Genomic DNA, 269,098 nt, shown 5'->3' with positions numbered 1-269,098 from the left:
TTCAATGTTTCCATGAAAACATTCTCTCCCTCTACTGGTGGTAGTATATGTATGAAAATATACATCCTTTAAAAAAAAAAAAGACAGCAAGAATAAAACTATCCATAATGATGAGTATTTTTAATGATTAAAACTTTACAAATTTCTTCTAGAAGTTACCAGACATGTCTTCTAAGCAAGTCACACAGGCTAATGATAAAACACAGGATGATACAGTTGCAAAGACAAAAATAATTTTAAAAATACAATGTGGTAAACTGGCCTTGAATGTGGTAGAAAGAGATGGGAGGAGAAGGGGGCCTGGGGGGGAAATGGGTAAACTGAATCTTTAAATAAAGCATAGCATAATACCTTAATAAGAGGAAGAAATAATTACTTTAAGGGAAAAATTTCCTTGGTCTTTTTTTTTTTTTTTTTTAAAGGGCCACATATGTAGCACACAGAAGTTCCCAGGCCAGGGATCAAATTGGAGCTGCAGCTGCCTGCCTACACCACAGCTCACAGCATTGCTGGATCCTTAACCCACTGAGCAAAGCCAGGTTTTGAACCTGAATTCTCACAGATACTAGTCAGGTTCTTTACTGCTGAGCCACAATGGGAACCCCTCCATGGTCTCTAATTAAAAAACAAACAAATGAACAAAACAAAACAGACCCATGATATATTAAAGATCTTGTGTAAATGCCAAATTACTTATGAAATTTACTGGTGATAATTAATCGTAATTATTAGTAATAAAATTATTATTTATTAAAAATGTCCTGGTGCCTCCAAGGCACTGCATAAGTTTCTATAATAAAGGCCAAATAAATATCAGTTTTCGTTCCTCATTAACTCTTTAAATTTTTTATAAAAGCACATTAAACCTAATGACAAAATTTAAGTTACTAAAGAAAATCCTTATGGAAAATCTATACAACATTCTGATATTATAGAATTAGTAATTTGAAGAACTTAGCAAAATAATTTTACCTTAAAATTTCTTTAAATGTTTTTTTTCCAGGAGTTCCCGTCGTGGCGCAGTGGTTAACAAATCCGACTAGGAACCATGAGGTTGAGGGTTCGGTCCCTGCCCTTGCTCAGTGGGTTAACGATCCGGCGTTGACGTGAGCTGTGGTGTAGGTTGCAGACGCGGCTCGGATCCCGAGTTGCTGTGGCTCTGGCGTAGGCCGGTGGCTACAGCTCCGATTCGACCCCTAGCCTGGGAACCTCCATATGCCGCAGGAGCGGCCCAAGAAATAGCAACAACAACAACAACAAAAAAGACAAAAAAAAAATGTTTTTTTCCAGTAGTCTGTAATCAATGACTCTTTGGTCAGTAGTCAATTCAATTCAGTTCACTCATTCAGTGAACAAATATTTGTAAACAAATTATATGTCATACTCTACTCCATCACCATTTTATATTCTGTGTTATTGATTTCTGTTAGTACATTCCTTAATCTTCTTCTCTCTTTTTTTTGGCTGCCCTGTGGCATATGGAGTTCCCCAGCTGGGAATCAGATCCAAGCCATAGTTGTGACCAAAATCATAGCTGCGGCAACGTGGATTCTTCACTCACTGTGCTGAGCCAGGGATTGAACCTGCGCCCCAGTGCTCCCAAGACGCTGCAAATCCCATTGTACCAGAGCAGAACTCCTATATTCCTTAATCTTAAGGCAGATTTGGAATGACTGTGTATTAAGACCCTCTTTGTATTCAGTCAGGTTCTATTTGGTCCATGCAAAACCCTTGTGTATCCCCTGAGTGGATAGAGGAGAGTAGAGGCAGCCCAAGTAACTTTAGGAGAAGGAACACTCGACAAGGGCTGGCTGACATTTACAATCCATCCCTTCTGTGTACTCAACTATTGTTTTATTTCCACCAACAGATTTTTTAAGTACTGTGGCTGAACCAATAATGAAGAAGAACTTTATGCTTCATATTTTGAAATTTATTTTGACTGTTCACTATTATTTTATTCCTATTTCTTACTTTGAAAATATACAAATGTTTATAGTTTGTTAGGCTATTACATGAAATTTTATTAGTTCGGATGCAAAATTCGTTTCTTGTACTTTTAGAAATTTGAGTATACCTGCAGTTTCCTTTGCCATTCTTTCTAATAAATAGCAGAATTATAACGAAATAATTTAAAAATAACTTTTAAAGCTGTTCAAAGTCATTCTGATAAACATGTTCAAAATTAAAGAAAGGTTGTTTATCTGTAATTTCTAAAAAATCATTTCACTAATAAAGCCATAGGAAATGGTTACTCTTTTCCAAACAGCCTTTGAAGTTCTAGGTGGTTCCCTCAGCAGAAGAACAGAACAATGCAGGGTCCTATGCTAAAACCACTTACCAACTATTCAGGAATATTTAACACATGAAAATAGTTGTCCTCCTCATTTCCATTCTTCTGCTGTAATCAATTATCCACACTGCAGCCAGTGGGGTTTCTTTAACATGCAAATCAGTTTAATAAGCAGTTCATGGTGACTTGTAAAAATGTAAAATTTCGAGTGAAAGCTGTGGTCTGTAGTGAAATAGTTATAGGTGTTTCAAACATGCACATCAGATGATGTCCCTTAGAATAAAAACCAAAACCTGTATCTGGGCCTCAAGACAATCAAATCTGGGCACAAACTGGTCACTTGTCTGCCAACACTTTTTCTGCGTTGCCTCAGCTACAACTATTCTTGGTTCCTGCCTACCATTGATCACTCTGCATTTCCTAATCCCTCTGCCTGGAATATTTGTCCACCACATATGCCATGGACTTATTCCCTCATTTCTTTTAGGGTTCCACTTCCTTATATAGGCTATCCCTGATTTTCCTAGATGAAATTGTACCACCTGTCACATTCTACCCATTTAGATAGTATTGTTTTTCCCTTTTTAGTCCTTGGGAAACTGTTTGCCAATTATTCCCACTTACTGATTGCAGACTTCTGAGAATATGGACTAGAAGCCACGCACATACCCTGAATTTGTATGAATTAGAAAAGGGCACTCCTGCCTCAAAATGTTAGAATACTGATGGTTGGTTACCATAGTGTTCATTGTAAAACTACAAGCTAATTGTGAAGTAAATGACACCCCTCTGGCAGTATGCAATGATTTGCACAATTATAAACAGACTCTGAGCTTGAAATGTTGTGTTAATGAACCAGGTTCCTTTTCCCTATGTGCAAGTCAAATGCTGAGAAGCCATAGTTTGCAACCAAGTTTATTCACAAAGCCAAGCAAAGAAACAAAGAACACGTTTTAGATCTGCCTCCTTGAAGGTAAGGGCACTGGGACATTGAAGGGATGAGCAGAGTAGCCTTAGGCGTGGGGAAAGGTGATGGGAGGCAGAAAGAGGTGAGGCAATCTGTGCAGGTCTACCTGTGTCATATGCTTCTGCATATTCAAAATGGAGGTTCCTCGAAGGATCTGAGGGGGGAGTTTTCCAGCCCTCAGACATCAAAAGACCTTTCCTCAGACACCTGTGCAGACCTAATTTTAGGTTTGGCGGCCCCAACCAGCCCCAGCTGGTTTTCAGTGGACAAGATCTGACTCTAAGTTCCTGTTAAGCAACTGGACTACCTGAAGCTGAGAAGGTATGTAATTAAAAAGAGGAAAAGAGGAAGTTCCCTCGTGGTTCAGTGGTAAGGAATCCAACTAGTATCCATGAGGATGTGGGTTCAATCCCTGGCTACGCTCAATGGGTAAGGATCCGGCATTGCTGTGGCTATGGTGCAGGCCGGCAGCTGCTGCTCCAATTTGACCGCTAGCCTGGAAACTTCCATATGCCGAGGGTGTGGCCCTAAAAAAAAAATTGACAAAAAAAAAAAAGAGAAAAAGGAAAAATAACAAAAGCCAGCTCAATCAGTGAAGGATCTTTAGAAGCAGAGGGTTTTTGACAAGCTGCTATTACTGTTGTTCTCCAAGAAAATCTCAAAAATTCCTGTTAGCCATCAGCTTCTGTTAAGTCCATGGGGGCACAGTTTCAGTTGTAGCAAGTAATAAATATTTGTTGAATTAATTCATGAGTGAAATGACATAGATCCATTCAAAGATATACCTGTAAATCTAAGTTTGTTGTAATAGGTAGCACTGGAACATTTTATTAATAGGTAGCACAAGCCACAACAAAAGTTTGGTTATAGTCTTTGAAATGGTATTAATGTATACCAAGCTGGATGAGAATAAATTAGAAGGAAAGTTTAGGAGAATAGGTTTTAACAGATGTTCATTTATGGTTGGAGAGAAAGGAAAAATTTTCCTTCTGCTCAGATGCCTGTCCTAAAATTCTCACAATTTTTTTTGCAGACATTTTGGCTGGTTTCCAAACATACATCATTGCTTGTCTGGTATGAGGAATGCCATCTGTGCAGTATGGAAATCCTTTTTCAAAAACGGATTGCTAATTATACTCTGAGCAGGTGCTGTTTAAGTGAAATCAGGTGTCAAGCTTACAATTGTCTAAAATGACTATGCTATGTTGAAAAAGAAAGGTATACCATACTGTAAAATGGAATTTGAGCATGGCATGTAAGCATTCCATTTTGGGGGTGTTGCAAAGGTCAGACTACATAACAGAGCTGTAAAACTTTCAAACTACTTCCACCATCAACAAAGGAATCAAGCTTTACTTTAAATCAAGGATATAGGCTACACCAAAGTTATTATTTCCTCACTAAAATATCTTTCCAATTATATTTTTTTTCCTGAAAAGTACAAAAAGGAACAACAGTGAGTTGAAAAGTATGACTACCAATTCTAAAATACATAATTTAATTTGTCAAAATTAGTTTTCCATGGTTATCAAATGGAACCTATTTTATTATCAGAATAAATAGACTCAGTGGAGTATTTTTAGTCCCCCGAAGGGCAAAATGACCAAGTTACTTTCCTTAAATATACTAATTAAAGTGAATTATTATAGGCTTTCACAGTTATTCTACAGATTCATGACACATTTATTTGATAAGTCCTAATTTATATAAAGCAAGGTAGAAAAACCTCTCAAATTTTGACAGATGAGTATAGTTGTATCTACTGCAAAAAGTCATCATCATTATAAGAATCTAAATTTATTATTGCTTATTGTGTGTGACCTATTTCCCATTTGTAATATGGTTAATGCATTATATAATTTAATCCTTACAGCAGGGTCCAATATTGTCCTAGGCTACAGATGAGATAATTTAAGCTTAGTAAATTAAAGCATCTTGTCTAAACTCACACACCAGTAAATGGAGCTTATAGACAAATCTTTTTAACCCCAAACCCTGTGTTTTCACCACTCCAAAAATAGCCGCTTCATAAAATAAATATAACAGGTAGAAGGATTTCTCTTATTAGCCTATCTAATTGCAAAGGGAATGTCATTAGCATAGCAAAATATTGTAATTTACACACCACATGACCTCAGCTAAAATTTAAACCACTGTGGCCAAGGCAAACAGAGCCACGAACAAGAAGTTTAAACTTAGTGGGTCTATTAAAGCCAAGACATTTGAATCTGGGAGCTTATTTTTATATTCAGTTCCAGTTAGCTCAGTCATCTTGTTTTGTTACCTAGTCTAAACTCATACTGTTTCACCATACCACAATAAGCTGTTGGGGCAAGGAATAGAAACTTTATTCAGAAAGTCAGCAGACCAAGACAATAGTGAAATAATGTCCCAAAGAACCATCTTAACCAAGTTAGAATGCAGACTTTTTAAATAAAAGCAGGGAGGCTGTGGCTGGTTGTTGGAAACTTCTTGGTGCAGGAATCCTTTGTTCTGCAGCTGTTGGAATAGGTCTGGTCTCAATGTTCCCATAAACCTCCAGCAAGACAATTGTTAATTTCTATTCTGCAACTTTTTATAAAGGTCAGAGCCTTGAGCATGGGCTATCTTATGTATTCCAGGCTATAGACAACACTCTTTAATAAAGGTGCAGAGCCAGCATGACTAAGCCCAGGCAAGAGAACAAGGGTCAGAGCTAAAGGAATAGATCTAACATGGAGTCAGATTTGTTTTTAACAGGTGTCATCCTACAGTGGTTTAGAATTTTCAGGTAAGACTTGCAAACCTGTCATTTCCAGACACTGGGCTTTGAACAGAACTGGAAGCTTAAATATCAAAGGAGACTCTAGGAAAAAAAAAGATAAAAAGTAATTAGGACCTGAGGTATATTAAAAATTTTAAGAGTTCTTTTGAGAAGTGATTCAAATTGGAAAACACCGAACCAGAAGTGGTTAGGAGAATTCCAATGACAGGAGTTTGGGGAGGGACTTAGAGAAAGTTGGGAAGCAAAGCAAGAGAATTATTGATTAACTGGCTATGGCTGAAAGCCTAGTTGGCTGTTTATGATTGACTGTCCTTAGCATTTTGATGTCATAACCTTGAGGCATTTATAGGCTTAGATTTTGGTTTGCTTACCTCAGCTGCCATGTCTTTAGAGCTACCTCCATCTAATTAATGGAGCTAATTACCTTTACATGATAAATCTCTGTGTTTCAGTGGGATTTAGTTCATTAAGTTATGTTAACAACAGGACAACATGCTCAAAATTGTGTTACTTGCCATGCAAAATTTTGCATGCAAAATTGAGTTGCATGCCATCAAAACAAAATTTGACTTAGTTATAGTTTGGGCTCTCCTGGAAATGGAACCCTTAGTCAGTCAGTCAGGAATCACCTGATCAACACTAGTTAGGGAATCTGTTAATTAGGTAAGAGATCTTTGCCATCCCCTAAAGCAAAGTAACTTTACAATAACCGACTTGCTCCTTTGTCATTATAACTTTTTCGTTCCTGCTCTGCCTATAAAAGTCTTTCATTTCATATAGATCCTCATGGCTCAGATTGGAATTAATTTTTGCTCAAATAAATACTTGAATTTTTTTCATATGCCTCAGCTTATCTTTTAACAGTCCTGGCATCAGATGTAGGAACTGAAGGCGACCCCCAACGGCCCCAGGAGCAATGAGCCAGCAGGTGAAAGTACCTGTAGAGCCCTTGAGTTCTCTGCTTTCCTGCTGCCTCCCAGAGTGATGGGTAAGTTCATCCCTGATCCTGGTACTGCTGCTTTTGCATTGTGAGCTTTCAGACTTTATTTGAGCATTTCTTTTCCCGAACTGGGTCTGGGGTAGAACTGGATCTGACTAAAGCTGGACAGGGTCCATTGTGAGGTATAAGGTAAGTATAAGTTTGCTTTAAAACTGAATGAATAGGTTAACTTTACAAAAAAAATACTGAGTTACAGTGGCCCCAGCAGAGAGCTTTTAACCAAGATAAGCTTATTCATTTATGAGGTACTCTAGAGAAAAAGGAAGTCTCAGCCCTTCACCATAAAGGATAGAGCAAAATTATTTTTCCTCCTCTACAGGTTCTGGTGGCCAGGAAAAGACTGGCTGGGACATCCCACTTGCTCCAGAGCCTGTATACAGGATACTGGGAAAACAGACAGAAGCTACCAAAAGATAAAAATTCTTATCAAAGCTCTCCCAGATCTTTACCTGTGTTGCTTGGTTAAGGTAAAGTTTCACATTGTTCCTTCCTTTCACGTTGTCAGGGAAAAACATTGGTCAGAATTAGATCTCTGAATTGTGACTTTCAGGTAGTCATTGGTTATTGATCTTTCCTTTCCATGGACAGCTATTGCCTTCTTGTTTGTCTTTTGGTTTTGTGTCCTAAGAACTTGGTTTGCTGCCTGACTGGGGCACTTGGGCTGCCTGAACACACAAGAACCTAACCATCAGGTTGGGGGCCCCCAAAATATGGCTGAATAAAAATGTGGATTTTACTCCATTTGTGGCGAGGCATCTTCGAATTGTTGCCAGCTCCAGGGAAATTGTCTTTTTCTTCCGGTTTTCTTTGGTAGTGTCTCTGGATCTTAGGAGGGTAGTATCTTCTGCAGTTTCTTTGGGGACACCTCTTAGATCCATGGGATTGTTTGGTACTGCCAGGAATATTTACTCTTTGTCCCAGTTGAAACCTGATAAGATTTTCTATTTTTTATTTTTTTAAATAGCTCTGTGGTCACAAATTGGCCAATTGAAAGCTAATATTCAGAACCTGATAGAAACTTTTTAAAGGCCATCTTCCCTAAGCTAAGATTCTGAGGCCTTTGTAGAAGGATTTACTAAAACGTTCCAAAGACGCATAGTTCTAAATCTAGAACATTGGAATTTTTTCATTTCCATCTTAGTTGATATGAAGAAAATTGAGGATATTGTAGTTGGATGGGTGGGTCAGCCTCTTGATATCATTCAGGTTGCAACCCAATTATTTGAGTAATGAAAAACAGCTGTACTTGTTTTACAACTCCAGTCTTTACAAGACAGAAATACAGCTCTAAAAATAATTCGAAGCCCACCTATCCTTTTTGCCAGTCCTCAAATCTCCCCTATTCATTTTAAAAGACTTGCAGATAGTGTAAAAGATCTGGACTCCTTCCTGGAGAAACTGACATCTTCTTCCTGTGCTTTTGGTATATAAATGTTCTACCCGGTCTTCTCCATGAACCCAGAGCCTTAACATCTCTGCTTCTCTCTATATGTTTATGTGTGTGTATGTATGTATGCTATATAGATTTTGTGTGTGATTTTTCTTTCCACCTCCAAATTGTATTGCCAAAAAAATTTTTTTGTCAAGATCTCAATTTAATTGGCTTAAAGAAAATTAAACACTTATATAGATTAAAATCAAGTATGCTCTCAGAAATATAGAAACTAGCCCAAATATTTTTCAGGCACAAGTGATCTAGGATAATCTTCAGTAAATAAAAGCTGTTTTACATTTGCTGGTTTAATTAAAGCAGGCATGTATTTAGAGCTATTAACATTAAGTATGATATGGCATATAACTTTTGTTCTAAATTTCAAAGAAGCTCCTGTTATCACTGTTATAGAATTTGTCAGGAAGATAAGAAGATGATTAGCTTTATTAGATGATTAATATCTCATAAAATTTTCACAAGTAATCAAAACATGTTGTTAAGACAAATAAGTTAAATAGATTCAAGTAAAAGATAGTAAATAAGCTTTTCAACAGTAATTATGCTTTATCATATGACTACTTAAAAATAGTTTTCAAAATCTTTTTGGTAGCTTGAACCCTTATACTGAAGTAATTAAATGATGAATATTCATTAATATATAGATTATTTCCAAATAAGATAAAATACTGAAACATTAAATAAAGAACACAGGTTTATCCACTTTTGGCTTTCTTTTACTGAAAAGTTAGCGATATTTAGATCTATTAGAAAACATGTTTGTGTTATATTGAACAAAATTTACTATGAAGAAGAATATACATCTAGAAACTCAGTACTGTATTTATAAATTTGCCAGCTCACAGAATGCTAGTGTAACACTCAGTCCACACTGGGAGTTAAGGATTCTGAGAGTTAAGAATTCTAATAAATATATGTAATTAAAACTACTTAGACATAATAGGGGTGAAAAGAGACAATTGTGTATAAAAAGTAGGTAAGGAAAGTAAAATGGTTGTTCCATAATGAGTAAAAGGGAAAAAAAAACGGACGAAAACTAAATGGATGTAAAAGGATGTAGAAATTTTGTGGAACAGGAATCTTGGGAAAGAAATTTTGTATGTGCTCGAGCTAAGATTGGAACAGATTTATTTAATTTTTTTAATACTGGTTTTAATATTAAAAGTATGCTGGTGCAGAATTAGAATTTGGCTTTCTTTCTGTTGATAGGACAAAGTCTTGTTAGATTGTTGGTTTGCTCTTATAAGAAATTGTAAAGAAAGATTTTTCTTGACATTAAAGTAATCTGCCTGGAAAGCAAAGATTTTGAGTTTTAACAAAATAATTTACTGTGCTTCATGATGTCTTTATCAGGTTTTTGATTACTTAAGAAAACCTGGTCTTTTCAATATTAGCAGAGCTGAGTTTCCTTCACAACTATACAACCTTCTGTTTTTGCCTTTAATATCTTTGATTTTAGCTTTGGTTAAATAGGAAATTAAGTGTTACTTCATAATGATTCTGAATTCTTTTCATGTGATCTACGTTTTAATTAAAAAGTTAATCTATATATTTACAGTGAGTAACTTCCTAGCTAAAACCCATAATATGTTTTTAGCTGCATGTTAGATTGTATACAACATTGATTAATGAATGATTACTTTTATGGTGGCATAGGACTATTCTCTTAATTGGATCTTATTAGGAGATTATCTGCCTAAAGAGTTCAGTAGCTTGTTATGTGTGTTGCTTGACTTATAATTGACTTTTGTTGCTAATTTACATTCTCTGTCTTGTCTCAGTGATAAATAAAAGTTAAAAAAAAATTTTTTTTGGAGGTTTAGGTTAGATACTACTCTAGGATCTTGCTTTAGGTCCAGTCCTTTCTAAGTGCCAGTGAATGTATCCAGGCTTCTATCTGAGTGTATGATTCAGGAGCAACCCTGCCTGTGACAGTGCAGTAAGTTTTGCAGTGAACACTCCTAGTAATCAAGGACTTTCAATGCCTGGGATTAACCTTAAATGAGCTCTGCAAAAGGAAGCTCTCTGAGAGGAGGACCCAACATGAGTATGAGCTGAAATCTAAGTAGCTGAACTGAGATTCTATCAGTTTTATTGATTGACTTTAAGCTTATTTCACCACTTTCTGAAAATGGACATAGTTCAATTTTTTAAAATTGCCCAAATCAAACATTTGGCTTTCCTAGCAAAATGAATGTGTAAACTTTTCCTCTCCTAAAATCCTTTGTAACCCCGTACTTCTTACTCATTCTTCAGGTGTATTCAATAGACACATTCTTTCAGGATCTCTACCCCTCTTTTTTTACTATAACATAGAAAATAATATATTTGCAAGGTATACATTTATATTAAATATAGTAAGTGAATATTTTACTTGATATAATCTCTTTCTAAATGGATTTATCAGTTTTCAGTTTTCATCAATTGTTTTTTTCCTCATAAGGCCCTGAACTGGTTTACAAACTACTTTTCTCAGTGGTAAGAAGTAAAATTCCTTGGAAAGGGGTTTTTATGTAAATTTGCTAAGAGATTAAAAAGGAAAAAATATAGAATTTAGCACATTTAAATAATAAATATAAAGTCAAGGCTAGATAAAATTGAAAATCTAAATTATCTTTTAGTTATACACAATTTTAAAATATATTTTTCAAATATTATTAAAACTTTGTATGTAACCTGGGATTGAGAGAGGAATGTTTTCTGTAAAGTTGCAAATAGAAAAGTATATTTCCAAGAGATAGATATATATATATTTCAGTCAGATTCTCAGTTGAATGGAAAAACTACACTAAGTTAAAATATTTTAAAAGTTAACTATGAGTTTATGAATTTTACATCAGATATACAAAGAAATACTTTCACTTCACATTTATAAATTTGATTTTCTTCTATGTACTTGAGTTCACTACAAGCATGACAATCTGTACTTTTCAGACTTTGACCACATAGCTATTTTAGATGAAGTTTAACAGGTGGCATTCACATCATGTATATTCATACTGCCAGTGATGGCACATATAAAGAGTCAGGCCTAGACGTATAAAAATAATTGTTTTCCTAGACACTTTTCCTGTAACAGGACACATCTCTACCTGGAACAAATCCACAGATACTTCAAAGTGTAATAAATTCCCATCAAACTTATTAGCTCTTTCATTTCCTAAACCTATTCCCCCTGCATTATGTCCTACTCAATTTATACCATTACTATCCTCCTAGATGCTCAAATTTTAATTCTGAGTCAAAATTGCCTCTTCCTTCTGACTCCTTTCCTGCCCTGAAACTCAAATTGGTGATATAGTTCAGTGAACTTCATTAAGTCCATCTCTTTCACTCCATCTTTGCTGTATTTACCTTGACCAAGACACCCATTATTACCAGGGATCCGGATTATTTCACCTTTCTCCAGAAAGGATTCAAGTTTGCTTTTAGCATCCTTTTGAATAGGAGCACATAACTTAATTCAGCTAGGAATGTAGTATTCTTTCAGCTGAGTTTGTCTATTTGAAACTGGTCTATTTCTAATTCATACTTAGTTTAGGTTGTTTGAGCCTCTCTTCATTACTGGAATCAGAACTCTTAATTTTTGTCCCAAACCCTATACCCACTCTTTAGCCCCATCAAATAATTGAAAGTTTTGCTGAGCTTTTGATCTTGTCAGTAAATTCTTTCTACTCAGTCATTTAGCCTCTGAACTATGCTTAGAATCAGCAAGTGGATTAAAGTATAAAAAGAACTAAATATCAGAATCACTAAAATTCTTTTCCTTTCTCTTCAAGTCCTACCTGGATTACTCTCTAATGCCGTCATACAGAGATGCTGTAAAATAAATTTTATTTTGAGGTGAAGTTTGTGAAACATAAAATTAGCCCTTTCAAAGGTGATGAATGCTGTGGCATTTAGTATATTCACAATGTTCTGCAATCACTACTTCTATCTAGTTCCAAAACATTTTATCACCCTAAAAGAAAACCCTATAACCTTTAAGCAATAACTTACCATTACCCCTTCACCCTCCATCATTTTTCTGCCTCTAAGGATTTGTTTATTTTAGATATTTAATATGAATAGAATCACTCAATATATGCCCTTTTTGTGTCTGGCCTCTTTCATTTAATATAATATTTTTAAGAATCAATTACATATTAGCACACTATTCTTTTTAACGGCTGAATCACATTCCATTGTCTGCTTAGATCAGTTTTTATTTATCTATTCACTTATTGATGGACACTTGAACTGTTCCCACTTTTTGGATATTTCAAACAGTGCTGCTATAACTATATACATCCAAGTATTTAAATACCTGTTTTTTATTCTTTGATGTTTATACCTAGAACTGGAGTTGTTGGGTCATATGGTAATTCTTTGTTTAATTAGACCTATTACCAAACTGATTTCCACAGTATGTTGGGTCATGTGGTAGTTCTTTGTTTAATTAGAAAAATCACCAAACTGTTTTCCACAGTAGCTGAACAATTTTACATCTTTATCAAAGATGCATGGGAGATCTAATTTTTCTACATCTTTGTCAACAACAAAAAATTGGTTTTTTTGTGTATATTACTTTATTGTCAGTGTAACCAAAGGGTATTTTATTGTTTTATGGTTTTATTTAGAGTCTTTGCCCTATGCTTCTTTGTTTGTTTTTTAATACTTGACATCATATTCGCTATGCAATTTTGTCTTTTTTTCTTTTCAGTTACTGTTATGTTACAATTATGTTTCCATGTTGTTACTCATTTTGTGTTGTTTTGTTTTTTTATTTCCACAATACATTATTTTTTTTTCTACTTTATAGCATGGTAACCAAGTTACACATACACGTCTACATTCTTTTTTCTCACATTATCATGCTCCATCGTAAGTGACTAGACATATTTCCCGTGCTACACAGCAGGATCTCATTGCTAATCCATTCCAAAGGCAATAGTCTACATCTATTAACCCCAAGCTTATAATCCATCGCATTCCCTCCCCCTCTCCTTGGCAACCACAAATCTATTCTCCAAGTCAATGACTTTCTTTTCTGTGGAATATATTAGATTCCAGATAGAAGTGATAGCATATGGTATTTGTCTTTCTCTTTCTGACTTATTTCACTCAGGATGAGAGTCTCTAGTTCCATCCATATCACTGAAAATCGCATTATTTTGTTGTTTTTTTATGGCTGAGTAGTATTCTATCATGTATATTTATCACATCTTCCTAATCCAGTTGTCTGTCAATGGACATTTGGGTTATTTCCATGTCTTGGCTATTGTGAATAGTGCTGCAATGAACATGCAGGTACATGTGTCTTTTTTAAGGAGAATTTTGTCTGGATATATGCCCAAGAGTGGGATTGCTGGGTTATATGGTAGTTCTATGTATAGTTTTCTAAGGTACCTCCATACTGATCTCCATAGTGGTTGGATAAGCTTACATTCCCACCAACAGTGCAGGAGGATTCCCTTTTCTCCACACCCCCTTTAGCACTTGTTATTTGTGGACTTATGAATGATGGCCATTCTGACTGGTGTGAGGTGGTATCTCATGGTAGTTTTGATTTGCATTTCTCTAATAATCAGGGATGTGGAGCATTTTTTCATGTCCTTGTTGGCCATCTGTACATCTTCCTTGGAGAAATGTCTCTTCACGTCTTTAGCCCATTTTTCCATTGGGTCGTTGGGCTTTTTTGCTGTTGAGTTGTATAATACTAGAGATTAAGCCCTTGACAGTTGCATCATTTGACACTATTTCCTCACATTCTGTAAATTGTCTTTTTGTTTTCTTTGCTGTGCAAAAGCCTGTCAGTTTGATTAGGTCCCATTGGTTTATTTTTGCTTCTATTTCTGTTGCTTTGGCGGACTAACCTGAGAAAACATTTATAAGGTTGATATCAGAGAATATTTTGCTCTGTTCTCTTCCAGGAGTTTGATGGTGTCTTGTCTTATATTTAAGTCTTTAAGCCATTTGGAGTTTATTTTCATGCGTGGTGGGTGGTTGTCTTCTAATTTCCTTGATTTGCATGCAGCTGTCCAGATTTCTCTGCAATACTTCCTGAAAAGATTGTCTTTTTGCCATTTTATGTTCTTCCTTTGTCAAAGATTAATTGACCATAGGTGTCTGGATTTATTCCTGGATTCTCTATTCTGTTCCATTGGTCTGTATCAATACAGACAGGCCCCCCTGTCTTGATTACTGTGGCTTTGTAATATTGCCTGAAGTCTGGGAGAGTTAGGCCTCCTGCTTGGTTTTTGTTCCTCAGAATTGCTTTGGCAATTCTGGTTTTTTTGTGGTTCCATATAAATTTTTGGATTGTTTGCTCTAGTTCTGTGAAAAATGTCATGGGTAATTTGATAGGGATTGCATTGAATCTGTAGATTGCTTTGGGTAGGATGGCCATTTTTACAATATTAATTTTTCCAACCCAGGAGCAATGACTATCCTTCCATTTCTTTACATCTTCTTTAATTTCCTTGATGAATGTTTTATAGTTCTCAGCATGTAAGTCTTTCACCTCCTTGGTCAGGTGTATTCCCAGGTATTTGATTTTTTGGGGTGCAATTTTAATAGATATTGTATTTCTGTATTCCTTTTCTTATATTGCCTTGTTATTATACAGAAATGTGACTGATTTCTGCATGTTAATCTTATATCCTGCTACTTTGCTGAATTTGTTGATCAGTTCAAGTAGTTTTTGGATTGAGTCCTTAGGGTATATATAGTATCATGTTATCTGCATACAGTGACAATTTTATCTCTTCTTTTCTTATTTGGATGCCTTTTATTTCTTTTGTTTGTCTGATTGCTGTGGCTAGGACTTTCAGTATTATGTTGAATAACACTGGTGAGAGTGGGCATCCTTGTCTTGTTCCATATTTTAGTGGGAAGGCTTTCAGCTTTTCTCCATTGTGTATTATTTGCTGTGGGTTTGTCATAAATGGCTTTGATTAAGTTAAGGAATGTTCCCTCTATACCCACTTTGGGAAGAGTTTTGATCATGAAGGGATGTTGGACTTTGTCAAATGCTTTTTCTGCATCTATTGAGATGATCATGTGGTTTTTGACTTTTCTTTTGTTAATGTGGTGTATGATGTTGATTGATTTGCATACATTGAGCTATCCTTGTGAACCTGGGATGAATCACACCTGGTCGTGATGTATGATCTTTCTGATATGTTGTTGGATTCGCTTGGCTAAAATTATGTTGAGAATTTTTGTGTCATATTCATCAAAGTTATTGGCCTATATACTTTTTTGGTGGTACCTTTGTCTGGTTTTGGAATTTTTTTCTGTTTAAATAGCTGTTCTAATTGGTATGAAGTATTCTTCCTGTGATTTTAATATGCATTTCTGTAATAACTAAGGTTGAGCATTTTTCTTTTTCTTTTTTCTTTTTTTTTTTTTGCCTTTTTGTCTTTTTAGGGCCACACCCACGGCATATGGAGTTTCCCAGCCTAGGAGTCGAATTAGAGCCGTAACCGCCAGTCTACACCACAGCCACAGCAACGTGGGATCCAAGCCGCCTCTGTGACCTACACCACAGCTCACAGTAATGCCGGATCTTTAGCCCACTGAGTGAGGCCAGGGATCAAACCCGCGTCCTCATAGATGCTAGTCGGGTTCGTTAACCGCTGAGCCACGACGGGAACTCCAGGTTGAGCATTTTTCAGTGTGCTTGTTGGACATGTGTATGTCATGTTTAGAATAATGGCTATTCAATTATGTGAAGATGTCAGTTCTTGCATATGCAATCTATTTAACACAATCTCAATCAAAATCCCAGCAAGTTTTATTGATTCTAAAGTTTAAATGAAAAGTTAAAAGGTCTGGAATTACCAACGTGGTAAGGAGAAGAAAAACAAAGTAAGAGAACTGACACTACCCAAATTCAAGATTCAATGTAAAGCTACCACAATCAAGATAGTGTGGTACCGGCAAAAGAATTGAAAAGTAGGTCATTGGATCACAGCGAACAAGTCAGAAATAGACTCACACAAATATAGTCAATTGATCTTGAACATAGGATGAAGGCAGTTCAATAAAGAAAGTGTAGTCTTTTCAACAAATGGTGCTAGAACAATATGACATCCATATAACATTTTTAAAAAATGAATCTAGTTATAAACCTATACTTTTCACAAAGATTAACTCTCAATAAACAATAGGCCAAAATGTAAAATGCAAAATTATAAAATTTACAGAAGACAAGAAGGAAGAATATCTGTTTGATGTTGGATTTGGCAATGGTTTCTTAAATGGAACACCAAAAATGTACTTCATGAGTGAAAAAGGTAATAAGTTTGTCTTTTTAAGATTAAAAACTTTTGCTCTCTGAAAGACACTGTTGAGACAAAGAAAATACAAGTTAAAGCTTGGGAGAAAATATTTATAAAACACTTATAAAGATGTTTATCCAAAATTTACAAAGAAAACACAAAATTTTACCAGTAAGAAAGAAAACAACTGAACTAAAAAATGGATAAAACATCTGAAAAAAATCCTTAACAAACTAGATACACAAATGATAAATATATGAAAAGTTATTAAACACCATAAATCATTAGAAAATTCAAAATGAAAACAATGAAATACTACTACACACTTGGAATGACTAAGGAAAAAAAATGACAATACCAAATGCTGCAAGAATGCAAAGCCACCAGAAATGTCATTTACTGTTGGTGAGAATGTGTAAGTGGTGTATCCCCTTTAAAAGACTGGCAATTTCTTAGAAATCTAAACATAGTGTTACCATGTAATCTAAACAATCACACTCCTTAGTATTTATTCAACTGGGTTGAAAATTTTAAGTCTATTTAAAAGCCTTCACATAAATGTTTATACCAGCTTTACTCATTTTGTTGCCACAACTCAGAGGTGAATAAGGCGTACTTCAATAGGGGAATGGAAAAACCAGCTATGGTATAGTCCATAAAATGAAATATTATTCATTGATAAGAATAAATGTGCTATTGAAAAGTTGATGTCATGGCACAGCAGACACAAATCCAACTAGGAACCATGAGGTTAAGGGTTCGGTCCCTAGCCTCACTCCGTGGGTTAAGGATCCTGTGTTGCCATGTAGTTCACAGACGTGGATCGGATCCTGCGTTGCTCTGGCTATGTATAGGCCAGCAGCTATAGCTCCAATTGAACCCCTACCCTGGAAATCTCCATATGCTGCCAGTGTGGCCCTAAAAATGCAAATAAATAAATAAATAAATAAGCAAGCTATCAAGCCACAATAGATATGAAGATAACTTAGATTTAAATGGGCACATTAAGGGTGTTGATCTAAAAGGCTACATACTGTATGATTCCAACTATATGACATTCTGAAAAAAGCAAAACAATAGAGACAGTAAAACAAAACAATAGAGACAGTGGTTGTCAGAAGGAGAGGAAAGGGGGAGAGGTGACTATGTGGAAAACAAGAATGGATTTTTAGTTATACAAATCACAGTTATTTTGTATGATGCTGTAATAGACTTATGACACTATACATTTTTTAAAAACTCAGAACTGTGTAACACAAGTAAATTCAATATAAACTATGTATATCAATGAATTAAAATAATAAAATTGTCAGATGCAAAATTTGCATTTGCAATCATCCTTCTTCAAAACGTATTTTCAACTGTTTTGAATTGTTTTGTGCATTTAATTAGGCCCTAGTTTGTAAGCCAACATTTTGCATCTTTCTCCTGTATTTATTTATTAATGACCTACTAATTGCTAATCTAATGGCTTACTTCATGTTTGATTTTCCTTTGGCATTCTGTAACTGTAAATGAAATGGAACAATTTCGGAACATTATTTGCTTTATATTGAAGTGTCCTAATTTTTCAGTCATTTCACTGACCTGTTATTCATGATCTCTACTTTGTCCTAACCTACTTAAATGGGATCCTGCATTTATTGCACCTTTCTTTTTCCTCTTTATCTAGCCTAATTTTGTGAATTTATTTGCCAGCTATATATATTTGAATGTTGATCATTGTCAGATTTAAATTTCTAACTTGGATATTCAAAAATTGCTGTAAATTCCTTCTAATTTGACATTTTACCTCCATACTCAGTATGCTAAAATTGAGTTATTATCATTTTCCAAATACGCTATCTTCTCATTCCCATAAAATGTGCCCTCCTTCTTTTGAGAACTCAGCCTTGAATAGTTGGAATAACTATTTCAAATCCTCTTTCCCCATATCCAGTCTTCCATTTTTAAAGGCCCTTTTGTCCATTCCTTTTATCTAATTCCTATCATCACTATGAGGTTCTGATCACTTCATATCTCAGGCCATTGCTAAAGCCTGTAAGTTGTCATTCTGTTTCTACCTTCTGTTCCTTCCAATCCTTTATATCAATTTCTGCTGTTTTGATATTCTGTCAATACAATTTTCACAAACCAACTCTGCTTCAAAAATGCAGGGTTCAGGAGTTCCTGTTATGGTGCAGCAGAAACGAATCCAGCTATTATCTATGATTCCTGGCTTTGCTCAGCAGATTAAGGAACTGGCCTTGCTGTGAGCTGTGGTGTAGGTTGCAGATGTGGCTTGGATCTTGCATTTCTATGGCTATGGTTTAGGCTGGTAGCTGCAGCTCCAGTTCGACGCCTAGCCTGGGAAGTTCCATATGCTGCAGATGTGGCCCTTAAAAAGCAAAAAAAGCCAAAAAAAAAAACTCCAAAAAACCCCAAAACAGGGTACAGTTGTCATAGATTGGTATTCACAATCTTCTGTAATTTGACTCTTGGATATGTCTTCAGATTTTGCTCTCACTGTAGAGTGAGAGTACTAGCCCTAGCAAAACAAAACTATTGTTTTTTTTTTTTTTTTTCCCCAGAGCTTGCCTCCAGGCACACTATTCCCAATTAAGAAATATTCCCTTCTCACTCCCATCCCCAAATGTCCACATCCTACTCATCTCCAGTCTTCTCTCTGCTCACTCTTCTCAATTTGTTTATCTTATTGACTTTATTATTGCATTTTATTCTCACTCATCTTTTTATGTCATATATCCATAGTACCATTGTGAGTTCTTGTTGGAGTAATGGGAGTCTTCCATTCCCAGCCCAGATAATAGCAATAATTTATATATGGAGGTTCAATGTTTCCTACATTGAATAGTGACCTTGCAGAAAGAAAAATGTCTGTAAGAGAAAATACTACACAAAAGCTTTTCTCTCCTAAAGAAAAGCTGACATGTTTTGACATTTATTTATTGAAACCGCTTACTGAGATCTCACTTTTTGTTAAGAAACTAGATCAGGTTGGGATACAAGCAATGAGAAAACACTTCAGAATTTTTGTTAATTATTTTTCTAGGCATACCGCATTTTGCCTTCGTAGGTTTCTAGGGCTTATGCCTTTCTTAAAAATCAGGCATATGCTGTATAAATATTTGCAAAGTTAGGGAGAAAGATTCTAGTACTCAAAGGAGCAAGAGCACGCTTTGAGGGAAAAAAAACAATTTAAACTAGAGCCATATGCATCCTTTTTTATGTGGCCATTTTATGCCAAGGAGACAGGCCCTTAACTCTGCTTTATACATTAATGCAGCGGAGTTTTTCCAGGCAAGCCAGGGCCTATGCCAAATTTGCCTCAGTGAAATCTACAGAACAGGCCTTCCTATTTTAAGAACTCATAAGCCAGGGAGACAGAAGTCATGCAAGTATCTTCATTTTCTTAGTTAATAATGTCAGTATTTCTTCAATTTCCTCTACCTTGCTTTGGAGTAAGTTTGTACTTTGTGGTGATTCTTAAAAATTAGTTCTCTAAAAGTCATACTCTATTGTCTCTCAGTACATCCAAAGTTTCTTGGGATATTTATTTTTTATATCAATAAGAAATCTGTTATGAAAACTTACTTGTAGCAGGAGTTAATAGAAGAATGCCATGTGTGTGTGTGTCTATATATATATATATATATATATATATATATATATATATTTGGAAATTAGAAATGAGTTCATTTCAAATTTTTCATTTCAAAATCTGCATGCTGGTAATTTAATAGGATTGTGAATATTTAGAATGAATTAACTGGCACCCTTAATAATTATATGGGGTGATTAAATGTCTTCACAAAGATAGTAATATCAAACTCTGCTCATATCACTAGAACCATAATTATGTCAAAAATATTTATTTCTTTTTGAGGATGTGTTTATGGTAAGAAATCTCCAACAATACACAATTAGCGAGAAAAAGAAGAAAAGTAACTCAAAGATTAGATAGAACATAAAGAAACATATGACAAAACGAGACTTAACTACATTGATAATTTTATTAAATGTAAATTTTATATGTACCATGATTATCAGAAAACATTTGTCAGATTGAATATGAGAGCAAGACTAAACTATACAATGTCTACATAAAACATACTTTAAATATAAATCACAAATAGATTAAAAGTGAAAAAATAGATACATCCAATGATAGCACTAATCAAAAGAAAGCTGAAATGGCTATATTATTATCAGACAAAACAGATTTTGGAGCAAACATATAACCACTGCTAATAAATTGTATTTAATAATGATAAAGAGCCTATACATTAAGATGGTATAGCAATCCTAAATATTTATCACCTAATAACAGAGCTCCAAAGTACACAAAGAAAAAACTTGTAAAACCAGAAGGAAAATATAGAAATCCAGATTATAGTCAGAGATTTTAATACCACCTGCTCAAACATAAATTTAAGTAGAAATCAGTAAGGATATAAAAACCTGAACACTTACAACTTGCTTTATTTGATAATTACGTACAACAGCAAATACACAAATGTGAAATATTTCATGTCTTAAAAATTACATCCTTTAAATACAAAATAGAACTGAATTAGAAGTCAATAGCTGAAAGATCTCTAGAAAACACTAAAATATTTGAAAACTAAATAACATAGCAAAAACTATGTTTCAAAGAGTAAATAATAAAAGGAGTAAGAGAATATTTAAAACTAAATAAAAAATAACATATCAAAACTTGTCTTTATTCTCAGATGACATTTTAATATGTATATTGAATATCTGTATTTATAAAATACCTAATAGAACTAATCAATGATTGTAGCAAGTTTGTGGTGTGCAAAATAAAATTAATTGTATTTTAAAAAAACTTATACATCCTTAAAAATTAATTGTATTTCTATATATGAGCAAGGAACAACTATAAATTGAAAGTAAGAAATGAGTATCATTTATCGTAGCATCAAAGTTTGTGACATAGGGATAAACCTGACAAAATTTAGTCAACAACAATACACAGAAGGCTATAATAGAGCAAGACTAACAGTGAAAGAAAAAATATCCTGAATAAGTAGAAAGATGTATCAAATTCATTGATCAGAAGATGTAAGATTGTTAAGACATTAATCCTATCCAAGATGTTCTACAGAGTCCATAATGCAGGTTAGAATCCTACCAGATTTTTTTTTCAGAAACTGGCATACAAATTCTAAAATTCATATTGAAATTCAAATGAACTTAAATATTCAAAATAGGTTTGAACAAGAAGAATACAGTTTGAGAACTAATACTTCATGATTTCAATACTTACTGTAAAGCTACAATAATCAAGAAAATGTATTGATGTAAAGATAGAAAAGTACATCAATGGAACAGAATACGGGACCCAAAAGTAAGTCTGTATGTATATGGACAACTGGTTGTCAACAAAGAAGTAAAACAGTTTTGTACAGAAAACGTAGTCTTTTCAATGTGTGTTGCTGGGACAATTGGCTATCCAAATGCAAAAAAAAAAGAATTTTGGTCCATGCCTTGCTCCATATACAAAAAGTAACTGAAAATATTTAATATACCTAATTTAAAATTTAAAACTATAAAACTTGTAGAATATTGGAGAAAACATTTGTTTTTATGGGTTAGACAAAGATTTTTTAGGTGTAACAGCAAAGTACAATACATAAAATAAAAATTTAAGTTGGACTTCATCAAAATAAAAAACTTCAAAAGTGCCTCAAAAGACACTGCTAAGAGAATGTAAAGAAGAGCCAAATATTGGTAGAAAATAAATTCAAACCATAACTAATAAAGGACTCATATCAAAATATATAAAGAATACTGAAAACTCAAAAAAAAAAAAAAAAAACCCAAACAAATGCAACAACTGAAAACACAGTTCAGTGAAAAGATGGACAAAAGATTTGGATAGTTCACTAAAGAAGATATATGTTGGCAGATAAGCACATGAAACAATACTCAGGATTGAAATTCACCACCTATTTGAAAAGCTACACTTAAAAAGACTGATTGTTCCGAGTATTGCAAAGGATATGAACTGGAACTGTAATACCCTCACCGTTAGTAGAATTGTAAAATTGTATAACTGCTTTGGACAGCAGTCTGGCAGTTCTTAAAAAGTAAAACATACACTTACCCTATGATCCAGCCATTTCACTTTCAGGTATTTTCCCACGAGAAATTAAAGCATTCCATCATATAAAGATGTGTATGTGAATGATTATTAGCAGCTTTATTAGTTATAATAAAATACTAGAAACAACTCTGTGTTTGTCAACAGATGCGTGAATAAACAATTACGGTAAGCCCATGTAATGGACACCATTCAACAATAAAAATGAATAAACTATTGATATATACAAGTTGGATGCCTCACAAATGCTGAGTGAAGGAAACCAGAAGAAAATAAATGTTATTTTATTTAAGGAATATTTTAAACATGTGAACTAATTTGTTGACAAAGTATATTTGTGATTGTCTGGGGCTGGAACTGGAATTAGGGGCTGATTTATGGGGGCAGACGTAGAATATATACATATCTTTATTTATGATGGAGTTAATCCTGATAAACTCATCATAATTTGAAAATATCATAAGTTGAAAATGAATTTAATACATATAGTTTATCTAAAATCATAGCCTAGCCTAGCCTGCCTTTAACATGCAAGAAAACTTACATTATCTTACAGTTGGGAAAAATGACTTAACCCAAAACCTCTTTTGTAATAAAGTGTTGATTATCTCATGTAATTTATTGAATACTACACTGAAAAAAAAACAAATTGCTCCATGGGTGCAGAATGGTTGAAATTGTATTGGTTGTTTAACTTTGTGATCAAGTTGTTGACTAAGAGTCCTGGACTACATATCGTAAGTACAAAATTCAAAATTGGAACTATAGTTTCTATTGAAGGCATATCTCTTTCACATAATCATGAAGTTCAAAAATTGTGAGTTGAATTCCTATAAATTGGGGACCATATGTAGTATTATTATAAAGGCCAGGAGGAAATTTTAGATGTGACAAATACATTCATTATCTTGATTATGGTGATGGTTTCATGGATGTATATAGATATAGGATCAATGTACATTAAGTATGTACAGCTTGGTTATGTCAATTATACCTCATTAAACTTTTTAAAAATAAACATTAAGATTAAACATTAAAGCTGTTGCACTTTGAATAGACCTTCCTTATGCTGTCATGATTTTGGAACAACCTGCATTGGTAATTTGGAAAATACCTGTCACTGAATTATGCTGTTAAGCTAATGATGGCCTATACAAATTCAACAAGATAATATTTTTTTCCATTCAGAAGCTGGAATTCTTGTTGAATTGGCAGACTTCGGTACTCCATTTTCTTGAAAATGTTTCTAAATACCAAAGTTGGAATAATAATAGTTTGTTAAATGTCTTCTATGTCAAAATGGTTTCCATGAACAAAGTGGATAATTAAGCCCATAACTCAATCATAAAGGTTTTTCTTGAGATTTCCAACATACTTCAATGTGAACCAGCAGGGCTTGTTGAACACTTCTGTCTTGTCACACAGATTAGTACAAAGATGTGTTGAGATCTAATAAAATGAATAATTTAATTGCTTCAGCAAGGACATGTAGAAATGTAACTGTTTTTTCTTTTTTGTATTGCCCTATAAGTGTGCAGTAGTGAAGGGCATACTGATTCCTAGTATAATTTGTTGCTAGCAGTTTTGCCCATCATTGCTTTTGCACACAGGGCAAAAAGCAAATAATGCGTTAGTGTGATTTTAAAAATCATTTTGCCCTTTCAGTCTATGAAAGAATCTTGGGAAACCATAGGGTTTTGCAGACCATGCTTTAAGAACCATTGGAAATGATTATATTATTGAAAGATGGAAAAAAATAATTTTTGAGGTATTATAAAGGCAAATAGTATATAAAACAAAAAAGCAACTAACACCTGCAGAAAAGCTAAACAAGTAAATTATATTCAAAACATAAATCTATAAAGCAAACTAAAATGTGGCATGGTTTTAAACATTTCAGAGAGTATCTTTTATTTATTTATTTTTGGCTACACCTGTGGGATGTGAAAGTTCCAAAGTTAGAGGTTGAACCCATGCCATAGCAGTGACCCAGGCCATTGCAGTGAATGCTGGATCCTTAACCCACTGCATCACAAGAGAACTCTCAGATAGTGTCTTAAATAAGAATTTTCTTTGAATAGTCCAGAGTTCCTGAAGTTGGAAAATATGAAAAAGAAATATAATCTTTGTAAGTTTTTTGGCCAGAAGTGAACAATATTTATACAGTCATGTAATTCAGATCTTATTTACTTATTTTTAACCTTTAAAGTGGACAAATTATCTAAGACTTGAGGCAAAACAAATTCACATTGTTATTAACATTGACTATGTAAAAGAAGAGTTCACCAAATATGTGCCATAGAAATGGAAACTGGTGGGAAGGGTGGAGGAAAGAGCAAGGCTGCTAAGAAAAATAGGAGGCAACCCTGGGATATAGCCCACTTGGTCATGGCCTATGATCCTTTTAATATATTGTTGGATTTGGTTTGCTATCCCAGGGATGGAAGGATTTTTCAATATCCACAAATCTATCAGTTTGATACACCACATTAACAAACTGAAGAATAAAAACCATATGATCATCTCAATAGATGCAGAAAAAGCTTTTGACAAAATCTAACACTGATTTAGGAAGAAAAAAAAAAAAAACTCCAGAAAGTGAGCAAGAAGCTATCTGAACATAATAAAGGCCATATATGACAAATCAACAGCTAACATCATTCTCAACAGTGAAAAACTGAAAGAATTTCTGTTAAGATCACAAATAAGACAAAGATGTATAGTCTCACCACTTTTATTCAATATAGTTTTGGAAGTCCTAGCCATGGCAATCAGAGAAAAAAAAAATATATCCAAATCAGAAAAGAAATAAAACTATCAGTGTTTGCAGGTGACATAATACCACATGTGGAAAATCCTAAAGATGCTACCAGAAAACTGTTAGAACTCATCAGTGAATTCAGCAAAGTTACAAGATATAAAATTCATATACAGAAATCTATTGCATTTCTATATACTAACAATGAAAGATAAGAAAGAGAAATAATAGAAACAATCCCATTTACCATCACATCAAAAAGAATGAAATAGCAAAAATAATCCTACCTAAAGAGATAAAAGGCTTGTATTCTGAAAACTGTAAGATGCTGATGAAAGAAATGAAAGATGATACAAACAGATGGAAAGATATACCATGTTCTTGGACTAGAAGAATCAATATTGTCAGAATGACTACACTCCCCAAGCAATCTACAGATTCAGTGCAATCGCTATCAAATTACCAATGGCATTTTTCACAGTAGAACAGAAAATTTCAAAATTTGTATGGAAACACGAAGACCGCAAATAGCTAAAGCAATCAATAGAAAGAAAAATGGAGCAGAGAGAATGAGGCTCCCTGACTTCAGACTATACTACAAAGCCACAGTCAAAAGAGTATGGTTCTGGCACAAACCCAAAACATTAATTAAATCAATGAAACAGAATAGAAAGCCCAGAAATAAACACATACATCTATGGTCAACTAATCTACAGCAAAGGAGGCAAGAATATACAATGGAGAAAACAAAGTTTCTTCAATAAGTGGTGCTGGGAAAACTGGACAGCTAATTGAAAACAATGAAATTAGAGCATTCTCTAATACCATACATAAATAGAAGCTCAAAATGGATTAAAGGTCTAAATATAAAACCAGTTACTATAAAACTGTTAGAGGAAAACATAAGCAGAACACTCTAACATAAACCACAGCAATAGCTTCTTGGATCCATCTCCTACAGTAATGAAAATAAAAAACAAATGAATCGTAACTAAAGTTTTTGCACAGCAAAGGAAACCATAAACTAATTGAAAAGACTACCCACAGAATGTGAGAAAATATTTGCAAATGAAGTGGCTGACAAGGGATTAATCTCCAAAATATGCAAACAACCTATGCAGTTCAATATCAAAAAAACAGCCCAATAAAAAATGGGCAGAAGTTATAAAAAGACACTTCTCCAAAGATGTACAGACTGCCAAAAAACATGAAAGGATGATCAACATCACTAATTATTAGGGAAATGCAAGTCAAAATTACTGTGAGGTTCCACCTTACATGTACAACAATGTTCATTACAGCACATTTACAATAGCCAAGATTTGTAAGCAATGTAAATGTCCATCAACAGAGGAACAGATAAAGAATATGTATTAGTCATAAAAAAGAATGAAATGATGCTCTTTGCAGCAACACGAATGGACCTAGAGATTATCCTACTAAGTGAAGTTAGTGAAATACAAATATATGATATCACTTATATGTGGAATCTAAAGAAAGGATACAAATGAACTCATCTTCAGAACAGAAACAGACTCACAGACTTTGAAAACAAACTTGTGGTTACTAGAGACAGGTGTGAGGAAGGGATGAAGTGGGGCTTTGGTATTGGCATAGGCACACTATAATATATGGAATGACTGGCCAACAGGGACCTGCCATATAGCACAGGGAACCCTACCCAATTGTCTGTGTTGGTCTATATGGGGGAAAAAAAGTTGAAAAAGAATGCATGTGTGTATAAGTATAACTGAATTATTTTGTTGTATAGAAGAAATTATCACAACATTGTAAATAAACTATGCTTCAACTCAAAAAAACTTATTTTAAAAAATAGGTGAGAGATACCCAGTGAAAGTTGAACAAGTATTGTAGGTGAAAATAAAATATTTAAAATTACAATCATAACAGCAGTATAAATAATCCTACAAACAGTGACATTTACAGGAGATGTGAAGGAGTGTGATGTCATGAGTGAGCTAAATCTTCAGTTTCTAGGACAAGGTGATCAGTGGTCAATAGTGGAAACTGATGAATCAATATTGGAGAGTCATGGAAATAGCTTCTAGCAGTTTAAATTACAAACAATAGAAAAAATACAAAAAATAAAAACTAAAACACCAAAAAATAGAGAACAGACAAAAAAATATAACCAATAGAATTCTGTTTCTAGGGAATAGGATTGATGTAAGGAAGAAGAGTGATGTTTTTCAACACTACATCCTCTGTAGTTTTTTCAGAGAAAATCAGATATTAAAAAATAATGTTAGTATGTGATATTAAATACTATATACAGTTTTATATAGTATACATTAATTATACAATTTTAATTTCAATAATTTATATACTATATGCAACAAAAAATACAATTATGAAATTACATAATAACTTATAAATATTTTATCTGTAGTTTAACTTGTATGCATGGCTCTCATGCTAATGATACTGTGAGCATTTAAATTTTGAGTCCCTTGAGATTATAGGCCTTGTTTGTTCTTTATATTATAATGTTTAGTACAAAATAGGTAAAGGTAAAAAGACTATAAATCATGTACTAATGGATTTTTTTTAAAAAGGGAAAATCCATCATTGCCACATAGCTGTAGGAAACTTCTGTAGGATGGAACTGACATAGAGCTGGAACTTGCCAGACATGCTCCCTTTGCCCTTGGGCTTAGAGGTCTCTGCCCTACATCAGGCTCAATCTATGCTCTTAATCTACTACCCAAGTCATGAATGCACACAGTAGGGCATTGTACAGTCCTAGAGGTAGGCATGGATGTTTGCAAATTAGGTCATAATAATATTAATACCTATGAAGCTGGAAAATCCTGGGAAATTGTGTGCCTCAAACATTCTCTCCCTGTCTTTGTCTCAGTCTCTCTGTCTGTCTGTCTCTGTTTTTGTTTTTGCCATACATGAAAAGCTGACATACTAAGCTCTTTGATTGATAGCAGATACCTTGCCAGTATCAGGAGAAGCAGAATTGACAAGACTGGAAGATAGAAAGGATGTGAGAGTGGGAAGATCCAGGATGTATCCAAATTGGAGAAACAGTTGTACTTTAAAAAGTGTCAGTATTCCCAGGGGTATGACAGAGGAAAGATACACAGCCTAGATGCTAGTGATGGGAGGAGGGGAGCAGGGGTAAACAATGATGAACTCAATATTGACATATTAAGTTCTAAATATGTATATAGAATCCAAATTAGAGAGGCTGAGCAGTGTGTATATGACTGAAACAGAATTTCATGAAACAAGTTTTAGTTTTATCACTGGTCAGGAATGGTGACATCTTGAAATAACTTTATTATTGGTTTTTGTTCTGTTTTATTTTTAAAATTCTACTCAAGTCCCACTATGTTGATTTCACAAGACACTAGTAGGTCGTGATACCACACTGGTTTTTTTGGTAGAGCTTACAGGAGTTGATGTTAAACTAGGTATGGGAAATAAGAGAAATGGAAGCATCAAGGTAGATTCCCTGATATATGATGTATGCTGTGCAGGAAAGTTTGACAGAACAATGGAATATTCCCTAGAAAGCCATTGTGGAGATAGGAATATCTTGCATGTTATCTAATAAACCTATGTATTCGTGTTATTTGTCTATTATAAACACAAATGTTCTATGAACATGTGTGTCACTATTTGCATGGATATGTTTTTGCTTTTTTCAGTACATTGCTAGGAGTTAAATGGATAGGTCATAAGGTAAGTCTATATTTAATTTTTTAACGAACCTGCCCAATAGCCTTCCATAGTGATTTGTACCACTATCCATTCTTACCAATAGTATATGAAGGTTTTAGTTCCTTCATCCTCAGAAATGCTCACCATCACCAGTCTCCTAAACTCTATCCACTTTAGTTAGTGATAAGGATTTTAATTTGCATTTTTCTGATGATTAATGAAATGGAGCATTAATTAAGTACTGGTTTTCCATTTGAATAATCTTTGGTGAAATGTCTCTTCAAACCTCTTGCCTATATGAAAAAAAAGGCTGCGTTTGAGTTCTGAGTTTTGAGGGCTATTTGTTTATTCTAGATCCAGGTCTTTTATTAAATACAGAATTTGTAAAAATTGTTCTTATCCTATGGTTATCTTTTTATTCTCTTAACAGTAACCTTTGAGGAGTAGAAGTTTTAAATTTTGATGTAGTTCTTGAGGGAGTAGGGAAGGGGCAGAAAATGTGTGCCTTTGCATATGTTTGTGTGAGATGTCTTTGCTTATTTTAAAGAACCCCTATGACTCCAGAGTTTTTTTCATGAATGAAAAAGCAGCAAGCAGATCATGAGGCATCCAGTTCATTTTTTTGAAGAGGATAGGTTAAAGTGATGTGCAGTAATGTTCCAGAAGTGGCAGGAAAAATGAAGAGGGATATCTGACAAATTTCTGATTGTAGCTGAAACATAAAAATTCTTGACCAGCAACAATAGCACAGTGATTAATGGTAAGGCAAATGAGTTCTGACAGTGTTGTGGAGTCATCCAGCCTCTAGGGCACAGTTTTACATTCAGGATACATCAGCAAGTTGGGACTCTTCTTTTCCATCAAGGAACCCTGAGTCCCAGGTAGGATTCCTGAACTTCCTGGAGAAGGAAGACATGGGGAAGTGATACAGAGGCATGTGCTCTTCAGAGGCACTTGTTCTAATGCTGCTATAGAGGCTTATTTGCTCTGCCCTCAAATGAGGATCCAGGTATCCCAGTCACATATTTGAAATATAGAGCAGCACAGTTCCTTATACAAAATACTGAATAAATTTAATCCCTTTCTACCAAGAAAAAGTTTGAAGTAAAATCATCTCTAAGATTCAAAAGTACTGGTATCTTTATTTTAGGACATAATACTTGAAATTAAAATTAAAAATGAACAAAAACTATAGCAATTTGCTTGGATATGAATCAGTTTTTTTTCCCCACTGGTGTCACAAGCATTGTGATTCCGTACAATGCTGGCTCTCCTTAATTGCAATCTGTGCTTTTGTGAAGATAGAAAAAATTTACAGGTGCCCTCTGAGAACGCCTATCAAAGTGGGGCACTATCTAACTAGAGAATTGCTTTTTTAACTCATTAAATAATTGATTAATGTTAAAAATTTTTTACCTCGTGGCAAGAAGAAATTTAAACTTGTTACACCAATACACTCAATAAAGCTTAACAAAACTAAGTGAAATAGGTGATACAAATTAAGCAAGAAAAATATGGGCAGAGTCCATGTGGATCCAGGGGTGAGTTTAGTGTGCCATCACTTGAATCCTGCGCACTTGCTAGATTTATGTCATAAATTTGTTTCTAAGATACATATTAAACCATCCAAAGTGGGAAACATGATTAGGTAGGTGATTCATAGCACCCATAAAGTTTAATAACGCAAATGCTGTCCGGGAGGAACATATTATTCTTGGTATTGCAACTAGAGAGAAATTCTTAACCACATGTCCTAGAGAATGATAAGAACTGGATTTATGTCTTCGATGAATTGCTTCTACTCTGTTTCATAAAAGAGGGTTCACAGGTCTTTTCATCAGCAGGCAGCAGTTCCTGTGATGGATATTTAGAAAAAAAGACTTTGTCTGATCTACTGGTGTTATTAGAAACACACTTGTGTATGTAGTCCAGAACACTTAACTAATCTTGTCTTTTTACTTATTTTTAGAAATATGTAAGCCTCTCATAGTGATTTCTCCTCAAATCAGTGGGAATTAATTGCTATTACCAAAAATAGGTGTCTGTTTTTTCCCCACCGTATAAACAACCCTACAGAGACCCTAAGCAAGACAGCAACCCCCAACCATGCACCATGTAATACATGTTCTCAGAGGTGTTTGCAAGTGTTAGGTTAACAGGAATTCTGTAGTACATTACAGTGAAGAAACTACAAGGTGAACGAAATAAAATAAATATATCTGTTCCTGGACTGGACTTCTCAGAATCTTTAAAATATTTGCTATACACATGATTAACATTTAAGAGGTATTCATATGATTTTGTTTTCCAAACATATTTTCCAAAAGAAATCTTTCTCTTTGCAGAGACTCTCATGAGCTATTTACAGAAATACTCTTGAGATCTTCCACATTCCTTTATTCTGCACTGTGCATTTGGATTAATTCCAATACTGACTCAAAATCAATCCTATAAAGAGCAAGTTACATACATTCTGACACTGATATGAGTGCAGCACTTTGAGTTGCTCTTTGGCAGTGACTACTGTTAAAATAACAATGAGATGTATTAGCTTGATGGGATTGTCAAGAAATGACTTCTGAAATACTATTTGTTTTTTGTGCTCTGAACTCAACTGCATGTCATAAATTTGTTTAAAGATCACGTTCTACCTGATCTTTGCCTTCTAAGTCGTGGAAAGGACTTTGGCCAAAAGTAATAAAATCTGATCTAAGAAAATAGAGAGAGTGATTCAGGTTTCATATGGTGCCACTTTCTAAGGAAAAGTATTAATACAAAAGATTCAAAGACTCTTAGAGACAGTATTAAAAATTTGGCAATACATAGCTATTGTCTAAAAAAATTGTCCTTCAAATATATAGGAATAAAATAGGAATGAAGGTAATAAACTTTGCATTAAGACAACTTATATATTCTTTTTTTATTGTTATTTCCCCAACACAATTTTTTTTCCACTGTACAGCATGGGGACCCAGTTACACATACATGTATAAATACTTTTTTCTGCCATTATCATGCTCCATCATAAGTAACTAGACATAATTTTCAGTGCTACACAGCATGATCTCATTGTTAATCCATTCCAAAAGCAATAGTTAGCATCCGTTAACCCCAAACTCCCAATCCCTCCCACTCCCTCCCCCTCCCCCTCAGCAACCACAAGTCTGTTCTCTAGGTCCATGATTTTATTTTCTGTGGAAAGCTTTCTTTGTGGTGTATATTAGATACCAGACATAAGTGATATCATATGGCATTTGTCTTTCTCTTTCTGACTTATTTCACTCAGTATGAGAGTCTCTAGTTCCATCCATGTTGCTGCAAATGGCATTATTTCATTCTTTTTTATGGCTGAGGGGTATTCCATTGTATATGTACACCACATCTTCCTAATCCAATCCTCTGTCAATGGACATTTGGGTTGTTTCCATGTCTTGGCTATTGTGAATAGTGCTGCAATGAACATGCGGGTGCATGTGTCTTTTTTAAGGAACATTTTGTCTGGATATATGCTCAAGAGTGGGATTGCTGGGTTATATGGTAGTTCTATGTATAGATTTCTAAGGTACCTCCATACTGTTCTCCACAGTGGTTGTACCAGCTTACATTCCCACCAACAGTGCAGGAGGGTTCCCTTTTCTCCACAACCTCTCCAGCTCTTGTTTTTTGTGGACTTATGAATGATGGCCATTCTGATGGGTGTGAGGTGGTATCTCATGGTAGTTTTGATTTGCATTTCTCTAATAATCAGGGATGTGGAGCATTTTTTCATGTCCTTGTTGGCCATCTGTACATCTTCCTTGGAGAAATGTCTCTTCAAGTCTTTTGCCCATTTTTCCATTGGGTTGTTGGGCTTTTTTGCTGTTGAGTTGTATGAGTTGCTTGTATATTCTAGAGATTAAGCCCTTGTCAGTTGCATCATTTGAAATTATTTTCTCCCATTCTGCAAGTTGTCTTTTTGTTTTCTTTTTGGTTTCCTTTGCTGTGCAAAAGCTTTTCAGTTTGATTAGGTCCCATGGGTTTATTTTTGCTTTTATTTCTGTTGCTTTGGCGGACTGACCTGAGAAAACATTTGTAAGGTTGATGTCAGAGAATGTTTTGCCTATATTCTCTTCTAGGAGTTTGTTGGTACCCTGTCTTATATTTAGAACTTTCAAGAAAACTTATATATTGTTCACAAATTTTGGACCTATATAAATCTGAAAAATAATGAAAAATAAAAATACTCCTAGATATACCAACTTTTATAAAGCATGCAGAGAAACTGAAACTCTCATACTGGTGAGAATGCTAATGGTGCATACCTTTTGAAAAAAAAAATATTGGCAGTTTCTTACTATTAATGTATGTACTTACTAATATTTAACATAGGAATATTCAATTACTTCCATACTGAGATTATTCATAGTAATATGCAAAATATTATTTATACTCTCTGTATTTGAACTATAAACATTTTATAAAATTAAATAAATATACTTGGCATAGTATTCAAGTTAAAAATGGGTATTGTTTATGCGTATGAATATAGTTGAAGAATCTGTATATGGAAATCATTTTTTTTGTCTTTTTTTTTGCTATTTCTTTGGGCCACTCCCGCGGCATATGGAGTTTCCCAGGCTAGGGGTCGAATCGGAGCTGTAGCCACCGGCCTATGCCAGAGCCACAGCAACGCGGGACCCGAGCCACGTCTGCAACCTACACCACAGCTCACGGCAACGTCAGATCGTCAACCCACTGAGCAAGGGCAGGGACCGAACCCTCAATCCCATGGTTCCTAGTCGGATTGGTTAACCACTGCGCCACGAAAGGAACTCCTATGGAAATCACTCTTATATTTAGCTCGTAGTTAGTCTATTCTTGTAAGTGCTTTTTCTTCCTGTTCATAACAAATTCTTTTTTGAGCTTTTTTGTTTTGTTTTGTTTTTTGTCTTTTGTATTTTTTAGGGCCACACCTGCAACATATGGAGGTTCCCAGGCTAGGGGTTGAATCAGAGCTGTAGCTGCCTGCCTACACCACAGCCACAACACCTATTTTGAGCTTTGAACTTCAGATTTATATATCCAATTGCTAGAATCATCTCCACTTAGATGTCTATAGCCATCTCATATCATTTTTAAAGCCAAATCACCCAGTTTGTCCATTGTAGTAAATAACCACACCATTCTTTTACCTGCTTAAGCCAAATTTTATACTCTACATGTTCATTTACCCAGTCTGTTAGTAAACCATATCTGCTTTACCATCAAAATGTATCCAGAGTCTTTCCACTTCTCACTTCTTCCACAGACATCATTCTAGTGGAAGTTTCAGGCAGAAAGTGCCCGGACTCTAACAGTCACTTCAAAATAGTCCTTTGCTTTCATTCTCCTGCTCTAAAGTCTATCTTTTTCACATAGAAAACAGATTGATGGTGTTAAAATACCTATGTAAGATTATGTGATTGTTCTGATCAAAACCCTCCAATGCCTTTTTGTCTATATTGACTAGGGTGCCATTAGTCTCAAGTAGTACCAAAAGAAACACAAAACGCATTATAGGTGTAAATATTGCTTACATAATGTTCTGATTGGTGGATAGCTCTTCTCCGAGTAGCAATTTAAAGACCAAGGCACCTTCCATTTTTAGGCTTTGTCATTTATCATGTAACTTCCAAATTAAAAAAAAAAGGGGATCTAAAACTGTACACAGTGTGAACTCTCTATATAAAATAATGTTCCTGAAAAAACCTTAAACATAAGATGAAAGTTAAATATTAATGAGGCTCTAATCTGATTGGTGACATTATGATGATTTGCTTTTTTTACTTAAGCATGTTCTGCATTTTAAAAATATTTCTACAGTGAACACGTGTATTTTTATAATCTTCAAAAAAAACCTTTCAGGACTTTTCTCTGTGGCTCAGCAGTATGAACCCGACTAGTATCCATGAAGACATGGGTTTGATACCTGGTCCCCCTCAGTGGTTTAAGGATCCAGCATTGCAGTGAGCTATGGTCTAGGTCACAGATGTGGCTCGGATCTGGTGTTGCTGTGGCTGTCTTGTAGGCTAGTAGCTGCAGCTCTCATTTGACCCCTAGCCTGGGAACTTCCATATGCTGTGGGTGTGGCCCTAAAAAAGAAAAACAAAACATCTTTTAAAGATGGTGGTGTAAGACCAGGTTTCCAGTCTAATTCCCAGAAATTGACTCAAATGACTGAAAGGAAAGATATACAAAGTGATGTTATGGACTGATTTGTGACTCCTCAAAATTCATATGTTGCAGTCCTACCCCCAAATATGACTGTATTTGGAACTTTACAGAGAAAACTAATGTTAAATTATGTGATATGGGTGGATCCCTAATCCAATAGGACTGATAGCTTTATAAAAATAGGAGAAACAGGAGTTCCCTGGTGGCACAGTGGGTTATGGATCAGCATTGTCACTACAGCAGCTCATGTCATTGCTGCAGCACAGCTTTAATCCCTGGTGCAGGAACCGCCACATCCTAGAGAGGCACTCACCCCCAACCCCCGCCAACACCAAAAAGGAAAAAAAAAAAAAAAACAAGAACAGGAGAACAAGGATGTGTGTGTACAAGGGAAAGGCTATATGAGGACAGAGTGAAAAAACATCCATCTACAAGCCAACGAGAGAGGCATCAGAAGAAACCAGATCTGCCAACACCTTGATGTTGGACTTATAGCCACTGGAATTGTGAGAAAATAAATTTATATTGGTTAAGCCACTCAGTCTTTGATGTTTTGTTAAAGCAGCTTTAGCACATTAATACAGGAAAGAACTTCATCAGTTCTAGAGGAAATGCCTAACTAAATATCCCCTTATTCAGAGGGATAAAATTATGTTAACACTGAGGACAAAATGAGGGTCTCCTTTCTTGCATCCACTTTGACATTCACCTTGATGTGTTACCCTTAACACTTGATAGAAAAGTGACTGCACAAAGAGCTATTTCTCCAACCAAATTTTGCAAAGGCAGGAGTTCCCGTTGTGGCGCAGTGGTTAACGAATCCGACTAGGAACCATGAGGTTGCGGGTTCGATCCCTGCCCTTGCTCTGGGTTAACGATCCAGTGTTGCCGTGAGCTGTGGTGTAGGTTGCAGACGCAGCTTGGATCCCAAGTTGCTGTGGCTCTGGTGCAGGCTGGCAGCTACAGCTCTGATTAGACCCCTAGCCTGGGAACCTCCATATGCCACGGGAGCGGCCCAAGAAATGGCAAAAAGACAAAAAAAAAAAAATTTGCAAAGGCAGAGTTTGATCCCTCTGCTGCAGTGGATGAATGCTGTAATCTGCATGTGGTCAGGACTGGTGGTGAGAACTATAGCAGAGCTTGACCTACTCTAATTGGAATCATTTTGGCCTTTGGTGCCAATGACAGAAGAGGAAGATGGAATCTTCTAAGAGGGTTGAAGGGAGTATAGAATTTCTCACAAAAGAGAAAGACCGTAGGCTGAGAGGTTTTTCCATAAACAAAATCTCATTGTTCCCAGTTGTCAGACTTTCCAAAAGACAAGGTTTCTGACTGGAAGCCCTCCATAATAGACCAGGGATGTTCCAGCCTCCATAAAGAGAAGTTACAATAAGAGTACCTTAAATGATCACTTTGTATGATTAGAGTCAAAAAAGTCAAGGAAAAGAGAGCCAAGATGACAAAAGCTGACCACGACTAAAGTGGTTCCAGCAGACTGAAAAATCACACAGAGACTGGTGGAGATGGTCATATTCAAAATTCCTCCTCTATGCCCTTGGAGGAAACTGAGAAGATAAACAAACTGCAAAGTGCCACATAGACCTGGAGGTATAATACCAAGGAATAGTCACCCATATCTTTTTGTTTTTGTTTTTATTTATTGGCTCTTTGAGAGGAAAAAAAGCACAAAAAGATCTGTACCCATTCAAGGAAAAACAAATTGGAGATGAGGCCAGGGAAAGAGAATGCCAGAAGTAATGAAAGCCATCTTCTTGAGTGTTATTCCTTAGGTAATTGAGAAGGATTTTAGGCAGCGCTGTTTTATGCACATGAAGAAGTTAAATAGGAAATATATGTGAAAAAAAAAGAGATTATATAAGAAATGGACATAATAGAAGTACTAAGAGAGTTAAGGATTTAAGAAAACAATGATGTTATTATAAAATTTAAAGTTGGACCAGAAGAAAAAAGGGAACAGTGAAGTAAAATATACCTAAAGTATAAGCCTGAGCAAAGTGGAGAGCATTAGAAAACAAGAGATGAAAATGGTTAGAGACAACATATGGTCGTAGAAGAGAAGTAGGATCTGCTAAAGAGATAAATCATATTTGTTAAGAGTATAAAAAATAAATGGAACAGAATAGGCAAAAATACAATAGCAAAAATTTTCCTTAAAGGAAAAGAAGGTTAGAATCTGAGATTTAAGTATGTTAAATCTCTTTAAAACATTCCTAACAAAGAAATAACAGGTCAAAATGATTTAATTTCAAGTAAGGGCATAAGAATATTCTAAAAGTGTTCAAGAAACAGAAACAGATAACTTAGGGGAAAAAATGGTCAGATTGAACTCAGACTTTATATTAATCTGAAGGTTAAATACTAAAAGAAAATTCAAAACTGTGTAGAAACTCCCACTTCCCTTTTCTTACAATGAACCCCTCCTTGAAAATTGTTTTTCCATGATTTATAATTTCAACCTTATTGAGACTAAGTATCACATACATGAGGAGATGACAAAGATGTTTTACAATTAGTAAGGAGTGCCAGGTCTTGTGCTGGTTATAGATACATTGCTTCTCTTCTCTAAATTCACACTTTGTTGCTTGATCTGTGAAAATGGTTCTTAGCCCTTAAATATTGGTCCTAAGCTGGCCAACATGATGTTAGGCTTTGCCAGAAGTGGGCCCTGGGCAGTCATTGTTGAAGGAAAAAGATTTCTGCCCTGGTTTATTGTGCTCACTTGGCAGTGTCCTGCAAGTGCCCAGTTCCTGTAGTGCTTGACGACCAATAGCTTTACCCTCAGGTGGTTTTGTAGAGAAGTCCTTTGGTGAGGTCCTCCTGGTAAAGATTTTCCCAGTCATCTTAGAATCTTCCCAGGTGAAATCTGAAACTGTCCCACATGTATGGACCAGGGGCAAGAACAAAGAAGGCCGCTCAAAATTGGGAGATGCCAGGTTTAACAGGCAAGGAAACTTATATCCAAGGCAGCCAAAAACCAAGTAGGTCTCTTCACCCACCTGTCAGAAGCATTGACTGGGTTCAGTCCAGATGGTCTCAACAGCACATTGATTTCTCAAGACCGTGTCCTTGAAAACAGCTCCGGCTGTAGGGAGTGTGGGCAGAAGGTATATATATTCCAAGGACAGGGGAGGGGTGATGAGTTCCCAGTTGCTTCCAATTGGTCCAGCTAGTAGGTCATCTTCCTCCAACACAATTTCCAGCAAGTTTCTTAGCCCACCCCTAGAAGTAGTAGCTTCTCTTTGCATCTGCTCTTCCTATGTTCTTTAGAGTTTGCTACAATTTTGTTGCTCACTCCATCATTACTCTAATTCCCCATTTAGCTGACAATTTATATTATGCTTACCCTGTTCAAATTGTTTTTTTTTTCCCTGAATGGACAGTTCTCAATATCACTAGAGTTGCCTAATCAGTTTTTAGAATGACTTTTCATTACAAAAAGAGTCTGATGTCTTTTTGTCTTTTTTGTGCTGAGTTATTTGCAAATGTGGGCACTAAGAGTAGCAGATTTTCAGGTCTTATGCTCTTGTGGGATGCTTGCCACTCATACCATGCTCTTCTCAAGCATTTCTACTTTAAATTAAGGAGGAGACTACCAACAAGGCCCATTGACTAGAAGGTTCTGACAAAGATATTTGGACAGAAAGGCACCTGGAACTATCTTGGTTTTTCCTCCTTTCTAGTATAGGCTTAATTCTCCATACCTTGGCCACACCTGATAGATTTCCAGCAGAAGTGTTTGTCTCTGTTGAATTCTTTTGGGGAAGAATCAATTGTTAACTAGAGATTTATATTTAGCCAAGTTATTCCTCTCAAATAGCGTTAAGAACATAGTAAGACATGCAATTTCATATGTAAATTTGTGGGAAAAAGAAAACTTTGCAATATAAGCTAGTACAGAAAAAAATTGAGTGTAGAAAATAAGGAATACAAGAATTGGTAGTTAGGATTGGCATTATTTAAATACAGAACTAAGTTTAAATGATTGTAGAATATAGGTTAATTTGTTCTAGTCATGATTACTTAGCACCTGTGATGTCAGTTCTTCCAAATCAACCATGTATTGATGTTCCAGTTAAAATATCAATAGAATTCTTTCAAGTTTCATCTAGATAGATTCATAAGAGCAAATGTGAACAAAATAGTTTAAAATTTATGAAAAACAAAATTGATACAAGAGTAATTCTACAAGGTACCAGAATTTATTATGATATTACAGTAATTAAGACAGCATGGTTCCAGCACAAGAATAGACATACACATCAGTGGAACTGAGTGACAAGCCTAGAAACAGTTTAGAAAAGTAGAAGAATAGTGTGAAAAGTATTGGCTCTAAGTAATGGTATGGGAAGAACTGTAATCCATCAAAAGTAGGTAGGGAGGATATAACATGAAATAATGACTTCATAATATATACAAAACTCAATTCCAGTTGACCAAATGAATGACAGCTAAAAAGTCCTGTAAACATTCTAGAAGAAAATAGAGAAGATCATTTTTATAGAATTCTGGTGAAAAGAATTTGTGAGTAAGACCCAAAGTCAAAAGTAATGAAATAAAAGGTAATAGTAACACAAAGTTACAACTGCTATATGACAACACATCTCTATCTATATATCTATCAGTTAAAATAAAGATAAAAACTGAGAACATTTGCCACATGTATGAAATCACATATAAGAATAAATCAATATAAGAATAAATCAATATAAAATCATGTGCAATGTATATTAAAAATAAATCACACAAAGAAAAACAAATGGCAAATTAATGCATTGAAAAGATTTTCAAAGTCACTGGGGAAATGCAAATTAAAACAGGATGTCATTTGTCATCAGTTGGCTAAAACCTGAAAAGATTGAGAGTAGTCAGTGTTAGCAAGAGGGAAATGCGATTTTGGAGGTGAATTTGGCAGTAACTACCAAAATATAAATTTTATTCAGCCTTCAACAATGCAATTAATTCCAGTGATAGAAATCTAATTGTGAAAATGTGCACAAACGTACAAGATGTTTATACCATAATGTTCATAGTGCCTTAAATTTATTAGCCCAACTTAAAGACTATGCTTAATTGCACAACAAGGTAGAAACATTTAAGTATGTTATGATGGTGTGCTTGGGTGACTCCTTCCTCGGATTCATTGCTCCCCTTTTCCTTCCCTGCTCACTTTCCCGGGGCCGCCCTCTGCAAACTCCATTTTCTAGGCTCCTCCCAGAACTGGTTAGGAATTCCTTTAGGACAAGGGGAAATACTGTTGGGAGATTGGGTCACAGCAAGAAGGGAGAAGGCTTAGTACACTTTTTTGTAATTCCTTCTTTGCTTCTGTCTGATAAGCCCTTTATGGTTCTTACTTTCTCTGTGTGACCACAACCCCTAAGCTCTAGTCACATAGCCTCCTCCTTTGGTACCTAAACTTTAAAGATGCTAGTGGCTTCCTATTGATATTAATCCTTAGATGGCCCCTTCATTTCCATTTGGCTTTTTACTTCTTTCATCATCTTGGTAATTAATTTTTGTATTAAAATTATGCTACTTAAAATACTTAAAATCATTTTGTTTTCCTGCTTGGAATACATACACAAGTGTGCAGCCAGTTAAAAAAGAAAGAAAGAAAGAAATGCTCTATCACCATCTACAGAATGGAAGAAAGCTCCTGGCAGGTTGTTGACCTTGAGAAGGAAAGTTGCTCTATCTTTGTTTAATGTGGTAAATTTAACAGAATCAATGTGTGTATGTTTAAATGTTAAATGATGATAATTATAATGATAATAATTAACCTTTGTTGAGAGAAACAGGTATGACAGAATACCCACCAGGATAAGTTGTTAGTGTGAAGGTGAATAAAAGCATGCATGTGTTTGGTGAGGGGAAGGTGTGCTCCTACTTGTTACTTTATATGCATCTATGTTGTTTGGATTTTATTTCTACTATGATGTGTAATATTTGTAATTCCAAAAAATTTAAAAGCAAGTAGTAAAACATTGTGACTAATAGGATCATTTTTATTAAATATGATGCCCATAGTTGTTCATTTGTTATGGGAATCACCTTAAAGTAAGTCAGTTCTGTAATTTTTTATATGATTTTAATTTTTTCCATTATAGTTGATTTACAGAGTTCTGTCAATTTCTACTGTATGACAAAGTGACCCAGCCGTGTGTGTGTGTGCATGTGTATATTCTTTTCCTCACATTATCCTCCATCATGTTCCATCACCAGTGACTAGATTTATTTCCCTGTGCTATACAGCAGAATTTCATTGCCTATCCATTCCAAATGCAATAGTTTTCACCTATTAATGCCAAGCCCCAGTCCATCCCACTCCCTCCTCCTCCCCCTCCCCCTTGGCGCCACAAGTCTGTTCTCAAAGTTCATGAGTTTCTTTTTTTGTGGAAATGTTCATTTGTGCCATATATTAGATTTCAGATATATGTGGTATCATATGGTATTTGACTTTCTCTTTTTGACTTACTTCACTTAGTATGAGAGTCTCTAGTTGCATCCATGTTGCTGCAAATGGCATTATTTTGTTCTTTTTTTGTGCCTGAGTAGTGTTCCATTGCGTATATATATAACATGTGAAAATTTGTTCCAATAGGATTAATGTATTCAGGAATAATTTTAGCATGCCATCTATGCTTGTGTGTAATTTTGTCAGGGAGAAAGTCCAGGTAAATACTAAAGGTAGTACCTAACTGAATAGAAAATCTTAGGAAGATGCAAAATACACACATATACACATGCATTTAAACCAGTGTTCTCAGTCCCCATGAATGTCATGAGCCATGGTATCCAGATCTCTTGTTTTACAACTTCATGCATGATTTCAGATGTCTCCTTCCATACTCCACGGTAACTCACAATCTGTGTCTCTCCCAAAACCCACTTCCACAAACAAATTGCTATGTCAGGTCTTTTTCAAGATTAAGTACCATGTTTATTGTAGAATTTATGCATTTCTCCACCATATAACATTCATGTATAAAAATGTGCCGCCACTTTTTATTAGGCTCCAATTTTTTTTTCTCCTATGGACCATGAGGCAGTTTCTGAATATTGCACCCTAATCCCATTTTTCTCATTAGCCCCATGGTTTCATTGCATAGTACAGTGATTTTTAGCAATAAATATGTCACATGGTAGTGCACCTGACTCTACATATACCATAATGTTAATGGTGCCTGTGGGTAATTTAATTGTTGCTTATCTACAGTTTCTTTTTATTTCTCCCCAAACAATCATGTATTAATAGTTTAATAAATCTATGTAAACATTTTTAAAAGATGAGGTGGTAGACAAAGGATGACCAGAGCTATTCTGGGTGGAAAGCTAATCGGAAAATCTCCACTTACTCACAGGCAATGCAATTCAGTGCCCTCTAGTCTACCTAAGAGAGGCACAATCAACCTATGCTCCTCCTGGAAAAACAGAGATAAGATCTCTTAGCAACACCTTAACAGCTTCTTCAGAATCCACATTAGTGCTAAGAAGAATACAGATGTGAATAGTTGAGATTCCATTAAACAGTGCTAATCAGATAATAAGCCACATGCCCCTAAATTGATTTGCAAACATTCCTAAGTTAACATGATACAGATCCAGAAATACATAGGCACTCACTCGTAAGATACTTTCAGTGCTTACTGACGTTCAAACTTATTCTTACTGAGATTAGAGCACCTTGTCTTTTCAGGAAATATGGCTGTGGGGAGACTAAACATGAACACAATGTGGATTTCAAAAGAGAGAGTAAAACATGTATTTTCCTCATGTGATTTGAGTCTTGAATTTCCGCCCACTTTTCCAGAATGAACTTTCACTTGCTATCACTTTTTTTTTTCCTTTCTCCTTTCCAAGAAGGTATCATATGTTTGTTTGTTTGTTTGTGTTTTCTTTTTTTAAATGATAAGTTACTCCACTTGCTGCCAAACTGCACTATCTTTGATTTGGGCAGGAGCCCTTCCTCCCCACCCCCTTCCCCACGTGCCCGTTTTTTGGGATTGTGCCCAATGAACTCTGAACTTCTTCCTGATCCTTGTATTTTCCTGTCTTTCTCTACACAGATCTGCTGTTGGCTGTGCTCTATGGAGCTTTGTTTCTAGCTGTTCTCTGACAAAGGGCTTGATCTGTGCAGCACATCTCGTCCTCTTTGTTCGCCTCTGGCTTCAACCACTGAATCACCAAGTACTCTCCAGCTGGGAGTCAGACAAGGGCAGAGATGAAGAACCCAGAAGCCCAACAGGATGTTTCGGTTTCCCAGGGAATTCGCATGATGTTTTACATGATGAAGCCCAATGAAACGTCATTCCAAACCCTAGAAGAGGTGCCTGATTATGTACAAAAGGTGAGATACCCTGGGAAGAGGCTACTCTTGCTTTTCTCTTCATAAGAAGTAAGTTAAACACATTTTAAGGCTTCGTGCACTTTCGTTCTTGAAATAATTCTAATAAACAATAATTGTTTCAAAAAACATGGAGCAAAAGTGGATTTTCCATTTGAATTGAATTTCTGTACCATATCCACAACCATCTTCTATGAAAATTTTCTTCCCTGGAATGTCGCTGTGAAATATGATAAAAATTTTAAAAGTTTTCCTGGATGCAAATAGCATTATAAATCTAGCCATTAGAAACTCAGTATCAATTTGTTATATGGTATTAGTAAACTTTGTAATAATTTTGTTTCTAAAGGGAAAACTTGTCTTCCACCTCCCAGGAAACCATTTCCTTTTCATTTTAGCAAAGTGCTTCTACAGAATGGATATACAGCTGATTGAGTTCAACCCTGACTTCCTAAATTTGAACTTAAACCAAGTTTTCTTTGAAACTCTCAAGTGTTCAGAGGCACTTTTTACTTCTGGTTCCTGGCTGTGATTGGAAATGGAAATAACCAGAATTAGAACTTGAATACTGAAGTTCTCCACCCTGTCAAAGTTATTGCTACAACACTTACTAGTTCAGACCAGAAATAGAAAAAAATGACATCAGAGGATATGTTCTTGGGAGTTCAGTTTAGAAAATTTCAAGACTTACCGTCAGCTTCCAAATGGAGTAAAACCCATAAAATTTTCAGGATTTTTTAAAGAAAAAAATGTGGTACTCACATCTTCATAAATCATTACTTTTTATATTATAACACCAAACCTAGTTATTTTTCTATTATATAAGAAACAATTGAATGAGTAAAACTTGAATGATGTCTAAAACATTTAAAATGACCTTATTCTCTAAAATACTCAGAAGCAAAGTTTTTGTTCTACAGTTTCAATTTTGTTATTCTTGTAATTCTAATATGAAAGACTAGAATCACATGCATCTTTAAGGAAAGCCTTTTACTGTGGATCTTTCTTAGTCATGTAGACTATAGGCTTCTGATTATTGCTCTTACTTTAAAATGTATTTTTTAGATCTGACTTGAAACACATCCCTTCTAATCTTATTATTTTCTTGGCAGAATTATCATGGTTACATCCATGGTTATTTTTCATGTCCAAATCAGATGATGGAATTTGAGCACCTGTTTAATGTGTGACTGAAATGATCAGATTTCTTTGCCTGTTGGGAGGAAATTATCCTCTAGGATAGGTACATACCTTCTTCTACTATGAGCTATCATTCTGGGCCTCCCACTTTGGGAATGACTAATCAGGAAACTTGGAAGAATTTCATATGGAGCACAATAACATCTCTTTTCTGCAATTTCCTTTCCAGGCAACCCCATATTTCATTTCCTTGATGCTGCTTGAACTGGTTGTCAGCTGGATACGCAAAGGGAAGCCACCAGGTCGTCTGGATGATGCCTTAACATCAATGTCAGCTGGTATTCTGTCTCGACTTCCAGGGTAAGTTAGATGGTTAACAACATTGAGTGAATAAACTGAAATCCTCCAAATAAGGATAAAAAGAAACTCATCATATGTGGAATTCATCTATTTTTACATATATTCCCCAAAGAACTCAGTTACTGTTGTTACTTAAATTTTCGATATTTTGTTCATCATGGGTTTTTTTTACATTCGTTATTAAAAATATTGCTCTAGGAGTTCCCGCTATGGCAGAGTGGGTTAATGTGCTGGCTTGTTTTTGTGGAGGTGCTGGTTCAATCCCAGCCTTGCTCATTGGGTTAAGGATTCAGCTGTGCTGTTGGTGGCTTGGATTCAATCCCTGGCCCAGGAACTTCCATATGCCATGGGTGTGGCTGAAAAAGAAAAAATATTGCTCTATGTATTATTTATCGTGATTACTGAATTTCTTGGTGCCTCTTTAAATTTTGTGGGCAAGGCATACATCTCACTTACCTTACCTTAGTCCTGGTCCTGAGTTATGTTGTAGTTTTCTACTGGAAAATTAATGTGGCCTCAGGCAGATTCACATACTACTAGAGCAATCTGGGGTACGAACATTCTCTGGTCAAAGTCACAAAAAGCTCTGGATTACTACAGTGGTCTCCCAAGCGATATCCCAGTCTCTAGCCCTACTTCATTGCAGCTAAACATTTCCATAAGGTGAATCTGGTGGAAATTCTTCACAGGTTACTTATTGCTTGAGTGTAATTTATTTCTTGATCTATGAAAGCATTTGTTTATCCAGTCTTGCTTCTGGTCTCTTCATTCTTCTCCCCCTAGTTTTTTTTTTTTTTTTTTTTTTAGGGCTGTACCTGCAGCATATAGCAGTTTCCAGGTTAGCAGTTGAATCAGAGCTACAGCCACTGGCCTATACCACAGCCACAGCAATGCTGGGTTCTTAACCTCCTGAGCAAGGGCAGGGATCAAACCTGTGTCCTCCTGGATACTAGTCAGGTTCGTTTCCACTGAGCATGACAGGAACTCTCCTTCTTCCCCTTTTGCAATAGTTGCTCCTTCCATACTCTGCTCTTGCCAGATGTCTCAAATGACCATCCACGTGACCAACACTCACTCATTTCTTAAGTCTAAACATAAACTTTTCTTGAAGAGTCATCCTTTTTAGCAAATCTTGCCTGTATTCCAACCTCCGCTATACACCACTTCACTATGGGCTCTATTCACTATGGAATATTGTGCTTACCTCATGATAGAATTGTATCAAGTTATTAAGCTCAAGTGTTTGCTTCCCCGCCCTTCCTGCTAGCTTGCATGCAACTTGAGGAAAAGTGGTGTTCTTCATTCATAGTTTTAACTCTTATGCCTGGAATGATGTCTGGTACATGGTAGATGTTTTTTGAAAAAAAAAATCTGATATTCTTATAGTGTCATGCTGATGATGAAGTTTGAGGATGAAGGGACCAAACATCAGTAAACCAGAAATGACCTGGTACTTTTGAGAAAGAATAAATTATAATGTATTTAGAAGAAATATCAGTGAATGGAAGGCTCTTCAGTACATGAGAATTTTCCAAAGAGCAGAGGGTGAGGGAAGAGTCCTTGAGAAATCTGTGCTTTACTCCGCTGATGAATGTTCTCATTCCTGCTTCCCACCCATTGCTTCTTTTACTGTTTTAAGAGCTTTACTTTTGACCAGTGCTCATTGCTTTGGAATGTTTGTATGAACCACCCAGTGGGAAACCAAGGTGGGTTTTTAAAAATAAAATGAAAACTTGATATCTGAGAAAAGGTAAAATTATTTCATATAATTGCATAAAATTGTTTTGATAGGAAGTAAACCTAAAGGTCAAATAGGTTTCATAAATGTTACTATAAAAAGTTAATAGTTATAAAATAATAGCAGTAATAGTCATCATAATAACGATTCTTTGAAAAACTACTCATATGGCTGCACATTGCTTTCAGAGTCAGAGAATAATATCTCAAATTATTTGCAGTTAATTTACAGAATACTCTAATTAAGAATCTATAATTACAAATAATTTCCTCTATTTCATGTCTTCCTTGAACAGAACTGAGCAAGAAATACATACAGCATACTCAAGGGGGCATGAATATGTGGTTATCGAAAAATGCCCAGTTGTTTACTGTATGTAGCTCATTCTCAGAAACTTAAGTGTATAGGCTTATGGAAATCAGACAATTGATGAACTGTAAAAATAACTTGATAACTGAGCAGTGCCCTGCAGGTACAATTATGGATCACATATTTTGTTGAGCTGGAATGAATTTATTAAGAACTCAGCCAGGCATCAAGTTGAATGAAGGCTTCAGCATTTCTTTTACTTTTTAAACTTGACTTTGGTCACAAGTGAAATTTAGATTGTTCTATTATCATAATATTGTAACAAATAGGAATGTAAACTAACGTGTTTTAAGTACTCTACTTCTGTTCAACACTCTTATTAAAAAAAGAGAAAAAAAAAAGGCACAGAGTTCTAACAGGATAACCAAGGAGTAAATAGATATTTCTGCTAAAAAAGAAACTCCAAAATATAAGGTAAATGCACAAAGAGAGAGAGAGAGAGAGAGAGAGAGAGAGAGAGAGAGAGAAGGAGGGAGAGAGGGAGGGAGGGAAAGGAGAGAAGAGAGAGAGAAACCAAAACAAACTAATCCTTCAGGGATATGCCTGCAGTTCTTTTTCTTCACATCCCACCACTCATAACACTCCTTAAGCTAACACAAACTGTGAACTCTGGTGCCCTTTGAAGGAAAGGTAAAAGGTTGTGAACTTGAATTTGGAGTGTATTTTTCTATGGTTGTATTTTAAATGAGAACAGCATATTGCTTCTTTGTTCACAATTCTAAGTTATGAACTGTGGATAACTTTGTAAGTTTTACAAAAAAATTTATTTTTCATAGTCGTTTGTCCAAAAGATCTCAGCAAAGCAAATGATCTGAAAATAAAATTTTAAAATATTTTCATTTATTTTGTTGCTATTACAAAAACTAACAGATATAAGCAGAGGAGGAAAGCCACTCCTTAGGATCTATTCCCCTCAATCCAATTTCAGCACAAGACGAGAAATGGGGGTTAACAGAAACTCTGAGAACAATATTTCAGTTGAGGCCACAGCATCAAGGGGAATCCTTGTGCAAATGGTTAACAGCTGAAGGTTAGATTAACATGGCATTGGTCTTATTCCCTCTGAGGGACTAATTTCATTTTCTACACCAGTAATGGGGGCTTGCCACGTCCTTAAAATATGTGATTGCAAGGAAAATGGTAGTATACCATTTGTTAATCCGTTTGTGAGGAATTATACTTTGGATAATAATTTCAAATAGGCGTGTGCCTCTGACAAAAGAAGTTGTGGAAATCAAAGTGAAACCTTGAACATGTTTTTCCACTTTGCCATTCATATAATGGAAAGGCTGTGTGCAGACTTTGAGGAAAAACAATATTTATTTGAGGATCTCAATTTCATTATTATATAAAATTCCAAGTACCTTGAAGATTAGTAGCATGCTTACCATATTGATAGAAAAGATGTCTGTGTATCTTTCAAATCTTTATATAAGGGGAAATATTAATCATAGACAAGATTCTATCTTGTTTACAAGCTTGTCAGACAGACCATGATGTGTAATAAAAGTCCATCTGTCCTAAGATCCAGATTCCAGGCAGGCCTGCATCTGTTTTGCTCTTCTGGAATCCAATAGGCAGCCTTCCTAGTCAGAATCTAGTCATGAAGTTATAGACAGCGATGTGTATTTCTCGTAGTTACGTGGTGTATCATAGGCAGATAATCTGCCTCCTATCAATTAGTTGTATAGGCACTATACAGAATTAAATTAACAAAATATTGACTACAGATATTTTTAAAAATCTATCTAAAATTTGTGAAATATCCTGCTACTGACTTAAATGCTAACGAGTGAAAAATAATGACGTCTTTTTTTTTTTTCCTTGCTTGTTGAAGCAGAACTCAATTTCCAATCCTTCATTAGAAAACCGGGATTTCAATTTGTTACTTCCTTCCAACGTTTCTGCTTCCATAAATTGTATCCTCCCCAGAGAAATTTTATTCCTGATATAAATATCTACAGTATGTTTGTTTTTAATGGGTTCATTTATTCTGTTGAAACAGCAGATTATAAATCAAATTGCAATAGGTTGGAGGGATAATTTAAGTAGGTAAATTTTCAAATAAGTTAGGGACACTCTGCTTTTAATACATGTGGGCCACTGCCAATTTTTACTATGGAGCTAGGTCTGCAATGTTCCACTATACATATCCACAGTTTTACTGGCCATGTCTGCCGTGGAATTTTCCACTCCTGACAGGAAAGTTTCAATTCATCAAAAAAAAAAAATTTTAAAGAGGAGGAAATTAAACTTCTTTGAGATACTTTTCACTTCTGAGAGTAGGACTAGAGGATAAAGGAAAATTGTGTACCGTGTTTTTATACTAGACTTTAGTGGCAGAGGCAATACTGTCTTTGGCAACATCAAATTTCTATCAAATGAGTACCTATTTTTTGGCCTGGTGACTTTAATAAACAGCTATTCTGTGTCCAAAATAAGAGAGAAATTCATTTATGCAATGCCAGTGGGATTTTATTATTAACATTTTTATTAACTTTGAAAATTATTAAAAGAACACCCTATGCCAATAAAATACATTTTAAAAACTTGCTGATTTGTTAGTTATTTTTGCTAGATTGAATGCTTTGTTTCTTCTTAACTTTTACCTTAGAGACCTTCTAATCACACTTTATCAATTGTGTAAATTCAGAGATTGCTATTAGACTATCTTTCCCTAATGAATGCGTGCTTCCTTATGCTGATTAGTCTGGATTTGTGTGCTTATTCAGTAGACTAGTATAATTACTTGAAGTCAATTGCTTCTTGTGAAGTAAAAAATGTAGCACATTGACTTCTTTCCAAGTATTCCCCACATTGTGTTTACAAAAGTCTATGGTTTTGTGGTTGTGGTAAAAAGAAATTAAATTAAATGATTGCTTCATAAATGTCATTTTACAGTAAGAAACAACAGTCCAAATGTTGTCTGCCTCTAGAAGGTAGAGCTTGTATTATGTATTTTGTTATTACTGAGCAAAAATCAATATTCCACTAGATGGAGCAAAAGTGGCAGTAGCTTTACAGATAGACAGTGCAAGTTCCTGGGCCAGGTAGAAGAAATGTTGAAATAAATAAATAACACAGTTTCTCGAAAAAATAAATATGCGTAGTTTAAATATGCATATGTATTTATTTATAACTTCCTGAAATGTGTAAGTATATTTTGAACTCATTTAAATATTTTTTCATCATTTATTTTATTAGAAATAAAAATGCCTAACATTTTAAAAAAATTTTCATAATCTAGCCAAATTAGCCCATACACATTGCTCTAATGACAGTTATGAAATAGTATGAGTTGGCAGATGTCTTTGAATACTAGGTACGTCATTCTACTTACTCTGAAAGTTGCTGCGAAATTTTAACAGTTTGCAATGAGAGCATTACATGAAATTTAATTTGCTTGATTAGTGATTACAGCATCAGAATATTTGAGAACCAGATAATTTTAGGATTCTTTCAGCTGAACGCTCTCATATCTGAAATTAGCTGTGAGACAGTGAAAGGGTGAATGACTTGTTCAATGTGACCTTTCTACTTTTTTGGTTTTGATTTTTTAATGATTTTTATTTTTCCCATTATAGTTGGTTTACAATATTCTATCAACTTTCTACTGTACAGTAAAATTACCCAGTCACATATACATATATACATTCTTTTTCCCACATTATCCTCCACCATGTTCCATCACCAGTGACTAGATATATTTCCCAGTGCTATACAGCAGGATCTCATTGCTTATCCATTCCAAAGGCAATAGTTTGCATCTATTAATCCCAGATACCCAGTCCATCCCACTCCCCTACCCGCTTGGCAACCACCAGTCTGTTTTCCAAGTTCATGAGTTTCTTTTCTGTGGAAAGCTTTATTTGTGCCTTATATTAGATTCCTGATATAAGTGATATCACATGGTATTTGTCTTTCCCTTTCTGACTTACTTCACTTAGTATGAGAGTCTCCTGTTCCATTCATGTTGCTGAAAATGGCATTATTTTGTTCTTTTATATGCCTGAGTAGTATTCCATTGTGTATATATACCACATCTTCTTAATGTGACTTTTCTACTTTTGATGATGGGAACATTAAACTGAGATGATGTTGATAATGAATTTTCTTTGTAATTCTCAATCCCAAATCTATCTATTCTTATTTATTATTTTAAAATCTCTGCTCTATGGTACAGGGGCCTATGTCCAATTACTTGTGATGGAATATGAAAGATAATATGAGAAAAAGAATGTGTGTGTATATATATATATATGTGTATATATATGACTGGGTCACTTTGCTTATAGCAGAAATTGACGGAAAAATGTAAATCAATTACAATAAGAAATTAAAAAAAGTAAAATCTGCAGCTTAAAAAAATCTCAACATTATAAATTGACTATATATTTTTTTTTAAAAAATCCAGCATCAATACTGGAATAGTGTTTTGGGAACTTCCCAGATTTTATGGTTACTAAACATTGACAGGACAAATTTCTAGTTTTACAGAAAATGTTATATGAAACACATAAAAAATTAGCTGTCTTTCATTTGCCAAAAGATATACTTCAGACCCAAGGTAAGTAGCTATTTGGGGGAATTTATAAAGAACACAGGCCAATGGGAAGGGAGCCTCTGTATACACGGGTTGTTGATTTGAGGATTCAAATGCTTTCTTATATTTAGATCATTTTCTTGGTCTTGCATTCAAACTTAAAGAGTAAAAGGGATCTAACATTTGGTTATTGAAAGCCCCGATGCTATCCAGTATTCTATCTCTACATGATAAATAAGCTCCTTGTATACAAGCATATTGCATATGTCTTTTCCCACAGGATAGGGGTTAGAGCTGTAGTTTGAATTCTGGAGTGTAGTCATATGCTGGATTGGGGGGTGGAAGAGAGTGGAGGGATTGGGAAGAGAAAGAGGAAGGCGCTTAGGTTTATGGTTCAAGGTCTGGTGGGAACATTTTTGAAAATGTAGGTGCTATTTCCTGCAATCAAGGGCTTTCCAGAGGTTGATAATCCTTTCCCAGCTGTATCCCTTGCTGAATTGTTTTTAGTTGTGGCCACTCCATGGCTGTTTTCTTCCCGTTTATGATGGAAGAGGATCATATTCATCTTGCTGATAGAGAACCAGGAATTGAACTCTCACAGCTTTGCTCCTCTTTCTCTTTGCATTGAGGAAGTTTGGCTTCATGTTAAAGTGTGAAGAAAAAAAAAAGAAAGAAGAGAAAAAGAAAAAGCCTTGACCATAGTATGTCAGGCATATTTCAACTTGATTTGTGTCAACCCTAATAAGTTAAGTTGACAGAATAATAAATTGAGTGTCTGGTCAAGACCTGGCACCTGAACAGGAAATAAAAAATATATATATATTTCAATTGCAGGCAGGTTCTTTTGGTTTTACAAATGGAAGTTTTTCCAGGGACCCTTTTTCTTTTATTGATATCTTGGTATCTGAAAGCCTCTTTCATTTGTCACTGGAACTGATGAGAAAGACAGCAACTTTAAAAAGAGACACTGAACTGATGGCATATTGATGAGGCATGGGACTACATTTGCCCTCTTCACCAATATGTCCTCCCTTTCTTGTGTTGTGCCTGGCACCTAGTAAGCTCTTCATACAAATATATTGAACGATTGAGTGAATCCATGATTTGATTGGTTTTGATGCCATGTACGACAGCAGGTGTAAAAAACTGTAGATTATTTCAGTTTTCTGTTGCATTTTCAAAGTTTTAATTCTTTTCTTTCTGGACCAGTCTTTTTTAGGATTATCAACTGGGGCAATTTTTCCCCCAAGAGACATTTGGATATTTTGTTGTCACAATTGGCGTGGAGGACTGTTCTGCCTGGTACCTAGTAACTAGAGGCCTGGGATGCTGCTAAACATCCTACAATGCACAGAGCAGGCCCTGGCAACAAAGAATTATCTAGCCCAGATGGTAACAGTGTCAAGCTTTAGAATCTCTGCTTGAGAGAAATTATTAGGTTAAACTGTATAAAGTTGCGTTTGTTCACCATTTTTACCTGAAACTTGAATTTTATATGGTCAACCCTCTACTAAGGAATAGTGGGGACAATTTTAGGATTTCCTATTTTCCCAGGATGGACCCAACAACAAAGAGTGATCGTGTACAAATGTCAATATTGACACTGTTCAGAAGCCCTAGTCTAAATATGTAAGAGGTACCAAGCTAACATCTTTAAAATAATATTTGTTCTATCCTTCCACCTGGATAAATAACCTGGGTGACAGATTGGAAGATACATTTTTTTCTTTCCAAGTAGTAGAGTTTCTTGATAGATTTTATTTGTCTTACCTCAGCCTAACAGAAGGCTCTGCCAACTGCAGAACACTACATCATCTATGGCCTCTCATACAATACTCATTCATCAGCACCACATGTCTCTGGGCACAGGGTTGGGGGATTGTCCTAGGTTGTGCAAATATCTGTTTCATCTGTTTTTTCACTGACTTGGTGTGGCATCTCCTGCCACAGCTTCCCTACTATTGCCCATGAGTAGCCTGTGCATATGCACAGTGACCATGGCCCATGGGGCAGAGGTGGGGGTCCTGGGCCAGCTGGGGGTGGGGCCAATACTTGGAAGTTAGTTTAAATTTCCAGCTCTTGGATTCCTCAGAGTCTCAGAAGAGTGAGAGACTTCACATACATGTGTGGACATCCAGATTGCTCTTCCCAGCTCTGTCTACATGTCCAAAATAGTCGCTTTCTGTCTACCTTGTCACATGGATCAGTTTACATGTGGTCTTCAGGAGAACCTGACCAGGAAAGAGGCCCTCACAGGCCATGAAAGCAGGCCCTGGGCCACTTTGGCAGGGGATTCTAGAGTATCCAGAGCATGGCCTGAGTTGTGACAGGAATGCTGGGGAAGTAGTTTCCTTGGGTCAGGGACTCACACTTAGGGAGTAAATTGCTCTTTCCAGCCATACCATTGTTGGAGGAGGTCACTGAGTGGATGCAATAACTAGTTGACCAGCTAGCTGGACCTTACCTTCTCTTACCTCCACCTCTTACCTTCTTCCCCTCCCTGGAATGCAAGCTCCATCTACAATTCCCATGCTAGCTGCTGTTTCAAGGACACAACCCTGAGAGAGTAAGTGTTTGAGACCATCTGGACTGAATCAGTAACTGAACCTAGTTAAGACCTTTTTAGAAACTTTTAAGATTCTGGCAGAAGAGCATGGAGATTTATGTCTTGCAGCCTCCCAAATAAACCTCCTCTGTAAGTTCCCTGCTTATTAAAAATGCTACCGCCAAATCTGGAGTTCTCTTTCTTCAGCCTATCCTTGCCCTGAATGTATGCACAGTCAATTTACAAACTGATGATAATCTTAAATTGAAAACTGAGTTTTAGGATCTGATGATGTGTAATCATTTTGGAAAGTGTAGGCACTGGGAATTTCTCTTAGTTGTTTATAGTAATGCTACTGTGAGGAAGCCGAGTTAATTTTACTGATTAAATAATAACTCGAAGTATTCAAAATAGGAGATAATATTAGTTATTAAATCATAGTTAGAATCAGATCATAATTAAAGTCAAAGTAGATTAAAAGAGTCAAGTTTCCAATAGAACCATAACATACTGATTTACAAAAGCTATTTAAAGGGAAATACTTTAAAGCTTACTAACTTTAACTCCTTCCTTGACTTTTATTTAAAATTAGAATATTTATGAATTTGCTCAATGTTCATAGTTTATACATTAATCTTTATTAGGTATTATAATTCATTTTATATGTTAATGATAAAAGTAAAAGAAAAAGTCATAAATCTATAAAAGTGATAAAAGGAATGATTATGCTGAGTTTGATCTTAAATTTGGTTATAGGAAATTTAAAAGAAAAAATTCTACATTTTGTAAAATTGAAGTATATTATGTATATTTTAAAAAGTTCTTGAAATAAGAATTTGTTGAAGCTTGGTAGAATAGATGGCATGAGATATTCTGTCTGGGTTATAAAAACAATTGTTTATTTCTAGGGGAAGAGTATTCCATTGTATTTTGAGATCTGTAGTTTATATTACTACAAGAAATACTGAAGTGCTCTAAGAATCTGATTTGTGATCTTAAGAATAATATCTAAAAACATTAAAAATGTGTGGTGTGTGTGTATGTAAAGAGGAAGGAGGAAATAGAGAGGAAGAGAGAGAACAGGTAACCAGAAGCAACTTTAATCTAAAGGCATACTTTATGGGATTAACATATTTTAAGGGAGTAGGCAATTTGCAGTCTCCTTTAAGAACATTCTATTCATAAGTTTCTACTTATAACATTTCCTTTAAAAAGTCTCCTTCATTAAGATTTATAAATGACGGTTACAAAAAATGTCAATTCTGTTTTGTCATATTTAAGTTATATGGGTTCCATGAAAAGTATTTTTTTGAGACAAAAAAGGAGAATCCTCCTAAATTCCATGAAATGAGCAAATAGTTGGCATCCATGATCTTATGAAACAAAGGAAACATCATGTGAATCATTTTGATACCAAGGAAATGGAGCTTCTTCAAAGGCATGCTAAAGCAGTATGAAAAAAGAAGGAGGGAAAGATTTTTTTTAACATGTCATCATATTAATTTCTGAATACTATACAAAATGTTTTAGCATAATTTACATGTAAAATTTAGCATAATCATTGCTTATAAGTTTTATCTTTCCAGTTTGTTTTCTAGGAGCATTGAACTTACTAGTTACATTTATATCTGGGAGAACTACAGCATCATCAGTTTGCCTTGGGATTCTCCATGGACTTGGTATTTAACTTTCTTGGGAGTTGACTTTGGCTACTACTGGTTCCATCGTATGGCTCATGGTAAGTTGCAAACCAAGGCTTTATTGATAACTTATGTGGATCTGCATTTCCCACATAGTTGGTATTCAGTAAATATTTATTGAATGAATGACTAAATGAATAACTTTATTTCATACCATTTAAATATTAGTAAATAAAGTTTACCTTGCAATTTAAATGGAAACAATTTGAAATCATTGTTGAAAAAAAGTGAACTTACTAGAGGTACATTTTTCACACCTCTTGCATCTAATTTATTTTTAAAAACTGTTTAGAAAGTGATGGCTATTGCATTACTTTTTAAATAGTGTCTTACATTGTTCCTATGATCACATGCTTAGTAGAATCTGTAGACATTTGTACATAATATCAAACGTCACATCCCAATTATCAAGGTCTTTCAGAAGAGCTTTGTAACAGCATGGAATCCTAAGTAACTTGCTGTCATATGTAAGTTTGATTCAAGTTCCTGGCAGTATTGCTATATTGCAAATGAAAATGCAATCAGCTAGGCACTAGCCATTATGCACTTTAGTATGACCACAGCTTGGCAAAACTTCTCATTTGATACAAAGTCCTCTTACTGGTTCATGGAATTTGCTTTTTGGGGTCCCTGCCCAGATGTTCCAAAGAATTATTTTGTTATGGAAAGAAAAATGGAAGAGCAAGGCGCTGTCTAAACCTCTGTAGGAATAAGCATAGTTTGGAGAATGATTGTAGAGCTAAGGTGAGCAAGTGGTCTCTAAGGAGGGATTAGGAGTGCCAAAGTATTTCTGAAGGGAAATGGAGGAAAGTACTAATTTGGAAAAACTACTGAAGAGCAGAACTCAGGATGTCAGTGGGTAGTTGGGTTGAGTGGGTGGGGACAAAGGAAGGAAGAGTAAGAAACCTGGAATAATAATAAAAAATAAATGGGAGATGGAAAGAAGAGCCCTGAGATCGGGGTGAATAACTGAGCTATGTGTGTAGGAGTTAGTGTGACCAAATATCTTTTCCAAGCCAGGATAAAGGAAATAGCAGCATGGACAGCGTTAGGCTTAAAGGCAATGAAACTTTAAACACAGCATTATTTTGTTAAACACTTCCAACATGTATATTTGATGAAATTACAGAGTGTTAATTCATTAAAACAGTTTGGGTGAACATCAACTAGAAAAAGTTATTTACTTTGTGTGTGATAACCTTTGTCTCTGAAAATAATAGGTCAGCTCCTGACATCATTTCCTGGTATATAAATGCAAGAGGATACTCCCCAATTGAACATGATTAAGAGTAAAATATGGTCTGTGCAGTAAACTTTGTATTTTATTTCAAAATAGTCATTTTCTTCCTAAAATAAATCCATTGGCAGTTTTCCTCACTTTCCTTGCAGCAAATGGGTAATGCAGAAAGCATTTACATTGTATTACTTAATTTCAGGAACCTTCTAATATCACACTGTCCTGTACAGATGTGTTTGTTTGGAAAATCTGCAAATTCGCTTAATCTTTGAAAGCCCATTATAACAAGAAACAAAGAACAAAATATTACCAAATATAAAGCTTTTAAAAATATGTTGACTGTGAGTGCTCAGAGTTAGGGAAGAGCAATAAAGTAAAATAATATATTAAAAACATGGAATCACAGCTGTTCAAAGTATGCTTCCCATTAGAAAATTTTGAACCAAATCCAGTGAAGGCAGGCATTGGGAAAAAAAAAATCTGAAAACTTTCTGGAAAAACACTCACCACTTTCAGGCTCTGAAGCCTAATCATAAGTTCAAAGGATCTTGATTGTAATGAAAAGCTTGTTCGAAAAAAATAAATTATGTAGTTAAAAACATCAAATTTCAATATTACAATCAATTTAAAAATTTGATTTGATAATAATGTAAAATACTAAAATGAAGTTTTAGAAACCTAGAAACAGAGGGATAAGAAAAACCAATAATATAAAATTTCTTGAGTCTCTTGGATTACTGAGCCCATAGTGATTAATTGGCTAAATTTTTTCAACTGAAAAGTTGAAGAGCTCTAAAATCCAAAGGTTGTCTTAAAATATTTTTTAAAACCTTGCTGTTACTATTTAATGTATTACTTTCCCTTCACTATTTGCAATAAAATTATATAATAAAAATATATTCCATATTAAAAGCTGCGAGTTTTGAAGAGAGTTTATTTTGTATTAAAATTTTTGTTTTTGCATGTATTTAAATAAGTTAAATTATTGCAATTAATAACCAGTTATTGTTGGTGCCTGTTTGTTTTGCCTACGTGTAGAATTTTCTCACATTAAAGGGACAGTTTGGTAGCAGTAGAAAATAGCTTATTCTTGATGCTTGGAATTCTGTCTCTATTTCTTCTTCTTCTTTTTTTTTTTTTGCTTTTTTTAGGATCGTACCCATGGCACATGGAAGTTCCTAGGCTAGGGGTTGAATCAGAGCTACAACTGCCCAACCACACCACAGTTACAGCAACATGGGATCCGAGCCGCGTCTGCAACCTACACCACAGCTCATGGCAACACCGGATCCTTAACCCACTGAGCAAGGGCAGGGATTGAACCTGCATCCTCATGGATCCTAGTCAGCTTTGTTAACTGCTGAGACATGAAGGAAACTCCTCTGTCTCTATTTCTATGCAGAATGACAGAGGATTTTTTGAGGCTGTGTTCTTTTTTTTTTTTTTTTTAATCTTTTTATTTTTTTCTTTTTTGTCTTTTTGAGGGCCGCACCTGCAGCATGTGGAGATTCCCAGGCTAGGGGTCTAATCAGAGCTGTTGCTGCCAGCCTACCATAGCCACAGCAATGCCAGATCTGAGCTGTGCCTGCTACCTACACTATGGCTCATGGCAACGCTGGATCCTTAACCCACTGAGTGAGGCCAGGGATGGAACCCACCACCTCATGGCTCCTAGTCGGATTTGTTTCCGCTGAGCCACAGTGGGAACTCCTGTATGTGTTCTTAATATGACATTCCTTTTTCCTGTAGAAAAATGAGAAGGAAATTGATTGTATTATCAACATACACAGAAACAAGAGTAGCCCATAATTTCTGTAGAGTTCTTTGACTATTTTAGAAGGCAATGTAGAATGATAAAATTAAGTAGGTCTCAAATTAAAAGTAACTTCTTGCATGCTTAGTTTCCATTACAAAGGGCTGCAGTATTTTTCTCTGTATTTCCTAATAGTTACACCAAACATATAATAAAAGGAATAAAGATTTTTTAAGGGAATATTTAAAAAATATAAATTATTACTGCTTGAGGCAGCAAGAATGAGTCTTCCGGGGTGCTGGTAGTAGACTTGTCCTAGGAGACATGAGTGTATATCTTTGTAAAAATATATTAATTTGCACATTTATAATTTATATACTTTTTGTATACCTCAATGCAAAGTTAAGTAAGTAATGACACAAATATGATTTCTGGTGAATAGTTTGAAGTCAGAATTATTATAATAGGTAACCAAATTTAAAAATAGGAACTGAGAAGTTACCATTTGTGACTACCAGAATAAACATGTGACTTTCCACAGATTTTACCCCTGTCAGTTTTGACAGTCAAGGTTGGTGGAAGCACAGCATGCCAGTTACTCATTTTATTGCCTTTCTTCTCCACATCTTTGCTGTTTTTTTGGGGTATGTATTACCCGAGCTGGACCAGATAGATAACTCTCCTTTACCAGCTGACTTGATGTTAAGCTTTGCCAGTTTAAGGCTGTGGAAAGATGCTCAAAGCCAGAGCAGGAGGAAGGGACTTTGCCTCCATTTTCCAGAGTGCTGTCTTCCCTTAGTATTTAGCAGTTTAGTCAGCAGGGACCCTGGCAGTGTTTACGTCTTGGCTAAGATGTAGTCTGTACCTTCTGGTAAGACCCTCTGCACTCTAGGAAACCACTCCAGTAGACTATGTGTATCCTAACATCCTGTGGGGCTTAGTCTCTTTGTCCCCACAGAGTTCCTGTGGTGGCCACAGCTCTACAAAGCTGACTCAGACTTGGTGGTGGTTGTGCCAGGGGGCTCTTCTATGTTTTTAAGTACCTGTCTGTTCACTCCCCTTCAGTTCTATAGGCAATATTTGTGGTTAACACTTGCTACTGCTATACTACTTATTGAACTACTCCTTGTTTTTTTCTTTTAGTCTTTGACTAAACTTTTTAGTAGTTAATAGTTCCTGATTCAGTAGCTTTTCCTTATTCAAATTACTGTGTTGTTTCTGTCTCCTCATTGGTCCCTCCCCAACTGACACAGTGAGCCTCCTCACATGTTATGTTGGGTTATAAATACTTTTTACTATTTCATTTCAAGGCATTGATTACACATTTAGACCACAGTACAGTTTAGTTCAATTCTGAAACAAAAATATTCATCTCTAAAATTGTTATAACAGGAAATCTATAAAATTTCCTCACATTGTAATTATTTTACTCAACAACTAAACTGCTAAGTTCATTTTCTGTTCATTTCTTCCTGTATCTAAATAAGGTGAGTGACCACTGTTTTTGTGTAATTAATTACAAACATTGTTTCCAACAATTTTATCGTGATTAAGTGGAAGTTTGTATTTGACTTATTAAACTTCATTTTAAAATTTCTTTCAGAATTTAAGGGGATTAAATTTAGATAATTCTAATTTTTGTTATTGTAGAAACAAAGAAAACAAGCAGATATATTGATAAAAATTGTTTTGTGGTATTGCCAAAATTGTGGTCTAAATTGAAGAGTTTACTTTTATTGAGCTACACTTGTGTTTGTATTTTTTTAACACCAGAATATACCTAATATTTGTATAATGCTTTGCCTTCTATTATGCCTTATTTAAAAATAAATACAGTGTGAATGTGTTTTCTTGAGGATCTCTGAGGGCGAAGTCCACTGTATGTTTGAGTGGGTTTCTGCCATTACTCTCGCTTTTCCTCCATGATCTTTTTGCCTGCTCTCGGCTCTTGGCATAGTCATCATTCAGAATATGTTTGAAGGAAGTCTTGACATTCCTATCGGTGTGACTAACCTCTGATTTCTCATCATTACTTTTTACTAAAAGGTCTGGCACCTATGCCAACCATTTTTCTCTGAGTTCATTTCAATGACAGGTTCTGTCTTATGTCTATTGTTACGTTTATTCATTTGTTTTGTTTTTTAGATTCCACATATAAGTGAAATCATATAGTATTTACCTTTTTCTATCTGACTTATTTCACTTAATATAATACCCTCTAGGCCCATCCATATTGTCACAAAGGGCAAGATTTCATTGTTTTTTATGACTGAAATTCCATTGCATGATTGTGTGTATACCTCTTTATCCATTCATCTGTTGATGGGCGCTTAAGTTTTTGCCATGTCTTGACTATTGTATTATGCTGGAGTAAACTTATGGATGTATATGCCTTTTCTAGTTAGTGTTTACTGCTTTTTTTTCTAAGTACCCATGTGTGAAGTTGCTTGATGGTATGGTAGTTTTTTTTTAAATTTTTTTAAAGATTGAAGTATAGTTGATTTACAGTGTGCCAATTTCTGCTGTACCTCAAAGGGACTCAGTCACACACACACACACACACACACACACACACACACACACATTCACTTTGTTATATTAGCTTTTATCAGGGTATTTCATTGCTTATCTATTCTAAATGTAATAGTTTGCATCTAATAACCCCAAAGTCCCAGTCCATTCTACTCCCCCCTTCCCTTTGGCAATCATAAATCTGTTCTCTATGTCTGTGAGTTTGTTTCTGTTTTGTAGATATGTTCATTTGTGCCATATTTTAGATTATACATATAATTTGATATCATATGGTATTTTTCTTTTTCTTTCTGACTTATTTCACTTGGTATGATAATCTCTAGTTGCATCCATGTTGCTGCAAATGACATTATTTTGTTTGTTTTTATAGCTGGGTATTATTTCATTGTATATATGTACTGCATTTTAATCCATTCATCTATTGATGGACATTTAGGTTTTTTTCTATGTCTCGGCTATTGTGAATAATGCTGCTATGAACATATGGTGCATATATCTTTTTGAATTGTAGTTTTGTCCAGATATATGCCCATGAGTGGGATTGTTGGATCATATGGTAGTTCTATACTCAGTTTTCTGAGAGACCTCTATACTGTTCTCAATAGTGGGTGTACCAGTTTACATTTCCACCAATAATATAAGAGGGCTCTCTTTTCTCTACACCCTCTCCAGCATTTGATATTCATAGACTTTTTAATGATGGCCATTCTGAGTGGTGGGAGGTGATACCTCATTTTGGTTTTGATTTGCATTTCTCTATTAGTGATGCTGAACATTTTTCCATGTGCCTATTTGCCATCTGTATGTCTTCTTTGGAGATATGTCTATTTAGGTCTTCTTGCCAATTTTTCATTTGGGCTGTTTCTTTTTTTGTTGTTGAGTTGTATGAGTTGTTTTTATATTTTGGAAATTAAGCCCTTGTCAGTTGCATCATTTGCGATTATTTTCTCCAATTCCATAGGTTGTCTTTTGGGTATTTTTTTAAAATTGTTTCCTATGCTGTGCAAAAACTTGTAAGTTTGATTAAGTCCCATTTTTTTATTTTTGTTTTTATTTCTACTGCCTTGGGAAACTGACTAAGAAAACATTTGTATGGTCTATGTTAAGTATGGTGGCTTTATTATTAATTTTTTGAGGAATCTCCATGTTGTTTTCCATATTGGCTGCACCAATTTACCTTCCCCCCAGCAGTGCACAAGGATTCCACTTTTCCATATCCTTGTTATTTTTATTTGTTGTCTTTTTGATAATAGGCATTCTGATTGGTATAAGGTGATAACTCACAGCAATTTTGATCTACATTTCCCTGATGATTAGTGATGTTGAGGAAGTTTTCATGTGCCTGTTGGCTACCTGTATTTCTTCTTGGAAAAATGACTATTAAGATCTTCTGCCCATTTGGGTTGCTTATTTTTTGATACTGAGTTTATATGAGCTCTTTGTGTATTTCGGATATTAACACCTTATCATATATATCACTTACAAATATCTTCTTCCAGAATTGGTAGCCTTTTCATTTTGTTGATAGTTTCCTTTGCTGTGCAAAAGCTTTTTAGTTTAATGTAATCACATTTCTTTATTTTTTTTTGGTTTTATTCCCTTGCATGAGGAGACATAGCCAAAAAAGTTTTGCTTAGACTAATGACAAAAAGAGTACTGCTCATGTTCTCTTCTAGAAGTTTTATGGTTTCAGATCTTACATTTAAGTCATTAATCCATTTTAAATTTGTTTTTGTGCATAGTGTGGGAGAATAGTCCAGTTTGAGTCTTCTGCATATAACTACCAATTCTTACCAATACCATCTACTGAAGAAGTTCTCTTTTCCTTATTGTATAATCTTGCCTCCTTTGTTGTAGATTAATTGCCCGTATATGTGTGGGTTAATTTCTGGGCTCTTTATTTTGTTCCATTGATCTATGTATCTGTTTCTGTGCCAGTACCATACTGTTTTTTTTTGGGGGGGGAGGGGTGGCACACCTGTGGCATATGGAAGTTCTCAGGCTTGGGAAATTGGAACTTGGGTCTTGGAATTAGACCCAGGAGTCTAATTGGAGCAACAGCTGCCAGACTATACCACAGCCACAGAAATGCAGGATCTGAGCTGTGTCTGTGACCTACACCATGGCTCACAGCAATGCTGAATCCTTAACCCACTAAGTGAAGTCAGGGAATGAACCCACATCCCATGTATCCTAGTAGGGTTTGTTAACCCACTGAGCCATGAAGGGTACTCCCAGTACCATACTCTTTTGATGAATGTAGCTTTGTTCTATAGTATTAAACCAGGGAGTATGATACTTCCAGCTTCGTTTTTCTTTCTCAGTAATGTTTTGGCTATTCTGGACTTTTTCTATTTCCATCCGAAGTTATCCCATTTGTCCATTTTTTTTTTTTACTCAAAAGGAGAATTTGAAATTTTTCTCATACTAAATACATATGATATATAAGCAAATAAGATCTTTAAGCAAAGTCACAAAAGTCCAAATCAAATTATCCTCTTTAACTTATTAAACAAGTGTCTATAATTTAATATAGGAGTTCCCATCGTGGCGCAGTGGTTAACGAATCCAACTAGGAACCATGAGGTTGCAGGTTCGGTCCCTGCGCTTGCTCAGTGGGTTAACGATCCAGCATTGCCATGAGCTGTGGTGTAGGTTGCAGAGGCGGCTCGGATCCCACATTGCTGTGGCTCTGGCATAGGTCCGAGGCTACAGCTCCGATTAGACCCCTAGCCAGGGAACCTCCATATGCCGCGGGAGTGGCCCAAGAAATAGCAAAAAGACAAAAAAATATATATGTATATATATATACATATATATATATAATTTAATATATAGGCAACATGCTAGCTCTTTTAAAGATGACTTGACAATAATATATATTAGATAGTACAGATAGAGTTGGTGGTATGTGCATAATTGAACAATTTCCATGTATGTTGAAATATAGCTCTACCCCCAGGTACTTCATCAATAATCATCCATTATAGGAACATTAAATATTATTATCCTTAAGAAATTAAACAATAAATCAATTAGATCATCTAATAGTCCATCTTTTAATTCTCCTATTTCTGCTAAGAATGCCTTCTGTTAAAATTTTAAATTTGGTCAAAACAATATTTATTTAATAGGTTTCTTTGTCTTTCTTGTGACTTTTAAGTGAAAATTGTCACCCATTTTATTTTATTTTATTTATTTTTTATTTTATTTTCCCACTGTACAGCAGGGGGATCAAGTTATCCTTACATGTATACATTTTTTTCCCCCACCCTTTGTTCTGTTGCAACATGAGGATCTAGACATAGTTCTCAATGCTATTCAGCAGGATCTCCTTGTAAATCTATTCTAAGTTGTGTCTGATAAGCCCAAGCTCCCAATCCCTCCCACTCCCTCCTTCTCCCATCAGGCAGCCACAAGTCTATTTTCCAAGTCCATGATTTTCTTTTCTGAGGAGATGTTCATTTGTGCTGGATATTAGATTCCAGTGATAAGTGATATCATATGGTATTTGTCTTTGTCTTTCTGGCTCATTTCACTCAGTATGAGATTCTCTAGTTCCATCCATGTTGCTGCAAATGGCATTATGTCATTCTTTTTTATGGCTGAGTAGTATTCCATTGTGTATATATACACCACCTCTTCCTAATCCAATCATCTGTTGATGGACATTGGGTTGTTTCCATGTCCTGGCTATTGTGAATAGTGCTGCAATGAACATGCGGGTGCATGTGTCTCTTTTAAGTAGAGTTTTGCCCGGATATATGCCCAAGAGTGGGATTGTGGGGTCATATGGAAGTTCTATGTATAGATTTCTAAGGTATCTCCAAACTGTTCTCCATAGCTGTACCAGTTTACATTCTCACCAACAGTACAGGAGGGTTCCCTTTTCTCCACACCCCCTCCAGCACTTGTTATTTGTGGACTTATTAATGATGGCCATTCTGACTAGTGTGAGGTGGTATCTCATGGTAGTTTTGATTTGCATTTCTCTTATGATCAGCGATGTTGAGCATTTTCTCATGTGTTTGCTGGCCATCTGTATATCTTCCTTGGAGAACAGTCTATTCAGGTCTTTTGCCCATTTTTCCATTGATTGATTGGCTTTTTTGCTGTTGGGTTGTATAAGTTGCTTATATATTCTAGAGATTAAGCCCTTGTCAGTTGCATCATTTGAATCTATTTTCTCCCATTCTGTAAGTTGTCTTTTTGTTTCCTTTTGGGTTTCCTTTGCTGTGCAAAAGCTTTTCAGTTTGATGAGGTCCCATGGGTTTATTTTTGCTCTAATTTCTATTGCTTTGGGAGACTGACTGAGAAAATATTCATGACGTTGATGTCAGAGAGTGTTCTGCCTATGTTGTCTTCTAGGAGTTGGATGGTGTCCTGTCATATATTTAAATCTTTCAGCCATTTTGAGTTTATTTTTTGTGCATGGTGTAAGGGTGTGTTCTAGTTTCCTTGCTTTGCATGCAGCCGTCCAGGTTTCCCAGCAATGCTTGCTGAATAGACTTTCTTTTTCCCATTTTATGTTCTTGCCTCCCTTGTCAAAGCTTAATTGACCCTAGGTGTCTGGGTTTATTTCCGGGTTCTCTATTCTGTTCCATTGGTCTGTCTGTCTGTTTTGATACCAGTACCACACTGTTTTGATGACTGTGGCTTTGTAGTATTTCTTGAAGTCTGGGAGAGTTATGCCTCCTGTTTGGTTTTTGTTTCTCAGGATTACTTTGTCAATTCTGGGTCTTTTGTGGTTCCATATAAATGTTTGGATTGTTTGTTCTAGTTCTGTGAAAAATGTCATGGGTAATTTGATGGGGATTGCATTGAATCTGTAGATTGCTTTGAGAAGTATGGCCATTTTTACAATATTGATTTTCCCAGTCCAGGAACATGGAATATCTTTCCATTTCTTTACATCTTCTTTGATTTCTTTGATGAAAGTTTTATAGTTCTCGGCGTAAAAGTCCTTTACCTCCTTGGTCAGGTGTATTCCGAGGTATTTGATTTTTTAAGGTGCAATTTTAAAAGGTATTGTATTTTTGTATTCCTTTTCTAATATTTCATTGCTGGTATACAGAAATGCGACTGACTTCTGAATGTTATACTTATATCCTGCTACTTGGCTGAATTTATTAATCAGTTCAAGTGGTTTTTGGATTGAGTCCTTAGGGTTTTCTATATATAGTTCATGTCATCTGCATACAGTGACAGTTTGATCTCTTCTCTTCCTATATGGATGCCTTTTATTTCTTTTGTTTGCCTAATTGCTGTGGCTAGGACTTCCAAAACTATGTTGAAGAGCAGTGGTGAGAGTGGGCATCCCTATCTTGTTCCAGATTGGAGTGAGAAGGCTTTCAGTTTTTCCCCATTGAGGATTATATTTGCTGTGGGTTTATCATAAATGGCTTTGATTATGTCACCCATTTTAAAATGCAATTTATATATGAAGTGTCCAGGCCAGTTGTCTTGTAAAATGGTCCACAATCTAGATAAATCTGACTGTTGTCTCTCAGTGTTGCTTAACTTCACCCTTTGTCCTGAAGAATCTACAAAATGAATGTTTAGGTCTGGAGTATAGATTGATTCGATCTGAGGTAAATCTTTGTGGCAAGAATGTTCATAAATGATGTTAGGTGCTTTAGATCAGGATGCCTATAAAACTGGTTGCCATAGACCATTAGGTTAAGATAATGAAAGATTATCATTGCCTAAGCCCAAAGACATAAAGATACATTTTCCCTTTGTAATTACTAAGAAATAAATACAGAAATATATGTATCTAATTGTTTACATATCATATATGCATGTGTGAAATAAACATGACCTATTTTTAAGAAAAAAATGTTCCATATCCAAAATAATTCAGTAAGCTGAGGAAAATACACATTTTCCTATAGGCTGTTAATAATTTAATCAGTGGTCACAAATTAGCAATTTTTAAAAGTAATTAGCAGTTAACCTATACTTTGACATATGGGTCCCATTAAACCTTTCATGTAATTATTTTAGCCTCCACTTTTGAAAATTATCTGAGTCAGTTATTATTATGGGGTTTTATTAGGAGTGTATTATGAGTTTTTAAAAAATCTCTTTTTTGTTCTACAAATGTTAGTTGTCAGTTTTCTGTCTCTGGTAGTGGACAGATCTAGAATATATGTATATATATAATGTCATACCAATATCTCAAATTCAAGTTTAATATTTTAGTGTTTGGCTCTTAACTTCTCATGTTTGTATTGCTCTTGAAAATCTTGGCCTGGGATTATATTCATGTATTTAATTATTTGCTGTGTCATATAGTATATGGTTTTTCCTTGATGAATTGAAATATTTAACATTCTACAGTGTGAGATCTTTATTGTTTGAAAGTTCACATCTTCCTCATTGGTGCTTAAAATCCCTCCTTTCAGTATTCAAATTGTATTTCCTTTGTCCAAAAAAAAAAAAAGGTGTTTTTTTTATAACTGTGTGGACAGTCAATGTCTTCTCTTTCACATAAAGTCTTTGTTCTTTATTCTATAGAAACAAATGTTAATGGAGCGTATGCCCCATCCTCCTGTGCTCCTTTCTCTAAAGCCAGAAGGAACTCAGACTGCTTATTTTTATACTTACTGATATCCTGGGGAAAAAGGTAAGGGAGAGTTTATAAAACCTGGGCAAAAGAAGGCTGTAACTCTTTCAGTTCTCCCAAGGGCTGAATCTCGGCTGAAATAACTGAGTTTTTGGACATACAGAAGGAAATGATGAGTTAGGCTAAATGTCCAGATGTGAGCTCAACAGATGTATAAGGTTACATTTCAAAAGACAAGGCATGAGATACCTGTATCTTTAGAGAGGAAGTTGTAAATAGTAAACAGATAATTCAGCTATCAACTGTAGCCTGGCTTTGAAAGATTTTAAAGTAATAAATACTTTTAAAAATCTCTTTACACTGTTTATCGTACATAAAACACACACATATAACATATATATATATCCAGATAAAGATCTGAGAGTGAATTAAATCAAATGGATACTTAAAATATAATTCTTGCTTTATTATCTTTAATATGGGTGAACATTTTTGATGAATTTGTTTTTACCTTGAAAATAGACTTCTTTTTAAACTTTACTCATCTGTACTTGCAAATTTCTTGCTCTTCCTTCTCAGACAATATTAAACATCCTCATAAACACCTTGCAAATATTCTGAGTTACTGAAGCCAAAAGGCAAACTATTAAAGAAAAACAGCAAAATTACTCCCTTGCTTCTAAATCCTAGCAGTGTATTTCTTAATTTTTTTATGAACTAATAATAATAATATCTTAAAATATATAGTGTGAAAAGTGGAGTATTTTCTTATAAAAGAAAGCTATTATTCCAGTGTAGGACAGGATACCGCCCTCATTCAAATATTCATTTATATACAGCGAAATATTCTTTTTATTCTACGTGCTTACCGTGCCTTGCATGCTTCTTAGAAGCCAAAACATACATCCATGGGAATAACAACAAAGCACATCCTAATTCTGGAATTTTAAAGGGCTCTGGGATTTGAAGTTGACACTTCTTTGGCTAAGTTCCAACACCCAACTTAACTAGGCAGAAGAGAGGGCCATTTGGATCCATGTTTCCCTAAATCTCATACAGTTTTGGAGAGAAAAGTAATGCCCAAAATAAAAATATGATAACTTGCTCTGATAATGGGAAGTTGATTCAAAATGGAATAAGCGACCTTTAATAAAGAGAAATTTGTCAGTGGAAACTCTCTAGAGAGTTGGACCAGAGTGAAACCTTGTAATCATCTCATGAGCATAAGCAGATAGAAAGTGATTCCTCAGGTTAGAAGAGACATTTTAAAAGTCACAGCACTTCTTTTTCCTCCTTTGTAAGTGCACCCAAGGGAGGAGCTACCTCTCTGGGGTTTAACTTCCTCCTGTTACAGCAGCTGGTGGGAGGAAGAATACAGCGAGGAAACTGCAGAAAGAGGAGTCCAACGCTGGATAAGGTGTTCAAGCATCACAGAGCTCATTGACACCTTCTCTGTCCCAGAAGAGCCTCCCAATCCTAACAAAGATGTTTCTTCCCTCCTTCACTTATTTGTGTTTGGGTGCAGAGGCAGGGGTATTAGCAAGCTGCCAAAACATTGACCCAACTCTGGGAAAGTGTACACACTTTACGTGATACCTCTAAAGGCCATAAGGGAGAGATGTTGGATAGAAGGGTAGATTTAGATATTGTCTCAAAAAAAACCACTACAGTTTCTTCTCCTTCACTGATATCAAATAACAATGAATATTACGGTCATTTTATCAAGATGTAAAAGCATTTTCACATACACATATGCTCCTTAAGACATTGATTTACCCTTCCCTTCTTGGTTTTTAGATATTCTTGATTTTCAGAGAGACAGTTTCATACAGTGAAAGAGAGTTTTTTTTGTGTTTTTGTTTTTTTTGTTTAAATAGCCACAGCTCAGCTTATGGAAGTTCATCACAGCTGCAACCTATACTTATGCGCAGTCGTGGCATCTCCAGGTCCTTTAACCCACTGTGATCTGCCTGAGATCGAACCCACATCTCTGCAGCCACTTGAGGCCCCACAGTCGGATCCTTAACCCTCTGTGCCACAGTGGGAAAGTGGGAATTCCTTTTTTTTTTTTAAATTGAAGTCTAATTGATTTGCAATGCTGTGTTAGTTTCTACAGCAGAGATTCAGTTAATAGGTGTGTGTATATTCTTTTTCAGATTCTTTTCCATTATAATTTATTTCAAGATATTAAATATAGTTTTCTTTGCTATGCAGAAGGACTTTGTTTTTTATTTTACAAATAGTAGTTTGTATCTGATAATCCCCAACTCCTAATTTATCCCTCTCCATTCTTTTCCCCCTTTGGTAACCATATGTTTGTTCTATATCTGAGTCTGTTTCTGTTTTATAAATAAGTTCATCTGTATATAATTTTTTTAGATTCTACATATAAGTGATATCATATGAGATTTGTCTTTGTCTGGCTTACCTCTTTTGGTATGGTAATCTCTAGGTCCATGCATGTTGCTGCAAATGGCATTATATCATTCTTTGTTATAGCTGAATAATATTCCGTCATGTACATATATTTAATCTTTACCCATTTCTATGTCGATGGACATTTAGATTGTTTCCATGTCTTAGCTATTGTAAACAGTGTTTTTGTGAACTTTAAGGTGCATCTATCTATTCTAATTAGAGTTTTCTCTGGATAGATGCCCAGGAGTGGGGCTGCTGGATCTTATGGTAACTCTATTTCAATCGAGGAACTGCTGTACTGTCCTCCATGGTAGTTGTACCAAGTTACATTCCCACAAACAGTGTAGGAGGGTTCTCTTTCCTCCACACCTTTTCGAGCATTTATTATTTGTAGAATTTTTGATGATGTCCATTCTGACTGGAATGAGGTGATACCTCATTGCAGTTTTGATCTGCATTTCTCTAATAATTAGCCATGTTGATCATCTTTCCATGTGAAGAGGAAAGGTTTTAAAGTCAGATAGACCTGATTTCAAATTCTGACTCCATCATCTGTTAATTATTGTGACTTGGTACAAATTACCCAATCTCTCTGAGTATCTATTTGTTTATAAAATGGACATTAATATTATACACTTCTCAAAGTGCTTTGAAGTTAAATGAAATAATTATGTGTTTGATAGCCAGGACACAATACTGTCTTATCCATGATAGTTGTTTCAATTACCATTATTCATATATATATGAAATTATATAAACACACTTTTCCCCGTTCAGTCAAGTCTAGTATGGACAAGGAGTGAGAAAGGTAAAGAATCAGTTGTTGGATGGAATATGCCCAGGCTGTGTCTGTGTTGGCATTCTGGCTGCTGGGCTTCCCTTGGCATTTGTATCTCTTTCCTTGTTGAGGGGGTTGAAGTCAATCTTTTTACCGTATTCTTTATACTTCATCCATATTTAGTTCTCTACATGTGTTTATCACTCACTTCCTAATGGAATATGTTAGAGACAAAAGAGGGTTTTTATTACAAAGAGCAACTGCCCCAAACAAATGCATTTCAATAGTTCCATTGTTTATAAACATAAACAAATAAATAAATTAGTATCTAATCTTCCAAAACAAAGAGGTTACTCGACAGATGGCAGCTTGCGTTCTTGATTCATTACAGCTGGATATAAATTAGTGCTTTTATTACCTCCCAGACAATGCAAGGATCAGAGAATATGTCCAATAATCCTTCTATCTTTATTTATTGTCAGGTATTTTAATTCTATATTGTCTCAGTACAAGGCAGTTATTATCTTCAACTGTGAGTATTCATTGAGATTTACCCTCTTATTAGCCCTTTTCAAAGGACCTGATTTCCTCCCTGCATTAATCTCTGCTCATCTGGAAAATTTTTCCTTCTTGAATACTCCTCTTAGTGCTGCTTTTAACACAGATGTGTAGGTAATAAATTCTCCTAGCTTTTGTTTGTTTGAAAGAGTCTTTATTTCATTTGTTTCAATTTTTATTGTGAATTTTTTTAACATAGACAAAAATAGGCACCTAGGACCAATCATCCACCCAACAGCCATCACCCCAAGACCGATCCTACCACTTTCACACCTATCTGCGTCAAGACTTTGACACTGTATCAGTGCACTCATTTGATCTGTAATAATTCTATTTAAAGTCTAAAGAATAAAGTCTTTTTACCTTTTATTTACCTGACCAGTGTCACATATAAAAATGATTAAAGAGAATTGCTGGAGTTCCCGTCATGGCGCAGTGGTTAACGAATCTGACTAGGAACCATGAGGTTGCGGGTTCGATCCCTGCCCTTGCTCAGTGGGTTAACGATCTGGCGTTGCCGTGAGCTGTGGTGTAGGTTGCAGACACGGCTCGGATCCTGTGTTGCGGTGGCTCTGGTGTAGGCCGGCAGCTACAGCTCTGATTCGACCCCTAGCCTGGGAACCTCCATATGCTGCAGGAGCGGCCCAAGAAATAGCAAAATGACAAAAAAAAAAAAAAGAATTGCTTCATATCATGTGTTATCCATTCAACGTTCAAATTTCTCACTGTTTCATGAATGTCATAACATTTTTACAGCTTAGTTTTTTTTTTTTTTTTTAAAAAGAAGGATGGCAGTATACTCCTTATTTTGTAATGGTTCCTTTATTTGTTAGATCTCTTTTAACTTTAATTTCCACTTTTATTCCCCCCCTTTTTTTCCTTGTTGAAGGAATTTTGCCTCTTCTGCCCATACATATATCTATCGGGTTTTTTTTGGTTTTGCTGATTGCATCCGTGTGGAATATCTTGCAGTATTCCTCTGTCCTCTGTAATTCCTGTGAATCATTGGTAGGATCAAGAGGCTGAGTAAGATTAAAGTTTGATTTGGGGGGACAAATCACTTTGTAAGTGGTGGATATTTTCTTTTGCTGGGAGAAGCAGTCTTGTGTTTTCTCTCTTTTAGTGAGGTTAGCACTGATGCAACTAGACCTTTTATTGATGTCTCTCCATTCATTATGGTTTTCTGAAGTTTCTTCTCCGGTAGATTCCTGTGGGAACAATATTTCTTGACTTTTTGTATGTTGATAACAGCTTGTCCTTGGCTTATGCTTGGAAGTCAGTTTAGCTGCATATAAAATCTTGGCTCACATTTTCTTTTCCTTGAATATCTTAAATATGTTATTCCTTTTCTTTTTTAAAAAATAAAGACTCATTTTTAATAAATCTGACAGAAATTTGATTTCCTTTCTTTTTTCAGTGACCCAGTGTAATCTCTGGTATATAAGACTGTAATCCTTTTACTCATTTTGTGGAAACTCAGTTTTCCTTAACTTTAGGAGAAAGGCTGGGCTACCATAGCTCTTTCAACCTCACAGCACTATAACTTTCTCTTTTGTTGTTTTTATGAAATATTAATATATGTATTTAATATATATTATATAAAATATGTTTGGATGTATACCTATATCTCACCGCATACTTTAATAATGCTTAATGTGAATATAATATGTATGTATTTCCTATATTTTATATATAATATATATGTGTGTCTATCTATCTCACATCATACTTTCTGAGCTCTCTAGGCTCTATTTTCTTCTACTTTTACTGAATTTCCCATTTCCTATGCTCTGTAGCAGTTTTTATATCTACAGTGGTATTAATATTAGCATGCTGATGAAAGTGCCAAAAGTCCCATGCAGTATTAGTGCCAAATATTGTTTGAGAAACTTGTCTTTATTTTTTCCTACAAACAAAGATACAGGAATGAATAGTGAACTAAGGTTCAAAACGAAAACAGGCAGAAACACACCACATAGTATTCTCTGTAGTTATCTATCAGCATTCAGGAAGTAACTCATATGGCTGGAATATAGACAAATGGCTTTGGAAGACAGCAGTATTGTAAACACATTATCATAGATTCCAAGCACAGAATCTGCAATCTGACTCCTGGCATTCGAATCTCAGCTTTATCACTGAGAATGTGTACAACTTGCTCAAATTTCTTAACATCTTTATGCCTCAGTTTCCTCATTTATAAAAAGAAAGTAATAGCAATTACCTACCTTTATATCCTTTATGTACATTTCCTGGCACATAGTAAATGCTCAATTACTAAAACTTCGCTCAGTTCATGTTTAGAGATTTTGAGAAAAATCCAAGTCACTGAACTCGAAGTGTCTTTCCAAGTAAATTTAGTAATTTGAGTTTACTTTGGAATTTAATAAAAATCAGACCAATCATGGGAGTCCTCTGGTGGTCTAGTGGTTAGGAGTTTGTACTTTCACTGCAGAGGCCTGGGTTCAGTCCCTGGTCTGTGAGCCGAGATCCCACATCAAGCTACTGCATGCTGCAGCCAAAAAAGAAAAAAAACTCAGACAAACCATACTTCAAATGAAAATGAATATTCCTTCTAAGTTGTTTCGATCTTAATAAGATAAAAATTGCATTTTCCTATCCTTTTCTAAATTTGCCATTGTGGTAGTCTAGACTTTGGCACCTTCCCAAATATGTACGTGGACAGTTCATTTTAAAATACTGAGTTTTATATCATTCTGAAACTATTAAGCTTTAAAGAGTCATCACACTGCTCATACGATAGCTATTTTTATTATATTTCTCATCTTTAAAAACAGAAATAGAGTCAATTTGAACTTAGACTCTCTCTGCTATTAATAATTGAAACAAGAAAATATCTCCAAAAATCATAAAGATACAGGAATTATCCAAAATAGTTTAAAGTTTCAACCGCATGGTAGATTTAACATCAGTTAATTTTTACAGAAGTAGTTACATTTATTATGTCCATATCAACTCCTCTTTGTCCCTAGGAATAAAAGTTCAAGATCTTTGCAACTCCCTCCCACAAGCAAATGCTTGATGCCTATTTTTGTTTATCTCATAACACAAGAAACTAATTGGAAGGAAGAGTGACAAAGTTCTTTATATTATCATATATGAATATTGGGTCTGTGTCTCTCTCTAGATTGATTGTATGGTACATCATCTATACTCTCGTAAATCATGATGACCTTGAGAAGAACAAAAATAAAAGCCTTTTCTCCCGTTATTTTAAGTGACACTATCCTATGTTAAATATTATGAAAAGCTTCCATTCATTTGTATTTTCATTATTACATTAAAAAGGTAGCAGTTTAGCAGTATCAGGTTTGAAGTGAGCTGTGGATATACCTAGGTCTATATAGGTCTGTGCTCACTGGATATCATACTTGGAGAAGTGGATTGATGCCTCATGATGATCATGACATTAGCATTGACATTATAAACTTGAGGGCTCAGAGCACAGAATAATCCTAGAAAAACACATCAGAGAATAAGGAGAAATACTAATAATATTTAAAACTTAAATCATTTTAAAATACAAGACATGCATATTGAACTATTTTGCATTTGTTGAGGAATATTTGAAAATGATTGCTTCTCCAGTTTCTGGCCAGGGATTTTTTTTCTGGGATCTATGACAGGATGTTTTCTGTTCTTAACCTTTTTTTTTTTTTTTTTTTAGCTAAGAAAGGAAAAATCTTTCCTGCCAGATTTTTTTTTTTAAAAAAACCTGTCTAAGTAATAAACTTGTATTCAAGAATGTAGTTGTTAGAAAGTACTGTTATCTATTTAAAACTTACGGAAACACTTAATTTTTAAGGCAGTATTAACTAGGGTTGAATTATGGAGCAATTCCTCCGGAAGTTCATGTCAGAAGAATGTTATTGCCAAATAAATCCACTGTGATCAGTTGAGTGACAGTGAATAGGAAAAGCACTTAAAATAAATGGACACTCAGGGGTACCTTTCCAAAGTCTGTTGTGACATGTTAGCTGTGTCACTCCCATTAAAACCAGTGGGGGTTTTGAGGTTGAAATTCATCTTTACAGATTAAAGCCTTCCTTCTTAACACGTGGCGCTGGAGAAACCATCAGAGAAGCCCAGGTTTGGAACATATCAAATGTTCTTTGGAAAGCAGTGGTACTGATTTTTTCCCCTCACATTCATCTTTATAAACTTTTTAGTTATAAATTTTGATGCATTCAACTGAAGATGAAAAGAGGAGGCATGATGTTTACATTAGAATTTATGCATTAAAAGCATGATTTTTGCAGTTGATGTGCTGGGTCAGAAAGTAATGATTGCCTTTTAAGATATTTCTTTATATTCCATCCAAAAACATCTCCTTCTCAGATCTTCACTCCCTCTGCTGGTGTTCAGATAGATGTTTAAATTTCTTCTAGAAGAATTACATGTGTTGAGTGGGGTTGCCTCTATGATTGCTTTGAGGAGAATTAAAGAAAGAATGATTTTGTAAACTACGCAGTTTCCTTATGTAATCTGAAAAAAAATGCTTAGTCAACCTTTACAAAAATGTAATACAGATTTTATTAATTTTTTTGAAATTAAGGCAAAGAAAGGTAACTTACTCCCTATTATCAATTTTAGAGAAATGTTTATGATATGGTCAGTTGGAGAATATTAATCAGTGTTTACATTCATTGCATGTTCTGAGTCGTATTATACAAATCAAAAAGCTTTCTATTGTATTTGTCTACTTCATTGGTATTCAAATGCAATATGTGAGTGATGTCATTTTTGAAAACTAGAGTTATTAAATTAATAAAAATTGCATAGAATAAGCACAATTGGCCTCAACTCCCTGCTCTGTCATTAAATCACAATCATGGTACTAAAACCACCTTATCCAGGTGATTGTGGTCAGTAAATGACCCAATGGATGTTTATCACCAACAGTTTGTTTAATGATGATTTCTATCGCAGATTAACACATATGCCTTCCACACTGCCTCAAAGAATGGAATGACTAAATAAATTGAGAGGATAAATGAATATCTTAGAAGTTGTGGGCCAGATTGTCTCTGATTTGTCCTGTTTTTCTGAATCAGTGCCTCAATTCCAAAAATAACACCAGCATGGTAGACTTAAGGTACTGGTGTGGACAGGAAAAGGAAGCTATGTGAGGGGAGTCATTGTTACCATTTTGTGTGCCTGAATTTAAATCTATATTACCAACAGAGTCGGAAATCTCACCTATAATAGAGTTGCAATTTGAGCACAGATCTTCAGGCATCAAATTCAGATAGGACTTACACTGCCCTGTCCATTTGTAACTAAATGAAATAAGAAAGGAATTTTCTCTATTTCTCTAAATATATTTGCCTGATTTACTTTGCACATTTTTGTTTCCATCTACCTGACATCTACTTACTTAAAGCATTGTTTTTCATCTTAGTTGCCAAACTGGAATCTCTCTTTCTGCAGTCCGTCGTTTATTCCTTAGAATAATTTTCCCTGGCATTTCCTAGGGTGGCCCTTACAGAATCCAGGAGAAGAGATGAGAGGGATCTTTATGAGGAGGCAACACAGGATGCAAATATTAGCCAGACCCTTGAAACCATCAGTGACTCTCTGGAGATCTGACCCTGTGAGCTGAGGACCACTGCTTTGATAATTTTAAGAGGTCCATTGTTTATTATAAATTGTCTCCCTCTCCTAGGTGACAGCAGCAGTATATATGATTATAAATTGCTTCCCAGCATCCTGCCTCTGGCACTCACCCATGCTGCCAGAGTTTGTGTGGGGGATGAGGGTAGAAGGAGGTGAAAGAATGTTTAGAAATGAGGGAGGAGGGGCAGGGCTACATATAGTTGATCTCTTCTAGTATGAAAAGGTACAGAGAATCAGGGAATTTTGGAGAAGTAAGAAAAAATAAACTTGAGTCATCTAATTGTAAAACATTGATTCTAGAACACTTAAGAGATCATTCGATTTAAAATCCCCAGTTAGCTGATGAGAAAATGCATGCCCAGAAAGGATAAATGGATGAATCTCATCTCTAAAATTTGAGATTTGTGTTTAGATTTGTGAACTCCAAGATGTGAAATACTTTACTTACTCAAAATTGTTCTATTTATTCCTTCTGAATAGTTTTGGTTAAATTTATTTTAAATGCAAAATTGTTATTTTGTTTTTTTAGAGCTGTACCCATGGCATATGGAGATTCCCAGGCTAGGGGTTAAATGCCACAGCCACAGCAACTCCTGATCCCAGCCCACGTCTGTGAGCCTACACCGCAGCTCATGGCAGTGCTGGATCCTTAATGCACTGAGTGAGGCCAGGGATTGAACTTGCATCCTCATGGATGCCAGCCAAATTTTTTTTTTTTGCTGAGCCATGATGGAAATTCCTAAATGCAAAATTAAATTGCAATATTGACTAAATATAGAATAATTTATCTACTCTAACAGGAAAGCTTCTTGAAATCAGTTAGGGTCTTGTGCAGTTCATTTTGATGCTCTTGGCATGTTTACTCTTGGGTTATTACATTTGAATGGATTCTACTTTTCTCCCAGGTTTCCTGCCTTCTTTCATGAATGTTACTTTTGTTCAATGCATTCACCTTCCTTTTAAAGTTAAACGTTGCTCTCCTGAGTCTGTTCTTGATTTTAAAAACTCATATGGGGATTGGGAGTTTGGGGTTAATAGAGGCAAACTATTGCCTTTGGAATGGATTAGCAATGAGATCCTGCTGTGTAGCATTGGGAACTATGTCTAGTCACTTATGATGGAGCATGATAATATGAGAAAATAGAATGTGTACATGTATGTGTAACTGGGTCACCATGGTGTACAATAGAAAAAAAATTGTATTGGGGAAATAACAATTAAAAAATAAATAAAATAAAAAAACTCATATGCCACTGGTATCCCTTCCCCACTGTCACCACAGGTCTATCACTTATGCTCTTGTCATTGTGGTCTCCCTTATTTCATCTTACTCCTTCCTCTATAGAGGACAGTATTGGAGTTCTTGTGTATTAATTTGATTTGACCTAAAACCAGTCATTAAAGTGATTGAGTCATTTCGTCACATATTTTCTTCTTATTCTTTTAATTTTATGTAAAATCTCAAATATATACAAAAGTGGAAGGAATACTATTAAAAAAATACCAAGATACTCATTACCTACCTTCAAAATTACCAACATTCAGCCATTCTTATTTTATCCATCACAAGCACATACTTTTTTGCCTGACATATTACAAAGTCAACTTAAAACATTGTGTATTTCATTTTACAACTCTGGCATCACTTGTTTTAAATAATAATGGTGCCATTAGCACATGACACAATTTATAATTATTCTTCAATAGTATATAATGAATAATTTGTATTAACTGTGATTTAAATTAGAATTGAAATAAGGTGACACAATACATTTAGATCAAATGTTTATACTCTTTAAAAACCTCTGTAAAAATCCCCCCTTTCTCTTGCCATTTATCTGTTGAAAAAGCAAGCATGTGTCATCTTTTTTCCTGAAGGCCTTCTCAATATTTAACTCTCTTTCTACCATATAACCTTTATTTTCCTTCACGCTAATGTTTCATGAAAACTATAATTCTAGAGGATTGACTAAGTTCATGTGAATTTTGGAGGGACATGGAAAGGACAAAGATACTTCTGAGCTGCTAGTATATACACCTGTTATCATATCATGTCAGTGCAATTGGATCCATCCATTTTGAAGGTCCACATCAGCTATCAGTCAAGAGATTATAGCACCCAGTGACAGGACTTTCTTAATTCATGATCTCATCAGTACTTGTCAAATGGCAAATTTCAAAGTATATTATTTCTCCTGCATGTCACCTTTATAAAGAAAAATTTCCCCTTACTATATATTTACTTGGTTAACCAGCTGGTTAGTTAGATCAGGAAAGGCAGGGTAAATGCTTTCCTTTTTTCCTGTTAATTTTCAGGTTTATGAATTTATGTCTTAGCAAAGATGATCCACGAGAATACTTTGTTTTGGAATATCAAAATAAAATTCTGGCTTTATGAGCTTTCTAAAATATAATTGCTGTATTAAACCCTTTAGAGTCATCATTTGTTTTCATGCTGGAATATCCTTGTGACCACTTGATCTGACCTTAATAGTCTTTGATAACCTTTCTGCTTTCCGACAAGATAGGGTGTCCTAACTTCATTATGTACATTTTCTGATTCAAACCTGGAATTAGCTCTTTATTCAAAAAGTTCTCAGTTCATTTATGGGAGATTGTATTTAGTGGTCACACTCCAGGTGCTGGAATATTCATTTCTAGGAGATTGGCACTGCTTATAGTCCATTTTATGTGGATAGAACTATGAAATCTTTTTCTTTAAAAAAAAATAGGGGAAATTGGAAAGTTTGTGAGATTTCCTGTACTAGAAACTTTTCTATAAATATGGTATTGTATCAAAATAAAAAGTAGCACACAAATATATGAATTTATACTGATACTTGCACATAAAGATAGCAATGTTTTACATTTTGGATTTAAAACATTTTTAACTTATAATGGAAATGTTTTTTCCTAATTACTTTATTGTAATTACTTATCTACTCTATCCTCTCTCTAAAACAAGGCCACTAATGGGGCTTGGAGCTCTTTTTATCCTTTGGAGATACCTCACTAGGGATAAACACCCAAAATGTTCTATTTAAAATTACTATAAATAAGTTTCTTTGGTATTCCATTAACTGAGTATTCAGTTAAGCACACTTGTTAATTGTTTTCAATTTATGAACTTTGCTTTTTAAAAATTTATTCTTGTTTCTTAGTTAAAACATTTTCATTTGGAGTCAAAACTGTAAGACAATATGTACTCAGATAGAACTTGCTTTCACTTAATGCACATGTACACACACCTAGTTCTGTCCTCGTCCATCTGCTTACACATTTTTTACTAATTTTTTTCAAAATTCTATTGCTTCTTTTCAAACTCTAAATATTTATGTGTATGTGTATATATATATAATCATATTCTCTGTTCATTTTCTTCACAGAAATTTCTTGATTATAGTTAAATATAACTTTGTACATTGCTTTTTTCACTTAATACTATGTCTAGGAGATAATTTTGAAGAAGCTTGAAGAGATCAGCCTTGTTTGATTACAGCTGAATAATATATTATGGGATATATCATAGTTTATTCAGGCAGTTCACTGTTGTTGGTTATTTGGATTATCTCAGCCTCTGGCAGCAATAAATAGCCTTGTCCATATACTCTTTATTATTTTTTGACAGTGTATATATAACAGGTTTTTTAAAGGAGACAACAAAGAGAAAATGACTATGCAGTAACTATCAAATTATTGCAAAATTCTCTTCCAGTGGCGTTGATCCATTTTGTATACACATCAGACTTGTATGAGAGAACGTTTTTTCATAGGCTCTCCAAAATGAGTGCATTTCAAACTTCTAAATATGGGCCAATCTGATAGGGAAAATAGTATCTCAGAGTGATTTTAAAGGCATAGAAACACCCTTGGACCCCTCTAATTGATAGACCAAGTGATCACGTATATTATGAATTTTTGTGTACATGTATCTCTGAATAAACCCTTTCTGAGATAAGTGTTGACTTCAAAGCTCTGTTCATTTCTCTGCAAGCCAGAGTGCACACATGAAGGGAGAGCCTGGGAAAAACGCTTTTATAGATAGATGATGGCAGTGGAATGAAAGCATTATCCACGTTGCTTTCAAATTTAGCACGAGAGTAGAAGGGTCCATATGTGCTGCACTGAAGTATTAACTACCACTTCCTGATGATCATTTAGTAATAAGCTTCTCTGAAAATATCTGAGAACGCTGGTAAAACTTTAAGTGTTACTCATTTTAAGAACAAGAATAAGAGAATCCTAGTGAATCTATGAAACTTTGTATTTCCTACTTTAATCCCTCATGAATTGTGCAAACTTATATATTCTTTGAAGATGACATTACTTACATATGTCAGAGGTTTTTTTCATATTTAGGTATCACATAAAATATTCTTACATTTTAGAGACTTCTGCAAAAGAGTTGAAATTTATAAACATTTCTGGGAAAATATACAATAGATGTCTTCAGAAAGTACATTTCTCACTGTTTCTCATTTATATTCTAAAATCACAATGAAACAAGAACCAGACACCCTTTACATGTTTGTACCCCTGATTAAATTAGACACTTGTGGTAAATCAGAACGTATTTTTTAAGTGAAGGAATAGGAAGCCAAATTGCTATTTGGGCTGGAGATTTTGTGGAGAAAAAATAAGCACATTGTTTTGATTTGGTCAATGCATCAGTAAGTTTAATTTTCCAATTGACTAGAGAGATGCTGTAATACCTTATACAAACATGATTTGTAACCTTCTAACCTCTTTTATTCTGAGCACACAAAATTAAACTATTTTTCATCTGTAACAAACTGCAGAAACATAAGCATGGAAAAGTCATTCTTTGCTTCCTCTATGTATACAAGTAACTTAAACAATATAAATAAGAACAGTGCCTCCCAAAAAAGGCATTCTTCAGTTTTCTGATGCAAAATTTGGAATTATACTCAAAACCATTACATAGTCCCATTAACCACTTTTTTTTTGTTAATATAACTTGTTAATGTATGTGTATTAACAAAAAAGACTAAGTAAATTATCACTGTCACAGGAAAAACTTTTGCAAAGAATTAGAGCCACTTATTTTTTGAGTGCTAGGAGATCTTAACTATTGCTTTCTTTAAAACTATCTTTTTGGAGAACTTGTATTGTTTTGTTTTGTTCTTCTGTAACAGTAGATACACTTAACATTTAGACAGCCAAATTAATCATCTCTATAAATTTTGGGACAAATTATGTTTAATCCGTGTCCTCTAATTTACTGAGAGGAAATGGTCTCTTTCCACATAAACTGAATGTGTGGAAGGGCAGCTTAAATAGTATATTTTGAAGAGCCTTTTTGCCACTAAATATTTCTCCCATCAAGCATATAATGATGCCCCCTCCTTGCAAAAAAAAAAAAAAGTATTGTTCCAAACATACTCCTTTTGTTTAAGGCATTGGTCTCTAAATAAGTTCTTTATTGAAATCTCTCAGTAAGTTTTCTAAGCAGTCAATTTTTTGAGTCCCATTAACCTACTCTAAGAATATCCTTTAGATAGACACAAAACCTAATAATTTTATTTTAATGCTGATATTTTGTGGGCTTTAAGTTTGGGAAACCACCGAGTTAGGAACTGTAATTTTTTTTTTTTTTTTTAGATCCGCACCCATGGCATTTGGAAGTTCCTTGGCTAGGGGTCAAGTTGGAGCTGCAGCTGGAGCCTACACCACAGCCACAGCAATGCTGGATCTGAGCTGCATCTGTGACCTACACCACAGCTCACTACCACTCCAGATCCTTAACCCTGAGAGAAGCCAGGGATGGAACCTGTGTCCTCATGTGTACTAGTTGGGTTTCTTACTGCTGAGCCATAACTGGAACTCCAGGAACTATAATTTTATGTACCTCTGTTAAATTGCAATTGCTCTCTGAGTGGAAACAGGCTATATGGGGACTCACAAGAAAGGTGGGTCCCACCCAGTGTTTTTAATCAATGTGGCAAAGATGCTTTTATTGCAGTTTTTCTGCCTCTCCGTGTTTCTGTAAATGCCCTGTCTCTTCATACTTTCTTTTCCTCATCAAGACATGGTTTTAAAAAGAATCTAATAATCATGTTCAGAGTTGAGCTTTAGCACTAATTCAACTCAGTGTGTATGCACTTGCATTATTTAGAAATCATCAAAGGAATGGATGTCTAAGGGTTAAATAAGGAGCTATTCCTCTGATGCTTTCTTTTCTTGAGATATGATACCTTATTTCACTTGTCAGAACCAACTCAGAGACTCTTTACTCTTTGCTAATACTTATACCTACATTTATAGAGTTCTTTACAACTTAAAACACTTTCTCAGCTATGTTTTTTATATGATGCTAAAAAAAAATCCATGTTAAATAAGATAGTTTTATTATAGAAACAAAGACTCAGAGAGTTAATGTTTCTTGGGACACAATATAAGCAAGTGATTATAGTCTGAGGTTTTGGAGCCCGGCAGGTCGTGTCAAAATATTGGCTATGTCATGGAAATTTGAGCAAAATATTTCTCTTGGGCTTACCTTTTCTCCTCTACAAAATAAGAATAATAGAGTTGTTGTAAGGATTAAATGTGCTAAAATGATTTTAATAAACAATTCAAGGCTCAACAAACAGTGACTATTTGCACAATACATGGTACAAACTAGGCTGAGGATTCTAGTTCTCTGACTTAGAGTTCATTGCTCTTTCCTCTTGAGCACACCTTAGATGCTTGTCCTGAGATCCATTGCAGATGTTACTTCTAGCAGAGAGCTGGGCAAGAATGAACTAGATAAGTTTTAATAATAGAGAAATAGGTTCAATGGTAGGGGCACTGTGGGGGACAGCAGGTCTAAATGAAGTACCATTGAGGTTTGGGGTAATGGAATATGATCAATAATTAGTATAAAAGTAAATGACTGTGAATAAATGAATAACGCACAAAGGCTAAAGTAACTCAAATGGGTATTGCCAATTTTATTAAATTCCTAGTGACTACTTATTTTGAAGTAGGATTTTAAAAATACATATTTCAATAATATTTTATTATGTATATTTCAGTCAACTATAAAAATTGGAAGAATTGCCAAGTATGCACTCATATAACCATCCACTTCCTAGATCCTACAGTTGCCTTTTTTTATATTTGCTTTATCACATATCTATTTGTCCAACCTTCTCAGAGGAATTGCAATAGGTAAAGTACTAGCATTTCCATTGGTTCCTCCAGCCCCACTTCCTACAAACCAACAGAAAGAGAGTTTCAGATGACATCAAAGGACACATTGAGTTACACTGCATGAGAGAAACTTTGATCTTAGGGAACTAAGTCTTTTAAAATATTCTTTGTGCTAAAAGAATCTCTATCTGAAATGTAATAATTTGTTACTTGGTTGAGATATAACTTGGTCTCTCAACATGCCCTATGAGACCAATGGGTAAAGCCAAACATCATTTGTTCAATGGCAAAACTGACTAGATGCTGATCAGGCACATCTGAGTTTTTCCTTGTCAAATGTTTTTCTCACTGCCTATGTTATCACTCTCTCAAGTTGCTCCAATTGGAGTGGTTATTTCCAAAAATCTCCAGAATAGGTGTGATGATATTTGCAGTGTTGCTCAGGCTGTGCAAGAAAATATTCAATGATATTGCTTCTTTAATGTGTTGTTAGTGTTTTGTAGATATTATGAACTGGATATTGGTATTCCCCCCAAATTCATATGTCAAAGCTCTAACCTCTAATGTGATGGTATTTGGAGGTAGAGTCTTTGAGAGATAAAGAGGTTTATTTGAAGTCAAGAGATTAGCAACCTTATCATGGGATTAGATCTTATAAAAAGAGGAATAAGTTGATGTGTGTACAGCCAGGAAAGCCCATGTGAACACACAATGAGAAGGCTGTCACTAAGAACCAATCTCCAAACACCTTGATCTTGGACTTCTCAGCCTCCAGAACCGTAAGAAAGCAGTATCTGTTTTTTTAAGTCTCCCAGTCTATGGTATTTTGTTATAGTAGCCCAAACAGACTAAGACAGTAGATGTGCTTTTGAATAGAGCTCTGAGAAGCTTTGAGCTATAGGATTTTAAAATCAAAACCACTTTTCCCCTGTAGTTTCTGTGTAAGGCTTACAAAATCCCGCCTTCTATTTTAAAGAGAAATGGTGTATGAACTAATTTGGTAAGACTACTTGGGCATCAAGTAATTCTAAGCAAACAATATTTTGATGACATAAGGGTAAATGAATCAGAAACATATGGACCAAATTATCTCTGAAATACTTGGGAGCATAAACACAAAGGGAAAGGGGCAGCCTTTGGAAGGATGCCAAATCCTATTGGGCACTTAAGTTAGCTTGAGAAGAATAGGGGGGGGTTTATAACTTAGAGAAGCAACCAGAGATTTCTGAGCCCTGAAATTTAAGGTGACAGAATCTTTAAAATTTGAAGCACAAGGCAAAATGCTATAAATCAAGTATGTACTGGTAAAGGCATCAATGTTTCAATGGTGGGAGATTTGACTTTTACTTATGAGGGTTTGTATTTGCCAAAGTTTCATGCAAACAAATGAAAAAGTCATATTTCGGTTATACTGCCATGCTAAAACTTCTTAGATCCTAGAATCATCAAATGCAAGGCAAATTTATTTAGAGTTTATTTATAATTAGTGGCAACTACCCTGTTCATCCAATTTGTAAAAACCAGTCAATAGATTTGCAAGAGGGAGGTGGCTCTGGATCAGTATTACACTTTCTTCAGTATTACACTTAGTCTGAAAGGTTGTGAATGTTTCTATGTTCCTATAAAAATGGAGCTTTTTTTTTTTTTTTTTTTTTTAAGGGCTGCACTAGAGGCATATGGAAGTTCCCAGGCTAGGGGGTCGAATCAGAGCTGTAGCTGCCAGCCTATGCCACAGCCACAACAATGCTGGATCCCTTACCCACTGAGGAAGCCCAGGGATCAAACCAGCATCCTCATAGATACTAGTTGGATTCCTTTCCCCTCTGTCACAATGGGAACTGCTGGAGCTCTTGAATCAAGATCTTTTCTCTAATACTTGAGGCTATTTATGCATTAGGCACTTTTGGTAACCTAACTACTTACTTGCATAATTATCAAGGCTATTGAGGAAAAGGGTGACATTTTCTCTGCTCAAACTTCCAACCACTGTGAATGTGCTTCTCCCAAGTGGAGCTTGGTCTGGGAACACCTTTACTAGATGGGCTGTACTTCACTGGGCCCTAACTTAAGTGTTCACTACAGCTGTTTTAGCTGACACATGGTAATTAGTATAAACACACTCCAACATCATTTCATGTATTTATACTATAATTGCACATTTTAATTTCAGTCATTAAACATACTTAGAGTGCATCAATTTTTAAATGAAGTAATTATTTTAATTGTAGCACGAATATAATCAACTGCAAAGCACTAGATCTAGTACCAAATTCAGTTTTTACATATGCTTCAGCCTGTGAATAGCTGTGCACAAATATCCTGGATTCCTAAATGTTTTAATTTTGATGAGTCTCTGTTCTTAAATCAAAACTTGGTAGAAGAGTGCCTCACGAAAGCCCCTTTCTCATTGTCTTAAGAATGTCATCAGGTAATTTTTATCAGTCATCACTATGAGTAATATACTATGCCAGATTCTGAAGGAATATGGTGCTCTGAGATTCTCTAATTGAACTTAAGAGTCTTACATTAATGTTAAGAAGGAAATAAGAAACATACATTACAAATGAATATTTGTACATTGACCATTGTACAGGGATCATGTAAGTAAATATACTTGTCCTTAGGAATATGCATAAAAAGATTTAGGGGTTAAAAAAAACCATGATGCCTCCAGGTTACTAACAAGTGGTCAGAAAGTAATCTATAGCCTCGTGTGTGTCTCTCTGTGTGCACAGAGGAGAGAAAAGGAGAGGATAAGAAAACAAATGGGGCAAATGCAAAAAAAGTGGTTAACATGGGCAATCATTGTGTGGGACTTCTTTGTATCTTGTCTGCAACTTTTAACTTGAAGTTATATAAAAATAAGACTAAATAAAGCTCTGATATAAATCTTTAAGCAAATTTGGCATTGTCTAAATCTAGCTCCTTAAGATGGTTATAAATTAAGTTTGAAACAAAATTTTCACTCTTAGGCAACTATCCAAGGAAACAATTGGAAGATTGTTTATTATAGCATTTGTTGTAATACCACATACTTAAAAAATATACTAAACATGCAATAATAATAGATGAAAATGATGAGGTCTGAAATGGTAAATTTCATTGGTAAGAAAAGACAAAGGTGTTGGCAAAGAAACCAAAGCAAAACCCAAAGCAGGACCAGAAGGAAAGACTGTAGAAGGATGGGATACAGGCAGAGTTTTAGAAGCAGTCTCCCTTCCCTTCCTTCCTCCCTCCCTCCTTCCTTCCTTCCTTCCTTCATTCCTTCCTGTATTAATTCAACATGTATTTATTGCATTACTACTAAGTCTCAAGCACTTTACTAGTACTGGGAAAATAATGATGAACTAGGTACACAAGGTCCTTCCATTAATTGAGCTAATGGTCTAGAAAAAAATAATAACAAAAGGCAAAGGTGATTATGAGTATTAATGATATATAAACTTTGAGTAAGAAGGAACACGAAGGTCAGACACAGTCAGGGAGCGTGGGAGAGCCAAAGGGAAGGGATGTTCCTTAATGTAAGTGCATTGGGATCATTTGGATTTTTACTATATGAACATATTCCATTTTGGTCAAAAGAAAATTTAGCTTTTCACAAGTCCAACATCCACTACTTTGTGGAAAACTAGAAAATTTAATAAAGGTAAGATTTCCTGTGTTCTCTATTTTGCAAAGTTATTTCCTTTTCCTTAACAAAGGAACCTGAAGAAGTCACTTACTGAGAAATTTAGAGACTTTCTAAACTTCTAAACAGAAGTTCCCATTGTGGCCCAGCAGAAACAAATCCGACTAGGAACCACGAGGTTGTGGGTTTGATCTCTGGCCTTGCTCAGTAGGTTAAGGATCTGGCATTGCCGTGAGCTATGGTGTAGGTCGCAGACACAGCTTGGACCTGGCGTTGCTGTGGCTGTGGTGTAGGCTGGCAGCTATAGCTCCTATTAAATCCCTAGCCTGGGAACCTCCATATGCCAGGGGTGCGGCCATAAAAAAGACAAAAGACAAACAAACAAACAAACAAAGTTCCCAAAGTTTCTGGCTTATGATGCTCTTAGTGTCTCAGTTACTTTTTCATAGCATCCTTAGGCTAAGAGAAATAGCCAAACATTCTCTTTATTAGGCAGTTAGGTCAGATCAATTTAAAAGTATTTATGTCCTAACAACTTAGTAGCTGTTTGAAAAAATAAGACATATAAATTGAAAACATTTATTTCATTCTTAAACAACCACAATTACTTCCTAATGGGATATGTCTGTCTACTGAGTATAGCATGGCTTCTCAAATCTGGGAATCAGATTGTACACCAATGCTCTCATTTCCTTTCCTGTATTGCATTATGCATGGTACTTTTGTTTTATGAAAACTCCACTTTACAAAGACAGGATGACTTAGAAATAAATGTAGTGTAGTCTAACACTGGAACTGTGAACACTTTGAGTTAGTAATTTGTACGGTATCAGACAGACGTCAAGTGTAGCTATGAGGAGCCAAGGGTACTTAAGGAACAATTTGGAAGCTGCAATTCTAGATGATTCCATTTCTGACCTCTGTAGAACATCTGTAGCCCTGTGGAAAATCAGAATGCTTCCTTTACTAGTGAGTGAATTATTATAATTATTGTTGTTATTGTTATAAGTATTATTTCTTTTGGACCTAAAAAAGGACCTGCTACAAGTTGCCTTAATCCACCTTAGTCACTTAGCAAAAGATCATTGTCTTGGCTCCAGGGAGGAGCTGCACTAACCCTGGTGTGGGGTAGAGTATAAAAAAAGACTAGACTTTGACAGTTGGGTTCTAGCGGTGTATAAAGGAAGCCATTTTTTTTATCACAGAGATTCAGTTTCCCCAAATGAAAAACACATCTTGCTCTATTTACAGTCCTATAATGAATATCAAATTTATGTTCTGCTTGAAAGGACTTTTGAGTACAGGAACCTCTCCATAAGTATAACATTTCAGTACTGCCATCTCCGTGTGTTGCCACTATGCCAGGTCTTAGTGGCGAGATCATTTGTTCTAGAACTGTACTGCAAACATTTCTAGCTTTGGTTAACTAGAGTAGTTGGTGTGAAGCCAGGACAAGATCGCTCCTTCTCCCAACCAGCTGGCAGATGATTGACTTTAATCTCTCTGGTTTTAGTATTCAGCAAATTGCTATTTAGTTCTTCTGTGAAGATCTACATATTACTTATTCACTACAAATATAAAAAATTACCCAAAGAGAAGTCTTTGTCTCCATCTTCTAGATTAACTCTTTGGTCCTCTCAAATACTGAAGTGTGACTTTGGCATGAAGTGATGAATGCTATGTCTTTAAAATGGATCATAAGATAATTCATTTGCCTCTGAGATATCATCCTATGTTTTGCTGTTAAACTGTAGTGGGACATGGGACTTTATTTTTTGTTACTAATACGATGAAGTGAAATAAGGTGAAATAAATGAGTTAATCTAGTTCAAGTCCTTAGAACATTACATTTCCAGCTTCCTTTGTGGTATGACACATAATAAGTATTATATTTAAGCATTTAATAGCAGAAACTTGGGTGAATTTACTTATTTTCAGTCTCATAAATAATGGAGAGCAAATAGAATAAATACCAGTGAAGCCATTTCAACAAATGATGTTAAGATCATTGTGGGATCTGGAAGGTTTCTAGCACTGCTTATATCATAACAGCCACTATAGTTTATTCTATTTCATGCATATGACATTGAAAAATTATTACTTGCATTTTTGTCCCCTCAACTTGACCAAGGTATTGTGGTTAGTAGGGACTTTTTCTCCATCATCCTTGTGTATTCCAGGGATTGAATATACAGTTGTTGTTTGATATATCTTTGTAAATGAACAGACTGAGAAATGAATGAAACAATAAAAATAACCCTACATAATTGTTAGATTGAGCAGGTTGGAGTTCTCAGATGTAGGGATACTGAACCATCAGGATTCCCCTTTGTGCCTCCAGCTGGCACGAAGACCTGATGATAGGTGATATTCTTAAAAAATATTGATTCTTGAGCTAAGCTAGTATTAATAATTAGGATTGTCAATGTAGGTGTTACTTACCGTCTTCAAGCATCTTACACATTTTGATTTTAAAATTATGAGACTTAATGGAGTTCCTGTCATGGCTCAGTGGAAAAGAATCTGATGAGTATCCATGAGGATGCAGGTTCGATCTGTGGCCTCACTCAGTGGGTTAAGGATCCGGTGTTGCTGTGCACTGCAGTGTAGTTCGCAGACACAGCTCAGATCCCATGTTGCTGTGGCTGTGGTGTAGGCCGGTGGCTACAGCTCTGATTTGACCCATAGCCTGGGAACCTCCAAATGCCACGGGTGTAGCCATAAGAAAAAAAAAAAAAAAAGAGAGAGAGAGAGAGAAAATTGTAAGACATAAAAACAAAAACAAAAACAAAAAACTGAGTTTCTGATAAGCCCAAGTTCTGGGCAGACAACAGTATCCTATCTTTCCCACAAATTTATTTTGTATAAGAAATGGTGGGATTATTTTTTATTTTCTTTTATTGATTTCCCTCTTCACTTGATTCAAATTCCGTATGCTCCCTGAATTTAGAATTGTCTATTACTCTAATGTTCCTTGCAGATTGTTCAGTTTATGGCACACAATATTACTTTTTCATTGGTAATTGCACTGCAGATTATTATATGAAAAAAGATCCATTCTTTTCTTGAGGCATAAAACCAAGTTCCTGTCTGTGTTGCGGATGTTAAAAATCCCAAGACACTTAAGGAAGAAGAGTGGGAGTATTAACTAGAAAAAAAACCTTTGGCTAAATACCCATGAAAAGCCTCTCTCATCACAGCACAGGGGATTAAGATCGTTAAGAATGATCTTTCTGAGAGAACTACTTTATGCAATTATAATAAAATATTGAACATTTCTTTGGATTTTATGCACATTCCTTTCCAGGAGGAAATCCCAAAACATTTTGTAAAATCTCACAAATTTATACTACCAGAAAGTAAAAGTAATGATTTAAATAAATTATCAACATTTCAGACACAATAATTTAGTTGATCCATAAAATATCCCAAATACTAAATTGCTTAAAGTGGGTTTTTTCCCATCTAAAATATGTAATGTTTACAACTCAGGAGTTTTTTGTGTTTTAAAATAGCTTCTGGAAGACTTCTAAAAACAGAGCAAAGTTTACATTGAAATAACTTATTGATGAGTACCCTCAAAATGACATCTTTCAATTCAGAATGCCATGGACATGGGGTAGCCATAAGTTTTAAAAATAATTTCTTTGAAAAATATTTGAATTTTTTTTCATTTAGCTATTTGCCATATTTTAAATTGTCTTCATTGTGCTTTGCATTTCTACTCATGATTATATTGAAACATGTTTACTTCTGTTGTTGCAAATTTTTCTCCCTAAAACTCACCGTTTTCATCTTCAAATGCAAACCCAATCAACCTTTTGAAGTGGACAGACACTCTGACCTATTCATTACCTTAGGTGACATCTGGCTGACAAACCACAGGAGTCTGGGCTACTGTGCCCAGTAGAATTGATGACGGCCCTCATTGCAACTGGGGGCTTTGAGTGTGCACTGGTTGTTAAGATAAACACAAAATGTTGGTGCCAAGAGAATCAGCACAACAGAGCTGTAGATGGATGTTATTATTTTTACGAAGAAGGCCTCTGGTGATAAAACAGGGTTGACCCTGTTAGTGGGAGCTCCATAAATCTTTCCTGGCTGAAGGTTCCTGGCCGTGCAGGTTGGAGGGCGGACAAAAGAATCAAAAGATCCAGGATGTACTGTACATGTGAGGATTGCCTATGGGACTTTGCAATAATACAACAATAGCCAAGACTGCAAGGCAGAGCTTCAGTTCCTGCCTGCTTTCAACTGCTTCTAATAACAGGTTTAATTTTAGATTCTTCTTTTTCTTCAGCATTAAAGAATATTCTTAAAGTTATACAATTTTTATTGTCCTTTAGGGTTTCTCTCCCTGGTAAAAAGCTTCCCATGATTCTAGTCTAGTCTTATAAGAAATATTAATTATTTTATTGTTATTTTATGGCCCTTTTGAAAGTAATATTTTTCAGTTATTCATGTTCAAGAGGCTTTCATAAATTCAAAAACAGTACTCAACAACTACAGATTTCACCTTTTTTATAGTAATGATCATAGTTTGAAGACATAGGATATCATTTGTTGAATTCTTTATATTTGATCATTTCTTACAAATGAAAGTAGGGATGAACCGATTCTGTTACATTGTAACTGTTTTTCAAACCATTCTATTTGAATAGAAATCTTTTGATTTAATAAACCAACTTGCCAATCCGTTTATCAAATACTGTCATTTGTTTCCACTATTTTTTAAAATAAATTATTACTATCAGATTATATTTCTCTTATTGTTTACATATGGTGTAGGGTTACAACAGGATGTTTTTATACACTTATCATTGGGCATGAGCAAGTCAAAAATATAGTCTTTCTTGGTGGCAGTTTTAAACTATACTGGAAATAGTTTGTAAGGATCCACACTCAATTTTAAAATATTTAATAAGTATCTGCTAACTATTCAGCAGTGTTAGGTACTTTGTGGTGTGAATGAAATATGTAATGTGATTTACAATGATCTTCTAAGTTTAGATCAAAGCCCACTAATTTTCCATGCTTTGACAAATAGATGACATTATGTAACCAATGATAATGTCAAGAATGGGATTATTTAAAATTTATTGAGTCTGATTGCTTAAAGTCATTTTCAAATACTGTGAAAAAAAATATATTACCATGAAGATAGAGTATGACAGACATCAACTGCTCTTTTAATATCTTTCCCTGAAAAAAAACAAAACAAAACTCCTTTTATAATAAGGTATCTGGCTGTAAGTCTACATTGTGAATGATCAAAGATTCAAAACTATTTTTTAAAATAATGTGCTCAGGAAACTACAATTCCAAAGAACATCTCTAATAATCAAGGCTAAACATATTCACTAGAAGTATAATATTAGCAAACAAACTGCATTCTACTTTATGAAGCTCAGGTTGAGTAGCTTTGTAAAGTTGTGGAAAATGTGTTCCACATTTCAATAAACTTAGTGGCTTTATGCCTTGTTCTCTGCTTATGGGCCAGCAATAAAATATGCTGCTTCCTTCCCTTCTTAGAAACAGAGCTTCATTCTAAGGAGATCTTGGGAAAAATTATAAGTAAAATATTAAGGAGTGAAACCATTACTCCTTATAGTGGTTTGAATTTTAAACCTGAAGATTTAAAGTTTGAATTCTTGCTGTTTTTTATTTTTTAAATTTTTAATTTGGTCATTATCCTGAGATGCTGATATACTATTCTTTGTGTCTGTTTTAATCACACCATAGATAAAAATACATTTTAGTTATAATTGACATTCCAAGAATTTGTAAAATGTTTTCAAATATATTTAAAGACTTTGACTAGTTTTCATTACTTCGAAAAGCTATGCCCATTTTATGTATTTTTCTCTCAAAATATATGACATCATTTGGGAAAAATCATTTAAATTTAAAATAAAAGATATGATTAAGAAATGTGTTTAAGGGAGTTCTCATTGTGGCTCAGTGAAAATGAACCCAACTAGTATCCATGAGGATGTGTTCAACCCCTAGCCCCGCTCAGTGGGTTAAGGATCCGGCCTTGCCTTGAGCTGTGGTGTAGGCCACAGTCGTGGCTTGGATCTGGCATTACTGTGTCTGTGGTGTAGGCTGGCAGCTGCAACTCTGATTCAATCTCTAGCCTGGGAACTTCCATATACTACAGGTGGAGCCCTAAAAAACAAAACAAACAAACAAAAAAATGTTTCAATAAAATAATACACATTGTGTTGGTTTTCAGCATATTTAGGGAGGGAGTGGATACTTATGTGTTGAGAAAGTTTGCAATTTTAAAATATATTTTTAAAAATAATTATATATTTAAATGAATTGCTCAAACAGACCATGCTATATAAAGAGAATCATTGTTCGATTGAGCAGATAGTAAAATTATTATGAAAGTATGAAAGTGAAATTGTACTCTTCAACCTGTCATCTCTATACATTTATGTATGCTACTCAATTTTATCTAATATTACACTTGTCCTCCAAATTAAATTTGTCTGCATAAGGATGTCTTAAGCCTCTATGACTGTATATGGCTTTTGATTTTATCTGTGTTCCATTCTATGGCTAGTCTTTAACTCCTATTATAATTTAATGTTCAAGGAACCTGTTTTGTTTTACATTTATAATTCTCTATTTATAATTTTCTATTTTTTCACAATTTAGAGTCTTTTTAAAAATAAGTTCACTTAAAATACATCTTTTTATTTAAAATCTTTGTTAAAAGACCTTTAATTCACTATTATTTTAAATATAATAGATAGGAGTCAATTTAGGACCAATTACTAATAAGTAATTCCACATCTTTTTCATTAATTCTTAACTTCTCTTAATCTACTCAGGATGAATGAGATTTGACAGGCCTTTCTAGAGGTCGGGAGGGCCGGAGGAGGCTCCTGGTTGTTGTCAAGCAAACAGGGCAGCAAAGAAAGACACAATTGCCAGTGGTTCTTTGTTTTTGTCTCACTTGCATATATTTTTGTTAAGTGGAAAGTAGAGCAAACAAGTTTCTTAAAGCCAAAAAGTTTTGCCCATTTTTTCCCCAATGATTAAGACATTTTCCCCATAAAGGACATATTTTAGTTAAAATAATCATGATTCTAGTGGGGTACAATATAAAGAAGTTTGTTTTTTTTTTTCCCGGAAATCTAAAGGGAACATTGTTAATTTTATTTGCCATGACAATAAAGTCATTATTACAAGTCAGGGTGTATTATAATTCGGTTCTCATAATTTAGCTTAAGATTCTTTAAATTAATTACAGCACAATTTCTTTTTACTTACCACATTTTGTCAGTATCTCTGTGTTTATCTTTTCTTTCTTACAAAATTTAACTTGTTTTTTTCTTCATGTGTTTATTTAGAATGGTTTACAAAAATTTGAATGTTTTGCTCCATCAAGTAAAATCAACATATGTTCATGTTTAGTAGGGGTTGTCACTTTCTCAAACTCACTTATATCAATTCCAGAGAAAGTGTTTTCACAAACCCAGGATCAGGGGTTTGAAGTGCACATAGGCCACATCATTTTCTAGAAGCAATATTCTGCCTCCTAAATCTAAATTACACCCCTGACTGTCTAGAGATTTTGTGTCAGTATGTTCCTGGAGACCACTGACTTCCGTGAATAGAATCTAGATACTGAAGAGCAGTCTTAAAGCCCAGGACCACTTGCAAACAATGAATAGCTACACTTCTGTACATGTGAAGGATGGCTTGTGTTGTTTCTAAATGATACAGCAAGAGTCTAATGCATGGACTACACAGTACGGTGGAAAAAGCAGTTGCATTGCAATCATACTATTTTGAATGCTATTTAGAACTGCCGTTGATAGGCATTTCTTAACTCTCCCCCCCAAAAAAACCCCACAAACATTGCAAAAATGTAGTTAAGTAGAATTGAGCTTAAGAAAACTACCAAAAAATATATTTGTACTATGCCAATAGCCTTAGAATATTTCATGCCTTGGAGCTACAAATAAGGCCTATTTATAAAAAAGAAGTTGATACAAGGAAATAAAGCATGTTTCACTGAGAAGTAGTTTTGTTTGTAAACAAAAAAATTACTCCTCCTTGGTTATAAGAGTAGTGAAAAGAATCTACACTATCCGTAGAAATGTAAATTGGTAAAGCCACTATGGAGAACAGTATGGAGGTTCCTTTAAAAACTAGAAATAGTATTGTCATACGATTCAGCAATCTCACTCATGGGTATACATCCAGAGAAAACTCTACTTTGAAAAGATACATGCATGTTAGTGTTCAGAGCAGCACTATTTATAATAGAAAAAACATGGAAGCAACCCAAATGCTGACATGAATTGATAAAGAAGATGGGATACATATATACTATAGAGTATTGCTCACCCATGAAAAAGAATGAAATAATGCCATTTGCAGCAAAGGGATGGACCTCATAATTATCATACTAAGTGGAATAAGTCAGAAAGACATCTATCATATGATGTCACTTATATGCAGATCTAATATATGATAAAAATGAACTTATTTACAGAACAAAACAGACTCATGGAAAACAAATTTATAGTTATCAAAGAGGAAAGGGAGTGGAGGAGGGATAAATTAGGAATTTTGGATAAGCAGATACAAACTACTGCATATAAAATAGGTAAAAAGAAAAAAATAAAAATCATCCTATGTAAAAAAATAGGTAAATAGCAAGATCTTATTGTGTAGCACAAGAAACTATTCAATATCCTGTAATAAACCATAATGGAAAAGAATATAAAAAAGAATATGTATACATATGCATAACTGATTCACTTTGCTGTACACCAGAAACTAACACAGCATTGTAAATCAGCTATTCTTCAACAACCAAAAAAAAACAAAAATGAAATAGAAAGAGTAACACAATTCTGGTAGTGATCAAGAGGGCACTGTGTGAGGAGTATGAAGCCTGTAATTTGTCATCTACATTTTCTTCCATGGCTGTCATCAATCTCCATCAGGCCCCAACTTCTCCCAGACCCCTCACCAAAGTGGGGGACATATCTCTGTTATGCTTTAAGAAATGAGTTACAATGTGCATTTGTTAACACTGAGCAGGTTCCCTGACTGCTGAAGCACAAACCACCCCAGAGACCCCAGCTGAACATGAGAAAATTGATGAAGTCTGCTAAAAGCTCATGACCACAGATACAGGTCATGTATACAGACCTATCTGCTACTGGCCGCACCCCTTTGTAACTTTGAGAACTCACTGCTGTGGGGAGTTGGGATCTGGCTGTGCCTTATGGGCACTGAGGAGGAATGGGAGGAGTGGAATTAGAGGAGGAACACTGGGAAGAGGCCAGAAACCTGATCCTCAGCACTCCCACCCTCAACCTGTTCCTTTTCTGTACCACCATTTTTGAGTCTGGTTAGTTTTTACTTAAGTACAATAAAAAGTCTGAACCAAAAAAAGTATGGGTTTCCTGGGTTTGATTTTATCCTCTGAGCTGACATTGACAGCCATTAGCCCTGAATCAGTCTCTCTCTTTCTCTCACTCTCTAACTCTTCTCTCATTATCCCGTACTTAAAACAAAGCATCTTTTTCTCATCACCATCATTTTTTTATCTCTCTCTACTCATATCACTTTTTCTCATGAACTATCTCATTTAATTCTTTTAGCTGCCAACATTTAGAACTTCTAGTCTGCCTCCTACAAATTTGATTCATGTGTAAACCTAGCCCAACAGAATTCATGAGACCTTTTAAACAGGTGGGGTCTCAACAATGCTTCTAAGTAGGTGATATTTGTTTTTTCCCCCAGCTCTGAGACAGCTCATGTTTTAGTGTTTTTCATTTATTTTATAGATGTTTCCTGATTATTTTCTTTTTTAATAATCCCATTTTCAGAATTTGGTATAAAAGAAATGCCACTGCAAAATACAGATGGGTGGTACCCCTGCTCTTCTAGTATATAGAAGTGTTTAAGTTTGGCACTGTTTCTTCCTTACTAATTGGTGAAATTCATCCATGAAAACATCTGGGCTTGGGTATTTAGTTTAGGGCAGTTTTTAATTACAGATTTAATTTCTTTGGGAAATATATCCCTGTACAGATGTTCTCATTGTTTCTCTTTCCGTAAGTTTTGTTTATAGGTATTAGTTCAGTTTATCTAAATTTTCAAAATGTGTTGGCATGAAACTGCCAGCAAAATTAACAAAGTTGATCTAATTTCTGTATCCTTACTAAGTTTTGTTTTTTGTCTACTTGTCTTATCAGTTATTGAGAGGTATATTAAATCTTCTATTCTGAACACAGGTTTATTCATTTTTCTTTCAGTTTTGTCTTTTTCTTTTGCTTAAAACATTTGAAGCTATTCTCTTAGGTATATATAATTAAGACACTTATAGCTTCCTTATGGGTTGATCTGCTCATCATTACAAAATATTCCTCTTTATTGTTAGAGATGCTTTGTGCCTTTCTAGAATCAAGGAAACTGTCTAGTTTTTCATGTTAAGCTTTGATGTCTTTGGCAGAAATTCAAGGACTAGGTGGTAACTCCCAACACTTATGTCACTCTCAAAGTGTTGTCAAAGTACTTTTCTACTGACAAAGATTCTACTGCACTTTTCCAGACCTTCCCATTATTAGGAATTGTGTATGGGATCCCTGCAATAAAATATTTTGTAATAAGAACCGTCATATTTTCTCCCTTCTTTTTTTTCAAAAATACGCTATTATTTTCCTTTAAAGCAGTGAGGAGAGACTGTTAAAATATAGAGAAAATTTTTCTTCAAGTCCATAGCCTTGTGATGATGTAGCAATATATATTAATTCTATATCTGCTTTTATTTCTCTCTGACACCTAAGAACCTATAGCTGTGAGGGTTTTCATTTGTTAGTCAATCATCATGACTAATGCACACTTAGTTCTCACTTACTTTAACCTTAGGTGGGGCATGATTGGGGCTTTAAACAATTATCATCACCTTTCTATGGCAGTAACAGGTGATTTTCCATATATATGTGTGTGCATGTGTGTGTGTGTGTATACAATAGCAAATACTTAGAAAAATATGGGCAAAAGATTCAAACTATAAACTTTTCTGATGAACTGGGACTAGATAAAGAAAATTCCATCTAAAAGTATTCTACACTTTGATGCTAAAGAAGTCAGCTAATTTTGGGGAGTGCTTTTTTTGGGGGGGGTCTTTTTAGAGCTGCACCTGTGGTGTGTGGAGGTTCCCAGACTAGTTGTTGAGTTGGAACTGTAGCTGCCAGCCTACGTCCCAACCACAGCAATGTGGGATCCTTAACCCACTGAGTGAGGCCAGGGATCGAACCTGCATCCTCATGAATGATAGTCAGGTTCATTAACCACTGAGCCACAATGAGAACTCCTAATTTTGGTTAAGTACTTGAATTAGTCTGGAGCCCGGAGAAGGGTTCCAGCCAAAATTAAGGCAATTTAAAAATTAAAGATTAATCTAATCTTACCCTGATTATGATATCCTGCTACTGATTTGCTACTTAATTATAGGAAATGCTGTGGCTCTTTATTCTTTTTTTTAAGTTTTAAAAGCTTTATTATACTGAATTATAGTTGATTTATAACATGTTAATCTCTGCTGTACAGCAGAGTGATTTGTATGCACACACATATTCCTTTTCATATTCTTTTCCATTATGGTTTATTACAAGGTATTGAATATTGTCCCCTGTGCAATACAATAGGACTTTCTTGTTTATCCATTCTATATGGAATAGTTTGCATCTGCTAATTCCAAACTCCCAGTCTATCCTTTTGTCACCCACTTCCCCTTGGCAACCATAAATCTGTTCTCTGTATTTGTGATGACTCTCTATTCTTGATGCTATGTAATTCTCTCCATATCTGTATAGCTCTAAGACCTTTCCTTTACCCTCCATGGCATCAACTACATGCTAAATGCTACTCAATTCCCCATTTCTACTCCTTCCCCTATTCCAAACTTTAGGAAGTTATAGTCAATAGATTCAAAACATCACTACTTTCTCCTAGAACTTTAAAGTGGAGATGTCTTGACCAGAACTTCTCTATGCTCATAAATCTACACTTTCTTCCACATGACTAAAGCGCCAATATTCTAGCCTGGGAAAATGAATTTTCCTTTATTACATGCACCAGAAGTTTAGTCACTTTTTATTTTATTTATTTTATTTATTTTTATATATTTTTTTTTATTTTCCCACTGTACAGCAAGGGGGTCAGGTTATCCTTACATGTATACATTACAATTACATTTTTCCCCCACCCTTTCTTCTGTTGCAACATGAGTATCTAGACAAAGTTCTCAATGCTATTTAAAATTACTGCATGAGACTAATAATTCAATCTTGGAAATAACTATTGATTCAATCATTTCTTAGTCTGCTTTGTTTTAAGCTCACTGTCTACTCAGGCTGTGGTAACTGCTTCTGATTTGGTCACGTTGCTACCTTCCCTTCTCTTCTCCATTTACCTCAACAATCCAGAGTATTTTTCCTAAATAAATCTGTTCATGTCACTTTTTGCTTAAAGTCATCCATGAATTCTTGGCTGCCAAAACACGGTTTAAAATCCTTACCAAGAACAACTTCTTCATCATATGACTCCTTCTTACAATCTCAGCCCTATTACCAACCTCTTATTTCCATGACTACCACACACCTTTTTGCAGCCATTTATTTATACATCTGTCTCCTTTACCAGGAAGGAAATACACTTGCACAGGGTAAGCCCTCACCATAGATGGACTGCGGGAATGCATGATGCATGAGAGGAAAGGTCAATTTTTATTTAAATGACTCTCACTAAGATATGTATGCCTGTGTTAGCCCAAACTACCATGATGTCTTTGTTTTCATCCACTGGTAGTCCATGAAAAAAAGATGATAATCTTTTTCAATTTTGAACCACCTATAGTCAATGGAGCTATTTAATAACCTAAAACTGTAGCTGTGGAATAGTGTGGAATGAATATTGACGCAGGAGTCTGGAGATCCTGATCTAGTCCTGGGATTTTAAACAAGCTGCTTCATGTCTCAGGGACCCATTTTATTCTAGGTCTTTCTCAAGTCTTTTCATCTCAAGGAGTCTATGGATTTAGAATGATCTTCACATCTTCTATATTTCTGTTAGCTCTATTCACTTTTTTCTTCACTCTGGCTTCTTCCCTGGCCCTGCCTCATTTCATTTTTGTCACTTTTAAACTCTGGTATCACAAACATAAAGGTCCTTTTGAGATGTCCCCTACTTTACATAGTAATTAAATATTTTAAAATAGCTATAATTTTTTGCAGAACAAATGATTGTAGAAAACAATGCTTCTTTGCTTTGTCTCTACAGAGATTTATATCACTTCTAATGAAAACTGTGCATGAACAACAGTGTCTAACATCTTCAGCCTCAGAGCTCTATCGCTCGGAGGCACAGGCACAAAGTTTATTGTCTGACATCACACGGTATAAAGTTACTACATAAACTTATGTTTCCATTACCTACCCCAGATGATGAACTGAATGGTGGACTAGAGTTCTAGGGTACCAACTTTAGGATAAAAGCTTGTTATTTGGGGTATCTCTTTTTCAAAAACTAAATCATTACCTTGAAAATAAAAGAGAAGGTCTTGATTAAGTCAAAGTAATTGCTTAAGATTTGATCTGATCCAAAGAGTCTTTACTTTAATGTAAATAACAGACCCTCTGGCTGGCCCTGGAGTGAGAACAGGAACATGAGCAGTGTTGACAACACATGACGTGGCCAGTGTCTGAGGTTCCCATCATTCTGTGTGGTGTCCTGTTCAGTTCAGCAAATTCCACAGGATTTTGCACCCCATTGACTGAACTAGTGACATGATCTGATGTCTGTCAACAGACAGGAAAGTCACAGCCTGTTGTGTGCATGTGTTGGACTCACTCCTCTGGTTTTTGTAAAGTGTGTTGGCTGGTTTGCTTCACTTACCACTTTACAGTCTGATCCACACTGATTTGGGGAAGAAAAAGAGCAGTGACATATTTCCTCTGTACTTCAGTGTGTCTTCAATGATATTTGGAAGAAGTGGTCCTTCCTCTTAGAGAAGGACACTTGGAGATGTTTATATCATACTTTCTCACTTTATAGACAAGAGAATTAAAGGCTGATGAGATTAAGTGACATGCTCAAGTCATATATCAAATTCAGGAATAAGTTAAGTTATGAATTCAGCTTCTACTAACACCTAGTCCAGGGCTTTCCCACTTTTCTATGCTCATTTGACAGTTAAGGCTAGAGATATATTTAATTCATAAATATGATTAAACTATCACTGCAAAAGACTTTATTTTTCCATGCCCCTGAGTGGATGTTAGCTGGTCACTGGTAGGGCATTAATTTGGAGTTTATGTCTCCCTTTCATACACACTAGGGAAGGGTTCAGAGGTTTACCCTCTCATATTTTAGGATTCCCTACAAAATAAGAAAAATGTTTGGTTGCAGCGTGGCCCACACTCAACAGATGTCTAGCACGGTAGTCTTCCTCACATTTGGATGGGGTCAGAATCACCAAGGGTTATGAGATTATGCATTTACTCATTGTTTTTATTTTTATTTATTTATATTTCCGTATAGACACTCAAGGGTCATAATGGAGCAACAGAATCAAAACCTCTGTTGGTAAGATCAGGGAATCTGTATTGGTTTAATGTGAGGTGATTCTGACTTGCAGTCAGTTTTCGGATTTGCAGGCTTTGTGGAGGGAGGACCCAGCTGTTGGTGGTTTTCTACTGTAGCAAAAGCCTCTGTATTGATTGCTATGCACTGCAACTGGAAATGTTTAAGTCACGTAACAGCTTTTGATAAAGTTTGTAAATTTTGCTCCTTGTTGGCAAGTCCATGTATTTAGACAATAATGCTTTCCTGTTCTTTTCATAAGGTGTCATTTTCTTTATAACATGCACCTAAATAGCCATCAGGAATGGACAAATGCATTTTAGGACTAAGTCATGTCTTGAAAGTATAGAATATACCTTTTTCTCTACTTGTCTTCTTGCCCTAATCTGAGGGGCAGTAACATCATTTGAAATAGTTTAACATTTTAAGTGTGTATGTAGAAAGTAATTTCAAATTTGAATTACTAGACAGAAATTCTGGGGAATCAAATCTTTAGGTTATCATTTATGAAAAAATTGCCTTTGTGGATTATTCATAATAATTCCTACATTTCATCAAAGTTTCAAGCATGAGCTCCAAGTTAAAATTATGTCTTTGAAAGCAGAGAGAGGGTGGGGGTGACTAAACTGGTATGTTTATTATTTTTTAAAAAAGGAATGACTGGGGTCAAATAGTAACATCAGGTAAATAACAAAATTGATTGCTGTAAATTAGTAACCTCTAGGTATATTTGCCTTTTTATTTTGTTAGACTTTTGACTTAAAAAATACAAAACTGACTCAATCATTTTATTGTTTTCATAGAAGAGGACTCCAATTTCATAGCAGTTAACTCTGAAGAAGAGCATGAAATTAGAAAAGAAAGGAAGTATCACTTTTGAGATACTATTTCTTGCGATAATAAATGATAAAAAAATGGAATTTAAAAAGAAAAAAAAAGTTATTTTACTGGCTCACTGAGCTTCAGGGAACTAGTCGTATTTTGTTGGTATTTTGGATACTTCACTACAGAGAAATATTAGGCAACCCACAAGCATTGCCTAACTTTTCCTTTTAAAGTTTGTAAACTGTGAAACTCTTTTTATTCTACTGGCAAATATACAATCTCTTCTCACATCCCCACCCCAAGTTCTTACAAATTTACATTCATCGTATGCTGCTTTGCTGAGTATAGTTACACCTTGAAACATGGTGACATTATACTAGAAGACAGGGGGTCTTATTTATATATTCATTCTTTTAATCTGAGTTTCTCAACTTTGCACAACACATACAGCAGTTTTGAGAATTCGTCCTTTTTAAAAAGTACTTTCTAAAATGGATAGCTAATGACAGACATAATTTTGCTGTATGTACATTATTTGATGTAATTCAGTGGGGGAAAAAAGCACTCTCAGATGCTTCGTGTAGGTACACCCTCAGGTGTAGATAGTCATGGTTAATAGGTGATCCTGAGACTCAGCATGTTGGAGTTCAAATCTCAGCCCAATTGGTGAGTTACTTTGAATGTCTCCATTTCTGTTTCCTCATCTATAATACTGGGAGGATGATAATATTAAAATTAATCTTGGAGGGCTGCTGTAATAATTAAATATATGATGTGTAAAGTCCTTTAAATAGTACAAGCCTTAACCTATTTTGCTTTCTATGTGTTTTGTAATATTTGGAAATAGGCTTCAAATGTTTTAAAGTCCAGCAGACATAACCTTATCAACAACTTTCAAAGTTTGATAAAAGGAAAACGGCTCTTTGATTTTTTAAAAATTTCATTCTCCTTGCTGAGAACACTAACCCATAACTAGTCAGAAAGAACTTTTTACAAAAGAGAAAGTAAAAAAAAAAAAAGATTAAAACCATTACCACCACAAACCCAGATCTGTTATTTTTCTCCCAATTTTGAAAAGAATCCAATTTGAAGAAGAAAGTTGTAAAGGTAATAATATACTTTATGCCCATAGAAAGATGAAGACAAAACAACAATATCCTTTATCGATGTCCTTCCCTCCGCAAAAAAAGAATTCATACTGGGCCATGAAGAATCATTCCATGGAAAGAATATCTTCAGAGACTGAATTTTTCATGAATGTTATACTTCACCAATTTCAGTAAAATGTCAAGAATGATATAATCCATATGTGGATTAATGTACCCTCACAGAAATCTTTGTAATGTGAGATTCTGTTTTGGAAAACTGTTACCTTGGTTTCCACAATTCTTTCTTAATATCCTCTGCTTATTCAAACAGCAGTGATTCTTGATAATTGAGGTCATCTTCTATGCCTTAAAGATAAAGGCGAACCAGAAATGAAATTAGATTTCTACTTTGAAATGTATTCCCACTTTGTACATATTTATATCAAAAATCTTTTTCTTAAAGTGACACTGCTATCACTTGCCTGGAAGTTTTGCCTGACTCCAATTTGAACCAGACTCAGAATTTCATTTGCCTTGATTATTAAACACCAATTCATTGCTAATACTCTATTAAGTGACGATTTGGAAGTATTTCTACCTCATGGTTTGCAAATTAGGGCTCACAGAAATGAATTTTTTATTTTTTTTTTAAGTCTCACATGGAAAATACAACCATTTGTATTTACAGCTCAGTTAAATCCTCTTTAAATCCTACCTCTTGAATCAATTTCCTTCTTTCTTAGCCTACAGTTGTGTCTAGCTGAGTTACAACATTAGAAATTCTAAATAAGGTGGAAAAGCATTATTAGATTTACATTTAATTATTTCTCAGCAAGTATAATTGTAGATTTACAGATTCTTGGTATTTTCCACTGAGGAAAATTAGGTTTGGCTATGCTAATGAAATATATGACAAACATATTAGAGTTCAGTGTGGAGCTGTAAAAATAGGATGCCAGATCTCCTATTGTTTGTTTTTACTTGCATGTATACTTCCTTCCTTCCTTCCTTCCTCCCTCCCTCCCTCCCTTCCTTCCTTCCTTCCTTCCTTCCTTCCTTCCCTCCCTCCCTCCCTCCTGTCTGTCTGTCTGTCTGTCTTTTTTTTGGTGTGTGTGTGTCTTTTTAGGGCCACACTTGCAACATATGGAGGTTCCCAGACTAGGGGACTAATCAGAGCTGTAGCTGCCAGCTTATGCCACAGCCTCAGCAATGCTGGATCCAAGCTGCATCTGCAACCTACACCACAGCTCACGGCAACACCAGATCCTTAACCCACTGAGCAGGGCCTGGGATTGAACCTGCATGGTTCCTAGCCAGGTTCGCTAACCAATGAGCAACAAAGGGAACTCCCATTTATTCTAAAGGCACAGTCAAACGTTACCTTTAGGTCTTCTCTTAATCACATTACATGTGCTCAATTATCTTATAAAAAGTTCATTCACATAGATTGATGGAATATTTGATAATACATATTTACAAAGTATGCTTGATAGTTTGGCCTAAGCTAAAGTATACTGGTCAATACTACCACAACAAAGTTACTTTAAATATTCTCAAGAAATATGACCACATTAATGCTATTAAAACACCAAACAAATACAAATACATTTTTCAGAGTAAAAATATTTTTAAGTTAATTGTGATATCTGGTTCTTCCTGAGATTAACAGGACTGTGTGGCTGATATCAAGACAGCACCACATTTCACTCGCTTATATGTAAAATTGAGGGTCTGGACTGGACTGGGTGACACTTAAGATTTTTTTTTCCAGTTCTAAAATATTAAAATTGTGCAGAGTTTTAGCATGCTAAAGATATCCCAGATTTAGTTCTATATTGTCATTTTACAGGGGGAAAATGGATTAAAATAATTTGCTAATTGCATACATCTCAGTGGCTTAGAGTGTTGAGTATGAGGTGCTATGAAATTTTGGGATTTGAGTCATCATAATTCTTAACTTCAAAGACTTGAAAGTGTATTGCAATCTGCTAAAACTCAAAACATCTTTCAAAAACTTTTCATCAAAAATTATGGGCTGGAGCATTTTGAATGATTAGATCATTCAGAATCAGGCTTATCTTTATCATTTAATTATTGTTATAATTGTTTTGGCAGAGTATTTTTTTAACTTAATTTTTAGTTGGAGACTAATTGATTTACAATGTGCTGGTTTCAAGTGTACAGCAGAGAGATTGCTATACATATACAATATATAATATATATTATTAAGCATATGTGTGTATATATGTATATACATACTTTTTCCAATTATTTTCTCTTATAGGTTATTATAAAATATTGAATATAGTTATCTGTGCTATACCTTAAATCCTTGTTGGTTATCTATTTTACATATAGTATTGTGTATATCTTAATCCACAACTCCTAATTTATCCTTCCCCCTTCTTCCCTGTTTGGTAACCATAAGTTTATTTTCCATGTCTGTGAGTCTATTTCTGTTTTGCATATAAATTCACTTATGTCATTTTTAAAATACAAAATTCTCTGTTTGGATGCTCCAGTCTCTGGGCAGCCGAGTCACCCTGCTAATCACTCTATACTTAGTTGACTTCCAAAAGTGCAAACTGAACTGCTGCTTTTCCTCCTTAGAGATTTGCCTTCCCATTTGTTTTTAAGCTTTTTGAAAGAAAAAAAAAGTTTGGCTTTGCATAAGAGTTGTCCTTGTGCACATTTTGGAAATTTTAAATTGCAGTCAAGATCCCCACTCACAGGTGAAACATTATCTGGTCATCTTGTCATTAGTGCTGACAGTTTTGGCTGGGGTCGAAGTTAAGAAAAATGCTGGAATGAACCTGGAAACAGTCATATGTTTCTCATCCATCACCTCATTAATCACAAAGTTAACATTGTCTCTGAAACAATGCTGCTTTAGTGTGGGGTAATCCTCATTTATAGTTAGGCTACTAAACAGTGTTCAAGAGTAGAGATTCTCCTCTATGCCTGGCCAGGTATGGTGGAGACATGACAATCATGACATTATTCATTGATAATTAAAGCAGAAGGATGGATCCTGGCCAATGATCTCATTTTACACAGAATAGAATATGCTCATAAGAGGTTCTATGTAGACCCATAATTATTATCTTGCTTTTGGGGGGTACTCTTTGTATCATAGTTTATGGCTACAAGTACAGTGAAGTCAGAAAATATTAAATTTAAAGTTTTGTACTTCAGTGTATTACCTCTATCCACTAATGGTCATGGTATTTAATATCTCATCTCCAGCTGGCAAAGTTGTGAGATCATACCAGTGTGCAATATCAATACTAAGAATTAGAGAGGAAATAGGGAAATGATAATGATGACAATTGGGTATGATCCTGATTTATGTGTGCACTATTCTAGAGGTATATACAAACCACTCAGGGAAACATGTTCATCCGAATGTGTTGGAGTTGCAATATATCACTAAATCCAGAGAGCAAATATATCCCCACAAGCACTTAACCTTTACTCAGAGGCAGCTGATTTTCCCAGAAGGATTTGCTTATTCTTTTAAAAATCTACAATTTAGATCTAAGAGTAAGAATATATTTAATTATTCATAAAAATATACATGTGCCATATACTAAGAAAAAGTAATGCATTACTTATTTTACTCCCTCAAAAGAAAAGGGTATATTTGAAACAAATATTCCAAAGCTCTGTAAGCATATACAATCTAATGCTTGTATTTCTCTAGTGTGCTGTCCTTGAGAATGAAAAGCCAAAAATAATAATAATGAAAAATAGTAAAGATTTAAAGAGATCTAAGATTTCCAAAAGTTTAATTTTTGAATTACATAGGTTTGAGAGGAGAGAAGTATCACTTAAGTCACATGAGAATATTACAAATTTTCCCCATCTCTAATAAAAGACTTTAAATTGAGGAGTTCCTGCTGTGGCACAACAGTATTGGCTGCATTTCTACAGGGCCAGGGTGCAGGTTGTTTTCCTAGTCCAGTACAGTTGGTTAAAGGATACGATCTTGCTGCAGCTGTGGCTTGGATCTGATCCCTGGCTGGCTAACTTCATATGCTGTGGTGGGGATGGGTGGTGGGAAACAAAAAAGAAAAAAAATGATGACTATAAAATTAAGATTTAATTTTTTTTCAGTGTGGTAAGTTGTATTTTTATTATTATTTTTTAATAGTTATTTCCCCAATATAATTTTTTTTTCTACTGTACAGCATGGTGACCCAGCTACACATACATGTACACATTCTATTTTCACATATTATCATGCTCCATCATAAGTGACTAGACATATTTCCCAGTGCTACACAGAAGGGTCTCATTGTTAATCCATTCCAAAGGCAATAGTCTGCATATATTAATCCCAAGATCCCAATCCATCCATCCTTCTCCCTCTCCCTCCCCCTTGGCAACCACAAGTCTATTCTCCAAGTCCATGGTTTTTTTTTTTTTTTCCTGTGGAAAGGTTCATTTGTGCCTTATGTTAGATTCGAGATATAAGTGATATCATATGGTATTTGTCTTTCTCTTTCTGACTTACTTCACTCAGGATGAGAGTCTCTAGTTCCATTCATGTTGCTGCAAATGGCATTATTTCATTCTTTTTTATGGCTGAGTAGTATTCCATTGTGTATATATACCACATCTTCCTAATCCAATCCTCTGTCAATGGACATCTGGGTTGTTTCCATGTCTTGGCTACTGTGAATAGAGCTGCAATGAACATGTGGGTGCATCTGTCTTTTTTAAAGAAAGTTTTGTGCAGATATATGCCCAAGAGTGGGATTGCTGGGTCATATGGTAGTTCTATGGATAGATTTCTAAGGTACCTCCGTACTGATCTCCATAGTGGTTATACCAGCTTACATTCCCACCAACAGTGCAGGAGGGTTCCCTTTTCTCCACAACCTCTCCAGCACTTGTTTTTTGTGGACTTATGAATGATGGCCATTCTGATGGGTGTGAGGTGGTATCTCATGGTAGTTTTGATTTGCATTTCTCTAATAATCAGGGATGTGGAGCATTTTTTCATGTCCTTGTTGGCCATCTGTACATCTTCCTTGGAGAAATGTCTCTTCAAGTCTTTTGCCCATTTTTCCAATGGTTGATTGGTTTTTTTGCTGTTGAGTTGTATGAGTTGCTTGTATATTCTAGAGATTAAGCCCTTGTCAGTTGCATCATTTGAAACTATTTTCTCCCATTCTGTAAGTTGTCTTTTTGTTTTCTTTTTGGTTTCCTTTGCTGTGCAAAACTTGTCAGTTTGATTAGGTCCCATGGGTTTATTTTTGCTTTTATTTCTGTTGCTTTGGGAGACTGACCTGAGAAAATATTCATAAGGTTGATGTCAGAGAATGTTTTGCCTGTGTTCTCTTCCAGGAGTTTGATGGTGTCTTGTCTTATATTTAAGTCTTTCAGCCATTTTGAGTTTATTTGTGTGCATGGTGTGAGAGTGTGTTCTAGTTTCATTGATTTATATGCAGCTGTCCAGGTTTCCCAGCAATGCTTGCTGAAAAGTCTGTCTTTTTCCCATTTTATATTCTTACCTCCTATGTCAAAGATTAATTGACCATAGGTGTCTGGGTTTATTCCTGGATTCTCTATTCTGTTCCCTTGGTCTATATGTCTGTTTTGGTACCAGTACCACACTGTCTTGATGACTGTGGCTTTGTAATATTCCCTGAAGTCTGGGAGAGTGGTGCCTCCTGCTTGGTTTTTGTTCCTCAGAATTGCTTTGGCAATTCTGGGTTTTTTGTGGTTCCATATAATTTTTTTGTTCTAGTTATGTTAAAGATGTCCTGAGTAATTTGATAGGGATTGCATTGAATCTGTAGATTTTTTTGGGTGGTATAGCGATTTACAAGGATGTCCACTCTCACCACTGTTATTTAACATAGTACTGGAAGTCCTAGCCACAGCAATCAGACAAACAAGAAATAAAAGGCATCCAAATAGGAACAGAAGAGGTAAAACTGTAATTGTATGCAGATAACATGATACTATACATAGAAAATCCTAAGGACTCAACCCAAAAACTGCTTGAACTGATCAATGAATTCAGAAAAGTAGCAGGATATAAGATTAACATTCAGGAATCAGTAGCATTTCTTCATACCAACAATGCAATATTAGAAAAGGAATACAGGAGTTCCCATCGTGGCACAGTGGTTAATGAATCCGACTAGGAACCATGAGGTTGCGGGTTTGATCCCTGGCCTTGCTCAGTGGGTTAAGGATCCGGCGTTGCTGTGAGCTGTGGTGTAGGTTGCAGATGCGGCTCGGATCCTGCGTTGCTGTGGCTCTGGTGTAGACCAGTGATTACAGCTCTGATTCGACCCCTAGCCTGGGAACCTCCATATGCAGCAGGAAGCAGCCCTCGAAAGGGCAAAAAGACCAAAAAAAAAAAAAGAAAAGAAAAAGAATACAAAAATACAATACCTTTTAATATTTCCACCCCAAAAAATCAAATACCTGGGAATACATCTGACCAAGGAGGAAAAGGACTTATATGCCAAGAGCTATAAAACATTAATCAAGGAAATTAAAGAAGATGTAAAGAATGGAAAGATATTCCATGCTCCTCTGTTGGAAAAAATTAATATTATAAAGATTTAATTTTTGATAGTTTATCACATTCTAATTATGGATACCTGAATTTGTAAGGTTATAGAAACAGACTGATTCTATTGCTCCTTTCTGTTTAAAGGTTTACAATCCTGTATAGATAAAATAGACAAAATTTAAAATGTGAAAAAAACTAAAGTCACTGTAATACAGTAGGCTAATTTCATTATGTTGTGTTCCTGTCAGTTTGAAATTTCCTGCTATTTACTCCTCAAAGCTATCCCATCTAGTTTCTGTTTCCAACACTCTATCAAACTGTTCCTACAAAGTTTAAGTGTAATCTCCTAATGACCAAATTATATAGCCTATTTCCAGACATCATTTGGTTTGATCTTTTTCCATACTAGTCTATCTTTGTTGAGTGTCTGCCTCATATTTCACAACACCTCTCCTGAGTCTCCTACACCTTCATATCCATTTCTAGTCATTCACCCATTCCCCCTTGTTTTTTGAGACCTTAAAAATTGTTTCCATTAGGTTTTTATTATTTGGTCCATCTACAAGTAAGTCAGCTATTCCCAAATAAGATCATCCATTCTTTTAGTTTTCTCTAGATGCCTTTGCAAGCATGTTGGGCAGTATAGTCATCAAAATCCTCATTTGACCTCTCTCTCCTGAGATCTTGATTTCTATTAGCGGTGGTGTAGGCCAGCAGATGCAGTTCTGATTCAACCCCTAGCCTGGGAACTTCCATGTGCCGCAGGTGTGGCCCTAAATAGCAATAGAGAAAAAAAGTACACATATATTACATATATATGATTTATATAAACTTTTTGTAAAATTACTATGTCTATATATGACATGTAAGTATATGTTGTGATAGTGTGATTTATAAGAAATATATACATGGTTTTGTTCCTGTCTAGGGCACTTGCTGTCCTGCCTCTGGAATTCCAGAAGGAGAGTGGGCTAGAGATTGAGTTCAGTTGCCAATGGCCAGTGATTTAATCAATCAAACCTATGTAATGAAGCCTCCATAAAAACCTAAAAGGAGAGGGTCAGAGAGCTTTTGTGTTACTGATAATATGGAGACTCGGGGAGAAATGGTAACCTCCAAGAGGGCATGGAAGTTCTGTGTTTTCCTTATACCTTGCCCTATGCATCTCTTCCACTTGGCTGTTTCTGAATTATATTCTTTTATAATAACCTAGTGATCTAATAAGTAAAATGTTTTTCTAAATTCTTGTGAGCCACTCTAACAAATTAATTAAAACTGAGGAGTGAGTTGTGGCAACCTTTGACTTCTAGTCAGTTGATTAGAAGTACAGATAACAAGGTGAACTTGTGACTGGAATCTGAAGTCCAAAGAGGGGGTCTTGGGAACTTCCAGTCTATAGCTGGTGCATTGGAATCACAAGTACCAACCTGGGCTTGCCACTGGAGTCTAAGTGGGAGGGGGCAGTCTTGTAAGACTGCACCCTGCCTTAACTAGTGACTGTGATGCCCTCTCTGGATAGATGTTGTCAGAATAGGCTTCTTGGACACCCTGCTGGTATCCAGGAATTGCTTGATGTTGTGTGGAAAGTCCCCTACCCACTCACAGGATGGAATTGAATCCATGACCCAAAATATATGTATATATACATATACATATACATATACATACCTCTAAGGCATCATCTTACCAAGTGTAGAAAAAATCACTCATACACATATATATGCTTGTATATAAATTATATAGACATGTATATAATTTGTGTACATAAACACATATGCTTGTATGTATACATAAATATTTAATACATGTGTATAATTATTACATGTGTATGGTACTTATATGTATTATACATGTGAATATAATTATATAATTGATAGGACTATACATTTTTCTTGCAGTGGAGTCGTTAAGCAGTATAGGAAATCTCAAACATGAATAAGCTTTGAATATTCAGGAAAATTTATTCTTTTATTATATAGAAAGTATATCCTCAGCATAGTCATCTTGGTACCAAAGTCTGATACTGTCATAATATGGGGCAACAACAACAAAAAAAATAAAGACACTATTTGCATTCTGAGTTGCCACTTGTAAGAATATTACAACAGATGTATCAATTGTAACAGTATTTTTGCTATCACCCTTTTGGATTAGCAACTAGACCCAGCATTTAAATTCACTATCTTCTTGATGGGTTATTCCAGAAACATGTGAGAGTTTAATGGATTGCCCACCTATTCAGTCAGGAGTGGGGAGGAGAGCTGTTTGTGAGAAGATCTGTTAGAACATCTTGTTAAATGAGGCAAAGCAAGAGTTACAAATGAGAAACAGGCTACTAGGTCTGGTGAGGTCAAAGGAGAAGTTGAGTTTGTATGGGAGGTGGTGGGGGTCTAACAGGGGTCAGGGGTGGGGCAAATCCTTCACCCAGAATCTCAGGATCATACTACAGTGAATAATGAGCATCTTTCTAAAATAGGAACATATAAAACCACTCTTAAAAAATCTTTATCTTTAATTACATTCCCTTAAAATTATAGAACTGTGAATATGACTTAGTGAATTTAAATATAGATTTATTTAACGAATCCCGTAACTGCCTCAGAAATAATATCCCCAAACTGCAGATACCTGTTATTTAATATGGTGCAAATACCCTGTGTAAAATTCTGGATTTTCTATTTGCCTGGAAGAGCCATTATAGACGCAGTGTTGGGGTGTAAATATTTTCAGGAATCCTACTATTATTAAATTTCCATGCACTGATGTGAAGTTTTACCCATTTTGTATAGTTTTAAAAATGCTTTTGATTCTATTTTTTTTGTTTTATTTTTGTAAAGGAAGAACACTGCAAATGCCTTCAATTAAAGAAGCACCTATGTCCAAACAAGTAAAAATGCTGTAACCATTTATATTGTCAGGACAAATACTGTAGCTGCCATTCCTTTCCCTTGAGTTAAACCCGATGTGTCTGGCCAAGTTTTTCTCCAACAACAGAATCCCCTTGCTCTTCTTAGGCCTTTAACGTTCCCTAAATGTACCCTTTTCCTGTTCAATATGTTCCACATGTCCACATAAAATCAGAGGAGCCATAGTAAATTCAACACATCTATTAGGCAAGTAAGAATACAACATTTCATTGTTGTCTGGATCTTGCTTTCCATGTAAAATCCTCAGAGACTATTATATTGAATAGGATTTACATTCTTCCAGTCTTTGTTCTATATTTTCAAATTTAGCAGTACTGTAAAACTGTATTATCCATTTTTGAGAATGTTATTGCAACAGTATTTGAGAATCAACAGGTCCATGCTACTAAATACTGTTTTATACCCCTAATTTATACTTACCTTTCTAAGTCATTACTAATCATTGTCCTCCTTTCCATTTCCTGCTTAACCTTATCTACTACTGTTAACATAGTAAAAGACAGTATAATGTCTGTCTTTAGTGCATATAAAGAGATCTAAACTAAGCATTTTATTTGAAACTGACTTACTCCTTGTCACTTACACTGTATTTAAAATGAGAGTACTTAAAACTGCTTGAAATGCTTTACAGATATTAACTTGTAAAATTCTATAGCAATACTTTGGGGAAAATTGATTATTAGTCCTTTTAATAGCTGAATAAATTGCATCACAGAGAATTCAAAGTCACGCAACTCACAAGTAGCAGAGTAGGAATTCAAAGTTAGGTAGTTTAGTTCTAAAGTCTGTGTTGTTAAATTGCCCTATGCTACCTCTCCATGTATACAACCTTGGGCAATTTTCTTAACCTTTCTCAGCATTTCTGCATCTATAAAATGGGACTGCTAATGATACCTAATTGAGAGATTTGTGAAAATTAGATGTGATAACAGTCATAGAGTGCTCATAGCCATAGTTAGCATGTAATGTTAGCTATTGTTATTTTCAACATCATTTTCCCTACTGACCTTTTTCTTTTCTTTAGAAGCTCTATGCTCCTACCCTAGTCAGAGCTTTCACATTCAGGATGAAAATCTCCCTCCTTGTACCTCCAACCCCCTTGGCCTTCATTCCCAATTAGTCTAGCTACTGCTAAGATCTGTACCAATGTACCTTTCTCAGGGAAGCCTTTCCTGACCCTCATCCTAGGTGAGCGCTCCTCATTCCTTAGCTTTGGCTCCCTAGGAAAAAGAGCCTGAGGCAAAGGCATATGTTTTTTCCATTTGGCTGGACATTTTATTGGGAAGTGCAATCCTAGGGAGGCGAGAGTGAGGGAAATGAAAGCCAAGCATTAAAGGAGAGAGATAGTAAATACAATAGAGTACTTTACTCAGATGGCCCAGTTTCTTGACAAGCTGATTGCTCCTTCTCCCACTGCATCTTGCAAGAATCCTGATAAGCTCCCTGAGTGGTCCATCGGGTCAGGAAGGGAAAATAATTTTTTGCTGGCTCTTGTTTCCATTACTCAAAGATGTCCCATGAGGTTTTAAGCCCTTCGCATTTTTGTGTTTAAACCTGGATGCCAAGCAGATCTACCATGGGTCTTGCTTTGAAGGCCTTATCAGATCCACAAGGTAAAAGGTTAGACAGGTGTTTTGAAAAGTGTAGTTAAGACAGAGTCCAGGTGCACTCTTGAGTCACATGAGGACTGAAACAGCCACCACTCTGGGCCCCTGTGTATGTTTTTGTTTTTTGTTTTTTGATTTTTAGGGCCACATCTGCAGCATGTGGAAGTTCCCAGGCTAGGGGTCAAATCAGAGCTGCAGCTGCCAATCTAACCACAGCATTGTCAGATCCAAGATCTGCCTGTGACCTACAGCACAGCCGATGGCAATGCCAGATCCTTAACCCACTGAGTGAGACCAGGGATTGAACCCAGATTCTCATGGATACTATTTGGGTTTGTAACCCATTGAGTCACAACAGGAACTCCCAGGCCTCTGGGTATTTAGTGGAGACTGTAGGTGGCTATGATATCAGCAATTTGGCCTAATGATTTCAGAGATGGCACAGATAGGATATCTCAAGTTATAAAACAAGTCAAATATACAAATTGAATAGAAGAGATGCAAAATTCAGACCAGTATGCTCTGTTGTACATATTTATAAATCTGGGTCTCTTTTCATTTATGGTGTTTTATCATAGTTTACAATTACATACTTATTTGTAAAATTATTTACATTAATTCTCATCTTCTCTACTAGATTGAAAGAATCCTTAAGGATAGGAAGGGAGCACAAGGTTCACTTCTTATGATTTGAATCCTGGCTCCATTGATTACTAACTATATCTTTGAGAAAGTTACCTCATTTCTCTGTGTCCCACTTCTGCATTTGTACATTATGATAAAGATAGAACTGCTATGAATACTAAAGGGTAGGCATTCAATATGTATTAGGTATTGTCACAATCATGTCATCAATAATGATGTCATCACCATTATTTTTATCTTTGTACCTGCAGCAATTAGCACAGTGCTGCCTACAGAACAGGCTCTGGAATAATAGAGCATGAGATCTCTGAGGACTGAAGTTTTGGTCATCTCCATTCCTTTTTGGACCTCCAACTTATGAAGGAGGATTAAAAACATACGAGGGATTTAATAAGAATGTTCAGACTGATTAGATAAATGAGACAATGAATTCCAATATGTTTGTTCCATTTATATTCCCGAAAGTGAATCTTACACTGACTTAAGAGAGGCTTTACAAGAGTTCAAAATAGTTTTTACATCAATTAACTATTAATTTTTTATTGTGCTTGTCTTGGTTGACTTCTAGGATACATCTTTAAATAAAGGAAGATAACTAATATTCGTAGCATAGATTAACTCCCAGATATATGAGACTGAGTATTTCCTGTGGATGACTTAGGGAAAATTGTAAAATTTAGTGTTACTGAAATTCCTTTTTTGAATTAATACAGTGAAAAAAACTTTTTTTCTTTTTTGAATAGAAACTGATACAAATTGAAGTGCAGTCTCTTCCAACATTTATTTATGCCTTAATAATGTCAACTTACTGCTGTCTGTTCTAGTATTTGTAAGTTTTTGAAATTAACCATTGTGCCCTTTTTTGAATACGACTTGTCCAAAGACATTTAAATCATGATCATAGATTTATGATTCACAAACAGATTCTGTTTCCGGTCATGCTGGGGCAATGTGGAGTTGGTGATGTGTCAAGCCCTCATTGACTTCTGGTCTATGCTTGCAAACTGTAGTGAACCTAGAGCACTGCTTTTTGCCAAAATTTTCTCAGTTTGTGATATTAATTATGAAACATCAAGTTATTATTTTCTGTTCAGGAGTTATGTCCTGGGATCAACAACTTCAATTATAATTTTTTTTGACCTTGTCCTTTGCATTTATTTTTTGTGATTATATTGGTGATTCCTTTTTAAGAATAAAAGCCTTTGCTTATTCTTACAACACAGTGCATGATACATGTAACTACTGCCTTATGTACAAGGGGTATCATGATCTGATATTCTGAAACCACCACAAACCTCACCCTAGATTTATCTATGCTCATATTGCTGAATATTTTTATATTAGAAGATTAATTAACTTAGATTAGTTAACTAACTTTTTTTTGAGACTTTATTGGCCAGTGTGTTATTTCTGGATTATAGAGGAAGCATAATAATAGATAAACTACCAGAGAAATTAAGTAATTCATGAACATTGGCTTGACTTACCTGTTTATAAAAAATATGTATGAGGATTTTTTTTTTTTAATTTTCAGATGTGCCATGCAGCACACGGGAGAATAACTTTGTCTAAAAAGATTAGCTGAAGTCTATATGTAAAGCTGTAGAATTTGTTTTTTTAATTTAAAAGACAGCCAGGAGCCAAGGACCTAGTTTTTTTATGGCAAGTGACCAAATAGCTCTGGCTAAAATTACATGTTTTTGTGGAGGGAGGAGCTAAAAAACTCCGGTGAACTTCTAGTTCCACCCAATTTAGGCAGAACATGCACAGACATGAATTCTAATGAGTGTGCATGCATTTATCTCCGTTTTGCTTGGGGAATTTATGAAGATCTTCATGAAGTGATCACAGTTGTATTTTTTTTAAACTTCTTCCATCAAACAAGAAAGGTTAAGGAATCTCCTTGGCTATTAATGGAACATTTTATTATAAGACATTGATCAATGTATTTCTCATGACTCAGCATTCCAAATTATTCTCTAAACTTCAGTCAGCCCTGATGAAATACTCTGTGGATGATTTTTAAGTTTTGTGTTATAGACCTTCTTCTAGACTCTGAACTGAAAATAATCAAATATAACTTTGAGGCTTTTATTTTTATAGCCACAATTGTTTGAAATGATCACAGTAGTCCTATATTTGAACATTTAAACTACAGTTTCTCCATTACTTTAACATTTCTGTACACTGTAGACAAACATAATTATTCTTATTTGTCCTGAATATTCCTTTTGTGTCTTAACTGTTCAATTTTACCTCCATTTAAATTCCGCCTCACTTTTCTAGCTGATATTCAAATTTTGCTATTGTTAGATGCAAACTATTGCCTCTATAACAATCATTATAAAAAAAAACCGAATTCGGTATTGTTGTACTTTTTTCCAAAAGGTTATTGCATGGTCCAATTTTACACAGATAGAGGCATTGTTTCAAGCAGTCCATTGATGATATAACCGTAGAACATTTTTTTTTGTCTTTTTTTTTTTGCTATTTCTTTGGGCCGCTCCCGCGGCATATGGAGGTTCCCAGGCTAGGGGTCGAATCAGAGCTGTAGCCACTGGCCTACGCCAGAGCCACAGCAATGCGGGATCCGAGCCGTGTCTGCAACCTACACCACAGCTCACGGCAACGCCAGATCATTAACCCACTGAGCAAGGGCAGGGATCGAACCCGCAACCTCATGGTTCCTAGTCGAATTCGTTAACCACTGCGCCACGACGGGAACTCCTCGTAGAACATTTTTAAGAGAAAGGACCCCATCTAAATGTTTCCTTAGATTTCCAGTGTTTAACCTCTCATGTATTCAAGAAATGCTTGTTAATTCTTCTCTTGAAAGTAAATAGAAATAATGTAAAATTACAGAATCTTAAAGACAACCCAATTTATTATTATTATTATAATTATTATAATTACCATATGTGCGTATGTGTGTTGCCAGAAGGAATGAGTACAGAAGATAGTTGGTGGAGGAAGCTCTGGTATTTTCCTTCAAGAAACTACAGTAAAGTAAGTACAGTTAAACTGACTGGATTACAATAGGAAAAGGAGAGGAGTAATACCCAGCAAGATTATGTAATCTGATAACAGTGAACAAATTTCTAAAATGTTCTCACTGCTTCTATTATGCTTCCTTATTAAAGTCCATGTCCATTGCCTCTACTTAATAACAACAAAAAAACCCTCTACTTTTATCTAATTTTTTTATACTTACTCTTCTTAATTTTATCCACTCACTGTGTACTGATAAATCATTTCATCCATAATATGCACATCAAAAATTTATCCAGTGATTGAGAAGAGTAGTGGAATGTCCTTCATACTTATAACTTATCCCAGTTATCTAATTCATAGTAATCTTATACCCCACATGTTTCCACCTATTTAATTTATTGACATCCCAGAGTAAAACTGTGAAAGTGGATCTTTTTCAGGGAATCTGACAGCCTGTCATCCCACAATTTATCCTGCTGACTTTCCCTACCCTCTAGGAAATTTGGCTCCATGAGTCTTAGAAGGAGACAGAATTGACCACACTTTGTATAATAATTCATTTTTTTCTTTCTCTACCTATTTTGCATAGATTCATTTATAAATCAGTATTACTCTGCCATTTTTTGGATCGGATATGTGAAATGTTTAATAGGACATTTTGGCCAATCACATGATAGAATATGATTAGTATGTCCTTGTCCTCATGATAGACCTCTATAAAAATAAATTTATAACTTTTGCAGTAAGTGAATCAGAAATGTAGACACGTTTCAATAGAGTTGATGGAGACCTGAGGTTCCTACATGTCTTGCAGTTTACATTACTGTGATTTAGCTGTGAAAAGCCTACGGACTTTTGTTCAGTAGTCAAGGCTTATCATTTTGCAATAGGAAATATGGTTTCTTTTACATTATTTCTTGGTATATTTTAGCACATAATCAGGTATTTGAATTTGTAGAATATTGCCAATGATTGCATATTATAGAGAGAAAATTTTTAGGACATTAGTAGAATTGATTTTCTAGAAGACTAATAATCTTGACATATCTGATGGAACAATTATATAAAAATATTCAATTTCTAACAGACTTGCAACCTTCCATCTTTTTCAGAACATCCAATAAATTAGGATAGAGTAATTTCACTTTACAAACATTTTATAATACATCAATGTCAGCTGACATTTATTGAGGTCACATGGTATTTTAGGCATTATTTAGAGTACTGGGAAATATGTACAATGAAATTAGCTTTCTATTGTTCTCTAAAAAATACTTTACTTGGAAATTCTAGGTTGACATTGGTGATAAAATGGGCCTACATTATCATCCATCTTTGGGTCTTATCTTTGTCTTAGAAAAATTTTTACCTTTTCCAAGTAGGATTCTTCTGGGTCCAACTTAATATCATTCAACCTTAAGCTTGTGGATCTGTGGTCATTTGTAGAACTAACATGAATTATTTTAAACATTTGTGGTGCATAAATAAAGAAAAAAGTCTTATTTCATTTGTTTCAGTGTTTGCAATATTTGTCTATCATGACACTGAATCTCTGGTCCTTTTGCCAAATATAACCACAATATAGTATTCTTATTTTCCTAGGAGTCCTGGGAATTTGCACCACACTTCTTTGAGTAAATACATGTGTAAATATGTGAGCTTTTCAGCCCCCAAAGGTTCTGGTTTTCCTTTCTTGGCAAGGGAAGCAAATTCTAAAATCCTGAATCATTTACTGAGTATGCTTTCCTTCTGATCTCCCAGGGGTCTGATCAACAAAGTGCCAAAAGACGTGCTCATTCTAGAGAGACCAGCAGCCCAGATCTCTCTGCAGGAGGATTTGATGAATGTTAATGAAAACCCCTACTGCTCAGAAATAGACAAGTTAGAGCTCTGGTAAAATAGGTCCTTCGTGGTTACCCTAATATCTAAGTAGATGACCATGTCCTATAGTTTTTTATTAAAGCTTTTTATGCCTGACCTTAAGTACAACCCATTATGGCTGTTATTATTATCTAGAGGTCACAAAGATGAAATTGTATCACTGAGAAGAAATATGAATGATGCCATTTCTCTACAGCCTTTATTTAACAAGTGATTTTTGAAAACCAAAAGGGGTGTTCAAGTTATTTTTCTGTATAAAAGGTTAATTATGGGAAATTTATGTTTATCTTCAGATATGTAATTTTTAAAAAGTACTATGCCAATCTCAAAAGCATACAGCATTGTAATAATGAGAGGGTTAACTGCAGGGAAGAAATTTTCAAATATTTTGAAGCAGTGACTTCTTATCTGATGATGCAGGCTTTAGCTGGACATTTCCCTGCATCTCTGAGCACTTACACAGCATTAATTTCCTTTGTTCCATGGCAAGTCCCACAGGAGTAGAGAGTACCTCTTTCTTCTTCAACACCTGCTGTATTACACAGGCCTACAATAAATGTATGCTGCCAGCATTCCTAGAACATTATGATTATAATCCAGTGCAGCAATCATACACTAATATATCACAGTCTCTCTTGATTTTTATTAATAATCATCGACATTACTTTAGCTTTCTCTAAAACTTGATTTAATTTCAATTCAGAAGTTATAAATTACTTCTTTTTAAGTTTCAATTTTATCTAAATGTTTTTTTGTTTTTTGTCCCAACTTTCTCTGATCAGCTTCCTACAGAAATTCCTAATTATGTATTTGCTACTTTTTGACTACTGACCAATCTTTAAGTCATGTCAATGTGAATTGAAAAATCTTATTTCTGGAGTTCCCGTCGTGGCGCAGCGGTTAACGAATCCGACTAGGAACCATGAGGTTGCGGGTTCGATCCCTGCCCTTGCTCAAAGGGTTAACGATCTGGTGTTGCTGTGAGCTGTGGTGTAGGTTGCGGACACGACTCGGATCCCATGTTGCTGTGGCTCTGGTGTAGGCCGGTGGCTACAGCTCTGATTCGACCCCTAGCCTGGGAACCTCCATATGCCACGGGAGCAGCCCAAGAAATGGCAAAAAGCCAAATAAATAAATAAATAAATAAATAAATAAATAAAGAAGAAAAATCTTATTTCTAAATGGTATATAAGCCTAGGTCACTATGTAATTTCTCAGTTCTCAGTAAAGAGTTTAATAAATAATATTCTTTCTTTTGAGCCATTATTTAATAGTATATACATTTGAATACAACTAATTTAAATAAGATATAATATTTTCTATCATCACGATAAATGTATTTTTCTGAGGCTCATCATTAAAAAAGCATTACTGGAATATATGTGGCTGTAGATAGTGTGCCTATGAAAAATTGAAAAATGACTTGCATCTGAGTTTTGACAAGCAGGTTTTATTTAAAAATTGTAAAATTGGATAAACAGTCACTTTGAAACCTCATGTGTCCCTTTTGTTCCCCAGGGCTTCAGAGTACCTGAATAACCTTGCTAATCCCACAATAAACACTCATTAGGTATTTATTGTGAATAAAAAACATTTATGCTGAATTAATAAAAGAGTGAAGGAAAATTCCTAATAAGTTTTATTCACAGTATAGCTTAAAAGTCAGTATTGTTCATGTCCTATACTTATCCTTGTGATAAAGTCCAATAAGATTAAGGAGACTACCTATATTTGAAACAAAAATTGTTACAATTTGCCATGTCAAGTAGTTGACATATCTTGGTATCTTGCTCTTCTTACTCTTATTTTTCCTCTCTATGTTTACAGAGTAAAATCTATACCTTTTAAAAAATATGCTTTTTTAGAACCATCATAAAATCTATGAACACAAGTTATTAATTTCATGGCTTGGGCAATGTGAGTTTTTTTTTAAATGACTGAAAATCATGTCTTTTTCAAAGAAAATCAAACCTAAATTTTATTCATCCCTTAAAAGTTGAAAATGGATTATTTTAAGATTGAGAAAAGTTCATTCCATGACCTTTTATGATATCTATGCCTCCCTGGGGAGAGGGCAGGAAATGAGAGCATTCTGAACAAGACCACTTACCCCTCCCTCTCAGCATCCTGAGGCCTTGCACAAGGCTTTCTGTCATCCGAGAACTCCCTCAAACCCCTGCCCACAAGCACCTTTCTCGCTGCACCACTCACACTGTTTTTACACAAATGAACCCTGTTACACTAACTTTATTGATTTATTCACTACAAAACAAAAATAGAAAAAGTTTTAAGTCCAAACCACCCATCAAATGACTTTATTTGCATTGGCTTAACTAAGTCAATCAAATTGATGAAACCAGTGTGTGTGCATAGATATGGTGTAAAGTGCTAGAACTGATGTTTAAAAAAATTAAAATTTTATGATACCATTTTAAAATAGGACATTTAGTTGTGAGCAATATTACAGATTATCACATATTGTTAGAGCGTTCTGTATGTGTTAGATTGTACCATGTGAAATTGCTGATAGTCACCTGCTTCTGACTTGAAAAAAAAAATGGTAATGTTGTGTGCTTCAATCTGACATATAATAGAAAATAACTCCCTGTTGTAGACTGATATTTTATGAAGTCCTGAGTCATTTTAAGCTAATTAAAAGAAGGAAGAAGATGTCACAGGCTTAGGAGAGGGGAGTGTCCTCTTTGGATTTGAAAGAAGTTCAAGGTGCCATACTTGGCTCTATTATTCAGTGATTGTGTAGTCTTAGGCAATTCACTAATCCCCTTTGATTTTCATTTTCTCTTAGATAAAGCAGCTATATTAATAACACCTCAACAGTTGTTGCAAGGATTAGAGGAGGTAACGTATGTGAAAGTACTTTACAAATCATAGAGAACGATAAAATCCAAGATAATATGCAGACTTCTGTTTAATCCTGTCTAGCAAAGGTACGATGAATAATGAGAAAAGCAAGAAAACTTTTCTCCTGTATAATAACTGATTCCTATCATAAAATGAAAAAAAAACGTAAAATATTATACTTGTTGCTTTATAAGACAGACATCCCAAATGCATTTTTAAGCTGTGATATCTGCCAATAAAATTCCCAGGCTAGGCCATTCCTTTCCTATGAAAGCAAGTCACACCACTCCCAAGCTTCATGCAAACTGTCAGTTCCATCTAAAAATACTTCTGCATATTATGAATTAATGCTTCCCACTTTGACATTACAATATCATTTTTATATACTCTCTCAGCGTGTTCCTCCAAGCATGATTTTATTAATGCTTATTTTTTGTTCAAGACAAAAATCTTAGCAAATATTTGTTCTTGTTTTTCTTTGGGACTGTGAGAAGAGACTGCTGGCTGTTAAAGGAGGGACAGAATGTCTTTTTTGGGCTGTGGTTGTGTTTGGCTTAATCTACTAAAGGAGAGACGGTGCTCCTAGGTGCCAATATTTGGTTAAGAGCTAACAGCAGAAAAATAGCTACTTTGGTAACTCAAGTGATGCTTTCTTCTAGGCAAGTAGGAGAATAAACAGAAATAGTCCTATGAGCTAAATGACGTTTTTTTGCTTCCTAATTCTGAATAGTTTAAGGTAAATTTATCCCACTTTACTACATCATAGTAGATAACTGAATTACTGTTTTGAATATCATAGTGAGTTAGATATTAAAAGTGTATAAATCTGTACTAAAGAGTAAAAGCTGGCAAGGATATGATTTCATCTTTAACTATAAAACTAGGTTAAAGTGGACAGATGGCAGGTGTAAAATTTATTCTTAATATTTGGGTCTTCTGCATTAAATATGACTATAATGATTAAGAATTGGAAGCCAAATAATGTTACTACTGTAGTCATATATTCTAGAAAAGGCATTTAGGTTTTAAAGAATCAATTGTATCATCTTTGCCAAACTTAACTAAATTTAGGGAAAGTAAAACTATTATCAAGGAAAGCTGATACACTGTCTTTTCTAAGAGATTCAAAAGTATTGGTAATAATTTCAATAAACATTAGTTATATATTATGTCTGTGTAAATTGCATTAGAGTATCTAGTAAACCTACCACAGAATTTCTCAGACTGTATTTCACAGAAAAAATATTCCACCAGGTATTGATAGGAAGTTGGCAGAAAGATGATCAAATTGTTGAATGTGTTAAGAAAACTCAAGTTTAAATAAAGTTAAATATGTGTCTTTGCTCTGAAACCTTTTAAATCTTAATTAGTGTCAAATATCTCTAATCGGGGTACATATCATTTATTAAAATTATCTGACCACCGAATGACTCTAGTAGATTTTAGGAAAGACTGATTTTGAAACAAAATATTCAAAATGAATCAATATTTCAAATTCTTTGTTAGAAAAGTTGATAGTCTTAAAAATCCTAGCCTTTCTTTGGAATATTACAGTTAACTTTTAAAAAGAAGACAATATTGTATATTACATTGATAAGCATTATCAAACAATAACTTTATACCAATTTTGAGTACAAAGTCATGGGTACCTGCTTCTGCTTAAACATTTGCATTTATATCTGCTTTTTTGGAGAAGCATCATGAAAATTACAGTAAAAGATGGAAAAAAAAAGACCATAAATCCCAAGAGCTTGAGCAACAAGTGGAGGACACTGCAACAAAACTTTGAAGGGTAAAAGCTGATGGACAAGAATTAAATTAAACGGCTAAATCAAGAAGGCTGAACCCCAAAATTATTGAGTATGAAGCCAAGAATAAAGATACTAGAAAACCCTAAAAAGGCTCCAAAATTGGAGATGGTAGGTGCATCTGAAGAGGGTGTACAGTTGGAGTTGAAAACTAAATAGTGAGTTGAAGTTCCATATGAGCATTAGTGATCCCCAGGTCCTCAGAACAACTGGGCTAACTCCATCTGCTTATTCAGCAGAAAGCAGGATGCTTACTTTCTGATCACAGTGAAATAGAAGGCCCTTGCATTTAAGAATAATGGATGGAGCTGAGGGCAAGATTACTAAACTGAACACAGGAAAACTGAGGAAATCTCTCCCTACTGGCTTCAGAAATATCTGGAGAATTCTTACAATCTCCCGGTCAAAAACAGGAGGATTTTCCCCTAACCTGCAGGTATTCAAAGTGTCAGAGAAATATAAAGGTCAAAAAAAACCCCACAAAAAAACCCAAAAAAACAGCAATAGCAACAAAAAAAAATTCAAAGGAAACAAAATGCAGGGAATGGAGGAGATAGTTTTAAAATCCTATTATAATTACGTTTTTAGAGAAGGAAGAGTAGACGCTGGATTTATGAAAGAATAGAATGGTAAATAAAATAAATACTCAAGAAGAAAAGTGAATTCTTTAAATTAAATACATGCAAACACTAAGATACTCCACATAAAGGTTGAGAAAGTCTTCCTGAAGGATAGGCTACAAAACAAAAAAGAAAAATAAAAACTGGAGGTTAAGAACCTGACAGTGTCCTTGAGGATGCAGGTTCGAACTCTGGCCTCACACAGTGGGTTAAATTTCTGGTGCTGCCTCAAGCAGTAGGTCGCAGATGCAGCTTGGATCTGTTGTTGCTGTGGCTGTGGTGTAGGCCGGCAGCTACAGCTCTGACTGGACCCCTAGCCTGGGAACTTTCATATGCCACAGGTGCAGCCCTAAAAAGAAAAAAAAAAATTAGAGGATTAGTACAGGAAGTCTAATGTAGTGTAAATCACCTGCTTTTAAAATTTTATTTCTTTTTATAGAGCAGTTTTAGGTTCACAAAAAAATTTGAGAGGAAGGTACATATGGAAATTACCCAGGTACCCCTTGTCCCCAGACACAAGTAGCTGCCTGTTATCAAAATCATTTACCGCAATAGTACATTTGTTGTAATTGAGGAGCCTCTGTTGACACATGATAATGACCCAAAGTCCATGGTTAAGATTCTGGTTTACTTTTGGAGTTGTATTTTCTAAGGGTTTGGACAAATGTATGTGCCATGTATCCATCATTATAGCATAATACAGAGTGTTTTCACTGCCTTAATAATTCCCTGATCCCTACCTATCCATGCTTCCTTCCACTCCAACCCCTGGCACCACTGATCATTTTACTCTCTCCCTAGTTTTCCCTTTTGCAGAGTTCATATAAATGGAATCACATACTATATAGCCTTTTTAGATTGGCTTCTTTCACTTACTAGTATGCATATTTAATATTCCTTCAGATGTTTTCATGGTGTGGTAACACTTCTTTTTAAGTGTTGCATAATAGTCTATTTGTCTGGATGTGCCACAGTTTATCCATTCACCTACTGAAAGATATTTTTGGTGTTCTAAATTTTCACAACTATGAATAAAGCTGCTATAAATATCCATGTGTAGGGTTCTATTTGGATATAAATCTTCAAATCCTCTGGGTAAATATGAAACAGTGCAGTTGCTGGGTCATATGCTAAGAGTATTTTTAGTTTTGTAAGAAACCATCAAATTATCTTCCAAAGTGGCTGTACTATTTTGCTTTCCCACCAGCAATAATGAAAATTCCTGTTGTTCCACATCCTCACCAGCACTTGAAGTTGGCAGTGTTCCAGGTTTTGGCTATTCTAAGAGGTGTGTAGTGGTATCTCATTGTTGTTTGAATTTGCATTTCCTGGAGGACATATAACGTGAGAGATCTTTTCATATGCTAGTTATTATCTGTATATCTTCTTTGGTAAGGTGTCTATTGAGGCCTTTGGACTGTTTTTTAAACTGAGTTGCTTGTTTTCTTATTATGGATATTTAAATGTTCTTTGTGTTTTTTTGTATAACAGTCCCTTAACAGTGTGTCTTTTGCAAATATTTTCACTGAGTTTGGCTTGTCTTCTCATCCTCTTGATGTTATCTTTCACAGAGCAATTTTAATTTTGATGCAGTCCATCTCATCAGTTCTTTCATGATCCACTTGGTGTCCTAACTAAAAATTCATTGCAATATGTCATCTAGATTTTCTACTGTGTTTTCTTCTATGAGTTTTAGAGTTTTGTGTTATACTTTTAGGTCTGTGATAAATTTTGAGTTAATATTTCTGAAGGATTCTAAGGTCTATGTCTAGATTCTTTTTAAAAATTATTTTTGTATTATTTTTTCCCCTTTTTTTGGCCATGCCCACGATATGCAGATGTTCCCAGGCCAGGGACTGAACTCAAGCCACAACAGTGACTTGAGCCACTGTAGTGACAACACTGGATCCTTAATCTACTGTACCACAGGGAACTCCCTAAATCCTGTTTTTCAAATTGAAGTATAGTTGCTTCTTGATTTACAATGTTGTGTTAGTTTCAGGTTTACAACAAAGTAATTTGGTTACACATATACATATATATGTGCGCATATTCTTTTCCAGATTATTTTCTCTTATAGGTTATTACAAAATATTGAGTAGACTCCCCTGTGCTATTAGGTCCTTGTTGGTTATCAATTTTGTATATAGTAGTGTGTATATGTTAATCCCAACTTCCTAATTTAGCCCTCCCCTCCTTCCCCTTTGGAAACTATAAGTTTGTTTTCTATATCTGTGTGTCCATTTCTGTTTTATAAATTAGTTCATTTGTGTCTTTTATTTGATTCCACATACAAGTAATATCATATGATATTTGTCTTTCTTTGGCTTACTTCATTTAATATGAGGTCCATCCATGTTGCTGCAAATGGCAGCATTTCATTCTTTTTTGTGGCTGAGTAATATTCCATTATACACACAGACACACACACACATATATAATATCTTCATTATCCATTCATCTATTGATGGGCATTTAGGTGGCTTCCATGTCTTGGCTATTGTAAATAGTGCTGCAGTGAACATAGGGGTGAATGTATCTCTTTGATTTAGAGTTTTCTCCAGATAGATGCCCAGGAGTGGGATTGCAGGACTATATGGTAACTCCATTTTTAGTTTTTTAAGGAACATCCATGTTGTTCTCCATAGTGGCTGTACCAATATACATTTCCATCAACAATGTAGGAGAGTTCCTTTTTCTCCATACCCTCTCCAGCATTTATTGTTTGTAGACATATTGATGATGGTTATTCTGATTGGAGTTAGGAGATACTTCATTTTAACATTTGTATGGAAACACAATAGAACTCAAATTGCTAAAGCAATATTGAGAAAGAAAAATTGAGCTGGAGAAATCAGATCCCTGACTTCAGATTTTACTACAAAGCTACAGTCATCAAAACAGTATGGTATTGGCATAAATGGAACAGGCTAGAAAGCCCAGAATTAAACTCACACACCTATGATCAATTAATCTATCACAAAATTAACATATGACAAAGGAGGCAAGAATATACAATGGAGAAAAGACAGTCTCTTCAATAAATGGTGCCGAGAAAACTGGACAGCTACATGAAAAAGAATGAAATTAGAATATTCTTTAACACCTTAAACAAAAATAAGCTCAAAATGGATTACAGACCTAAATGTAAGACCACATACTATAAAACTCCTAGAGGCAGAAGTTCTCTTTTGGCTCAGCAGGTGAAGAATCTGGCATTGCTACTGTTATGGCTCAGGTCACTGCTGTGGCATGGATTCAGTCCCTGGCCAGGGACTTCCAAATGTCACAGATGTGGGGAAAAGCAAACAAACAAACAAACAAAAACAACAGCTCATAGAGAAAAATGTAGACAGAACACTCTGACAGAAATCATAGCAATATTTTTTTTGGATCTATTTCCTAAAATAATGGAAACAAAACAAAAAATAAACAAATGGGGCCTGATTTAACTTAAAAATTTTCACATCAAAGGAAAGCATTAAACAAAGTGAAAAGGAAACCTATGGAATGGAAGAAAATATTGGCACACCATGCATCTGATAAGGTCATAGTTTCCAAAATATACAAACAGCTCATGCAGCTCAATATCAAAAAAACAAACAACACAATAAAAACAATGAGCAGAGATCTATATAGTCATTTCTCCAAAGAATACATACAAATGGCCAACAAGCACATGAGAAAATGCTCAACACTGCTAATTATTAGAGAATGCAAATCTTAGATGTCTGTATTTCACACTTCAGTCATTTGTTAGGGCAGCACTTTTTATGACCTGAATTGCGCTGTATTCTGTTATGCTAAGTATCTGCTTTCCCTACACTAGGAGCTGTTTCAGAGTTGAGTCATTTTTCTTTTGGTCCATATTTCTTAGAACTGGCTTGATTTTTGTTTTGTTTCACTTTAAGTGAAAATACCTAGAATGAGAACATGTAAAATTTTCTCAATTCACCTTCCTCTACCCTCTCTGCGCTAGTGAATTTTTTGTCTTAAATTATTGAGATATAATTTCCATACCCCTTAAAATAAAATTTACCCCCCCCCTTTATCTTTTTGGGATCACATCTGTGGCATATGGAAATTCCCAGCCTAGGGGTCAAATTGGAGCTGCAGCTGCCGGCCTATGCCACAGCCACAACCCACTGAGCAAAGCTAGGGATTGATTCCCCATCCTTATGGATACTATGTTGGGTTCTTAAACCTCTGAGCCACATCGGGAACTCCAAACTTACCATTTAAAAATGCATAGTTCACTGGCTTTTGTCATATTGCCAACGTTGTGTAACCATCTCCACTGTGTAACTCCAGATCATTTTTGTAACCCCATTTTATCATTTATATCCCAAAAGAAATCCTGTACACATTAGCAGTGATTCCACATCCCCCCTGTCTTCAGACATTGGCAGCCATAGACTACTTTCTGTTCCTATTCCATTTTCTTTTCCATTCTTTTTCTCACATTATCCTTCATCATATTCCATCACAAGTGACAATATATAGTTCCCTGTGTTATACAGGAGGACCAGACTGCTTATCCACTCCAAATGCAATAGTTTGCATTTACTAACCCCAAACTCCCAGTCCATCCCAGCCCCTCCCTCTTAGCAACCACAAGTCTGTTCTCCATGTCCATTAGTTTGTTTCTTTTCTATAGTTTCATTTGTGCCATATATTAGAGTCCAGATGTAAGTGATAACATATGGTATTTGTCTTTCTCTTTCTGACTTACTTCTCTTGTATGAGAAGCTCTATTTCCATCCATGTTACTGCAAGTGACATTGTTTTGTTCTTTTCTTAGGGCTCATTATTATCCCATTGTGTATATATACCACCTCTTCTTAATCCATTCATCTGTCAATGGGTATTTAGGTTGTTCCCATGTCTTGGCTATTGTGAACAGTGCTGCAATGAACATATGGGTGCATGTATCTTTTTTAATGAAAGTTTTGTCTGGATATATGCCCCGGAGTGGGATTGCTGGATCATATAGTAGTTCTATATTTAGTTTTCTGAGGTACTGCCATACATAGAGGTTGTACCAATTTACATTTCCGCCAATAGTGTATGAGGTTTCTCTTTTCTCCACACCCTCCCCAGCATTTGTTATTTGTAGACTTATTAATAATAGCCATTCTGACTGTGTGAGATTGTACCTCATAGTAGTTTTGATTTGCATTTCGCTAATAATAAACTCAAAATGGCTTAAAGACTTAAACATAAGGCAAGACACCCTAAAACTCCCAGAAGAGAATGTAGGCAAAACATTCTCTGAAATCAACTGTACAAATGTTTTCTTCGGTCAGTCTCCCAAGGCAATAGAAATAAAAACAAAAATAAACCAATGGGACCTAATCAAACTTATAAACTTCTGCACAGCAAAGGAAACCATAAAAAACAAAAATACAACCCTCAGAATGGGAGAAAATGATTGCACATCTTGTAACTGACAAAGACTTAATCTCCAAAATATACAAACAATTCATACAGCTCAACAACAAAAATATAGACAACCCAATTGAAAAATGGGCAGAAGACCTAAATGGACATTTCTCAAGAGAAGACACCTGGATGACCAACAGGCACATGAAAAAATGCTCAACATCACTGATGACTAATAGTGTACTTTGATGCACGGAAGTTGTACATTTTAATTAAGGGCCATCCATCTATTTTTTTCCTCTTCTTACTTAGGCCTTAGTATCATATCTAAGAGACTATTGCCTAAACCAGGATCACAAATACATATATCTATATTTCCTTCCAAAATTCTTATAGTTTTAGATCTCACATTTAGATTTTGAATTACTTTTTGTGTAAGGCTGAGCACAGTGTTTTACAAATAGAGGATGCACAGAAAATATTTATTGAATTAAACTTGAGAGTGACTGGAGAATTTTCTTCTGATAGTATTTTATTCCACTGAGAAAGTATGCTGCTAGAATTTTCCAGGAAGAGAGGTATAAGATAAATATTTAAAAGGTATTCCACAGTCAGTATGATATATGGGGAAAACAGGAAAAAAAATTCTTGAGACTAAGGTTATAGTTGATTTGTTGAGAGTATGATTGTAGTATGTAAATTTATAGTAAAGCACGTGAGTCATGGTAACTTTCTACACATAGGTAAAAGGTGATTATTTATCTGATTAATCTAGTTTTGTCACAAAATTGCTTTGTGCCTTTGAGCAAGTTACTCTGTGCATATCACTTTCCTTCTCTAGTAAAATTTGATAATGTCCAAGAATTGCATATATTACAGTGAGAAGAATAAAAAATCAAGTGTAGAGCCCAAGTGACATGGAAATTTGTCATACTGATATTCCAAAGAAAACAGAAAAAGGTACATTAAGAAATGAGTACTTAAGAACTATCATTCAGGTGAGATAAGTGGATAGAGGACCAGAATATTTAATAACTGAGAGAAGAGTGGTGATCCTTATTAAAAACAAGTTTATGCAAATTATATATTACCTATCAAATACAAAGGAACATAATTTAATTTTTATTTTATTTTTTGCTTTTTAGGGCTGCACCTTTGACATATGGAAGTTCTCAGGCTAGGGGTTAGAAAGGAGCTGAAGCAGCTGGCCTAGGCCACAGCCACAGCAATCTGAGATCCAAGCCATGTCTGTGACCTACATCACAGCTCATAGCAATGCAGGATCCTTAACCCACTGAGTGAGGCCAGGGATGGAACCTGCATCCTCGTGGATACTAGCTGGGTTCATTACTGTGGAACCACAATGGGAACTCATAATTTTTAATTTTTATACGGCAAAAGTAAGCTATGAGGTTCATGTACAGAATTAAGTAAAGTATTAACTTTTAAGTGATAATAAAAATTTGAAGTCAAGATTCTAGTTCCTGGATAACAACATATGATGTAATAACATTTAACATTTGGCTATTATCAAGTTATAAAATATTTTTACTCTCCTTCTCCCGATCTACCCCTCCTTCCCTCTCTTCATTCCTTTCCTCCTTCCCTCTCTATCTTGTTCCCTCCTTTCTTTTTCTTTTTTATTTCTGCTTTCCTTCTCTCTCTTTTTTCCTTCTTTTCTTTATCTCTTTTCCTTTATCACTTTGCTCATATTTCCAATTTCTTAAATAAATGTCATTTTTACTGGTTAGTGCTATTACCAGCCACTGTTTGACCATTTTTACCGTATCAAATAGAAGCCAGCCTATTCCTAGCATAAGAGCGTTTGTGTGAGGAAATGTAAGTCCTACTAATATAATCCTCTTCTACAAAATTTGTCAGGATGTCATTGTTCCTCTAATAAAGAAACTGAAGTCAAACATGTTTAAGGAATAGAATATAATAATGTAATGATCTGCATTAGTTTATATTAGAATTTGAAGCATTTAAAATATTGCACTACTTGCATGACTAGAAAAATCTTTATTTTATTTTATAGTGTTACTATGTTCAAGTATCCCTTTTGAAAGTGAAATGGTCCCTTATAATCATCTCTAAGAACACAGCACCCAGAGGTCAATGGTATATCGCAAGGAGAGGTCTCTGGGAAGTCCTTGGGGAACACTTAGGTCAGTGTTTCCTTTTCTTTCAACTATGGGTGAAAAACCCCATAGCCAATCAACACATTATAATAACAGATAATGTTATCAAACTAAAGGCAATATCTGAAGATCTCTGTAGCCCTTGGGCCTCTCACTACACATTGTCTGCACATGTACCATCCAACATTGCTGGAGTGTGACATGGTTCTAAGATACTTCAATATTATATGTACTTTTTGAAATAACAGAGAAAGTTTTAATTATATCAGTGTAGTTTCATGTGGCCAATTTTCATTAGTCCAGTTCTTTGAAAATGGTGTTTCATGAGTCAGGTTTCTCTGTTAGGCAGAAATATTTAATTACTCAGAACTAACTCATGTCTTATTATAGAAAGATTATTTGAATCAACCTTATCTTGTTAAAATATAGGCAATACATTATAAACATTGTCTTTTTTGAGCCTTATAGCTTCCATTACAGGGAAAATAATTTTATATGAGATCAGGTTTATTTTCTATTAAAAAAAATGTCTGTAACCCTCCACATAATTATTTGCTTTCCCTAATGAAGAGGCTATATCAGCCCAGGTTAGATGCTGTATAAAAAGTAATGAGAGGATGGAAATATGCTTTGCTGAAGTTTTTATCTTTCATAATAAAATGGAAGGCTAAACAATTTCCCTATCACATTTAGCTTCATTTCTCACTGCAGGAAAACACTGTAATAAAACAATTAACATAGTAGTTAACTATCTGTTAAAGGTTTTTTTTTTAAATTTTTGTTCAGAGTTATTTTTGCCCCTTCAAAAGTATTGCAGAAAAGTTTTCATTTGATTTTTTTGTATTTCATGTTCTGATTCCTAAATATATATTTTGTCTTTTTAGGGCCATACCCACGACATATGGAGGTTTCCAGACTAGGGGTCTATTCTGAGCTACAGCTGCCAGCCCACACCACAGCCGTAGCAACACCAGATCTTTAATCCACTGAGCGAGGGCTGGGATCGAACCTGCAAGCTCATGCTTCCTAGTCGGATTCGCTTCCACCATGCCACAATGGGAACTCCTAAATATACTTTTCAAATAAAATTTTAAAAAAATTGTCAAATGGGTCTGTTCTATTAAAAGACCGTGAATTGTCCAGCAACAATCCTTTCAGTAAAACCAAAGAAAGTAGCGTACACTGATGGGTATTTTATTTCTAGGAGCACATATTATTGCTAAAAAGGACAAGGATCCATCAGCTTTATTCATGGATGATAATATCAGGCACTTTGGATGTGTGTGTGTGTGTGTGTGTGTGTGTGTGTGTGTGTTTGGGAATAGGCTAACCAAGATGAGTAATCTCTTTATGTAAATGTTTACTTTGAAATCTGTAGAAGGACTTTTTCTTTTCTTTTCTTTCTTTAAAAATATCATTAAATAAATGTTTTTGATAAAATTTCAAGGCACTAGCACAAAAATTTTGAGGAAAAATTAGTATTTTCAATAAATTTAACTAAAATAGAAATTTTAAATGTTTAGTTGATATTATAGAAATCATTTGTGATATTTTACAAAAACCTTACTGATGCTTTCAAAGAAAAATTAAACTTCATATTTAAATTAAATTGGAAAAAGAGATGAGCAAAAATTCATTTAAGTGTGTGTGTCTCAGAACTATTTATTGTAAAATTTGAGAAAAGGGGCTTTTAAGATGTGATTAAGTGTTAAGTGGTCCTTCTTTATTTAAAACAAGTGATATTTGAATTCCATTTTTCCTTTTGCTAAATGGAACATTATTAAATTGTTTATATTTTGTATCTCCACTTTGAACATTACTCCTAAAAATACACATGAAATGATTGTTAAACCAAGTAGTACTTTGTAAAAGTAAAAAATATAAATCAGTTGAGTTAATCTCAACATCAGTGTTTTTAATTTGTGTTAAAGGAAAGGATACTCTGACAATTATTTTGCATTACATATATATAATGCATTGTGTGTGTGTGTGTGTGTGTGTGTGTGTGTGTGTGTAAAGCTACATTCTTAATGTGCTTAACTCCAGCCTTCTAGAAATTAGCATTTTAACACTGAGGCAGAACTACTCTAACCTTTTCTGAGGATATAACCTTGCCAATCAGGTCACAGCTATGCTATCTTTCCCTGATCTCTAATGTTTACACAACTATTCTAGCACCATTGCTTTACTATTTTCTAATATTTACTTTTTCATATGAAAGTCTCTTATCGTTTCATCTAAAGAACAAAATTTTGAAAGTAGGCACTCACTGTACCTTCCATCTCATGCAGAATTGTGGGCAGGCATCCATGTTAGAGCACATGAAAAAGCGGACTGGACTCTGGGGCCACATAGGTCTAGATTGAGATTCTTTGTAGCTGTGACCTCGAAAAGTTGTTTCCTCAATTTCCTTTTCTTTAAAATAACACGAAAATAAGAGCTAACTCGTTAAGATTAGCAAGAATAATCTCAAGTATCTGCCTAGAACTTGACACATTTTCACTCTTCAGTGTATGTTATCTTTCTGTTCTCCATCGAGCTACCTTTTTTTTTATTACTCAAATGAATTTATCACATCTGTAGTTGCATAATGATCATAAAAATCCTATTTCACAGGATTTCCATCCCACAGCCCCATCACATCCCCCCACCCCCAAAACTGCCTTTGCCAGAGACCGTAAGTTTTTCAATGTCTGTGAGTCAGCATCTGTTCTGCAAAGAAGTTTAATCTGTCCTTTTTTCAGATTCCACATGTCAGTGAAAGCATTTGATGCTGGTGTCTCATTGTATGGCTGACTTCACTTAGCATGATAGTTTCTAGGTCCATCCATGTTGCTAAAAATGCTGGTATTTCGTTCTTTTGATGGCTGAGTAATATTCCATTGTGTATATGTACCACATCTTTTTGATCACTCCTCTGTTGATGGACATTTAGGTTGTTTCCATGTCTTGGCTATTTTATAGAGTGCTGCAATGAACATTGGAGTACATGTGTCTTTGCGAGTCGTGGTTTTCTCTGGATAGATGTCCAGGAGTGGGATTGCTGGATCAAATGGTAGTTCTATTTTCAGTTTTCTGAGGAATCTCCATATTGTTTTCCACAGTGGTTGCACCAATTTACAATCCCATCAACAGTGTACTAGGGTTCCTTTTTCTCCACACCCTCTCCAGCACTTATTGTTTGTAGACTTTTTCATTGAGCTACTTTCACCTCTCCTTAGAATTGCTTCCAAGAATCATTTTTAAGTCTTTAGTACCCTCTCCTCTTTTTATGGTTGCTTTTTGTTGTCCCTATTTCAAAAGCAACATAAAAGAACTGGTAGAATTTCAGTAATATTTGATAAAGTCTTGGCAGTGACCTAGGCAAAAACTAAAACAAATAGACGAAACCCAATCTAAACTACTAGAGAAACCACTCATGGCTGTTTAGATCGATTTGAGTTTTTATGCTTAATTGTTTTACTTGAAAATGACTGAATGTCTATTTCATTGGATGGTTCAAAGAATTAGGTAATTTGCTTAAAGCATGAAGATAACAAGACCAAAGTGATAGGTCAGATCACCATGTGGGTAGTTTTCACTGGGTCTGGTGGTTTTGACTACATTTGTTGTCTGAGGCAATCAAATGAGAAACATTTATTTACCAATTAAAATCCAACTCATCTGTAAGAAAGAAAAACCCACGTTGTATTTCTGCTTGATATTGTGAAGGTAGTCACGTTGTTCTTCATGTAAATTAATACCTTAACTCCCTCATTGAGATGAGAACATTGCAGACTTTAAATTTAAATGGCTTTGCCACCATCACACAGCTTCTGAACATATCGCTTCCACAAGAGCACATTTTTCCCCCCACTGAGGAGCTCAGTGTGTCTCAAACACCTGTTTCATGTCATCTTATATAAATTCCTTTCATTTTACTTGCATTGCAAAGAGTTCCCTCCTATTGCTCAACTCTCCGTAGGGGTGGAAGTATAGCTGGAACAGGTTATACTGTGGAAATGACTTCTAAAAAGCACACTGACAATTGCTATTATTAACACAATTGATCACTAAACTCTTATGTCCGAAAAAAAGAGGGTCAAATCATCCTTAAACAGATCCAGATTCTCCAGGCTATCATGAGGATGATATTTTGGTGAAAAGTTTAATGATAGAGGAAATTTTGAATCTCTTTTAGCATTAGTTAGATAAACAGCACTCCTTCAGCTAATGTCATCATTTATTCCCTTCAGTGCTACCATTTGGTTCCTCAGCCTCCAACCAAAAAGTTCTGAGCATTGTGGGAAAGGTTTCACTGGCATTTGCTTGTTACCATTAAAGCACTTCCCTTCTGAACGTTGGCTGCCAAAGTATGTGGTATCCTGGGGAGCAAGAGGATGAGGACATAGATTGCAGTGAGGCTGAACAGTTTGCACTTCCTAGCAGTGACACCAAACATCAATCTTCCCTAAAGACAGCAGAAAACACATGAACATAAGAACTCTTTAAAAAGAACAAACGAGGCATTATCCATCCAAAAAAAAGTGTCACTAAAGCATTTCCTAGTAAGTTTCTCAAGGATGAAAATGTACTGAAATTACTTAGGTCATCATGATGATTGTTTAAAGAAACAAAAAGCAATGTCTACTTTCTAGGTAGATATGAAGCTTAAATTATTTACGCCATAGTGTTTGAGAATCATTTAATTGCATCTCAGAGTATGAGTGTGTTTCATGTTTTACATGTGCATATCAGCTGGCCTTACAAAAGAATGTTAATTTGGTCACAGTTAATCTATTTCACATGGTCTGTAGCATCAAACGTGACATCATTATAGAAAATCACATTTTGCAACTCTGCATGCAACACCAGGAGAACTTTTTTTTTTTCTTTTTTTGGTCACTTGACAAGGTTTCAGACAATTTGATCACAAGAAAAGAGAGAATTACTAGGTGAAATGTGTTCAAATCAATGTTTTGACCTACATGAATTTGTCCTATAATCTACTAATAGATTTGTAGCTGCTCAAATTCAAACTGCACTGCAAAACTTATAGAACAAGGCAAGTAATTGTGGACTCTTGAATGTTTGCGCTGAGAAATGTTCAATATATGCCTTAAAATTTGATATTTTGCTTCATGACCTTTTACTTGGAACCAATTTAATTGTTCTTCAATGCTTGCAAAATAACTTTAAAACAATGCTCTGGATACTAATCACACTGTAAAACATTTCCAACAACTCATTTTCAAAATTACACTGGAATGCAATGGTCCTCCTAGGGAAGAATATTTTTTTCAACAACAAAAAATCTGGTCCTTTGTATCTGATGGGGTAGGATTATTTTTAGTTCACAGAAAAACCACACATATTTGGAATGGCAGAAGAGAGAGAGAGGGAGAAGATGGAAGCCTTAACATCCTTTGGATTTTATCAGCAAGCGGGGGTTACACAGCAACAGAACCACATGGATAGCCCTTGAGTTTAGACAATTTGTTTTCCATTTGGGGATTTAAAAAATTTTAGGGAGTTTCATGTAGCCATATTTATTACTTGTTTTTGTGTTTTTTAATAGTTGAGTCTTCTGTAAAGAAGGTAATACTGAAGGGCTGTATCACTTTCAAATTCTCCCAATCTCTTAAGTGTATCAAAAATATGCATGTTCAAGTAAAGATTAATTTTATGATATGGTAAGCTTAATAATGGCAGGTGAGATAGATCTAGTCATGACTTAATTGCAAATAGTTGAGAAATATGGAAACAACATCCAGGTGGATGGGTTTCAAGTTTGATGTTCTAAATTTAGTACTAGAGGGCCAGCAATACACAATATAATAATATTTAGAACACTTCGTAGAGCTAGAGGAAATTTTTCTTTAGTATAAAACTATCTCATTATTTCAGAGTTTGTGCCAAATGGTTTTTTACTTTCTTCATATACTGTTCCTTACGGATTTCTCTAGAATGGCAAGTCTTTGAGGAAAGAATCTCTTATATTTTATTATTGACTTTCACAAATAATAATATTTTTCCATGTTACCTTTGACATTCCACATTTCTCTTTTTAGTTTCTCATATGGTTGTTGCTCTTAGTAATAAAACCAAATTTTATTTCATTTTATTTTATTTTTTCAATGTAAATAAATAACATTTACTTTCTTACAGTTTACAAGACATGTCTTCATTGATTTCTCACTGTAGCCTCATGAAGGAAAGTATTTATCAGTATTATTACGGCATTTTACAGGAGCAGAAACCAAGGCAAAATATTTGCCCAAGATTGCAACTAGGTGGTGAAATTGGGATTAGAACCTAAGCATCATACTCTGTAACCTGTGTTTCTTCCTTTTTGAGATCTTTCTCTCTCTTTAAAACCTAGGCACTCTAAACAAAACAAAACCTAAGGCAATTGAGCTCCTATCGCAACAGTTATATTCACTACCACCTATTTCATAAATAGTATTTCTGTTTTCTTTTCTTTCTTTCTTTTGTTTCCTTTGTTTTCTGGGTTTTTTAAAATGATTTTTCTGATTTTATTATAGTTGTTTTACAGTGTTCTGTCAGTTTTCTACTGTACAGCAAATTGACCCACTCACACACACGTATATAAAAACCAAATTTTAGGCCTTTTGGCTGCAATGTATTAGAAGGCAGTATCACAAAATTCCCGTTGTGGCTCTGTAGGTTAAGAACCCGACTAGTGGAGTTCACGTTGTGTCTCAGTGGTAATGAACCCAACTAGTACCCATGAGGATGTGGGTTCCAACCCTGGCCCCACTCAGTGGGTTAAGGATTGGGTGTTGCTGGGAGCTACAGTGTAGGTTGCAGATTTGGCTCTGATCTGGTGTTGCTGTGGCTGTGGCTTAGGCTGGCAGCTGCAGCTCTGATTCAACCCCTAGCCTGGGAACTTGCATATGCCATGGATGCACCATAAAAGCCAAAAATAAAGAGATCCTGATTAGTATCCTTGAGGATGTGGGTTTGATCCCTGGCCTCACTCAGTGGGTTAAGGATCTGACATTGCCTCAAGGTGTGGTATAGGTTGCAGATGTGGCTTGAAGCTGGCATTGCTGTGGCTGTAGTATAAACCTGCAGCTATAGCGCCTATATAACCCCTTGCCTGGGAATTTCCATATACCGCAGGTATGGCCCTAAAAAGAAAAAGAAAAAAGAAAATATAACAAGCTGATATAAAATCATTTTAAAAATTATTAATTCAGAGATACTGAACTTTGTCCTGATTATATGCTAAGCACTGCATAAATACCAAAAGAAATGTCAGAAGGATATGAAAAAGCACTAAGAGCTAGTGTTTTTTTCCTGGCTTTGAGACCTTCCCTGGCTGTTACCTGCCATGCCTGGGTGGTTAAGATGATGTTAATGCTGTTAAAGAGAAGATGACATTGGACAGAAAGTAAGATCATGAGATAGACTTAGGGCACAGTATATATAATATAACCAAAAGGAATTCAGACCCAGTAGTCAATGGAAACCTGAAGATTGAAGTATTTGGGAGCCATCAGCTTTTGGATAAGTGATTATTGAAGGCATTTTAGCTAGTAGCATACCATGAGAACCAGTGAGAGTGAGGAGCACAGAAAAACAAGAGTTGGATTTTTTAAGACAGTTGGGAATCATGAAGAAGTCGGGAAATGCACCCAGGTGAATGAAGAAGGAGGAAAACTGGAGGCAAGGGGTGTTACTAAAACCCAAAGAAAAGATTTTCAAGACAGAAGCACTGGTTAGATGTTTCAGAAAGTTCAAATAGTCTGACAACTAAAAAGAGGTCTTTAGTTTTGGCAAGAAAGAGGCCAATAATGACTTTGGAGAGAACTAAGTGATATTGACATTGAGCTTAAGAATGAATGGAAGGTAAATAAATAATTTGCTCTTTTAAGATGTTTGAGATAAAAACAAATTAAGGAAATGGAAGGCCAAGGGATCATGTTTTACAAAGTGAAATGTTTAGATAGGACTGAAAATAGTGAGATGGAATCAGTGTAAAGGAAAAGGAAAAAAATATAAAAGCATTGATTTTACTAATGAAAATACCTGTATTTAGCAAGTAAAATCAGTAGTTATTTATTTGATTTTAGATTATTCAAATGAACCAAATTTATTTGATAAGCATAGGCTTAATCAAGAAAATGTATTAGTGACCTACTATACAAAGACAATAGTAGGTGTTGTAGAAAATATAAAGATGGGCAAATTAATCCCTCTCATTAAGGAGCTCATAAAATAGGGGAGGATGCAAAATAGCAGAGTATTTGTGATATTAGAGGCCTAGGAGTAATAAGGATTGTATAATACTTGTAGCTAGGAGGGCTAAATATGATTCCCCAAATAAAATGACATATGAATAAATGACTCTTGAAAGATGAAGAAAATTTTGACTAGTCACACGAAGACAGGGGACCATGAAGGTACTGTAGGTTTTTAAGAATCCCAGAAATGGAGGGTACATGAGAAATAAAAAGTGGAAGATACATATTTTTTCATGTACTATTCATGTGTCACAAATGGTTACTCTACTGATTTTACTACAATCATTTAAAATTGTAAAAAACACTCTTAGCTTTTTGGTGCACAAAGTAGTTTGTGGGCTGGGCTTTGGCCTGTGATGGCCGTTGCTGGCCTGCATTAGACTGTGAGTGATATAAGGGTAGAGTACACATAGACAATCATGCTGTAACTATTTGCTGATTGCATTGAGGCAATGAGGCCTTAATCTCGCACTGCAGGTATGGTGTAGGAAAGGAAAATGTCAGGTGATTATTTGAATTGATGGAAGCCACTTGTGGCCTCTTGATGGGGGCTGGAGGGAGAAAAAAGCAATGATCAAAAGTACAATAGTCATATTACAAGATCAGAAGCAGAAAGAGGAATCGTGAGTAGAAAACAATGAATTCATTTAATAAACAGTATTTGGATTTGAAGGTGATGTAACAGTGTTGGGGATCTAGGGGGTAGGATATGTGGTTTCCTCTATTAGAATTATAGGGGATATCTCTCAATGGCCAATGAATATTCCATGAGACTTCTTGCTTTAGTAGTAGTGAGACATGGTAGCCCTTGATAGCTTCTGTTTTAAAACTGCACATATATTCAGATTTTAGACATACATTTACTTTGCAGAGATTAGAGGAAAGGGTAAAATAACTCATCAAAGTAACAAAATAACAGTTCTTTTTTTTTTTTTTTTCTTTTTAGAGCCTCACCTGTGTATGGAGGTTCCCAGGATAGGGGTCAAATCAGACCTGCAGCTGCCAGCCTATGCCACAGCCACAGCAACACTAGATCCAAGCCACATCTGCAACCTATGCAGCAGCTTGCAGCAACACCTGATCCTTAATTCATCAAGTAAGGTCAGGGATCAAACCTGTGACCTCACGGATATACTAGTCAAATTCTTAACCCAATGAACCACAATGGGAACTCCCAATATAACAGTTCTAAGAAGTGTTAACCAAAACAGCAATAATAGAGTGAAGAACAACAGTTCCCAAATGTACAAAATGAAAAATGAAATCTATCAGGTGCAGATTGCTTCCTCAAAGACCAGTGACAACTCTAGAAGCACACACAAAGGATAGACTGAAAGAAGCCATTTATAAAGAGTAGACTGACCTGTTCCTATTGTGATATCCAGTTCTGCTTCACTCTAGGACCTTCATTGGACACCATTACTTTTATGACAATTCAGTGTTTTTGCAAGCTTTTAACTCATTTGCTATGAAGCAGTAAAAATTAGTTTCAAAACACAAAGGCTACTGATAAGATCAATAAAAGCCCTTATTATTGGTAGAGATCCTGGTAGGTTTTTGTTGCTGTAGACAGGGGTAGTCTGCTTCCAATCATGGTGCTTTTTAGAGGGAGGATAAAACAGATTGTAGCCACTTTCTAACCAGTAGTTTTAGTGCCATTTTCCCCTGCTCCTATCTTTTTCTGACAATTCCTGGTTTTTCTGCTTTCCTGTTCACTTCCTTAAGTTGCTGTCCTTTCAAACTTTGGAGGTTATTTGTTCTTAGATTCCATGACTTGTAGAGACAAATTAGGGAAATCATTATTACAAACATAATACAACAGAAGTTCATTGTGTCTCACCACAGGCGAGCATGCTGCACAGAAGGACTGTCGTAGGAGGGCTTGCTAATTCTAACTAGCTCTATTGACAAAAAGACAGATCTTCTCCCACGACTTCTGCCCCCGAATTGTGCTAGTTGGGTCATTATGAATGCCAAATATATGTCATTAAATTCTCTGTAAGATTTCTTGCTTTTAGTCTATGTAATGTATGTGGATTCTTTAGAATCTGAATATATTGTAGGTCTCATGATAAAATCACTAAAAGCTCCCCAAATCTAAGCCATGTTGCTACTGAGGCTGATGATAACCAGGACCCACCTGCACTAGAATTTGGTTTAATTAAATGGCTATGTGATCTTCATGACATATAAAAATTGTCAAATTTGTAATTATTTTAAAATGTAATACTTAGAACCTTTATTTCAAAGGATTTTTAATCTCATTCTGCCAACTTTTCAGAGAGGGATAGTTTTCCTATAAACACAACTAGCTTTCCACACAGTTGAAATGTATAGGGATTTCCCTTAGCCAAAAAAATCTCTTCAAGAATCAGTTGTATTTCTCAAAAGTTTAGTGGTCAAGCCACTTAATACTTTAGTTCAGTAACACTTTTTCTCCTGAGTGAGGAAGAGCTCTTTTCATGCATCAGCAGTGATATAATCAGGATTCTTTAGCAGATTGCTTGGCCCATAGCCTGAGGCCAAGGTAATATAAACTTAAACAGGAAGAGGAGAAATGTAAGTGAAAATTTAGTCTTGGCATATATCAACACACAAAATGACTAGGAGCAGAAGGAGCTAAATGAAGAATAATGGAGCTTAGAGAAGGAGGAGTGTGCATGACATCCAACTGTCTTATTTGCAGCGTTCCTTTCAGACGGCCTTGCATATAACCTTCTAATAGAGTGGACTGTGAAATCAAAAATTACCCTTTTATTCCTAAGCTAGTAGGCAACCAGTTTATTTCATGGCTTGGAAGAGTTGCAGAGAATATATGGGTTGAGAACACACAATAAAGGTTAGTCTGCTCTCAATGATGGCTACAAAGTGAAACTCTCTCTGCTTTCACATGTAAGAATGCACTCTGGAGTTCCCGTCGTGGCTCAGTGGAAACAAACCGACTAGGAACCATGAAGTTTCTGTTTCAATCCCTGGCCTTGCTTAGCAGGTTAAGGATCTGGTGTTGCCGTGAGCTGTGGTGTAGGTTGCAGACTCGGCTCAGATATGGCATTGCTGTGGCTGTGGTGTAGGCTGGAAGCTGTAGCTCTGATTTGACCCACAGCCTGGAAACCTCCATATGGCTCGGGTGCGGCCCTAAAAAGCAAATAGAATGGAATAGAATAGAATAGACTAGACTAGACTAGACTAGACTAGACTAGAATAAATAAAAATGCACTCTGATTTCTTCTACTCTATCAGTGAACCATTAGCACCATTCTGCATGTCTGTGTACCTAAGAGTGGAATGTAATGTGAAACTATGTGTACTTTACATCTGTCTACTTAAATATACATAAGTATGCATACACACAGATGTATAGTACATGTCTGTATGTGCCTGTGTATATAAATTATGTTGAAGCGGTACCAGATTTTTTTTTCTCTTCATAGAGTCACTTTTATTCTTCCTCTTTTTCAATTCCCAAAACATGTATATGAACAATTTCCTCATACGAGTAAGCAATATTTTGAAATCTTGGGTGCAAACTGACTCTTAGCAACAAGGTACCTTTTTTTCCATTAAAAAAAAATGCATCCTTTTGAACATAGGTTCTTGGAGCTGCCTATGTAAAGACATAAAATTCATCATAAAACTGAAAGACTGTTCTATAGGACGTGATTACCATGTGAAGTGATATTTTAGGAGGGAGCTTCTTTTTCCACCTAGAAAGCCAAAGAACATCTATATCTTTGAGGTGGGATGAGGAGCCCCTTCTCACTATGTCTTCCACCTGCCTGACCTAGGATGAGAGAAGTAGACATTTCATTTTGATATATGGCTGGTTTGGTGTTTTCTGATTTTGGACAAGGGCTATAACCTGGAATATTAAAGATGGTAAAGCGTGGAGAGAGATTGGGAGTGATAAAATTTTCAGGGCTCACCCCATTTTCTAGCATAGGCTCCTTTCTTTCTATCATTCCACTTTCCTTCCTATTCCTAATACCCCTTTCTATTATAGGGACTTTGATCCAGAGATGGTAATCTCACTCCCTGTGGAACAGAACGTGGTCCTATAGCCTCTCTCCTCTCTGTCAAGGAGAGCTCACAGTTCCACTAAAGTTTTCTAAAAGTTCTTACTCCTTGATCTGGTAAGGCCGAAAGAAAAAGTTTCCTATTCTTTATGTGTTCAGGTAGTAAAGATAGAAATAAAATAATACATAACTAACAAAATGGTGGGTCTTTGCTGAAGAAAAGTTTAGATTCCTCTGCATTGTGAGGACAACAAATAGTCAGACTTGAGCTTTCCAAAGCAGAGTGGTGATTAAAGGAGTGGAATATAAGAGCAAGAAATATGTTGAGAAAACAGTGGGACCTCACAGAGGAACATGGAAATGTGACTGGGGTGTCAGATGCTACTAATAAAATAGGCAACATTCCCAGCCCTCTTACACATACCTGCCCCAAAGCAAGGCAAGCCTTTCAATAGAATGAAGTGAGGGAAGACATAGGTACTAAAAGAATGAGAGAGAGTAAAAACAATTTAAATTAAGATCTCGTTAAATATAATCTTAAGTTTTGGACTTCCCTAAATGGACTTTTAAAATGATTTTTATTTTTTCCATTATAGTTGGTTTACAGTGTTCTGTCAATTTTCTACTACACAGTAAAGTAACCCAATCTCTCTCTCTCACACACACCCCCCCCCACATATATACATTCTTTTTCTCACATTATCTTCCATTGTGTTCCATCACAAATGACTAGATATAGTTCCCTGTGCTATATAGCAGGATCTCATTGCTTATCCACTCCAGATGCAATAGTGTATCTATTAAACCCAAGTTCCCAGTCCATCCCACTCCCTCCCCCTCCCCCTCACAACCACAGTCTGTTCTCTAAGTCCATGTTTTTCTTTTCTGTGAAAATGTTCATTTGTGTTGTATATTAGATTCCAGATATAAGTGGTATCATATGGGTATTTGTCTTTATCTTTCTAACTTAACTTCGCTTAGTATGAGAGTCTCTAGCTCCATCCATGTTGCTACAAATGGCATTATTTTGTTGTTTTTTATGACTGAGTCATATTCTATCGTGTATATATATCACATATTCTTAATCCATTCATCTGTCGTAGACATTTAGGTTGTTTCCATATCTTAACTATTGTGAATACTGTTGCAATGAACATGGATATTTTTCAAAGAATGTTTTGTCCAGATATATGCCCAGGAGTGGGATTGCTGGGTCACATGGTAGTTCTATGTATAGTTTTCTAAGGTACCTCCATACTGTTCTCCACAGTGGTAGCACCAATTTACATTCCCACCAACAGTGTAGGAGGGTACCGTTTTCTCCACACCCTCTCCAGCATTTATTGTTCATTGAGTTGTTAATGATGGCCATTCTGACTGGTGTGAGGTAGTACCTCATAGTAGTTTTGATTCACATTTCTCTAATAATTAGTGACATTGAGCATTTTTTCATGTGCCTGTTGGCCATCTGTATATCTTCTTTGGAGAAATGTCTCTTCAGGTCTTTTGCCCATTTTTTAATTGGGTTGTTGGCTTTTTTGCTGGTGAGTTGTATAAGTTGTTTGTTTATTTTAGAGATTAAGCCCTTGCCAGTTGCATCTTTTGAAACTATTTTCTCCCATTCTGTAAGTTGTCTTTGTGTTTTCTTTTTGGTTTCCTTTACTGTGCAAAAGCTTGTCAGTTTACTTAGGTCCATTGGTTTATTTTTGCTTTTATTTCTGTTGCTTTGGGAGACTGACCTGAGAAAATATTCATAAGGTTGATGTCAGAGAATGTTTTGCCTAGGTTTCCTTCTAGAAGTTTGATGGTATCTTGTCTTACATTTAAGTCTTTGAGCCATTTGGAGTTTATTTTTGTGCATTGTGTGAGGGTTGTTCCAGTTTCATTGATTTACTTGCACTTGTCCAGTTTTTCCAGCACCACTTATTGAAAAGACTTTCTTTTTCCCATTTTACGTTCTTGCCTCCTTTGTCGAAGATTAATTAACCATAGGTGTCTGGGTTTATTTCTGGGTTCTCTATTTTGTTCCATTGGTCTGCATATCTGTTTTGGTACCAGCACCATACTGTCTTGATTACTGTGGCTTTATAATATTGCCTAAATCTGTGAGAGTTATGCTTCCTGCTTGGTTTTCATTTCTTGGGATTGCTTTGGCAATTCTGGGTCTTTTATAGTTCCATATAAATTTTTGGATTGTTTGTTCTAGTTCTGTGAAGAATATCATGGGTAATTTAATGGGGATTTCACTGAATCTGTAGATGGCTTTGGGTAGTATGGCCATTTTTGCGATGCTAATTTTTCCAACCCAGGAGCATGGAATATCAATAGAATACCATTGCCATAATAGGGACATGTCAAAATCCTGAAATTTTAAAATCACATTTAAAATTTTTAATGTTAGTGAATATGGTAGTTAGAAATAACATTCTTATAAGTATATCTTCAACTGATTTTAGCACTTTGCTCAAATAACTCAGAATAAACATTATATTTTTCTTTCTCTTGCCTTATATAGAAATGGAAGTTTTGACTGAAAAGATGCTTTACATTCTTATCTTCTTTTTTTAACTTCATACTAGAAAGCTGTATCTTCTTTTACTTTGTTTTGTTTAAATTTTGAAAGAATATAAAGATATAAATGAAGAACTGGCCTTTTAAAATTCTTCATGCTAATTTTTAAAAGCTTCCTCTTGAGAAGTTCCCTTTGTGGCTCAGCAGTAACATACTCAACTAGCATCCATGAGGATGTGGGTTCAATCCCTGGCCTTGCTCAACAAGTTAAGAATCTGGTGTTGCTGTGAGATGTGGCATGAGCTGCAAAATACAGATCAGACCCCACGTTGCTATCTGTGGCTGTGGCATAGGCCTGCAGCTGCAGCTTCGATTCCACCCATAGCCTGGGAACTTTCATATGCTATGGGTATGGTATATAGAAACTTCCATTTGAACATCTATTTTAAAAAAATATTACAGTTGTGATTGCTAGAAAGATTAGAGAGACAGTTTAATGTTTGTGACAATTTTAGAGATATCATTTGTTGCCTCCTTTAGAGAGATGAGTTAATATCTACATGTTGCCAAATGTCCAGATAAAAAGTGAAAGATTTGATCACTCCTTTAGTTGACTGGTTTCTATGATGCTGAACATCTGGACATATGCACAATGTGTTGAATAAAAATGGGGAGGTCCAGCCAACTTATCAATTTTATTCTCATTGATTTGACATTTTTAGTTAGACTTAGTAATTTATGTTTTGATATCAAATGGGCAAAAGACAGATTAAAAAAATAATAATAAAGAATAAGAATCTCTAGTCACTCACTGAATGAATTAGCAATATCATCAGTTTTATCATCACTTTGTTTTGCTGCTATAGGAAGTGAATGAAGTTGTGATGACTAAATTGATGATGTTGCTAATTCATTAAATGAGTAAAGAATATGAAAATAAATGAGGGTATTTTCATGGTTATTCACCATCTATTATATTTTCCATTTAGATCTGTGTTTGACAGTTTGAGTCTGTTACTAATTTTTTGATTGTGTAGTTCAGTTATGTTTTTGAAATCATTTATCAATCATGCTTTTCTCTTGGGTAGAGACAAAACAAATTCTTAAAGGATTCAGTTCTATCTGATATTTTCAAATTGAAAGTAACAATTGTTTTCATTCAAAAATTGATAACTATAGTGCTTTATAGAGTTAGATTTCTGTAAAAGGCAATAAATAGCTGCTCTAATTCAAGAGGTTTAGCACCATCATTTATTAATGTGTGTTGAGTTCCTTAATGTCCTTTACTTATTGGAAATATGTCATATTACTTATTGGAAATAAGTCCCAGATAATACTTGGACCCAGTCACCTCCATTTCTGAAGAAGAAGTAAAAATCCAAGATGGGAGTGCCTGTGTCAAATAAATCACTGAGAGAGAAAATTTTTAAAAAGCTTTTGGTCCTTTAAGGAAACTTTTTTCCCCTCTCCCTTTCAACTTCATTTTTATTGCTTATAAAATACAAATTTGAACTAAGTAACTTTACAAAATCTTTGCAGTTCTCATGTTCCATAGTCACCACAAAATATGCTTAATGTTCCATAAAGTGTTACTAACATGCCTTACTTGGTGCCAGACATCACTAGCATTTTGAAAATATGCCTGAACATTTTTTCCTTCATAACTTGAAGGTTTTCCAAATTATGAGGGAAGGTAACATCATCACCACCAGGCTGCCACATGACTTCCTGGCTTGTCCACTGCTGAAGATTAAATGACTATCATATAGCTGTGAAATTTCCTTATAGATCTGTGTCTATGTCTCAGATCAACCTAAAGAATTGTCTCTGTTTCATAGGTGGCAAGATAAAACACAAGAGACTTCTTGAGATATATTTTAGGTGTATAGTACATATAGACCCTGTTAGCCTCTAAATTACAAACTTTTTTGGCTTACATATTTCTCATCATTCTGAAAAATTTCTTTGAAACAATCTCTTCATTGTTATATACAATAAAAATATATTTTAATAAAACTCTCAGGTATACAAATTGAATTTCATCAAGAGTAAAACACAGTATTCTTCATAAGACCCTGTTAAAAAATAAAAGTCAAGCTTCAGAATAGGAGAAAATGCATAGAGAATGTATAAAGACATCTCAAAATTCAATAATAAGAAAATGACCCAATTAAACCAAGAGCACTAATTTTGAATACTTAGTTCAAAGAAGACACATAAATTTCAAATAAGCACACGGAGAGGCAATCATTCTTATTCACTATTACAGCAAAGCAAATTAAAATTTCAATGTGATAAAAATATTCTATTAGAATGCTATCAAGATAAATAAAAAATAAAATTAATAATGTCAAGTTCTGGAGAAGATATAGAGCAAATTTAAATCATATACTTCTAGTAGTAATACAAAAAGTCACAGTCATTTTGAAAAATGTTTTGACATTTTCTTGGGAACCTAATATAAACATTCCATCCAGCTCAATAATCTTGCTCCTGGTTATTTACCAAAGTGAAATGAAACTTATGTTCACATGAAAACTATAATGGAAAGATTATAGATGCTTTATAATTGCCAAACAGCAGAAATGTTCTTCAGTTACTGACGGGATCAAAATAAAACAAAACAAAACATAAACTGTGGAACATCCATGCAAATGGAATACTACTCAGCAAAAAAGTGAACAGACTACTGATAAACACAGCAAAATGGAGGAATCTGATTCATTATGCTAAATGAAAGAAATGAGACTCAAAAGGTAAATACTGTATAATTTATTTATATGGCATTATCAAAAAGGCAAAACCATAGAAAATAAACCAAATCAGTGAATGCTACAGACTGCAAATAAGATCAAGGGGGATTGACTACTGTATTCATTGTCTAGTGCTTTGTAACATATCCGTGGCTTATATCACAACTTCTGTGGGTCAGAAATCAGAGCACAGTTTAAATGAATGCTTCTGGCTTAAGTTCTTTCATGTGGTTGCAGTTAAGCTCTCTGCTGTCTACAGTCTTATCTGAAGACTCAACTAGAGAAAGATCTGCTTCCAAACTCACTTACGTGATTGTTGGAGGGATTCACTTTCTTGTGGAGTTTGGGTTGAGGAGCTTAGTTCTTTGTAAGCTGGTTAACCTGATGCCTCTCCTACTTCCCTGCCACATGTACTTCTCCAAAGGGCAGCTCACAACGTGGTAACTAACAGTCCTCAGAAGAAGCTTGTGAGCAAATAAGAGAAAATGCCCAAGACATAAGCTACACTCTTTTCCTTAGCTAATACCAGAAGTGACATCCCATCAGCTTTGCCATAATTATGTTTACTAGAAGGGAAGCATTAATCCAGCCCACACTCAAGGAGAGGGTTTATACAAGGGGCTGAATACCAGCAAGCAAGAACCACTGAGGACCATTTTAGAGGCTGCCTCCTGCTGGAAGCCCTCTGAAGCCCACTGATTCTTATTCCTCTCATACTAAAAACACACTCACCTCTCCCAGTGTCCCAAGAGCATCATCCCATTGTATTATCAATTCAAAATCCAGAATCTCATAATCTGAATCAAGAAGGCATGTTAGATTTGGTCTGTCTTAAACAAAGTGGAACAAGGAACTTTTGGGGGTGATTGAAATGGTTCAGTATCTTTTGGGGATGATTAAAACTGTTCCATATTCTGATTGTGATAGTAATTCCACAGTTGTATTTTTTTGGTAAAAACTCATGGAAATAAGTACCAAAAGGGGTAGATTTTAATGTAAGTTATATCATAATTTAAAAGTTAACAAACTCAATATAACATATACACAAACTCACATATTACATTAAATTTTGGCCAAACAAATTGAATGATTGGTCAATATATTAATAAAATATATTCAAAGAAACCTACATTTTGACACTTGGAAGTAGCATGATTATTTCTAATATGATTGAAAAGCCATAACAGTATACCATATGCTTATATAATCAATAATTTTCCTATAGAAAAAATTCATGAATAACAACTTTGTATTAATCTTTCATAGAAATAAGTTTATTGTGATAATTTCAATGTTCTCTCTTTAACATTTGTCTTTATTCTTTAGAGCAGACAACTCCTCAATTCAAGTATTAGGGAAGATGATCATATTTGTAAATGTATTAATAACTTTTCCACATTTTATTCACTAAAAACGTATTGGAATAATTTTCTATAAGAAGTACTTTATAATCCCCTTTTAAAATAATTTACTTCAAGTAAACTGAATATAGACTGTGAAAAAAAGTCCTGTATTTCTTCTTCTTTTCCTGAATTCTGAAAAGTGACAGAGGGAAGGCAGTAGGATCCAGTTACTGTACCCTGTTTATACAGCTGTACTTCATTGAATGAAGGCTTGTGTTACACACAGTTTGTGATAGGAAGTAAATGCTTTTAAAACAACTATAGAGACAGGTCTTTAACCTCCACCCTCATGGATTCTTTGTTCCACCATTTAGCTTCTGTGGATGATATAAGGAGGTAGTTCCAACACATATTATTATGCTCCAATTAAACCCCATATGCTTAACTCATCCCCTTTGAATTCAACATAGATAATAGTAAGATGAAATTTTTAAACAAATCCTGAAAGTTCCAACAAAATGGACAATGTTTTATTTGTAATGAATTTTATATGTGATAGATTCTGAAATGTTCAAAAATGAGTATGTGCCGCAAAAACAGAAATACAGATCACTGGAACAGGATAGGAAGTCCATAAATAAACCCAAGCACCTATGGTCAACTAATCTATGACAAAGGAGGCAAGAACATACAGTGAAGGAAAGACAACTTCTTTCTAATAGTGGTGCTGGGAAAACTGGACAGCTACATGTAAAAGAATGAGATCAGAACATTTTATAACACCATACACAAAAATAAATTTAAAATGGATTAAAGACCTAAGTGTAAGGGCAGATACTGTAAAACTCAATGAGGAACCCATAGACAGAACACTCTTTAGCATAAATCACAGCAATATCTTGTTTGAACCACATCCTAGAATAATGAAAAGAAAAACATGAATAAACCAATGGGACCTAATTAAACTCAAAACTGTAATGAGGTATCACCTCACACCAGTCAGAATGGCCATTATCAAAAAGTCTCCCAATAGTAATTGCTGGAGAGGGTATGGAGAAAAGGGAGCCCTCCTACACTGTTGGTAGGAATATAAATTGGTGCAACCACTGTGGAGAAGGATATGGGAGTTCCTTTAAGACAAAATATGGAATTATCATATGATCCATCAACCCCACTCATGGGCATCTATCTGGAGAAAACCATAATTTGAAAAGATACATGCACACCAATGTTCACTGTAGCATTATTTACTATAACCAAGACATGAAAATAACCTAAATGTCCATGGACAGAGGAATGGATAAAGAAGATGTGGAGTGTATATACAATATAATATTATTCTGCCATAAAAAGAATGGAATAATGCCATTAGCAGCAACATGGATGGACCTAGAGGTTATCCTACTGAGTGAAGTAAGTTCAGACAAAGACAAATATCTTATGATAGCACTTATATGTGAGCTCTAATAAAAATGATACAAAAGAATTTATTTATAAAATAGAAACACACAGATTTCAAAGTCATTCTTATGGTTACCATATGTGAACTGGTAGAGGAGAGAGAAGAACTGGGAGGGTGGGAATAACATATACACACTACTGTATAAAATAGGTGATTAACAAGAACCTACTCTACAGCACAGGAAAATCTACTCAGTAGTTTGTTATAACCTATATGGGCAAAAGAATGGATATATTTATATGCATGACTGATCCACTTTGCTATACACCTGAAACTAATATGACATTGCAAATCGACTATACTCCAAAAAAATTTTTTTTAAAAAATTGGTATGTTCTAGAGAGAAAATAGTGTTTAGATTACTTTAAATGTTCAATCTTATAAGACATTTTAAAAGATTTAGGAGATTCATCAAGTTTATTGCATCTTATTAAACTTCCACACATATGAACATATCAAGTACCTTGAGATTCTTTGTATATCTCATATTTATAGCTATATACTCTAGTTAATAAGTTGGAGATTTAGATTCCAGGTTTTTTCAAGGATTATACTTGGGATGTTAGAGGTCATTGTGATGAAATAGTTCTCATATGTGTAAGAATGGTTTCCCTAATTGCTTGGGTAGAAATACGGGGTCATTACCAGGAATGATTAAAATGTCAACCAATCGGGATCCAACTTAGATACAAGCTGATGGTGTGTGAAAATACTTGTCTCAGTTGAAAATACACTTTAATAGAAATGACTTCTGATAGGGCTGTCTATTTCTAATCCTGTTCATAATCTTATTCTTACAGAATTGTCTTTATTATGCCTCATTTGTTTACTAATGCTTTTGCAAGTTTGCTAACTCCCTATATAGGTTGTCTACAGAGCTTTCATTTCCTATTGAAATGAAAATTTTACCTAGGCTGACTATACCTATATATATTTATCTCCATATACTCATGCTTTTCATTTAAAAAAACTCTTAACAATATTATGCTAATAAGATGTATTTTAACAGTGAGTATATGTCAGCTGCATAGACCAAAAACTCAGTATCCTCATTCTTAGGGTCACTATTCAATTCCCACGCAAAGAATTGAATATAAGTTAGTTTAGAACCTGACCAGTATCCATGAGGATATGGTTTGATCCCTGGCCTCACTCAGTGGTTAAGGATCTGGCATTGCTGTGAGCTGTGTTGTAGGTCGCAGATGCAGCTCAGATTCTGCGTTGCTGTGGCTGTGGTGTAGGCCAGCAGCTGTAGCTCCGATTTGACCCCTAGCCTAGGAACTTACATGTGCCACGGGCATGACCTTAAAAAGACAAAAAAAAATTAATTTAGCTAACAACATACTTTCTTTTAATTAAATAGAATATATGGCATCTGATCTGTAATTCTGGTAGGTAATGAAAATGATGGCAGAATGAAAAATGTTGGCTTGTTTTCCCATATTCCTTATACTTAGGGAGTCATTATAGTGGCATATTTGCTATAGAAAAAAAAATAAACAATTATCCTTCAAATATGTATATACATAAGTTGCAAGGCAGTATGAGGCCAGTTTGCATAATGCTCAATGAAAAGTAAAAATTTACATTTTCTTTTCTCTTATGATAACAAACAGCAATTATGTGAGACTGTTTTGGTAAGGTATGAGAACTATGTGTAGCTATTTGTTATTAATGTATTTCTATATTTAAAACTGAAACCTTAAATCTTAGGGCCAAATATTATTCTGCTTTGTCTCTTAATCCAATAGATAGATTTTAAGATTTTTTTTAAAAAAAGCCATTAGGGAAGAATATTATGTGATATTTCATTTCAAAATTTATATACCAATTTCTTCCATCAGAGGATTCTTCTTCAATTAGGAATATATTATCACATACTGGAAAATCATCACTATCCATTTACAGTTTGTTTCAACATTACCAGTTAGCTTTTGTGATCTGTCATATTGTAATATGTTAGCAAAGTGTAAATTTTAGAAGTCACTTCGGTTTACTGGAAACAATTAATTATATCATAGATGTTATACACATTTATTGGCTATATTTCATTTTTTATTTGTTTGTAATTTATATCCTCTCTGCTTCCAAAAATTATTCGAGACAGCTTATATTATTTATAATTGTATTGGCTAGATTTTTCAGAGATGTTCCAGATTTTTCTTCCTTATTCAACAGAGCAGTGTACATAACTGAAATTGGAAGTTGCTTTTTTCTTATTCTAATGACTCATTTCAAATTATTATTATTTTTTTTGCAGAGGTTAATATTCTGTGGGCTGCACACCAAACACACCACAGTTCTGAAGACTATAACTTATCCACAGCACTGAGACAATCTGTCTTCCAAATATATACTTCCTGGGTAAGTTGTTAAATTGAATAAAATGTAATAATATAATTCATTTCTTAAAAGTCTCAGAGTTCCTACCGTGGCTCAGCAGTAATGAATCGGACTAGTATCCACAAGGATATGGGTTCAATCCCAGGCTCTGCTCAGTGGGTTGAGGATCTGTTGTTACCACGAGAGGTGGTGTAGGTTGCAGATGTGGCTAGGATCCTACTTTTCAGTGGCTGTGGTGCAGGCCGGCAGATATGGCTCTGATTCAACCCCTAGCCTGGGAACTTCCACATGCAGCAGGTGTGGCCCTAAAAAGCCACCAAAAAAAAAAAAGTCTCAACTGTTTCTCTTTCCTCTGAATAAACTAATAGATGGTGTTTCCTACTCAAATGCTTCTTCTCCTCTGTAAGGCCAGACGCTAAAATGTTTCTTTATCCTATATCAAGGCAGATACACATGAAACAGGTGGTGTTTTCCAATGATAGTCTTTTATTTGACCTTTAAACCTCAAAACTCCCTTGAGGTATATCAAGGTGAAAAAAGTAGCTATCTACTGTTAATTTACTCTCAATTAAGGGGAATGATGTCTAAACAACATACCTCACATATCTATGCAAAGACTTCATTAGAAACGTTAAAAAAATCATTTCCCATTTCTGCATGCCTTGGTAAAACCTACTTAAATCTTTAGCTTTTTATTTACTTGTTAGAGCAGTTAGTACAATGCTCAACAAAAAGTTTGACTGTAAAATGTTTTAACACAAGGAAATGACAAGACTGACGAATACCAATTGTCTCTGGTTCTAAGGTTCTTCTGATTCGCTGGGCAAACCTGATCCGCTTGGTATCAGACCTTATCTGTTCATGTACCTCTTTAGTTCTTCAATGAAGAACTTAGCTCCCCCAAATACTGTTGCTAAAATGCATGTTAAGCTACAAAGTCAGAGTTATCGATGTGTATGTGAATTCACCAATAGCTATTTATTAACTATAAATTATCATCTAATCTTTGTATATTTTTTAATAGTGTGCATGTACTTCTATTAGATACTATTTGTTGAATATTTTTACGTGCTGGGCAACCTTCTGAGACCTCTTTACATATTAATTTGTGTGATCTTGATGACAACTTCAAGGCACAGGTACTATTATAACTCTCATTTCAAAATGATGAAACAGAGTCCATAGTTCAGCCACAAAACTAGTGAAGGGAAGAGTAGAATTTGAACTCATTCAACTTGGCTGCAAAGATCTTAACCTCTACAGTAAATGCTCTTCTGTGTGCTTCCTAATGTTTTTCCCTTTTGTTATCTCATTTGATCCTCACAAATAAGCCCTGTGCTAAACTAGATTCAATATTACTATTATCAGGGAACTTAGATTAATGAGATTAATTGCATATCTAGTAAGTGACAAAGACTCATATTTAAAATCAGATGCCTTATAATCAATAGAAAAATATACTGGAATGCATTCTAAACCAAACAAGAATATAGACCATACAAACGTATAAATCAATGGTAGCACTAATATATTCCCTAAAATGGATATTAAAAGAAATCCACCCCTTCCCCCATAGCATACACCTATGTTACAATTTGTACTAATTTCCTAGGCCTGTCATGAACAAAGTATCACAAACTAGGTGGTTTAGAATGACAGAAATGTATTGTCTCACAGTTCTGGAGGCCAGAAATTTGAAATCAAAGTGTTGGTAGGGTCATGGTCCCACTGAAAACTCTAGGGAAGGAGCTGTTCTAGTCCTTTCTATGACGTTTTCTAATCTTTATTCCTCTAGGTTGTCTGTTCTTTATATGAGGGATCTCTTTGTATGAATTCAAATTTCTTTTCATTTTTTTAAAATATAGTCCTGTTGGATGAGGTAGGAGCCTACCCTATTCAAATATGACCACATTTTTTTTTAAAGTCATTTTTGGCCACCCTGTGGCACATGGAGCTCCTGGGCTTTGGAGCCACAGTTGTGATGTAAGCCGAAGCTGCCTAATTCCTAATTATGCTGGATTCCCAATCCACTGTGCTGGGCTGGGGATCAAACCTGCATCCCAGTGGCTCCCAAGATGCCGCCGATCCCATTTCCCCACAGTGGGAGCTCCTATTATGACCACATCTTAACTAATCACATCTGCCATGACCCTATTTCAAAATAAGGTTACAGTCTGAGGTATTAGGGAATAGGATTTCAACACATGAACTTTAGAGTAACATGATCTAATCCATAACATGAGCAATATGCATGGAAATGTCTATATATGTGTGAATATATGTGTGTGTGTGTGTGTATGTGTGTGTGTGTTTCCCCTCACCCTATGATCTTCTACAGCTTGTGCTGGAACTCTGAATGATTAAATGTAGAAGAAAACACAGCTTCCCACCTCACAACTGGTCTGGGAATCCACTTAATTGAGGGAAGAACAGGCCCTTGGAGGAAGGAATACTGTCCATCTTGCCTTCCTAAGAAATAGGTGCATAAATACAAACTTCTTTTATCCTGTACAAAATAGACTGAATATATGACTTATTAAAAACAGTAATGTCAAAAATATTTATTCTCTCCCAATTTATAAATTTCTGTTTGCATATGGATAAATCAGACCTCCAGTAGTTGCATTTTGGGGAAGAAAGTATCCAAGAAAAGATAGAGCTGTGTTTGAAGTTTCTCCAGGGAAATCAGTGTCATTAATTACTTTACTGTCTGATAATTTTCAAGGATAATCTTTATCTGAGCATCATAGATTTAAGAACTAGAAGAAATCTGGAGATAATATATTTAACTCATTTTTTTTTATCCTTTTAGGGTCACACCTGGGGCACATGGAAGTTCTCAGGCTAGTGGTTGAATCGGCGCTGTAGCTGCCAACCTATACCACAGCTCACAGCAACACTGGGTCTTTAACCCACTGAGTAAGACCAGGGATCAAACCTGCATCATCATGGATACTAGTCAGATTCGTTACCACTGAGCTACGATGGGAACTCCTTAGTCACCTATTTTTGAAGTTACAAAATGAATCTCGGAGGAGCCTGCTCCATCATACAGTATTGGACATTGTTGGTTGGATCTTGAGTCCAGATATCTGACTCTTCATTTATGGTGATCTTTATCCTTGTTTAGCATCTGTACTTTCCCCTATTAAGTCAAAGCATCCAGAGATACAGATTAGTGAAAATTAAGTGAAATCTAGGTTCACCCCTATTTATTGTCAGACTAAATTCCCTTCATAACCTAATGTTACATAGCCAAGGACACAGAAAATATGCTGGATAAGTAAATGAACATTGAGAATCTCTACAAGCATTTGGGGTGGAGATGGGGGGGTGTATGTGCAGTGTAAGAGATGAACGGTAGGGATTATAAATTAGCCTGGATTATTGGTTATCATTTGTAGGTCTGTTAGAAGATAACATAGATTTTTAAGGGTCTGTGATGTTTGCCAGTCTATGATAGGTCTTTCTAGATACTAAAATCAAAAGAGAGTTGTCAGGTTTCCTCATTTTCTTTAAGTCTTTTGTAAGACTGTTTTCGTTGACACATCTACAGTAAGGCATATAATTTGCTAGTTACTTAGATAAGTGTATCTTAGAGCAAATAATAAATGGGTCATGTCTTTGAAGATAAAATGGATTTGTGAAATGAAAACATTAAGCTCAGGGTACTTTTCTTTGATATTACTATAAAAATTATGGCGTGATGATAATTCAATGTTCAAGAATTTCCAACCGTACCCTTTTTTTTTTTTTTTTTGTCTCTTTAGGGCCACACCTGCGGCATATGGAGACTCCCAAGCTAGGGGTCTTATCAGAGCTTTAGCACCAGCCTATGCCACAGCCACAGCAATGCCAGATCTGAACCACATCTGCGACCTACACCACAGCTCTTGGCAATGCTGGACCCTTAACCCATTGAGCAAGGCCAGGGATCGAACCCGCAACCTCATGGTTCCTCTTCGGATTCGTTTCTACTGCACCACGTTGGGAACATCCCCTTTGGATTTTTTGTTCAGTTTTAGATTTAACATTATTCATCCCTAAAATCTGCAATTAATGGAGTGCCTTATTTTCCCCAAATTATTACTTTTTTAATTAAAATGTAGTTGATTTTATGTTACAAATATACAACATAGTGATTCAAAATTTTTGAAGGTTATGCTCCATTTAGAGTCATTATAAAATGTTGGCTATATTCTCTGTGTTGTGCAATATATTCTTACAGTTTATTTTATACATAATAGTTTGTACCTCTTCTTATCTCTTTTGGGAGTGCATTTTAAAGCGAGCCTTATTACCACGTACTGAAATAGATGGTTTTGTATGCTATTTCAGTCATTACTACACATCTTTATTAATATAATGCCTTAAACATGATAGTCTCTTCACATGGTAAATAATAAAATGTGTCTAGACCTATGAATATTATGTGGTATACAACAGCATCAGGATTAAATGTCATTTTCTTCCAGTTTTATAAATAAATCATCTGAATTCTACAGCTTTATACAAAATGCAGTTATAGAAGTTCTTAAAAAAGAAATAAATAAAATAATTGGCTAAGACAAAGGGTTTTAGGAGCCAATTTGAAAGTGTTCCCAATGACCAAAATCTGGAACAATTTGAAGAACAAAATATATAACCAAGTACGAAGTTATAATCCAAAGTATAAAATAAATATTTTCAAAAACATTCCATACTGACATAGATAAATGATTGGATATATAAATAAATAGAACAAATAAATGGAAAACAAATTCCCCTGAAAAATTCATATGTAGATACTGCCCCTTTCTAGTAAATGGAGATTAAAGCCTCCATTACCCTCGCCCTTTGAGTGTGGACTCTACTTAGTAACTCCTTTACAAAGAAAAGAGTTTGGTAAAGGGACAAATGTGGGGGTGGAGGAGGAAGTTTAACTTTAGGGTGAATAAAATTGCCAAGCACAATCTCAGATCAAAGTTAACATCCTCAGTGATGTCTTATTGGCAGCAGGTACTTTTTGATAAGACGTGACAAAAGAAATATGCTGTGGATAGAATGTACCTTATCATAAGATATATGAGAATGGCCCTTCACCCCTGTGGTCTTTGTCACCAAAACCTATACCCCAGTCTAACCATAAAAAAAGACACCTCATATCCAAATTGAGGGATATTCTACAAAATACCTAGCCAGTACCTGGAAGTGTAAAGTTAGAATGCCTGAGAAACTGCCATAGATCAGAGGAGACTATAAGATAGAAAGACTAAATATAATGTTCCATCGTCAGTGGATCCTAAGGCAAAAAAAGAACATTAAGGGGGGATAAAACAGAAGCAGTGGAATCTAAATAAGGTATGGAATTTAGTTAAAAGTAATGTACCAGTTGTCAGTTCCTTAGCTGTTTCAATGCAGTTTAGAAATATGTTAACCATAGAGATTTGGAGGAGGGTATCCAATAATTCCCATGCTATCTTTGCAACTCTTCTGCAAGTATAAAACTATTATAAAAAAATTGTTCATTAAAAGAACTATTGGTACCTATTGGTTCATATTTTCAAACTTAGAGTCACTATACATGATATACCAACATATCCTTCTAGGGAAACAGCAGCAGCAATAATTTAGAACTAGCCATTAGCAATAGACACTGATTCCTGGGACCAGCTAGAGTGTCATAAAGATGATTTAGCCATGTCATTTTAAATTGGCTATTGTTCTAAAGCAACTGTATTTGCATTCTTCATCCTTCAATCCTTCACCATTGTCACCTTTCCAAAATGCCAGCTCTAAACAAGGTAAATGCCTCTGTCGCTCAGAAAAAGGAATCTCATAGAGTCCTTAACAGATGCAGACCTAGTCTAAACCTGACCCAACTTCTCTTTCCAATCTCATCTTCCACCCTCTCCTATTGTCAACCCATCTCCAGTTAAACAAATAATTTTCAATGCTCTAAATCTACCATACATCATGCCTTGATACTTTACTGAACATGCAGTTATTTCTGCCTGAAAAGTTACTTCTGCTATACCTCTGATTGCTATATACTTCATTTTTCTCTTACAGACACCTTCCTGACTTTCCCCAGTTTACTTTTTTTCTGCCTCACAAAGCCTTGCACATCTCTATTACAGTACTTATTATTTGCATTGTTGCCTTTCACACTGACAAGTAAACTATGAAGGAAATGAATATACCTCTGTTTTTTCCCTGTTATATACTTACATGTATAAAGTGCTTGATGTAGTTAGTGCTTAATAAATGCACATAACATGAATGAATGAAATAAAAAAAGTTTTATACTAGTCAAAATAAATGTGTCAAAGATAATATTTTTCTACATTAACAGAATAAATCTGTCATTCATTTTAATGTTTGTGATCTTATAGAGCCTCAAAAAATTAGAGCATAAGGTGATTAACTTATTCACCTTTTGGAATAAAATGTGTTTTTACATATTTGCATAATCTCTGATGCTGTTGAATGGGAAATAGTAAGCTATCTACATTTCAACAAGCTGAGTATTTTTCTTAAAAGCATAGTAAAAAAATAGATACCCTTAGTTTAAATCAATGGGTTGAGTAATTATTTTTTAGCTCTCTAGTATTTCTCAAACATTAAAATTTTGTTTCTGGATCAGGATTATCAATATTATAAGAATTAGTAAAATATATTTAGAGCATATTAGCAATCTAAAAAGAGGTAAATTTTAACCAACATCAAAGAAAACATAGTTATAATACCAATTTGTGAAAATCTTTATATCTGCAATTCTTTTGCAAGTATAAAACCATTATTTTTGAGAATAATAATTTAGAAATATATACTAATTTCATTTAGGAAACAGCAGAGAACTATTCATAGGAAAGAAGTCTGGTCCCAGCCGTAGCTGTTATTAACCAACTATGCTACCCTGAACCAATCAACTAATATTTGAATTTAAGTGATTTTGTACATGAAACTGAGCAATTAATATTTGGTCAGCCTTCTCATACTGTTATTTTGAAGACTGCCTTAAATAATGAGTGTGTGAATTCTTTGAACTATATCAAGTATGATTCACATGTATAATATTGTTTTTATATTACACATAAAACTGCAAAAGAACTTTTAGTGAAATCTTAGATCTTTTTATTACAATGTACTCCCTGCCAAACTACATAAGCAAAGACTATATTTTTCAGTATGTGGGAGTTGGATTTACATAAAGATAAATGTGAACAAATAAAGATGCAAAAACTAACAACTTTGATGTAATGCAGTCAAATGCACTGGGGATAAAATTCTCATAACTCTTATGTCAGGAAGAAAAGCATACCTTGAGCCCCCCATGAAGTATAAAAGAAAACCTCTCAGGATCTGGACTCAGACCTCCAAAGCATCCCTTCATCACCCTCAACTTCCATTCACAGCAGCTAATAAGACACAGTTTATTAACTTAAATAAGTGAAACCCTTTGCCAGTTTGCGTCTTGACCAGTTTCATATCCCCAATTGCAGCATAGATCAGCAAAATAGAACTATTCTGCCACTTACCAAGTCATTTTGAAATTTGATAAAAAATAAAATTATTCTCTGATTTTTATGTTTTTCTTTAGAGAAATCTGATAGTCATTTGTAATCCTTATAATGAAGGATAAATAATGGAAATAATAGTGAAGAGCTCTCCATAAAACTGCATTATCTTATTGGCACTTAAAAAAATGTACAAGTGGTGGGAATTCCCCTTGTGGCACAGCAGAAACGAATCCCACTAGTATTCGTGAGAACACAGGTTCAATCCCTGGCCTGGGCTTGGTGGGTCAAGGTTCCGGCCAGTAAGCTGTGGTGTAGGTAGCAGACAACCTTGGATCTGGAGTTGCTATGGCTGTGGTGTAGGCTGGAATCTCTAGCTCCCATTCAATGCCTAGCCTGGGAACTTCCATATGCTTCCGGTTTTTATTAAAAAAATAATGTACAAGTAGCTAAATTATTCAACTCTCTTTATATGTTACTGTTCTTGTTTTGAAAAGTGCATCCACTCGTTTCTTTTCCATGTACACTTTTGAATGGCAGAGGTCTTTATGGCAGCAGAGGTTGGGTATATGAAGAAAATTAAGACATGAACTTCTGTTCTTAAGCTGATTGTTTTCCTTGGAGAGATTCAAGTAGTTTATTGTAATATAAACTGTTAAGGATTTAGAGAGAGATGTCTGCTCTGGGAACCATGGAGGGTCAAGGGAAGCATCACAGAAGAATCAAGGCTTGAGCCCAACCTGTGAGAAGAATAAAATTTTGCCATGAATTTGGTTGTAAATGGAACATGGTGTAGAAGAAGCTAGGAAAACACAAAATTATGAACAAATATGATACATTTAGAGAATGGCAAGTAAAATGTATGGTATGTGTATTATTTTCTCAGGACTGTTCTAACAAAGTACCAAAAACTCTGTGGCTTAGAACAACCAAAGTGCATTGTCTCACAGTTGTGAAGGCTAGAAATTTAAAGTCAAGATATGGGGGGCTGGGGGCTTGGTTCCTTCTGAGAGCTGTGAGGAAGAATCAGTTCCACAGCTTCCGGTAGTTTTTTGGTGTTCCTTGTATTGTAGATGTGCCACCGTGATCTCTGCCTTCATCTTCGCATGGAATTCTTCCTGTGTTCATGTCTATCACTGTGTCCCTTTTTAGAGGACTTAATCCAACCCATCACAGTATGAGTATGGCTGGAGTATAGGATGTTTAAGAAGGTGGAATAGGGAATAGGGGAAATGGATAGGAGCACAGAAATGGGAACAGAAATGTGGGCCTAGGATTTTTAAAGGTAAACACTTTCTGAGCAGAAACACAAGCACTTATTCCAGACATAGCAATTTAAGTAGATGTGTTTTAAGGATAGAGATCAGTACTCTACTTGCATTCTGAGGAGTTGGTTCTATGTCATCGCTAATCACAGACTTAAGAAATTATTTAATACTTAGTTTCTCAATTCTCAAGGAAAAATTCTTTAAAGTAATGTAAAAATTAGAGTTCCTGTCATGGCACAGAAGAAACGAATCCAACTAGGAACCATGAGGTTGAGGGTTTGATCCCTGGCCTTGCTCAGTGGGTTAAGAATCTGGCGTTGCCATGAGCTGTGGTGTAGGTTGCAGATGTGGCTGAGATCTGGCATTGCTGTGGTTGTGGCGTAGGCCAGCAGCTGCAGCTCTGATTGGACCCCTAGCCTGGGAACCTCCATGTGCCCTCGGTGCAGCCTGAAAAAGACAAAAAGACAAAAAAAAAAGGTAATGTAAAAATTAACAACAATCATAGAACTACAGACCTAAGTCAAGTAAACTACTTTATTAAAATAAAAGAGACATCAATCTGGAGCTCAAAAGATTTTTCCAAGTAATTAAGCACTTGAACTTCAACTGTTTTGTTTAGCAGCTTACTCATGAAGAGCTCTCCCCTCCCAACCACTGCTTTTTCTCCCAATTTCTCATCCCTCAAGTCTTTCCTACATCACCCAATCTAAGTTGCTTAATGCCCATGATTCTGGTAAACACAGGCTGCCTCTGTCACATCTGCCCTACATCCCCAAGCCTTGCTTGCATCCAGTCACCCACCTACTTTACTCCCACACCCAGCTTGCTGAGCACCATGGGTGTCCTCCAGCACCAGCTGGGCAGTTTGGTGATCCCCCCCCCATCCCCAACACGTATGGCTTCCAGACACAGATGAGTTCTCAGTGCTGCTCACCCAGCCATAAACATGAGCTTTTCATGAGAGAAGCCTTTCTAGAATTCCACAGTCTCCTCAGGGTCTCCTCTCCATGGCTGCTGTATTTTGTCAGCCAATAAATGAATTTAAAACTTCTCAGAGAAACAAGACTGTTTCTGGTTTTCCCTCTCTCTACTTCTGCCCAGATATTTTCATTAAGGTTTGTGAATTCATAAGCATGCATACACTCTTCCTTCTGGTTCTATAGAAATGTTTTCCTCTCTTCAGCAGGTCTAATCCTTAGATTGCTGACATTGCTCCTGCTCTGTTCCTCTCTTGGACCTTGTTCTGTCATCGACTCTTGGCATTTATCCCTCTTCCTCTCAACTGGCTCCTTCTGAAGACACCATAAATGCATTCATGTGTCTCACATTAACACACACATATTCACAATCTCCTCCCTCATCCATATATTCTATTCAAGAAATACGTCCAGCTCTCTCCGTTTTTCTCAGGGAAAGAGAAGTCAGTCAAATCAACCTTTATTTCATAACCTCCTTTGAATGATTGTTAAATGTACTGAAGCTTGGATTCCAGGTCTCCTGCTCCACTGGTTGATAGCTGCAAATCCAGTGTTATTTTTTAGTTCAGTTGCAATTTTCAGAACATATTTGCTTACTCAGAAGCTTTCTTGGGATATTCCTCAAGGCCTTCAACATGATATCCCCTAAGTTGAACTTTACAGACCTAGTCTTCCTCCTATTCACAATCTTGGGGTACAACATCACCTTACACATGAGCCCGAAATCTGGGTGTCTTCTGATTCTCCTCTGTTTCTCTTATCTCCTATTTTATTTATTTATTTATTTATTTATTTATTTATTTATTTATTTATTTATTTATTGTCTTTTTGTTGTTGTTGTTGCTATTTCTTGGGCCGCTCCCGAGGCATATGGAGGTTCCCAGGCTAGGGGTTGAATCGGAGCTGTAGCCACCGGCCTACGCCAGAGCCACAGCAACGCGGGATTCGAGCCGCGTCTGCAACCTACACCACAGCTCACGGCAACGCCGGATCGTTAACCCAGTGAGCAAGGGCAGGGACCGAACCCGCAACCTCATGGTTCCTAGTCGGATTCATTAACCACTGCGCCACGACGGGAACTCCTTATCTCCTATTTTAAATAGTTACCAGATCCTTAGATCTCTTGTGTACTTTATGCCTCTCCATCCCTATGGCTACTACTGTGGTTAAATTTGCATGGCTTTTCACTGGGCTGCAAATATAGGATTTCAACCCATTTTCATATTTCTTACAAGCTTAAAAGGAAAAAAAAAAAAAGGTACATGATAATTACTCCCTCCTGGCCTGGGAAAAATCCAGTCCTCTTAGAAGGCATTAAAAAACTCCCTCTCTCATTTGACCATTGCTAAAGTTATGTTTTTTTTTTTTTTTTTTGCTTGTCTGTGGTGAGTCACAAAAGAAAGCTGTACATTGTTTCTTTAGAAAATCGCACATTTCCCCATGCACACAAGCTCAGTTTATTTTAGTCATTTAAGGGGGTTCAAAGACTCTTTGAGATCTATTCATGAATTACATGGTTCAAACTGACCTCTTACCACCTTCTCCAACACCTTTGGCAATGGCAGAATAGAGTTCCTCCTACACATCATGTTATTTCTTGTTTTATGATACTTCTTCACACAATCCCTTTCTGCCTCATTTACTTGATGAATAGAATAAAACCCACTCATCTCCTCTCCATTAGCCCAAGGATACCTCTAGACCTATCCTCATTCTCTCCTCACACATACAGGGCTGCATTATTTCTCTCCTTTATTACCCTATTATATATGACTTTTTAGCAAGAGATAATAAAATACCCTAAGGTAGACAGTGTTATTTACAGCTAAAAAGTTTTGGCATCAGAATAACATAGATTTGAAGGCATGACAGAGATGGAATATATTTGGTAAGCTATAATATCCTCGGGCCCAGGTATGGAGAGTTTGAGTTTGAAAAAGAAGAAATTTCTTCTGACAAATTAGTAGCATCTGAGGTTTTATGACAGAAATGACATTCAAACTGGTTTCAATTGGTTACAACTGGTTGCACATTTTTTATTGTTTTTGATATTAAGCTGCATAAGCTGTATATTTTGGAAATTAAGCCTTTGTTGGTTATACTGTTTGTGAATATTTTCTCTTGTTCTGTGGGTTGTTTTTTCATTTTGTTTATGGTTTCCTTTGCTGTGCAAGAGCTTTTATGTTTAATTAGATCCAATTTGTTTATTTTTGCTTTTGTTTCTGTTATCATAGGAGAGATTTAGAAAATATTCCTGCAATTTATGTCAAAGGGAGTTCTGCCTATATTTTCCTGTAGGAGTTTTATAGTATCTGGTCTTACATTTAGGTCTTTAATCCATTTTGAGTTTAGTTTTGAATATGATGTTAGAGAATGTTCTAATTTTATTCTTTTACATGTAGCTGTCCAGTTTACCCAGCACCACTGTCTTTTCTCTGTCATATATTCTTGTTTCCTTTGTTTTAAATGAATTGACCATAGATATGTGGGTTTATTTCTGGATTTTTTTTCTCCTGTTCCATTGATCTATGTGTATGTTTTTGTGTCAGTACCATATACTATTTTGATGACTGTAGATTTGTAGCATAGTCTGAAGTCAGGGAGCCTGATTTTTCCAGCTCCTTTCTTCTTTCTTAAAATTGTTTTGGCTACTTGGGGTCCTTTGTGTTTCCATACATATTTAAAATAATTTTGTTCCAGTTATGTGAAAAATTAAATTGGTAATTTGATAGAGATTGCATTGAATCTGTAGACTACCTTGAGTAGTGTGGTCACTTTAACAACATTGATTCATCCAACCCAAGAACATGCTACATTAACTGTGTTTTTAGGAAATCTAATCTTATGGGAAATTCCCTAAGAAAGTTTTCTATGGGCTAATAGGCTTTAGTTTGTACCAGCATGATAAAGTCTCTGAAAAGTTTTATGGTAAAGAAATTTCACTGCCTAACTCACTTCTTCACAATTTATTTGACAACAGAATTCCTTTTCCATGATAGCTGTTATTCAAAGGACTATTCCTTCACACTTAGAGGAATTATGTTAACTGTAAATATTCTCCTCATACATACTAAAACTCAAATCATACTATGAAAGAACTTTTGGAACCAAGGGGATGGCTACATTTCAGGTGGTTTTCTCCACCATTCATTTGGAGAAACTGGAGCCTATAGAAGTTTAACAAATTTGTGGATATTACAGAGCAATTCTGTAGTGGAACCAAGGCTTAAAAGGCAATGTCTTGAATAAGAGCCTAGTACTTTTTTTGCTCACTAATCTAATGCATTCTTTAATGATGCATTTATAAATAGTGAAACTGATTCTATTGTAATGACAGTTGAGATTTTTCAAGACTTAAGGTTGAAAACAAAAACTAGAAGTATTTATGTAAATGTTGATTTCAATGTATCATCATTACTAAATATTGTTGAAGTGATATTTGACCTAATTGAGGAAACAAAAGCTTTAAAATAATTCAGAAATAAATTGTAATATCCTGAAAAAAATTTTAAAAATATATTTTGGAAATATTAACTTTATAAAACCCAAAATGTAAAGTAGAACATGGACTCTTTTACCTCCTTTTTGGTTGTTTAGTTTTTCATTTAATAAAATGTTTTCTTACAACATGAAACCACTCTTGGGGATCAAAGTCATTGGGAGAACACAGCAGATTGTGCTTATTAGTTGATTCTAACCAGTTCTGTGGTTTAGGCATAAGTTGTTTTTCCAAGGCAGAGGCATTTCTGTTAGGAAATAGGGACTTCCAAAATTGGTTTCTACTATGCACAATATCTTAGCCCCTTCCTGAAAAACTTTGGAAAAATTAGGAGACATTGTCAGCCACAAAAAAATAAAATGAAATTTAATGAGGAAAGTGTATTATATCCTCTTCTCATACGGAGTTACTTTCTTTTATTATAATTTCATTTTATTACAAAGAATGCCATAATAACATAGTGTTTGGGAGCTGTCAAGCTATAAAGGCACATGCTCCTGTATTTCCTTTACTTTAAGAAAATGATGTTTTGTGTATATTAAAAAAACCTCTTTACTTTCAGGAAATATGATCCGCCTTTTCAAGATTAAAGAAATAACATAACACGTATGCTACTTTAACTAGACAATATTAAATGTGAAATAAAAGTCCAATGCATTTAGCTCCAACATGACTGTAACTTCATTATCATGTGGCAAATGACTGGCACAAAGTCAAAGTTGGAAATAAAATATATAGAATAAGATATATTTGCTAAAGAATAAGGCATATTTACTGAGGTGTATACTCAGAATGTTGAACCATTAGTAATAGTATATATTACGTTGAGAAGTGATATGTGCAAATTTAAAATGTTTTAATCTTTCAGATATTCTACTCTCCCTTAGCCCTCTTCATACCACCCTCGGTATATGCTGTTCATCTTCAGTTCAATCTCCTCTACCAGTTTTGGATCCACACAAAGGTAATTATTTTTTCTTAAGTTTTATACCTAAATAGCCTAAAGCAATGTCCTGGAAATCCACTAGCAGCTGATTTATTGTGTAAGAAAAATCTTTGTCTGCCTTTTTTAAGGAGAAACATCTGTTCATTTTTATTCCTTTTTACTGAATATATATTGCAAAGTTTATAAGAAGCAATGAGGCCAGTTGGTCTCAATTAAATAAAACAATTTTTGAGCTATTAAGTACCAAAACATTTTAATACTATATTTAATACAGTATCTTTCTATATTACAGTTTATTAAATATTGTTCACTGAAATATGTCGAAATTCATTTCAATTTAGAGACGTAAGTGTATATATATATATGTTATGTATTTGTAAATATATATTAATGTATGCATTTAATATTATTGTTTATAATTATTTATATTTATAATATAATTATTACACAATGAACAATATTTAAATATACATAAAATACATAATACTTATTTTCTAAATGCATATATATATATGTGTATATATATATATGTATATGGATCACTCTGTGGAAACTCCTTAAAAACTCCTTGAAAATCGTTTAATGCTTAAAGAAGTTATCAAAATATTTTTTGATTGGAAAACTTGCTCTAATTTTAAAGTTTAGGTTTTACTTAAAAAATGCTCAACATTTTGTTAAGTTTTTCTTTCCCCCACAGAAAAGTGGAAAAATATAATTTCTTGGGTCTTCTGTGTTATCTCAAATTGTCAGACTTGAATGTTTGCAGCTAGATCATTAAGCAACTGATTGTTTTATGAACTATCGCACTGATCTGGTTGTTAAATACCAAAAATCACAGACCCAGAAAAATTCTTACTTATACACATGAGAACCCTTTCAAGCATTTGGTATTTATTGGAAGTCTTTTGAAGTTCTAGAGGAAACATGCTGACAGGTGTTGCAACTGGTTGAACAATACCACAAATCACAGCTGCAATAGATGCCAGAGCTTGATACAGCAAAGTGCATTATTCCGTTAATCTGCAGTATTTCATGCTACTGATTTACTTGGAATAGAGACTGTTACCATGACTTTGGACATACGTGGCATTATTTGAAGATCCGTCATGAAATAGTATTGCATTTTATGGTAGTTGACATACATCAAACAGTCAATACTACAACTTCTGAAAGAGTTGTTGAGGCCATTTCTGACTCTAGAGGTCAAAGACCAAATTTGTTTAAATCAGTGGAGGGAAGCTTTCTGATGATTTACATGGAGAGGTTAAAGGAGAATTACATTTTTATAGCAACTCTGCTCCAGGTCATGACATGTGTTGGGTCCAGTATTAGTCTGGATATAGAACAATGGTGCCAAAGTAACTTCCTCCTTTTCCTGTGGCCCTTCAAGAAGTCCATGAGCCAGGGCTTGAGTTCTGTCTAGGGAAATGGCGAATGGAAGAAAGCCAGTGGTCAGACATTTCTTTTAAGCTCACAACCTCCATGTGGATTCATTTTAAACTTAAAAGCAATTCATTAAGCCTCTTGCTTGTCTTGTACTTTATACTTTTGCAAGTACTGTGTATAGTTACTGGCATTGAGCTGCACAGAACATACCTTCTGAAATTAAGGTTTTATTCTTGGAATTTTAAATTATATCATCAGCTGTGAGTACGTGTCTAAGAATTTTTGCAGCCATACTTAAATACATTCATTATTATAGGTAGCATACTACCATTTGTTTACTAATAGCAGAACCATTCAGGAAGTACAGCCAAGAGATTTGTAGTAGCAGCTGCTTCTGGAGAGAGGCGTAATTGATACAGAGAACAGGAGTGAGGAGAAGACAATCTGTTTTTTTTTTTTTAAGGGCTGCATACATGGTGTATGGAAGTTCCCGGGCTTGGGGTCGAATGGCAGCTGCAACTGCCAGCCTACACCACAGCCATAGCATCGACGGATCTGAGCTGCATCTGCAACTTACACTACAGCTCACAGCAACACTTGAACCTTAAACCAATGAGTGAAGCCAGGGACAAACCTGCCTCTTCATGGGTAATAGCCTGATTCCATACTGCTGAGCCACAAGGGAACTCCTACTTAATCTTTTTAAAAGAAAAAAAGATTGGAGTTCCGTCGTGGCGCAGTGGTTAACGAATCCGACTAGGAACCATGAGGTTGCGGGTTCCATCCCTGGCCTTGCTCAGTGGGTTAACGATCCGGCATTGCCGTGAGCTGTGGTGTAGGTTGGGGACACGACTCGGATCCCGCGTTGCTGTGGCTCTGGTGTAGGCCGGTAGCTATGGCTCCAATTAAACCCCTAGCCTGGGAATCTCAATAAGCAGCAAAAGCGTCCCTAGAAAAGGCAAAAAGACACACAAAAAAAGAAAAAAAGACTATAATGCTTTTTCCAACATTAAAAAAATTAATACATGCTAGATTAAGAAATGAAAATAAAAACTGAAAACCGTGGCCTTCAGCCTAGAAAAATACCCACTTTGCGACTTTCAAATATGTGGGCCCCTTAGGTCACTTCGGCACTGTTTAATTTCAGACATCATATTTGGGTCTCCATATACAGAAAGACAATATGAGCCATAGACATGGTGATGTTGGCCATGCTTGGATAGAGGTTTGATTTCTCAGTTATTTCACTTCTGACATCCATAAAATCAGTTCTCACTCTTGCAGGACTGGTCTTAGGGAGATACTGATTTTCTAAAATGAAGAAAAGTTTATTCCCTTTAATCAGATGAGTATAGGATAAAATACAAAAAAAAAACAACATGCTTTTGAAAGATTATATAGGAGAGATAAAATAGATTGTATAATAAACTAAAGAGTTTATAATGAAATATTTTGTTTAGTTTTGAGTTAATTCAGTGAATAAATAGCATTTATCTCTTTTGGTTTTTGAAAGTTACAAAACATTCTTAAAAATGTACTTTTAATATAATTAATTAAATTTTTATGACAATTTTTATGACTACGTTTTTGTTTATTTTTCATTCATCTATAGTGTCTGCAATACATAGTCAGTTATATTTTTGAGTTACTATATGTAATTAGAAAAAAATTATTTAATACTTGTTTTAAACTTAGTGACCATGTAATATTATAAATAATTTTAAGCTATTACTCTATGATATTTGAGGGTTAGCTGGTGTAAATAATACAGTCATAACAGTAACTTTATCTGTTGCCTTTGATTTTACTTAAATTTAAAATCATATTTTTGTGTGCATACCAGATGACTGGACAAAGAAATATAAAAAGGAATAATTATTTGGTATCAATGACTTGGACTATGATTTGATGATTTTTATAGTGCTACAATGAGGCTTCTACTTAGAACATTATTTTCAGTTACAGAACATAATGAGCAATCTCTTTATGTACTAATACAGCTAGATTTCCAAATAAATCAAGTTATATAACTGGACATAGCATATGCTAATATTTATACTTAAAAAAAGAAAGCAATTTTATGTTTCATATGTTCACATATACCTTAAATGTCCCTAAAAGTACACACTGGTAAACAATTCTTTTCCCAGGGGAGAGATATTTGGGGTGGCTAGGAGATGGATTAGAATGAAATGTTAACATTCATTTACCCATTCTAATGGGTGTTTTTTTTTTCTTCATTTTTTTTATTACTCAAATGAATTTATTACATCTGCAGTTGCATAATGATCATAACAATCTGATTTCACAGGATTTCCATCCCACAGCCCAAGCACATCCCCCCACACCCCAAACTGTCTCCTCCAGAGACCATAAGTTTTTCATTATCTGTGAGTCAGCATCTGTTCTGCAAAGAAGTTCCATCTGTCCTTTTTTCAAATTCCACATGTCAGTGAAAGCATTTGATGTTGGTGTCTCATTGTATGGCTGACTTCACTTAGCATGATAATTTCTAGGTCCATCCATGTTGCTAAAAATGCCAGTGTTTCATTCTTTTTAATGGCTGAGTAATACTCCATTGTGTATATGTACCACCTCTTCTGGATCCACTCCTCTGTCGATGGACATTTAGGTTGCTTCCATGTCTTGGCTATTTTATAGAGAGCTGCAATGAACATTGGAGTACATGTGTCTCTGCGAGTTGTGGTTTTCTCTGGATAGATGCCCAGGAGTGGGATTGCTGGGTCAAATGGTAGTTCTATATTTAGTTTTCTGAGGAATCTCCATACTGCTTTCCACAGTGGTTGCGCCAATTTACAATCCCACCAACAGTGTACTAGGGTTCCTTTTTCTCCACACCCTCTCCAGCACTTATTGTTTGTAGACTTTGGATGATGGCCATTCTGGCTGGTGTAAGGTGGTACCTCTTCGTTGTTTTGATTTGCATTTCTCTAATAATGAGTGATGCTGAACATCTTTTCATGTGTTTCTTGGCCATCTGTATGTCTTCTTTGGAGAATTGTCTGTTTAGATGTTCTGCCCATTTTTGGATGGGGTTGTTTGTTTGTTTTGGTATGGAGCTACAGAAGGTGTTTATAAATTTTGGAGATTAATCCCTTGTCAGTCGATTCACTTGCAAAGATTTTCTCCCATTCTGTGGGTTGTCTTTTTGTGTAGTTTAGGGTTTCCTTTGCTGTACAGAAACTTTGAAGTTTGAGTAGGTCCCATTTGTTTATTTTCCTTGTTATTGTCAATACTCTAGGAGGTGGATCTGAGAAGATGTTACTGTTGTTTATGTCAGAGAGTGTTTGGCCTATGTTTTCCTCTAGGAGTTTGATAGTGTCTGGTCTTATATCTAGGTCTTTAATCCATTTGGAGTTTATTTTTGTGTATGGTGTTAGGGAGTGTTCTCATTTCATTCTTTTCCATGTGGCTGTCTAGTTTTCCCAGAACCACTTATTGAACAAGCTGTCCTTTCTCCATTGTATATCCTTGCTTCCTTTGTCATAGATTAGTTGGCTGTAAGTGCATGGGTTTAATTCTGGGCTTTCTATCCTGTTCCACTGATCTATATTTCTGTCTTTGTGCCAGTACCATGCAGTTTTGATGATTGTTGCTTTGTAGTATAGTCTGAAGTCCGGGAGCCTGATTCCTCCAGCTCCATTTTTCTTTTTCAGGATGTCTTTGGCTATTCTGGGTCTTTTGTACTTCCAAACAAACTTTAAAATATTTTGTTCCAGTTCTGTGAAAAATGTCCTTGGTAATTTGATAGGGATTGCATTGAATCTGTAGATTGCCTCTGGTAGTATAGTCATTTTGATAATAATAACTCTTCCAGTCCACGAGCATGGTATATCTTTCCATCTATTTGTATCATCTTTGATTTCTTTCATCAGTGGCCTGTAGTTTTCAGAGTAGAGGTCTTTTGTCTCTTTAGGTAGGTTTACTCCTAGGTATTTTATTCTTTTGGATGTGATACTAATGGGTGTTAAGAGCTATCTCTTTGTGGTAATATTTCTCTAATAACTAATTATGTTGAGTAGTATTACCTATATTTATTGGACATTAATACATTTGCCTTAATTAACTATATATTCAAACTCTTATTTTTTATTAAGTTGTTTGCCTCGTTTGTTGGAATCCTTTATAGATTACAGATATAAATCAATGTCAGACCTATGTGTTTTAAATATATTCCCTAAGCTTGAAGCTTGCCTTTTCATTTTCTTTCTGATGACTTTTCATGAAAAGAAATATTGGATTTTGAAGATTAACTTATTGTTTTTAAATTTTATGGTTATTTTATTTGCATTTTCTGTAAGAAATATTTGACTATCACAAGCTTCCTGATTTATCCTAGAATTTCTTTTGGAAATTTGAGTTTTAATTTTACCTTTCAGTCTCTAATACTGGAATAAACTTTTATGAATGGTACTTGATAGGGGCAAAATTCATTATTTCTGTGCACAAATCCACTTCCTCTATTACCATTTATTGTGGAGACTTTATCTATTGGATTATCTGGGTCCTTTGAAAAGATATCAATTGTATATGGTTGGATCTAATTTTACACTTCTCTTTCATTTATTTATTTGTTTCCTCTTAAATAAATCCTTCACTTTATTGATTACTATGGCTTTATAGGAAGAATTGTTTGTACAAATTGTAAAATAATTTGTTTTAAAATTTTAAAGGGCTAGGAGTTCCCGTCGTGGCGCAGTGGTTAATGAATCCGACTAGGAACCATGAGGTTGTGGGTTCGGTCCCTGCCCTTGCTCAGTGGGTTAACGATCCGGCATTGCTGTGAGCTGTGGTGTAGTTTGCAGATGCATCTTGGATCCCACGTTGCTGCGACTCTGGCATAGGCCAGTGGCTACAGCTCCGATTCGATCCCTAGCCTGGGAACCTGCATATGCCTCGGGAACGGCCCAAAGAAATAGCAAAAAAAGACAAAAAAAAATTTTTTTTTCAAGAGCTTTTCCCATGCAAAATTCTGTGGTCTTTGAATAAAAGTTTTATTTCTTTCTTTTCTATGTGTATTTTTCTTGATTATTTGTTAGAGTTCATAAATAGTATATTTTAAACCAAATTTTTGGAAAAAAAATCTGGCTATTATTTCCTTAAATATTACATCTATATCTCTCTCTATCTCCTCTCTTTTTTTTTTTTTTGTCTTTTTGTCTCTTTGTTGTTGTTGCTATTTCTTGGGCCGCTCCCACGGCATATGGAGGTTCCCAGGCTAGGGGTTGAATCGGAGCTGTAGCCACCAGCCTACGCCAGAGCCACAGCAACACGGGATTCGAGCCGCGTCTGCAACCTACACCACAGCTCACGGCAACGCCGGATCATTAACCCACTGAGCAAGGGCAGGCACCGAACCCGCAACCTCATGGTTCCTAGTCAGATTCGTTAACCACTGCGCCACGACGTGAACTCCTCTATCTCCTCTCTTGGAGATAATATGTTTATTAGACTACTTGATATTGAGTCACAGATCAGTAATGCTCTGTAATTTTTAAAATTTCACCTTTTTTTCTTATTTATCTTGGATAATTTCTATTAATTTGTCTTTAGGTTCATTTACCCTTTCGCTTTTCTCATCATTCTGATTTTAAGCCCATTCACTGGGTTTCCTCACATCAAATATGCTTTACATTTTAGAATTTTTTTTTTTTTGCTTTGTGCTGTATGTATTACTCATTTTGAATATCTTTTCCTTTAAGTCTTAATTATAATAATTATGTTTAAATTCTGGTTTGCTAATTGCAATATCCGAGTCAGTGCACTTCATTTGGCTGCATTTTTAAAAATACGGATCACATTTTTAAAAGATTATTTGTATTTTTAGTTAATCATGATTAGCCAATCTTTATGGCACATTTGTTGTGGGGACTTTAGACTGTTATCTTCCTCTGACCATTTATTTATTTTATTCAAGGAAAGAGCAAAGTAATCAGTTAACCATCTTGTTTTTCTGGAGGCTTTGGTTTACACTTTGATGGACATTTATCTTTTAGTATTGCTTTTAGTCCTGGGACATATTCCTTATCCTTGGTAGTCTTTAATCTTAGGGCGAGGTCTATCTTTTTTTTTTTTTTTTTTTTTTTTTTTAGGGAAGTGCATTAGGTGTTTATAAAACCCCTTTAACTTGATAGGATATGAATTCTAAATTTTCTCTTGTCTGTACTAGGCAGCAGTTGAAAATTCTTTCAGCAATTTGCTAGCTTTTACCCAGCTAACTTTTCAGCAATTTCTTTAGTGTCTTGTCCTGTGTAGAGTAATTTAAGAGTCAGCCAAGATCGTTAATTCAAGAGTCTGGTTTAAGGAAGATTTGTGTGCAGATATTTAGTTTCTCCCCCTGTGGTGCCTTTGTTCCTTAGATTTCCCCTTTCAGTTTATAATTACTCTTGCATTCTCAAAATTTGATCTCTGACTCCTAATCTAATGTGACCAGCATTTTCTCCTAGAGCACTTCCACTCCCAGCTTCTTGCCTCTCTTCTTACTATCAGCACATGTGTTAGTGTACCCCATTCTAGTAGAATCCTACTGTGGTGACTATATCTACTGAGAATAAACATTGCCATCCGTGATCTAGTTGACAACCTATGAAGAAAAAACAAATTCTCATCAGCAACAGTATAAACTCATGCAATCGTGCCAATAAGATCTTTTCTCTGTGGATATATTTATGATAGACATATGTAGTAAGGTAGAAATTAGAGTATAGGAACTGCAAAATGTAATGTGCAGTGTTAGAAAGCATGAGAAATATGTAGTGGTATTATGATGTAATATAGCTTAATGAGACAGTAGAAGCCAGAAGTTTGATGAAGCTAGGACATATAGAAAAGATAGGAAAATGTTAGTCTATAGCAGCAAAAATAATGAAGTAGTAGCAGTGTGAGCAGTGAATTAGGACATAAAAGTTCTTTTATTTTGGCCACGCCCTCAGCATGTGGAAGTTACGGGTAGGATTTGAACCCACATAGTTAGTTGCAAAGAAACACGTTTAATTTATCTCAAGTTTCTGTAGCTATTATTTTGTCCTTTGTCGAGGTATGAAATGTATTGGAATAATTAAGCTAGTCAACAAATATTTTTCATTAACAAATTCATATTTGTTTTGCACAAGGAAAAGTGACAACTAAGAAGATATTCTTGAATATTTCTCATACTATAATTATTTACATTTAAATATGAATATTATAAACACATTTACTTCATGTGCTTTTTTTGAAATGTGATAAGTTAAAAGTAAGAAATACTATTTGCGTAATGTAAACTATGTTTTTTTGGGGGGGCCTCAGATTAAATTGCTTAAATTCAAATCCTAATTTCATTTATTATCATCATTACAGATTTTGACAGTCTACTTTACTTACCTATACCTCAGTTTCCTCATATGTAAAATAAGGCTAGTAATAGCACATAGCATTGTTGTGAGGCTTATAAAATGTAGTTCGTGTTAAAATCTGTTGATTAGAATAGTTGGCACATAAAAAGTACTAAAAAATGTTTTCAGTACTATTGTTGTTGTTTCTGTTTCTGTACTCTAAATACCTATTTCATTGTATGTCACTTACTAATCATGCCTAGCCATCTTTATGATTAATGGTGTATGTTTTATGACATAATTTGAATGCAATACATATTTTGTTTAGTATGAATTACTAATAAAAACAAATGCAGTTGGATTTTAGACTTGAGTAATTAATAAGTGCACAATTTACTTTAGGGAAAATAATTCATTCTTAAATATGAGAGATTGGGGATTTCCCGTCATGGTGCAGTGGAAACGAATCCGAGTAGGAACCATGAGGTTTTGGGTTCGATCCCTGTCCTTGCTCAGTGGGTTAAGGATCCAGCGTTGCCATGAGCTGTGGTTAGGTCGCAGACGTGGCTTGGATCTGGCATTGCTGTGGTTCTGGCGTGGGCCGGCAGCTACAGCTGTGATTAGACCCCTAGCCCTCCATATACTGTGTGTTTGGCCCTAAAAAGACAAAAGACAAAAAAAAAAATAGAGTTTTGGATTGTGGTCATGAAGTACACTGTCAGATTTTTCACAATATTTTTTTTTGTGATTTGGAAAATAATCATTGTACAACATTCTTAAATTTGCTAAATTCAACACATCTTTTTAAATATTTCAATTATTATATCCCACAGACATTCACTGAGTGCTTACTGCATTCCTAGCCTTGCATGTAAAAACAAAAACCAAAAATGAGTTAAAGACTAGAATAATGAGATATAGTATTTTGGAAGAAAGGTTACTAGCTGAGCTTGGAAGATATAAAAAATGACTGAAGCAGGGAGTTTCCATTGTGGCTCAGTGGCAGTGAACCCGACTAGTATCCATGAGGACACTGGTTTGATCCTTGGCCTTGCTCAGTGGGTTAAGGATCCAGCATTGCTATGTGCCGTGATGTTGGTTACAGATGCAGCTTGGATCTGGCATTGCTGTGGCATAGGCCGGTAGCTACAGCTCTGATTCAATCCCTAGCACAGGCACTTCCATATGCCACAGGTATGTCCATGAAATGGGGAAAAAAAAAAAGACTGAAATTGAGGAAAATAAACAGTTGGTCATACCCAGCCAATAAGTCTCATTTACTGATAATTGTCATTGACTGAGATATCCTAAGGAAAATATGATGAGATGACATATCTGTTTATTTACTTTTTTCATTTTGTATATCAGATATTTATCCAGCACTCATTATTTTCAGCATTATATTGAATTATTGGATTTATTTTAAAATTAAATTTATTTTATTAAATTAAGTTGTATAAAGTATTGTGTTTAAGCATTTAAAAAGATTATCTCATTAAATATTTGTAACAATTCTTTGAAATAGGCAATGCCATTTTCTCCAATTAAATATACTAAATTCCTTACTCTAGGTCACGCAATTAGTAAATGTCAAAGCTTGGCTTTATACCAAGTAGTCAGAATCCAGATTCCTTGCTCTCATTCACTACATGCTACAGCTTCCCTATAGAAGGGCCATTTCTGATCTTAATGTTATAATAAAATAGCCACCATGTTTTAAATATAGATTTAATATATATATATAAGTATATAAAACAGCCATTCAGTATGTGTGAAGCAAAATTTTTTCATTTCATTCCCATAAAATAATTTGAGTCACTAAAGGCCAATTAAAATTTTATAAGTTGTAAAGAATGAATACACGTTCAAATAATTTCAGTTAACAGGATTTTATTTTAAGGGGACATATAGAAGTACATGCATCAGGAAACCATACCAGAGGTTTATTAGACAATTTTAGAAAATGGAACTTTTATTTATTTTTTAAGACAGTGCAAATAACTTTTATTTTTATTTATTTTTGCTTTTTAGGGCTGCACGCATGGCATATGGTTGTTCCCAGGCTAGGGGGTGGAATTGGAACTCTAGATGTCAACCTACACCTCAGCTCACAGCAAGGCTGGATCTCCAACCCACTGAGCGAGGCCAGGGACTATCCCACATCCTCATTTCTGCTGCACCACAACTGGAATTCCAAAGACTGGAGTTTTTATATCCACCAACTCTGTAAGCAAACACCATTCCTCTTAAGCTAAGAATATTGAGATTCTATGGTTTACATAAGGTAACATAGCTGGCTCAGAGTTAATTTTTAGCCATTATTTACCTAGCAGACTTTTGCTTCAAACAGTGAAAAGGCTATTGGTTACTCAAGACAGGACTTAGTTGCAATCTTGCCTATACCAAACTGCTGTGTCTTTGGGCACATCTACTTGTCCCTCTTAAAATTTAATCTATTCCAAGAAGTTACTCCTGCTGAAAATTCTTTGGTGATGTTCTGTTGCTTAAGTCTAAATTTCTTGCATTTCATGTTTCTTACAAACTGCCTTCAAAAAAAATCTCCTGATATATATATATCCCATTACTTTCCATTCCGTCCAGTTCAGTCAACCTAGACCATTTTCATTTCCCAAATATATCTAATGTATGATCATTGCAGTACCTCTCCTTTTTATATATGTGTGTGTTTACTCATTTCTCTCCTATACATTTTTATACAACTATGATGATCATTGTATTTTTTAAATTTTTTATAATGATTTTTATTTTTTTCATTATAGCTGATTTACATTGTTCTGTCAATTTTCTGCTGCACAGTAAGGTGACCCAGTCACACATACAGGTATACATTCTTTTTCCTCACATTATCATGATCCATCACAAGTGACCAGACATAGTTCCCAGTGCTATATAGCAGGATCCCATTGTGATGATCATTTTAGAACCCAAACAATAATATCAGGGGATTCCCAACATGAAACAAGTACCAACATCAGAAAATTTTAAATCATTCTCTATTGCCTCTAAGATAGAATCAAATACCTTAAATACATATGTAAAATTCAGTGACTTGAGAATATGACTCTACTTACCTCTGCAGTCTCATGCCATTAGTCAGCTGGTCCAGCTAAACCAGACCAAACACGTTTTCCCCCCTCTGTATTTGCATGGGCTATCTCTGTGATGTCTTTTTTCTCCATGATGCAACTCAATTACCACTTCCTCTGGAATGTTGTTTTTTTCACCTCTTACTTAAAGTTGAGTGTACTTTCCTTGACACTACTACTGTGCTTCTATCTATTTCCACATTGGCAATTAATGATTAAGAGCATAGACTCTGTCAGGGGGCATAAATGTGATGTATTAGTTCCTGCACAGAGGAAGCATCTGATTAATCATGGTGAAGTTTAATTCTTACACTACTCCATTGTAGTTAATGCTTAACTCCCATTCTCTTGTTATTCTGTGGGGTCCTTGATAGCAGAAAATATTCCTTATCTATTATGTGAACATGTTCATATATTATATAAATATATACATATAAACTTAAAACAAGATTATTTAAATAAACAATTAACTATAACTTATTATTAATATTTATTACTGCCAAATACTAGTAAATATATGTGTGTACGTATTTGTGTTTATATCTAGAATATACTTATGCCATAATCTCCCTATAGAATGTAAATTCTTCAGGATTATGATTACATATCTTTAGAATTTTTAAGGAATTTGGGGAGAAAAGTAAGTTATACTTCAAAATGTATGCTTTCAAAAAAACTTTTTATAACAAAAATAGGAGTTCTTGTCGTGGCTCAGTGGTTAGCGAATCCGACTAGGAGCCATGAGGTTGCAGGTTTGACCCCTGGCCTCGCTCAGTGGGTTAAGGATCCAGCGTTGCCATGAGTTTTGGTGTAGGTCGCAGACACGGCTTGGATCCCATGTTGCTGTGGCTCTGGTGTAGGCCAGTGGCTACAGCTCCGATTAGACCCCTAGCCTGGGAACCTCCATGTGCCTCAGGTGCAGCCCTAGAAAAGACATAAATAAATAAATTAAATTAAATTAAAAAATAAAAAAATAACAAAAAAATTTCATATATTTTTGGTATACAGTGCTTATTCCAATAGTTACTAATATAACAAAACTTTTATTCCTGAAATAAGCGGAGACATTTCTCAGGATTTTTGCTCTTCTTTTTCCCTTACTCCACTTTACTTCTTCCTGAATTCTAGTTCCTATTCTCTTTTCTTCTCTCAGTAGTATTCCTTCTTAGAATTTAATTTATGTCACCATTTTAAGTTGTCTCTAAGTTATTGGATACTTTGTGTATAGCTCTAATGTGGATTTTCTTATGGATTAAAGATTGATTTTTTTCCAATGTTTGACTTAACATTCATAGGAGTATTTGATACCACTTTGAGTCAATGTGTCTAAAATATATTTCATTATAGCTCCTCCCACATCAAATCAGCTGTTCTTTGCTTCTACTGCTACTTAAAGACAGTGTCAGAATCAAATCTTGGTGTTACCTTTGACTCCTTGATCTTTTGTATAGCTTATCTTTAAGACCTATAAATTTTCTCTCTAGGAGTAATCTTTTGTTCTCTTACACAGTTACCTTTTAAGATAATTCACCTCTACCCTTCTTCTTCATGTATAAATCAGTAATATTTTTCCATATGTATTAGATATATAAACCTCTTTGAAGTTCATATATTCAAAAAATATTTCTTAAGCACATACTCCAGGTCAAAGAGTGATTCCAGTTTTCTGTCCTGAGTTGGCACCCCTTGCTACTAACATTTGGAGAATCATGACAGCCTCTTTCAAGAAACTGTTAGATTCTGGTGATGCTTTCCTCCCCCAAAATAAAAAACTTGACAAAATTTCAAAAATTGTATTGCGCTTCCTGAAAATTGTCAATAGACTGTTCAAAAGGCCATAGATCACCATTTAGAAATGTTTCTTATGAAAGGGCTGGAATTGGAGGCCTTCAGACGCAAGAAACATGATGGGGATCTATAACCAGAATTGAAGAGGAAGACATTTCAGGAACAAGGGAGTAGTAAAACATAATGACTAAGATTATAGGTTTTATAATCAAAGAGAAGTCTATCCTCTATTAGAGGTGTATATACCTTCTTCACTAGTGTGTTCCCAGAATCTGAAAGGGTACCTCCCTAATAAATGCTTTGTCAAGACATATTTGTTGAATGAATGGGTGTAGATATTGGGTGGAGTTATTTAAACTGTCTCATTTCCTCATCAGTTAAGTGAAAGTAATCATAACTACTCCATAGGAGTGTTATTAGGATTAATGAACGAACATGTGTTAAGTGTATAGCCTGGAAGACACACTTTCAACAAATGGTATTATGAAAAAGCAAACAAAATCTGCATAATGGAATTGGTACGTAGAAATAGAGCTAATGAAACAAATATAATAGTTGCGGATCACCCGCATGCACAGAGTCATGGTCCCATTCTAGAAACCACAGAATCACAATCTCTGGAGAGTGAGCCTAGGAAACTGCATTTTGAACAAGCACAACAAGAGATTTCATTTTGTGATAAAGTTTAAGTACAATGAATATAGGAGCTGACAGTAAGCTTTTTGAAGACAAGGACTGTGTTTTATTCCTCTTTGTTTTCCCATTGTCTTGAACTGTATGGCTATCAACAAGCATCTTTTTAATGAATGAATGATCATGTTAACCAGATTCTTTATAATACTTGTGCATATTGAAGAGAAGCAGAAGGAGAGACAAGAAGCAAGTACTGAAAGCAAAGATTTGGATAGGATAGAATGTTCTGTGGAATGAATTGCATTCCTCCCAATTTCATAAATTGAAACCTCAATCCCCAGTGGGGTGGTATTTGGAGACTGAGATTTTAGGAGGTAATCTGGTCTTGAAGGTGGAGCCCTCATGATGGGCTAAGTACTCTTATAAGAAGAAACACAGAAGATAATATACAGCAAGAAAGTGTCTTTCACAAGATGCTGAATTTGCTGACAGCTTGATCTTGAACTTCCTAGCTTCCATCACTGTGAGAAACGAATATTTGTTGTTTAAGCCACTCAATCTGTTGTATTTATAGCATCCCAAACTGACTAAGACAGGATGTACAGATAAAAAATAAATCTTAGGTGTTCCTGTCGTGGCACAGTGGTTAACGAATATGACTAGGAACCAAGAGGTTGCAGGTTCGATCCCTGCCCTTGCTCAGTGGGTTAACGATCTGGCGTTGCCGTGAGCTGTGGTGTGGGTCGCAAACACGGCTCAGATCCCACATTGCTGTGGCTCTGGCGTAGGCCAGTGGTTACAACTCTGATTAGAGCGGGAGTGGCTCAAGAAAAGGCAAAAAGACAATAAATAAATAAATAAATAAATCTTAAAAATTTCAGAGACACAGGGGGAGGAGATTTACTTTAGCTTATCCTTAGAAGGACAGTGTGCAGACAGAAACAGGGCAGATGAATTTACAACAAACAAATCTGTGCGACTTCTAAACAATTGATTGAGAAATCATTCTATAATGTTTGATTTTAAGCAATTAATATTCACAAATATTTTTAAAAGGTGAAAATTTATAATGAGTGACAGGATAACTGACCTATGAAGATTGTTGGCGTTAAAGTGCAGATTTATATCTCTTTTTCTTTTTTCCATGAGAAGATCTAATGCTTGGAGAGTGCCAGGTATATGGATAGTAATCACTGACGTTGTTGACTAATGAATGTGAAAGCTACACTGAAATTGGAAATCTGATCATAATGGCAGTCACAATGTACTGAGTTTTGGAATGGGTCAAATATTTAGAGTGTGAATGAAAACTACTTAACTTCTCAGTTTATTAGTTAACTTATTTTAACATAATGTTACTGCTACTGCTAATGATGTAGTTCCTTTTCTCAATGAATGCCCAAATTAGTAAATGTTAAAATGGTGTTACACAAGAATGAAATTTTATATAATCATGCTCATGAGTTTTCCTATTTTCCTTATATCGATTTTATGATGTTGTCTAAAAAATGTCATTTAGAATCTACCTCCCTTTGAAGGAACACATTCGGCAGCTACTTGCATTCATTTTTCCAAGGAATAGTTAAAATTTAAGCTGAGATGAATTGAAATAATATGCCAACATGTCCAACTCTTGTCCTGTTGTTTGAGGAATAATACAATCATAAGTGACAAGAATCAGCCTTCAAGATAATTTATTATAAACAGTCCTTTAAAACTGTTATTTATTGTATAAACATAGCCTAGTCTCATTCTTCTTAAAACTAAGCTGTTAACTCTTTAATCCTATGGTATGGATTCATCAAAAATTTACTCCCTATGAAGCTCTTTATGATCCCAACAGTCCTGATTCCTCCAGATTGTTTTATTTCCAAACTATAAATATTGTTTTTTCACTCCTTAGTGTGGAAATTCAGCTACCTTCATATTACATGCTTACTGAAGTAGAAAACTGCCTAATCAGATAGGAAAACATTTGGCTGTTAATAAATCAGCTTTTGTTGAGGATTTCAAAGTGTGAAAGTAGGCAGACAAGTGCAGATCCTAAGAGCTCTGCTTTCTCTTTCTTCCCTGTAGAGAAATCAGAGGCTAATATGGCCTCCACTACCATCTGTCTAAATACTTGAGTGTGTTGTCTTGAATTAACATAGCAGATCTAGTGGGGAGGGGTGTAATTAAGATTTATTTTTACATCTCATCACCAGATGCTCTACAATATAAATTTATCTGTAAATGTTCAGATGATTAAGTTTTTAATTAGGTAAGCAATGGTTCCTTAAAGGTCAACTAATACAGAACAATAAGTAAATTTATTTTAATATATTGACATAATGTTTATGAAGTATATCCATTTTCTAAAATTTTAAATGAGAAATTGCTATAGATTTTCTTGAGAGTGAAAAGCATATTTCTATATATATTCAAACAATAAAATCTAACATTGTCATTCATTCTACCTTTAAGTTAATTGTTAAATTACCTGCTATTATAATTCCCATTGTTCTACTCTGGGATTTTTCAAAAGATCTTAACACAGTACTTTGCATAAAATATGTTCTCAGTAAATACCTGTTGCCACAGAGTTCATTTTAATTTCCATCTAATCAGATGAAGTTTATGAATGAGAAAGAATTCTCTAATGCATGCTCTAGGAACAAACAATGGGACTATTTGCAAAACTTCACTATAGAAAAGTAAATAAAAGCATTTAACTTTACTAAAGGTAATTTTCAGCTTGAGTCTTGGAAAAGGAACTTGATTTGCTCCTTATTAAATAATTATTGTGTTAATTATACATTCAAACTGATTAAAAGCTCAAATATATGTACTGTGCATTGTATTTGAAAAGAAACAAAGAATGATTTTCTCATCCTTCACCAAAAACATAGATTTATTTTAAAAAGTTAACTTTTTATAAAGCCTTTTTTTTCCTAAAATAGATTCACCTTCCCACTGAAGAATCCATTACAATGACAATAAGTTTCCTGTGAGACATACCTGGCTATCACATTGTTTCTCATTACTTCTAAAACCTAGTAAAGTTAATAGAATTTCAAAAAACATTTATAGAACAAATGGAATCACTGACAAGAGACTTCTTGCTCTGATTATTATGCAAGTAGCTTTTAATGAAAAACTTTGGAAAGGATTTATAAGTACAGGTTTTAATTATCTGAAACGGATTATTTCCAATGCTAATAGAAAACCCTTATTAGTAGTTTAGTACCTAAAATTGCCATTAATTGGCTTTTGAGTTTATATTTAATATGTAATAGTATATTTAATAGGGATAATATATGTATATACATTAATATTTTTGTCCCTCAAGTTTTTTTCTGTAAATGGAACCAAAATACTAGACTGAATTAGTGAAAGGGCATAGAAATATTTATACTCACTTCCTTTTCAGAAAGATATGCATGAGCCTGTAGTTAACTGTAAAGATCTTCCCAAATAAATGTTTCTCCAAATTTTATATACATTTTATACAAATTTTATACATGGATAGATAGATGAGAGGAAAAAAACAAGTGAAAATAGAGGAAGGAAAGAAAAGAAGAAGGAAGAAAGAGGGAAGGAGTGAGGAAGGAAGGAAAGCAAGCAAGCAAAGAAAGAGAGGAAGGACAATAAATTGTATAGGAAAAAAGCTAAATAAGGGAGTTCCCGTCGTGGCGCAGTGGTTAATGAATCCGACTAGGAACCATGAGGTTGCGGGTTCAATCCTTGGCCTTGCTCAGTGGGTTAATGATCCGATGTTGCCGTGAGCTGTGGTGTAGGTTGCAGACGCAGCTCGGATCCCACGTTGCTGTGGTTCTGGCGTAGGCCAATGGCTACAGCTCCGATTAGACCCCTAGCCTGGGAACCTCCATATGCTGCGGGAGCAGCCCAAAGAAATAGCAAAAAAAAAAAAAAAAAAAAAAAGACAAAAAACAAAAGGTAAATAATCATAGTATAACTGTTAGTACATTTAATTTTAGTTTAGGATTGCATTGAATCTTGCCACTAATTTACCTGAAAAGTTTTTCCATTTTCAGACTGTACCTCAAGCATATCTTTCTCAGTTAAATATAACATGACAATGATTTTTATATCAGGTGATAAATGTATTAGGAGCTGGCTTAGCATTTCCTTTAAATACTGATGCAGTGAAACCCAGAGGCATGCAGTGGTATAGGTCCCTCTGGAACATCCATCATGCACAAAGCTGTAAGGAGAAGTCTTGATTAGTTAGAGTCAATGTCGTCACTCTAACCTATGCTCATCTGAATGCAGGCATTTTTCTACCAAGGAGATTTCATTTCACTTCACCCCCAACCCAGTCATTCCTCAGCATTTATCATATTGTTAGCACATTCATTTTTATAATGAGAGTTCTGTAAAACATATGCTTTTTAGGACATGTTTTTTGTATTATTATTTTTTCTTCTCAGACAGGAAGCATGGATATTTGTGAGCATCTCTTATTTGGAAAGATCTTTACAAATAACTACAAACTCATGCCTTCTTCCAGAAAAGTAAATGATTATAAATATTCCTTTGGCCTTTAAACAATAAATTTCAGTATTTTAGTGACAGTTTTCAGGTAGAGAAACTGAAGCGTAGAAATACAATATGATATTACATATTATTCTAAAATTGGAAAAATAATTGAGATTTTAAAATTAGATTTAGAAGGTCTCTTCTCTAACCTCATAGTCAGAGTGAGGTGAAAAGAGGCAGTTTTCCAAACTGTACAGACAGACAAAACATATTTGTCTTGAATTAATTATTTTTGTTGAAAGCAAATCTTATCATCCAACTTGACCATCCTTATTTATTTCTGTACTTAATTGAACTATAAAATCTAACCAGTGTTTCTTAATCAAAAGAATCGGTGAAACCAATTAAGAAATGCATGGAATGGAGTAAGTTACTTTTATAATAAATAATTTCAGTTAACTATTTAGCTTATTTTGAGGCTTTTAGAATTCAAATATAAGTGATTTTTCAATTTCAGCTGGAAAGATCTATTGAAGTATTTTTTTTTCATGTAATGTGGGGTGGTGAGAAAACTGAGGACTATATCATGAAAAGATATGATTGTAATCTGTTTACAGTAGATATTTAAATATTCGATTTGCCAAATGTACTTAGTTTATCAACTTCCAAAGTAAAAATTATTTCAGGCTGCTAACCTAAATACTACAGAAATTTCATTACTCTTTTAGGCCTCTAATTTATTTGGCTCCCTCAACGTGTAACTGGAAGGCTGATGGGGCAGGGGAAGGTCATGAGGACTCTCAAAAGAAATTTCAAAATCACTTGATGACAAAATCACTTGTATTTTCCATTTCTGATTCTTTTTATTGAAATTGAAGCCCACACAAACTTGTACTAAGAGAGCATGAAGATAATTTAAGAAATTCACCTGCCGATTAGCCTCCATGATTTTCTGAGTTTTCTGTAAGCCCCTTTATTTTTAGCTATTTTTCTTAATTTTTCAATTCACTAGATCAAGATTGTGTCTGGACTTACTTTCCTTGCTTTAAACTCTAAGGACACTCCAAATACATATTTTGTCTCTAGCCTTGGCAGTGACTCCAATGCACTCCATTCACCAATGCACCTCTTCTTCCAACTTCCCAGTTAGAAAACAGTATACAGTGCTGCCCCTGTGAATTACAGAAGACTAGAGCACAGCAAGACATCATACCCATGATGCAGAGCTTCTTATCCTTGGATGTTTTGGATTAGATAACTCTTGTTTGAGAGGAACTGTCTTGTGCAATGTAGAGTGTTTAGCAATATTAAACCCCAGTACTCACTAGAAACCAGGAGCACTTCCCCTAGTTGTGACAACCAAAAGTATCTCCAGACACTGCCCCATGTCCCCTGGTACCACAGGCATCTCCATTTAAAAACCACTGTTATAAATGTGGAAGTGTGGAAGGCAGTGAGGTGGATATATCTCAATATAATCTTGCTGGGCAATCACTATGTGCAAGGCTATGCTGTGTGTGCTGTGAAAAACTTAAAGAAGGGTGAGGCATAGTTTCTCTCTTCACAGAACCTCTAACATAGTGTAGGAAATGAATACCAATAATTGGGACGTAGAACAGTCTGACATAAATGTAGCTATATCTTGATATGTATTCAGTGAAAGGAAAATGAAATTCCCTTCGAAAAAATCAAGAAGAGTGCTCAGAAGTTTTAGGTAGGCCTTGAAGGTCAGGATGGGGTATGAGGGTCTTAAAGGAAAAAACAAAGAACATCAATCTTGAGGAAGAATGTGAACAACTGTGAATTCCAAATGTTTTGGATTTTATTTAGTACATTTTGATGATCCTTTCATTTGAGTTCATTTTATTTTTGGTAAGAGGAAATGGCATAATTAAATGACAGAATCTCATGGTTCCTGCACTCCCATACACAACATTTACCTCTTCCCTGCCAAATCTACCTTAAATTGTAGAAAGAGAAATAAGGAGTCTATGACCAGTACAGCACATCCAGTCCAGAGCACTTCTGCTGAATAAAATGTTAATCAATAGAATAAGTGGATATTATAATTATAAAATTATTACTTTTTATTTATTCATGTATAAGAATTTATTAAGCAAGAAAAAATAGCTTAAGGAATAATCTTTCTGTAAATAATGGTTTCAAGAAGGAAACATAAAAAAATGTTAAAATGTACTATCTTTGAAGTTCGGGTAAAAAATTATCACCCAATAGCTTTAATAATATAGAACCTTAAAACAATTATTTAAAGAAGGGGAAAGGAAATAATCTAAAGCTCTCTGTTTAGGACATTGATTCTTAACCTCTGGGGACTTATGGATCCCTTTGATTATACTATGAAAATGGTAGTTTCCCCCAAGAAAAATACTCATAGGCACATATTAAAAAAATTTCATATGACATTTCAAAGTGTTCTTGACCTTCTGAAGCCCATCAGTGGCCTTTCTGAGCATCTCTGGTCCTCAGATTATAAAATCCTGGCAGAAAACAATACCCTTACAAGACATGGAGCATTGCTTCAGAGACCTAAAAAGCTCTAGAAGTGTATGAAATACCACGAGTGGTAATTTAGAAGCTGAAATTCCTGGGCTCTTTATAAAATATCTGAATTTCATTTAGAAATGTAGTTTTAAAAAAAAAACTTTAGTTATTATTTTCTGTTAAAGTTCTAAAAAATTAAATTACTTTTATTTGATGGAAAAAAGTGCTATATCTCTTAAAAGCAACATGATAGAAAAATAGATTACTGAGCTGAAACTGAGAAGGCTTTATAGCTTCTTCCAGGATGGTTAAACTTGAATTAGTAATTTAACATCTCTGAGCTTCACTTTTATACTTTTTCATGATAAAGTATTGGTCCATATTATTTTTAGGTCCTCTATATGTTCTAAAATTAAATCATCTAAATCTTAAAAAGAGAGACAATTTCTAAAATTGAGAATACTTGCAGTTATTTCTGCAGTAACATATTTTCATGAAAAGATTCAAAACTAGATGTGGTCAAATTGCCAAATGACTGAATTTGCAAAAGTGGATGATAATTAAGTCATTACACTCAGCCCTTATTAATTATTAATGATATCTTCATTACTTTGAATCGAAAGAGCCTGCTACAAGAGAGGCTCTGACTGGGCTGTCTGAATGATGAATCATCTTCCACACTGAGGTGGTCTTCCTCAGCTCCAAGGTATGCATAGGCACTACCAGGAAATTTAACTGTGGTTGCTTGTGTTGTACTTGGAATTTTACTAAAAATAATTAAAAGGAACTTTCAATATTGATATCACTGTGCTTTAGCCTTTGAGGAAAAGCGCTCCACATTAAAAAGTAATACTCTCAGCCAAGGCTCCAATCACCTGAATTCACTCAGCATTTGTGTGGCTTTAAGTTTGGCTATATACACAACAGGACCAAGGATCAGAAATGCATCTGGGTAGCAGAAGCCAGTTGGTGTAGTCTCCTCCAATCCCTTTTGTTGTCTGTTTTTGTAACATATGTTAGCCACCAAAGAGACAAACAAGGATAAAATGTCTTTCTCCTTTCCCATCTGGTTCTCTGCCAGAGATACAAAGCCTGAACAAAGAATCAAATTTCAGTGTCCTGACTGTTGAGAAACCTCACTTTCTTGTTCTCTATCCATCACCATTCTTCTCAACAAATATTTTTCCACCAAGTGCAAAGTAATCCAGTCCAATAAAATTCAGGGTTATTTCTACTTACTCCTCCCCCGATTCCTGGTCATTTTTGCTGAATTTGTGGAATCATAATTTTCACATCTTATTTCATAGGACTATAGAATGGTATAAGGGCTATATATTCACAGTATTTTGAACTCACAAAATTAAAAATACAACATTCTGTTCTATGAGTCAACCAAAGTCTTATGAGTCAACCAAAAATCTGTTGTTTAGAGTTCATAATACATTTCTCATCAAAATAACTTTTAAAATGGTGATAGAACTCTAGAGATTAAAAGGAGATAGACACACAAAGAGAAACAGAAAGAGAAAAAGAAGACTACATCAACATAGAGCAAATATTATTAAACATTCTTTTCATTTTTTGTTCTATAATGCAAACTGAGAATCCTCTAGAAGGTGGGCAGCAGAGTAGGAGACAAGGACTGTTTCTTCAGGTGTGTATACAATGGATCTAATAAGGAGATGCTGGTAGCACCTGCCGTAGGAGAGCTGCGGTGTTATTATATGGCAATACTGCTTCAGCTTCTACTTCAGAAACATATAAGATCCCATGAGCTATAGACCACATGGCTGCTATGGCTGTCTACTTTTGCAAAGTATTTATAAGTTGGGTCTTTTAATGTCAGAGGTTGCCAAATATGATTAAACCTCCCCCATATAAAGCATTACATTTAGAAGTACACTTGGGACTGTGGAGATCTATTAATATTTTCAGCTGGCTAACTGAACATTACTATATATTACTAGAGTAGTAATTTCTTTTATTCAAAATTGTATCTCATCGCTTCTCGGCCTTTTGGCTAAGATCAAGTGTAGTATCTGTTCTTATCAGTTTAAAATTGTTTCTCAAAATTTTTCATACAGGCAAAGAGTAGAGAGAATAATAGAAGAATGTTCATAGGTCCATCACTTCAATTTAAAAATCATTAAACATCTTATAATCTATAATAAAAAAGAATCTGAAAAAGAATAGGTATATATGTATAACTGAATTACTTTACTGTATATCTGAAACTAATACAACACTGTAAATCAAATATATTTCAATTAAAAACTCAATATGATTTACAAGGCTGTCGACTCTCACCACTTTTATTCAAAATAATTTTGGAAGTCCTAGTCATGGTAATCAGAGAATAAAAGGAAATAAAAGAAATCCAAATTGTAAAAGGAGTAAAACTATCAGTGTTTGTAGACAGGATACATAGTCCTAAAGATACTACTAGAAAACTCAAAGAGCTCATCAATGAATTTGGCAAAGTTGCAGGATATGAAATTAATACACAGAAATCTCTCACATTACTGTATACTGACAAAAAAAGATCAGATTAAGGAATCAATCCCATTTACCATTGCATCAAAGAGGATGAAATACCTAGGAATAAACTATCTAAAGAGTCAAAAGACCTGTGCTGAAAACTGTGAAGGAAATTGAAGATGACACAAACAAATAGAAAAATATACCATGCTCTTGGATTGGAAGAATCAACATTGTCAAAATGGCTATACTACCCAAGAAAATCTATAGATTTAGCACAATCCTGATCAAACTACCAATGGCATTTTTTTACAGAAGTAGAACAAAAAAATTTTAAATTTGTATGGAAACACAAAAGACTGCAATTAACCAAAACAATTTTGAGAACAAAAAATGGTGCTGGAGGAATCAGGCTTCCTGACCTCAGACTATACTTCAAAGTTACAGTATTCAAAACAGTATGGTACTGACACAAAACTGAAAGAATAGATCAATGGAATGAGATAGAAAGTGCAGAAATTGGTCTACTTAAAGAATAAGGAAGGGGAGAGAGGATTAAGATGGTGGAATAAAAGGACTGGAGCTCAACTTCTGTCCTAAAAACACAAAATTCACATCTAAAAGCTGAGCAATCCCCACCCAAATGGACCAGAAACCTTAAAAAAGATACCCTACTCCAGAAGAAAAAGAGGAGGACGCATCAAGAGGTAGGAGGGGCGATTTCATGATATAAACAACCCCATACCTCCCTGGTGGGAAGCTCCACAGACTAAAAACTAACTGGTTCACAGAGAGAGACTCACCTACAGGAGTGAGAGTTCTGAGCCCCACATCAAACCCTCACGTGCAGGGATCTGGCTCTGGGAGAAAGAGCCCCTGGAGCAGCTGGCATTGAAGGCCAGTGGGGCTTGTGCACAGGAGCTCCACAGACTGGGGGAAATGGAGACCCCATTCTTAAAAGGCACACATGGACTTTCATGTGCACTGGATCCCAGGGCAAAGCAAGGTCTCCATAGGAATCTGGGTCAAACCTGACTGCAGTTCTTGGAGGACATCCTGGGAAAACAGGGGTGAATATGGCTTGTTGTGAGGGAAGGACATTGAAGGCAAAGGTCTTGAGAATATTCAGCAGCTGCCTTTCACTGGAGGTGGCCATTTTGGGAAAATCTGGCCCCACCCATCAGTCAGTCCTGAGTGTTGTTGGCCCCAGGGCAAACAACAATGCAGGTGGGTTCACAGTCCTGCCCCTCAGTAAACAGGCTACCTAAAACCCCTCAGGGACACAGCTGCCTCTAACCCCATCCAGAGACTAAGCCCCACCCACCAGAGGGATTAGAGTCAGCTCCACCTATCAGTGGGCAGGCATCAGCCCCTTCCATCTGGAAGCCTACAGCAAGCCCCCATAACCACTTCAGCCACAGGGGATCAGACACCAGAAGTAAGAGAGGCTACAACTCTATTATCTGGAAAAAGGTCACCACACTAAAAGCCTATAAAAATGAAAAGACAGAGAACTATAACTCAGATGAGGGAGAAAGGAAAAAACCCATAAGATAAGCTAAGCAATAAGGAGATTCTCAGCATCCAGGAAAAAGACTTTAGATTGTTGATGCTGAAGATGATGCAAGGCGTTGGAGATAAACTGGAGGCAAAGATGGATAACTTACAGGAAACACTGACCAAAGAGATACAAGATAGAAAACTTAAACAAGAAGAGATGAAAAATACAATAACTGAAATAAAAAATTCACTAGAAGCAGCTAACAGCAGGATATAGGAGGCAGAAGAATGAATAAGTGAGGTGGAGGACAGATTAGTGGAAATTACAGATGCAGAACAGAAAAGAGAAAAAAGATTGAGAAGAAATGAAGAGAGTCTCAGAGAACTCTGGGACAACGTCAAATGCACCAACATCCGTATTATAGGGGTGCCAGAAGGAGAAGAGAGAGAGAAGGGGACAGAAAAAATATTCCAAGAGATAATAGCCGAAAACTTCCCTCACATGGGAAAGGAACCACTCACTCAAATCCAGGAAGCACAACCAGTACCATATAAAATAAACCAAGGAGGAATACACTGAGACACATATTAAGCAAACTGACCAAAATTAAAGCCAAAAAGACAATCTTGAAAGCAGCTAGGGAAAAGAAACAAATAACATAGAAGGGAACCCGGATAAGGTTATCAGCAGATTTTTTCAGCAGAAACTCTGCAGGCCAGAAGGGAGTGACATGATATACTTAACATGATGAAAGGAAAAAAACCTCCAACCAAGATTGCTTTACCCAGCAAGGCTCTCATTCATATTTGAAGGAGAAATCAAAAGCTTTATAGACAAGCCAAAGCTAAGAGAATTCAACAACACCAAACCAGCCTTACAACAAATACTAAAGGAACTTCTCTCAGCAGAAAAGAAAAGGCAGCAACAGGAATCAAAAATTCCACAAATGACAAGGCTCACCAGTAAAGGTATATATACAGTAAAGATACGAAATTGTCCATGCACAATTATACCACCAAAATCAGAAATCATGAGAAGAGGTAGGTACAAATGCAGGACACTGGAGATGAACTTGCAATTAAGAGAACAACAACTTACAACAATCTCATGTACATATAGACTCTTACATCAAAACTTCAGAATAACTGCAAACCAAAAATCTACAATTGATACACAAACAAGGAATCTCTGAAGAAGAAATATATCTCATAGTAAGTAAGAGCATAATGCATCACAAAGGGGATCATTTGACATCATTCTTGGAATGCTGAAGTCTTCTTAGAACTGATTCTGATTTACTCTCATTAAAGAATTTATGATAATTATAATTAAATAATGCAACTGTACAATTAAATAATATAATTCTACAATTGTATTATTAATAACCATTTCTCTCCATGGTACAATGTAAAGTCTATAATGTCTTGTTTGGTGTAATGCTTTTATTGAAGAATCAATAAGATGTAACAAATTGTGAGGACATATTTATATAGTTACACTGTTTTTTAACCACTTTATGCATTTTAAATTTTACTTATTTTCAGAGGCTGTATTATTTTTGTTAGTCTTACCAGTGAAGTTATTCTTTTTATTATGCTATATAAAATATTTAATGATATATAAGGCTTTCTTTATAAATTTTAGTTGCATAATATACACAATTTTAATATAATGCTAATTATTAAAGAAAAATTGAAATGTAATAGGTAATACTAAATAGTAAAGATGAAAGCCATACAAAATGAGATAAGGTATAGAATAAATTTCCTATTTGTCTCAGCATATTTTCCATTCCACTTCTCCAGAAGGAGTCACTTAATCTGTTTCTTCAGATCCATGATATAATAATGTGTGAATGTAATTGTGTTTAAATATATGTATTTTATTTTCTAAAAAAAAATAAAGAAAGAAAGTGCAGAAATTAACCCATGCATCTATGGTCAAATAATCTACAACAAAGGAGCAAGAATATACAATGGAGGAAAGACAGCTTCTTTAATAAGTGGTGCTGGGAAAACAAGACAACTACATGGAAAAGAATAAAATTGGAAAATTCTCTAATACTATATGCAAAAATAAACTCAAAATGGATTAAAAACCTATACTATACTATAAACATAGGCAGAACATATGCAGAAACATAGGCAGAACTTTTTTGGACATAAATTGCAGCAATATCTTTTTTGACCCAACTTCTAGACTAATGAAAATAAAAACAAAAATAAACAGATTGGACCCAATTAAGTTTAAAAGCTTTTGCACAGCAAAGGCAACATAAACTACAAACTGAAAAGACAACCTACAGAATGGGAGACAATCTCTGCAAACAAAGTGACCGACAAGAGATCAATCTCCAAAATATATAAACGTCTCATGGAGGTTTATACAAAAAAATATATATATAGCCCAACTAAAAAATGGTCCAAATGTCTAAACAGATATTTCTCCAAAGCAGACAGATGGCCAAAAGACACATGAAAAGTTTCTCAACTTCACTAATAGAGACATCCAAGTCAAAACTACAACGAAGTATCACCTTACTTCAGAATGTGGGGGAATGTAAACTGGCGCGACCACTGTTGAGGACAATATGGAAGTTCCTTAAAAAACTAAATATAAGAGGTGGAGCAAGATGGCGGGGGAGTAAGAGGTCACGCACACCTTCTCCCACATGCACATCAAAAAAAAAATACATCTGCATGTAAAATGACTCACACAGAACATCAACTGAATGCTGGCAGAGGAACTTAAACCTCCAAAAAGGGCAAGAAACTCTTGACATAACTGGGTAGAGCAAAAGAAAAAAAGAGAGAGAAAAGGAATCAGGATGGGACTAGCCTTCCAGAGAGGGAGCTGTGAAGGAGAAAATGAACCTACCTCCTGGGAAGCCACCTGACTGACGAAAGATCGGCTGAGTCAGCGGGACCTCAAAGTCACTGAGAAAAGGGTAGAAGCTGGACTGAGAACAGCAAAGCAGAGTGAGAGGCTCACAGACCATCTGAGCCACCAGCCTGGGCACACCACAGCCTGATACATTTGGGCGGGGGCTGGGCTCTGAGACTCAAGCTCCAGAGTTCAGTCCCGGGGAGAGAAGTGGGGGTGGCATGAAAGGCTAAGAAGCAGTGCACCACAGGCTAAGGAGGGAAACGCCAAGGCAGAGGGAACCTGGGGGACGGTCCGGACCCACAGGAGAGGCAAGGTACCATTGTTGGGGAGGGGAGAAGAGGAGGGGCAGGTCGCCATAGGAAACTCCCCCAGGTGGAGCATGCACATGCCAGCAGGCTTAGAGGGTGGGGCAGTTCTGCATAGCCTATTGGCAGCTAGAAGCCTCTTGCTCTTTTAAGGGAGATTAGGCACTTCTTGTGCAGGCTACAGGTGGTCAGGCACCTATTGTGTGGGCTAAGGACATAGGGGTGCTAAGTGCAATGTGGTGCCTCTTGCACAATCTACAGGTGGCAGGGACAGACTGCAGCGGTTGTTTCAGAGGCCAGAGGGAGGCATGGCTTGCCACCACTGGGGGCCTGTGAGTGGGCTCCACCAGTGACCTCAGTCACCTCAGGGGTTGGCAAAAAAGAAAAAAAGAGTGCATTGCAACCAAGCACCATATGCTATTGCTCTCACTCCCCTGGAAACACACCCATCCTGCAGCTGCCACTGCCAAATGCTGAAAACACACTGAGCATCCTGAGAACAACAGCCTGCTCACACCAAAGAAAGAGACAGCAAATATTCAAACTCCCACACCAAAAACAAATAGTAACTCCCCCAAAATACAAAGGGGTATTCTTGCATAGAAGTAGCCTTACAAGACTACAGTTTGGTTTCCCCGAACTGACAGAAAAAGAAAAACACAAGCAAGATGAAGAAGCACAGAAACCATTCCCAGTTAAAGGAATGGGAGAATTCACCTAAAGCAGTCAACAATGAAAGAGACCTCAAAGTCTGACAGACATTGAGTTCAAAAGGGAGGTATTGAAAATACTGAAGGAATTAGGAGAGGATATTAACAGTAATGCAGATTCCTTTAGAAAGGAACTAGAAAATATAAAGAGGAGCCAAGAAAAACTAGAAAATTCATTTGAAGAGATATAAACTGAGCTTAAGGCAATAAAGAGAGAATGAATAATGCAGAGGAATGATTTAGTGACGTGGAACATAAAATAATGGAAATCACCCAATCAGGACAGCAGATAGAAAACAAAATGAAAAAACATGAAAGCAATATGAGAGACCTATGGGATAATATAAAGCAGGCCAATCTACACCTAATAGGAATTCCAGAAGGAAAAGAAGAAAAGGGGATTGAAAATATATTTGAAGAAATTATGGCTGAAAACTCCAAATCTAAAGCATACTTATATCAAGATACAGGAAGCACAGAGGACCCCAAACAAGCTGAACCCAAACAGGCCCACACCAAGACATATTATAATAAAAATGGCAAAAGTTAGATAAAGAGAGGATTCTAAAGGCAGCAAGAGAAAAGCAAAGCATTAATTGTAAGGGAACCTCCATAGGGCTATCGGCTGATTTCTCTGCAGAAACACTACAGGCCAGAAGGGAGTGGCAAGATATATTTAAAATGCTGAAAGGAAAAAATTTGCAACCTAGAATACTCTATCTAGCAAGACTTTCATTTAAATTAGAAGGGGAAATAAAGAATTTTTCCAACAAACAAAAGCTAAAAGACTACAGCAATACTAAACCCATTCTAAAAGAAATACTGAAAGGGCTCCTCTAAATTAAAAAAAACAAACAGAGAGAGGAAAAAAAAAGAAAAAGAAGAATTAGGATGGAGGAAACCACAATTGGAACGCAATCACTTAAATAAGCCAGCATAGAGATCTAAACATGAAGATGTTAAAAAAAAAAAAAAAAAGACATCAAAATCATACAATGTGGGGAAGGAAAGTAAGAAAAAGAAAAAAATAGTTTCTTTTTTTTATTTTAATAATGTATCTGAGCCTATATGACTATCAGGCAAAAGCAAGCAGATATAGGAAGGGCTTAATGTGCTTAAAAAACAGGGCAACCACAAATCAAAACCAAACATTACATTAAAAAAAACTGAAAAGTACCAAGCATAAAATAAATGGAAACCATCCAACCAGAAAAGGAAAGAAGAAAAGAGAAACATAGAATCAACTGGAAAACAAGGTTTAAAATGGCAATAAATATGTATCTATCAATAATTACCTTAAATGTCAATGGACTAAATGCTCCAATCAAAAGACACAGAGTGGTATATTGGATAAAAAAGCAAAAACCTTCAATCTGCTGCCTATAAGAAACTCACCTTAGAGCAAAGGACACATATAGATTGAAAGTGGGGGGATGGGAAAAGATATTTCATGCCAATGGACAAGACAGGAAAGCAGGAGTTGCAATACTCATATCAGGTAAAATAGACTTTAAAATGAAAGCCATAAATAAAGACAAAGAAGGACACTAATGGTTAAAGGATCCATTCAAGAAGAGGATATTACAATCATCAATATATATGCCCTTAATATAGAAGCACCCAGGTACCTCCAACAAATACTAACCCTAGACATAAAAAAAGAAATCAATGGGAATACAATCATAGTAGGAGACTTTTAACACCCCACTCACAGCAATAGAGAGATCCTTTAGACAGAAAATCAATAAGGCAACAGAGATCCTAAAGGACACAATAGAAATGTTAGACGTAATTGACATTTTCAGGATATCACATCCAAAATAACCAGAATATACATTCTTCTCAAGTGAACATGGAACATTCTCAAGAATTGATCACATACTGGGGCACAAAGCTAACCTCAACAAATTTAAGAATATAGATATTATTTCAAGTATCTTCTCTGACCACAATGGCATGAAACTAGAAATCAACCACAGGAAAAAAAATGAGAAAAAACTGACTACATGGAGACTAAACAACATGCTACTAAAACACCAATGGGTCAATGAGGAAATCAAGAAGGAAATTAAAAAATGCCTCAAGACAAATGATAATGAAGACACATCCACTCAAAATCTATGGGATGCCACAAAAGCAGTGCTCAGAGGGAAATTCATAGCAATACAGGCCTTCCCCAAAAAAGAAGAGAAATCTCAAATCAACAACTTAACCCACCACCTAAATGAATTAGAAAAAGAAGAACAAACAATACCTAAAGTCATCAGAAGGAAGGAAATCATATAGATCAGAGAGGAAATCAATAAAATAGAGATCCAAAAAAAATAGAAAAAAAATCAATAAAACCAAGAGCTTTGAAAAGGTAAAGAAAATTGACAAACCTCTGGCTAGACTCACCAAGAAGAGAAGAGAAATAGCCCAAATAAACAAATCAGAAATGAAAAAGGAGAAGTCATAATGGATTCTACAGAAATACAAAAAACCATGAGAGAATACTATGAACAGTTGTATGCCAGCAAACTTGACAACCTGGAAGAAATGGACAACTTTCTAAAGACAGCCTGCCAAAACTGAATCAAAAAGAAATAGATCAACTGAACAGACCGATCACTAGAAATGAAATTGAATATATCATAAAAGCACTCCCTACAAATAAAAGTCCAGGACCAGATGGGTTCACAGGTGAATTCTACCAAACATACAAAGAGGAACTTATACCCATCCTCCTGAAACTTTTTCAAAAGGTTGAAGAAGAAGGAATACTCCCAAAGACATTCTATGACACTGCCATCACCCTAATTCCCAAACCAGACAAAGATACCACCAAAAAAGAAAACTATTGGCCAATATATTTGATGAATATAGACACAAAAATTCTCAACAAAATTTTAGCCATCCCAATCCAACAACATATCAAAAAGATCATACCACGACCAGGTGGGATTCATCCCAGGTGCACAAGGATGGTTCAACATACACAAATCAATCAACATCATACACCACATTAACAAAAGTCAAAAACCACATGATCATCTCAATAGATGTCAAAGCCATCTATGACAAACCCACGGCAAATATAATACTCAATGGAGAAAAGCTGAAAGCCTTCCCACTAAAATCTGGAACAAGACAAGAATGTCTACTCTCACCACTCTTATTCAACATAGTTTTGGAAGTCCTAGCCACAGCAATCATACAAACAAAAGAAATAAAAGGCATCCAAATAGGAAGAGAAGAGGTAAAACTGTCACTGTATGCAGATGACATGATAATATATATAGAAAACCCTAAGGATCAACCCAAAAACTGCCTGAACTGATTAGCAAAGTAGCAGGTTATAAGATTAACATGCAGAAATCAGTCACATTTCTGTATACTAACAAGGCAATATTAGAAAAGGAATACAGAAATACAATACCTTTTAAAATTGCACCCAAAAAAATCAAATACCGGGGAAAAAACCTGAACAAGGAGGTAAAGGACTTTTATGGTGACAACTATAAAACATTAATCAAGGAAATTAAAGAAGATGTAAAGAAATGGAAAGATATTCATTGCTCCGGGGTTGGAAAAAATAATATTGTAAAAATGGCCATACTACCCAAAGCAATCTTCAGAGTCAATGCAACCCCTATCAAATTACCCACGACATTTTTAGCAGAACTGGAACAAACAATCCAAAAATTTATATGGAACCACAAAAAACCCAGAATTGCCAAAGCAATTCTGAGGAACAAAAACCAAGCAGGAGGCATCACTCTCCCAGACTTCAGGGACTGTTACAAAGCCACAGTCATCAAGACAGTGTGGTATTGGTACCAAAACAGACATACAGACCAAGGGAACAGAATAGAGAACCCAGAAATAAACCCAGACACCCATGGTCAATTAATCTTTGACAAAGGAGGCAAGAATATAAAATGGGAAAAAGACAGACTTTTCAGCAAGCATTGCTGGGAAACCTGGACAGCTGCATATAAATCAATGAAACTAGAACACACTCTCACACCATGCACACAAATCAACTCAAAATGGCTGAAAGACTTAAATATAAGACAAGACACCATCAAACTCCTGGAAGAGAACACAGGCAAAACATTCTCTGACATCAACCTTATGAATATTTTCTCAGGTCAGTCTCCCAAAGCAACAGAAATAAAAGCAAAAATAAACCCATGGGACCTAATCAAACTGACAAGCTTTTGCACAGCAAAGGAAACCAAAAAGAAAACAGAAAGACAACTTACAGAATGGGAGAAAATAGTTTCAAATGATGCAACTGACAAGGGCTTAATCTCTAGAATATACAAGCAACTCATACAACTCAACAGCAAAAAAACCAATCAACCATTGGAAAAATGGGCAAAAGACTTGAAGAGACATTTCTCCAAGGAAGATGTACAGATGGCCAACAAGGACATGAAAAAATGCTCCACATCCCTGATTATTAGAGAAATGCAAATCAAAACTACCATGAGATACCACCTCACACCCGTCAGAATGGCCATCATTCATAAGTCCACAAAAAACAAGCGCTGGAGAGGTTATGGAGAAAAGGGAACCCTCCATAACCACTGTTAGTGGGAATGTAAGCTGGTATAACCACTATGGAGAACAGTACGGAGGTACCTTAGAAATCTATCCATAGAACTACCATATGACCCAGCAATCCCACTCTTGGGCATATATCTGCACAAAACTTTCTTTAAAAAAGACAGATGCACCCACATGTTCATTGCAGCTCTATTCACAGTAGCCAAGACATGGAAACAACCCAAATGTCCATTGACAGAGGATTGGATTAGGAAGATGTGGTATATATACACAATGGAATACTACTCAGCCATAAAAAAGAATGACATAATGCCATATGCAGCAATATGGATGGAACTAGAGACTCTCATCCTGAGTGAAGTAAGTCAGAAAGAGAAAGACAAGTACCATATGATATCACTTATATCTAGAATCTAACATAAGGCACAAATGAACCTTTCCACAGAAAAGAAAATCATGGACTCTCAGAGTAGACCTTGTGGTTGCCAAGGGGGAGGAGGAGGGAATGGGATGGATTGGGAGCTTGGGGTTAATAGATACAAACTATTGCCTTTGGAATGGATTAGCAATATGTCTAGTCACTTATGATGGAGCATGATAATGTGTGAAAATAGAATGTATACATGTATGTGTAACTGGGTCACCATGCTGTACAGTAGAAAAAAAATTGTATTGGGGACATAACTATTAAAAAAAAGAAAAACCTAAATATAGGAGTTCCTATTGTGGTTCATCAGTAATGAACCTGACTAGTATTCTTGAGGATGCAGGTTCAATCCCTGGCCTTGCTCCTTAACCTCCTTGGGTTAAGGATCTGCATTGCCGTGAGCTGTGGTGTAGGTTGCAGATGGGGCTCAGGTCTGGCATTGCGGTGGCGGTAGCATAGGCCAGCAGTTGCAGCTCTGATTCAGTCCTTAGCCTGAGAACTTCCATGTGCCGTGGGTGTGGCCCTAAAAAAACACCAAAAGAAAAAACCCTAAATATAGAACTACCATATGATCCAGAAATCCCACCCCTGGGCATCTATCCAGGGAACACCATAATTTGAAAATATATATACATCTTAATGTTCATTGTGGCCCTATTTATAATAACCATGAAAAGGAAGCAACTGAAATGTCCATCAAGAGAGGAATGGATAAAGAAGATGTAGTACATACATATAATTGAATATTAGCCTTAAAAATGAAATAATGCAATTTGCAGCAACATGGTTGAACCTAGAAATTATCATACTAAGTGAAGTCAGGTGATGACAAGTATATGAAATACTAGTATGTGGCATCTAATGAAAAATGGTAACAAAAGAACTTACAAAAGTGAAACAGATTAAAAATTTTTCAAACAAAATTTATGGTTACAAAGGGGAACCTTGGGTGAGGGGATAAATTAAGGGGCTGGCTTTGACATATACATACTACTATATATAAAATGGATAGATACAAGGACCTGCTGTATAGCACAGTGTAAACTACTCAATACTGTGTAATAACTTATATGGGAAAATCATCTGAAAAAGAATGGATATGTGTGTGTGTGTGTGTGTGTGTGTGTATGATTAACTTTGCTGTACACCTGAAACTAACACAACTTTGTAAGTCAACTATACCCCAATAAGGTTTATTAAAAATCAGAGTTCCTGTAGTTGACACAGCAGTAATGAACCTGACTAGTGTCCATGAGGATGCAGGTTTGATCCCTGGCCTTGCTCCGTGGGTTAAGGATCCCGCATTACTGTGAGCTGTGGTGTAGGGTCACACACGCGGCTCTGATCTGGCATTGCTGTAGCTGTGCTGTAGGCTGCCAGCTACAGCTTTGCTTCGACCCCTAGCCTGGGAATTTCCATATGCCTCAGGTGCTTCCCTAAAAACAAATTATTAAAAATCATCATGATTTTGATTCATTTTCATTAGTTATCCTTTTTTTCTTTTTTCCTTATCATTACCAAAAGTTATGTAGCAAAGCCTAAATGTCATGTATACTTCAGTTATACAACTCTTCAAAAACAATTACATATTTTAATGCAACGACAATGCCATTATAACACCCAATAGAACAGCATTTTTATCATGTCATACACTATTTATAATCAGTTTTCCCTCATTGCTTATAAAATGTCTTTTATGTTTGGTTTGTTCAAGTCAGTATCTAAAAAATATCCCCACAATGTATTGTTATATATCTTAAATATCTTTTCATCTGAAGGCCATCCCATCTTCCTATTTTTTTCCATACCACTGACTTATTGCCAAATTCATGTCAGTGTCATGATTTCAGTGACTTTTTTCCCCCGAAGCAGCATTTAATGTATTACTTTATTCCTTATATTCCATTAAATGGAAGTTAACTTTAGAGGTAATTTCTTAAAATGTCATGGCAGTGTATTGATTTTGTCGTTAGTAAGCTCTAACAAATCCATTTAGATTTTGATTAAAGAAAAGTAAAAGATTCTGTTTTCTGCCATGGATGATGGAAAAAAAAATAATGTAATTGTGATTAGAAGAAATCCCACATTATCCAATATCAATCATATAACAATATCTTACCTATGGCCTGCTGTTCTTTTTTCTTTAATTCTTTTTAAAAAGATTTTTTAAAATTATAATTGATGTACACTGTTCTGCCAATTTCTGCTGTACATGGCCTGCTGTTCTTTTTTATGACACCTACTTGGTTCCTAAACTCCTTGGAAATTGCAGGATCTGGCATAGGGGATTTTTACTGAGGAATGCTGAAAGGAGAAAGACCATTAGAAAATTATAGACAAGAGTTTAAAGAGTTAAAAGGGTTTTTAATTTTAAAAAGGCCCATTTATATATTTGACTATGAATTATGTCTCAAGAATAGACTGGGAGATGTGGAATCTACAGTAAGGGAACATTTAGAATACTAATTGAATAAGCAAGGATCACCCTAATGCTATAGATAACAACCACACTTGTAAGTTGCTACATGAGTGATTATTGGGTAAAACCAACTCCAGAAAATGAATATAATACTGGATTTTTCCCCTCCCCTAGTTATGCTCTGTTGACATAAATCATCAAATTCATAGCTGAAAGGGGGAGAAAACAAAAGATATGAAACCTTAACGAAGTATGTGTTGGCAAGTAGAGTAACTTTGCAACCCTCAGAATATTATGTAGACTATTACTATTTATATTTTAGAGATAAGGAAACTTAGTTTTAAAAAGCTTAAGTAATTTCCCCAATACCACATAATAATAAATAGAGGATTCAGGAATTGAACTGAGGCAGTCTAACTCTTCACCTCACTGCTACACTATTCTGTCTCTAAGAAATGACTTGTGAGCTTTCAGTTACCTTTGTATGAAAACCAGGAGATAGAAAAACTTCTGACTTTGATGCCAACCTGAAATGGGATTGAATTTGAGCCATGGGATTTTAATGTGAGTACTTAAATATTACATATAATTTATTTTATTTTATGGCCACACCTGAGGCATATGGAAGTTCCCAGGCCAGGGATTGAATCTGAGCCACAGCCACGACCTACACTGCAGCTGCAGCAATGCTGGATCCTTTAACCCTCTGAGCCAGGCTAGGGATCGAACCCGCACCTCTGCATTGACCCAAGCTGCTGCAGTTGGATTCTTAATTCATTGCACCACAGCAGAAACGCCTACTTTAATAATAACTATATTCCTTTTCTTTTAAACAGGTCATCGATAATCTTGGTCCTTTGGAACTGATTCTTAATACTCCCAGCCATCATAGGGTTCATCATGGTGAGGAATTTGATCTTTTCTTTTGTTTCATCTTCATTTCTTGAAAAATGATATTGTTCTTTTGTGTTATCTTATCACAATTACCCAACCTAGTTACCACACACTGTGCACATAGACATTCGCTTCTTCTTTCGTATCTAGACAAGCCTCATCTCCAAAGGAGTGATGGGAGGTGGGAATAAAAGCCAAAAACCTTTCCATATTTGGCTTTTGGATTTTCCTTTTTGCTTAGATATCCTCAGATATAGTGAAAAAAGAGTTAACCATCTGATGGATCCATACTTCAAATTGTGAGGGAGCTTGTAGAAGGCTTCTACTTGACCTGATGTGGAGGGTCATTCCTTTGTACAGCCAGAGTCTTGATCTTTAAATCTGTTAGTATTTGGGGAAAGCCTAATAAATAACACATAACTTTCCTGCCTAAATCCTGTGAATAAACTCAACATACACTGCATTTGCCTTACTGAGGAAAAAAATCCCATGGTTTGTGCCTAATGTTTAAAGATACCAGCTTAAGAAATAACAGCAATGTTTACATGTGTGCACCAAAAGACCTGTACAAGAGTGTGCATATTGGCATTATTTGGGAAAGGAAAAAAAGGGGACATAATTCACATGTTATCAGCAACAGAACATATACACCGTAGACTATTCATATAATAAAGAACTACATGGCAATGAAAAAGTCCAAACTCTTGTGGCTTGCAATGACATGAATAAACCTCACAAACACAATGTTGAGAGAAAGACGATAGAAATGAAGTAGTAAATATTATTCTATTTTTATAAGTTTCCAGGCATCAGAGTTGGTACTGGAGCACTGAAGCCTGCCTTCCTAAGGCAGGGAGCAGAGCAGAAGCACAAGATCCCCCAGGAGAGGAGAGGATGCCTTCAGGCTGCCCATGCTATTTCCTCTAACAAATGCCACTGTCATCCCCCACCCCCAGGGAAATGTTAGTGAGGAGCATGGACAAGCCAATAGGATTATACTCTTGGGGTTCCCTCCATATATAAAGAAGTATAAAAGATGGAGAAAAACATGTCCACACTGAAAAATAAATAGTTTCCTGTTTGGCCTCAGACCACCTTTCCATGGATGTTGTTTTATATCAGGGTTTCTCAGCCTCCGCACTATTAATATTTTAGACCATTTGGGAGCAGGGGGTGAGGAAGCTGCCCTGTGTATTATAGGATGTTAATCTCTACATACTAAATGCCAGTGATATCCATTCCCAGTTGTGACTACTATCAGTTATCTCCAGGCATTGCCACATATCCTGAGGAGCAAAGGACTCCCCAAGCCAAAGGGAGTTACTATTTATTCCACATTGGCAATGGGTGGTAGGTCTGTGGAGTCAGCTCCACTCTGTACTTTTGCAATGGGAGAGATCTTTCCTTTTGTCTTCACTTTCAGATGTACATTTTCATGTATGGAAGGTGCATAAAGAAATGAGGACACATGAAGATAGTTAAATTTATTGGAATAGTGACCTGATAGATTAATATTTTTTCTCCTTTGATTTATAATCATGTGAATATGATCGTGTTTACTTAAGCTTTTTAAAATAAGAAACTCTGCCCAACTATTTAAATTTAAGTTATTATTTAAGGGCTTTGGGGCAAGAAAAATTTTATATATGTTATGAGGTAATAAATATAACTAAAGGCAATTTTACTTTTACATATGCCTTTTATGATTAAAAAAATAGTAAAGGAGTTCCCACTGTGGCACAGCAGGTTAAAGATACAGCATTGTCAATGCAGCAGCTTGGCTCATTGGCTGTGGTTGGGTTTGATCCCTGGCCCAGAAACTTCCACGTGCTGTGGATATGGCCAAGATAAAATAGTAAACTCTTATTCTAAGTGGAAAATTTCTTCCTGGAAAAATGCAGTGGAAAGGGGTAAAAGTAAAATCAAAATTTTTTAAAAATATAAAAATAAGTATATTATTTATCTTATTTCCTATTGCCTTTTGTTCTGAACCATTTAATTTTTAATTATTACTCTTTGCTAGTCCTAAAAAAAGAATTACTTAGAATTATCCCAGGGTTTTGAAGAATAGAAATAATTATAAATATACATGGTTTTAAGGAAATCTTTGCTCTTTTTAGTAAAATAAATTGGTAAATAAAATGACAACATTTTACCAGCAAACAAAATCTAGTGTTGTCAGTGAAAAGATATTTTTAGGAAAATTATTATTTCAAAAAGCTTAATTTCATTTTGCAAAAAAAAATTTGAAAAATATTTTGTCTTATAGGCAGAAACCGTTATTGCATAGACAAAAATTATGCTGGCACTCTTATTATATGGGATAGAATTTTCGGTAAGTAAAAAGTATAAGAATTTAAAAAATTAAATTAGCCCCTTAATTCACAGAGTCAAAGATCATATCATTATTGTTTATCTTTCAGGAACATTTGAGGCAGAAAATGAAAAAGTTGTATATGGCCTAACACATCCCATTAATACATTTGAACCATTCAAGGTGCAGGTAATGTACTTGATTTTATTCTTTCCGAATTGATTATATAAATTTATAAATTTTATATTTAAAAGAAAAGTCCTTTGCCAAAAGACAAAAAAAGTATAGCACAATACCCCCCAAAAGTAATTTAACTGCAAAAGATTTTAGAAATAACTCCGATGCTCAAACACTTGAGTGAAATTGGGCAAAACACACTTCAAAACATTATAAGAATTAAGTCTACTAGCTACAATTTTAAAAAGTTACTCTTTAGCAGACACATCCCTTCTCAGAATAGGCCGGAAATATATTCATGTATTCAGAAGGAGCGGTAGTAAAATGTATAATTAAGGCTGATGCCAGAGTAAGAAAAATATTTGCTTCAAGGCTGCATGACTCTGGTTAGAAATTCAACATGAGCCCTTTGCCCTCCTCTTCTTGGACCTATGTGTCAGGAACTATTATGGGTGGTTAGGTCTGCACGTTGCCTTACCTGCTAAGACTTGTTGCCCTGGACCAGTGTTCTGTCAGACATGTGGTCTTGGTTGTTCTCTATTCTCAATGGTTGGCACTAGAGAAATAAGGAATGTCTGTGAAGCTCTGATCCGTCTGCAGCAGACCACCGCAAACACCCCTGGGGGGCAGGACTAGTAAATGAGAAAAAGATAAGAATGCTTGAAAAATTCAAGAGGTCAGTCATTGACTGCTCTGTCCTGGGCACTGGGTATACAGCATTCAGAAAGAAGGAAAGTGCAGGTTCATGTTGGCTCTGCTTTTCAAACCCACTTCTTCAAAGTTCCTAAGAAAGTTAAAGTAAAAAATAAATGGACATTATTGAGCTTACACTATAGGCAGGGCATTGCTAACAGCACAGATATTTAATGTAGCCATGACTAAAGCCTTGTAAGGTTGTGGCTCTTTTTAGCCTCAGTTTTTTGGTGGATGAAACTGAGGTTCCCAGGATTTAAACAATTCATCCAACTAAACACGGTTTTTCAGATGCAAATCTAACGAAGGTGGTTTGAAGGCCAGAACCAAATTTGCTTAACTCAATTTTACAGAAAAAGCCATTGCAAATTGTCTTCACTTTTCAAGTGAAAGGCATTGTTATGTTGCAGTTCAGAAGAGAAAAGTTGATTATTTCTCTTTTTTTCTTCTCAACTAAGTGCATTTCTCAAACACACTCTCTCTTTCGGTTAGGCATTACCAGGAATGCGGTAATTTTTTTCAGGAGAATACTAGCAAATATTTCTGGGTATTTTATTAATAATAAGATTTATAGAATTGAAAACAGTTTCAAAGTAATACATTGAGAGCTACTTCTTCACTGGGTATGGACTTGTCTTTGTAATGTGCAGATTAAAAAGGAGCTATAGCTTGGTGTCTTTCCTCTAAGAGAGAGCATATGAGGATCTTATTAAAGTGCAGACTCTTTTCAGTACATCCAAAGTCTATCCAAAAGTCTGTGTTTCTAACAAGCTCCCAGGAGGTGCCTATGCTGTTGGTTCATGGTAATCCTGTAGCTAGCAAGGATGTGGGGTTGTACACACACTGAGAAAAAGTGGTTCATATTTGAGATAGAATAAGATTGAAAGCCGCATGACATGAGCTGCATATGGATTGGATGATTAGGATTTGAAGACACAGTCACAGGTACTTATGAATGATGCAGAATCTGTGTCAAATTTAATTCTGCAGGTCTCTGCCCTCACAGAAACATTTCCTTTAGCATAATGATCGTCACAACTGTGTCTAAGGTTTAGTCTTCTACATACTCATCTATATCGTCAGAAATATCAACTCAGCAAGTTGTAATAATTATAAGTTCCTAAACTTACAGAATCATATATTCACTCTCACTTGTATTCCCTTTATATTTAGCTAAATTTCTCACCTTCACATTAGAGGCTTCAAAGAAACTTAGAATAGTCCCTGTTAGACGGAGAGATTTTTTTTTTCCCTCTGTATTATTAGGCGTAGATCATTCATTTTGCTTTCCTTTGGGGTCCAAGAGTTGCAGGGCATTAGAAAACAAATAAGTGAGAAAGTACTCCTTATTTAAAAGTATAACCGTGTATTTCTCATGGCTTGTGTCTAGAATAATAGTAATAAAATTTAAGTCAGTTTTTAAAATAACAAAACAGGTAAGTATATTACTGTGTGTTGTAACATTAATTTTGTGTTATTATTATTATGAAGCCTAAGGATAAGTTTCCACCTAACATTTGACTTTTCTTCAAAATCTGCTCAATTAAATCCTACATTGTTCCTTCATATTCCTCATGTTAATATTTCAAATAATTCTAAACACTATTTTTATAATGCTAGTAGTTTAAATTCTATATGGTTTAGTGAAAATACCAGGGAGATCACAAATTCTTATAGAGCCAAACCTTCTTTCTATGTTAATTTATCACTATACTTGTAATAGAACTCATTTCTAGAGTCTACAGCTGATGCCCAGTATCTAGGACTATTTTTAATCCTTTGATGCACTATTATCTTATAGATGGTATATATACCTAATTATCCTAGTAGCCAATATGTATTGAGTATTTATCATGTGTGGTCATGCTTTTAACTTTATGCATATCAAATGTGTGTTATTTAAAGAATGTAAATTCCAGCTATAAGGCTCAAGGTAAACTTTTGACTCAGCAAACTTTTCTTATTCAGAAAATGGTCTATTTAATACTCATAATTCTACTATTAGAAATAGCTTTGAACATTGTTTTTAGTATGATGTGTTTGCAACTCAATATAGTAAGCAAAAGGTTAAAGATACATAACAGATATTGAATATTTGTATATTCCATGTTCAACTTTAATAATCACTTGGTATATCTAGAAAAGATATCATTAGACATTGAGTGCATAGCTGCTACTTAATTCGATTGGAAATAAAGTCTGTGAAATCATTATTATTCTTTGATTTTTAAACAATTGTCCTATTTTTAAATTTCAAATTTGTAATTTTGTGGAGCTTTAGAAATATTGACAAGAATACATTTAAACTTTAAAATATGCAGGATGAACAGAATTAATTTCAATTTACAATGTAAATGCATATTAATAACATTATCAAATTATACATAACCTGCGTGTTAAAGAATAACATAATTTTATTAATAGTAAAATAAAATGCATTATTTATTATATTTAATTTTTCCTGTTATAGATTATTCTTACTTTAAATAGACTATATTTTTATTCTAGTTCCACCATTTAGTTAACATATGGACTACATTCTGGGCCACACCTGGATTCTTCAATAAGTTTTCTGTCATGTTTAAAGGACCAGGATGGAGTCCAGGTAAACCAAGACTTGGGCTGAGTGAAGAAATCCCAGAGGTAAATAGAGTTCATGAATTTGATGATGGTGAAGATTAATCTCATATTGTCAGATCTACACCCAGCCTGTAATATATGCTGACTTCATGCATATCTGAAAAAAGATGTTACCAAAGACAAAGACAGCCATGCAATGTGTAACTTAATGAGTGGACACCACCTAGGGGCCAAGGAGAGGGGTGGCTTCTCGCAGACTGACACTGACTTACTAGGGAGCATGGTTTGGGGGCAGAGCAGCAGAGGTTGGTTTTCTTGGCACAAACCCACGATAAGAGCCCATGTGTAGTACAGAAACTACTCAGATCCCTTTGGATCAGTCACGGAACTTAGACTACTAGAAATGGAGGGAGGCCTCGTAAAGATGATTCTGTCTAGCTTTCATTTTGTCTGTGAAAAAGTTAGGTCTCCAGAATAGAATGTCTAAAGTCACACCAAGATGGTGTGGTTGTTGAATTAAACCACAAATTTATTCCTTGAATAGTAGAGTAGTAACATTAAACATAAAAATCCTACTGAAAAAAAATCAATAAGATAAAGATTTAAAACACTGGAAACCAAAGGAAAAATTCAGTTCTAATCTGAAATACCTCTTACAAAGATGAAAAAGGAATTTCTTTCCAATCACTCAAGATATATATTGCAATTGTTTATCAAAATAGCTGTCATTGATAGTAATATAGAAACAATAAACTACTGTTGATTTCAAAGATAATTATGAGTATAAAAATTAGCCAGTATTTCAAGGAAATGAAGTCACATGTTACATTTGAATATTACTATTTTTCAAAAATCTTGATCTAAACAAAGATGTTTTCTCATCCAGTTATGAAAGTTGCTGTGTTGAAATTTCCCAGACACTTTTGGTTATGTTCATAGTTAGTTATGCAACAGTGATCTAACTATAGGTGAAAATAATCTGCTATTTCAGCTCCAAAAGTCTAGGCAGCTATGGCCCACTTATTATTTTTCTTTTTTCAATAGCTAATTCAAAGTAAACTTTTATTTAATAGTGATACATAAATCTGTATTATAAAGATAGAATTATTATGGGAAATTATAGTTGGGGAAAGTTGTTTTCAGACAACATTTCTCTTTGAGGCATGATTATCTGCACTACCCCTAATCACCTTCCATTTTCTCTTTTGCTCTACTTTCATGTATAATCATGGACATATTTTCAAATTTCATATCCCATGTTCATTTTAGTTATGTTTGTCATTATTGGTAATTCTTAAATTGCTCTATATAAATAAAGCACACTAAATAGAATTGTAATGCTTCTGCAATGAAAAGCAAATTCTCCTAAATTGTACATTTTTTACTTTTCAAAGTTTTGAAATTAGAGTCATTTTGAGGATTAAAAAGAAAAAGAATAGTGAAATCTTTCATCTCTTTTTTCATATTTCCTTTTCACATAGTATGAATTTCAATAGAGAGATAAGGGAGCAATATAACAGAAAGGCTTCTTTCTTGTCTTCCTAGGTCAAGGGGAAAGAAGTTCCCTTCTCATCTTCGGCATCTCAACTATTAAGGATATATGCAGTTGTACAGTTTGCTCTGATGCTAACGTTTTATGAAGAGACCTTTGCAGATAAAGCTGTAAGTGGTCATTTTAAATATAATGTGAGAGAATTATCTGTCATTTTGAAAATGAAAATAAGTTCCCTCTATGATAGCTCTGCTCTATTCTTTTCTGTAATTGTCTTTGAGTTTTTGGCAATGTCACATTTAAACAGGTAAACAAATTCTTCTAAAATTAATTTAATTAATATAAGTTAATTAATTATATCCAAAGTGTTTCTGGATAAAATATACATCAAATGGTATATTATTGATCTAAATGATAAATGAGAAATGATTTGTCACAAATAAGTTCTGCAACAATTATAAGAAAACTATTTCATAAGTTAGAGTTAAATGTTTTGGGGACAGCAGACTTTATATCAGCTTCAACATACTTCTCTTCAATTAGAGAATACCCTGATACCTTGACTTCAGAGAGTTTGCAATATGGCGTTTATTCCATTTATTTTGTCCTTTCAAAATATTCAATTTGTCTTATACAAATATAAAAGCCCTGGACCAGTGTTTAGAACCTGGATTCTGATTCAGGCATTACCATCTGGGGACTCATTTTTTGGCCACATAAGGAATACCCTCACTACCTACATTTTGAAGAAAATAAAAATAACATGATATATGTAAAAATGCACTGTAAAGTATAAAAAGATAAAAATGGGGTATTTTAAAATATTTTTATATTTCATAGATTTATTTATATTACATTCTTGCAAAAAGTATTTAAATACTTCAAAGTGGTACATAAATTATAGTAAGGTGACTAAGTTGGAAGTAGGTGAAATTGAAAATAGAATGACAGAAGAACGAAAAATCAGTGTCTTTGACTTTGTTACAAAAAAAACAGGTGCCTCATGAAAGACCCTCATTGAGTCAGTAATGTTGAGGGTTTATGTAGTAGCTTTGTATGAATAATGGTTTTATGCTTTAAAGAAAAAAGGAAAAGGGGGTCTCCATTTCCAGAAAAATGAGGGGTTAGGTACGACTATTTCTTTTTAAGGCATACTGAGCACCTAGAATTGCTGTATAATATGTCATATATCTTTTAAAAAGCTCTTTACATACACTGTATAGATGAGCTGGCAAAAAATTGAGGTACTCCTTAGAGGCTAAAAATTTTGGGAAAATGTAAATCCAGTGAGGTACTCTTCCTGATAGCTGTCCCAGGGCATCAGACCATCTCTGTTAGTTAAGACCTTAAGGAACCAGAAACAAACTTAAGCACCTGCATAGGTGGAAAGTCAGTTAAACAACTTCAAATGAAACAACTGAAATCAAAAGAAATACTCTCAGGGAGAGGGACTGGGATGAGAAAAAGAAACATAAAAAGGCAACTTGCCTTCACTGGACTTGGCTTTGAGGAGGTGGAGAAAAGTCTTCCCTGAGAATTTTAAACTAAGAAATACTTCTCACTCAGATATGGATCCAGGATTTAAACTAGTTATTGATCTTAAATCTAAACTAAGGATATAGTTTAAACTAAGAATATAGTTTATAGATTAGGTCTCATATGTTTAGAAGATCCATGTTCGACTCATGCTTAGAGCAATCCCTTCAAACCCCAGTCTTAGCATAGTCCCCCAGGGAATGTCTTACTGATGATGAGCACATAGATAAAATGCACAGAAATACACTAGGAAAAAGCCATGATGAAGCATTAGCAGAAACAACAAATGGCAGAATTAAACCCTCAAAAGCAACAGATTTTGAAAATAAAATCAAAACATCAATTAAATAAATGTAATATGTTTGAAGAAAAAGTTGAAATTAAAAAGAAATTAGAAATGATGAAGCACATTTAGAAATAATCAAATTAAATTTCTCACACACAAAAATATAATGCACCTGAAGAGGTTAATGACTTCACTGGCAGTTTAAAGACAACTGAAATTGTATCCATTATACAGTGTTAGCAGACAATGATATTAAAAGAAGTTATCTTAGATATAAAAAATAATGTGAAAAAGTCTAAAAAATGCAAGAATTCAGAAAAAGTATAGGTGAATACACATGCGATTAGCAGGCAGGGAATTGAGGAAATATAAATTACCTTTTTCAAAGATTAGGTATGGGCTGTGACAGATACCTGTCTACCCATGAAAGCCCCATAATAGAAAGTAGTAATAGAAATTAATTAATAATACATATAGAAAGTTAGCCTATTGTGAGGTGACTTTTTAAATGATATATAAACCCTATGGACTTATTTTTAATAATTAGATCCCATTATAATAATCATAGCATATTAATTCCAAGGAACAATTGCAAGAATACCCTATGACTCACACAGTGAATTCTATAAATAGGTCTACTTGAAGTAGGGTATTGAGTGTATTAAGTAGGACTTTTTGGTTGTATGTGACAGAAATTCACCTCAAAGTCATTTTATTAACTCAAATTCCTGAAGAGTCTGGGATTTTTCTTTAAGCAGTGTTGGATCCAGTTAGTCAGGTAATGCCATCAAGATTCTTCTCATTCTTTTATATAGTTATGCATTTCTCAATGCAGTTTCTCCTACAGGCTCTCAAATTTCATGGTAGCAAGATGGCTACCTGCAGCTCTAGCTTAAATACTGCCACACAAGAAACTCCAGAAGTGAAAGTTCTAAGTGGGAGTCTGATATTATGGGTTGGTCCATCTGGATATCACTAAATCAATCAATGTAATCAGGTGGATCACAGACCATTCATTCTATGAATGGCAGGGCAGGACCAGCCCCACAGTATCCTCAAGGTCTGAGGGGAGGGACAAGATGGCTTGAAAGATATACTGAGATGATGGTATATAGAATAAGCAAAATAGATTTGAGTAGGCAAAGATAAAGGTTAGATCTCTGTGTTATCCTGTAAATAAGTGTAAGTGACAGTGTGTGCTGCTAAATAAAATAGGCTTACAAAAGTTATTATAGAGAATACTGGATAATATATTGAAGAAAGCCATTTTAATTTTAAACATTATTTAAAGACTTTAGTGATTGGTGTTACCCATGTGTATTTGTGCTTTTTGCATTTAAAATTAATAACCCGGAGTTCCTGTCGTGGCGCAGTGGTTAACGAATCCGACTAGGAACCATGAGGTTGAGGGTTCTGTCCCTGCCCTTGCTCAGTGGGTTAACGATACGGCGTTGCCATGAGCTGTGGTGTAGGTTGCAGACGCGGCTCGGATCCTGCGTTGCTGTGGCTCTGGTGTAGGCCGGTGGCTACAGCTCCGATTTGACCCCTAGCCTGGGAACCTCCATATGCCGCGGGAGCGGCCCAAAGAAATAGCAAAAAGACCAAAAAAAAAAAAATTAATAACCCAAAGTTGCTACGCATAGTGACTCCAATTTTGGACAATAGACACAAGTTCAAAAATGCTCTCTGTTCATGTATGCTTTTTTAAACTGCAGAAAAATATTTTCACGACTATAGCAGAAAACAGTGATTTAAATTATAGTTTCCATTTTGTAAAGTGAAAATAAGAAATAGGATATGATGTGACCTATTTTGTTTACTGTTTTATATATGTGCTACAACTAATGAAACCAATTCCACAATGCAGCAGGTTCATTTGCATTTAGCTTCAAAAGAAACAAAATCTGAATACAAGAATATCTTTTAAGAGCATAACTTTCTTAAAAGCAGCATGAATTACATCACTATTAGCATTGCCCATATAGACATCAAACTACCATGATGGCTAGACTTATTAATTGCTAAACCTAAAGTCTCATAATCATATCCTCAGTATTACCCATCACTGATTACTTTGTTAAAATTACTTTGTCATTTTAACTTGTTCACCTAAATTATGATTAAAATATGCATGCATTAATAAAATTTAGATAATTGAGTAATAACAGGAGACAAGCTACATGATCTGCATCTAAATATCTAACCTTTGATATACTGATCAGTACTGATTACCTTTGCATTATTAAGTTTTTTTAGTTGTGCTAAATATAGTCTCAAAATGAATTGAACTAATTTGTAGAAATAAAATTTTTTTCATTTTGATTTTGAAAGAGAGGCTTTAAGATTAAGTTCACCAAAATAAATTTGAATGTCTAGGCATGTGTAAGTGCTCCTTTGGTAAAAATGCAGCCAGACAGGGTGTGTATTAAAATATGTAACTCATAGCATGGTTTTCCCAAGATTTTTCCACTGTCGTAAAACACTATATGAGAAACTCATGTAGATATGTCGACAAAGAGAAATATCAAGTGATGAAATCCTTTTCAAATTGAAATTAGAGTTGGAGACAGCTTCATTCCTGACAAAAACTAAATCTGAAAAGTTCATTTGCCTGTTTCCCACACGTGTTTTCCTTTGCTAAAAACATGCTGTGCAACTAAGAAAAAAAATGTTGCTTATTTGCAAAATTCTATAGGGCCCTTCTAGTCTCAGGGCTGTTTAAAAGCATCTGAAGATGTTAAAATCCAACAGCAATATTTTTTCTCTAGATTCATTGTAGCCAATGATCACATAGAAAAGTTGTGGCTGACTTGTAATTGGGGACCCTGCTGTGGTCTTACAGCCTTTTCTGTTTATGCATATAGCAGAGTAGAAAAATACTTACTTGTTTAATGTGTGAAAGTTCTGTATAAATAACTTTGGGAGTCAAAAAAGCAAGTTGATGACCACCAGAAAGGTGTAAAAGGCACATTCCTTTCTTACTCAATCTTGCAATGCATACATTTAAATATATGGTGTTTAGTTTAGTGATATGACCCACAGTCTTCTATGTTGATTTTAGTTTAGTAATGCTTGGGAAATCAATTCCTCAGCTGCTAGGGTCCACTTCATGGGGTGATACCACGAATATGGGTTTGAAATGAAAATACAGTCACACAAGCATGTTTCCAAAGTAAAACTGTAAAGGCAGTGCTAGCGTTTTAAATGATAGACACGCTCAAAACAGTTTGAATATTTAGCAGGATCTTATAATAGAAGGGTAATAAAGCTACTTCAGGTATTTCTAACAGATTATTTGATGATATATTTCAGGTTAATGAAGTATCTGGGAATGTTCAATATAAATGTAGAAAGATTTTTATAGTCATATTTTCCCTGGCTGCTGTAGTAATAGTGTCTGTGAAACCATTATGGATACTACAATTTTGTAACCAGTGTTTTCATATTGACATGTTTTAGGAGACCCTTTGGAAAAAAATCGATATATTTAGTTGTACTCTCACAACAAAGAGTGTCACTTGCACAGATTAGATCTAGCTACATGAAATGTCGCAGCTCAATATGTAGTACATACTGTTTTTTTTTTTCCAATGCAGCCCCCTGGGATTTAATTTAATTTCCTAAAGTTTTTAGGTGGTAACTGAAGTAATACCAAAAAAAAAATTAGCTAAATTGAGCATCAGTTATAATTTAGAGCCATGAAATTAATGTAATAAATGTACATGTAATAAAGGAAGGATATTAATAAAAACTATCTAATTAGCATAGACTTCAGGAATTTAGAAAAGTGATCATTGTGAACTCCAGTGAAAAAAATATATTTTTGTTCACTATGTTGAAATATGATAAAAAAGGAAATTGAACATTTGAAAATGGTTTTTGTATCAAATAGTGAAATATGAACAGTGAAGTTAAATGTATCTTCATATTTCTACTACTGTCTCATAATTTGGTCAGTATCAGGCATCTCCTTTAAAAATTGTCATATAATAAATACAACGAAACATAAACTGCTTATAATTTGAATTAGTATCTCAATTTGATTTGTTGAAAATATGTAAAAATTAGGCGTCCCGTCCCCGTCGTGGCTCAGCGGAAAGTCATCTGACTAGGAACCATGAGGTTGAGGGTTCTATCCCTGCCCTTGCTCAGTGGGTGAAGGATCCAGCATTGCCGTGAGCTCTGGGGTAGGTCACAGATGTTGCTCAGATCTGATGTTGCTGTGGCTCTGGTGTAGGCCGGCAGCAACAGCTCCAATTAGACCCCTAGCCTGGGAACCTCCATATGCCGTAGGTGCGGCTCTCAAAAAGACAAAAGACAAAAGACAAAAAAAAAGTAAAAATTAGACATTTTAATTCAGCTTCAAAAACTCAAAATCTAAATGCACAATTTTTGAGTCATAATTCTTTATTAAAAGTCATCCTCATGAAAAGGAAGTTTGTCTCTTTGAGACTTCTTTTTTGAAGTCTCTTTTATCTTTTGTATTTTGGGAAATAATTGAAAGGTGTATAGCTTATATTTCCAGTTGTTTCTTAGTGAAAAAATTAAAGTATCCTATCAAGGTTATAGAGAATGTTGGTATATGGATTTCATGAGCTCTTGAGACAAATACTGGTAATTCAGAGAAGCTCCAGTTACCCCTGAAATAGTCCTACAGCACATTCAAGAATGATATATGTCAACATGGATATCTTTGAAAGCAAATGTCATAAGACCTTTCATTGCTGGGGCTGCATATTCTTGGACAAATTGCTACCTGATACTGAGGCAAGAACCTCCATATTCTCTACCCAGTGCCCTGTGAATCATGAGATTGTCCATTCTGGCTGGTGAGAACATGTACTATAGCTGGCCCTGTTGTGAGCCTTTGATAGTTTTCTCACATGCTTGAGCTGATATCCCAGACTTGATAGGTACCTTCTGCAGATGAATAAAGTTCTATCTTTATAGCTCTCTCCTCCTTCCTACTCTGTCTTCCAAACAGTAGCCTCCTTGGCTTCTCCCAAATCCCAGCTCCATCTCCTCAAACCAGGAAGCATACCAGGCCCCTTTGAGTTCCCTCTGTGCTACAGCCTGGAAACCCTGTCAAGCTATTAACCAGAGGTAATAGTTGGGGGTGGGGGAGGACATGTCATTTATATCCATTTCTCTGAATCACTGACCTTTCCTGTCTGGTCCAGAGTTTTGAAAACCATTGTTTCAGATATGCTGTTTTGTTTTTTGTTGTTGTTGTTTTCAAGTGGAAGGGTAAATTGACCCTTGTTTCTCTATCTAGTTGAGTTCACTTTTTTTTTTTTCAGCAAGTAAGCAAAGTCTTTATTATAGGAAAGCAAACGGCTCCCAGGACAGCTGAGAGGGGGAAGAAGAGTGCCCCCTGCCCCGTTGACCTATATGGGTTTTTATCCCTTAAAAATTGGGGTACCAATGGGAGGTTCAGAAAGATGTGGTTTACTCCCATTGGCCTTTCCCAATTACCTCTATCAGTCCTTGTGCAATAGGGCTCTTAGGGGTGGAAATGTCCTATAAGTGTCATAGTTTCTTTGCCCTTTTCTTCCTATAAACTGAGTCACAGGGGGTTAGGGATTAATGTCCATCTGGGCATAGGTACACTCCCTATAGTAAACAAGGCCTGTGGGGATGTTACTTCCTGGCGCTCTTAAGCCGCAAATGTTAATCAATGGCCATATCAAAGACTGCATTGAAGTCTAATGCTCCTACACTGGCTACCTGAGTTATTATTCTGCTTCAATCCCCCCTTCTAGAGTTGGAAACTCTAACAGTGGGGGGTGGGGTGGGGCAGGGGCAAAAACTGCTCTGACTGCTTCCTGCTGCAAAGAGGCATTGTTAGGGGAAAGTAGTTAGGTCTCCACTCATGGGACAGTCTAGAGGACTTCAGTACATTTCATTGGGTACCCCTTCTATCACCGTTTGAAGGTTGATAGTTTTTAATCAGGATGGAATGAAGTGAGAAATACAATTAATTGTACAGGGTCCAAACAAAAGGATCAAGGTCACAATGATGACTATGATGAGGAAATATTTCCACCAGGAGGAGGAGGTCAACCATTTCCAGAGGGCAGCTCCAAAAGCTGGAGCTAAATTGAACATCTTATCAATCTGCTGCCAGAGATCTCACAGGGAATCAGACACATTCTGTGAATAATCAGGAATATAGACACAACATTCAGATTTTATTGGCATATAGTTGACTTACAAAGTTGTGTTAATTTCAGGTATATAGCAAAGAAAATCGGTTATACAGATTCTTTTCTTAATCTGAATCAGTTTCAGATTCTTTTCCCATATTGGTTATTACATAGTACTGAGTAGATTGCCCTATGCTATACAGTGGGTCCTTATTACCCATCTATTCACCCAATATACAGTAGTGTGTATGCATCAGTCCCAACTCCCCAATTTATCCCTCCACCCCAAGCACATTATTTTTTCATAGTCTGGAATCATAGCTCAAAGTATAACTACAACATAACTATTAAGTTACTTAAAGTTTATAAATGAAAATTTGCACTTTTATTTCTTACACATTTTTGTAGAAATTCACTAACTCTGTATCAACTCAATGTTGGTGAACTGTATATTTGTTATGCATTTTAGCCAATATATTTTTACCTTTAATATATTTATTTTGCTTGTTTTATGTTTGAATTTATGGAAAATGTTCATTCTTTTTTAACAGAATAAGATACATTTATTTTATTTTATTTTTCCTATGTATTTATTTAGGCTGTAAGAAATAGAATAGCCTATCAAAGGATATTATATAGAAAAACTTAAGAGTTCTATAGGAAAATGGACTCCCTAAAGGAAACATGTGTTCTATATTGAATTCCTTCTTCTAGAAACTTAGTTTCCTTTAAACTCAACCCATTTTTATAGTCTTGTTCTTTAAGAACTTAAATATAGACTATTGAAGCATTTAATATTTAAAATATTCAGGAGTTCCCATCATGGCACAGCGGAAACAAATCCGATTAAGAACCATGAGGTTGCGGGTTCGATCCCTGGCTTTGCTCAATGGGTTGAGGATCCAGAGTTGCTGTGGCGTAGGTCACAGATGCATCTCAGATCTGGCATTGCTGTGGCTCTGGCGTAGGCCAGCAGCTATAGCTCTGATTAGACCCCTAAGCTGGGAACCTCCATATGCTGTGGGTGCATTTTTGTCAAAAGACAAAAAGACAAAAAAATTATATATGTGTGTGTATATATATATATATTTAAAATGTTTAACATCCACAAGCATTTTGTATATTAATATTAAATTATTAAATTATTTAATTAATTTTTAATTTTAAGTAACTGAAATATTTGTATTAAATAAAATGTTACAATATTAAATTATTAAGTAAATTAAAATTATATTAAAGTTATGAAAGATAAACACAAATGTAAAATGTTCAATTGTTTGGTCAGTCATTCAAAAAAACACACATATTGGGAAAAAAATGTTGTATACTGACTATGTGCCAGACAGTGTTCTAGGCACTTGGGACATACTAGTGAATAAAAAGATAAAACTTCTTTTGGGGAGCAGGAGAGTACAGACAACAAACAGCTAGAGAGTGAACAAATTAATACAGAAATGTATGGGAGCAATAGGTTGTATGGAGTAAAATACAACAGAATAAGGTTATGAAGAGGTACAGTTTTATATAGAATAAACAAGGACATGCAGTAGAATAGTTTCCTGAATGAAATGAAGGAATGAATCAAAGAATTACAGAGGGAAGTCATTTCAAGCCTAAGAAATAGTAGATGAAACATATTTGAGTGGGAAGGATGTTTGTCATATTCAAGGAAGAGCAGAAATTTTGATATGGCTAAGAGTGAAAGATGGAAATTTTTCAGGGGTTATATGAAAATAGGGATAAATTGTGTAGAGGCCAGAATAAGGATTTAGTGCTTTATTCTGAGTGACATTTGAAGCTCCTAGGGGATTTAGGACATAAAAGAGATATAATATGACTTATGTTTTAAAGAGATAACTCTGGCTACATACTGGGGATAGGAAGCCATGATAGGTGGACATCCAACTTAGACCTGGAGAGACCAGTTAGGAGAGAATTTTAATTGTGGTATAGATCATATTGGGGGTGAAACAGGGTATTTTTTTGGTGCTGTTTTAAGCAAATACCTTTTTTCCGGATATATTTCAAATATAGTACTGAGGTTTGTTTCTGATGTATTAAAAGTAGACAGTGAGAGGAAAAGTCAAGAATGAATCACAAGTTTTGACTTGAACAAACGAAAAACTGGAGATGCCATTCCTAAAATGAAGAGAACTGGGGGGAGCAGGGGGCGGGGGTGTGATGTGGAGGAGGAAATCAAATACAGGGGATTAGGCACATGGAGTTTCAGATGCATTGTAGCCAAGTAGAGGTTTGACAAGGCAGCTGGATAGCTGTATTAAGTTGGTTTTCACCCTCAGCCAGGAAACAGTTTGCAGAGAGAGGAGTTCTTTATTTTTGTCTAGGGATCGTAAATTCTCTAACCAAAACAAAAAATACATTTTGTGCTGTCTCTGAATTTCCTAAAATATTTAAAAGTGCTAATAAAACTTTAATTTTTTCTTCCTTATCTTATTGTAATTAATTAAGGTTAGCCTAAGTGCCATTTGGAAAATTAGTATAGCCTGAATATAACTGATAATTATCATGACCATTAATTTACTTCTTATTTTGACTCAAGCACTTTTCTAAGTACTTTATTATAGTTCTTGCCAAACTCATACTTTATTTCCAATGAACTGAACATGTAACAGAGCCTTAGAAATGCTGAATAATTTGACTGTGATTACATGGCAAATAATTTCAAATAATTCCAAACCCTACATTTTTACAGAACATTTAAAATCATACTATAGTTTGGAAGCGTAAATCATTTCTCTCTTCCATAACATATTTTTCCCTAAAAATCAAAAAGAAGCAATAATGGTTCTAGAAGCATTTTTCTTTAAAAATAAAATGTTTCTCTTAAGCAATCTACTCAAGCACACATAGTTACTTCACCAAGAAAATATTTTTCTGGTATTTTTTTTCTTTACCATCCCAAAGCAGCTACTGCTGAATTCCACATACCCACATAGTGCTCTCTTGCTCCCCACTCCTACATTTTGGAGTTCAATGGGCTTCCCATCCTATAGCTGATAACCAGTACCATCCCCATATTCCTAAACATTCTGACACTTTTTATTCAAGTTTTTGATTACTCATAAATACCATTCCACTAAACTGTTGCTCTGGAGCGTTGCAACTGTTGCTCTTGGCTATTCCAGGTGCCATCCGAGGCATGTGGAAAGTTATTAAGGAGGCATTAGAAGTTGGCCATGGAAGGCAGGAGTGATTTAGATGATGGTATGGAGCTAAGATATTGGATGTGAGCAGTGACTGCATTTGATGGCTTTTGTTTAGTCTTTATACCTTTGGACTGATGCCACTTAGTTGTAGGTGTGTATATTAGTTGATAATGACTTGGAATTACCTCTAGTTATTTCAGGACAAAGAAAAAAGGAGAGTGTTTGATCACTGTTTTAGCCAATATAAAACAACCTTTGGTATTCTCGTTAAGCTGAAACATAAATATCACCAATGAATAGGGAAATCATCCATTGGCTGTGCATCAAACTCCTTGCTTTTACTGATCGACTCTCAGTCTGAAGGAGTAATCATCTATGCCTAACAGGAGCTATGTAACTTCAGTGTAGATCTCTCCCTTATGATTGGAGCTCAAACATGGTCTACCATTGTCACACTTTGGGGTTAAGTAGGCCTGTTTTGAATTTCAGAGGCATCATTTATTTCTGTGTGATAATGGAAAAATTACTTAATCCTTGATCTCACTTTGTTTTTTCACATATGAAGCATATATAATGATACCTATTTTGCAAATATGTTGGGAATATAATAAGAATTAACATGTTTGAAGCATATAGCATGGAAGATATAAAAAAAGTTACTCAATAGACAGTATCATTAAATTGTCACATAAACAAAATGCATAATTAATTTATAATTATGACATAGAAATAAGTGGTTTTTGTTACTAACTCAAAAAAGGACCTTTGACATCTAGGTAGGAACATATAGATTTCATCAAATACAAGTGTAAGTGATGCATGCAATCTCTTTCATATATGTGTTTGCCCTCATAAACACATTCTCCTTTAAATATCATCTGTATTAAAGACATCTTTGGATTTGAAACCACAAAGAATTGGTAATATTAAAAATAACCATTGGAATGTGGTATTTATTCATAAAAGTGTGATTTCTCCATACATGGCAGCACAGGGTTTCAAAGAATTATGAGAGTCAAAACTTTAAGGGAGAATTATCACAAAAAAACACTGTAAGCAAAATATCAGTGTAGCATTGTCTACTTTATTCTCCATGTGTCCAGTGAGATAACTAAATGACATTAGGAAAACCAAAATATTTTCTGCATATTCAGCCTTCTTGAAAATGTCGGTAACAAATCATGTCATATAAAATAAAATTGAGGCCATACCTGTGGCAAAAGGAAGTTCCCAGTCTAGGGGTCAAATCGGAGCTACAGATGCCGGTCTACACCACAGCCATAGCAACATGGGATTCCAGCCACATCTGTGACCTACACCACAGCTCACGGAAACCCTTGACTCATCATCCTAAGGGGCCATTGGTCTGTGTTTGTTTGACAGGCATTATCACAGGTCACACTCCTTCTGAGGGTTTGCTTCCTTATCCTGACCTTGACCTCCATTGGATTTCTTCTGGATCAAAAGTAAGAAGTAAAATTATTTTATTTTGTACAACTTTACAATGTAATTCTAAGGATACATGTAAAATTTTGATGTTCAGAAAATAATTGTTATTAAAAAAATAAAGTTGTGGAGTTCCCATCGTGGCGCAGCGGAAAGGAATCTTACTAGGAACCATGAGGTTGCCGAATCAATCCCTGGCCTCGCCCAGTGGGTTAAGGATCTGGCGTTATCGTGAGCTATGGCATAGGTCACGGATGTGGCTCAGATCTGGTGTTACTGTGGCTGTGGTGTAGGCCAGCAGCTGTAGCTCTGATTAGACCCCTAGCCTGGGAACCTCCATATGCCACCTGTGTGGCCCTAAAAAGACAAAAAAAAAAAAAAGAAGAAAAGTAAACAGAAAGTTGAACAAGTTCCCAGGCAGTGCAATGGGTTAAGTCTGGTGTTGTCACTGCTATGGCATTCATTCAATCCCTGGCCCAGAAACTTCCACATACCCTGAGACCAACTGAACAGAAAAAAAATAAATACATGAAACTTAAAAATAAACAAAGTTGAAACTGCATATTCACACTTTCATTTCAAATGAGACAGAGCAGTGGTTTGTCTGATTTTAAGTCGAGGGTCAATTTTAAATTTAAGCCTTTAAATGAAATTTCAGTTTTTCAAGTATGTTAATAAAACCCCTAAAATATAATTATTAATTCAACAAATCATAGACTGTAACTATGAGTGCTTAATAACATTATAAGACATATTGAGTATTTTTCCTTTGCCATTAAATAGTCCATAATATATGCCCAAATGTATACACATTGGTCTCTTGACATCGGCAGGAGATTGATTACAGAACCCAGGCCCCCACCCCATATACCAAAATCCATAGATGCTCAAGTCTCTTTTATAAGATGGCATAGTATTTGCACAAAACATATGCATACCCTCCCATTAACTTTAAATCATCTCTAAATTACTTAAAATATTTAATACAATTTAAGTGCTATGTAAATAGTTGTAAATAGAACATAAACACTGTTAGACAGTTTCTGGCAGTGGTAAATTCAAGTTTTGGTTTTGAGGACTTTCTGGAATATTTTAAAAATATTTTTTCATCTGAGTTTGATTGAATCCCAGATGCAGCACCCATGGATGTTGAAGGCTAACTGTATATTTAGAGTTTATGTCCTTACCCTCACACAGAATAGTATTTAATTAATCTTGCTTTGAACACTTCTCTGGCCAGAAAATACATTCACTTGAATGATTTTAAATTGCCTTTGTGTCAGAAGGTATACCAAAGAATACCCATTTTTTATTGCTTAGTATTTATAAATCATGAGTATTCTAATATCAATATTTATGTACTTAATATGTACATGGAATATTATATTGTCTTATAACACTTTAAGGTAATAATTACTATAAAATCCGTTTTATAGGTTGTCAGATCAAAGCACAGTAAGAGAAAGATCAGAACACAAACCCAAGAAATATGAAAAAAAAAAAGCTCAGTCATTCTTGAAATCTCACCATTGTTGTAATATAATTGTTTTTCAAGTAGGTAACCGATAACCAAATTACTTTTAGGAAATTTTAAATACAAAAGTTCAGTAAAGATATATTTACTTTATATTGAATATTATGTCACTTTCCTAAGAAATGCTTAATATGCGTTCTGGAATATCATAGATTCTGTAATTTCACCAAAATCCAAGTCCAATGGTTAATGGAACTGTGTACAATATGCATTCTCTCTAAGCATTTAGAAAAGAATGATGCATTTGGCACATTTCACACACTCCTATGTAAACAATGTATAGAATTTTAAATGTATTTCCTTCAATAGTTTAAAAAATGTGTTTATTTTAGCATTAATTTTGTTTGGCTTTCCATCCCTACTTTTATACACTAGAAATAAAGTACATACTGAGCCATAAAAGGGGGAAATGAAAAACTGACTCGCAAGGTGATCTGAAATAATTACATGGATCCAAGCAATCAGGATTACATTTTAAAGGCCACAATAATGTTGGTTGCATACACTCACTAAAATTAGCAACTAGTCAATAACAGTAGTGTAATTTCTTTCTTTCTTTCTTTCCTTTCTTTCTTTATTCCTTCCTTCCTTCCTTCCTTCCCTCCTTCCTTCCTTCCTTCCTTCCTTCCTTTCTTTCTTTTAGCTTTTTAGGGCCACATCTGCGGCATATGGAAATTCCCAAGCTAGGGGTGGAATCAGACCTACAGATGCCAGCCTGTGCCACAGTCACAGCAATATGGGATCTGAGTCACATCCTGCACCACAGCTCACAGCAATGACAAATCCCTGAGTGAGACCAGGGATTGAACTCACGTCCTCATGGATACTAGCTAGATTTGTTTCTGTTGCACCACAATGGGAACTCCCATGTAATTTCATTTTTTTTTTGTCTTTTTGCCTTTTCTAGGGTCTCTCCCACGGAATATGAAGGTTCCCAGGCTAGGGGTTGAATTAGAGCTGTAGCTACCAGCCTACGTCACAGCCACAGCAACTCAGGATCTGAGCTGCGTCTGTGACCTACACCATAGCTCACGGCAACACCGGATCCTTAACCCACTGAGCCAGGGATTGAATCCACAACCTCATCGCTCCTAGTTGGATTCGTTAACTACTGAGCCATGATGGGAACTCTGTAATTTCATTTTTTAGTGAAAATATTTTTTGTCCCCGTAGATGCAGATTTATGGACCAAATAAATAAGCTATTGATTTTTTAACACAATATATCCTATGATACATTAAATCATTCTTATTGTGTATATTTATATAAAACTCTCAACTGCCTCTGGCCTTGTTTAGGAACTCATTCTGAGATATAGGTATGTCATTCTAAACCAGTACAAAAGAAGCCATGAGAGAATAAAATGATATTCTAAAACTACTGCAAAAAAATTAATACTAAACTATAATTCTATATTCAGCAAAATGTAAGTAAAAACTATTTATACAAACTTCTACAGCAAGCTTAGCATTTGATAGTGAAACGTTGAAAATATTCCCTTTGAAATTGAGAACCATCTAGATATGCTTATTGTTTAACAGTACTCTGGAAACTGTCAGTGGAGGAAGAAAAAGGAAGAAAAGGCATAAAGATTTTCAAGAAATTGATAAATTAATCAGAATATTTATATTGATTAAAAGTATAGTCAGTAAACTAGAAAATCTGAAGAATCTATACAGAAATTATTTAAATTAATGGATGAATTTAAGAAAAATTTTCAAGAAATGGGTCACTACATTTTTATATGATGGCAAATATAAAATCATATGCAACTGGGAGTTCTCGTCATGGCTCAGCAGTAATGAACCCAGCTAGTATCCATGAGGATGTGGGTTCCATCCCTGGCCTCAGTCAGCAGATTAAGGATCCAACATTGCCGTGAGCCATGGTGTAGATTGCAAAGGCAGCTTGGATCCCACATTGCTGTGGTTGTGGTGTAGGCTGGCAGCTGTAGCTCCAATTTGACCCCTAGCCTAGGAACTTCCATATGCCACAGGTGCCGCACTAAAAAAGCAAAAAACAAACAAACAAACAAAAACTATATGCAATAGCATCAAATAATCAGAGTTCCCTTTGTGATTAAGTAAGTGGTAACAAACTCAACTATTATCCATGAAGATGCAGGTTCAAACCCTGGCATCATTCAGTGGGTTAAGAATACAACATTGCTGTGAGCTGTGGTATAGTTCACAGATGTGGTTTGGATCTCACATTGCTGTGACTGTGGTGTAGTCTGGCAGCTGCAGCTACAATTTTACCCCTAGCCTGGGAACTTTCATATGCTACACATTGGCCCTAACTGCAAAAAAAGAAAAAAAAATCAAATACCAAGAAAAACCAATCCTAAAAAAAAAATGAGTACAAGATCTCTAAAACACACTATAAAACTATAGAAGTATTATGAAAAATAAATAATTTTAAAAATGGAAAGATAACTATATTCATAGATTGTATATATATATTCAATATTATAAAGATTATAATCACAGTACTTGATTTACATATTCAGTGCATTTGAATTAAAATTGTAAAAGTTTTCTCCTTTTTTCATTTCTTTAAACATTTTTTGTTGTTTCAAATATTGCTTGTTATTTTTATTAGAGTATAGTTGATTTACAGTATTGTGTCAACTTCTGCTGTGTAACATGACACAGTCATACATACACACACTCTTTATCTTATACTATTTTCCATCATGTTATATCCCAAGATATTAGATATAGTTCCTTGAGCTGTACAGTAGGACATCATTGCTTATCCAATCTAAATGTAATAGTTTGTGTCTACCAACCCCAAACTCCCTATCCATCCCTCTTCCTCCCTCCTCCACCTTGGCAACCGCAAGTCTGAGTCTGTCTCTGTTTTGTAGGTAGGTTCATTTGTTCCAAATTTTATATTCCACATGTAAGTGATATCATATGATATTTATTTTTCTCTTTCTGAGTTATTTCACTTAGTATGAGAATCACTAGTTACACCCATGTTGCTGCATGTGGCATTATTTTGTTCTTTTTATGGCTGAGTAGTATTCCATTGTATATATGTACCACATCTTCTTAATCCATATGTCCACTGATGGTTATTTAGGTTGCTTCCATGTCTTGGCTATTGTGAATAGTGCCTCAATGAACATATATAGCATGTTTTTTGTTTGTTTGTTTGTTTTTTTGCTTTTTAGTGCTGCACATGTAGCATATGGAAGTTCCCTGGCTAGGGGTCAAATTGGAGCTATTGCTGTCAGCCTACACCACAGCAATGATGAGCAAGGCCAAGGATTGAACCCACATCCTCATGGTTAAACTAGTCAGGTTCTTTACTGCTGAGCTACAATGGGAATTCCATAGCATGTATCTTTTTGATATTTAGAGACAAATGACAGTGAAGATACGACAATCCACAATCTATGGGACACAGCAAAAGCAGTTCTGAGAGGAAAGTTTATAGCAATACAATCTTATCTCAGGAAATAAGGAAAATCTCAAGTAAACAACCAAACCTTACATCTAAGAGATCTAGAGAAGGAAGAACAGACAAAGCCCAAAATTAGTAGAAGAAATCATAAAGATCAGAGCATAGGTAAATGAAATAGAGACAAAGAAAACGATAGAGATGATCAATGAAACAAAAGTTGGTTCTTTGAAAAGATCAGCAAAATTGATAAAGCTTTAGCCAGACTCATCAAGAGAAAAAGGGAGAGTGTTCTAAATATTTTTAAATTGATGGATGGTTGATGTACAATATTAAATAAGCTTAGGAGTTTACATTGTGGTTCAGTGGGTTAAGAATCTGATTAATATTCATGAGGATATGGGTTTAATCTCTGATGTTGCTCAATGGGTTAAGAATCTGGCATTGCTGAGAGCTGTGGCATAGGTCACAGACATGGCTCGGATCTGGCATAGGCCTGATCTTGCAGCTTCTATTTGACTTCTAGCCTGGGAGCTTCCATATTCCATAGGTGTGGGCCTTAAAAGAAAAAAGAAAAAAAAAAGTTATTAGTGTATAGTACAGTAATTCACAATTTCAAAAGCTTATACTTCATTTATAGGTATTATAAAATATTGGCTATATTCCCTGTGTTGTACAACATATCCTTGTAACTTATTTTATACATAATAGTTTATACCTCTTAAAGCCTTATTCTTTGTGGAATTTGACAGATTCTTTCTAAAATACATGTGTATGAAATGCACAGGCCCAGTAATAGCCAACACAATCCTGAGATTAAAAAGTATGACAGGAGCTGCACTACCAGCTATCAAGATTTACTATAAAGCTACAGTAATTAGACATGTTTTATTAGTACAAAGATTAGAACAGAGAACCTAGAAACAGACCTATGCATGTATAGAAACTTGATTTGTAACAAAGGTATTCCTGCAGAGCTAAGGGAAAAGGATGTCTTTTCAATAAATGGTCCTGGACAAATTGGATTTCCACATAGGAATAAGAAAAATAAACTTGACAAATATTTCATACCATAAAAAATTAATAATTCTGGGTTCGGGGGGACTGTAGATTTAAAAGTGAGAGGAGAGCCAATACAGATTCCAGCAGATAGCATGGTAACATATCTCTATAACTTTGGAGTAGGTAAAAAGCTTAAATGGTCTACAGAAATCCCTACTCATATAGATATAATTGATTATAATAATATTATGAAAGGCAGTTATTCAAAAATTAACTCTAAATAAGGCAATACAGAATAAAATTTTCAGGTTGGAAGTGCTATTTACAAATTTTTATAGGCAATAAAGTCCTTATATCACAAATAGCCAAAATTAAAAGAATTGTCAATACCAGTTGTTTGAATGCTTACACCCTGAAGAAGACAATTTCTACTGTGATACTTGATTTGAAAATCTATTTGAGAATTTTACTAAATTTGGACACATGTACATAACCTATAACCCAACCATTTATTCCCAGTTACATACTAACCAATATAACCCAAACCATGTGAAAGAATGTTCAGAAAACATTGTTCATGATACACAAATGCTGCCAATAATCAGAATGTTCTTCAGGAGCTGAATGGATACATGGATGTTGGTCTCTTTACACAATGGAATACTATGCAAGAGTGAAGAATGAATTGATGCTACATGCAGCATTTTAGATGTATCTCACTAGCAACACTGATTGAAGGATGATAAATACAAAAAAAATAAACACAGTATAATTCCATTTCATAAAAGTTAAAAACATAAAGAATAGTTTTTAGGAATTTGTTCTAATGCAGTAAAAATATAAATAAAAAAGGCCAAGAAAGGGTATGATAACCATAAATAATAAACTACCAGATTGTAATTCTTAAAAGTATTGAGTAGGTGAGATGTCTTTGGGGGTGATGATACTGAGTGGTGGTTATTTGGTTGTTTATTTGTTGAAAATCTTTGAACTGTGTATATCTATTTTGTGTTCTCTCTGTTTGCTTTATTTCACAATATAAGGAGTTAAGAAATGAACTATACACAGATTTAATGAAAATAAACAGAAATTTTATTATATGTTTAATCATTGAAAATCACACAGATATCAATCTAAATATCAGTTTAAAAGACAGTTTCCAGTAATGATCGATTATTTTACCAGGGAAAAAATTCTTATTTTTTTCATATACACAAAAATCACATTACTTGGATGCAAATAAATCATTAGCTGGTACACTGTTGTAATTGAGTTTAAATTACTCATAAAGATGTGTTGTCTTTTTTTGTACAAAAATGTTGTAATCTTCAATTTTATAGAAATGTGTCATAATTGATGGCAGAAGATTTATTTAAGCTTGATAAATACAGTATCTTAATTTTTTCACCTTTTTCTTTACTCTGTATTCTAAATTAGCTAAGTAAAATATAGCTTTATGTTAATGGGATTAATTCAATAATATTTTATTGAATATTCACCTATAAAATATTATGTATTTTATGAAAATATTTAGTTATACAATAAATGTTGGTTGACTATAAGTTTATTTTAATCTGATAAAGTAGCTGTTCATTACAGTTAGTATAAGGCAATTAATAAATACCTGTGTGTGACCATCACCTCTTTTAAGTACATATACATATTTTATGTATGCTAGAGTTTGAATTTCAAGAATACTATACATAAAGAAAATATTCATCACAAAATAATTAACAAGGATCTGCATTTATACTCTCTGTCATGTAAGGATTAATTATACATCATGTTCCTTATATTTCATAATTCAAGGGCTCATTGTTTTAGAGTAATTAAATCATTCCTCCTAAGCGATCGTTTATTAAATGCATAAAGTATGGAAGTATTAGGTGAGTGAGGGGAGTCAAGTCTTTAAACTGTAGAAACTTGGTTTTCTCATATTTTATTTCTTAGTTGAAAATGTTTCTTCCGAATTCATCAATATGCAAACGAATCAATATATTGATAAAGATGAGATTTCTTTAAAAAAGTGCATTGTGTCTTAGTTCCTTCTAAAATGTTAAAATGCTATATGTTTCCTTAAAATTAAAATAACATGTGTTTCAATGTATTAATTATAACAGACAATAAAGAGCATATTTAAAGCTAATGCATGTAAATGACATTTTATTTCAGACCTAAGGCAGCTGTTCTGGAAACTTTCCGATGCTTGCTGTTCCTAATGCTGTGTAGATTTGGTCATCTCAAACCTTTCATCCCTTCTTTGTCATTTACTTTTGAGGTAAGACATTTGCTTTAAGTAGCTATAGCTGGGTTATATGTCTGCTGCATATTTCATTCATTCATTCAGCAATGTTTCTTTCTACTTGTGGGAAATTTTTACCCATTTACTTACTTACCAGTACTTAATTTGCTGTGTCACCCTGAGCTAGTTAATATTGTTGAGTCTCAGTTTTTTGGTCCCTAAATTTAGGTTGATACTATGAAGTCTTGGACAAATTGCATTGCATGATATTTATAAAGAAATTAAACCACATAGTTGTTTGTTGACAAGTGGTAGAAGTGAGTTTACAAAAAGTTCTTGGCAGTGACTCTGCCATTTGAAAATTTTCTTTTTAGGTTGTTAAAGTGAAAATTGTGATTAAGATGTTTTTTCAGTTGCCTGTAATAGTTAATAATTCCATAAAAATAAGACCATTAAAGTTATTGAGATTTTTCTACACCTGAAAAATATGTTTAGTTTGACCCTCTGTCAGGATTAAAAGTTATCTTCCAAGAACTACATTGAACTTTTGGATACATATTTATGACTTCAAATCTTAGATAACTGTGAAAAAATATTATTCCTATCATTAATGTTTTAATGGACCAGTTTTATTCTTTTTTTTCTTTTCTTTTTTAGGGCTGCACCGCAGCATGTGTAGGTACCTGGGCTAGGGGTCAAATCAGAGCTGTAGCTGCCAGTATACACCACAGCCACAGCAACTCAGGATCTGAGGTGCATCTACAACCTACACCACAGCTCACAGCAAAATTGGCCCCTTAACCCACTGAGCGAGGCCAGAACCAAACCCACATCCTCATGGATACTAGTCTGGTTCGTTACTGTTAAGCCACGACAGGAACTCCTGTTCTTTTAAATTGTTATATTGTTTAACTTTGGTGCTGAGCAACCTGACAGTATCCCTGGAATGTGCCTTGCATAACTTTATTTAACCATGAAACATAGGAGTTCCTGTTGTGGTGCAGTGGAAACAAATCCGACTAGGAACCATGAGGTTGTGGGTTCAATCCCTGGCCTCACTCAGTGGGTTAAGGATCCGGCATTGCCGTGAGCTATGGTGTAGGTCGCAGATGTGGCTCAGATCTGGTGTTGCTGTGGCTGTGGTGTAGGCCGGTGGCTACATCTCTGATTATACCTCTAGCCTGGGAACCTCCATATGCCACGAGTGTGGCCCCAAAAAGCCAAAAAAAAAAATGAAACATAAATGCTAACATTCTCCCCAGCATTAATAGAAAAACTGAAATAGATGCTTTCATAATTGAGTGATGATTATAAGTTGGGTCAGAGTCTTTGGAAGGTAGTGATATCTATCTATTAAAAATACTCATGCCTTGCTATCCGGCATTTCAATCCTAGGAATTAATGCTATGCAAATGATATGTTCACATGTGTATGAATTAATGTATGTGAAAAATCAGTCCTTGGTAATGGTATGACTGAAAACAACCTAATGATTATTAATATAAAACTACTTAAAAATTATGGTTCAGTCGTAAAGCAAAATATGCATTTATAAACGGAAATGGGAACATCTTTAGTACCAATATGGAGCATTTATTAAAAAAAAAATACATATATGGGTGTTCCCGTTGTGGCTTGGGATTAAGAACCCAGCTCGTATCCATGAGGGTGTATTTTGATCCCTGGCCTCGCTCAGTGGTTTGACGGATCCGGCGATGCCATGAACTTCTGTGTAGGTTGCAGATGCAGCTAGGATCTGGCATTGTGGTGGCTGTGGCATAGGCCAGCACCTGTAGCTCCAATTTGACCCCCTAGCCTTAGAACTTGTGTATGCTGCAAGAGTGGACCTAAAAAAAATGAAAAAATATACATTTGTATTTTAGCTTGCTTATTTGTATATGTATATATTAAATGGATTGAGAGAGGATAAAAAATAGTACAGGAGAGTCTGAAATATGTCAAGTATGCTACCATACAAGGTATGTATGTATAAAAATGTGGAAGGGGGTTATATGCATTTAATGTATAAATGTTTTATGTGTATGTAAATATATCTGGAAATATAAACGAAAACCTAACATATAGTTGCCTGTGGGATAGTGAATTGTGTGGCTAGAAGAAAGGAATAGGAGAACGATTCTTTATTAAACTAATTTTTTTGTATCTTCAAATTTCTGAACCATGTAAATATATTTCCTATTTTTTAAAAATTTAAATTGAAATGAAGCATTAAATCTTAGACTCATGATATTGGACATCATCTAATATAATATATACTACATTTAAATAGGCATTATATAAAGTTTATATGCGTAGATACACTTTATTTCTTGAGATTACAACCTAAAAGCAAAATAAAGAAGCATAAATTATACATATATAATGAAGTTTAGAAAGGTACAAACCAAAAAAAAGCCCCTTAAAATGACATTCTCATATTCTACGTGAGTAAAGATATTTTAATTGTAGGGATGAAAGAAAGTAATTCCATTTAATGAACCTACTCTTGGGTTTGTTGTGGTAGTTTACCTTAAATGTCCCAGAAGCAAAGAGAGAATGTAGATTCTTTCAGTTGTCCATGGTGTTAACATATGAAAATGTATGACTATAAAAGCATTGCATTTGGAGTTTTTGATGATGGGCTAGTGAAGGGCATGGAAGTGTGTTCAACTTTTGAGTATGATGAGCTCTAGAGTGGAAATGCTGTCTGTTTATTTGGTCAGTAGGTAAAAGTGAATGTTAAGGCTTATACTTTGAAGGCACGTTGTCTGAATTTGATCCCTGGCTCAGGAACTTACTAGCCATGTGTCCTTGGGCAGTTACTTGATAACCTAAATATTCTTGGCCTTAACTTCTTCATCTGTAAAAGGATAAAGTAACAATGTTTATCAAATAGGGTTTTGAGAATTAAACAATATAATCTATATAAGACATTTACTACTGTGCTTAACACATAAGACATGCTTAATAAACATTAGGTGTTATTATTGTTTCATATGAACTTAAGGACTATTTGCGATAATTCTTTGGCTTGCCACGAGATCCAAAAGTCAAGTTTGAGAATAACTGACGTGGAGATTGGGAAGGAGCAACAATGTTAAGCTTAAAGTTATGGTTATGAATTCCTAGCCTGACACTTACTTTATTGGACATTGGACTCTGTGTCTCAGGTCGTTCACCTGTAAAATAGGTTTAATGAAAGCTAATACGCATGGAGCTCATACCATGTTCGAGAAGACTTACCGCATCGTTCCATTTAGTCCTCATATCAGACTCATGGGGTAGTAACTATTATTATTTTTATAACTGAAGATTAAGTAACAGGTTAAAGGACTTGTTTGAATTCTCATAGGCAATATGCCAGGAAGTCAGGATACAACTCAGGCAGTCTCACACCATAGCACTGATCACTTAGCAACACTTTTTCCATGTATTGATAAAAGTACTCATTTATCTCAAGGGTTCTAGGTGAAATTTCAAATGCAGTACAGCAAAAGCACACTCTGAAAAATGTGAAGAGTTACAATAAAAAGGTCTTATCGATTTAACTGCAAAGTGTTCTGAAAAGGGTAATAGTTTGAATAATTTATCTCTGAATTATCTTTAGTTGATTCAAGGTAGGGAGGACCATGGCAAAATCTTTCAAGATATTTACCTTGTCTTTCCAGAAAGGCACTCATGTGGACAGTTCTTTAAGAGAAGATACTGCCTGTGGTTTGCCACTAAAATATTTCCTTAAAATAGTGTAATAATGATATCTGCTCCATGTGGCTTGGTGGAAACATTAAATAACACAAATGAAGACTATAGAAAGTACTTGATACATATTAGTTATTATTCAAATTACTATCATTACTATTATCATTATTAAAATATTATTATTATTAACCGTTGAGTTTCCAAGGTTAAACCTGAACAAATCTTCCTTGACCAGAGGTCAATAACTGTATGGTAGAAACTAGGCAGGTTTTTATTATCAACATTTCTACCTGTGAAGCTGCCTTTTTTTTTTTTTTTTTGTCTTTTTAGGGCCACACCCACAGCCTGTGGAGGTTCCCAAGCTAGGGATGGAATTGGAGTTGCAGTCGCCTATGCCAAAGCCACAGCAACGTGGGATCTGAGCCATGTCTGAAATCTACACCATAGCTCATGGCAAAGTCAGATCCTTAAACCACTGAGCGTGGCCAGGGATTGAACCTGTGTCCTCATGGATGCTAGCTAGTCAGGTGTGTTAACTGCTGAGCCATGACAGGAACTCTATCTTTTTAAAGTTGAAATATTTTAAAATCAAAACCAGTTGCCAATTCTTACTTTGTAATTGTAAACTTAAAATTTGTTTTCCTCACATTTTTATTTCTTAGAACTTTATGTAAATCTTTGCCATTTATCATAGTTTTTCAAAAAACTGTTCCTTACATCCCACAAGCTATATAGCAACCTAATGAATGGCTTCAGAGACTCCATTCAATATGAATTTAAGACCGACTGACTGGGAATGATTATCCTAAAGGACACAGTATTCCCATCATTTTTCTTGAAACTATCATTAGAAGCAGTGACATTGAAGTAGTTAATACTCTTTTTTTATAATCCAGTGTTGTGTATATTGACAATATCAGCCTGTGACCCTTCTGTAGCTAGAAGGCTGGTTGGAGGTTGTCTGTTATATTGCTTTAAGTCAAATTCCATAGGTGTGCAACGAAAACAGTCCTCCTCTAAACAAGCATACTGCTGGCCACACTTTCAGCTAAAAACACATACTCACAAGCACACACAGACGAGAAAGTTCACCTTAAATTGTTTTTCACTTAGTTTATAAAAGATCTTAGGTAGTTACAATTCTGAGTTCAAAATACAAAGTATAATTTGAATTTAATCGTGTGATTTCCACATGGAAGTTTTATTCCTTTTAGCTTGTATCCACAAGAACATTTTTTAAGGGTGTGGTGCTCTTGCTCTTTATAGATAAAATTTACTAATATGCAAATGCACAGTTGTCTATTGTCGGGAACCTGTTTCTACAATCTTTTCTTAGCCTCTGTTTCTATTTTCTATGCTAAAAATCCCATCTTGTCCTGCTTTACTTTACCCTATATTCCTGCTTGAAAAACAGTTGCAGTGCTGGCAAATGACTTAAGCTTAAGAACAAAGACCTAAAGGCATGTTATTCATGTGGTCAGCTGAATAAGGACATAATGCGTTGGTCTAGGCATGCCTGACCTTGCAAATAGGCATGCTGTTTGCACAGCATGATATGTCCTCTTAAGAATAAGAGGAAGATGAGCCTCATGGCCCCAAGGGGTTTATGAGGGGTCATTAGCAGGATATGCATCAGCAAGGAGAACTGAGGTGCAAACCTAGGCAGGCCAGGTTGCCTTAGATAGGCAGGCTTTTTGCAGAAACACAATGATGATTCTCTAGATGCTATGCGTAGATAGCTGATGCAAGGCTTCCACATTGCTAATGATTGTTAAATGCCTACAGGTCAGAAAAAAAGCTTAACCATCTACCAGCTATGTGACTTTTAAAATAATAAAAGAACTTTTAAAATAATAAAAAAACTATATCCTACATCTACAACTCCCTCCTCACTTCACTTAATCCTAAAGAACACAATAAAAGCAGTGTGGTTTCTTGAGGCAGCACTCTTGGTCCCTGAGACCTTGAGTACACCCCCCTTCCCACCTTTAATTAAGATAAATGTCTCTGAGTCTTGTTTTATGTTAACTTTTTCTTAAGTTTCACAGCACCCGTTCTTCAGCCCTCACCTGCTGAGCTGGTCTCAATAGTCTATCTAGTTTTTGCAATGATTAGTCTGTGCCCTTGTACGTTTCTCTTTGCATAGAGCTATTAATATTTTCAACTCACATACTTTTTTAAAACTTGCTATTTTATGCATAAGAAATTTGATAGAAAAACAATCCCTTCATTCATTCATTGACTCATTTCTCATATAAGCACATACATATATTTTTTTTTTACTCCTAGCTCAGGTATAATTTGTTCTTTCTAAGATGCACCTGTGAATTTGTGATTGATTTAACATCTCATATCAGTAGCTTGAAACGTGTCTAACCTGATGGACACTTAAAGAGAAGTGCATCTCTTTAAGGTCAAAGGTGGATAAATATTTTGGTAAGCATATAGGTATATAAGATAATGGGAAATACTTATTTGCATATATTTTGATACTGTGTACATTTTGTTTCATATAACTTCTTATTTAGTTGAAGAGATAATTTAGAGTACTGGAAAAAGTACTGGCTGTGAAATCATACAAATCTAAGTGCCATCTCCAACTCTGCCAACTGGTTGTGTGGCCTTGAGGGATGATCCCAAATAACCTCACCTTTGTTCCCTCAGCAAAAAAAGAAAATAAAAAAAGTTGGGGAGTTGTTTTCACATTCAAAAGAGGAAAGGCCTCTATATTCACATGCCCCTTGTTATCCAGATGGATGATCAAAATGCATGTATCAGAAAGTGAAGGGGGTTTAGCAGTTTTCATGGAGTCTGTCTTTCTCTTTAAGTAAAATTCCACCTTCTTTGGTATTTAAATTATCTAATTCTATATAACAAACCAACTCAAAACATAATGGCTTAAAATAATGAAGATTCATCATTTCTCACAGTTCATTGGTATTTCCACTGCTTTCATCTAGGCCCATTTGTTGGGCTACATTCAGCTTAGGGATGTGAGCCTGGACGTACATGAAGGTCACAGGAAGGGACCATTTTGACTGTTGGTAGGAACACCTTTATTTTCCCTACACAGGACCTCTTACTGTCCAGTGGGTCAGACCAGGTTTTTACCTGGCAATATCAGGATCATGACAATGGAATTTGCCACACTTCTTGAAGCCTAGGCTTTGGAACTCAAAAAGTGTCATTTGTGCCATATTCCACTGGTTAAAGAACATCAGCAGGCCAGCTGTTGTTCAAGGAGTGGAAAATTAGACTTCATCTCTTGATTGGAAGATCAGATAATTATACAAGTGTATGCATGAATTTATGGTCTTTACCTTACTGGAATTTTATATTATTTAGGTTTATTTCACAATGCTGCTTAATATCACAGTATGTAGCCATACTTGCCTGAAACTATCACTTGGTTCATCTCAACTGTACATCTGACCTCACTGTGAAAGTGAAGAATAGAGTACACCCCATTGTTTTCATGAAATACAAGCTAGTCTGCCATGAACATACTTATGAACTTAAGGGATTTAACACACACTCACATGCTGACGTATAAATATTCATAATATACGGCAGTTTTGACTAATCTATTTCAATATTATCTAACCTCAAATATTTTATCAATTGTGCCAAGTTTGCATTTATGAATAGTAGCTATATGTTCTAAACAGTGCATTCTTCATAGCAACTCATAATTATCCAATAGATGACATTTATTATATATGAAATTATATAAAATAATTTTTAAAAGACAATAAAATGAAACCACCCACCTTAAAATTAGTGTTATAGTGTTATTTACACTGTGATCTGCTACTTATATGACCCTCCTTTATTTTATACTCTCACAGATACTATTATTTTTGTACTCTGTGTTTATCATTGCCATACTTTTTCTAAACAAATTCTAATTTTTTGATGTATTAATATATCTATCACTAAGCAATATTTGATATATCTAAACAATTTTTGAGTGTAATAAAATTATATCATACTATGTATGTAGTTTCCTGCAATTTCCTTTAATTTGCTGAATGTTTTTTCTAAAAAATGTATCCATTTTGTTGCATGTAGTTGATGTTTATGTACATTGTATGACTATGTCCAATATCCATTCTCTAGTGTTTGTTTCTTGCTTTAATTTTACAGTGCTGAAATGCAAATTCAAGCACAGATCTTCTAGTGTACATGGCATCTATGTAGTTTCTCTGGGGTTATATAGTCATATGTGGACTTGCTGGATTGAAGGAAATGTGACCTGATTACATTCTTAAGAGCATGCTAATTCTTTTCTAAAGTGGTTGTAAAATTTACTACTATATGAATAAGAGTATAAATTCCCTCCCAAATGTGGATATTTTCAGATTTCTTAACTTTTGTTCATTTGGGGCAGTAAATGATATGTCGCTGTATTCCTAATAACCATTTTCTTATTTATTATTGAAGATGATCATTATTTCATCTTTATTGGCCATTTATATTTCTTTTTCTAGTGATATACCTTTGCATGTCAGTTGCTCATTTTTCTTTTTGCTTATTATTTAGCTCTGCTTTTTTCGAAATTCTATGTAGGATATCAATCCTTTGTCATTTATGTTTGTTAAGAGTATCTTTCCCCATTTTGTAGTTTGTCTTATTGTCCTGCATTGAAGTGAGATAGATTTTATTTCCATAGAATAATTCTATATAATAGTATTCAACCTCCACACACAAAGATGGTACTACTAAGCCAACCATTATACTAATTCCGATAAACATATACTTTTTCTGTATGCATAGTACTAAGTATATCCAGCTACAGTTCTTCTTATAACCCCTTAATATAAATCTATATGAATCTTGAACAGGGTTATAAATCTAGACTATAATTGTACAAAATATAAAACATATAATATGAAGTTTAATTCCACAAGCATGACTTCTTTAGCAATGTTTATTGGCTGTTTGAATTTTAAATGCATAGATCAGAATTTATCCTATCCTTTTGTAGGGAAGACCACTCAAACTTAAAATTAATTCAAAATGTTTACTGTATATCAGATCAAAACTGCTAAAATTTATTGAAATATTCCTATGTCCATGGTGCTATGTTACAGAGAATATATGTCTTCTATTAAGCAATCCAAAGATTGGCTATTATTTTGTTTTCATTAGCTGTTTACCCAATAGGTGAATATAAGCTACTTCACAAGCCAGATCACAGTCCCAGAATACAATCCCTTTTGTACTCTATAAATTAAGATGACAATAACTTGCATGTGACATAGAAGAGGATATGTTTTTTTGGACATTTTTATTTTTAGCAAAATATGTAATATTCATACATATTTTGAATATGTATGAATATTACACAAATAAAATACACAAATGTTGAGGTTATTAGCAAATTCCCTTTTTGTGTGTGTTCATGTAATAAATTTTTCACTCTTCTGCTTTCACCTCTAATTCAAGTATCGCTTCCACTTTGTTTTAAAATCCTTTTATTCTCACTCTCCCTTGTCATCTTGGTAAGTATTTTAAGGTTAATTATCACATACAGATAATAACTATTTACTCTGTTTCAGGTCCTGTGCAGAGAGTTTTATGTGTGTAAAGTCATTTACAGTGCACATATATCTCTCATGCCCCTTCATATACTGTTCTATGAGTGGGTAGAAAATAACTAGTATATTAAATGTACAGCAGGCTAAGTAGGAAATGAAAATAAGCTAAATGGGGTGATTTTATATGAGGCCCCTTTTTAAATATTCTTCTCCACCTTCTATTTTTTGTTTTTTCCTAGAAAGAATTACTTTTTCCTTCTATGAGCAACACAATACTTAGTAAACAAAATAAAGCAATATTAGAATACAATACTGCTTTTCTGTTTTATGATAAGCGACAACATCTGACACAGTGGATCATAGATGATTATGTTAAAATTCCTGAAGTTTATTGGCCCTTGGTTGGGATTTTGAAATAAATTTTGAATCTATGTACGAGAAAATGTTCATCCATAGTATCTTTATATGTATCATCTTTTCCTATTAGGGTGTTTAAAAATTAAGAGACATGAATATATCTTTGGCTTTTAATAGACTAGTGTTAGTGTGGGCATTTACTAAGTACAGTTGCTTCTGCAAACACTCTATCATCAAGGAAATTTTCACCATCAAGCACTTTTCCCATCAAACACATTTTAATATTATGTGTATTAGTAGGAACACTAGTTTTATACTTTCTGTTATTTTATGCTAAAATCATCAAATCATAGATGTTTTATGGAGAATTTTACATCAAAAAATATAATGAGTTTTTTAAAAAATATTTTAAATGCATTTCTTTTTGTTTGGTTTTTGTTTGTTCCCTTTACATGGTCTTGCTTTTCTCCTAGTTCTAGTTTTCTTATTTGAAAACAGGAAGTGATTACTTGCCAAGAATGGATTAACTGGAAGAACAAACATGTTGAATTTATTTCAGTATCACAAACTTCGGAATTTTGACTGTGTTCTAAAATGGATACCATCTCCCTTAATTATATTGCTTGGATAAAAACAGAAATTTAGGAATGTTGGAAATCTAGCATTCTACATCGCTCCTTCCTGACCACTGAATCCATTTCTATCCTGTTGACACATCTTTCTACATTTTTCATGGCTCTCCTTTTACCTGACTTATTTGTGGGTGTAATCTACCAATGTCAGCATAGTGAATTACGAGCAGCCACTTAAGGTAAACATCATTTACTCATAAGAAATTATTTCCACATCACCTTGGTTTTCAACTTGGCATTTAAGAAAAAAAGAAATCCTGTCCCTTTTTATAATCACCTGTCATGCATTTGAAATAACAAAGAGCCTCAAATTTTGCCTTCTCTTGTCTGAGTGTGCCACGCGGTGTGCTATGATTTATGACCTGAGCATCCAACACTCTCCATGCACTAACACGATGGCCCGCTGCGTTTGAAATATATCCCCCAAATGAAAGCAAACATGGTCTTGTGATATAAAGCCCTGTCTGCATGCAAGGAATTAAACACATATGAATTCTAATTTTTAGTCTTTTTTTCTGTGTTCCCTTTAAAAATGGCTAAAATAAGTTAAGATCCATGGGTGGACAGGTTTCCATATACTCAATGAGGGCTCTAAGGGGAATCCTGACCCTGAGAAAAAGGTGCAGGGATATTTGGCAGAACGTCAACATGGTTTCCACTGTACATGACAGGGATTCATTATGGGCTTGCTGTTGCCTGTAAGCTGGTTTCACTACCATCAACTATGAGGCCAGTATGCCTGGTTCCAGATGCTCTCTCCAATTGACCATAAAATTGCTATGCATTTCTGGCCAAACCAGAGATTTTAAAAGCTCCCCTCCCCCCCCAACACCCTAACCCCCAATTCCCTCTAAAAAGCTGCTCATTATTCTTCCTTTGCCCCCTGATCTCAGCAAAAGAAATACTTCTGGAATCAATTAGAAATGTCTACCCTTGATGAGGTTTGCACGTGAGTTTGGAGTTGTGAGGCTTTGATAGTGGCAGCCAACAGCTGCAGTTTCAGGTGGTAAAATCTAAGAAGGAATTTTCCAGGGTTTATTTACCATCATAAAAATTTTAAAAATAGGCAAGTCACGTTAGGAGACCGTCTCATAAGTCTTTGAAAGTGAAGTTAAATTTGGATTATATATTTATTTATTTTTATCCACTATGAGCAAGCTAGAATTTTCTGATTGGGGGAATCTTTCCATTGCTTTAATAGATTGTGTCAAAGGGTGATAAATACCGCAAATGGGGATCTCCTTTCTGAAGGTTAATGGTGAAAGAACATCTGTTATTTCTTCTGTCATATTGATTGCTTGACAAGTTAAGATGGTCAAGGTTAATGGAAATCAGAACCCATCTTCTGAAAATAATGTGAATTAATACTGTGTATTTTCCTACTCTCTTTCTCTCGTTATATGGTGTATATACGGTATTTAATCAAAAATCACAATAAGAACTTTTTTTCCTTTTTAAATATAGGTATTTGATAAGCTTTTGTTAATGCTTATTTGATAAGATGCTATAAGCTTCTTTTTATATCTATGTGTCCAATTAAAATACATTAGCTATTGTAGCCTGAAAATGACATGATTTTCCCAAAGCCAAATTAAAAGGTATCCAAATTATCACCTGACACGTGTCCTTTTCCGTCCTTGAGTAAATGACATTCTTCGTGAAAGTCTGCTTTTGTTTCTCCTGCTGGCTCGAAAACAGAAATTTCCAAGGGTACATTTCCAGGACTAAAGTTTTTCACTTGAGCCTTCATGAAATGGTATCAAACATTTTTTTTTTCTCAGAGAATCACCATTAAATACAGAATTTTAGTTCCCAGACCTACCTATTACTTCTGCAGTCAAACGGAATTTCAAGCACCTGCTAATTCCTCTTGAAATGTTTCAGTTTCTATTTATATAATGGTGGAGAGGTATGTAGAAATTGTATATCTTTTTTTCTGGTAGTATATTCCTATTTATAGATGACAGAGATAAGTTTATATTTGCATTTTTATAAGAGCTCCTTCCACACATGAAGACGTCTGCCTAATAATAGTATGGTTTCTAGATTGAAGTATATTAGTTTGGAAAATATCTTAGTTTGTAAAACTGAATAAGTATATTATCAAGAGTACCTAAAATATCATACAATTTTATTATATTCCTGGAATAACTTTAAGCAGGCTGAAAAATTCAGTTACTTAGGATACCTAATGTTATATGTATGCCACAGTATAATAAAGGTTAAAAAAATAGGGAGTTCCCGTCGTGGCGCAGTGGTTAACAAATCCGACTAGGAACCATGAGGTTGCGGGTTCGGTCCCTGCCCTTGCTCAGTGGGTTAACAAACAATCCGGCATTGCCGTGAGCTGTGGTGTATGTTGCAGACGCGGCTTGGATCCCGCGTTGCTGTGGCTCTGGCGTAGGCCAGTGGCTACAGCTCCAATTCGACCCCTAGCCTGGGAACCTCCATATGCCGTTGGAGTGGCCCAAGAAATAGCAAAAAAAAAAAAGAAAAAAAAAAGACAAATAAATAAATAAAATATATTTTGCCTAATAGTTTCCTGGGTAAAGTAGCAAACCAACAATAGGAACAAAAAGAAACAAGGCCAAACAACTTAATTACCATCTTTCAAAAATAATGCCTAATTTATCCTTCTCAATGTCCTCCATATGTTCTGCATGTTATTGGTGAGCCAAACTTCCTTTTATTGAGTAAAACAAAAAAAGCTATATGCAGCCTTTAACAGCATTCTAAACGTTACTTCTCTGTGATCAAATTGTTACAGAAAGGAAAAGTTGACTAATTTGTTCATTCCTTTGCTCTGAGATGAAACATCCCATGTGCCAGCTCTTTCTAAATATGTTCAGATCTAAGGGCAAAATCTGGCTGTTTGGTATTAAGTCCATTGACAGTTGAAACATTCTCTCCAGGGAGGAAGCAGAAATCTACTCTCTGCCTTGCAAATATGAGGCTTCCTTGTAGGTATCAGGTAAGACTGTAAATGCGCTAATAACCATTTGGACATGCACTCTCAGAGAAAAGCACCTAGGGAAAAGCTGATGGAGATTACTGCCTAATACCCTCATTGGTGACTCCTGAGTTTCCTGTTTACAAGGTATTATTTCTCTTCGTCCTTACTTATTGGATTGTGAGGAATGCTAATATAGATTTTTCAACACAGTTTATGCTGTACTTTGTTTCTACGAAAATTCGGTAAGGAATTTTGTAAGGAATTCGATCTAGTGTGCAGCACAAGAAGGCACTATCTCTTAAATTGTGCTTGTTTATGACAATGTCTGACACTGGCTCAGCCTAGCTTTTTGTACAAGCATTTAAATTACTGTGATGAGATGGAGAAAAATTGGCCTCGGATTCCAGACACATGGTTGTTATGAATTAACAATGTAAGGAAAATCACTTAGTCCTCAGTTTGACCATCTGTAAAGTCAAAGGAATGAAGTCGATTTCTTAAGTTACTTCACTGTTTAAGGTTTCATACTGGCTATGTAATTCTAAAAAACAAATAGATGCTCTTGGTTTACATTCGCATGATTAATTCTCTAAAAAGAGTGGGATTCTGAGGAATCTTTGGGAAATGAAAAGTTGAGTCTATGAGATGTTTCAGTACATGATATATGAGAACTTAAAAGATAGGACTGGAACAATAATACTCCTAATTGTGCTGTGTGAGAATCTAATTGCACCTGCATATAATCACTACCACACAATTTTCAACCTACAAATCACTTCAAACAAATGAATAATCAAAATATATTTTAAAAGTTTGCTACCTATAAATCTGGCTTCCAGACAAGCTTTCTTACTGTTAAGGATGGAGCTTAGAAGTGTTCCAGGCCATGTGGAAATGGAGTCAGGTCATTGAAGTGAAGCTTGGAACAAATTTGTGTGTAGGAGGATATTGGCTATTGAAATACTAAAGCCAATATCTATGATATAAATACAGCAAGTCTTTAACAAATCTCTCTGAGTATCCTTGTGCCAAAAACTGATACTAGCTGTGCATAGAAAGTACTGTCAACATGCGGCAAGATTGGTAGTGTAATGTGCCTAGAATAAGGCAACCAGAGGAATATATTTCCTCCACTTTGTTCTAAAGTGTTAATTATAAGTCACTGAGGGGTCACTCACAGAAAGAAGTCCCAATGTGAGACACGGGTGGTTTACAATAAGCATGTGGAAGTGTTTAATCAAAATGCATTAGGCAGATAATTTAGAAAAACTTTGTTTGCTCTTCCATTTTAGTGATACTATGTGGAAACCGCAGTGCAGAAAAATATTTTCCTCGGTTTGCTAAATTCTCTTCAGATGATTGCTGAAGGCTGTGGATAATTTTGCATTAGATTTCCATTTACTTTAAATCCAACACTAAAATAGTAGACTGATTTCAATCTGCAGTGGAACTTTTAGATCAAGCTTATTTCATTATTCCAGAGGAAAATCTTCACATGAAAAAAGGGAGATTTTTCACTCATATTTAACTCCAGTAATAACCTTAAGAAAGTGGATTATCTGACTGTACAAACACATGAATATTACAAAGTAGCAAATGGAAGAGAATCTTATCAAAGCTATAGTAAAATAATACATATTTGAGAATACCTGTTCCCAAATAACTATAGAATGTATGCCAGGACATTTAGTTTTACTTAAATTTTGAAATTCTTATTATTCTTTCCCTATGACATTTTGTCATCTGATGCTCAATTCCTTTAGTCTGACAATGGCAGTTTCATCTTTCATTCAGTAGAATTTCACTTATTTCTGGCCAGCATCCTTTTAAGCAGCATGTATTTAACCTTAGTAATATATAGAGGTGTATTGATTCTTTCAAAAGAGAGGGCATAACAAGAATGAGTTCAGGTATCTTTTGAGGGTGAAGTTGGGTCACTGGATGTGGGTGATTGGAGAAAAGTTAAACTGCCTAATGCTAAAGGATTCTCTTCGCATTATAGGTCAAAGAGGCTTCTATTTATTCCTACTTCTGATAAAACATTATTATAAAATATTATATAATCAAATAATACACTATGACCACATATTCCATTATACAATATGTAATTATACATAATAATTATATTATTATTAAACATTATTGTAAAAAGTTATGATGAACATCAAAAGTCACTAAGAGCAACAGTTAACTTCAGGAAAATGTCTTTTTTTTTTTTGGTCTTTTGTCTTTTTTAGGGCCGCACTCATGGTCTATGGAGGTTCCAGGCTAGGGGTCTAATCAGAGCTGTGGCTCTGTAGCTGCCGGCCTACACCAGAGCCAGAGTAATGCCATATCTGAGCCACGTCTGCAACCTACACCACAGCTCACAGCAACACTGGATCCTTAACCCACCAATCGAGGCCAAGGATTGAACCTGCAACCTCATGGTTCCTAGTCAGTTGTTTCTGTTATACTATGACGAGAACGCCAGAAAAATATCTTTAAGAGCAGAGAATATTATTTGAAAGTAAAGACCAGAGAGGATTACTTTGAACATGAAAGTAGATCTAGTATCCAGTTACTATTCTCTCTCCTGTATCAGGTGGTCATAAGAGACTTTTAAAAATTAAAAAAAAATTTTTTTTTGTCTTTTTTTGCCTTTTCTAGGGCCACTCCCACAGCATATGGAGGTTCCCAGGCTAGGGGTCGAATTGGAGCTGTAGCCATCAGCCTATACCACAGCCACAGCAACGCAGGATCCAAGCCGCATCTGCGACCTACACCACAGCTCACTGGCAACGCCAGATCCTTAACCCACCAAGCGAGACCAGGGATTGAACCCACAACCTCATGGTTCCTAGTTGGATTTTTTAACCACTGAGCCACGACGGGAACTCCCTAGAAAATTTATTATTAAAAAAAAAATTCATTAAAAAGGAAAATCAGGTGCCTACGAGTTAGCAGCTTTTAGACTGAAATAAACTCAGGTTTCATAAGCTAAATCCAACCTTTGTTTGTACTTTGTTTGACCTGCAGAGAGCTATCTGTTTTTTAAAAAAATTATTGCATATCCTTGTAGATTACTTTATACCTGATAGTTTGAATCCCTTAATCCACTACCCTCATTTGTCCCTCCCACCTCCCCTCTCCCCACTGATAACCATTAGTTTGTTCTCTATGCCTGTGAGTCTGCTTCTTTTTTGTTATATTCACATGTTTGCTGTATGTTTTAGATTTAACATATAAATGATATCATTCAGTATTTATTTTTATCTATCTGACCTCTTAGCATAATGTCTCCTGCGTCCAGCTATGTTGCTTCAAGTTGCAAAATTTCATTCTTTTTTGTGGCTGAAATATACATATATATATATATATCTCACACCTTCTTTACCCATTCATCTGTTGATGGACAAATAGGTTTTTTCCATACCTGGCAATTATAAATAATGCTGCTTATGAACACTGGGGTGCATGCAATATTTTTTAATTAATGTTCCTGTTTTTTTAGGATGTATATCTAGGAGTGTAATTGCTAGGTCATATGGTAGTTCTATTTTTAGTTTTTTGAGTAACCTCCACACTGTTTTCTACAGTGGCTGCAACAATTTACATTCTAACCACCATTTCCAATAGTGTATGAGAGTTTGCTTTTCTTTATATCTTCATCAACATATGTTATTTGTGTTCTTTTTTATTATAGCCATTCTGACAGGTGTGAGGTGATATTGTGGGGGTTTTTTGCATTTCCTTGATGATTAGCAATATTGAGCATTTTTCCATATGCCAGTTGGTCCTCTGCATTTCCAGAGCTATTTGTGTTTAATTTACAAATTAAAATTAATTTACGAGGAAAACCTATAAAGTCTGAAAGAAAAGCCTATTACTCAAATACACAGATATCACATAAGGAACCAGGAATTGTGAAAATTAGTTAAATATGACACCACCAAAGGAAATTAATAAAGCTTCAATAAAGAAATGGAGATCTATGAACAGTCAGACAAATCATTCAAAATAATCACCTTAATGAAGTTTAGTGAACTACAAGAAAACAGACAGACAACTAAACAAGATTAGGAAAACAATGCATGAGCAAAACGAGAAATTTGACAAGGAAATAGCAACCATCAGAAACAAAACAAAAACCAGAAATCTTTAAGTTGAAAACTACAATACTTGAACTGAAGAATTCAATAGTGGTTTCCAAAAGTAAATGTGACTATGCAGAGGAAAGTGTCAGCCATCTGGAGAACAGGACATTTGAAATTACTCAGTAAGAGGACCAAAAAGAAAAAAAAGAAGTGAAGAAGAGTGAAAAAATCCTATGGGAATGGGAATTATGGAACACAATGAAAATGCATATTTACATTATGGGAATTCCAGAAGGAGAAAAGAATAACAAAAATATTTAAAGAAACAATGGTTAAAAACTACCCCAATTTGGGAGAGAAATGAACATATATATCCATAAAGCCCAAAGGCTCCAAATAGGTTGAACCCAAATAGAATTACACTGAGGCATAAATTGTCAAAAGTCAAAGATAGAAAAATAATTTTAAGAACAGCAAGAGAAGAGAGAAGTTATATGCAAGTTAAGCCCCATAAGTTTATCAGTGGATATCTCAATTGAAAATATTAATGCTAGGAGGAAATTATAAAACTTATTCAAAATATTGAAAGAAAATAACTGTCAACCAAGAATTCTATACCCAAGGAAGCTGTGCTTCAGAAACCAATTAGGGCTAAAAGCCCCTGAACAAACAAAAGCTGAAGGAGTTCATTACCATAAGATCTGCCTTACAAGAAAAGCTCAAGGGAGTTATTTGAGTGGATGTAAAATAATTTTAATTGACAACATACAAAGAGAGAAAAAGTAGCATAAAAATCACTACTAATGATAAATATAGAGTCATAGTTAGATTTTGCAATATGGTAATAGTGGTGCGTAACTCACTTATAACTCTAGTTTTAAAATTAAAAAAAGAACATGCAAAAGTAACCTATAGCTATAATAAACTGTTATTAGTTATAACTAAGATGTAACAACACATTCTAAAATGTGAGAGGCAGAGAAGCAAAAGTGTAAAGTTAAGAAAAATTATTGAATTTAAGTTATCAGTTTAAAATAGGGTTTAAAATATTTTATGCAAGCTTCATGTAAGCTTCATAGTAACCACAAATGAAAATCTTAAAGTAATTACACTAAATTCAGATTGTAAAGAAATTAAAATATACTAATACTAAAAGATATCAAAATACAGAACAGCAGGATGAGAAACAAGAAACAATGGTTCTATAAAACTACCAGAAAACAATGAATAAAATGGCAATAGTAAGTTCTTATCTATTAATAATTACATATTAAATGTAAATTGTTTAAATTTTCCAGTCAAAAAACAGATAGTTTACCAATGGATAAAAAGACAAACTCCAACAATATGATGTCTACAGGAGACTCATTTTAGCCTTAAAGTAATGGAAAAGACATTTCAAGAAAATGATAATAAGAAAAAAGGAGGGATAGCTATACTTATATCAGACAGAATAGAATTTAAACTAAAAAAAATGATAAGAAAGAAGGTCATTATATAATGATAAAGGGGTCAATCCCTTTAATAAATATTTAGGGACTTTAATCCTTACTCTCAACAATGGGTAGATTATTCAGACAGAGAATCAGTGCTGAAATTGAGATCTGAACTACACTGTAGGTAAAATGGGCCTAATAGACATATAGAAACATTCTATCTTATAGCAGCAGAATACATTCTTCTCAAGTTCACATGAACAATTTCTAAGATAGACCGTTATATTAGGACCAAAACAAGTCTTAGGAAATTTGAGAAGACTGAAATCATACCCAGTACCTTCTCTGACCACAATGCCATGAAACTAGAAAGCAATGATAAGAGGAAAACTGGAGAAGTCATGGACACATAGAAATTAAACAACAGTTTCCTGAAAAAATAATGGATCAAAGAAGAAATTAAAAGTGGAAATAAAGTTTCTTGAGATAAATGAAGATGAGAATACAACATACCAGATATACGGGATGCAGCAAAGGCAGTTCTCAGAGGATATTTCATAACAATAAATGCATACATTAAGGATCAAGAAAGATGCCAAATAAATAACTTAATTCTGTACCTTAAGAAACTAAAAGTAGAACAAACTGAGCCCAAAGTTCTCAGAAGAAAGGAAATGATAATGATTGAGCAGAAATAAATGAAAAAGAGGGAAAAACATAGAAAAGATTAAATAAAATTAGACATGATTCTTTAAAAATCTTTTAAAAATCTAAACCAAGTTGACAAACCTTTGGCTTGACTAACCAAGGGAAAAAAAAGGGACTCAAATCAACAAAATTATTAATGTAAAAGGAGATGTTACAGTTGATACCACAAAAATTCAAGGGATCATAACAGGTTGCTATGAACAACTACATGCTGATGAACCAAGAAGAAATGGAAAAATACAACTTATCAAGACAATTGGGAAGAAATAGAAAATGTGAATAGAACTATTGCTAGTAATCAAAAACATCACAATGAAAAAAGCTCAGGACCAGATGGCTTCATTGGTCTATTTTACCAAACAGTTAAAGAAAAATTAACATCAATCCTTATCAGAATCTTCCAAAAATTGAAGAGGAGGAACACTTTCAGATTCATTTTGCAAGGTCAGAATTATTGTGATACCAAAACCAGAAAAGGACATTACTAGAAAAAAAAAATCTATAGGCCAATATACCTGATGAATATGCAAAGATCCTCAATCAAATACTAGCAAACCAAATTCAACAGCATATTAAAAAAAATCATTTACCATGATCAAGTGGGATTTACCCTGAAGATGCAAGGATGACACAGCATACACAAATCAATCAATATGATGCATCACTTTAACGGAATGAGAAAAAGAATCATATGCTCATTTCAATAAACATGCACAAAAAATGTATGACAAAATTCAACATCAATTTTTTATAAAAACACTTAACAAATTAGGCATAGAAAGAAAATATATCAACATATCAAAGGCTAACTCTGATAAGTCCACAGCTAACATATTCAGAGGTGGAAAGTTAAAAGCTTTTTTCCTAAGATCAAGACAAGGGTGTCCACTCTCACCACTCCTATTCAACATAGTATTGGAAGTACTAGCTAGAGCATATGGACAACAACAACAAAAAAAATAAAAGCTATCAGATCCAAAAAGGAAGAAGAAAGATTGTCTCTATTTGCATATGACATGATTTTTCCTAAAGAATTAAAAAAAAAATTGTTAGATCTAGTCAATTAATTCAGTAAAGGTGCAGGATTCAAAATTAACATACAAAAATCAGTAGCATTTCTGTATACTAAGAACAAAATTTCTGAAATAGAAATTAACCTCATTTATAAAATCATCAAAAACAATGCAATATTTAAGAATAAAAGTAAGGTGGTGAAATATCTCTATGCTGAAAACTAAAGGACATTGATGACAGAAATTGCAGAAGACTCAAATAAATGGAAAGGTATTCTGTGTTCATGGATTGGACAAATTAATACTGTTAACATGTCAATACTACCAAAAGCATCTACAGATTCAATGCAATCTTTATCAAGAGTCCAATGGCATTTTTTTGCATAAGTAGAAAAAATAGACTTAAAATTTATATCCAACCACAAAATATCACATTATACTGTAAAGCTATAGTCATCAAAACCTCATGGTACTGGCAAATAGACCAATTGAACATAATCAAGAGTTCAGAAATAAACTTGAACATATATGATCAATTAATATTTGATAAAGGAGGAGTTCCTGCTGTGGCACAGCTGGTTAAGGATCCAGTGTTGTCTCTGCAACATAAGTGGTTGGGTCCCCAGCACCACATAGTGGGTTAAGGATCCAGCACTGCTGCAGCTGGGGCATGGGTTGCAACTACAGCTCATATTCGATCCTGGGCCTGGGAACTGCCATATGCCATGGATGCAACCAAAGAAATATTTGATAAGGGAGGCAATACTAAATGGAGAAAGGATAGTTTCTTCAATGAATGGTTTTGGGATAATTGGATATTCACATATAAAAGCATGATACTGGACCTGTATCTTATACCATTCACAAAAATTAACTTGAAACGGGGTTGAAAAATTAAATTTAAGACGTGAAATCATCAAACTCCTAGAAGAAAACAGGAATAAAGCTCCTTGACTTGGGTCTAAGTAAAGATTTTTTAAAATATGACACAAGCACCAGAATCAAATTTAAATAAGTGGGTTAACATCAAACTAAAAAGCTTCTGCATATCAAAGGAAACCATTAACAAAGTGAAAAGACAACCTTTGGAGTGGGGGAAATACTTGCAAAATATATATCTGATAAGGGGTTAATATCCAAAATACATAACAATCTCATTCAACTCAATAGCAAAATCCCCCAAATATCCCTATTAAAAATGGACAAAATACCTTAAAAGATATTTCTCCAAAGAAGATATAGGAAGGGTCAACAAATACCTGAAAAGGTACTCAATATCACTAGTCACTAGGGAAATACAAGTGAAAACTATATCATCTCATACCTATTAGAATAACAATTATCAAATAGATAAAATCAACTATAATAGAAAAAATAAATAAGAAAGATACATTCTGGCATGAATGTGGAGCAAAGGAACCCTGTGTACTGTTGGTGGATTGTAAATGTCCCCACTAGGGAAAACAGTATGGAGGATTCTCAAAAAATTAAAAATAGAACTACCATATGATTCATCAATTACACTTCTGAGAATATATTCAGAGGAAATGAAAATACTAACTTGAAAAGATATCTACACTCCCCCCATGTTCATAGCAGCATTAATAACCATAGCCAAGACATGGTAATAACTTAAGTGTGCACCAATTGATAAATGGATAAAGACATCTTTCTATATATACATATATATATAGAGAGAGAGACCATACACACACAATGGGATTTTAGTCAGCCATAAACAAGGAACTCCTTGTTTTTGGAATAACATTATAAAAACATGGATGGACTTGAAGGTATTATGCTTAGTGAAATAGATTAGAGAAAGAAAGTTTATAATTTCACTTATATGAGGAGTCTAAAAAATACAAAAACCCAAACTCATAGAAAAAGAGATCGGACTTGTGGTTCATAGAAGAGGAGGGTAAGGAGGGGAAAATGGAGAGGTGATCAAAAGATTCAAACTTTCAGTTATAAGAAAAATTACTAGGGAATATTGTACAACATCATGACTGTAGCTAACACTGGTGTATGATATACTGAAGAATTGTTAGGAGAGTAAATTCCAAGAGTTCTCATCACAAGGGGATTTTTTTTACTTTTTTTTCCATTTCTTTTCTTTTTATTGTATCTGTATGAAAAGATGGATGTTAGCTCAACCTAATGTGATAATTATTTCATAATACATCTAAATTAAACTATCATGGAGTTTCTGTCATGGCTCAGTGGTTAACGAAGCTGACTGGTATCCATGAGGATGCCGTTAAGTGTGGCCCCAAAAAGACAAAAGACAAAAAAAAAGTTACTGATTTTTTTCTTGGTAGATTTAATGCAAAATGTCATATTCAGGTAAATTTCAAAACCCATTGATAGTATTCTATCATAAAAGCTATACACTTCATACTGAAACAGGCATTTCAAACTGTATATACTGCATATTAGCTTTTAATCAGCAATGTAAACAATGTAATACAAGCATTACATGAATTTTACATTAAGATAAACCAATCCACTTTTACCAAGACAGATGTGATCACTCAAATCCCATTGTGAAAGAAGTAAGAGCATTATTTGGTCTAGGTCTCAAGTACTGAATTTAGTAAATAACTTGGGCTTTGTATATTCATTGCTTCATAACACCTATTTCCAACATTTAAACATTACCAAGTGTTTCAAAAGTTCTGGGCTTAAGATTCAATGAGAAAGCATGACATTTGTAAATCTTACCTCATCAAGCAGTTTTTATTTGACAGTTACAAGTGTAATTTATTTTAACTACTCTTTCTTTTATAACACCTACATAATAAGAGGAATATTGTATTATTATATCTCCCTTATATATCAAGCCCACTTTTTTTTAAAAATCACAGATGTAGAAGAAAAGCATAAAATGATTTTATGAAGTTATATTCAGAAAAATTCAATAATTTGACTTCAATAATTTTTAAAATTTTTTATGGGTTAAAATCAGAAAAATGAGTTTTTGCAACATATGGCTTTGAAAAAAAATTTTAGCGTTGATTATAAGCAAAAAGCAAAATTGTATGAAATGAACTGCATTTTCTTGTTTTTAAACTGGTTCCCTCTGAATTAAAAGTGCATTTGCAAGTAACCATTTTATATATCTAAATTTACATGCTTTATATTTATTTTTTTCTTACACATTCACAGAAAAATCAATATTAGTCGTATCAATCGGCATATCAATATTAGTCATAAGTTTAGGTAATATATTTACGTGAATCAAACTTTAAAGCTTCTTTGAAAAGTTCCCTTCCACATGAAACTCCTCTCCCCAGAGGATTCCAAGGTTATTTTGTGTGTGTGTGTATCTGTGTGTGTGCGTGTGTGTGTCTGCGTGTGTGTCTGCATCTGTATGTACCTCCTAACATATCTTATGCACATATAACCATAAATATACAAATATCAAAAGACTTAGATCCACACCTGGCCCTATACTAACCATGTAACTCTGAACAAGTCAATCTCTTAGATGCAGGGTACATCTATAAAGTGCCAAAAAAAGATGATTACATTTCTCCCAATTCTAAAATAGGTCAATATTGAAAGCTGACAACAGCAGTTTATCCCTCCATTTATTTTCATCTCATAGTTGAAATATCCTCCTTTAATATATAATAGGCAATATAGTCATTTTCTACCATGGCACAAAGTTATAGGGACTCACATGCTGTCTGTAACTTACATTTGTCTGTCGTTCTTGATGTCTATGACCTGTAAGAATCAAATCACTGCCTGAGGACTTTTCATGGATTCAAAGCTATTCCTTGACTTCACCTCATTGATGCCCTGAGGGAATGTTGGTTCAGGGTTGCCAGATCTTTAAATTTTTCAAGAGAAATCCTTAATCCAGTTCGTAAAGTCTCCCAAATTTAAAATGTTATTAAACTGTCAGTTTTGTTCCATTTTTATTGAGAAGTAATTGAGGAGTTCATACTGTGGCATAGTGGGTTAAGAATCCCATTGCAGAGGCTCAGGTTGCTTCAGAGTTGTGAGTTAAATGCCCTACCTCCCACCCCCCCCCCCGCCCCCCGCCTGTGGTGGTGTAGGTCACAGCTGTGGCTCAGATTTGATCTTTGGCCTGGGAACTTCCATATACTATGGTGTAGCCATAAATTTAAAAAAAAGAAAAGAAAAGGAATTGATATATATCACTGTATAATTTTAAGGCATACAGAATGATAGTTTATTTTATTTTTTGTCATTTTAGGGTAGTACCCATGGCTTATGGAGGTACCAAGCCTAGGGTTCAAATCAGATCCGAGCCGTGTCTGTGACCTACACCACAGCTCATGGCAATGCCAGATCCTTAACCAACAGAGTGAGGCCCAAGACTGAACCTGCATCCTCATGGATGCTAGTCAGGTTCGTTTCCACTGAGCTACAGTAGGAATTCCCAGAATCAGTATTTTTCTTCCTATTAACAATAAAAGTCTCTCTTTGATTTATAGGAAAAATGTTTAGCTATATCGAACAATAATTATATTAGTGCTTTTACTAAGAATTAACATTTTATTATTAAAACACTGATAAGTCATTCAACTTACTTGGATTTAATACATCCATCCATCAATACACATTCAGGAGATATTTATTAAGTATTACCTTTGTGATGGAATTATTATAATGGTTAGGAACAGGAAATGGGAACTCTCAGATTTCAGTTTGGGTCCTGGCTTTGATATTTAAAAACTCTGTGAATGTCAGTAAGTTTTCATGTTTTCCCTGGATAATAATAGAATTGTTACAAGAGTTAAATGAAGTATTGTATTTCAAGCACTTACCGTAATTTTGCTGCAAGGTGGATATTTAACAACTGCCAGCTGTTGTTGCTGCTGATGAAAACAATGTCACCAGTACCTAGTACTGAAACAGATACTGGAGGAAAATGGCAAATGGGACATTATCTCAGACTTGAAGTATGTGGAGATAATCAAATAAACGAGTAATTCCAGTAGAGTTTGATGAACACTATTTTAAAGTTATAGACAGCATGGTCTGAGAACAAAATGAAAAACATAAATAATTCAGTTGCAGTATGTGATAAGATTCTCATGGTGATGATGTTTATCTTGAGCATGAGTGGCGGTTTACCTACTGAAGAATTTTGATGGAGGTCACATCAACTACAGCCAAGCAACTTGGGCCAAGGCCATTTGGTGAGAAAAAGTCTTGCCACGTTGGGGAATTGACAGTCATTCTTTACGGCATTACTGTTAAGCGAGGGTAGAAGAAGGCAAGGATCAATAGTAGAAAAATGAAAAAGTCAAGAGTAGAAAAAGATGTATAGGGAGTACATATGAGTTTGGGGGTTTATCCTTGGAGTATTATCACCAATGCCATTGAAAAGTTTGTTTTTTTGTTGTTTGTTTTTTCGTTTTGTCTTTTTTCTCTTTAGGGCCTTGCACACTGCATATAGAGGTTCCTAGGCTAAGGGTCCAATCAGAGCTGTAGCCGCTGACCTATGTCAGAGCCATAGCAACGCAGGATTGAAGATGCATCTGAGACCTACACCAAAGGTGTAGGCAATGCCAGATCCTTAACCCACTGAGCAAGGCCAGGGATTGAACCCACATCCTCATGGATGCTAGTCAAGTTTGTCAACCACTGAGCCATGACAGGAACTCCCATTGAAGAGTTTTAAGCATAGAGGCCATTTGCTTAGATTCACATTTTAATATAATCACTGAAATGGTTTTGTAAAGAAGGAATTTGTAGGCAGCAGGAAACACATTGCGAATAAGAGAGAGGCTGTATTTGAGTTTAAAGATTTCTTCAACCAGTGGAAAAGCATCATACAATTCAGGTGACCCTACATTCACATTCCTAGTTTCAAATTGTAATATAGTTTTGCTATGCAGATTAATTCTAAGTCTGAAACCATTAATTTATTATAATATTAGCAGTGCCCCAAACCTGGTTAATGTTGCTTTAGTTTTGTGGAAAAAACCTGAAACTCCTTAAGGAAATTATGACACCAGTATTTGTAATTCTACATATTTATGTGTTTATTTATTCAGTAAATATTGTTGAGTTCCTACTATGTGTCATGTATTACAGTAGGTGTTTGACATATATCAGTGACCAAAAATATGTTATTTTCTAAATGGAGAATCAAGAAATTCTTAATTTTCTCTTAAATTTGGAATTTTAGTTTTTGCTTGTATCAACCTGAGTGACTGCCACTTTGTTTCTTTTCTTAAATTCTCAAATCTGTAAGAGGAAAATGATAGCCAGCATCCTCCAGTGAATGGTATGCATAGTAAAGGAAAAATTATTTTCTAAATCTTATTTCCAATGAGTGCATAAGTGAGTAAAAAATTTTTTTTCATTTTGCTTTTTAAGGCTGCACCTGTGGCATATGTTATTTCCCAGGCTAGGGGTCGAATCAGAGCTACAACAGCCAGCTTACGGCATAGCCACAAGAACGCAGGATCCCAGCCACATCTGCGACCTATACCACAGCTCTCTGCAATGCTGGATCCTTAACCCACTGAGAGAGGTTAGGAATTGAACCAGCATCTGCATGTATCCTAATCAGGTTTTTTCCTCTGAGCCACAACAGGAACTCCCAAATTTCAAATTTTAAACTGTGTTTAAGACAGGATACTAAAGGGAAAAATGTTGTCTACTATTTCAGTACTAAGTAATAAATGGGTCTTTCTCTTCCCCTTTTTATGATTCAGTACTATTTTTGAAAGGCAAACAGTAATATCATACACAAGTTTTGCTGAGGTTTTGTGGGTAATATTACAGCAAAATGTAAGTGCAAACTATGAAGCTCATGTCATTTTCAAACATACTGATAAAATAGCAGTGAGGTGAAACAAGGGAGTTGGTAAGGAATTGTGTGTATGATAGAGTTTTGGTGTTACTTTTGTAATTTGATTCCTTGATTTATATTTTTTTCCTTGAAAGTAATAAGCACTGAAGGACAAAGTTATCATAAATGCCAAAAAGTGAACCTGGACCTACTAAAGATTCATTTAGTATTTTCTGTGACCCCTTTCATTCAAAATCATTCAAAATTTGCCTTATATTTCATATCACTTATAGGTCTGCTGGTGTTAGGATAGGAAATGAGTCAAATATTTGATACAATGTTGCCTATATTTCTTATAATCTAATATTAAAACCTTAATTAAGGATGAAATAAGGGTGAATGAAGAAGTAGAACAGATTCTCCTTGACAGAAAGGCAATTTTTCTGTTGAATATATTAAGAGGAAAAGGCATTGATATAGTCTACCACCACAGTAATTGTAGTTATCAATAGTTGTTAATATATTATTGATACATAGAATTGATCATTTTACAGTGGAGATTTGTGAAATATACTATATACCAATACACTAATATACTGTTGCAAGGGGTTCCTTAGAATGTAACTGAATATCCAATGTAATTTAGGTTTTAATAATTTCTGTAAGAAGATAAAAAAGTCATAAAGATTTCCATTTATGTAATTATTATTAGGTTGCATGTCAGATTCCAGAAAAGCAAAACATCTATTAAAACAAAGGCCACTGATATTTATCAACTGTCTCCTCCATTCTATATATGCATTTCATTTACTCACAGCATCTTTTAGTATATGTTGTCATCCACATTTTTCAGATGATGAAATTGAGACTCAGGAAGTTGGTTAACTTGTCCATGGTCATAGAATTGTAAGTTATAAGGAGAGAATTCAAACCTCTTTTCTGTCTCTATGTTTGCTATTATACTAATATTTCACATAGCATTTTATTATTGTGTCTTAAAAAGAATAACAATGACCATGTTGATAAAATTATTAACATATATCACAATTCCTTTCTAAATACATACATTAATGGAATAAGCTATTTTTTAAAAGGCTGATCAAGACGGCAAGCCCAAATCTCTTAACATCCTAAAAATATTCCCATTCAGAGCACTTTTATTGATGAAACTGCTCAAAACCTTGGAGGACCTGATATGAAGCTTGGTCTAACAAATGGCAGAGGATGATGGACGGTGGGGGCAGTTTAGCAGTGAAGTCATTAACACTGGATTTTAAAGACAAGTAAACTCTCCTTAAGTGGGAAAGGATTTGGAAGACATTCATGGATTTACCTCTGTTTAATTTTGGAGCAACAACCTTGACCTTTCTCTCCTTCCTTATTCCTTCTGGTTTCCACAGCAATGCATTTTTGTGAGTTTTATTCCAGCCTTACTAGCCACTCCTTTTCAGCTAATAGAACTGATTTTTTTTTCTGAACATCATTTTTCATAGTGCCTCAGGCTCAATCTTCTTACTTTCCCTCTGTATCATCTACTCTCAACCCCAGGCAATCTACCCTATTCTCATGGATTAAATGCTTTCTACAATGCTATTGACACAGAATTTTATGTACCCTTGAAACATAAAATTCTCCATTAAATTTCAGACTTGTATCTAATGGCCTATTCAGTGTCTAAGAGGGGAAATACAAGTTTGGAAACAACAGGAGTTGTCTAAATTGGAGATGTAAATTTGGGAGACACTTATCCATGGGAATTCAATGGATAAGTGTCTCCCATATTCCCAGTATCCATGGGAACTGATGAGTTTGGAGAGACAAAGTTGGTTTCTTACATTGTTCTAACCACAGAAAAAATGCTAATATAAAACAATTTCATTACTCATATTATTACCAGACCTCCAGTTCCTTATGAAGCATCTGAGATTCACCCTTCTTCTATACCAAAGATTGATCTGTGTTAAAGTACTTCGAGGTCTAACAAATGTTAAGTAATTAGAGGCAATGTAATTGAGTGAAGATGTTTCATTCAGTGTGCTCCATTTTTAATTAATGATTCAATGTTGATGTTCATGAAATTTACTCTTTTTTTGAAATATGCTTTCATTCATCCCTTCATTTGTCCATTAATTTATAATCCTCAAAATATGTTTAAAGTTGGTTTACTTTTTAGAATGTGTAGGAGTGGTAGGTGTTCTGGTTCCTATGTAGAGACTGCATTGAGGGAAGAGGCCTAGGGAGGTATGCACACGTGCAAGAGTTTGAAAAGCACATCTCCACCAGGTATTAACCTTCAAAGTAGGTAATCTAAGCAAGGTCAGCGCTTCACTGCTACCAAATCTGAAAGCAGAGATTCAGCGGCAAAATAGTTTGTGTAACAATAATTTGAATGATTAAAGTAAAATTGTTTTTTTATCTACAGTTAAAAATAAATTCTTATAACTTTTAGCTATTTGCCTATCAAATAAATATGTGAAAATTTACCTTTTTTGGAGTGATGAAAATGTTTTGGAACTTGACAGAGGTGGTAGCAACACTACACTGCACTAAATGCCTTTGAATTGTACACGTTAGATTAATTTTATGTTATGTGAATTTCACCTCCATAAAACAATGAAAAATAGTGTCACATGGGAAAAAAAGATGAAATCAGTGTATCAGAATGTCTCTAGAAGGTAAAAACAAAAACAAAGTCCCTCTTGATATACATGTATTTCTAAAGTACTTAGAGAACAGTCCTCTCTAGCAGAGGTAAAATTTTCATAATATATCTTCTAGCCATCCTAAGTCACCGCTTAATTAAAACCTCAGATCCTCTATTATGTCTGCCTGGGAGCCTTTAATCGCCTTCTTCAGTTAATTCTGGAACTAAGAATTCACTTGAGAGTAGCGTTGCCTTGCTATTCAAAGTTGGGAAGGTGGAAGACAGGTGCCTTAATTTATCTGTCCACGGTCAAAAGGGCTAGCAATCTGGTAAATGCAAGAAACAGCTGGCAGAACTCAGACGGTCACTGCACTCAGAGACAGGTGGACGAAGACTGCTAAAAAGATTTTATCCCCGAAGTGCTGCAGTGATGGCGGCTGCAGTTTCTGGATATGTTGCTAGCAAGCTTTAAGATGTACAGGGTGAACAGGTGGGTTGCACTTGACCCTCCCATGTCCCCTGGTAGAACTATAAAGAGCTTTTCTCTGGGGAGATGCTGCATATTGTGCAGGTAAGGGTGAATTTAATCAGCCTTCCCATCTGCCCCTTTCTATAAGTCCTTTTCTCCGTTTGGAAGATCTCTGACAAGGTAGAGATGAGCAGTGAGTGGGTGTCATCACGTCCCCTTTAGCTATGCTAAGTGAGGGAACACACCCCTTTTATGGGTAATTGCTTCTCTCATTACCTATCTCCCCTTCTTATTTTGCCCCCCGTACCCCGGAATGTTTGAGAATGTAAATTATAGAATGATGAAATATGTTTTATTATTGAAATGTGATTTTTGGGCTTAAAGTATTCCGTCTTGTGTACTTATGGCATTAATATTTGGAACTATTTATGAATTTTGAATGAAAGAAAATGTAGAAAGAGTTGGTATCTTGACTCCAACTGTAGAAAGGCTGTAGTTGCTATTAAGCTGTTCCTTTCCTCAAAGCCCTTGCTCCTTATCTCACAGACTCAGATTGCTGCCTCAATAAAAGGACCCAGTTACTTTCTTTTAAGGAAATGTGATAGCATTTGACATTGTGATATACATAGTTACATATGTTTGGGTGCCCCCAGGGAGGGCACTGGAATGTTTGACAATCCTGCACGTGTTTTCAAATGTTGAAGTTCATGAACTCTAAACGACCAGGTGTCAAACGATTTTGTTTATGTGGTTTGGGAAAATTATAGTCTAAATGTAAATACAATCTAGGCCATCTTGATGTGCTGAAATATATGTAGGGCTTGATAAGACAATTACTTAATAAAAGCTTTTTTAATCATGCAAATACTACAACCTAGAACTTAGTAGATTTGTCTAAGTTGGAAGTAACTCATAGTTTCTCTTTGACTTAGTGTGTGTCAAAACATACAAAGTCGTCAAAGTCCAAATACTTGAAGATGAGTATAACAGCCCAGATCCTAGAATCTAAAGAATGTGATTATTATATTCAATGGCACACTTTTAAATGACAAATTTCCCCTAAATCATTAACTCAGAACCCATAACTTCATGTTTTTTATTCAACAGCAATCCTTAAACATGAATCAGTAAGATTAATTTTGGGATTCAAAATGAAGAATAACAAGTGGGTGTGTTGAAAGTTAATGGTGGATATTTTTTTCCATATTGAGTCAACCAATTTTATAGGAAAGAACAGTGTCCGCCAAATTTAAAGAAAACAAATAAACCCCAAATAGTATGGTTGCTTTGATTCAGTTGGCACTGAGATTTTTCTAAATAAAGGAAAGAACTGGGTGGACATATATTTGTGGTGAGAACATAGATTTTTGGGGTTTGTTTTGTTGTTGTTCTTTCGGTGGGTGTGATGGATTTCTTTTACTGTAGTAATTTGTGATGTGAATTGAATGTGGTAGAAGTGATGGCCCGTAAAAATTTTTGATGTGTATGTATTTGTGTTTATGTGTGTTTAGAGGTTATTTACTTTTCACATGAATGCAAGGATTTAAATAATAAGGAGTACAATCATAGTTGTTTTCACCTGGCAAAGCATGTAGCTTTAAGATTAGTGTACATTTTTATAGGGCTTCAGTTCTCTCATGTATTTTAGTGTAGATCTGCTTTTTATGATGTATTTTCTCGTGATAGTGATTCATTTAAAAAGCTAAACTAATTTTTCTCTGGATTAGTAATATATATGTATATGAAATTCATTTTGTTTAATGTGATTTATTTAAAGTAACATGAAGACTACTGTTATGTTTGGGTGAGAAATCTGAATATTGTGAGTGACTACTGAAATCACAAACTGAAGACAGGTAATATGCAGAGTGTAGATTGCTACTGTATTATCTAAGTTATGGGTATGAAAGCTCAAGTATATTTATCTACACATGCTACAATAAATCTTAACAGTAACTGGTATGCAGAGAACATTTGAAAGGTAGTCCTGGCCAGACACAAGTCATTTGGCAGTGGCCTTGCCTAGTATATATTTTCA

At 35.0% G+C, this 269,098-nt stretch overlaps 1 protein-coding gene and 1 pseudogene across 1 annotated transcript; both read left to right on the top strand.

The window, feature by feature from the left end:
- The first annotated feature begins 43,581 nt into the window (after positions 1-43,581).
- On the top strand, positions 43,582-240,037 carry AGMO (alkylglycerol monooxygenase). The gene is made up of 13 exons (XM_047754393.1): positions 43,582-43,873; positions 45,240-45,370; positions 56,152-56,303; positions 157,055-157,158; positions 171,249-171,344; positions 208,672-208,738; positions 210,999-211,064; positions 211,153-211,232; positions 214,422-214,556; positions 216,039-216,155; positions 228,504-228,586; positions 236,683-236,788; positions 239,882-240,037. The coding sequence occupies exons 1-13, from the start codon at positions 43,748-43,750 to the stop codon at positions 240,035-240,037; spliced, it is 1,419 nt and encodes a 472-aa protein (XP_047610349.1). The 5' UTR covers positions 43,582-43,747.
- LOC125112293 (uncharacterized) lies at positions 194,556-194,710 on the top strand (annotated as a pseudogene).
- Positions 240,038-269,098: the final 29,061 nt, after the last annotated feature.

The sequence above is a fragment of the Phacochoerus africanus genome, chromosome 11 (assembly GCF_016906955.1).
Source record: "Phacochoerus africanus isolate WHEZ1 chromosome 11, ROS_Pafr_v1, whole genome shotgun sequence".
Taxonomy (NCBI): domain Eukaryota; kingdom Metazoa; phylum Chordata; class Mammalia; order Artiodactyla; family Suidae; genus Phacochoerus; species Phacochoerus africanus.
Note: the sequence above shows the minus strand (reverse complement) of the source record. Positions and strands in the feature narration are given on the sequence as shown.

Coding starts and splice junctions, on each gene's coding strand:
- AGMO (XM_047754393.1), top strand. CDS start 43,748: ATGAAGAACCCAGAAGCCCAACAGGATGTTTCGGTTTCCCAGGGAATT. Junction 56,304..157,054: donor GTTCCATCGTATGGCTCATG/GTAAGTTGCAAA, acceptor TTTTTTTTGCAG/AGGTTAATATTCTGTGGGCT. Junction 157,159..171,248: donor TCCAAATATATACTTCCTGG/GTAAGTTGTTAA, acceptor TTAATCTTTCAG/ATATTCTACTCTCCCTTAGC.